The sequence below is a fragment of the Kogia breviceps genome, chromosome 2 (assembly GCF_026419965.1).
Source record: "Kogia breviceps isolate mKogBre1 chromosome 2, mKogBre1 haplotype 1, whole genome shotgun sequence".
Classification (NCBI taxonomy): Eukaryota; Metazoa; Chordata; class Mammalia; order Artiodactyla; family Physeteridae; genus Kogia; species Kogia breviceps.
Window position 1 is genome coordinate 79949764 of NC_081311.1, and position 288358 is coordinate 80238121.

Below are 288358 nucleotides of genomic sequence, written 5' to 3' on the forward strand. Positions count from 1 at the left end.
ATCTTTGTCTGTTTTTAGACCAAGGAGCTCATCTGACATTGCAGGGGCCTCTGTACTGTGTCAGTCTCACTGACCCACTGTTTACAGATTTGCAAATGTGGAGTGGCTGACACTTCCATGCCACCTTGTCCCTTTGGACCACACGGACCTCCTTCTTGATCCCTTCACTCAGAGGGTACAAGGGCATTTTACTAGCCTGACCTTGACTGGCCCAGTCCCCTTCCCATGAGGATTGGGGGCTGTTCTTGCTTCTCTAAGAGGTTGCTTGTTTTTCCCAATTCTCACCCTTCTTGCATCCATGCCCTTAGCATGTGGCTTTCACAGCTCCCCCTGCTGGAGGTGGCATGTATTTCACCACACACTGACTGGGCGTGGCCTGTGGGAGGAAGTTACGTCACACCAGTTCTGAGCCTTGACCTTAAGAGAGATGGCCTGTTTTTGCTCAACCCTCCTGTGCTTCTGACTCTGCCATAACAGGGACAGGTAGTGGCTATCTCTTCAGCAAGCATGGGCCCCAGAGCAAGACAAGCAAGGCAGAGCTACCCTAACCAACTCACAATCTACAGCTGTCACCCCTGCTGACTTGCAGGTACATGGACAAGAGGGAACACTGAGCTTTGGTGTGGTTTCTTACACAGCCGTTGCTAACTATTACAGCTCTCTACCCTCTGTGTCCCTCTAGCCTCCTAGAAGAAAGGAAACTAATTTTCTAAGCACCTGCCAAGTGTTTTCATATACAGTATTATATTTAATTTTTCAAATGTCCTATGAGGTAGGCATTCTTTTTCACGTTCTACAGACAAGGCAACTGAGGCTCAGAGAAATTAAGTAACTTATCCGAAGTTACAATTTTAGCAAGTGACAGAATTAGGATTCCAAACCAGGTTTTCAGACTTCATGAGAAACACCACTTGCACTGCCGAATCCTTTATAGAAATCAGATGAGGTCACTGGAGCATCTGATTGCCGTCTCCATGGCAGGTAATTATAGGTTTTATACCCCAACATGAATTCATCAGGGGAAAGAGATAGTCACCTCATTGTGTATAAACCAGAAGGAAAAACTGTTTTAACATTGTATAAGATGGGATCTGGCACCACTGTGACAGAGGAAACTCACCCTAATACTTATGTCAATACGAATAATAATCCCCATGCATGATTAGCTATTTGGAATTACCTTTTTTTAAAAGATTTTTTAAAATAAATTAATTTAATTTAATTTTGGCTGCATTGGGCTTTCGTTGCTGTGCACAGGCTTTCTCCAGTTGTGGAGAGCGGGGGCTACTCTTTGTTGTGGTGCGTGGGCTTCTCATTGCAGTGGCTTCTCTTATTGCCAAGCATGGGCTCTAGGCATGTGGGCTTCAGTAGTTGTGGCTTGTGGGCTCAGTAGTTGTGGTTTGTGGGCTCTAGAATGCAGGCTCAGTAGTTGTGGTGCATGGGCTTAGTTGCTCCGTGGCATGTGGGATTTTCCCGGACCAGGGCTCAAACCCACGTCCCCTGCATTGGCAGGCAGATTCTTAACCATTGTGCCACCAGGGAAACTCTGGAATTACCCTTTTATCTTTTAAAATCAAAATATCATCCTGTCCTCTGACTCAGAATGGCTCTAAGTTATGCTTGCTGAATTAATGTCATTTTGGAAACCTAGTACCATCCTCCCTGCTAGCATTTGAAATTCATTTCTTATAAAATTATCACTCTGCAGTTCACCACAAGGCTTCTCTGTACAAAGTTTGGTCAGAAAGCTTTGAAATAATTTTAATGGTGTATTTTGGGCAAATATAAAAACAATGTTGATTTTTTTTTTTTTTTTTTTTTGTACGCGGGTCTCTCACTGTTGTGGCCTCTCCCGTTGCGGAGCACAGGCTCCGGATGCGCAGGCTCAGCGGCCACGGCTCACGGGCCCAGCTGCTCCGCGGCATGTGGGATCCTCCCGGACCGGGGCACGAACCCATGTCCCCTGCATCGGCAGGCGGACTCTCAACCACTGCGCCACCAGGGAAGCCCGCAATGTTGATTTTTAACCTAAACAAAACACAGATGTGTGGGAGAAAAATTTGTTTTTCTTTTTCTTTGATCTCCTAAAAACAAGATTCCTAACATATCTCAAGGTACCAAATGAACAAGGACAAACAAGGTGAAAAAATCAGTGCAGAGAAGAGTACAAATGAATCTCTTCTTGTGTGCATAAACCCAAGTCACTCTAAGAGTATTAAGTTATGGAATTTTGTAATTTGAGAAATGTGTACACTAGTCCCCCCTTATACACAGGGGATTATGTTCCAAGACCCCCAATTTCAAAAGCAGCCTGAAACCACAGCTAGTACCAAACCCTATATATACTACGTTTATTCCTATCCATACATAATTATGATATGGTTCAATTTATAAATTAGGCACAGTAAGAGAGATAAAAAATATAAAATAGAACATTTTTACCAATATACTGTCATAAAAGCTGTGGGAATGTGGTCTCTCTCTCTCTCTCTCTCTCACTCTCTCTCTCTCTCTCTCTCTCTCTCAGTATCTTACTGTACTGTATTCACCATTCTTTTACTTGTGATGATGTCAGATGATAAAATGCCTGCATCATGAGATGAATGAAGTGAGCCAGTAGAATTTCCTAGAATAAGGACATTTTAGGGAGTCTTACAGAGATAGCGGACACTTCTTGTTTGTTGTCAAAGTCATTAGTGACTCTAGCTTTGCCAATTCCAGGCTGGCCGAAGGATCCATCTCAACAACCATGACCTGTGTAATGTATCAGGGCATTGGTCTGGGGTAGATCCTCCAGGACTGAGACCAATAGCCGTGAAATTTGCTATGGTTGATATTGTGGATGGCTTTTAGCATTTCCATTAAGTTGAAGAGGAAATGGAGCAAGTGACAGAGTAAGGCAGCTCATTAAATTAAAAAAAAGGCAGAAGACTCAGCCCTCGAAGTTTGAATTCTGGCCCTAGTCCAAACGTTGCAAGTTTTTGTCCCCAAATTCCCTTGTAGGGAAACTTGTCCCTAGGTCCAGATGTACCTGAATAATTGGGATCAAGTTGTAAAGTTGAAAAAATACTGAATGAATGTGTGTCCAGTCCTTTTGGGGGTTTTGTTGTTGTTGTTTGTTTGCTTGTTTTAAAGCAACTGTTAGAATTAATTTAAATTTCTTAACTTTGTGATATATTTTCCAAGGGTTAAGGTTGCATTAGCCTCATTTTAGTCTAGCTGTCTTCATATTCATGTTTAGAGGAGAGCAGGGGAAACACATTTATCAACTTTACCCATATGTCCTCTTATTTAATGTTCTAAACAACTCACTGAAGTATGCCCTCTGAGTCTCATTTCGCAGATTAGGAATTTGAGACAAAGAAGTTAAGTATTTTCCTTGCTCAAGGTCACATAATTCATAAATGCAAATCTGGGTTTTGAACTCAGCTTTGTCTAATGGGCCTGCAAAGAATTATTCTAATTCTGTTTTCTTTTTTATTTTTCTTACGAAGTTTTCTGAATTTTAAGTCTTTTGATAATTAGATTCTGCCAGGATGGCCTGAATAATGTGTGCTCTTTCACTTTACCATTCTCAGCTTCTAAAAGTTTTTCTCTTTGGACATCTCTAGTCTTATCTTTGACAGCAAGAATTTTGGTATCATATGTAATCATTTAAAAATATTTATAATCTCTCCATAGCAAGGTCCCCCAAGATCTATCAGAATTGGACTTGGCTAAAAATTTATGTATACACATAAGAAGTGTGTTCATAGAGCAGTGCACGTACTGAAACTGAACTGCTGACATTGATAGAAGTTATTCTGTATTAGGAGGAAGAGAGACGTTCATCTTTTAAAGGTAGAATGACTCAGAAAATACAACACAACGAACATGTTTTATAATTGCTCAAATATTATTTCCTCTTTGACAACTGATAGAGATGTTTCTTTTCATAAAAAGGTACAAAATGAATTTTCCCAAAGTAAAATCTAAATTGAAATCTGTTTTCAGCATACACCTGGGGCTAAACTAACCTTTATCAATACTTAGTTGCCTTTTCAAAAAAAGAGGCAAAAGTTGCAGGATACAAAATTAATGCACAGAAATCTCTGGCATTCTTATACACTAATGATGAAAAATCTGAGAGTGAAATTAAGAAAACACTCCCATTTACCATTGCAACAAAAAGAATAAAATACCTAGGAATAAACCTACCTAAGGAGACAAAAGACCTGTATGCAGAAAACTATAAGACACTGATGAAAGAAATTAAAGATGATACAAATAGGTGGAGAAATATACCATGTTCTTGGATTGGAAGAATCAACATTGTGAAAATGACTATACTACCCAAAGCAATCTACAGATTCAATGCTATCCCTATCAAATTACCACTGGCATTTTTTACAGAACTAGAACAAAAAATTTCACAATGTGTATGGAAACACAAAAGACCCCGAATAGCCAAAGCAATCTTGAGAAAGAAAAATGGAGCTGGAGGAATCAGGCTCCCTGACTTCAGACTCTACTTACAAGTCTACAATAATCAAGACAGTATGGTACTGGCACAAAAACAGAAATATAGATCAATGGAACAGGATAGAAAGCCCAGAGATAAACCCGCACACATAATGGTCACCTTATCTTTGATAAAGGAGGGAAGGATATACAGTGGAGAAAAGACAGCCTCTTCAAGAAGTGGTGCTGGGAAAACTGGACAGCTATATATAAAAGTATGAAATTAGAACACTCCCTAACACCACACACAAAAATAAACTCAAAATGGGTTCAAGACCTAAGTGTAAGGCCAGACACTATCAAACTCTTAGAGGAAAACATAGGCAGAACACTCTATGACATAAATCACAGCAAGATCCTTTTTGACCCATCTCCTAGAGAAATGGAAATAAAAACAAAAATAAACAAATGGGACCTAATGAAACTTAAAATCTTTTGCACAGCAAAGGATACCATAAACAAGACCAAAAGACAACCCTCAGAATGGGAGAAAATATTTGCAAATGAAGCAACTGATAAAGGATTAATCTCCAAAATTTATAAGCAACTCAGGCAGCTCAATAACAGAAAAAATAAACAACCCAATCCAAAAATGGGCAGAAGAACTAAATAGACATTTCTCCAAAGAAGATATACAGATTGCTAACAAACACATGAAAGAATGCTCAACATCATTAATCATTAGAGAAATGCAAATCAAAACTACAATGAGATATCATCTCACACCGGTCAGATTGGCCATCATCAAAAACTCTAGAAACAATAAATGCTGGAGAGGGTGTGGAGAAAAGGGAACCCTCTTGCACTGCTGGTGGGAATGTAAATTGATACAGCCACTATGGAGAACAGTATGGAGGTTCCTTAAAAAACTACAAATAGAACTACCATATGACCCAGCAATCCCACTACTGGGCATATACCCTGAGAAAACCATAATTCAAAAAGAGTCATGTACCAAAATGTTCATTGCAGCTCTATTTACGATAGCCAGGACATGGAAGCAACCTAAGTGTCCATCAACAGATGAATGGATAAAGAAAATGTGGCACATATATACAATGGAATATTACTCAGCCATAAAAAGAAATGAAACTGAGTTATTTATAACGAGGTGGATGGACCTGGAGTCTGTCATACAGAGTGAAGTAAGTCAGAAGGATAAAAACAAATCCCGTATGCTAACACATATATATGGAATCTAAAAAAAAAAAAATATCTTGAAGAGATTAGTGGTAGGATGGAAATAAAACACAGACCTACTAGAGCATGGACTTGAGGATATGGGGAGGGGGAAGGGTAAGCTGTGACGATGTGAGAGAGTGGCAGGGACATATACACACTACCAAATGTAAATTAGATAGCTAGCGGGAAGCAGCCGCATAGCACAGGGAGATCACCTCTGTGCTTTGTGACCACCTAGAGGGGTGGGATAGGGAGGGTGGGAGGGAGGGTGACTCAAAAGGGAAGAGATATGGGAACATATGTATATGTATAACCGATTCACTTTGTTGTAAAGCAGAAACTAACACACCATTGTAAAACAGTTATACTCCAATAAAGATGTTTCTAAAAAAATAAAAATAAAAAATAAAAAGAGGCAACCTTTTTACTGCCACCTACCGGTAGAAAATGCAATCGCCTGCCAAGTGCAAGGAAGGAAAGAGTTGGAGGGAGAACCTGAGCTTTGGATGGGGTCATCCTATGTCCACATTTATAGAAATTCCCCAGTGTCCTGACATCTGTCCAATTTAGCACTTGTTCTGTCCCCTTTTGCTCTCAAAACTCTGATGTGGATGATTAATTATATGGCTATTACTGGCTTTTTCCATACATCATATAAAATACTCAAGTTAGTCTTAGACTCCCCCACTAAATGCACATACACTTCTCCATTCTGAGCCCTCCCCCCAGCTCTGATCTCCCTCTTTCCTGTCTTCACAACCAAACTTCGTGAAAAAGTAATCCGTATACCATTTCCACTTCATTAGTTATTATCTTCCCTCAGCTCACAGTACCCTAACTAGCTTAAAACTGCGAGTTACCTAGCAACATCAAATTAGTAGACACCTTTCTGTCTTTGTCTTAGTTAGTTCGGGCTGCTATAACAAAGTACCATAGACGGGGTGGCTTATAAACAACAGAAATTCATTTCTCATGGTTCTGAAGGCTGGAAGTCTGAGATCAAGGTGCCGGCATGGTTGGGCTCTGGTGAGAACCGTCTTCCCAGTTGCAGATTGCCAACTTCTTGTTGTAGAAACTGGTAAAAGGGAATGACCTAGCTCTCTGGCCTCTTCTTATAAGGGCACTAATCTTATCATGAGGGCCCCACCCTAATGGCCTTACTACCCCACAAAAGCCCCACCTCCAAATACCATCACTGTTGGGGGTTAGATTTCAGTATATGAATGTGGGGGACACGTTCATTCGGTGTTTACCTCACTTCATACAGTGACAGCACTGTTCACATTCACTTGTCCTCCCTCCCCACCTCACCCTTGTCTTCTGTGACACTTTCTCCTGTTTTCCTCCTGTATTCTGACTTCCTCTCAGTGTCCTTTGTAATTTCATCTTCCTCTGCTTGCACCTATAAGCTTGTGTCTCTGCTACACTATCCCAGGGTAACCACACGCCATGGGTTACTACAATTAACTTGGTAAGGATTTCTACATTCATTCACTCAGAAATATTTATGCAACACCTACAAAATGCCATGTTTTGGGATATGGCAGTGAACAAAATGGAGGGGGAAAAGCTCCTGCTCTATGTGGGACAATTAAAAAAAAAATAAGTAGATCGGAAAGTATGTTAGAGGGTGATAGTGATGTAGAATAGAATAATGGAGGTTAAGAGTGGTGGGAGGAGGTTGTAATTTGCAGTGGAAAGGATGGGGAAGGGTTCCTTGAGAAGGTAGCAATTTAGCTGACTTGAAGGAGGAGAAAGAGTGAGTCATGAAGATATCTGGAAAGAGCCAAAGGAGCAAACAGTGCAAAGGTCCTGCGGCAGGAATGTACCTGTCATATTCAGGGGATGGCAAAGAGGCCAATATGGCTCTGGAACAAAGGCATTGAGGTGGAGGGCAATAGGGGATGAGGTAAGAGGACCTGTAGTCCATTATGAGAATTTTGGTTTCCCTGAGTGAACTGATGACCCTTTGCAAGATTTTAGGTTGAGAAATGGGATGGTCTTATTTACGTTTTAACAGAATCACAGTCTTAGGTCAGGTTTCCCGGGAAACAGACTCAAACTCAGGTAGTGTGCAGGAGGTTTACTGGGAACTGCTCGCGGAGACACATATAAGGGAGTGAGGGAAGCAGGATTGGGCAGAAGAAGTTGAACTGGGATGCAGTTGCAACAGAGGCCTTGGTATGGTTCTTAAGTTACCCGAATCTTTTCACCCCTATTTAACTCGTCGTTGGACGCAGGTTGCCTCAGGGGAGAGAGCTGTACCCTTGGGCAAGGCAGCACCCTTCAGCTAAGAGAAGTTCCCAAAAGGAGATTCAACTGAGAGTCATCGGCAGTCCGCTCTCCATCCAGAAAGGGAGATCTGGGTGGTACACCACTGCATCCCCTCAGTCTACCCTTTGCACCCCTCAGCTAGACCTGGTCCATTTAGTTCCCGTCTGGATGCATTCTTCCCCTTTCCGGTTGGCCCTTGCTTCCGTAGCTTGTCTCAGTGCAGATGACACTCCGCTCATTCCTCTCCTGTTCCTGATAGATACCCCTCCCTGTCAGCCAGTCCATTCTCCACACAGCAATGTGAGTGATCCTGCTAAAACATAAGTCAGATCATACTACTCGTCCACTCAAAGCCATCAAGTTAGTACTCTCCATTTCAGGGTGAAAGTGAGAATCCTTTTCATGATCTGTATCATACTCTTGCTGGAGACTAATCTCTAACCTCGTCCCCTATTCTTCTCCTCCTCATTCATTCTACTCCCCTTACACCAGCCTCCATTTTGTAAGACAATTTGGTAGTATCTATTCTCTATTCTTCTCGGAGAAGCCCTGAACAAGTAGGATAATCAAAATACAAGAGTCAAGCTGCCTCAGACTGAGATGTTAAAAGAGTTCCATCTGGTGGTGGAAAAAAGGCTGTCTTCTGCAAAGATTCCCTGCCACATCATTTAAGTTAATTCTTAAAAGAATTCAACTATTGGCTAAAAAAGAAAGAGAAGTAATCTTTTAAATAGTACACATTACTTGGAAAGTGTGTGCCCTAGGCAAAGGCTGCTAAGTAGTCCTAAAACCCTTGAAAAGAATGTGATTGGTTTTAAAGGTTTCCTAACTATTGGCCCAAAGAAGTGAACTTTATTGTTTAAGTGACTAAGCAAGATGGTTTCCTTGGGGAAGAAAGTGCATGATTGAAGAGCTGCAGGGAAACATTAATGACAAAGAATTAGGAGGAAAAAATCCACAGATTTTTGCACACACAAAATCACACATACTATGCTTTTTTTGACTATTTAAGAGATATTCAAGGGTGATTTTTCCCTTCGCTGTTGGCAAATAAGAATTGGACCCTGTTTTAAAAAATGGGCAGAGGATCTGAATAGACATTTATCCAAAGAAGGCATATAGATGGCCAACAGGTACATGGAAAGGTGATCAACATCACTAATCATAAGGGAAATGCAAATCAAAACCACAATGGGATGTCACCTCATACCTGTTAGAATGGCTTTCCTCAAAAAGACAAGGAATAACAAGTGTTAGCGAGGACATGGAGAAAAGGGAACCCTTGTGCACTGTTGGTGAGAATGTAAATTGATGCAGTCACTATGGAAAACAGTATAGAGGTTCCTCAAAAAATTAAAAATAGAACTACAATATGATCCAGCAATGCCACTTCTGGATATTTATCCAAACCCTGAGTTGTCAGATGATGGTTAGCATTTTTTAGCAACAAAGTATTTTTAATTAAGGAATGAATATTGTTTTTTTAGAGATAACGCTATTGCACACTTAACAGGCTACAGTATAGTGTAAACATAACTTTCATATGCACTGGGAAACCAGAAAATTCATAGGACTCGCTTTATTGCGATATTTGATTTGCTGCAGTGGTCTGGAACAGAAACCACATCTCTGAGGTATGCCTATATTGATCAGATCTCATGGTTAGAAATGTCCTAAAATATGAGAAAAATGAAAATATTGATTATTTGAATTCATAAAAATTTTAAATGTTTTATGTCCAAAAAGTCATAAAGTTAAAAGACAAGAAAAATTAGAAAAACATTTTCCACAAATATAATGGATTAATATCCTTAATATATAAAGGGCTCTTACAAACAGGTAAGAGGCAAAATACACAGATAATTTACAGAAGCAGAAACAGAAGCACCTAATAAACATAAAAATATTTAATCTCACTAATGAAAAAACGTTTTGCCCCTTGAATTAGAAAAGAATTTTTTTTAAATGCTAAGGTAGGTAGGATGAGATAGAAATGTACTTGTTAAAGGCAGACATACACATTGATACAATGCCAGTATGTACAAAGAGCCTTAGAATAATATTTAAAAAGGAAATCATCTGAAATGGGGGTAAAGTATTATGCACAGAAGTGCCAGTATTATGTATTATAGTAGAAAAATGGAAACAACCTATACATCCAATAAGAGGAGAACAGGTAAGAAATTATAGTGTGAACAAATGATTGTAGTTAAGTTATATTTTCTAAGACTACTAAAATGCAAAAATGCTTATGTTCTATGTTAGGTGAAAATAAATGGATATAAATTTGTATTTACAGTATGATTGCCAATTTTTTTTTTTGTTTTTTTTGTTTGTTTGTTTTTGCGGTACGCGGGCCTCTCACCGCTGTGGCCTCTCTCCGCAGGGCACAGGCTCTGGACACGCAGGCTCAGCGGCCATGGCTCACGGGCCCAGCCGCTCCGCGGCACTTGGGATCTTCCCTGACCGGGGCACGAACCCGCGTCCCCTGCATCGGCAGGCGGACTCTCAACCACTGCGCCACCAGGGAAGCCCGCCAATATTTTTTAATGGAAAAACGCAATATATGATTGGTATTTGGTGTGATTTAATTTCTTCTTTATATTCTTCTGAATTTTCCAAATTCCTGTTTATAATTATGTATTACTTTTGTAGTCAGAAAAAAAAAATCCTCCTCAGAGCCTGCAGGATAAAATCTAAATTCCTTAGCATAGCATACGATGATCGCCTTCTCACCATTCCCCAGTCCTAACTTTCTTAAGGTCCTACCAGATTGCTTGCATTTCCTCTCGGGGTTGTCTTTATTATTTATTTATTTATTTTTGCCTAGGATGCTCTTGAATGCCCTTCCCACCCTCTGGTCCCTTTTATTTCCATCCTGCAGGCACTCCATGGGGTGGGTCCGATAACTTCTCCTTTGTGCTGCCATCATTCTCTATGATTCCTTTCTCATAGCCCTTCCCACACTTAATTGCAATCAGAGTGACCAACCGTCCTTGGTTTGCCTCTCCTTAATTCTAATTCTCTGTTAGCTTGTTCACTCCACAGACTGTTTACATTATCTCTGGGTTTTAAATTTTTTGTTCTTTCCATTATACGGATTGTCTCTCTTACGATCTTTACCCACTAAACTTTTTCGGGTGGTAAGAGATAACACGCAGGTGGAATGATGACTGCTGGTCCTATCGACAGCTGATACAGGCCGCTCCCACTGTGGTGACAGGTGAAGACGCTAAAAAGGCCTGGCAGGTGCCAGTGAAGTTTCCTTCATAGGTTAAATCATCTCGGTAATTGGAAGGAACATTGTGATTAGTTAATATATTAGGATGGTTTTGTTTATTTCTCCCTTTAGTGCTCCTTGTAATTCTGAACAGTTGTTTAAATACTGCTATTTAATACTGTAACCTGCCCCATTTCAGTCCCACATTCCCAATTCCCGTACCCTGCTCTACTTTTCATATTTTCTGTAGCAATTGCCATCTTCCATGTGCCAGTAAAATGTATTTCTTTATTATATCTATAGTCTATAGTCTGCCCCTGCTGCCACCATCACAGGACAAGGACCTTTGTTTTGTTCATCAGTTTATCCCAAGCACCTACAAAAATGCCTGGCACATAATAGGAGCTCTAAAAGTATCTGATGAATTAATGGATCTGCCTAAATTGGGGATTATTCCTCTTTTGGGGTTAACTCGTTATAAACCTTTAATCACAAAATGAAAATTTTAGGATTTCAAGAGAGGCATTTTAATGCTTTTCTTGAGGATAAAAAACAGGACACCCTTAGTGACAACCAATTATTACCTTCTTGACAGTTTCTTTACTTGAAATGTAGAAAGCAGGTTAGCATAGTTTCTAAACAAAGAAGAACTTCTAACAAGGAATATGTAGACATTACGTGTTCTCCTTCCTTATTGCAATATGTAAATATCCTGGGAAAAGGGCACACGGATCTTGGGGACATTTGCTCAGGAGCCACAAAGATCACAGCCTACTAATTCCATGTTTCCCAGAAGAATGACGAATTGTTCTTCATTGTCTTCAGGGTATTCAGGGGCCATGGAGAATACTAGGGGCCCTGAAGACTCCCAAAACTGTTCACAAATAGTATTGTTTCTCATATTTGCATAATATACTGCACCAGCCACCAGCGCCTATGAGATGACCCCCAATCACCCTTACTTCCTGGTATTCACAACCTTCTGTGGTCCCTCCCACAGTGAACCAGGGCTGGTCTGTGTTGACTGCAGAAGTGACAGTGTGTGTCTTCCAAGCACTCATCATAAAAGGCATTGCACCATCTCCAACCGTCTCTTGGGGAAGCAAGTCGCCATGGTGTGGGGACTCTAAAGCAGCTCATTGCAGGGACTTCCCTAGTGATCCAGTGGGTAGGACTCTGAGCTCCCAATGCAAGGGGGCCTGAGTTCGATCCCTGGTCGGGGAACTAGATCCTTCATGCATGCTGCGTCTCAGAGTTTACATGCTGCAACTAAGAAGCCTGAATGCCACAACTAAAGATCCCACATGCTGCAGCTAAGACCTGCATACTGCAGCCAAAATAAATATATAATAAATATTTAAAAAAATAATTAAGCGGCTCACTGGAGAGACCGACTTAGAAAGGAACTTAAAGAGGCGGAAAGGCAGTACCAACTTGCCAGCCATGGAAGTGAGCCACCTAGGAAGTGGATTCTCCAGCACCAGTCAAGACTTCAGATGACCACAGCCCCAGCTGACATCTGCCTGCAACTTTATGGGAGACTGTGAACAAAAATTTAGCTCTCCAATTCCTGGCCCACAGAAATTGTGAGACATAATAAATGATTATTGCCGTTTTAAGAGTTTGGGAGTAATTTGTTAGGTAGCAATAGATAATGAATATACAAATCCCTTTAAAGGGAAAAAATTACTTCTGACCCCATATTTAAATTATTTTTATTATTTTACTTGAACAGTACAAACATACAGTAAAAACTCTTTAGGCTTATAGCTTTTATACAACTATTATAAGAAATTTTAAAATTAAATATAATAGAGGCCATATTACAAAACAATCAAATAAAAAGTAATTTTAATTTCTGCTGAAATTAAATTGCCACTCAAGGAGACTACGGTACTGACAGTGCCTAAGACGTCTCCTCCTGGACTGTTCAGTGACTTTAATCAATTATCCTTTGTTCCTTAATCCTGTTTGAAGTGGATTTTCTGTGGCTTTCAACCAAGACTTTCCCCAACAATATAGTTAACTTCTGTTTCCACAATTTGGGAAAACTTAAAAAACAAATAAACGGAACGCCACAAGCCAGGCGCTCATCTTCCCTCTCTCCTCCGTCTTAACATCGGTACCTTGACGGTCTCGCCCCTTCACCCACACGGCCTCAACCAGGGCACTCGTGCGTTTGACCGCAGGCGGGTCCGAGGGGTCAAGTCCTCGGGCCAGTGGGCAGTACTTTATCCTTAAGGAGCGCTGCAGGGGTCCTGCCCACAGGTGCTTCGGAGCCCGCGTCCTCTCGGCCTGTAGCAGGTGTGCGTGCGCCTCGTTCTACTCGCAACTTTCCACCGCTAGTTGGACACCAGGGCACGTGAAATTTTACCCTCGCTGTCGTACTCCACAGCTTGATCCCCTGGGCGCGGTCTTACTCATCCTGAGTTCCTAGAGGACAGGACCGGGCAAAGAGCCGGGTACACACTGCACCAGAACTAATACTCGATGATTCACAGCCGAAGGCAACTGGGTTGCCTCGCCCCGATCTCCGGCGTCCGCAAGATCCCATCTCCCACACAAGGCTAGCATTCGGCATAAGGAAGCTCCTGCGTGATTTTAAAAAGCCTTCCCTTAGATCTCCCTTTCAATCTTGGGCAATCAGCACCTTCCACCTCAGCTGTGTTTCCCTCCCGGGTGGGGGCGGCCCCGAAGCGCGGGGTCGCCCGGCACTACCTCCCTTCGGCCGCCGGGGGGCGGTAGACGTCGAAAAGGGTTGCGCATGCTCTGTGTGGGGCCTCGCGCTCTGCCTCCGCAACCGCCGAGTGACGGAGGCGAGTGCGTGGGGTTATGGGAAATGTGGTTTTCCAGTCACTGGATCACTGGGGCACTCCCGGCTTGATCCCAGGGCGGGACTTCAGCTCCCGGCTGGCCGACGAGAGCGGGAGGGGACGCGAGGGAAGGGGGCGGGGCGAGCGAGGGAAAAGATGGGCGGGGCCGGGGGGAGGCCAAGCGGAGGGGGCGGGGCTCCGCCCCGCTGAGCTGCTGCTGCTGGTGGTGGTGTGAAGAAGCTGAGGCGCGGGGCCCGAAGCCGAGAGGAACCTGGACGGCGTCGGGCGCGAGGGCGGGCGTCCCCGGAGTCGTAGCGCGGGAGTCGGCCGCCGGCACTCGGCCTCCCTACTTGCAGGTTCTCTCCCGGGACGCGGGAGAGCCCGGAGCGTGGCGGGGGTGCGAGGTGGAGCAGGCGGGGGCGGCCAATGCGAAACTGGCTGGTGCTGCTGTGCCCGTGTGTGCTCGGGGCCGCGCTGCACCTCTGGCTGCGGCTGCGCTCCCCGCCGCCCGCCCGCGCCTCGGGGGCCGGCCGGGCAGGTGAGGTCCTGGGGCCGGGCGGGGCGGGGCGGGCGGCCGCGAGTGGTGGGGGAGGCCGGCTCCGAGCCTCCCGGCGGCTTCCTTCGCGGAGCTCCGCCGGGAGTCCCGGGCGGGGGGCGTCGCGACACGACGGTCCGCCGATGAAACAAACGGCCCTTTTCATCCTCGAGGCGTTAATATCGGGCAAACTTGAGGGCGCTTTTCTCGTTTCGCGTCTCGGCCGCTTCTCACCTCCCCGCGTTTCTTAATGGTCACAAAGCAGGTGCCCGCGACTTCAAGCCCTCCGGGCTGTCCCCGGGCCTTGCCCGAGTTGCCCGGCGCCTGCCCGGGGAGCAAAGCCTCGCGTGTCCTTCAGCCCCAAGCGGCAGCTGCTCACGCCCGGGGTCGGGCTACCAGGTTGCTTTCTTCTTCCCCAGGTGTTTGTCTTATTCGGTCAAGACTTTTGAGGTCTTCGGGCCATGGATCACGTTTGTGCGTGTTTTAAAAGGTGGCTGGGTTTGCTTTTAAGGAATAACTTTGCTTTGAGAGTATACTGTACTTTGTGTCCTTTGAAAACTGTGATGTAAGTCAGTTGAACAAATCGAGGCATGGCTGCGAGTGGAGTTGTTCCTGGGAACTTGGTTTGCAAAAGCCTGCGAATGAAATATACACGAAAATATCAAGTTCTTTAATGGTTTTCCCCGTTTGCTTTAAAAGTTATTCTCTCGTGGGAAAGAAACCTTTGTTCATGTTCACTTCACAGCCTGAGAAATAGAATGCTGTGCCCACAGCCCAGGGGGTTTTCTGTTGTTGTTAATGAATTCCACCGCTCTGAAGACGTCTTCAGGTTTCCCTTTTTTTCTTGTCTTCTTTTTTAAGGGCTTGCCCTAGGACATGTAAAGAAGCCTAGAAGGCTGTTTTAAAGATGAGGTAATAGTCGTTTTTTGTTTTTAACTACAGTTGGGAGTTATTTTCTTACCACTTCTCCTCAAAGACAGTTGTTTTCTTATGCAATATTTTAAAGAATTAGAGTTGAATATTTGCAATTCTGAGATGGCTCTGTGCCTTAACTTAGAAGTAGAAAGTACAGAAACTAATTTGGCAATCCTCAAAGCAATCTCACTGTTATAATTGGAGTTCTTTATTCTGGTAACCGTCTCTTAAAATCCTTTTCTATTAAAGAAGCCACAAGTTCTTTGAAAAGGCTGTTTGTGTGACGTGAATGGAATTAAGATACTATTTAAATGATTTAATGAAAGTGCAGTGTTACTGGGCATTTAACAGGTTAGGATTTTTTTTGTCTGTTTCGTTTTTTAGGGTTTTGTAAATGGAGCTGAGGAAAGAGTGCTATAGATATATAGTGCTCTGTAACACCTGTTGGGTTTTGCATTTTACAAGTTTCTTTTCTGTATGAGTGAGCTCTACTGGAATTTACTTGTAGAGCATACTTAGGATATTTATGACCTAAATATCTTTTAGGGTCCATAAACAAGTGAAAACCGTATGTTCAAGCTGAAAACTTAGTAGGCCTCTAGTAGGCCTCCCTGACAATTTCTTAGTTTTTTTAAATTTATTTTTTATGTTTTTATACAATTTTAAAAGGTTACTTTCCATTTACAGTTATTACAAAATATTGGCTCTGTTCCCTGTGTTGTACAACACATCCTTGAACCTATCTTACACCCAGTAGTTTGTCCCTCTCACTCCTCCACCCCTGTATTGCCTCTCCGCCCTCCACTGGTACCCACTAATATTTTCTCTACATCTGTGAGCCTGCTGCTTTTTTGTTATATTCACTGGTTTGTTATATCTTTTAGATTCCACATGTAAGTGATATCATGCAGGATTTGTCTTTCTCTGACTTATTTCACTTACCATAATGCCCTCCAAATCCATCCGTGTTGCTGCAAATGGCAAAGCTTCTTTTTTTAAGGCTGAGTAGTATTTCATCATATATATATATATATATATATATATATATATATATATATATATATATCTCACATGTTCCTTATCCATTCATCTGCTGATGGACACTTAGGTTGTTTCCATATCTTGGTAATTGTAAATAATGCTGCTGTGAACATTAGGGTGCATGCATCTTTTTGAATTAGTGTTTTTTTTTTTTTTTTTTAATTTTATACCCAGGAGTGGAATTGCTGGGCCATATGGTAGTTTTTTTGAGGAATCTCCATACTGTTTTCCACAGTGACTGCACCAGTTTACATTCTTACCAACAGTGTACAAGGGTTCCCTTTTCTCCACATCCTCCCCAGTACCTGTGTTCTTTTTGATGATAGCCATTCTGACAGGTGTGAGGTGACTGTCTCATTGTGGTTTTGATTTGCATTTCACTGATGACTAGGGATGTTGAGCATCTTTTCATGTGCCTGTTGGCCATATGCATTTTCTCTTTGGAAAAGTGTTCATTTCTTCTGCTCATTTTTTAATCGGGTTGTTTGTTTTTCTGATGTTGAGTTGTATGAGCTGTTTATATATGTTGGATGTTAATCACTCATCAGTCATATCATTTGCAAATATCATCTCCCATTTGGCAGGTTGTCTTCCTGTTTCTATCAATGGTTTCCTTTGCTGTGCAAAAGCTTTTAAGTTTAATTAGGTCCCGTTTGTTTATTTCTGCTTTTATTTCCTTTATCTTAGGAGATGGATCCAAAAACATATTGCTGCGATTTGTGTCAGAGTGTTCTGCCAATGTTTTCCTCAAGGAGTTTTATAGTATCCAGTCTTACATTTACCATTTACGTCTTTAATCCATTTTGAGTGTATTTTTGTATATGGTGTTAGAGGATGTTCTAATTTTATTCTTTTACATGTAGCAGTGAAGTTTTCCCAGCAGCACTTATTGAAGAGACTCTCTTTTCCCCATTGTCTGTCCTTTCTTCCTTTGTCATAGATTAATGGACCATAAGTGTGTGGGTTTATTTCTGGGCTCTCTGTTCTGTTCCATTGATGTATGTGTCTATTTTTGTGCCAGTACCATACCATTTCGATTACTGTAGCTTTGTAGTATAGTCTAAGGTCAGGGGGCCTGATTCCTCCAGCTCTGTTCTTCTTTCTCAAGATTGTTTTGTCTATTTGGGGTCTTTTGTGTTTCCATACACATTTTAAAATTATTTGTTCCAGTTCTGGAAGCTTTGTGGCTTCATGTCCAACCCTCTTGCCCTTTGCCTGTGTGCCTGGAGCCAGTTCCACTGTGCTCACATTTTCTCCTGTAGTGCTCACAGCTCCCAGCCCCAGTGACATTCCCTTTACCTGAGTCTGCACTGGGTCTCTTTTGTGCTTCCTTCCCCTCAGGTAGCCAGTCTTCCCCTGGGCCACTCCTGGAGGTGAGGGGGTTACCTCTTCTCAGAGGTAACCTGTGGGGTTACCCAGAGGTATACTCAGAGGTATTCCTGTGAGGCTCACCTAAAAGTATTAAAAGTAACTTTGTAAAAAAATGTTTTTTCTTTTTGAGATAAGTTTTTCCCTCTCCCTTAGTGTTTCAGTGATACCTTATCTGCTGTCCTGTGAGACCAGGCTAGATTAAGGAAACTAGGAAGTAGACCTTGGAAAGGTCAGGGCTATCGGTGAGGAGATCAGTAATAGTTGTGTAAATTAACTTTGACTTTAGATGGATATTGTGCATCTAGTCAAATAATAAATTAAATAGAGTATTTAATCTAAGTGAAACCTTGCAGAGTCCTAACTTTCGTTTTGCACTTTTGGTACTTTCAAAACTAAAAACAATAGAAGCATCTTGATTGCTAAAATTTCCTACAAATTATTTTCTCATTGTGTTGGCACCAGTTCAAACCAAAAAAATTGGAGTATTTTTACATTTTATCCCTTATCCCTTAAGCCTAGAGTGAGAGAAAAAACCCAAGACTTTGTTAAGTATTCTTCCCTTGAATTTACATTTTAAATTTTGTTTTTGTTCTCTTTTCTCTCCTGCCTCTTTGTCTGTCTTCAGTCTCATTAAGTCGTGGCAGTATTTTTCTAAAGGGAGATTTACCTCCCCTGAATGTTAAAAAAGGCCCTCTGACTTGCAGTTGATTTTACAAATATTTGAGAGCCTACTCTGTGCCACCTCCTGTTGTAGGTGTGAGATTACAGCAGTAATCAAGATAAAGCCCCTGCCCTCATGCAGTTTACAGTTCAGAAGGGAAGGCAGGACGTAAGAAAATAATTATTAAATATCATAGGGGAGAGTGATAAGTCTGGTGACAAAAATAAAGCAGTGTAAGAGGATAGAGAATGATGTGCTGCTGTTTTAAATAGAGAGGTCAGGGGCTTCCCTGGTGGCGCAGTGGTTAAGAATCCACCTGCCAGTCCATGGGACACAGGTTTGAGCCCTGGTCCGGGAAGATCCCACATGCCACGGAGAAACTAAGCCTGTGCGCCACAACTACTGAGCCTGACGGTCTGGAGCCCGCGAGCCACAGCTACTGAGCCCACACACCTAGAGCCCGAGCTCCGCAACAAGAGAAGCCACTGCAATGAGAAGCCTGTGCACCGCAACGAAAGAGTAGCCCCCCTTGCTGCAGCTGGAGAAAGCCCGCGCACAGCAACAAAGACCCAACGGAGCCAAAAATAAATAAATTTATAAATAAATCAATAGAGAGGTCAGGGGAGGCCGCTCTAAAGAGGTCACAGTTGGGCCGGAACCTGAATGCATGAATGAAGTGCTCACCTTGAACAGGTGAAACCCAGTCAGGGAGAACAGCTGGTGAAGAGCCAGCAGATCTCCTGTTGTGAAATCGAGCACAACTAGGGGGTGAGGAGAGGAAAATGGAGGCGGAGACAGCCATTTGGGCTAGGGAATAAAGATACAGGATATCTCAATGATAACGTATTGGTTTGGGGTTATGCCTTAGCAGGAATTATTTAACAGTTAATTTAGAAAAATGATGTACCAAAAGAGGCTTCTCTTTCTAGGATATTTTGAAAGAAGGAAACCAAAGAGAAAGGAAAGAAACGGATCCATTCAACAAATGCTTAGAGCAGTAGGTATTTAGTCTCTGCTGTCAAGGTGCTCGCAGTTTGTTAAATGGAAACAGACATGGGGCAAGCAGAGGTCAAAGGCAAATTGAGCTTGCTTTGCAGTTTCGCCTAGGGCTTCCTCGTCCAAAATGATTGCTGTATGCTAATCTGATCTCTGTGCTTCAGTTTCCTTATTTATAAAATGATGACCTCACGGGGTTATTGTGAAGATTCAGTTAATAAAACACCCAGAACAGTGCCTGATTCCTCATGAGCACTCTGAATTTTAGAGAGTAATGGTAGTGTGGAGGTGGCTGATGTCCTTGCTAGTGAGGTGTTTGGGGAGGTATCTGATTGGTGAGAGCACGCTGGTAGTGTGTATAATGATTGTCCTTATCAGTAGATATGTGGTGAACTTGCATGTTTTCTTCATTTTCAAGATTCCTGCCTGTTTGTGGTTGGTGTCGTGAGACATGCACATGAGAGTGGAAATTTTAGTCTAATTTTTAAGAATCTTTGGGCTTATTTTGAGCAGTCAGTTTTGGAGTCTTTGACAAACTTTTGGATGTCCACTTTCAGCGCAGAGTCTAGCAGGTTGCCAGACTCTCAGCATATACTACATATTAAAGAAGAGAAATGGTCATTGCCTTCAGGCAGCTTGTATGGGGTTTTAATTATCCTTGACAGTATGAAGATTTGTTTATTGCTATATATTTGCCATCTAAAGCAGTGAACATAGGAGGTGCTCAGTTACTTGAAGGAATGAATCAAGAGGAGAAAACTGGGCAAGTATGAATGAGTTTGTCACCTATAGATTGTTCACATTCCATGATTTACAGTTTTTTCTTATAAAAGTAAAACACGTTTTTTATAGAAAAATTTTGAAATTATTATTATTATTATTTTTTGCGGTATGCGGGCCTCTCACTGTTGTGGCCTCTCCCGTTGCGGAGCGCAGGCTCCGGACACACAGGCTCAGCGGCCATGGCTCACGGGCTTAGTTGCTCCGCGGCATGTGGGATCTTCCCGGACCAGGGCACGAACCCGTGTCTCCTGCATCGGCAGGCGGATTCTCAACCACTGCGCCACCAGGGAAGCCCTGAAATTATTTTTTAAAAAGGAAAGAAAAATGATCTATACTGGGCAATTTCTGAATGTATCAATACATATAAAACATGGTCAGGGGAATTATTTAGTATTAAAAAAATTTTTTTGATATATAATGTACATTCAGAAAAGTGCACGTAAATGTGAGCTTGATATAGTTTCACAAACTGAATCACCCGGCTAATCAGCACCCAAATTAAAAACAGGAAAACTACCAACACCTTAGAAGCTTCCTTTATGCTCCCTTCTTATCACTGCCAGGAGTGGTACCCATGGTCCTGATCTTTAGTGGCAAGAGATTTGCTTGCTTTGTACTTTATATAAATGGAACCAAATAGTATGTACATAGTTTTTATAGCCTGCTTATCTTAATAAGATGTGGAGAAGCATTTAATGAAATGTTTAAAACAATTTTAATGTCTGTATAGTATTCTAGCATATAGATACACCATAATTTATGTAACTGATGCCTTATTTGTGCATTCATGTATTTTGCAGTTTTTCACTATTAAGAAATGACACTGTGATGAACAGAGATCTTTTAGTGCATCACTGATTATTTCCTTAGCCTATATTCTTAGCCAAGGACAAAAGTTACACAATTCTGAGGTATTTGATGTATATTGGCAAAATTTCCTGCAGAATACTATACCAATTTACATTCCTATTAGCAGCATAGGAGAGTAGCCATTTCCTTGAAATATCTACCTCTATCAAAACATCAGTCATTTGGGTATTATCATTTAAGAAAATATTTGTCAGTTTGAATGTAGGAGAAAACTGATGTCTTATTATTGCTGTAATTCAAACTTGACTTCTAGTGAAGTTGAACCATTTTTTATAGGTTTGTTGGCTATTTGCATTTCTTTTTCTGTGAATTATCTTTATTCTTTGTCTCATGTTCACTTCTTAGTTTTTTGTTTTTGTTTCCTGTTTTCAAACACCAGAATCAAACTAGGTACCCTGTACTTGCAACATTGAGCAGAGGATGATGGAAGTGTAGGGGGGGAACTGGAAAGCTGGGTAGCATTCTTACACAGCATCCACTTTGAGGGGTTTTTGTTTGTTGGTTGGTTGGTTTGTTTAATCTTGGCTGTGCCATGTGGCTTGCAGGATCACGGTTCCCCAACCAGGGATCAAACCTGGACCACAGCAGTGAAAGCGGCAAATCCTAACCACTAGACCACCAGGGAACTCCTCACTTTGAGTTTTATACTGTGTGACACACTACTCACAGGTCTGTTGGACTGATTTACATTGATGGTATGTGGCAGAAGAAACCAGTATTTTTACAAATTGAGATATAATTGACAAATTACATTAGTTTCAGGTGTGTAGCATAATGATTTGATACATGTTTATATTCTCTAATGATCACCACAGTATGTATAGTTAACATCTGTCACCACACACAGTTACAAATTTTTTTTCCTGTGATAAGAATTTTTAAGACCCACTCTCTTTAGCAACATTTAAATACAGTACAGGTTTTTTTTTTTTTTTTTTTTTTTTTGGTGGGGGGGTCATGCCGTGTGGCTTGCGGGATCTCAGTTCCCCAGACAGGGACTGAACTCAGGCCACAGCAGGGAAAGCCCAGAATCCTAACCACGGGACCGCCAGGGAATTCCCTGCAGTACCGTATTGTTAACTCTTTGTCACCGTGCTGTGCCGTACATTACATCCCCATGACTTATTTATTTTATAACTGGAAGTTTGTACCTTTTGACCCCACCCAGCCTGTGGCAAACACCACTCTGTCTTCTGTATTTATGAGTTTGGTGTTTTGTTTGTTTTAGATTCTACATATGAATGAGTTCACATGGTATCAGCCTGTCTTTGTCCGACTTATTTCGCTTAGCGTAATGCCCTCAGGGTCTATCCATGTGGTTGCAAATGGCAAGATTTCCTTCTTTTTATGGCCGAATAATATTCCATTGTGTGTAAAGAACACATTTTCTGTATTCATTCATCCATCAGTGGACACTTAGGTTACTGCCATGTCTTGGCTGTTGTAAATAGTGCTGCAACGAACATCCCCATGTTCACTATCATGCATATCATCCCCATTCATATGTCTTTTCTAGTGAATGTTTTCATTTCCTTCAGGTCAATACCCAGAAGTGGTTTTGCTGGATCATATGGTAGTTCTATTTTTAATTTTTTGAAGAACCTCCATACTGTTTTTCATTTTTTAGTGGCTGCATCAATTTACTTTCACACCAACAGTGTATGAGGGTTGCCTTTTCTCCACCTTCTCGCCAACGCTTGTTATTTCTTATCGTTTTCATAATAGGCATTCTAAGAGGTGTGGTGATGTTTCATAGTTGTTTTGATTTGCATTTCCCTGATGATTAGTGATTTTGAGTACCTTTTCATGTACCTGACGGCAGTCTGCATGTCTTCTTTGGAAAAATGTCTATTCAGATCCTCTGCCCAATTTTAAATGGGATTCTTTGTTTTTTGGTATTGGGTTGTATGAGTTCTTTATATATCTTGGATATTAATCAGATATATGATTTGTAAATATCTTCTGCTATTTGGTAGGCTGCCTTTTCATTTTGTTGATGGTTTCCTTTGCTGTGCAGAAGCTTTTTAGTTTGATGTAGTCTCACTTACTTATTTTTGCTTTTGTTGCCTTTGCTTTCAGTGTCAAATGTAAAAAAATTATTGCCGAGACCAATGTCAAGGAACTTTCTGCCTGTGTTTTCTCATAGGAGTTTTATGGTGTCAGGTCTTACATTCAAGTTTTTAATCCATTTGCAGTTGATTTTTGTATATGGCATAAGTTAGTGGTTCAGTTTCATGCTTTTGCACGTGGCTGTCCAGTTTTCCCAACGTCATTTATTTAAGAGATTGTCCTTTCCCCACTGTATATTCTTGGCTCCTTTGTTGTAAATGGATTGACCATATATACGCGTGGGTTTATTTCTGGGATCTCTATTCTGTTCCGTTGATCTATGTGTCTGTTTTAATGCCAGTACTGTAGCTTCAGAATATGGTTTGAAACCAGGAAGCATGGTGTTTCCAGCTTTGTTCTTCTTTCTCTAGATTGCTTTGGCTTTTTGAGGTCTTTGTGGTTCCTTACAAATTTTAGGATTTTTTTTTCTATTTCTGAAAAATGCCGTTGGAATTTTGATAGAGATTGCACTGTATCTGTAGCTTGCTTTAGCTAGTATGGACATTTTAACAATATTAATTCTTCTGATCAGCAAGCATGGAATATCTTTTGTTTCTGTATTCTTCAATTTATTTCATCAATGTGTTATACTTTTCAGTGTACAGGTCTTTTACCTCCTCGGTTAAATTTATTCCTAGGTATTTATTCTTTTTGATGTGATTGAAATTGGGAGTTTTCTTTCTCTTTCTGATAGTTTATTACTGTGTAGAAATACAGCTGATTTTTGTATATTGATTGTGTATCCTGTAACTTTACTGAATTTGTTTATTAGTTCTAACAGTTTTTTGGTCGAGGCTTTAAAAACCTATTTTTCAGTATTTCTGGAAGTAGAAGTTCTCTAAAAGGCCAGAATCTGCCATGTACTTCTCTTCTGCAATAAAAAGAGAAGTGCATGTAAAAAGTAACACAGTTCAGTAGAGGCAGCTAAGATGTGGATGAGAAGCAGAGAGGATTGGCAGTGGCAGAGAGAGGTGGAATAAGATCAAAAAGTACTTTTCAGCGATAATCCATAAGGTTTTCGCATACCACGTGGTCATCCTCGTGCCTATTTATTTATTTATTTTTAGAAAAATCTCGTGGAGGAGTCTGGAAGGAACTATTAGGATAGCCTTGTAGGTCCAGGTGAAAGGTAAGAATTTGAACTTAACCTGCGACTAGAATTAATGATAAAGAGAGAAATTTGAGAAAAATTTTACCAAGATTTTGTCATTAAGGAAAGGTTAAATGATGTTTCATATAATCCATCTCTAAAAGATTTCTTTTGATTACCCGTCAAAAATAAGGTAGTGATGTTTGGCATTTAAAGGGATGTTTCAGTTATTTTGAAATTTTACTTTTGTGCATTTTCTCATGAAGTCAGATAAATGAGGCATTTGGGATGCATACAGTTTTTGCTCTTCTAATCTTTTAAAGCTTTTTAATCTTTTGAGAAGACATTTTAGAACAGATGAAATAGAGTATCTAAAGACTGTTTTCGGTATCAGCTTTCTCTGATTAGGAAACTGAGGCACAGGGATTTAAGTAGCTTCTTACTGATGGCTGTGCAGCATGTTGGCTGTAGAATCAACGTCAGGTATGTCTGGTTACTGCATTTTCCTCACTCCTGTCTATAAAATGTACTTACTGCTAATATTTCTCTGTGAAAAAGTAGGGGGAGGGACTAGGTTGTCATTGCCAATTTTACATAAGCATTTAAATTATTCTCCCTTGAAGAAATATCAACATGTCTTCGTTGTCTTTTGAATACCTAGATTCTATGGCATATAAAAACATTTCATTTAATACAGTAAAGCTCTGGCCTGCAGTAATTTATTTTTGTAAACATTGTGGGATCAGTTTCCACGGCTGGAGTAAGAGATGAAATGGGATCCCTAATGAGAGCTGTATATTAGCTTGTAGCTCTCAAGCTTTGAAACTGGTGATGAAAAACAGGGACAAAGTATCTTTCCCTCTGTCTTTCTGTAAGGACAGTTTTTTGGGGTGGGGATGGTGTGCGTCTTGTGGGATCTTGGTTCCCTGACCAGGGATTAAACCAGGGCCACAGCAGTGAAAGCCTGGAATTCTGACCACTGGGCCACCGAGGAACTCCCTCTAAGGACATTTTTAAAATGTAATCCTGTCCATTAAATATGATAGTAAAAAAATGACTTGTCCCTTGATTTTTTTTTTAACTAGAAACGTTTCCCCTCCTTCATCCTTTGCACTATTCAAGTGATAAATATTTGCTGGCTGTAGAATTTATTGGCGTGAATAAGAGTTCTGATTCTTTCCAGCATGGTAGTCCTTCCGATTCATCTCCCAAACTTAGTAACTAATGTTCACGTAGGCCTTCACCTTCGACAAACACATTTGTTGTTGTTGTTGTTAGTTGCCATTGGATGCCCACTCTTTGCCTGCTACCAAACCAGAACCTTTATACACATTATATCATTTAATGTTTAAAACTCTACGAGAAGTATTATTACACCCATTTCTACTTAAGGAAACTGAGGCTCAAGGAGTTAAATAACTTTTATAGCTAAAATAAAAAGCCAGTATTTTATAATTGACACTTACTGCCTACTATTGTATGGTTTAAGACACATTGACCTTCCAAAATGATTCTTATCAGAAACATCTTACTTGTTTTGAAGAATTTACATATATATATGGGTGAGCACGAATACATACATAGGTGTGGAAGCAAAAAGACTCTGCACCAAAATGTTAGTAGTGGTTATCTCTGGATGGTGAGTTTTATGAGTGCTTTAGGTTTTTTATTCTTTGTATTTATTTGTATTTTCTGCAAATATGAACATATATTTATATTATCTTGTAATAAACATTTTTATGTTACATATTGAACTTAACTGTAATTGAGAAATGACATTTCTAATTTACTGTTGCTTATTTCTAGATCGGTTGGCCTTTCTTCCGCAGTGGAAATCTAGTCATTATGATGTGGTAGTTGGTGTGCTCTCAGCCCGCAATAACCATGAACTTCGCAATGTGATAAGAAGCACCTGGCTGAAGCATTTAGTACAACACCCAGCATTAAGTCAACGGTATGTTTCTTTTTTTTGGCTGTATTGGGTCTTCATTGCTGCACATGGGCTTTCTCCAGTTGCGGCGAGCGAGGGCTACTCTTCGTTGCGGTGCACGGGCTTCTCATTGCGGTGGCTTCTCTTGTTGCGGAGTATGGGCTCCAGGTGTGCAGGCTTCCGTAGTTGCAGCTCATGGGCTCAGTAGTTGTGGCACGCAGGCTCAGTAGTTGTGACGCACTGGCTTAGTTGCTCTGCGGCGTGTGGGATCTTCTCGGACCAGGGCTCGAACCCATGTCCCGTGCATTTGGCAGGCAGATTCTTAACTGCTGTGCCACCAGGGAAGCCCCAACGGTAGGTTTCTTGAGTTCACACCTTGCATGACATATTGAATAACTGTTCTGAAAAAATCTCTTCTTGGAGAGTCAGAGATGTTAATTCAGATATGTGACCTCTTTTCCTCAGAGAAATGACTGTTTCATTTTGCTTTTCCTCCACATAGTTGAGCCCCCAAAGTAAATTTATCCAAGATTTTAAGCCAAAAGAGATATACTTAATTTTTTTCAGTTCTGTATCATTTGGTTGTGTGCGATCTGCGGTTTGCATAGTTTGCCGTGTACTCTTTTTCCCGACCACCCTTCCAGGCCTGAGCTTCGGTAGCACGCCACATGTTGACATTAGATGGCTCGGTTGTTGGTTAGGAACCCAAGGCCTTAGTCTTCTCAGGGAAAGCAGCCTCTGAAGATTATATAGTGAGGGACTAGTGGAAGCGAAGCATGGAAGTTTGGACTTCTAGTTATGTGACGATTCTTCTCTGCTTATGCAAAGTCACTGATAAGCAGAGAAGGCCCTCAGGATTGCATTCAGCTGGCACGCTTGTGACTGAGTAGCTATACGAGGGAATCACAATTGTGAATTTTCTTGTCAACAGTAGTGAACATTTATAGATTTCCTATCTTACTCATAGCAGCTTTCATTCCTTTTCAAGACAGGTTTCTCTAGTTCAGGATCACAATGATAATAGAACCTATTACTCAGCGAGTGAAAAAAAGGCCTCGGAGTCATCACTACCATCAGAACCACCTTGAAAACCTGCACTTCATCTAGCCTTTCCCATCTCAGAAAGTAATGACCCATCTCTTCCAGTTGCTCAGATGAAAACTTTGGTGTCTGAGCTGTGAGTGGAGGAGTGAGTCCCCCTTGTGGGGTCTGTAAGGGTCACTCCAGCACGGCAATGGGAATTACACTGGGAGAGGCATCAGAAGTGAAAGGATCTGTCATACTCACAGGTCCTAGAGACGGAGGCCCAGCACACCACACAGGGGGCCAGGTGGGAAGAGGGTCCAAGGAGCGGGCTCACCGAAGCAGGCGGGGAGCCGAGAGAGAGTGAGGCCCGGAGGCAGGTGTCTCTACTTGGGGTCAGGGTGGAGTGTACAAGCAGAAGGCATGAGAGATTTCATTGCTGGGTTTGAATGTCACGAGCTCACTGTCAGGGGAGGGCAAGAAGGGGAACTTGTGGCAGGGACCAGCCTTGTCACCCGAGTGCCCCTGGCCATCTGGGCGGGATGCTCCAGCCTGTTTTGGGGGATGTTGAGGCATCGGGAAGATAGGAGGTTTTTACAATTTACCAGCACAGTGTTCTCTTGATCCTTCTTTGTCTCATATGCCACATCGGATCCATTAGCATATCTTCTCGGTGCTACCTTACATTGTATCCAGAATCCAACTTCTCAACACCTTTACCACAGCCATCAGAACCACCATCCTGGTGTAGACCACCATTACCCCTCACCTAGATTATTGCAGAAGCCTCTGTATCTGAATTTCCTGCTTCCACCTTTGATCCCTTGTGTTTTATATTCCATACAGTAGCCAGAGTGATCCTTTTAAAGTTAGTCAAATTATGTCAGTTTTCTGTTCATACTCCTCAACTGACTTCTCTTCTTGCTCAGAGTGATAAGGTCTTTGACCTTATCTACATCTACTTCCCTGCCCTGGCCACCTCACTGTGCTTCAGTACCCTAAATGTGCTCCTGCCTCAGGGCCTTTGCACTTGCTGTTCCCCTGCCTGTACCATTCCTCCACTGCATGTCCTCATGGCTCACTTCCTCACTTTCTTCAGGTCTCTGTTTAGATACCATAGCACTATTCCAACTCTGTCTTCCCTTACTTGACTTTATTTTTCTTTATAAAACATATCACCAACTAGCATGTTTATTATATTGTATATTTATAAGTTGTCTTTCCTCACTGGACTGTTTTATGATCATAGGGGCTTCAGCTTTTTTCATTGATGTATTTCCAGCACCTTGAACCTAACTTGGCACAGAGTAAGACACTCAAGAACTATTGAGGGAATGACTCAGAGCTAAATATAACGAGTAGAATTAACATTCAGGCATTCACCAGTAATTTATTTGTTATCATAACATTCTTACTTTAAATTTAGTAAGCTTGTTGATTTGTTTTATGAAAATGATGGGATACCTATATAAAAATAGATATTAGCCAGAAACTTCTTCCTGGGGCAGAGTAATTTTGTGGATCTAGTAAAACTATTGAAGATAGCTTAAAAAACCAAATTTGGTAAATATCTGCAATAATTTAACACATTTATTCATTTCTGTTTATACTTTTATTCTAAATGCTAGTTGTTTATTAAAGGTATTCTGCCTTAATTGGCCGTTCATAAAAGAAACCATTTGCATTTCTGTGGTTATGGCTTACTTTCAGGTCTTGCATTTCACTGAGGGAGCCAGACTCCCCATACATTTCTAGGACGCTATTTAATTAAAAGTCTTTGTAGTGAAGCTGTAAGTTGTCAATTTCACAAGTATTTATTAAGTATCCTCTGTATACAGGTAGTATACTATGTATAGTAGAATACATAGATAAATACCGTATAGCCTGAGTCTTTATGGGGGCTTGGAGTTTAGTAGAAGGAAATAGATGTAATAGTGTAATAAAATGTTATATGTGCTATGAATTAAATAGATACAAAATAGCTTGGAGTGTTTGGGAAATTCCATACAGTTCTGTGTAGCTGGAGTGCAGAGATTATGGGGTAGGGAGTATATGTGTTTGTGGGTGAGTGTGAGAGAGCACTTAGGGAAGGAAAGAGAGGCAGAGAGAGAGAGATTATCATATAAAAAGGAAAGAAGGGAGGGCTTATAACTGTTAAAACTGTTAGAGGTAGGCAGTGACCAGATTGTGCAGAACAACGTGTTGAGAGTTCAGGGGGCCAGTGAGACCTATTTAGCTCAGCCCCTTAGCAGTCCTTGTCTAAAGTGGTGACCTTTTAAGGAAATAAGGTAATTGAATGTAGAACGAGGAAGAGGACTCTAGGATGGTTGCTAGCTTTCTAACTTGGAGAATAATGAAATCATCAATCAAGACAAAATGTATTGATACTAGATGAGAAGATCAGGTTTCTTGGGGAAGGAGCCAAGTTGTGATTTGTTGAGTTTGAGGTATCTGCAGGTACCTGTGCTGGTAAATGTTTATTCACTGGCTCTCTGAAGAAAAGCATGCTTATAAATGTATGTGTATGTTTATTATAAATTTTATTGCTATAAAGACTGGAGCACATAACTGACAGATAATAGGTATAGAATGCTCTCTATTATAACTTTCATATTGATTCTCAGAATGCGTCATTGTTTGCCAGATTTCTGTATATATAACCAACCTGTGGCTGCGGTTGACGAGAGTGTAGTTCTGGCACGAATATTTCCTTTAAAGATTAAGACTAAAGTGACAACTAAGGTATGTGACAGAACTCTACTCTTAGTCAATGAAGTGACTTCTTTGCTGAATCAGATGATAGGTTTTGAACAATGGAAGAGTATTTCCTTAATTTTTTGTACTATTCACAATGGAATGGCCACAAACATGTCACATTTTTAAGTTTGATGTGCAATACTAACATTTTCTCCATCACTTTAAGTCTAGACAATCAACAGAACAATAAATCAAACCCTTATTTGTAGTGCTTGCCAGTTTCCATGCTGTAAGTGTTCCCACCATGGCCAGTTTTGAGCAACTAATGTGACATCTGTGAACACAGAGTTGGGGAAGATAGGCAGTGAGTGGCATACCATTATAATATCCCCACCGTACAGATACAATGGATACATATAACCTCAGATGACAGAGAAATAAGTAAGAAATGATGAATTTGAGCATTTATTTCCTTTTTTTAATATAATGTATTTAATTGTAAGTTTATAAATTTAATTTTTAATAAAAGCTGTGCTTAATAACCAGCTCACAAAATTCTTGAAAATTTTGCAGTTGTCCTTCATGACCCAGTAGGAGCAGGCTGTAGCACACAGCTGTCTGTGGGCCGTCTAGGTGAAGACATATAATGAATTCATGGATCTTTTCCTTAGAAGTTGGGTCTAAACTAGAGATGCTAATTCAGGAATCATTCCCAGGCTGGTTGAATCCTTGGGGATATAATTTGTCCAGGGAGAGCAAGTGGAAAGAGTGAGTCAAGTGAGAAGCGATCCCAGGGCAAAGCCCTGGGGAGATACCACTCTAATGGATGAGCTGGGCAGGAAGAGCCAGGGAACCACTGAGCAAGGCCACGTGGAGAAAGAAGAGAGCTTTCTAAGGTGACCTGCATTGTCGAGCCCCAGAGAAACCAAGTAGGGAAGGGTTGAAGAGTGTCTGTTGACTGAACAGCAGATTGCTAGTTGTATTGGTGGTAGACATCTCGGTGGAAGTGGTGGGTACTGAAGCTGAAATTTCTGTTTTATAAAATGAGTGGGAAATGAGAAACCAGAGGCTGCAATTTTAGATGTTCCTTTGTAGGACTTCACTGTAAAGGAAATGATGGGGACAAGGACGGATGGTAGGTGGATAGAAATTAATGTCAGACTTCATCGTATTTGTAATGTGTAGGGAAGGAGCCATGGGTTACAGGTGGCTAGTGAAGCAAGGTCTATGAGAGGAGAGGTCCTCTTCTGGGATAGAAAGACTACTCAAGCAAAAGGAACACTTTGTGAAATAGAAGAAAGCGAGTGAAGGAGATTCAGGTGTAGATGTGTTTTTAGGTGTGGGCATGAGAAGTTGACTTTACCATAGTTTGCATGAGCATTTGCTGGTGGTGAGGTGGTGAGGCCGAACGTACTCACGCTTGCTTTAATGTAGTCCTGCAGTAGAGGGCTTACACATAAGTCACTTGGTAGTCAGCAGCTCCTAGTTTGCCTGTTCCCCCTTTTTGCTAGACTAGAAGAATTAAGTTAGTATTAATCCTAATAAATACTTGTGTCTCAAAGTAAAAGCTCTGAGATGGGCATGAGGAAACGTGCATGTGCAAGGTGAAGATCAGTAACTGATGTTAATGCCAACACATCTCTCAGTGTGCTTGTGAAGTTCATAATAGGTGCTCATGGCTGTGAGGTGCCTGTGGAAGACAGGGAAGATCCTTATTCCTGCAAACTACTCAACATCACGAATCCAGGTAAGTCTTCTTTTTCCTCAGCCTTCCGACTGTTGTATACACTGGTCTTCCCTTACCCTGTGGGTAAGGGAAGTTCCAAGACCCCCCGTGGATGCCTGAAATCCTGCTAGAACCAAGCCCTGTGCATACTGTGTTTTTTCCTGTTCATACATACCAATGATAAAGTTTAATTTATAAATTAGGCACAGTAAGAGATTAATAACAGTAAGTAATAGTAAGATAGGACAATTAAAACAACATACTATAATAAAATTTATGTGAATATGGTCTCTCTCTCTCAAAATATCTTATTGTACAAATTTAATGCCTTTTCCATTTAACTAAGCACTTTCCCAGCACGTAGTCATAACTTTGGCCGTCTGAAGTGTGACAGCAAAATTAGCACAAATTTCTTTTTCCTTGTTTACAATTTCACAGATAGAATATTCTTGCGGTAGATCTTATTAATCTCAGCATATTATTTTTTTTTTTGTCCTTATTAAATGGAGAACTTTTACCCGTTCACTTGAAGGAACACTTCATGGCTTCTCTTTAGCATATCCGAATTGCCAGCATCACCGCTCTTGGCGCTTTGGGGCCTTACTTAAGTAAAATTAGGGTGACGTGAACACAAGCACTGTGATGCCTCGAGGGTCGGTGCTAAGTGACTCACGGGTGGGATGTGCTGGACAAGGGGTGGGTCACATCCCAGGCAGGACAGAGGTGGACGGCATGAAATCTCATCATGCTGCTCAGGACAGCATGCGGTTTAAAACTTAAGAATTATTTCTGGAATTTTCCATTTAGTATTTTTGGACCACAGTTAACTGTGGGTAACTGAAAAGCAAAACCACAGATGGCAGGTTGGGGAGGGGGGATTACTGCACAAGTTTGATGTCGAGGAAGAGTTGTTGAGCTGAACAGTACCATGGTCTGCTTTTAGCGGACTAAAATCAAACTTGCCTCAAAATGTAGCTTTCATCCTTCCTGACAGACTAACCACTCTGGGCATCTGTGAAGATTCTTCATAGATAAATATGTAATTTTAGGATCCAGGAGAGTTTATTTTTCAGTATGATTCAAACGCATCTGGAAATTCCTTAAGCATAGACAAATCCTGAGTTACTGAAGTTTAAACTTGAAAACTGCTGATTTTACCAGCCTGCTGATTTATTTTATTTTATTTATTTATTTATTTATTTATTTATTTTTGTGTGGTATGCGGGCCTCTCACTGCTGTGGCCTCTCCCGTTGCGGAGCACAGGCTCCGGACGCGCAGGCCTAGCGGCCATGGCTCACGGGCTTAGTTGCTCCGCGGCATGTGGGATCTTCCCGGACCAGGGCACGAACCCGTGACCCCTGCAACGGCAGGCGGATTCTCAACCACTGCGCCACCAGGGAAGCCCCAGCCTGCTGATTTATAATAGCCTTGATACAAATATTGACTCAGCTTTCTCTAAGAATTATTGCCTAAGCTTCTGCAAAAGAAACAAATAGTAAAAAAAAAAAAAAAAAAAAAAAAAAATTGAAAATACAAGTAATATTTTTTTATTCCTTACAGTTAAAAATGTGTGGTAGTTCTGATGAGGATGAAGAAAGGTGATCCTAATTAGGTTCTCCGTGTTACCAGGGAACCAGTTTTAGAAAGTTGATAACTCTATACCTGTATATATTTATTAGCATTTCCCATTATGTTCAGCTGTGGTTCTAAGGGAGATGAAACTTTCCAAAATCTTAAATGTACTGATTATGATGTCAGGTGTTTTAAGATTTGTCACACCTCTATAATTATGTGCACCTTGCCTTTGTAGGCAGCAGTAGTGTAATGGTTAAGAGCGTGGGTTCTGGAGTCAGGCCTCCTGGCTTTAAATCTAGGCTGTGTCATTTTCTAGTTGTATGACCTTTGCACCGTTATTTATTACTCTGTGCCTCAGTTTCGTCATCCGTAAACTGGGGGTAAAAAGTACTTACCTCATAGGGACTGACTTGAGGATGAAATACGTTGATACATATGAAATATTTAGAATAGTTCCTGGGACATGTTCAGTATTTAATATTGTTATTTTTAAAGGACCTACCTTTTTATAAAATTGGGTTGCAATCAGCTTTTTAAATAAATTGGACCATATTTTCAGGTCTGCATTGTAAAGCAGAGGTTTCTTACTTAGGATGTCTATGAATTTATTTAACAGTGTAAGCAAAATTTTTTGTATGATTGTTTTTTTCTGGGGAGAGGTTGCTTTAGCTTTCACTGGGGTCCCAAAGGGACCATGAACCTAATAAAATATTGTATCACTGATGATGTAAGAGTAACCTAGAACAAATTATGTTTGAAATCCAAAACCAAGCCAAACCAAATTTTAAGAAACCTTACCTTTAGATTAACCAGACTTTTACTATTTTAAGTGCTATTATTCATTAATAGTAAAGGAGTGGAGTTTTTCACTAATAGAAAATTTTCATATATAAAATACCTAGGTTACCAATTTTAAAAAATAGGTATAACTAAATTACCATTGAACCTAATTTTATATCTTTGGTAATTTAAATGGCATTTAGATTTATTTAAATACCTTAAGGTCGCCGTGAACATTAATCATCATGATACTCTTGGTTGTATAGAAGTTTGATTAATAGCATTATCAAAGCAGCAGGCTATCTTGTGTCCAGGTAGCTTGCAGTTCGAGGTACATTTGTTTTAGATAGAAAATAGTTGTGTTATAATATGCTTTAACCTACTGCCTTTAAGGGACATGCTTCACTTTGGATATCCTGTTTATTGAGTATATTAAAGAGAAAACCTTCTGTTATTATCCACTATATTTGGAGTCTAGACTCTCCGGCCAGTACTTGCCCCAGCCCATGACAAAATCTGTATACTCCTTTTTTCCCTCCTGCTCATGTGTGTAATTGGGAAGGAGCCATCAATTCCATTTAGTCACATTTTATTGAGCATCTACTAAAGTGTAAAATAGCGTTCTAGGAACTCTAAAGTAGGGATCCTAATGATCTGCTGGAGTATGGGAAGAAAACAGGATTTCTTTTTATCTGAAAATAAAATGTAATCTTTATTAATATTGAATATATTAACTGACGTTAATATGTGTATATTTTGTACATAAATATGACATTAATTTGTGTACAAATATTTTTAACTGATTGGGTTGTGTGATCTGTAAAGTTGGAAAACCACAGCTCTAAAAAATACAAAGAACTATGATAGAATAATCTTTTAAAATAAGTTTTTATGTTATTTCTCAAGGTGACACTGATATTCTCAGCCATATTAGCTGCTCCATATTATCTATCCTGATTCATTTTTGGTAATTGAGAAAATTTTCCAAAAAGGGCTGTTTTTGGCTTTGATTAGACAGCTCTGGGGGGATAGAAAAAGCACTGAATTCGAAGTCAGTAAATCTGGGTTTGATTCCTGGCTCTGCCACTTTCTGTGACCTTAATCAGATGCATCTCTGGGCCTCATTTTCTTAATCTGTAAACTGGAGATAATGTCACAACCACATAGAGTAGTTGTAAAGATTAAATATGATGGGAGATGGCACATAGTAGGTGGTCAGGAATGCTTACTGTGTTTGATGTGCTTGTCTTTTTTTTTTTTAAGTTAGGAGAAAGTGCTATGCTTATCTTTTATCAGTACTGTATAGGGCTATAAAGAGTTCTTCAGTGTTATTTGAACTGATTTCAGTTACTTTTGTACTGTGATAATTGCCCGACATCACAAAAATTGCTCAACAAGACATAGGATTTTTGGAATGTGCACAGAGCAAGACTAAATTTACTCATTATTTATGACGGCAGTTAGTACTGTTTTTATTATCCCCATTTATCCAACTTTTCCTAATAGATGCCTTTAAATTTGATATTCCCCTGTAGTGTTTATACATACAGACACACACGTATATAAAAAAGTTTATTAAAGTAGTTCTTATAATTAAATATTTTACTTAGATGGGGTTGAAAGTTCATTCTTAAATTTCAAAATGAGTTTTTTTTTTCTGGAAGCAGCCATATTTATGAAGCACTTTAAAAATTTATTGTCATTTGTGAAAGAATTATATAACATATAATTATCTAGATTTTGCTATCAAGCCCACTTCATATTAGTAAAATAAAAGGTGGTTTTCGTTTGATTATGGAAACTCCTTTTCTCATTACTTCCTTAGTTTTGAATCAGGAAATTGAGGCGTTCAGTCTTTTGGAAGATACTTCATCAGGGCTCTCTGAGGACTGGGTTGTCAGCGTGAGCTTCCGAGTTCTCTATCCAATCGTTATTACCAGCCTCGGGGTGTTTTATGATGCCAGTGATGTGGGTTTCCAGAGGAACATCACCGTCAAGCTTTATCAAGCAGAACAGGAGGTATGCACTGCTTCGTACATGCTTTTCCCCACTTTTCTCTTTCAAAATCATCAGCTTTTCCTCATGGCAATGAGTAGGTTGGGAGACTTCCACCTTTCTTCCCTTACTGATTAGACACATTATATAGTGTAATGTATTACATGCTGGTTTGAGGAGAGAATTCCAATGAATGAATGTGTTATACCTAGGAAAGGAGGAGTTGGACCAGATTAGAAATATCCAACCTAAAATCCCCTAAATCCTAAGGAATTTCAAAAGTTGATAACGAATATTTAAAGTTTGGGACTTATAGGTATGAGCAAGTCTTATTGCCTCTTTCTTCCAACCCTAAAAGTCTATCACCATAATACAGGCTAACAGCTGCTTTAAATCTTTTTTGTAATAAGGGTGTAGATGTAGAGGGAATAAAAGTTTAAAACAGCTGGGGTTTACTGTTTCTGATATTTGAGAAAACCTAATTTGTTCACAGAGTGTATCTGAAGGAGTGTAGCAAGGAATTGTATGTGGAAAGATCTGTCCCTGGGTTTTAAACTGCAGAAATCTTGAAAGAATTATACAATGAGCACCTGTATATCCACCACCTAAATTCTACAATATTTTGCTGTATTTGCTTTATGACATCTATAGTCATTCATTGATCTATCTTTTTCAAAAAATGTATTTTAGATTAACTTACGGGCATCAGTACCCTTCAACCCTAAACATTTTAGTGTGCATATAATTAACTAGACTTTAATATTTGTTTATGGTTTAAAAAAATTTACAGAGTGTAAGGTGCATTCAGTTTTTTAAACTGTGTAAACCAAACCAAACTGTGTAATCCAAACTCCTACTACCCTACCCCATTACCTAGAGGCAACCACTGTTCTATTTTTTTTTTTTTACATGGACTAGTTTTGCCTGTTGTAGGATTTCATGTATAAATAGAATCATATACTAAGCACTCGCCTGTGTAAGGCTTCTTTCACCCAACATAATGGTTTTGAAACTCATCCATGTCATTGTGTGTATCAGTTAATTTTTCCTTTTCCTTCTTTTAATTGTGAAGTTGTATTCCAACAATATATGATGTTTATGTGTTCTGTTGATGGGCATCTGGAATGTTTCCAGGGTTTTTCCTCCTTTATTCTGTTACTGTGATGAATTACACTTAGTAACTTTGCGGTGTTAAATCAATTTCCTATTCCTCTTGATCACAACATATTATTCTTTATATATTGCTGGAAATTGTATTTCTTGCGCGTGGCATGTAGTTGGGTCTTCCTTTTTATCCAGTCTGGTAGTCTCTGCTTTTTACATGGAGGGTTATGCCATTTGTATTTAATGCATTTATTAAAGTGGTTGGATTTCAGTTTTTCATTTTGCTATTTGTTTTCTGTTCTACTTTTTAAATTTGTTTCTATTTTCCTCCGTTTCCTGCCTGCTTTTGGGTTAATAGAGTATTTTTTACAATTCCATTGTAATTTTTCTGTTGTTCTTTTAGCTACAGCTCTTTGTACTATTATTTTGTGGGAGCTTGGTTGACATAAGAATTACGATATATATCCTGAACTTTTCAGTCTTCTTTAAGTTAACATTGTACCCCTTCATGTAAAATATAAGAACCTTGCCACTATATAATTCCATTTACCATCCCCTGTCTTCTTTGCTCTTGTTGTCATATGCCTTATATCTATATGTGCTATAAACCTCACAACACAGTGTTACAATTTTTGCTTTAAACAGCTAACTGTATTAAAGTAATTTAGAGGACAAAGCCTTTTATATTTGCCCACTTACTTACTGTTTCTTGTGCTCTTCATTCCTCCTGAATGTCTCCTTTAGCCCAAATCAAATCCTTTACCAATTTTTATAGTGCAGGTTGACTGGTGATGATTTTGCTTAGTTTTCATTTTTCTGAAAATGTTTTTAATTTGCCTTTTTTTCTTCCCCTCCTTTATTTTTGTGGGATGTTTTCTGGATATTGAAATTCTGGGTTGACTTTTTTTCCTTTTCAATATTTTGAAGATGTCATTCCAGTGTTTTCTGGCCTCCATTTTTTCTGGTGAGAAGTCAACCTTCCTTCATATTGTTTCCATGTACGATATATGTAATATGGGTTTTGTTTTGTTTTGTTTTTTTCCTGGCTAATTTTAAGATTTTTCTCTTTGTATGTATTTGGTTTTAAGCAGTTTCTCTGTGTTGTACCTTGGTGTGGTTTTTCTTTGTTCTGCTCAAGGTTTGCCAAGTTTTTCAATCCATAAATTTATGTCTTTTACCAAGTTTGGGAAACTTTCGACCCTTATTTCTTCAAAAAATTTTTCCCAGCCCCATTTCTCTCTACTCATTCTGGGATTCCAGTTACATGTATGTTAGACCTTTTGGTACTGTCCCGCAGATCACAAAACTGGTTTGTGTTTTTTTTTTTTTTTTTTCAGTTTTTTCTCTCTTTTTCAAATTTGATAATTTCTGTTAATCAGTATTCAAATTTATTGACTCTTCTGTCATATCAAATCTGTTAAGCCTAGCCAGTGAATTTTTTTTTTTAGATATTGTACTCTCTAGTTCTAGAATTTCCATTTAATTCTCTTTTGTAATTTATATTTCTCTAAAATTTACTATTTTTCTAAATTCATTTTGAGCATATTTTCTCTGTGGGCTTTACCTTACTTGTAATAAGAGTTTTAAAATCCTATGTCTGCTATTCTAAATTGGAGTCATCTTGGCCTGTCTTCATTGATTATCAGTGTTTCTCTTGCACATGGTAACATTTTCCTGTTTTATCTTACATTGAGTAACTTTGGATTATATCCTAGATATTGTGAATAATTCATTATAGGATCTCTGGATCCTATTATATTCTTTGAGGAGTATTGATTTTTTTGTTTGTTTCTTTTAGCAGTCAGTTAAATTAGCTGGGCACAGACTCTAAACTCTGTCTTCCTTGTAGTGAGCAGCAGCTGAAATGAAATCTCTAGTCTATTCTTTTGGACTTAGATGGGCTGCTTGGATTCTGCTTTGAATATGTACTTCGTGAGTCAGCCACAGATTAGGACAGAATTTATGGGAAGAATTGAGGATTCTGTCTGTGACCCTTTCCTTTCTGGGGTTTTCTTCCTCACTTGTTAGCTGATGTGTTTGTCTCCACCCTGTCTTCTGATTTGCAAACAGAAAGACTGCAGTTTTTATTTCAGAATTTTAGTTGCCCCCTGAGGTATGCCTCAGACAAAGAACCATTAAAAAAAAAAAAAGTGGGGGAAGCATACCCAGTGTCTTTCTCATCTCCTTGGTATTGTTTTCCTCCAGTTTCTGCCTGCTTTGTGTACTTCCAGTGCCTTCAGCTCATGCGGGCCTCTCACTGTTGTGGCCTCTCCCGTTGCGGAGCACAGGCTCCGGACGCACAGGCCTAGCGGCCATAGCTCATGGGCCTAGTTGCTCCGCGGCATGTGGGATCTTCCCGGACCAGGGCACGAACCCGTGTCTCCTGCATCGGCAGGCGGACTCTCAACCACTGCGCCACCAGGGAAGCCCCTCTTTTTTTTTTTTTTTTAATGTTTTGTCTACTGTTCATAATTGTTATCTATAGGAGAATTGGTCTTGATATCACTGGAAGCAGAACTCTGTTCATTTTTATTAGGCATCTTTTAAAATGTTTTTGTATTTATTTATTTATTGGCTGCATCAGGTCTTAGTTGTGGCACACGGGGTCTTAGTTGTGGCATGTGGGCTCTTTGTTGTGGCATGCTGGTTCCAGAGCCTGTGGGCTCAGTAGTCGCAGTGTGTGGGCTCCAGGGTGTGTGGGCTCTGTAGTTGTGAACAGGCTCCAGAGCACATGGGCTCTGTAGTTGTGATGCACAGGCTGTCTGCTTGTGGTGCACGGGCTCAGTAGTTGTGGCACGCAGGCTTAGTTGCCCTGTGGCATATGGGATCTTAGTTCCCCGACCAGAGGTTGAACCGGCGTCCCCTGCATTGCAGGTTGGATTCTTAACCACTGGACCACAGGGAAGTCCTCCTGTGTTATTGTTAATGTTGATTGTTACTAACAGGTACAATGTTAGAGTCACCAATAAACACACAAATCAATGAAGATTAAATTTCTTGTTTGCAGTTTATCCTATTCCTTTGTCCTCTAAAGAATTTATGTAGTTTGTAAATGTGCTTGATGACATAAATATAAGAGAGGGAACAAATCTTAGTGATGATTCCAGCTATTATGGTTCCAGTGAGAAAAGCTTTGTCATGTTACTCAAGTATAGGAGTTCATATATTATTGTGGTTAAAGGTTTCATTGATATCGAAGCTCAAATAGGTAACTGGAATAGCAGTACTCTAAATTCCATTGTCAACCTTATCTAGAAATTAGGATCAATCTTGAATTTTTTTTATACTTAATTTTCTTAGTTTATATAGTCTTTTTTTAAACTATTCATAGTGTTTGAGTTGTCACTCAAGTAGTTTGATTCAGATGTACAATACTTTGATCATGTTGATTTAACTTTTAGTTGCCATATTTTTACCCAAGGAAAGGTTAATCTTTGTCCTCAAGGAAGGCCTAATCTCAGGTGGATCACAATGGGTTCACAGGTAGTCACGATGTAAAAAGATATTACCACGGCATTGCCAAGAGCTGATGTTAATGAAAGAACTACGCTAATTAATTAACCCCCTTCATTCTGAACTTCTGCATGGTCTTGGTGGCTTTAACAGAAGCGTCCCCTGTGGCAAATCGGTGTCTAGAATAGGTGTGAGAACAAGTGTTCTTGCCCAAAACAAGAAGGAAGGGCCCAAAGCAAACAATAGACATAATGAGAATCAGTTCTCTTTTATGTTCCCTTTTTTGTTTTTGTTTGTTATTCTAAAGGTTCTTTTGGAAGGGGGATTCCTGAGTACCTTTGTTCTATGTAGAAATCTGTGATCTTTCAGTTTATTCTTAACCCTTTGGGGCTAAGCCTAGTACGTAGGCTTAATTTAACACCTTACACTTCCCCTAATGCTCCCCATTTCAAGGTGTCTTTTTTTTTTTAAGGTTATCTGGATTATATTTAGTGTTTTAGAACTTCATGACAACTTTGGTTATCTTCAGTAGCTTTATTTAATAACTGTGATTGCACTAGAAAACCCAAATGATGCCTAAACCACAGAAGAACAATATAAGTGACTGTGGTCGGGGCCGCTGAGAATTTAGCCGACCAGCATGTAACTTGAAAGCTTGCTGCATGTGCTGTGTCTGACGTAGGGTATTTCTTCTTGTCTCTTCCCCCCGATCTGCAGGAGGCCCTCTTCATTGCTCGCTTCAGTCCTCCGAGCTGTGGTGTGCAGGTGAACAAGCTGTGGTACAAACCTGTGGAGCAGTTCATCTTACCAGAGGTACAGGCTGTAGTAAAGAGACTCTGGTCCCAGTGCAGGCTGCTGTTGGCCTGAGGGTGTGCTTCCAGAGGCAGACACTGCATATTCTCCTGCCAGGACAGCTCTCCAGAGTGGTGGATGAGGCTCCCAGCGGGGATGTACTAAGCTGTAGCACTCTGCATTCCTCCCTCCAGAGAGCTGCATCATGCCCCAAAGATTCCAAACCACACTTTGAAAAGCTTTGCATGTTACCTGGTTTACTTAGTGGCGTAGAGAACTGCATGAGTGCTCTAGTGACAAAGGATACTAATAGGTGTGGTTGATAGAAAGACCAGGCACAGGTACCATTTGAGTAAATCAAATAGTTTGCTTATCTAAAGAATAGGGGGGTGGAGGGAGGTGCAGACAGGATAATGGCAAAGAGATCGGTCACATTTCCAAGATAAATACAACTTTTCCAAGTAGTGGAAGATGTTTGAAAACATAACTCTTAGGTAGGGACCACCTCAGCTGCCAGGTGCCCTCATCAGCTCTGGAGTTAAGCCCAAATGTGGTTGTATTACACAGCTGGACGTGAACACATTGTTCATCCATCAGCCTCAGCCTTTCCAGGCTATTTGCAGTCTTGTCTGAGTACATTTCTGAACAGCATGCTTTGGAACCACAGTGTGTAGGGGGTCAGTTTCCTGGTCATCTCTGGCGGTCACTTTAGATGAGCTCTAGTTGACAAGTTCCCCCTGCGACATGAACGCTGAATTAAGATGTGGAAGCTGGATGATTGAGCAGCCTTGCTGGCTAACCAGGAAACATCTTCCTACCACCAGGCGTGTGGGTTGCCGTTCACATTTATGCAACAGCACAGTCACACATTTTATAAGGTGCTGTGTATCTCTGGAGTTGAGTACAGGTAGTTAAACTTTGCGTGTTAATCCTGTGGCTGTCAAAGGGAGCTCCTTTATTTCACCTATGGGAACCTCTGTTTAAAAGCGTTTTACAGAAGAGCAAAACTAAAACATACTGGAAAAAAATTTTCCAGTTTCTCAGTGTTATAAAAAAGACTAGTGAACATTCTTACACTTTGTTTTGTATACATAACTGGTTATTTTCTTAGGATGAATTGTTGGTTCAAATTTCTGCACATTTTGGAGGCAGATAGTTTCTTTCTGGAGGGCAGTTTAGCAGTTTGTATCAATTTGAATAATCATCAACATTATATGAGAATGCCTATTTACCTATATGACCTTTTTAAATTTCATATATGAACTTTTTTCCTTGTTAAATGAAGTATGTACCATCAAAGGTATCTTTTACTCTTAATTAAAAGTAGTGGCTCAACTAAGTAGTATTGGCCGAGTGCTGGATCTCAGTTTTTGAAGGAAGCTACTCTTTGGTTTGTTTACTCATTGACTCAGAAAATATTTATTGCGAACTTAGTATATGCCAAGCACTGGGGCTATTTGAGACATAGTACAAAGATCCCTGCCCTTAAAGCAGCTTATGTCCAAGTGAGGATAGAAGAGCCAGCACTGATATTCTGCTTAACTTGCTGTGTCCCAGGCACAGCTGTAAGCAGATTTCCTGCACTGATTGCTCCACTCCTTTAGGATTGAAGCAAGTCATCAATGAGAGTCCTGCCTTTCTGCTCAGAACCAGCATGGGCGGAACCTCACTCAGACTTTGTGACTCCCAGGGGAGAGGAGTGTGATTCCGAGGGGACCAGGAGCACTAGCACTGTGTTAGGTGCTCTCCAGAAAGGCCTGGAGCCTGCTGGAGGAGGGATTCTCACAGATGACTCACGCGGGTTGGCATGAATAGGAAAGGAAGGGCCGCCGTGCCTGGAAGGCAGCGTGGGGTGGTGCATTCGGGTGCAGGTGCCTCAGCAGCCGCCTGTGGGTGCGGCTGAGCTCCGGCGGTGCTGCCACTCGGTGGCCCTGGGACCTGGAGCAAAAGCTCCTTTGCCTCACTGCGTCTCTTCCCTCCTCTGTACGAGGCACCCAGTTCAGAGGGTCGCGCTAGGGCATAAATGATTTCCTAGATGGAGAGTGTTTAGGCCATGCCGCCACACGGTGAGCGTTCGGTAAATAAATGTGTGCTGGCTTCTTCACTGCTGGTCCTCCTCTGGACTTGTGGTTCCTGTTCTTCAAAAGCGGTTTCTCTCCCCCGGGCTGTTTGGCCCCAGGGAACACTTCGCAGTGTCTGGAGACAACCGGGTGTGGAGCAGCACCAGCATCTTGTGGGCAGAGGCCAGGGATGTTCCGAACATCATACGTGGTGCAGGACACGTCCCCACAGCAGAGAATTCTCTGGCCCCAGATGTCAGTGGTGTGCAGGTAGAGAAACTCCAAGAGGAAGGAGTCACAGTGTGGGGCAAGGAGAAAGAAGATAAGCTGTAATATTAACTTCAGGCTAATCACAGTCTTATGGGGCCTGCTCCATTATCTTGGTCAGCCTCGTAGAAAGAATTACAGTTCTTGATGAGTCCACAAAAAAACCATTACTTTCCCTTAGAATGCCCGTAGGAAATACATGCTGAAGTCAAGGTGAAATGTATTTTACTTTCAAGTGATTCAACAACAAAGAACAACAGAAAAGTATGTGTGTCTAGAGACAGAGATAAAGCACACGTGGCCAGGGACTTCCCTGGCGCTCTAGTGGTTAAGGCGCCACTCTTTCACTGCAGGGGGTGCAGGTTTGATCCCTGGTCGGGGACTAAGATCCCGCCTGCTGTGTGGCGCGGCCAAAAAAATTTTTTTTTTTTTTAAATTTTATTTTTTATTTTTTAAAAAATTTTTTAACATCTTTATTTGAGTATAACTGTTTTACAATAGTGTGTTAGTTTCTCTTTTACAACAAAGTGAATCAGTTATACATATACATATGTTCCCATAACTCTTCCCTCTTTTGTCACCCTCCCTCCCACCCTCTGTATCCCGCCCCTCTAGGTGGTCACTAAGTACAGAGGTGAACTCCCTGTGCTATGCTGTAGGGGAAGGGTAAGCTGTGACGATGTGAGAGAGTGGCAGGGACATATACACACTACCAAATGTAAATTAGATAGCTAGTGGGAAGCTACAGCAAAAAATTTTTTAAAAGGCACATGTGGCCAAATGTTAACAGTTGGTGAGTCTAGGGGATTTGGGTGGTAATTTCAACTTCTGTAGGTTTGAAGCTTTTCAGAATAAAAATCAGGTTGGGGCAAGGAGCTGCCTTCCCTTGCCAGTGTTCAGGATGGTATATATGGCAGTAGGTACTCAGGATGGGAAGGACTCAGCCAAGTCAGGTAGTGGCCGTTTTAGTTATTAAGACTTCTACTGGCTAAAGCCTTGTCTTTATTTCCCTTGAGGCTTTAAGCTAAACTGGCTTTTGGTTTTTCATTACATCTGAATAACGTTTTTTCCTTTTATAAACACGCAGTTATTTAATAGTGTCTGCATCTTAGGGGAGTAGGATTATAGATGATTTTTATTTTCTTCTCTCTGTGTATCTGTTTTCTAAATGTTCTGAAATAAATATATATTAGCTTTTATTAAAAGAAAAAATAAACTTTTAAAGATAACATATTCTTTCCTTTTACACAAAATCCTATTTTTGTTGAAAACCTGTTTAATTTTATATGGATACTCATTTTTGCTGCCTCAAGCCTATTGGGCTTATTTGCACAGAAAAAAATGATAGTGAGGAATGGGTTTGCCTGCCTGTGATCAGCAGAGGACGCCCCAAGAAAAACAGATCGTTGATCCCAGTTGTGAGGGAGAAGTGGTTGATTTGTTCATCATCTTATTCCTTCCACACTTCACAGTCGGCTAGAATAACGTCAGCAGTATGGCTTGTCAGCTAAGCAGAGCTTTGCACTGTTTTCGTCGTGTGACTCACTAAAGCATAAATCTCACTGGGGGTCACAAATTTAAATGGAGACTGCTGTGTGTTTCTTTTAAAATATTTATTTCTCTAATTTCATATTTCTCTTAGTGCACCTGAAACTAATTTCAATAAAAAGACTATTTTCATTCAACCCGAGTCACTAGAGACAGTATCGTTAGTATCATGGGTACTTATATACTTATTTTTTATGAAAGTTGAAATTCTTTAGAGGTAGTCATTTCTCCAATCCACAAGAAATCATTAAGTTACAGGTACAAAAGTACTGTGTATGTTTAAGCTACTCTGTTGGTTTGGATGACGCATTAGAAATAGGACACAGAAGAAAGGACAGCATAGGTTGCATATAGCTCGCTTACGTTATGGGTGAGAGGACTTACGAGAGCTCATTTTTCCAACCTATACCGCACTGTTCTTTCCTACCTTTTCCTTTGGTTTTATGATTTTAGCAGAGAATTGCCATAAGGAAGCTGTTTTGCATCTGCAGAGATTGCTGGCTTTGTGATTACTGTGTATGAGAGTAGAAAGTAGGCATGTGAGAGAAGTGGGAATGGAAATTTAACTGTGACAGGGGAGGTGGAGAAGGGAGAGCCCCTCCCTCCTCTCATAACAAAACAACTGGGTATCAGTTGAGTGAATAAAAAAGCAGGGTCACTTTTTGGGCCAATGAGTTTTTCTGGTAATTACTCAGTTTAGCCAACATTGTTGATGTGATGTCACAACCAGTCAAACAAAACGGAGTCGGGTGCCGGGCAGGGTCAGGTGCCGCACGAGTGTCAGTTGAATGGACTGGACAGAGAATTCCTTGATTTGTCATCATATTTGCCAGATTTGTAGTTTCAAGGTGAAGCTTTTCTGAGGTCACTATAGCTTTCACTTTGGTATGGTTCATTTGGAACTATAATTGCAAAGATTCCCCGTGACCTAACTGCCACCTCCAGGGGATACTACCTGGAGTCCTTACCCTGGTTGACTGCAGTTTTCTCTTAGCTTATATGATATGCATTCTTCTGGTTCAGCTTAACCTGGCCCAGTCCTTCTTCCCAGTACATAATTTCATTATTTCCTCTTTTGTTTTCCCCTTAAACGTTAATCATTAGGATCTGATACCCAGCCTTCTGTTTATTTTACTCATTCTTCCTAGACAGTTTCATCTATTGCCACCTGTTTACTGCAGCCCAGATTTCTTATGAACTCCATACACACTTCAGCCACCTACTGAACTCCTCCACTTGGAATGTCCCCTGGGCGTTCTATGGTGATAGCATCTCCAGCCCACCCCTTCTCATCTCCTCCTGTATTTTCAGTCTTGGGTCATAGTATCTCCTTTTTCTCAGGCACCCAAACCAGAATCGTGGGCTTTAATCCTCAATTCTCATATCCAAGCACTCACTAAGTCCTATCATTTCTTTCTCCGAAACTTATTTGGTATCAGTCCTTCCAAACTGTATCACTATTAAAGTTTTAGAAGAAAGTGAAGTATCCCAAGGGGAAGAGGTCATTGTTGCCAGGAGAAAGACACATGGTTAACCCAAAGCAGCCTCACACAGTCGGGGGTCTAGGATTTAGCTTTCGGGTCCTAATGCTGACCTTGTGGAGTGTATAAACCAGAATGTCTATTGATTCATGTTGATGGGTTTTAACTTATTAGAGTGGTTTGAATTCTTGTGGCCACTAGCTAGGAACCTCCTTCCTGATATGTCAAGGCACCTAAAAAACAATCTGAACCGTACTTGGTTTGGGCATTGAATTTGATTACAGCAGTGGGAGGTGGTGGGTGTTTTTGAGAGCTGCCTCATTCAGGTAGGATGTGACCAGAGTGCTTTTTATATCTTCCAATTATTCTATCTCCCCTTAGACATTGCTACTTGTTGCCAAAATTCTCTCTTAGACCAGCTTTCCTATAGTGTTTTAAGGTATTGATTTTACTAATTAAGCTTCAACCTTAGAGCTCTTCCCAGTTATTGGAAACGTTGTTTCTTTTACTATAAGAATTTAATTAGTTCAACTCAGAGGGCAGTCTCTTTAAATTTATTTATTTAATTGAGATATAATTGACATACAACATTATATTAGCTATACAATAAAATGATTATACATACAATAAAATGATTCAGTATATGTATTTGTTGCAGAATGATAAACCCAAGTCTAGTTAATATCCATCACCAGACATAGTTACAAATTTTTCTTAGGATGAGAACTTTTAAGATCTACTCCCTTAGGGGCTTCCCTGATGGCGCAGTGGTTAAGAATCCGCCTGCCAGTGCACGGGACACGGGTTCGAGCCCTGGTCTGGGAAGATCCCACATGCCGCGGAGCAGCTGAGCCCGCGAGCCACAACTACTGAAGCCCACGCGCCTAGAGCCCGTGCTCCACAACGAGAAGACACTGCAATGAGAAGCCTGCGCGCTGCAAAGAGTAGCCCCCGCTCGCCACAACTAGAGAAAGCCCGCGTGCAGCAATGAAGACCCAATGCAGCCAAAAATAAAAATATAAATAAATTTATTAAAAAAGAAAAACCTACTCTCTTAGCAACTTTCAAATATACAATACAGTATTATTAACTACAGTCACCAGGCTGTACATTGCATCCCCAAGACTTATTTTTTTGTAAGCAGAAGTCTGCACCTTTCAATCAGCTTCACTCGTTTTAGCCACCTCCCACTACCCACCTCTAGCAACCACCCATTTGTTCTCTGTATCTATGAATTCATTTCTTTTTGTTTATTTTAGATAAGTGAGATCCTTATGGTATTTGTCTTTTTCTGTCTGACCTATTTCACTTAGTGTAATGCCTTTGGGGTTCATTCGTGTTGTCACAAATGGCAAGATTTCATTCTTTTTAATGGCTAGTAATATTCCATTGTATATAGATACCATATTTTCTTTATCCATTCATTCACTGATGGACACTTAGGTTGCTTACATGTCTTGGCTATTGTAAATAATGCTGCAGGGAGCATGGGGGTGCATATATCTTTTCGAGTTAGTGTTTTCATTTCCTTTGGATGAGTACCCAGACATGGAATTGCTGGATCATATGCTAGTTCTATTTTTAATTTTTTGAGGAACCTCCAAACATTTTTCTGTAGTGACTGCCTCAGTTTACATTCTCATCAACAGTGCACAAGGGTTCCCTTTTCTACACATCCTCTCCAACACTTCTTATTTCTTGTCTTTTCAGTACTAGCTGTTCTAACATATATGAGGTAATATCTCATTGTGGTTTTGATTTGCATTTCCCTTATGATTAGTGATGTTGAGCATCTTGTCATGTACCTGTTTACCACCTGTATGTCTTCTTTAGGGAAATGTCTATTCAAATACTCTGCCCAGTTTTTAAAACAGGCTTCTTTGACTTTTTGTTATTGAGTTGTTTGAGTTCTTTATATATTTTGGATATTAACTCTTTATCAGATACATGATTTTGCAAATATTTTCTCCCTTTCAGTAGGTTGCCTTTTCCTTCTGTTGATAGTTTCCCTTGCTGTGCAGAGCTTTTTAGTTTGCTATAGTCCTACTTGTTTATTTTTGCTTTTGTTGCCTTTGCTTTTGGTATCAAATCCAAAAAACCATACCCCGAGACAGATGTCAAGTAGCTTACCACCTATGTTTTCTTACAGGAGTTTCCTGGTGTCAGGTCTTATGTTCAAGTTTTTTTTTTTTTTTTTTTTTTTTTTGTGGTATGTGGGCCTCTCACTGCTGTGGCCTCCCCCACCGCGGAGCACAGGCTCCGGACGCGCAGGCCCAGCGGCCATGGCTCACGGGCTTAGTTGCTCCGCGGCATGTGGGATCTTCCCGGACCAGGGCACGAACCCGTGACCCCTGCATCGGCAGGCGGATTCTCAACCACTGCGCCACCAGGGAAGCCCTGTTCAAGTTTTTTAACACATTTGAGTTGATTTTTGTGTATGGCATAAGTTAGTGGTCCAGTTTCGTTCATGTTAAGCACATGGCTGTCCAGTTTTCCCAACACCATTTGTGGAAGAGACTGTCCTTTCTCTGTTGTATATTCTTGGCCCCTTTGTTGTGAATTAATTGACCACATATGCATGGGTTTATTTCGGGGCTCTATTCTGTTCCACTGATCTATGTGTGTGTGGTTTTTTTTTGCCAACATCATATTGTTTTGATTACTGTAGCTTTGTAATATGGTTTGAAATCATGAAGCATGATGCTTCCCACTTGGTTCTTCTCTCTCTCTAGATTGCTTTGGCTATTTGGGATCCTAATGATTCTATACAAATTTTAGGATTGTTTGTTGTATTTCTGTAAGAAATGCCATTGGTATTTTGATAGGGATTGCACTGAATCTGTATATTGTTTTGTGTAATATGGACATTTTAACAAGTTTTAATTCTTCCAATCTATGATCATGGAATATCTTTCCATTTACTTGTGAATGGATAAAGAAGATGTGGCACACACACACACACACACACACACACACACACATATATATAATGGAATATTACTCAGCCATGAAAAGAAACAAAGTTGAGTTATTTGCAGTGAGGTGGATGGACCTAGAATTTGTCATACAGAGTGAAGTAAGTCAGAAAGAGAAAAACAAATACTGTATGCTAGCATATATATATGGACTCTAAAAAAAAAGGTTCTGAAGGACCTAAGGGCAGGACAGGAATAAAGATGCAGACATAGAGAATGGACCTGAGGACACGGGGAAGGGGAAGGGGAAGCTGGGACGAAGTGAGAGAGTGGCATGGACTTATATATACTACCAAATGTCAAATAGATAGCTAGTGGGAAGCAGCCGCATAGCACAGAGTTCAGCTCTGTGCTTTGTGTCCACCTAGAGGGTGGGAGGGAGGCGCAAGAGGGAGGAGATAGGGTGATATATGTATATGTATAGCTGATTCACTTTGTTATAAAGCAGAAACTAACACACCATTGTAAAGCAATTATACACCAATAAAGATGTTTAAAAATAAATAAATAAAACAATTCTGAAAGAACATTCTTAGTATATAAAATATACAGTATTAAGATAATTTATTAAAGCTTACACAGATTAATAAGAAAAATGTAAAACTCAGTAGCTACATGGCAAAGAAGCATGACAAGGCAATTCCCAGAAGAGACTATAATTCATAAACATCATTAGAAATCAAAAGAAACACCAATTAAATGAGGAACCGTTTCTTTAAATCTACTAAATTAGCTTAACTTCTTTTACTAATATCCTATATTGGGAAGAGGACAATGCAACTGGCATTCTCATAAATTGCTAATGACCCTACAGGTAGAATTTGCTTTTGAAAAGCAGTTTGGCAGTGTGTACCAAAATCCATATAAAGTATCTCTATTCCTGTCCCAGTAATTTCACCTCTGGGAATTCATTTTAAATAAAAAACAAAGTATTGGAGAAAAATAAACATTTACACCAAAACACGCCTCACATTATTTTAGTAGCTATTTGGTAGTATCGAGATGTCTGAGTGAATCAGGATGTATTCACTCAGCAGTATTGCTACAAGTACTTGAAAAAGAGCCGTTGTAACAGCGGCAGTGGCATAAGGAAATGCCTTTGATGCAGTGGGAAATAACAGTAGCATGTAAAACTGTCTATAAGGTCTTTGTAACTGTTGTTTTAGATGTGCTCTAAGATATACACCAAAATGTTAGCATTGGTGTCTTAGTGGGCAGTAAAAGTTTTAACCAATGTGTCTTAGAAAAAATAAACTCTTCTCTAGAAACTTACTTAAAACCTAAATGACAGCAATAAAGAAACCGACTCACTCTTCATCTTTCCACAAAAGAGCTTTGAAGGTACAATCGTGTGGGAGAGCCAGGACCTCCAAGGCCTTGTGTCAAGAAATCTCCACAAAGTGACAGTCAATGATGGGGGAGGAGTTCTCAGAGTCATCACAGTAAGTCATTCATTTTTTAAAGGTTGTTTAGCACAACTTAGCATTTTTTAATATGTAAAAGTGTTTTTAAGTTTACTTTTACATCAACTCATATGGAACAATGAATCTTATGTATTTTAGAACATATACACTAGAAAATGCTGAGGCACCATAGGAAAGATGAAAAACTCAAATGTTCTATGATTTTGTAACTTCAACCTTAGTAAATATATAGTTTTGCCTTAAGTCTAGTGCATTTTAGAAAGTGCGATGTTTTATTTCTTCATAGTTTTTAAGTTAATGTTCTTTTAAGTTCACTTACTCTATAGTATTCAGAACATTCACTATCTCACCTTGATAGTATGATGTCAGTTACAATACTGTAGATAAAAGTATTAGAAAGTAAGGTTGACTATTCACTTTCATTTATGTTGTTGGGATTTGTGACTTTTATTTTTCATTTACCAAATTTTCTTAAAATTTGAAACAGTTTGACAATAACTTTCTCAAAGTAAGTGTAGGATGTAAAAGAAGGTGTAGGCAAACTTAAAATGGTGAACTTTAAGTAAATAAGTGGTATATGTGCTGATGTCAGACAGAATTGTTCTCCTTGATGCTCTAATGATTAGGAAAGCACTTGGCATTTAAGGTCACAAGCTTAGTACATTCCATTAAATATTAACCTTATTCACGTAAATTAATCCCTGAATTTGAAATGAAAATCATGTGGTTGGTAATTACACGTTCAGAAAACATTTACTGCACACTTGTGAGCCAGGCACAGTCATGGGCAAAATAGACCCATTACTGGCCCACAGTGGAATTAACAGTCCAGTGAGGGGAAAAGACACTAGACAGATAGACCCACAAGTTCATGTGTAATTACAACCTTAGCCTTGTAGGCCATGTATCAGATTTCATCCTTGATTATGAAAAGTCCTTTATTTAAGATACAGTGTTTTACGGATTCATAGTTTTTTTTCTTATTTTCAGAGCAAGTGCCTTTAATATCTTGCCTACTTTTCTGTGTATGAAATTTAAAAATATCCAAAACATGCCAGAATTCTATACTGCTCAGTTGGTTGCACAAAAGGAAATCAGTTTACTTCTGAATTGAGGGCTAGATTTAAATGTAAAGACTCAAGTGATCTGCTCTGGGGGTGAATATGGTTGTGGAGGGCAGTGATGGCTTAAACACTCAGCTAATCTAAAAAAAGGTCAGATAACTTAGTAGCCTATTCTAAGAAACCCATGTAGAGCTGGAAGTTTTCCTAAGTCTTGCTGCCTTGCCAGCAAGTAATCATGTCAGAAAAATTTTAAAGAGAAAATAAAAGCCAAGCTGTGACCTTTTAGACAGAAGTTAATAAACATAAAGTACTGTTAAGTACTAAACAAGCCAAAACAGTATAGATTGTACAATTTTTTAAAAGAGTGTGCAATCTTTTGTAGACGTACAAGATTGGAATCTGTAGCGCTCACCCTTAGAGATTTCCTCCACATTCAGCTACAAACCATATTCTGAACTGAATGGCGATTTTCCCACAATCACTGCAGAACACTGTCTCTCTACTGGCCTTATTAAAACATTGCTTTGTACAGGGACAGCTCTGCTAGAGGGATCTATCTGTTCAAAGAGGACTAGCCAGGCAGTAAGCCCTCTTGACCACCCATCAAGAAGAAACGCTGTAAACATGCTGAGGCGTGGCTGTGACAGTCCAATCCAGCCCGCAGCAGCTGGATCGCTAGTAGGGTGTTAAGTTGGGGTGGAACACACAGAGGTGAGGCCCCTCGCTTTGAGTAAGGGCCTGGGGTAACCTGTGAGGTAAAAGAGGTAAATCTCTTAATAACCAAAGATGCTCCACACCTTAGTGGTAGAGGGGACTGTTGTTGGTGCAGTGGGCACCTTCAGCAACATCAGTAATCAGTACAGCTGGGGCTGCACTGTTTGCTTAGAGGGCTTGTCTCTGCGCGGTAGCTGTCACTTTGAAACGTGCTTGGGTGTATCTGAACTCACGGGCATTTTCAATCTCCATGAAATCAGAGGTGGTTATAATTTTTTTTAAGTGGTGGAGTTCGGATGTAAAAGAAAATTGGTCTTGGTAGTAGTGTTGGTAGCAAGTTCAAGAGTACGTGATTCTATGTAGGCTGGAATTCTGAACACTAATCTGTAGTAGATTACTGTGTGTACCTGATCTTGGACATTGGAACTAGACGACAAAACTAGAATGCTGATGTCACCCTGACAGCCTAAGTCTAGTGCATCAGCAACTTAGATGGATTTATGTGCTGTGGTGTCACATTATGAATTGTGCCAAATCAGTTTTCAAATATAAGAAATGTATTCTTAGTAATAAAACACCGAGCACTTCTATTCTGGTTTCTTTCAGGCTGGGGAGGGTGCCTTGCCGCATGAATTCATGGAAGGTGTGGAGGGAGTTGCAGGTGGCTTTATTTATACTATTCAGGGTAAGTCAACTGGTTAAAAGTTGAAAAACATACTGAATCTCGCCTACCTCATCTTCATACTTTTGACATCAAAGGTAATCTTTTTTTTTCTTGGTGGTTAAAAATAGTAGCTCTATCACTACATAATTCACATACCATATACTTTACCCTTTTAAAGTATTTGATTGAATGACTTCCAATATATTCAGAGTTCTGCAGCCCTCTCCACCACCCCAAAAAGAAGTGGCTGTGTTTGTCTTCTTGGGTGATGCTCCTGAAAATATCCCCATCAATGAATTCCTGTATCAGTGATCTCTAAGAAAAGCTATTGTTGACGCGGTCGCTCTGGTCACTTGTCCTGATCATCACTTACGGAACAAAGGTGCCCAGTGGTGCATCACCTGGCTTCGCAAAGCTCTGCAGATCATGGATTCCTATAAAAGAATGAGGACACAGCTTCCCTGAAGGCACACAGTGACTTGGGGAAAGCAGAGGCCGTACTCTGGGAGGCAGGTCTTCAGGGGTCCCCCTTAGTAGTGCAGGGTTGAGGATGGGGCAGACCCCTCTGTTTGAGGCCACTACAGGTAGTTTGAAGATGTGAATGGGCTGTGGCTTTTTTTTCAATTTCTAGCATCTTTATTTATACAGTGCTTCCTCATAGAAGTACTTCTGTTCTTACATCACCCCTAAGGGTAGGCTGGAATAGGTACATAGGTTTTACCCACAAACCTGCCATTAAAAATAGAGACTTAAGGGGCTTCCCTGGTGGCACAGTGGTTGAGAGTCCGCCTGCTGATGCAGGGGATGCGGGTTCGTGCCCTGGTCCGGGAGGATCCCACGTGCCGCGGAGCGGCTGGGCCCGTGAGCCATGGCCGCTGGGACTGCGCGTCCGGAGCCAGTGCTCCGCAACGGGAGAGGCCACAACAGTGAGAGGCCCGTGTACCACAAAAAAAAAAAAATTTAAAAAATAGAGATTTAAAATTTACGGATCCTTAATTTTAGTCCAGAGATTTTTCGTAAAACTGTGAGACCACTCTGCTAGGGAAGGTATGGACTTAGCTCACAGAGGCTAACGGCTCAGCCCTGGGGAGGGCTCAGATTGGGAGGTCAGGCCAGTTTCATAAAACAGCTCACACTGGGGGGCCAGGTACAGGTGTTACACACCACCTGACTTCATGTCTAGCCACTTCCTTTCTTTTGCCAGTTAATTCATGTATGTACCATCAAGAGTCTTTAAAAACTTGAGGGGCCCTTGAGACTTGTGGCACTAAACTGTTCTACAGGGAGCAACTACTGTGCCCTAAACAACTGTCGTTTCTTGTTTCCTCTCACTGAGGCTAAAGGATTAAGGTTTGGGTGAGGAAAATTCCTTTCAAACAAGAGAGAAATAACTCAAGTGTTAGGCTAAAGGAATTAAAATGAATAGATTTTTCTTCTCGTACTGGATCTATCTGAAAATCTGACTATAATTTTTTAACATCTGAGGATCTACATGCTGTTCGGAAGAATCACATGGTACACAAACTCAAATTTTGTTGGGCATTAGCATCTCTGGCTGGGCCCTACCTCGTGCCTACAGTTAAAAATCTTCAGGATTGGAGCTCAGATACCTGTATTTTAATAAGCTCCCTAGGGCTTCCCTGGTGGCGCAGTGGTTGGGAGTCTGCCTGCCGATGCACGGGACACGGACTCGTGCCCCGGTCTGGGAGGATCCCACGTGCCGCGGAGCCGCTGGGCCTGTGAGCCGTGGCCGCTGAGCCTGCGCGTCCGGAGCCTGTGCTCCGCAACAGGAGAGACCACAACAGTGAGAGGCCCGTGTACCGCAAAAAAAAAAAAGCTCCCTAGATGGGTTTGATGCCTCCAAAGTTTGAGAGGCCGTAAACCACATGACTCTTGTAAATGGCACCTAGACAGATGATCAGATTTAAAACACAGAGGGACTTCCCTCGTGGCGCATTGGTCAAGAATCTGCCTGCCACTGCAGGGGACAGAGGTTCGAGCCCTGGTCTGAGAAGATCCCACATGCCGCAGAGCAACTAAGCCCTTGCGCCACGACTACTGAGCCTGCGCTCTAGAGCCCACCCGCCACAACTACTGAGCCCATGTGCCACAGTTACTGAAGCCCACGCACCTAGAGCCCATGCTCCACAAGAGAAGCCACCGCAATGAGAAGCCCGCACACTGCACTGAAGAGTAGCCCCTGCTCACCACAACTAGAGAAAGCCCATGCAGCAATGGAAGACCCATTGCAGCCAAAAAAAAGCCCAGCACACACACAGATATATTACTTTATACTCGTATTTTTCAGATATATGCAGAATAAACCAACATGTACAATTTGTTAATGAAAAAGCCTGTATTTCTGCTCTTGTTATCATCCATTCCTATTGCTGCAATTTTAAATTGTGTATATTTATCCTTATCTTTAAAGTGAAAGGATGTTAGAGGAGAGTAAGAGTTGAAAGGGACCCGAGGTCATTTAGGCCTGTGTTTTTCAAAGTGTTGTTTGTGGTCCACCTGCATCAAAGTTACAGGAAGTCACAGGTTAGAAATACAGATTCCTGGGCTCTACTCCAGACCTGCTGGATCTTTAGGCTTGGGGCCTAGGAATCTGTATTTCAGTAAGCATTCCTGAGAACCACAGATGTAGTCCAGCTCCTACTTTTACAGATGAGAATGCTGAGGCCCAGAAACATGTGACTCGTCCAGTACCTCACTGACAGTGGCAGAGGTAGAAATCAGACACCGGCCCTCGGCCCCCACGCCCAGCCTTGCTGTTCGCAGTCACCGAGAGCCGAGGGCTGGGTTACGTCTCGGTTTCTCTCCCCCACCCCTGCCACTCACTTGTTTAGTTTTCAGAAATATTCTAATTTGAGACAGCGGAGACAATCCTGTGCTAGTGATAGGATTGCTGCCTTATTTGAGGACAGTCCCTTCACAGATGTGACAAATGATCCATTAGCTTGTGAGGTGGTAATTAAAATGTCTTTTAAGCACACTGGTCATAAATTTTATTATAATATCATAAATAAACCAAAAATAGGGACTGCTATAAGAAACACCCATGTACTTGTTGCTCAGAATTAACCAGATGTTTGCATTTTGTCATATTTGCTTCCTTTCTTTGTTTTCAGAGAAATAAGGTGTTACAGATACAGTTGAAGCCCCTTCCCTCCCAGTACTTCCTACCCCGTTCCTCTCTCTTCCCCTTGGACAGGAGACCACTGTCCTGAAACTCACGTGTACCCTCCGCATTCTTATTTTTCTACTTTCTACTACATGCATGTGTATACAACTTTTAATAACATACAGTTTTGTTTAAAGTATTTTATAATTTATACTTGTGGTATCACTTTGTATATATCAATTGGCAAGATACTTTTTCTCACTCAGCATCATTTTTTAGTGCCATTCCTCTCAACATCCAAGATCAGGTTAATTTTTTTTTTTTTTGCGGTACGCGGGCCTCACTCTGTTGTGGCCTCTCCCGTTGCAGAGTGCAGGCTCCGGACGCGCAGGCTCAGTGGCCATGGCTCACGGGCCCAGCTGCTCCGTGGCATGTGGGATCTTCCCGGACCAGGGCACGAACCCGTGTCCCCTGCATTGGCAGGCGGATTCTCAACCACTGCGCCACCAGGGAAGCCCCAGGTTAATTTTTTAAAAATTTATTTTACTGAAGTATAGTTGATTTACAATGTTGTTAGTTTCTACTGTATAGCAAACCAATTCAGTTATGTATATATATACACACACACATTCTTTTTCCCATTCCTTTCCATTATGGTTCATCACAGGATATTGAGTATAGTCCTCTGTGCTCTACAGGAGCACCTTGTTGTTTATCCAGCCTATAGATGAATAGTTCTCATCTCCAAGTCCCAAACTCTCAGTCCATCCCCTTCCCCACCCCCCCAGCCCTGGCAACCACAAGTCTGTTTGTTCTTTGTGTCTGTGAATCTGCTTCTGTTCTGTAGATGAGTTCATTTGTGTCATATTTTAGATTCCACATGTAAGTGCTATATTTGTCTTTCTCTTTCTGATTTACTTAATGTGATCATCTCTAGTTCCATCCATGTTGCTGCAAATGGCATTTCATTCTTTTTTCTGGCTGAATAATATTCCTGTGTGTGTGTGTGTGTGTGTGTGTGTGCGTGCGTGCACACGCACACACACACACACCACACACCCCTTCTTTATCCATTCCTCTGTCGATGGACATTTAGGTCGTTTCCACATCTTGGCTGTTGTAAATAGTGCTGCTGTGCAGATTAATTTTTTTAACTGCTGTATCCCATTATGTGAGCATACCACAGTTTAACCACTGTCCTATTGGTGGGTATTTAGGCTGGTTCCATTTTCTCACTGTCACAAACAATGCTGCCATAAATACCCTTGTGAATATGTAAAATAATATCTCTGGGGATATATCTACAAGTGGACTTAGTGAGTCAAACGGTGCACACATCTTCAGCCTAACTAGGTATTGCTGAACTGCTCCCCACCGTGAGTGTATCCCTTTATTCTCCCACCAGCAATGTGTGGGAGTTCCCATTTCCCTACCTCAGAGTTCCCAACAACTGCGTTGTTAGGTTACTTACCTTGGGAGGAGGGTTAATGCAATAATGTTACAAGTTCTGGGTCTTAAGTTTGCAATAGGCTTTTTCTTCAGCTCTCTTTTCCTTCTTAGAAGGTGATGCTCTCTTAAAAAATCTTCATTCTCGCCCTCGAAGACTTCTTGATCATATAAGTAATCTCCACGAGGAGGATGCCTTACTGAAGGAGGAAAGCAGCCTCTATGATGATATTGTGTTTGTGGATGTTGTTGACACTTATCGAAATGTTCCTGCAAAACTACTGAACTTCTATAAATGGTAGGTTATAAAAATGTTGGGTAGGTATTGTTTTATTTTTCTTTTGACGTAGAAACAATTTATCAACGTCAAACCACTGAAATTTTTTTAAAAACACACAAACCTAAGAGCACTGCACCTGGGATGTGCTCTATTGTATCCTCATTCTTCGTGAGGACTGATCTTCTAAAATGCTGCCGCTTTATTATTTTGATGAGCTGATCCATACTGTGAACGCTATTAATGTATCAAAAACAAACAAGGCAAAAGTTGATTCACTTTGAGTCACTCCTACTTGCATAGTTGGCTCGAGCCGGCATTAGGTGAAAATCAGTGAGTCTGAAAATTGCCTATCTTCAGGCATTTTCATACCCTCCCACCTGTATCCCCCATTTACACCCAGGTTACTGGTCTGAATTCCATTCAGGTGAACATCCCCATTATATTTCCGTTCTCTCCTCCAACCCATTTAAAAACTACCTGCCCTAATTCCAGAAGCTTTAATAAGATGAAATTCAGCAACCCTTATAGTCTACCATATTGTTAACTTCCCAGACCCTCCAGTATTTCTTGGATCTTGGTTGTAACTCCTACTTTTATTATAATAACACCACCAATAATAATATAACAGTGACTCTTCTGAATTGAATACATGTAGTTGTTAATATTATTAAGTTACTCTAGGGTCTCATAACTTGCTGTGAGCTCCCGATACTGTCTACCCTGACTATAGAACTGAAACCTTCTCTCTCTCTCTCTCTCTGTCTAGACCAAACCTATAAAGTATATTCACGTCTTTCTTTTTTAAAACTTTATCAGGGAACTTGTTGCCCAGTGAGCCCCAGAGTCTGTCCCTTCTTTTCTTCTCTGTTTTGCCCTGAGCAGGATGGGAAATCATCAATCCTTTATGGATATCGTTCCCTGGTCCTGAGGGGTAGACAGTTTAGTTTATGGGCGGTAGTTTCATAGCTGGGGCAAGTCATTGTAATTCTGGAGTCATCTTGTGGGTAGAGGGCAGATATAAATGCGAGCTGGAAATGTGGGTATGCCTAGAATACCAGGATTAAGTTTGACAGCTGTAGTAAGAGAAAAAAACCTTCTTTTAGCTCAAGGTCACCAATGAGGTTCCTGTTATAGGTTGGCCAAGGCAAGGGCAAGGGTGTAAAGAGGCGGAGTGGGAATGGGGGTCCAGACAGTGGGAGATCAGGACTGCCGAGTTCTAGGGCTTTCTATAGGGAGCTGACTCCCAGTTGTGGAAGTTCAATTTGGTCTAATTACTACCTTCAGTTTAAGTTTTGTCTCTCCTACTACTTGTGTATCTCTGATCTTGGCCTCTCTCTGTAGTCTCTCTGCCACTGTCTGTTCTGGGCCATCATGTATACCTGGAACACTGCAGTGACCTTCTGACAGGCTGTATGTCCGGACCCGCTTCCTCGTAGCCCATACCCCCATCTACCCTCCACATCGTAAATGACATCTTTATTTTTCATTCATCTTTATTCAGGTGATCCATCAGTGACCTCAGTGTTATCACAAAAGTTTATTTCTAATTAGCAAATATTATGTACGGCCTTTGCTATTAACTAGAAATGAACTTTAGGAACGTAGGGTTATGCTTTTTGTTGTGGACCTATTGTTAAATTCACCATTTTGTGGCCTAATGAAACGTTCTCCAGATTTCTTTAATTCAAATTTCTGTCTTCTGACTGGTTCCCTCACAAGACTCTGGGTAAAAGAGGTGCAGGGATTGGCAGTGTGAAATCAAAGAGTCAGTTTTGTCTCCAGTTGCCATTATATATTTTTTAATGTCTAGATAAATGAAATCACCCTCTTGTGCCTTCCAGAAGGTCATTTGTAATACTTGAATTACTGGAAATCGTTTCCAAGGGAAAATGTACTTCAGTGTTATAACTCAGCTTTTATTTAAACACCATAAAATACCTGAGTGTACTGTCCACAGCAGCATGGAACACCTTCTGTTGCACGACGGGGCTCTGTGTGAGAGGCCAGGTATGGCATCTGTCTCCTCATCTGCGTGGCCCTCTCATCAAGAACGCAAGGGGCCAGGTTCAGGTGCTTAATAGGCGTGCTGGCCTGACCTGGGCAAAAGGCCTAAGCAGCGTTTGTTTGATTATATATTCTACTTAAGCCAGATCTTTTTCTCATTGTACTCTTTCTTTTTCCTTTATACCTTTTAAAATTGGCGTGGCACCTCTCTGTTATACCCCTTTGTTAACATTAAGTGAGGATTGTAGCTGGCAGCAGCGACGTTCCGTTAGAGCAGATGCTCCCAGTATTGGGTGGGTAAGAGCTGGACAAGCATACGGATAGTACCGGGCCAGTTTTCATTAAGATGTTGGCAGTGTCACCACATTGGTGTTGCTTTGTTTCCTCGTACGGACGCCCTGACTTTCATATCCCCCCTTTTGCCAACAGGACTGTGGAAACAACCAGCTTTGATCTGTTGCTAAAGACAGATGACGACTGTTACATAGACTTGGAAGCTGTATTTAATAGAATCGCCCTTAAGAATCTGGATGGGCCTAATTTTTGGTGGGGAAAGTAAGTTAAACATTGTTAGGCCATTGGCGTTCATTTCATGTACTGAGCAAATGTTAATTTAGAATGAAATATGCACGTCACTTATAAGAAAAATATGGTTGAGATAGGAAATTTCCCTCTTAGGCCCCTGGGTCACTATATTTTATTAATCTACAATTAAAGGGGAAAAAACTCTCTTAAATGGAAAACCTCAGGCTAATGTAATGAAGGAAGGGAAATGATGTGGCTTTTATCCTCACGCCCCACATATTAAGTGCTACTCAAATTGGAAGCTGCTGTACATTAGAATAAATTTGCGACACATTTCTGAAACCATTTTCTGTGTCTTTAGGAATGCAGTAGGGATCGGTGATATATTTTTCATTTATTTATTTTTAATATATCTACACAAGATGATTCAGAAACTCCACAAATACAACTTGGAGAGAATTTAACGTATCAGTCTTTTATATAAAACACCAGATAAATAATTCCTGTCCTTAGACGAAAACAATAATCTCTCATTCTTCTTTTCTTGCTTCTACAGCTTATTCCTTTGTAGTGATAATTAAGGACTCGGGCTTAACTAGTGGTAGGATACGTGTCAGAGCAACGCAAAGAAGCCGACTCATGTTGCATGTCAGTTTCAGGTTGAATTGGGCCGTTGACCGAACCGGGAAATGGCAGGAGCTGGAGTACCCCAGCCCCGCTTATCCCGCCTTTGCGTGCGGGTCAGGGTACGTCATCTCCAGGGACATCGTCCACTGGCTGGCTGGCAACTCGGGGAGATTAAAGACCTACCAGGTAATTAAAGATTTCTGACCCAAGAGTACACTCACCAAACAAGTTTTATCCCACTCAGTATTCCATCATTGAAAAGCACAGCCAGGGCTTCACTGGTGGTGCAGTGGTTGGGAGTCCGCCTGCCGATGCAGGGGACGCGGGTTTGTGCCCCGGTCCGGGAGGATCCCACGTGCCGCCGAGCGGCTGGGCCCGTGAGCCGTGGCCGCTGAGCCTGCGCGTCCGGAGCCCGTGCTCCGCAATGGGAGAGGCCACAGCAGTGAGAGGCCCGCGTACCGCAAAAAAATAACACCAACCACAGCCAGCTGATCTTGGGGAAAGGCATGTTATTCATTCTAGATAGGAGTCAGCCCTCAAAGGTTAGGGATACACTCCTGTCCCTCAGATCTTGGCTCTAAATTCTGTTCCTCAATCTTCAAGCCTTCTGTTATGTTTTCAGCCTATGTTTAAAGGTATAGTCCCTAAAGGAATGTAAAGATGTATATTCATAAGAAGGAAGACTAAGCAAGCTTAAGACTAAGCTTGCTTTTTTGCTGATTCTGAGATGGCAAATAAATAAATAAAACTGCCTGGTCTTAGATCCAGTGTATCTTTCCTACCGTTAGTGCTGGAAGTTTAAGGTCCACGAGAGGAGGGGCTGGCTGCTTACTTAGTGTGTATAGTCATACTTCATTGTGGTGTGTGTGCTTCATGTTAACGGCAGATAGCTTTTAATTCGTGTATCAGTGTTATAATACATCCTCAGCATTGCATATTAATCACAAAACAAAAAAGTAGAAAGCTTACTTACCGGAATGGGTGTGGCATTGTCTTTACAGATGAAATAGCATTTAAATTTTTACATTTTAAACTTTATGGGGCCTGTGTAGGGTGAAGATGTAAGCATGGGCATTTGGATGGCAGCCATAGGACCTAAAAGATACCAGGTAAGCAAGCGTGAGTGGGGCTGGCCTCTGGGTTCTGAAGAGCTCGGCGAGGTTTCTCTATCAGACCTTTGGGCAGACAGTGAATGCAGGATCTTCTGGCATCGTAACCGCGCTCTTCGTCTAATTCACAATAACCTGCGTAGACCTCATACAGTATTTTTCTGAGTCTAAACCAAAAGGAAATGTTTTGAATGGAAGTTCTCCTACTCACAATGAACAGAGTTTTTATATGTTTGATCAGAAATTCTTTGCAGCGTTAAAACGTAAAAGAATCAGCGGACTTCAGATTCTGGCAGCGTGGTGGCCTCGCAGAATGTGACCCCAGCTGCACCCACCTGAGCACGGGCTACGGCGCCACGTGCTCAGGGGAGACTCTCTGTCCCACCCGTCCAGGGCCGCCTCTGTTTCCTTTAATACCCTGGAGGCTCTCGGCCCCCAGGGGCACGGGGCTCTGTAGGAAGGAGTGGTCAGTCTCCTGTCCCCAGGTGGGGCCTGTACAAGGCACACGCTGACTCCAGGCCCTTCTACTCTCCAGTTTTCTCTCCTTTGCCACCAGTTCAGCCTGCCTTTAAAAAGATATTTTGGGCTTCCCTGGTGGCGCAGTGGTTGAGAATCCGCCTGCCGATGCAGGGGTCGCAGGTTCGTGCCCCGGTCCGGGAAGATCCCACATGCCGCAGAGCGGCTGGGCCCGAGAGCCATGGCCGCTGAGCCTGCGCGTCCGGAGCCTGTGCTCCGCAATGGGAGAGGCCACAACAGTGAGAGGCCCGCGTACCGCCAAAAAAAAAAAAATAAATAAAAAAAAAAAAAAAAAAAAAAAAAAAAAAAAAAAAAAAAAAAAAGATATTTTTTATTATATCCCTCCTCCTTATGTTCTCAAATTGAATGGGATGTGTATTCTGCTGTGTTGCTGGAAACAGAAGCCAGTCCACGGAGCTGGGAAGTAGGCTGGTGGGTGAAAACTCGGATTCTGAGTCTGACGAGACTCCCATTTCCATCCTTCCTCCTCAGCCTACCAGCATGAACTTCACCGTGACCTTGAGCAAGTTTCTTCACTCTGTTTCTCATTTGTAAAAAGGAAATAATTCCTACCTCACAGGGTTATTGGGAGAATTAAATTGGATAATATTTATAAAGCACTTGGTGGTGTCCCCCAAATATTATAACCATTCCCTCAATACTTGCTGCTGTTCATAATGCTGTTCGGCCACCTCTTCTCCAGTAGCAAGTATGAAACTCTGCATTTGTGGTTTCCACACCCTCTCTTCATAGAACTCCCTTTGCAAACTCTTAATGCACACACTGCACTGTTTCTTTATTCCACAGCCTCAGGGTCACCGGTGTGTGCTTTTCCTACGCCCCACAAACTGAGTGGGTTCACACATGCACTTGTCTTTGAAATAACTTCAGCCTCACTGGGATCTGGAAGCTCCTGTGTGCACGCTTTCGCTTTCTGTCTTCCAGCAGGGTGTGTCAGGGCTCCCAAGTCCGTTTTTGTTTCGTTTTTCAACAGGACAGCCTGTGGCTGTGTGAGAAGACCTGTGAAACAGGAATGCTGTCTTCCCCTCAGTATTCTCCGCAAGAACTAACACAGCTGTGGAAACTGAAGGAGCTGTGCGGTGATCCTTGTCGGTGTGAAGCAAGAGGATGATGAGGTCAGTTCGCAGTGTTAAAGGTCAGGGTGCGCGAATGATCTGAGCGGAAGTCTGAGGAAAGCCCAAGGTTTGGCCACAGAATATATGGTCTTTCAGGATAGTTCTTGGCTGGCACCTTCACGGGTCACCAATGTGGTATTTCTTAACATTTGCACAAAATTTCCTTTTAAAAAATCAACAGATAACTGTAGTGTAAGAAAAAATTTACTTTATATTGGAAGATGATTTGAAAAATACCCATAAAAGAAAAAAATATTTCCAAGTCCTAGTGCATCATTTCTGTTAGTAATTTATTACCTATCATTTTTCGTTAAACCTTGGCCTAGTTCAGAAATCTTGAGTAGTAACTGGAAGTTTGAATTTCAACCTGGATTGCAGAATAGCTCTGGAGAGCTTAAGCAGGATAATTAAGCGCCAAAAAGAACTCACAGAAATGCTGTGTGATCTGTGATCACGTATGAGCGCTGGTCACTGATACCAAAGTCAGGGGTTTCTGGAAATCATGTCAGATTTTGTGGCTCTCTGAATGAAGTGGGCAACTAATGTAATGCTGAGTTTTGGGCCTTGGTATTAAAGTTCATTTATTAAGTGGACTAATTCCACCCAAGTTTCCTTTTGCCATTTAACATAAATCCTGAAGATCACAGCTTAGCACTCCTATTTTTTTTAAGCGCTAAAATTTTGTGAATATAAGTAAAATCAAACACCTCTCAGGGTTTTAATGCCATAGGTAAGGAGAGTGCTAAATCCTTGGCATTGAAAGCATCTTGCTTTTCTTCCTTTCATTGCCTAATGTTTACCTAATGTAACTGAATTTCAGTCAGCGCTAGTAGTAAGTTTCTGTAGAAGAATGTATTCTCAGTTTAGGTATAACTGTAGGGAAAAGCAAAGTACTCAAAAAACAGTGCAACTGACAAGAGAAATCATAGCATTTGTACTACTACATAGAGGGTGTGCTTCCTTCAGTTGAAGGGACATTTCCCAAAATGACCAACCAAATCATTTTAGTAACCTTTTAAACCAGTAGTGTCAACAGAGGATTCCATTAAAACTGGTCTTATGAAGACATTAACTGTGTTCAGATTTTCTTAGACTAGCGAGGTTCTATGTAGTATCTAAATCTTCTCATAATGAAATACAGTCATGAACTATGAAATAAACTCTGAAAATCGTTACTAGGTGCAAAGCCTTTATTAGGGCTGTTTTATACAAGCCTGGAAACGGTCTCTTCCCTGTGAAAAATATAGCTGTTTTACACTTAGGGCAACTTGTAAAACCTCATTTTTGGGGGACCGAATTGTCTCAATAAGTCATTTATTTCCAGTGAACCCCAGTCACGATAAATGGTCTAACCTCTGAACTTTATTAGTTGGCCGTTACCATCGCACTAATAGACAGTCTCCATTTTCCACAGAATAAAACTGTAATGACTGTTGATCATGTTCTAGTTCAATCTCTCTGCCCGGCATCTAAAATTAGACAAAGGGGTGGGGGTGATTAAGACAGATGTGGCGAAACCTCCCCCAACAAAGATGTATGGTTTCCATTTAGAATCGGACCATGTTTACGTATAGACATAGCTTAGTAGCAAGTCATACTGTGGGGAACTCGACTTTGTGTTTTGCTGGGCAACTTACTTTGGGACTTTCATAGGACAAGAGAAGTTCTGACACAGGAACTTTGAGAAGACGTGACAGCAAGCCTTTCACCTTTTGAATTGTCATGGATTCTGTCAAGGAAAAGAAGAACCATCAAGTTCTCTCAAAGGACAGGTACCTGTAAAACGAGCTCACGTGACGAGACCACAACTGTAATGACAGCTGTCACTGTCATTTCATACTATCAGTTTACCCAGGTAAATGATCAGGGAACGGCTCACGCACCACGTGGGCCACCAGATCACAGTGTCACCACTTAGGGGGTCGTTTGGGAGGCTGGGGGAAACGGAGCCGATGTTTGACCTAAGTGCCCTTTGATGATGAGTTTTCATACCATTTCAGCGGTGTTTAAATATTTCCTCCTTAACCTGAATAAACCAGAAATCATATTCTCAGCACAGAAGAATAAACGTGAGTGAAATCATTAACTTCTTAAACCTTTGTGATTACTTACTTAGTTACGAGTTACTGAGAGAACGCTGGCATGGGGCTCGGGCGCCATGAGGACACGTCCTCAGTCTCTCTGGCTTTAGTTTCCTCCTCTGTAAAGTGAGGTGTAGACTAATGATCCACAAGCCCCCTTCCAGCGCTCCCAGTCTGTAATCATTGTGGTTTATGTGTGTAATGCGATACATATACAGGGGACCACCAGGCATGGGAATGTGGCTTAATGAGGAAAAGCTTTGGTTTGTTCAGAAAGCACTATGGACTTCTCTCCAAAGATGGGTGTGGTAAATACTGGATGTCTGATTATGAGCAATACAGTTTCTTTGAGGCTTTAGCTGGAGGTACAGCAATACTGCGGTGTTCCTACAATGATCACATGTATTCAGACAAATATTTTTCTATCAAAAATAATTTTTGTAAAAGCTGTTTTTATGCAACTTGTGATAATAAATGTTATCTTTATTTTAGAATAAAAACTGGCCCTTTTCTTGTTTATGTATTGAATATAAACACTAAATAGACTACAGTGTCGATTAACATAATTTGCTCTTTTATTTGTGAATATACGATAGATAATCTTGTCCTTTCAAAAGATTTAGATGGACTGGCTTTCCTTGTGCAGAGGGTGGTTAGTGCTGGCTTAACTGTGACTGCTGAGTTTAGAGAATATAGGACTCAGATTTGGAATAGCTTGAAGCATAATTATGACATACAATTTATCTGGATTATTCGAATCTCTGCTAGTTCCACCTGAAGATGAATGAAACTCAGACCGTGAACACCGTGGGAGGTGGGGGAGGAGCCACCAGCCCTGGACGGCGCTCATTTGCGCTCTCCACAGTCCCTGACCCAGGGGGCTCTGCGGCTTCCGGGAAGCCCAGAAAAGGAAACTTAACACAGCCCTAGCAAGAACATTCTTGAGCACGTTCCCACAGGTTGATTTCACGTAAGAGAAGGAAAAATGCAAACGTCCAAAGCTAACTACTTTTAACAAAAAGTCCTGGTCCTCTCCCACTTGTCTGTCCCCATGCGTGCCCTTACTGACGGTAGTTAAGTCTGAAAACAGAATAATGAAGTGGGGACCACTCATTTTAATTCATCACTTCACAGGCATAGAAACTGGATTTCTAGTAAGCAAAAATGGAGCAATACTGGTAAATTGATACTAGATGATGGTTCTGGATCATAAAGATACTTCTGTGGGTACAACCAAAGCCTTCCATAAGCAATACCATGATAAGCTTGTTTTATTTGATAAAAATGAATTTAAAAAATCAATGTGAATTCACTGCATTGACAGGAAAACAGAAGGGTATTTCACTAGAGTCATTTACGGTAATAGATATTTTATTTCTTCTTCAGATCCTCACTGTGCTAAATTTAAGCTGTTTATATTTTAGTATTTAACTGTGAATCAAATTTAATCTTGAGATTCAGACTGTAATTTTTCTTTTGAGTGACAGTTTAATAAGGTAAGTGACATTGATCTAATTTGTTCACATAAAAGTATTTATTTTCCAAATAAAACAAAGTCAGTTCCAACAGCATCAAGGTTTAAAGTTCTGAAGTAGTTTTTTTTTTTTTTCAAAGAAAACCATTTCAAGTGTGTCCATTAAAACAGTGTCCAAGAGCTGTCTCTGCAGGGGCTGCTGACTGGTAAGGAATAGAAAGCACCCAAGCCCAGCGCCAGACCATCTCTGGCCAAGGAACGCCCGGAGCAGCAGTGTGAGAACTAACCAGCAGAGGGCCTGGCGGAGGCCCCGAAGGGCGGCCACTCCCATGCTACTGCCTCTGGCTGAAGAGGCAGCCACCACAAAGCTGTTCTCTAGATGAGCTGAAAGTTATGCGAGACTTGAACGTTCAGGGGGGAGTGATGTTGTTATTAGCATGGTGTTAGCATTTCAGAACGTAAAGGCTAGTGAAAACCTGTAAGCTGTAAAAGCCCACAACTTCAGAAATGAATGAAATGTTTTACTTCCAGCCACCTCGTGTTGAGGGCCAGCGATTCAGAAGCATGAGGAGAGGAGAGGAGAGAGACTCATTCTTACCTGGCAGTTGTTTCTCTATGACTTTCTGATCAGGTTGATTAGGCTGTTTTATCTTCAGTGCTTGAAAGAAAAAAGGAAAGAGACGAATTGAGCCCTGCTGTAGGAAGGATTTACATCACATGCACATTACCGGCCATGGCCAAAGGACGCAGCTCTTCATACAACTTGGCTCAAATCCCCCCTAAAGGAATAGGATGCTTATTGATGTTTAAAATTCCTTCTATTAATACTTCACTGAATTACTAACAACAACAAAAAAGAGCTGGACCAACATTCTACGGCTTTCCCGTTTCTCCTTAGGACTTCTTTCCTGACGGTTTATCTAGGTTTTCAAGCGTAAGAAAAGCCGCGAATTTCCAAATCACAATTCAGTTCACTACTCACATACTTCCCACATGTGCGACACTATTAAATGAGTTTAAAGAATGGGAATTGCTAACACGTTCAAAATCAGAATTTAGATATGCTTGAGGGTCATCACTTCTTTAAAAGTTGAACTACTCCTCTAGGGAGTTACTTAAACAGCCCCTAAAGGTCATCACCATTTCAGCAGCTAAGGACTCGAATACAAATAAGCGGTCTTTGAATGTGGGGTTCTTACTTAGTAGCTGGTTTTTGAGCAAAAATGGTTGTTGCACTTTGAGTTCCCCATCTTCAGGTGCACCATATTCTGTTTAAGGAGAAATGAAAAAGGATGAATGATAAACCAAAAGGCCACTGTAAGGGGAAAAAAATGTACAGGTTAAGTGTCAGCCTAGCCTTTTCCTTTCCCAGGATGAACCCAGCAGCAGCTGGAGGCAAACCTGGGATCTGCTTCCTTTCCCTCGGTTACTGGTTCAGTGAATTTTTTGGAGGGACGGACAGACGGCAACGGCTGCCAAGCCTGAAGCCCTTCTGGGCTTCCCGTCACTGATCCCCGGAGACAGAACTGCCGCGGAGTTTCACCTTGGGTCATAGCTCCCTTTCTTTCTGGGACCTGAGAGAAACTCCTCACGAACACCATCAGCAGGTTTCAGCCAGTTCGCGCAGTGCTGCTCTGGGTGCCCAGAACCACCGCAGCAAACCAGGCCCCCTGCCAGGAAAAGCAGCCTCTACATAAGGTGTGAGGAGAGCAGCCCCCTTCTCCTCCTCTCGCTTCTGCCAGGACCGCCAGGGACAAAATGTCTATAAATACCCTCCACGGGTCCGCTTTGTATTCTACATTCTTAGTGGGGAAATAGTGAGCCATACCTGCAGGGCTGCTTTAGAACCTGCCCTGCCCCCGAGTGATTTAGAATTCACCTCAAGTGGCCAGGAAATCGGGCCAGCTGATGGGAGTCATTTGAAAGCAGTTCCCATGGGCAGCTTCTCTTCCTTAAAAATAATGTTCCAGCCTGAAGTGTTTATGCAGTGAGCTTCTCATATTATTAAATATATGAAAAAGAAAATCGCATAGGAGTGAAATTTGGAAGAATAATGAAATCAAAACAAAATGGAAAGTACATCAGGGACAAAGAGTCCTGAAGTCAGAGCTTCAGTGTCCAAGGAGCCAGGCTGGAGTTCAAGAAGCACCCTGCACACCAAGGTGCCAGGACTGGTGAGCCCTCCGAACAGAGCACTCAGGAAAACTACACTCAGCTCTCATGAACATTAAAATTACCTGGGGAGCTTAAAAAGTACCAACACCTAGGTGCCCCATTAAATATTCTTCGTTTAAAAAATGCCAGGGTTGAGATAACCTGGAGGCCTTCCTGCCCTTCCTAAAGGAGGAAGTGGGGCCGGCCCACCTCCTGAAATCAAAAGTTCATTGAGTAAATGCTAAGATGAGAAGAACTTCTGTTTAAGAGCTACTTTTCCCTCCTCCTCCTGCTAAGAGATGCTGCAGAGTTATCTTCGCTGAAGACAACTCTTTAATTAATTATCTGCTCCCAACTAGCTGCTGGAGCCCCTACTGTCCATTTAGATGAGTATAAAAAAGCCCCAGTGGAGAAAAGCAACAACACTGAGGACCTCCTCTGACACCCAAAGGAAACTGTTGTCCTAGTGGACAGTCCCCACCCAGCCCTGTGAGGGCCCCGGTGTGCAGTACGTACTGAGGCAGAGTGACTGGTATCTAGGATGGGCTGCAAGAAATTCCTCACTTGGTCTGTTTTTGTCTGGATCTTGATGTCCACCAGCCTTTTTCCATTCATTTCCGAATGCTTTTCGGTAATCAAGCTCAGCCCCACGCCTTTCCTCTCGTTGAATCTATATGGATGTGAAATAAAAGCAGGTCTGTTAAAGCACTTTTCTAACGAGTGTCTCTTACACCCTGTCCTTTCTCCACCACCTACCCGTAGAGAATAATTAAACTGAAAGGGACAAGACAATATATTTCTACCTTTCCTTTTTAACATTAACAGAATCCAGGAGTTTCTTCAAAAAGAAAAGTGGATTTCAGTGTTATCCTTTTCTTCATGGGAGTGCCTGGACTATGACTGGCGCCCAAGGTCACAACCTGAGGTCCTCAGCCTGGAGGAGCTGACTTACTGAGAGAGTGAGTACCCGGTATTCCTCCCCTGCCTCAAATGACAAACACCGGGCCTGCCAGGGCAGCTGAGCAGCGGTTTTCCCTGCAGGCATCGGAGTGTACCGCCACCACCAACCGAGGAGCTGGGACAAACTACCATTGAGAGGAAATAATACTTACATTGGCAGGAAATGACACCTGATACCTTTGCGGTCTTCCACTGTAACTTCTCTTTACATTGGACCGTTTGGTTTCTAGTTTAAGAAACACCTCGTCAGGACAGCAGTACTCACCGCACACTTGTTCAGGGTCCTCAGCTGACCGATCCTGGCGATGATGAACTGCCGTGTGGTCTGTGCGTCTTTGCTGCTTTCAGTCAGGGGGTTTCTGGTGCAGGACAGCGCATGCAGACTCTGTAACTTATCCAGCTCATTGATAAACGACCACTGAAACCCAGCAAAAGAAAACATATGAAAATAAACATGTTTCAGGCTAATTTTTCAGATTATTTGCACTAGCAGCAGAAAAGCAACAAAAGTCCCCACTTCCACTGGAGGCATGGAATTTCACCATGCAGCAAGCACCCACGAGGAAGACCACATATTTTATAACTGTGCCGCGTAAACTGACAGACAGGCTGGTTAAGTGTGAATTAATCTAATTTCTTTCTTAATATTTTTGGGTTTGTGTGAAGAGTTTCACTCCAAGAAAGCATTTCTCTTTCAATTTAAAATATTCTTTAATAGCAGGAACCTACAAACCACATCATGAGAATGGAAATAAGTGATAATGTAAGTACATACATTCTGAAGAAGCTCTTACCTGTGATATGCGATTGTCATTTAGTACAAGGTATTGCAAGGAAGGAAACATTGATGTTTTGCACCCTAGAAGAAGGAGAATTAAGTTACACAGTAGAAGGGAAACAAAGCTGAAGTATGGGGGAGCCGGGGGAGGGGTTACTGAATAATCTCATATACCAATTCCAGCGTCTGGAAAATGTATAGAAGAAAGTCCAATGTCAGAAAGGATTAGTTGTTCTAATCTGAAATGTAAAAATGGTAAATTTGATTACGTAGGACAATATAAAATGCTATGGGCTATATCAACCCGACTAGATTTGTACATGTTTTCCTACACCCTAGGTTTTGATCCCATGAGAACTGCTTAGAGGCCTTGCAGTCCAACTTAGGGCATGCAAAGCGGACCCTCTGTGCTGCACCCTGATGGTCCTGCCGTCGTCAGACAATTTCCCGGGCCTCCTGCCGTGCCGGGTGCTCACTGGGTGTCAGAGAGCAAAGAGACACAGTCTTAATTGCCGAAGGTCAATGAATGAAGACCTCTGATATCAGCACCAGGGCCAAGTTATTCATTCTTCAGTGATCTAGTACAGACACAGACTACAACTGTATGTGGTTCACAAGAGAATTCTCTAAATGAATTCAAATAAAAATTTCCCGAAGGGAATTACTCAATTTGGGAATTCCATCATCATTATCATATTCCCACTGAGAAAGTATATATAGCATAGGAACCATTCACTAAAAATTTACTAAGAACTACTGTAATAGGCATTTTAGGAGCCGGTTACCTGGGCAGATATGCTATTAGAAACAGCTGGGTTTCATCAATTGATTGATTAGAAGAAAGGTCTAACAACTTGACCGTCTGTAGAACATCAGTCGGCCTGTATGGAAGATAAAATTTTTTCAACATAAATTTAATTTCTTAATTGTTTTCAAAGATACAGCCTTAAAATACCTGCATCTGGTGTTAAGGAGAGGTCAGGGGTGGGAGGCAAGTATATGATATGAGTATAAAAGGGCACCATAAAGGAGCCTAGTGGTGACGGGAGTGTTCTGTCTCTCGACTGGACCAGTGTCCTACTTGTGATTTTGACCATAGCTTTGCAAGACGTTACCAATCGGGAAACTGGGTGATGGGTACGTGTGATCTCTGGGTACTGTTTTTTATAACTGCACGTGAATCTGAAATCACCTCAAAATTAAAAGTTTAATTTTTAAAAAACTACATTTGCCTGTATAATAAACAGTAAATTTTCATTAATTTGAATCCTTTGAGAATTTGCTGTAAATTTGTCCATGTTTAAGTTTGTTTTACATACTAATTTAACGATACCAACACAAGAGGAAGATTAGGCAGCAACATATTTAATCTACTTAAGACAACAAGTTTTTTACACACAGTCATCCCTCAGAATCCATGGCAGATTAGTTCCAGGACCCCCGCGGACACCAAAACCTGAGGATGCTCAAGTCCCTTACACAAAGTGACACAGTATTTGCATATAACCTACACATATCCTCCATATATTTTAAATCATCTGTAGAGTACTTGTAACACCTAATACAATGTAAACAGTTCCAGTGCCCGGCGAATTCAAGCTTTGCTTTTAGGAACTTTCTGGAATTTTTTTTTCCCCCAAATATTTTCCATCTGTGGTTGGTTGGATCTGTGGATGCAGAACCTAGGGATATGGAGGGCTGTACTTTGGTACATTGACCTTGAAAAGATAATGCTAATTTAAAATCCATTATTTAATCCTTAGAGCATCTCCTGCAGAACCCCCACTTAGAAACAGAAGTTAAATACATTTATGTAAAACTAAAACAATTCATGGCTTCAAAAATATTTAATTCAAGGCTTTCACTCTGATGAGGTTTCCTCAATTAGAACCTCTTAGTGACGTTTGAATTGACATTCTAATTTGTGAAGGCAATGAATAATAAGCATTTCTCCAATTGTTATTTGCAAATCCTCCTAAAACTTAATGTTAGGTATAATTGAGATCATTTATTTATTCAGAGTGACTAAATGATATGCAGCTACTTGTCAGAAAGAATGATTATACCTCTTTACCCTTGAAGTTTGGAAAATCTATACTTTAATACATAAAAATGCTTTTGAACTAATAAAAAAAAAAGAATGACTCAATGGTGACTGATGCATTGACGTAAAACCCTGGTTACCTTTCTGAAATGACGATACTGTTGGACTCAAGGTACAGTTTCTCAAGGACAGGACACCTGGAGGCACAGCAAAGCACCTGGGGGGAAAGTCAAGGCAGGGTGACGCGGCCTCGCTGGTCATTCTCCCCATGTGCTTATCACTAGAACCTCCACACGGATGCAGTCTAGCTACTGTTGTAGATGTAAGTGCCTTGGGGACTTCCCTGGCAGTCCAGTGGTTAAGACTCCACGCTTACAGTGCCGGGGGAACAGGCTGGATCCCTATTCGGGGAACTAAGATCCTGCATGCCGCGCAGGGCGGCCAAAACATAGAACAAGATAAAAATTAAAAAGGAAAGAAAGAAATGCCTTTGGACGTTTTGTTACAGACTCTATCTCAGGCCAGGAGTGCCAGTGGACGGCTGATAAAACTACGGTGTTAAAGGGGCCACGCTTTAATGACACAGGAGCGCACACTTCGGGCGCCTGGAACCAACCAGGATGGGTATCGGCCCATCACTCAGGCATATCATGACCTGTACAAAATGGAACTGGAGATGGTGACCTAGCACGTTCTCATTGGATACAGTTTGTTTAAGCAACGGAAGGAAACATGAGACACCTTTCCTTACTTCTCCATACCAATCTGGGTTTATAAAGAATGTACTAATAGGACAGACTTTCTCAACAACTATTTCTACACTTGCTCACTGGACCTTTACTGCCATCTCCACCTCCAGAGTCTCTCCGTGCCCTTCCTTCCTGTTCTGGAGGGAGCAGCTCTCAAGGAAGGAGCCCTAGGAAGGACATCGGGCAGCTGTAGCCACGGACGGCCCAAGTGAAGGGCCACTTATCTCTTGGGGAGGTGCCCAGCTGGCACTTCACAGAGGAACAGCTTTGCTGGGATGTACTTATCTGCACTTGGTTTGAAAGTGGAGTGTTCTGGCTGTGTGACGTCAGTTAACCTCGGACAGAACTGAGTAGTACCAGATCTAAGTTCCAAAGGCTGCAGGGCCCAGGACCCACGAGTCCACTTTCGAACCCAGCTGTGTACATGAACAGCGGCTTCTAGGAGCCAAACTGCAAACAAGAAGAGGGTGTGAGAACCTTTCTGAGGCTCGGCCTCGGCCCTAAGAACACTCGGGAAACTCAGGCAGCTAAAAGCTCAATCCAGAGCTAACTCTTAAGGCTTTTCAAAGTTCAGCACGTACTTGGTGCAGACCACCAGGAGAGCCGCTGCTCAGGAGACACCAGAACTAATCAGAGGCACCAAGAGAAACAGGATGGATTCTGAGACACAAATTATACTATTAGGATTTTGTGACTCCTTTCTGTAAAGGCCATTTAAAGAACCCTGTTATCTGGATAATAGGATGATTAAAATGAAGCCACCGTTTGGCTTTAATTCCCCATTAAACCAAGAATTTACAACTGTTTATTACTGGGTAACAAACCAAAGAAATATGTTTACCTCCGTCCATGTGATTCCTATCCGGTTAAGGACTAAAACCTTCAGTGCAGAAAATGTTCCAGTTGGAGATGGTGAACCGGAGGGAAAGTTTAGTTTGTTTTCACTGTGTAGAAGAAGAGGCAGGATGAGCTTATGGCAATAGAGGAGGCCCAACTGGGACAGTCACTGAAAGCAGTAGTTTGGAATTTGATATGAGGAGTCTGGTTTGTTTCAACCTTAAAATGCAATTATACTAAACACAAAGTGAGTCAAGACTGTCTAATTTTTAATAGTTACAAGATACAACTTGGTATCTGACATGCAGAGATGTGTTTATGGGGTTAGGGCCACGGTGAGGCTGCTGATTTCCTGAAACACAAGGCTCAGGCACTGATTTGTGAGGTCAGCTTCTGGCTTCACAAGCTGCGGCTCTGGACACTAAAATTCAGTCCCTCTCTCAAGAGTCTTACTGACGTGCTAGGTTGTGGGCTAGAGTTCTGCTTCTAAACAGAGCCTGCTAACAGGATGGATGAAATAAATTACTGCCCTAAAGTTCTCTCAAGATCCTAATCTCAGAAGGCACCCCAACTTGACAGTCACTGTGAATGAAGACACCATTAAAGTCCTTATTTCCAGAAAAGGTGACACCATGGGTCGAAGTACACTCTTTGCTGTCTTTGTAAGGATAACTAATTTAGGCCTGTCCATCTGCTCCACTGAACCTGCCTGAGCCAGGAGCAACTCACCTGTACGTGTAAAGTTGGCTCAGGTGTGAAAGGGGGTCCCCGGCCAGGCCCTTGGAAAGTTAGATTCTGAGATTAAAACTAATCAGATACTCAAGAAGGCCTGGAAAATTGTGACATTAGTTAAATACAGAGCTCAGTGAAAATTCCTTGTCAGAACTGAATTAAGCAGCACCCCAATGAAATGACTCATTCCTAAAGCAGTTAAGTGCTGGAAGGTTAATCACGTCTCCTTCTGTCCACTTAAATATCAGGGTCCCCAGACGGGCCATCTTCTACGGTCAGGCCTATAAGAAACACGAAGACCTTCCAGCTCAGTGTAGTAAGCCCCCCGCCCCGCTGCCTGCATCAAAAGTAAAACACGTTACCTATTAGTGAATCACCTCAGGTGACCATTTGAAAAACTAGAATCATCAAAGAATACTAAGGAATAAGTTAAACTTAGATAAATTAACTTAAATAAATTCAACTAAGCCGTCCTCCCCACCTCTTTCCCACAGAGAGGCCGACAGTTAGGCAACCGCGTGTTCATACCTGAGATTAAGGACTTCCAGGTGCTTGAGCTGATCAGCAATATCTACGACTTCATCCCATGATGACAACAGGTTTTTTGACAAATCTATGCTTCTAACATCTAAATGTACAGGTTAAGAAACAGTAATATGGAAAGAGTCATAAAAGACAGGATAGTAATTACCTCAATTCTGGAACGTGGGATTGTTCCCTTTTCACTTTATACCTTCTGTTCTGCTGGAAGTTTTTTCATGAGCACATCTTACTTTCCCCCATTTTAATCATCCAGCTGTTCATGCAGAAACTAAAAAGTTCACTGTCCCATGCTGCAAACTTGAGACAGACGCAGACAATCAAATGCATGAGAACCAAATGTCATTAATGCTAAACCATTCTAGCATTATCCAACAAAAAGAGAAAAACCAACAGTGATGGTAACTGTGATCATCGAGCACCTCAGGTGCGCCCAGGGGCCCTGCCCTTGGCACTGAGGAGCCCCTGCAGCCTCACGCCAAGCACGTGCATCTCCTGGGGGGCACCGCTGAGCTCTGTGCTGCAGGAGTCCCCAAGTAAGGAGAGGCCCCTCCGGGGGCCAAGAGGGGTTACCTTGGACACATGTTCAAAAGTGCTAAGAAAGGCCTGCAATTCAGAGGGTCTCCTGTGGGTTGGATGGAGTGAGTGTGATACCCACCGTCCCCGGTACAGGAATCCAGAGGGGGTAAACCGGCAGAACAGAACGAGAAAGGCACCTGATGCCAGGGGGGAGTGGTGGCAGTGCCATCAAGAGGCCAAACCCCTGGGCAAGAGACAGAAAGAAGCTTGGAGCAGGAATGGACCAGCTCAAGGAGAATCTCACATGCTACTCTGATACGTGTAGAAGCTGTTCAGTTCATTCCTCTATTCTGCAAATAATGGTTGGGGGCCAGATGTCCAGCGGTGAACACGCCGATCAGTAAAAGCACGTGCATCTCTGGCGTGCCAGATACAGACACGTATCAGAGTACCAGCGCTGGGGCCTGCAGCAAAGGGGGTGTGTGAGGAATTTATACACGTTGCTCACGGAAGACCACCTTCTCTATAAGGTGATATGTGAGCAGAGAACTAAAGGAAATGAGGGAATGCCACCCGGAGAAGAGCGCCAGGGCAGAAGGGGTGACAAAAGCAAAGGCCCGGAGGTCGGAACAGGTTTGGCCTACGGCCAGGACGGCAACCTCCCGTGTGCCCGGGCAGACGGGCTGGGGGTCTGGAAGGGAGGTCCCCGAGGCTCCGGGGGCCAGGCCGATCACAGAGGGCCTTGCAGGACTTTAGTGAGTCTGCCTGAAAGGGGAGCTGCTGGTGCGAGCGGAGCTAGGCCTTTAAGAGGTCACTCTGCTGCTGTGCTAAAGCACAGACTGCAGGGAAACGGAGGCGTGCAGGAGGAGGAGGCGCGGGTTCCTGAGCGAGCCGGGCTCAGGCCAGGCTGGCGCTAGAGGGGTGGGGAAGTCGGGTTCGGTGTCCCAGCAGGAAAGCGGAGCTGCTGGCACTTGCCGCTGGATTCAGATGAGAGAGGTGAGAAAAAAGGAAGAGTTAAATTACCTCCAAGGTTTTTGGCCAGTGCCACTGGAACTTCCCTTTACCGAGACAGCAAAGACTACAGATGAGCAGGTTTCAGGGGACTTAACGTCCCGACGTGTTCAATTCGAGATGACCAAGAGACACCCAAACAGAGGTATCAGATACACAGCAGACAGGCAAGTCTGGGAGGGGACGGTCTGGGCTAGAGGCCGAGGTGCAGGAGCCCGGCATCTGCAGGCTGTACACGTCTCCTCAGGAACAAGTGTGGACAGAGAGGCCGAGGGTCGGGGGTCTGAGCCTGGGGCGCAGCGACCTCTGCAAAAGAGGCTGAGGAGGAGAGGCCGACGCGGGGGAGAGAACCGGGATCGAAGAACCACACCACCTGCATCCCGGTGGTCCACTGGGCGCCGGAAGCGTTCTTCTTTACCGCGGAAGGAAAAAACGGAGGTGCGTTTAGAGCAGTCAGTAACCGTGCCGCCTGGTGCAGACCGACAGGTGTGAATTTAAACCCAAATCAGCCTCAATCCAAAGCCCATTTTCTTACAGCGCACTAGGCCACAGGGCGTCTTTACGCATAAAACGCGGAGAAGGTAGCTTTTAATAAAAACAGTGGCGTCAATCGACAGGGTTGGTTGAAGAGGAAAGCCTTTTAGGCAGGTACCAGTTAGGAAGCTCCAGGAGGTGGCAGGAAGAGGGGAAAGAAGGCAGTGGAAATGCACAGAAGTGGATGAACCCAACCTGGCCGGCACCGGCAGACCAGACCCTGTGCCGGCTCCCGCTGGCTGTGGGGGAACTGGGGCCAGAGAGCTAAGGACCGTTCTGACGGTTTTAAATGCTTGTGTTTTAGGCGGTCCTGTAAAGCATCCACACAACCTCCTCCAGTTTGCTGGTGGGTCGCAGGCCTAAGCTATTTACTCTTCGGCTCTTGAGGGAACAGCTTGACGGCTCCCGACCTAAGAAGACTCTAGAAGAAGCCAGGGCGCAGCAGGGACTTGGACATAACGCCCAGAACCCTGGGGGCAGGATTCTTATGCCCTAACGATGAGACACAGAGCAGCACGACGCGTCCAAGCTCCAGGTCTCACTACCGGCAGAGTGAAGTTCAGTGGCGGAAACGGCAAAGAAAAGCTGGGCTTTTTTTTTCCTAGTAGAACTACTACCACCTAAAGGTGCCAAGTCAAGCAGAAGGAGAGCTTCAAGCAGGCGCCTGCTAGCCACCAGCTGGACAGAGCCTGCTCGGCAGCCACGTGGCTGAAAGCTCCCTCTGAGGGCCCCAGAGCCGCCGCAGGAGCAGACGGGCTTCACCCCAACGAGGGCGCTCCCTCCGATCCGCAGCGCGGGTGCGACGGCTGAGCCGGGCGCGTCTCAGGGCTGGCGGTCCAACTCCAGGCGCCCTTCATTTCCACCGCCTCTGCTAACTCTGGGCCGTCAGGTTAGCGGGGAAGGGTTCGAGGCCAGTCATTCTCCGCTCACGCATGCTTTCCATTGTGTAGCCAGAATCATACATATTTCTGCTAGTCTGTCCGGAGCACAGGGGCCACCTGCATTCTGATATCAACTCCAGACAGGCCAACAGTCGTGAATGTTGTCCCCCACGCCGCGCGCACAGTCCAGGGAGTTCCTGGTGCTCTTGATCCTGTGGGCAGAGGACCTTCCCCACGTTCAGAGCCAGCTGGTGAGGCATCTCTTCCCCAGCAGAGCTCTCCAACCTGACACACCACCACCGCCTTCAGCCGCAGCTGAGCGAATGACCTCAGAGAGGAATCAGCCTAAAAAAGGTGACTGGATCAAACACACCAGGCAATCCTTCAACTTCGGGCAAGAATTCAATCAGCAAGTGCAAGGCATTCATCACGGAGCCTGCAGATATCGGCGGTGACCTGGTTATCTCACCAAACTTCACTGCCTCACGTTTTGGGGGACGTTGTTCCCCAGCAGAGAGCGCGGTAGGAACAAATGAGACGCTGACTCCCCGGCACACTGCTGACAACTCCAATCAACCGAACAATTCACGCGCCCGAACCCCTCTGCGGACCAGATCTTTTCTGTGTCGAAGGGGAGCCTGGAACCGCCCGATTCTCAGCCTTCCAAAACCACTTAGGAGGAGGCCAGGCAGGCTACAGAATGCGCCGGGCACCTCTGTGGCATTTTGCTCCTTACAAGCTCCATTCCACACCCCGAAATGCCCTGACCCGGCTGCCTGACCTGCAGAGGGAACGACCCTTCCTGTCACCACAAAGCAGGTACCGCCAGGGTGGTGAGAAACATTCTGCTAAAGAAGGCTACTCTCATCTGCCATCTCTTCAGTCAAGAAACCTGATTGTAAGCTGCTACCTTTTGCATAAACTATTATGTACAGACTAGGCAGACTTAAGGAATTGGGAGAAGACCTTTTAAAGTTAGAGAAAGTCTATTTCATTCGCCACTGGGGTTTTTTTTTTAAGGCCAAAAACATGCGTTTATTTGGGGTTTGTTTGGACTGCAGCCCAGGAGACACAGATCCAAGCAGCACTTGAATTGTGTCCTCCAGACCACAAAATGGAGCACGTTTACTGGGAATGTTTTAAACTTACCTCCTGTGTTTTTAGTTGTGGGAATAAGAGTAATACAGGGCAAAAAAACCACACTCGTAAGAGAAGGTAGAGATAAGACATGACAAACTTTGGAAAAGCCTGTTTTGAGATATTATAACAAAACTGCATCCAGCTGCATGAACAGGAACCTTAATAAAGGAAAGAGTTTATCTTCCTCCCTCACAGGAAGGCAGTCGGGGCTGGCGCAGTGGCCCAGGTACCATCCAGGATGCCGGCCCCCCTCCATCCCTTCCCTCCCAGTCCGCCCTGGATGGCGTTCTTCCCACAGGTTGGCTGCCAAGCCCTGGGCGTTCTGTCTGCGCTCAAGGCAGGGGAGGACGGAGGGCAATGGACAGAAGCAGATCCAGCCACGTCTGTCCCCCTTGAAGGAGTCCCAACCAGAAACTCCCATGTTACATCTCCCTGGTCAGGGCGAGTCACACTGCCTCACCTGAAAGCACAGGGTCTAGGAAGGTAACAATTCACCTGGGCGGTGACAACCCCAGGTGAGACAAGAGTCCCTGTTAGGAGAACGGACACTGGGTAGGCAACCAGGGGGTCTGGCTCAAGTGTCAAAGCCAGTCAGACCCCAGTGACGAGTTCTCATCGGGAAGGATACTAGGACAAGCTTTGGCAATTGCTCCTTTGTCGCCAGGACCATTTACTGCGCAGTTCCTCAAAGAAACTTCCTGCAACTTGCTCAGCTGACTGCATGAAAAACACATAGTTCACATGTATGCATAAACATGTACGCTATCCATCGGCCCTTTAAAAAATTGAAAAGCATTTCAGACATATAAAAAGGCACCACAAATAACAAATTCCAGTAGCCACCACCCAACTTAAGAAATAAAGCATTACTGTAAAAAAAAAAAGAAAAGAAAAAGCGTTACAAACATGACACACATAAGTGAAGTCCTCTGAGTCGCTTTCCATCACCCCCTCCCCTCCTCCTCCTCCTCCTCCTCCTCTGTTCCACATAGGGAACCAGGGTACTGCGTTCGACATTGGCTTAATCTTAAGCATTTCTTAATAGCTTTACTACATATTTCCACGTCCCTAAATAATTACAGTATTTTTGTATATTATGAAATTTAACATAAATGGTAGTGTACTGCATATATCCTCCTGCAACTGACTTTTTCCCTCAATAGTACGTTATTCAGCAGTTAGGTGTAGCTATGTGGACACGTGCTCCAGAGCACACACCTTCATACCTTGTAGTTTGTTACTATACGGAGAGACCACAGGTAATGTATTTCCTCCCTGGGACAGGTAGATTAGTCCCAACCGTGTTGAAGGATATGCCACTGTATAGTTTTTGTGCTCACGTTGGAAAGTCTCTCTAGGGATACAGCCTAGAGAGCATGAGTGCGTGTCTTCAGCTTTTTTAGATACTCTCAGAAGCCACTTTTTCAGCGTAGAGAAGCCGTGTTGTTCTATTCATTACAAAAGCCTGTGTGTTACAGTGTGGAGAGTTGAGCACACGGGGCCCGGAGCACACGGGGCCGGACCGCCCGGGCTCCAACTGCGATCCCACCGGCCTCTGGCCTTGGGTGAGTTAACATCTGTGTGCCTCCGAGTCCACATCTACACACCCACATCCACGGCAGCGTTACTCACAACCGTCATGTTAGCAAACCAAGTGTCCACTGACCGATGAATATAGAGTGTGGCCAATCCATACAATGGCATATTATTCAGCCTTGAAAAGGAAAGAAATTCTGACACCTGCTGCAACATTTTTGAACCTGGAGGACACTATGCTGAGTGAAATAGGCCAGTCACAAAAGGACAAACACTGTATGACTGCATTTATATGAGGTACCTAAGTGGGCATCGACTTCACAGAGACAGAAGTGGAATGGTGGTTGCCAGGGGCTGGGTGGGGAGAGATGAGCAGCTGTTACTGAAGGGTTACAGGGTTTCAATTTGGGAAGATGAAAAGGTTCTGAAGGTGGAAGGTGATGACGGTTGCACAACAGTGGGAGTGTACCGAACGCTGCTGAACTATATGCTTAAAAATGGTTAAGATGGTAAATTTCGCATTATGTATATTTTACAATTTTAAAATGCTATGATAATTTTTAAAAAATTATTTCGTTTTGGCTGTGCTGGGTCTTCATCGCTAAATGCGGTCTTTCTCTCGTTGTGGTGAGAGGGGGCTACTCTGTGGTGCGTGGGCTTCTCACAGCAGTGGCTTCTCTTGTTGCAGAGCATGGGCTCTAGGCCCGCGGGCTCAGTAGTTGTGGCGCGTGGGCTTAGTTGCTTGGTGGCATGTGGGATCTTCCCGGACCAGGGCTCGAACCTGTGTCCCCTGCACTGGCAGGAGGATGCTTAACCACTGCGCCACCAGGGAAGTCCATGCTATGATAATTTAGTGAGTCAGTATTTGTGAAACTCTCAGAATATTGCGTGACATACAGTAAGTCACTTTATAAGTATTTATAAAAATAAATATAAAACTGACAACCTTTGGGGGGGAATACTAAGACCACCAAGCAAGGCATCAGCTGTTACAATCACCAGAAATTAGGGGGAAAAGACAGCAGCAATGTTCCAGGGCAGAGGTTCCCAAACTTTCTCAGTTCACAGGGCCCTTCACAGTGTTTCAGTACTTTTCCAAGGTGCCCCTAGGCCAAAAGAAACACCTCACAGTTCCATTTAGTAAGCAGTTAGGGCCAAACAACTTCATAATTATTTATGTCCTACCAAACCAGTGTCTGTCTAGTGGGCACTGAACAACTTGCCGAACCCTGGAATCAGACTGGACCCTCACCACCTCCTTTTCCTGTTCCATGATGATTTCCAGGAGATACTGGCTTTTCTTTCAGCACAAGAATGGCCAAAAACCCAGCTCTGCAGGGAAATGACACCATGGAAAGGAACAGTAGGAATACCATGAAACTGAACTAGCTCCAACCATGAGTTTGCTCCGTGTCCGACAGATGTCACCGTTTCCCTCTAAAATTCAAAATATCCTGTTGTGCCCCAGTGAGTTTCCCGCAGTCCCGGGAAACCTTGGTACAAAGCTTAGGGATCCAGGTCTGAATTCAGACACCACTCCAGAGCCACAGCCATCTCCAAGGAGAAACCACACATAATGGTCTTTATTTGGTTTTGATTCCTTTATTATGTCTTTTCTCGGTGCTACAAACTCAAAGCTGGTTAGCTGGACTTAATCGGGAGACAATACAATGGCTGAAAGTAGAGGTTTCCATCCCCAGCAGTGCTGCCTGCCATTCAGGGCAGGATCCCAACTGCTGTTGCCACGGCTCCAACAGCTTAGGTGTTACTTTGGAAATGAGGAAACGGAGGCTTCAAAGCCAGAATGAACTACCTCTAACTGCTGTCAGGGCGCTGACACCTGAACCCAGCCTGACTGGCCCCAACCCTGGGTCCTTTTCCAGGAAAGACACTAGCTAATTACCGAACACACTGCCACTCAGGCAGTAGAGTCATTCACCAGAAAACCTCACGAGTTATGCAGCTGCTCATAAACTAGGGGAGGAAAAATCTGTTCGCATCTGTTGTTAATATTCACAGAGCCCATGGTGCTCTCTGAAAGAGATTAACCAACAGGGGGGGAAAAAGTGCCTCTTTTGGGTAAATGACACTTAAATATTTGCATTTTAAATGGAAAAAACAGGGACTTCTCTGGTGGTCCAGTGGGTAAGACTGTGCACTCCCAATGCAGGGGGCCAGGGTTCGACCCCTGGTCAGGGAACTAGATCCCACATGCATATGCTGCAACTAAGAAGTCTGTGCCACAACTGAAGGAGCCCGTATGCTGCACCTAAGACCCGGAGCAGCCAAAATAAATTAATTAATTAATTAAAAATAAATAAATAAATGGAAAAAATAAAGCAAAGAAGTCTAACCCTAGGAAGCACATAGCTCTATAAATCAACAGCAAAAACCATTCACGTTAGTAATCTCTCAGTGGTGCATTAGTCATGACTCTCTTTTGTTCAATTTATATATTCTAAATCCTCAACAGTGAATGTATATTCTTTGTAATTAACTGTCAAGTTATTGCTTTTTCAAAAATCTTGATTTATTTTGAGTTTTCATTTTCTTTTTTTTTAATGCTGGTCATCTGTGCTAAAAAAGCAGAGATATCAAGGAATGAATTTACTGGGAGTTCCTTGATGGTCTAGTGATTAGGACTTGGTGCTTTCACTGCCATGGTCTGGATTCAATCCCTGGTTGGGATCCCGCAAGCCGTGCAGTGTGGCCAAAATTTCAAAAAAAATTAGAAATTTTTTAAAAAAGAAAGAAATGTATTTACTCTTCAACACTGTCCCCATGTGCACTTAAATTCTGTATCATGTTAAATCTTAATGACAATAATAACAACAAGAGCAACAAAAAGATAGCAAAGAATTTTACTTTGAACAAAACAGTTCAATTCTTTTACTTTAGAGACAAAGTAAAAGATCGCAGGCCTATGCCAAGTGGCGGCAAATCTACTCTCCAAAGTGGCCACCAGGGGTCATTACTTGGACGCCTCATCCAGGTCAGGGTCAAACACCATGCACTGACCATCGCTGCTAAACCAGTGTAACCTGGGAGGTTCGTGTGCAGTTGTGCGCGGTTCTGTGTGAATATCAGCTTCCACGCTCTCTGGTTCACGCGGTGCCTCAGAATGAGCAGTGAGCCTGTCTACAGAGCATCACTGTGTTCAGCGAGTTGGGGAGGACAGAGAAAGTTCAAATGCAGCCGTTTCAAAATGCATTATGTAGTGCCCCTCAGACTGCTACACAGTCATTTGCGGGTACTTCTTAAAAGCAAGAGTCCAAGCATGGTATTCTGATCTAGTAGGTCTGGGATGGGACCCAGGATTCTGCATGTTTCAAAAGGAGCCCAGGTGATGAGGGTGTGCAGCCAGAGATGGGAACCACTGGGTTCTAGAAGGTGCCATCATGCTACACGGCACAGGTAACAATGTAGACTTCTGTTTCCATTTTTGACTTATCATCCAGATGTCAACCTTAGTTCCTTAATAATTAGTCAATACAATAGAGTATGGTATAAATATTCATAACGGGCAAATCAGTGTTTCATTTCCAATCTAGGAAAGTCCTGTGCTAAAATAAGGATATTAATTTCCCTGAATACTCAATCCTTGGATTCCTCTGATCTCAATTTACTGTTTTGCAGAAAAGATAAGACCACTTTGGGAGCAAAGTTCTGAGCACTGACACGTAGTCAGCTAACCTTAAATCCTGAACTTTGATGAAACTGTGAAAGTCGGCTCTACCATTATCAGTGCCACTTACCTTTGCTGTTTTACAACAGAGTCAAAACCAATGGTTTCCACAGGTTTATTTCCAATTGTAACAATTTGCTCTTTTCCCTCTTCCTCTAGTTCATCCTCTAACACATAGCGGTTCTTAACTGCAGTGAGAAAGTCTACTCCAAAATTTACTTTGTTTGGACGAATGAAGGAACCTCCCGTTGGGTGCCTGGGAAAGGAGAGAAACGGAACAGAGAAAATATAATCTATGGGGACCTTTAAATAAGATCACACACACAGGGCTTCCCTGGTGGCACAGTGGTTGAGAATCTGCCTGCCAATGCAGGAGACACGGGTTCGTGCCCAGGTCTGGGAAGATCCCACATGCCGCAGAGCCATGGCCACTGAGCCTGTGCGTCGGGAGCCTGTGCTTCGCAACAGGAGAGGCCACAACACTGAGAGGCCCGCGTACCACAAAAAAAAAAAAAAAAAAAAGATCACACACACAAAAATCCTTTATACTGTCACTCTGCCACAAATGTAAAATGCCTGCATTTACAAATATATTAGCAAATAAAAGCAATTAAACAATTGTTAAAAAGAAGGAAAAAGAAAGTATCATCCACCATAAGGCAATGTTCTGAAGGTTTTCAAAATTTTCTGTATGCTGAAAAAGTAGAATCAGCGTAAAAGGGAGAGTGATATACTAAAAAAAAAAAAGGGGGGGTAATTCATGCAATTGATCATGAAGGGTTGTGTGCTGATGCAAGCAGGTAAAATCCCAATAGATAAACAGACAGATGGAACAGATGATTCACAAAAGAGAAAAGAGAAGTATTAAATCCATGGGGGAAAAGTCTTACCTTGCTAATGATTAAGAAATGTAAATTGGGACTTCCCTGGTGGTCCAGTGGTAAAGAATCCACCTTCCAATGCAGCGGACGTGGGTTCGATCCCTGGCCGGGGAACTACATGCTGCAGGGCAACTAAGCCCACACACCACAACTACTGAGCTCTCGTACCTGAACAAGAGAGCCTGCATGCGGCAAACTACAGAGCCCACGCACACTGGAGCCCGCGCAGCACAGCTAGAGAGAAGCCCATGCACCACAATGAAGACCCAGCACAGCCAAAAGAATTAAATATTTTTTAAAAGAAATGTAAATTCAAGCAATGAAACTATTTTCAACAAATCTAGTAAAAAATAAAGTCCTAACACTCAAAGACAAAGGTTGGGTTAGTTCTTGATTGTATAATCATACTCCTGGGAATTTGTCAGCAGGCAATAATTTAAAAATAAAAACAAAATTGCTTTTATAAAGATTCTATATAATAGCATTTTTTTGGTAATTGAGAAACTCTGGAAACCATAAAAATGCCAGCTGGACAGGAACTATTAAGTAAACCAGACAGAGGTAGTCATTAAAATATTCTAGCTATAATACTTAATAAAATTACTTACAGAATAATGCTTAGATTTCTAAAAATTGAACCAAATTGTACATGACACAACTACAGAGGAATCATATCTATGGCTAAACAAAGATTGAATAAGGACACAAAGAAATGAAAACATCTGTGGATAACAGGGTTATGTACAAAAATCTTTTAAATGATAACTTGAACTAAATGAAAGTTCAAATATGGGACTAAAATAGAGCATGTGGAAAGAATTCTATAGAAATATAGGATATTTTATCACAACTGTGATATTTTATCACAATTCAGGTTTTATAACAATTTTTAGTAATAATCTCTAGAAGAATTTAAAAAATATTAATCATATTGCTGTATGTAATGACTGTTGTCAAGGCTTTCCAAGATTTTCAAAACAGATCTTTAGACACATTAAATTTCAGCATTCAGCACTGCATCATGACAATGATACCTTACTTTCAGGGAAATCTAAGTATGACTATGAAACAGCTGTAGAGCAGAAGCAAGAAGAACTACAATCCTGCAGCCTGTGGAACAAAAACCACATTCACAGAAAGACAGACAAGATAAAAAGGCAGAGGGCTATGTACCAGATGAAGGAAAAATAAAACACCAGAAAAACAACTAAATGAAGTGGAGATACGAAACCTTCCAGAAAAAGAATTCAGAATAATGATAGTGAAGATGATACAGGACCTTGGAAACAGAAGGGAAGCAAAGATCGAGAAGATGCAAGAAGTGTTTAACAAAGACTGAGAAAAATTAAAGAACAAACAAACAGAGATGAAAATACAATAACTGAAATGAAAACTACACTAGAAGGAATCAATAGCAGAATAACTGAGGCAGAAGAACGGATAAGTGACCTGGAAGACAGAATGGTGGAATTCACTGCTGTGGAACAGACTAAAGAAAAAAGAATGAAAAGAAATGAAGACAGCCTAAGAAACCTCTGGGACAACATTAAATTCAACAACATTCGCATTACAGGGGTCCCAGAAGGAGGAGAGAGAGAGAAAGGACCTGAGAAAATATTTGAAGAGATTATAGTTGAAAACATCCCTAATATGGAAAAAGACCACCCAAGTCCAGGAAGCATGGTTGAGTCCCACACAGGATAAACCCAAGGAGAAACATGCCGAGACTCACAGTAATCAAACTGGCAAAAATTAAAGACAGAGAAAAATTATTGAAAGCAGCAAGGGAAAAATGACAAATAACATACAACGTGACTCCAATAAGGTTAACAGCTGATTTCTCAGCAGAAACTCTAAAAGCCAGAAGGGAGTGGCATGACATACTTAAAGTGATGAAAGGGAAGTACCTACAACCAAGATTACTCTACCTGGCAAGGATCTCATTCAGAGTCGATGGAGGAACCAAAAGCTTTATAGACAAGCAAAAGCTAAGAGAATTCAGCACCACCAAACCAGCTCTACAACAAATGCTAAAGGAATTTCTAAGTGGGAAACACAAGAGAAAAAAAGGACCTACAAAAACAAACCCAAAACAACTAAGAAAATGGTCATGGGAACATACATATTGATAATTACCTTAAACGTGAATGGATTAAATGCTCCAACCAAAAGACACAGGCTCACTGTATGGATACAAAAACAAGACCCATATATATGCTGTCTACAAGAGACCCACTTCACACCTAGAGACACATACAGGCTGAAAGTGAGGGGATGGAAAAAGATACACCATGCAAATGGAAATCAAAAGAAAGCTGGAGTAGCAAAACTCATATCAGATAAAATAGACTTTAAAATAAAGAATGTTACAAGAGACAAGGAAGGACACTACATAACAATCAAAGGATCAATCCAAGAAGAAGATATAACAATTATAAATATATATGCACCCAACATAGGAGCACCTCAATATATAAGGCAACTGCTAACAGCTATAAAAGAGGAAATCGACTGTAACACAATAATAGTGGGGGACTTTAACACCTCACTTACACCAATGAACAGACCAAAATGAAAATAAATAAGGAAACAGAAGCTTTAAATAACACAATAGACCAGATAGATTTAATTTATATTTATAGGACATTCCGTCCAAAAGCAGCTGATTACAATTTCTTCTCAAAAGCGCTTGGAAATTCTCCAGGATAGATCACATCCTGGGTCACAAATCAAGCCTCAGTAAATTTAAGAAAACTGAAATCATATCAAGCATCTTTTCGGACCACAATTCTATGAGATTAGAAATGAATTACAGGGAAAAAAACGTAAAGAAACACAAAACACATGGAGGCTAAACAATACGTTACTAAATAACCAAGAGCTCACTGAAGAAATCAAAGAGGAAATCAAAACATACCTAGAGACAAACGACAGTGAAAACGTGATGATCCAAAACCTATGGGATGCAGCAAAAGCAATTCTAAGAGGGAAGTCTATAGCAATACAAGCCTACCTCAAGTAACAAGAAAAACCACAAATAAACAATCAAACCCTACACCTAAAGGAACTAGAGAAAGAAGCAAATAAACAATCAAACCCTACACCTAAAGGAACTAGAGAAAGAAAAACAAACAAAACCCAAAGTCAGCAGAAGGAAAGAAATCATAAAGATCAGAGCAGAAATAAATGAAATGGAAAAGACGAAAACAACAGCAGAGATCAATAAAACTAAAAGCTGGTTCTTTGAGAAGATAAACAAAATTGATAAACCATTAGACAGACTCATCAAGAAAAAGAGGGAGAGGACTCAAATCAATAAAATAAGAAATGAAAAAGGAGAAGTTGCAACAGACACCACAGAAACAGAAAGCATCCTAAGAGACTACTACAAGCAACTCTATGCCAATAAAATGGACAACCTGGAAGAAATGGACACATTCTTAGAAAGGTTTAACCTTCCAAGACTGAACCAGGAATAAATAGAAAATATGAACAGACCAATCACAAGTAATGAAATTGAAACTGTGATTAAAAATCTTCAAACAAAGTCCAGGACCAAATGACTTCACAGGTGAATGCTATCAAACATTTAGAGAAGAGCTAACACTCATCCTTCTCAAACTCTTCCAAAAAATCGCAGAGGAAGGAACACTCCCAAACTCATTCTATAAGGCCACCATCACCCTGATACCAAAACCAGACAAAGATACTACAAAAAAAGAAAATTACAAACCAATATCACTTATGAAAATTACAAACCAGTATCACTGGTGAAAGTAGATGCAAAAATCCTCAACAAAACACTAGCAAACAGAATCCAACAACACATTAAAAGGATCATACACCATGATCAAGTGGGATTTATCCCAGGGATACAAGAATTCTTCAATATACGTAAATCAATCAATGTGATACGCCATATTAACAAACTGAAGAATAAAAACCATATGATCATCTCAATGGATGCAGAAAAAGCTTTTGACAAAATTCAACACCCATTTATGATAAAAACTCTCCAGAAAGTGGACAGAGAGGGAACCTACCTCAACATGATAAAGGCGATATACGACATACCCTCAGCAAACATCATTCTCAATGGTGAAAAACTGAAAGCATTTCCTCTAAGATCAGGAACAAGACAAGGATGTCCACTCTCACCACCACCACTATTATTCAACATAGTTTTGGAAGTTCTAGCCACGGCAATCAGAGAAGAAAAAGAAATCAAAGGAATACAAATTGGAAAAGAAGAAGTAAAACGGTCACTGTTTGCAGATGACATGATACTATACATAGAGAATACTAAAAATGTCACCAGAAAACTACTAGAGCTAATCAATGAATTTGGTAAAGTTGCAGGATACAAAACTTATGCACAGAAATCTCTTGCACTCCTATACACTAATGATGAAAAATCTGAAAGAGAAATTAAGGAAACACTCCCATTTACCATTCCAACAAAAAGAATAAAATACCTAGGAATAAACCTACCTAGGGAGACAAAAGACCTGTATGCAGAAAACTATAAGACACTGATGAAAGAAATTAAAGATGATACAAACAGATAGAGAGATATACCACGTTCTTGGATTGGAAGAATCAATATTGTGAAAATGAGTCTACTACCCAAAACAATCTACAGATTCAATGCAATCCCTATCAAATTACAAATGGCATTTTTTTTTTACAGAACTAGAACAAAAAATCTTAAAATTTGTATGGAAACACAAAACACCCCGAATAGCCAAAGCAGTCTTGAGGGAAAAAAATGGAGCTGGAGGAATCAGACTCCCTGACTTCAGACTATATTACAAAGCTACAGTCATCAAGATGATATGGTATTGGCACAAAAGCAGAAATATACATCAATGGAACGGGAAAGAAAGCCCAGATATAAACCCACGCACCTATGGTCAAGTAATCTATGACAAAGGAGGCAAGGATATGCAACGAAGAAGACAGTCTCTTCAATAAGTGGTGCTGGGAAAACTGGACAGCTACATATAAAAGAATGAAATTACAACACCCTCTGACACCATACACAAAAATAAACTCAAAATGGATTTGAGACCTAAATGTAAGACCGGACACTATAAAACTCTTAGAGGAAAACATAGGAAGAACACTCTTTGACATAAATCACAGCAAGATCTTTTTTGATCCACCTCCTAGAGTAATGGAAATAAAAACAAAAATAAACAAATGGGACCTAATGAAACTTCAAAGCTTTTGCACAGCAAAGGAAACCATCAACAAGACGAAAAGACAAACCTCAGAACAGGAGAAAATATTTGCAAACAAATCAATGGACAAAGGATTAATCTCCAAAATATATAAACAGCTCATGCAGCTCAATATTAAAAAAACAAACAACTGAATCAAAAAATGGGCAGAAGACCTAAATAGACATTTCTCCAAAGAAGGCATACAGATGGCCAAGAAGCACATGAAAAGCTGCTCAACATCACTAATTATTAGAGAAATGCAAATCAAAACTACAATGAGGTATCACCTCACACCAGTTAGAATGGGCATCATCAGAAAATCTACAAACAACAAATGCTGGAAAGGGTGTGGAGAAAAGGGAACCCTCTTGCACTGTTGGTGAGAATGTAAATTGATACAGCCACTATGGAGAACAGTATGGAAGTTCCTTAAAAAACTAAAAATAGGGCTTCCCTGGTGGCGCAGTGGTTGAGAGTCCGCCTGCCGATGCAGGGGTCATGGGTTCATACCCCGGTCTGGGAAGATCCCACATGCCGCGGAGCGGCTGGGCCTGTGAGCCATGGCCGCTGAGCCTGTGCGTCTGGAGCCTGTACTCCACAACCAGAGAGGCCACAAAAGTGAAAGGCCTGCATACCGCAAACAAAACAAAACAAAAAAACTAAAAACAGAATTACCATATGATCCAACAATCCCACTGCTGGGCATATACCCAGAGAAAACCGTAATTCAAAAAGACACATGCACCCCAATGTTCACTGCAACACTGTTTACAATAGCCAGGTCATGGAAGCAACCTAAATGCCCATCGACAGACGAATGGATAAAGAAGCTGTGGTACATATATACAATGGACTATCACTCAGCCATAAAAAGGAACGAAATGGAGTCATTTGTTGAGACGTGGATGTATCTAGAGACTGTCATACAGAGTGAAGTAAGTCACAAAGAGAAAAACAAATATCGTATATTAACACATGTATGTGGAACCTAGAAAAATGGTACAGATGAACCAGTTTGCAGGGCAGAAGTTGAGACAGAGATGTAGAGGACAAATGTATGGACACCAAGGGGGAAAAGCCACGGGGGGCTGGGGAGGGTGGTGTGCTGAATTGGGCGATTGGGATTGACATATATACACTGATGTGTATAAAATGGATGACTGGGCTTCCCTGGTGGCGCAGTGGTTGAGAGTCCGCCTGCCGATGCAGGAGACACGGGTTCGTGCCCTGGTCCGGGACGATCCCACATGCCGCGGAGCGGCTGGGCCCGTGAGCCATGGCCGCTGGGCCTGTGCGTCCGGAGCCTGTGCCCCGCAACGGGAGAGGCCACAACAGTGAGAGGCCCGCATACCACAAAAAAAAAAAAAAAAAAAAAAAAAAAAAAAAAAAAGGATGACTAATAAGAACCTGCTGTATAAAAAAATAAAATTCAAAAATTAAAAATCCCACACACAAAAAAAACCAGCTGTAAGTGTTAATATCATCATTTGATCATGGTAGAGAATAAATGATGAAATACATGAATTGCCAAAAATGTATGATAAACACTATGTTGGCTTACACCCTTTAACTCTTTTAAACAAATGAAACTTCCGGAGAAGTCACCATAATTAAAGAGGATGAAAATAATACTGATGATAAATTTTGTCAATATAAACATATATACGTTTTCTTCTGGGAGGTGGGTCTACAGAGATTACCAGATTGTAAGAGGAAGTTGGAATCTCGGAAAGTCAGAAGTGATGTCAGGGCAAAAAGAAGGGGTCCAGAGGTCGTGAGAACCCCCAGAGAGGGTGGTGTCCTGGAAAGCAGTGGAGACAGTGGACAACCGTGTCCAGGGCTGTGAATGCCCGGAAGGCAACAGCTGAGTTTGGCCAGTGAATCCAGCAACCGGAAAGTGACCCTGCTAGAAGCAGCTGGGACGGGGCCGTGGGACAAGCTCCAGAGAGTGAGCGGAGAGTGGGCTCAGATTCCTCGCGTCCGCAGGAGATGCAATGGAAAGGGGAGAGGAGGGATGGAAAGGGCAGATGTTTTAAGATGGGAGAAAGTACCAAACTTACATGAGACAAAAATAACGCAAGGGAGAGGGGGAAATTGTCAATGCAGGAAATTAAATTCTCTGTTGCAGCAGAATCAGGTCCTGAGTCTGCCTGCTGTGATATCAGAGGATAACTGGCTACCAGAAGCTGCCTAGAAAATATTTCATTTTCTTTTCACACAGAAAAGGCTCCCAGTGTGAAGAACACAGTTCTGTTTTAAGAAACACATTTCTATCACTCAGCTAAAGAGATTAAATGTAGCTAGCCTCGTTTATATATATATGTATTTTTTAATTTTTAATTTTTGGCTGCATTGGGGTCTTTGTTGCTGCGTGCGGGCTTTCTCTAGTTGTGGCGAGCGGGGGCTACTCTTCATTGCAGTGCACGGGCTTCTTATTGCGGTGGCTTCTCTTGTTGCGGAGCACGGGCTCTAGGCACATGGGCTTCGGTAGTTGCAGCACATGAGCTCAGTAGTTGCAGTGCGCGGGCTTAGTTGCTCCGCGGCATGTGGGATCTTCCCCGACCAGGGCTCGAACCCGAGTCCCCTGCACTGGCAGGAGGATTCTTAATCACTGCACCACCAGGGAATTCCCTAGCCTCTTTTTTCTTTTTTTTTTTTTTAAGAGTTCAAACGGATCTACCGAAGAGATTACCTAGTCTAGGACTTCTCAAACTCAACCTGAAAAGCAGTCAGTCACCTGGAAAGCTTACTGGAACCTACCCCAGGGTGTGCACACAGTGGGACTGGGCTGGGGCCCAGGTTCTGCTGTTTAAAACAATGTGCCAGAGGATTCTGATGCAGGGGGGCCTCGTGTCTCACTTTAAGAAACTCTGATCTAATCCAATCCCGTTTCAGTTGGGGATACTGGGGTCACAATCACAGAGGTAAGCACAGCCAAGACTTGGATTCCTGACTACCAGTGTGCGCGCACGCGCGCGCGCGCACACACACACACACACACACACACACTGAAATATTACTCAGCCGTAAAAAAGAATGAAAATAATTCCATTTGCAGCAACATGGATGGACTTAAGAGATTATCACACTAAGTGAAGTAAGCCAGAGACAAATATCATATGATATCACTTATACATAGAATCTAAAAAAAATGATACAATGAACTTATTTATAAAACAGAAATAGACCCACAGCCATAGAAAACAAACTTATGGTTGGTTACCAAAGGGTAAAGGGTGGGGGGAGAGGGATAATTAGGAGTGTGGAATTAACATATACACACTACTATATATAAATAGATAAACAACAAGGTCCTGCTGTATGGCACAGGGAACTATACCCAATATTTTGAAATAACCTATAAGGGAAAAGAATCTGAAAAAGATTTATTTATAAAATATAAAAAATATATTTAAAAAATAAAAAATAAATATAAATAAATAAATATAAATTAAATAAATATAAAAATAAATATTTATTTTATTTATACTTTTAAAAAAATAAAATAAAGGTGTTTCTTACAAAGTAAATCACAAAGATGACTTGTAGGTTGTCTGGTTTAATTTTCCATTATGACAGTACACAGTCCAATCTTGTGTTTACTAACAACTAAACGTTATGAATGTTAAACACTTCACATGTACAAGGCTGAACTAAATCCCAAGGTATGTTGTTAGCTGTCGGAAAAATAATTCCAGACAATTTAGAACACTCGTTTATGTACCTCAATCTATCTAAATGTATACAAACAAATGAGTTTTGCATCTAAGAGACTGTTCCTAGAGTCTCACATTTATGAAACAGGCTTTGGCTTATGAAACAGTGAAATTTGAAATTTTTGTGAAATGAAATTAGGAAATTTATGAAATAGTATTAGTTTTCCTTAAAGGAGTAACATTAGGGGGGTGGAAATAGAAATAGGAAAGCGTACTGTTCAAATATTATGTGATTGAAATGTAAAAATAACTATGAGAGCACAAATTTTAAAACTAGCACATTTATAATAAGTGAAAAAACAACAATGCAAAACAAATACCATGGTTTTCATTTCTGTCCTAAACTCATAACAGTGGTAATGAACAATTCAAGAAGAGGCCTTTACTGCTGTTTAGTTTGGCTGCAGGCAGAAGAAAGAAGTCAGGAATGGTGTTAGGTGGGTGCAAAGGAGATGCTGTGCCCTTTACAGATCAAAGGAAAACATCAAACATCAGTCTCCTCTGCAACATTCCTGGCAGGTTTCTCGGAAAAACAAACAGCCCAGCAAATAAAAAATGCTAGCGGAAGGCGTGCCCATCAATAACAGTAAATCTTCAAAGACAAACTAATAATTCAAAGATTCCACTGAGATCTTAGATTATTATCAAGATGTTGCATCTGAACACTGAAATCCTGAACCCTGCCTAAAAGAGAAAAAACTGGGGGAGGGGAGGGACTGAAGGGGGAGAGTCCAAAATGTTTTCTCTTGTAAGCATTCGGCTTGTTCAAGTTCCTGCCTCCTTCGGCCCAGCAATTACATACACAGCTAGGAAAGTCCACATCCCAACCACGGCTCTTGCAGAAACGAAAGACTCTCACAAAGCACTATAAAATCAAGATTCAGTCTGCCCAACAGAATTGTCAGATAAAATTCAGTTGCCCAGTTAAATCTGGATTTCAGATAAACAATCTGAAATTTGTTATATACTTAAAATTTTTCATTATAAGTATGTATGATGCATGTCCCATACTTATACCAATAAATGATTTACTGCTTATCTGAAATCCAAATTTCACCATGCATTTTGTATTTTTATTTGCTGAATCTGGCAATACTACTCAAAGGTAAAAGGGTCCCCAACAGATTCCAAAACTCCTAGAGTAAGTATCTTTGTTATTGGGGCTTGTTTAGATGCTGGGAAAGACTGGGTCTCTGGGGAGTTTCTAATAAATGTCGTTGACCTTGATATCCTGTTTGTTACAGCCATGCATAGAGCCTTTTCAGCAACACTGCATAACTAACCATTCACCATGAGAGGAGAAATATTCACTCTAATTTAATGTACATTGCTTGTAATATCTAAAGAATTGACCTGGTGAACTCACTTTTCCAACAGAAAAAAAAAAAAAGAAAAAAGCTCAGTAGATAAGCAATATTTTGCACACTGCTTCTGAATGTCACAATTTCTATTTTGCCCTGATTTATGGGAAGCTTACCAAAATGAAATATCTCTCTTCACCTTTTAAGAGATTCACCCTGCCTGTATCCTATCAGCACATTTAGTGATTTCTTAAAAAATTATCCTATCGGGCTTCCCTGGTGGCGCAGTGGTTGAGAGTCCGCCTGCCAATGCAGGGGACACAGGTTCGTGCTCCAGTCTGGGAGGATCCCACATGTTGCAGAGTGGCTGGGCCTGTGAGACATGGCCGCTGAGCCTGCGCATCGGGAGCCTGTGCTCCGCAACGGGAGAGGCCACAATGGTGACAGGCCCGCGTACTGCAAAAAAAAAAAAAAAAAATCCTATCATTTTATACCATACCAGAATATTTTATTTTATTTTTATTTTTATTGGAGTATAGTTGCTTTATAATGTTTTGTTAGTTTCTGCTCTGCAGCAAAGTGAATCAGGTATATGAATACATATATCCACTCTTTTTTAGATTTCCTTCCCATTTAGGTCACCACAGAGCACTGAGTAGAGTTCCCTGTGCTATACAGTAGGTTCTCATTAGTTATCTCTTTTATACATAGTAGTGTGTATGTGTCAATTCCAATCTCCCAATCCATTCCACCCCCCAGGAGATATTTTATACTGATGCATTAATGCTCACTTAAGAACCTCGGAACACTTTCCAACAATCTTATGACGCACAGAGGATAAGTAAATCGAGGGGCTTCCATTTGTTAAGTGAGCCAGTGTTGTGGACATGGTCCGGACACCATGTCCCCTCTGACGCCAAGTATTAAACTCCATTCATGGTGCTGAAGAAAAGTAAGATTTTAAGATTTCTTGCTCAACAGAAAAGAGAAAACATACAATTACTTAGAAAGGGAATATTTTCAATAAAACCTGAGGGTAAAATACTGACCCACACAGTTCTAAGAGTTTAGGGTATACCCTTTAGTTTAGGTCGAAAGAAAAGCGCTGGAAATCTAGGGATAAGGCAGAGAGAAATTCAAAGTTCATCACCTTAACTGAACCTCTCAACTTCCCAAAAGACAAGAGATGGAGAACAGAAGCACCTAGGAGAGACACGTAACTGGTTCACAGGCATAAATCTGGGATAAACCTGTAACACTACTACTGTAAACCAACAGTGTCACACATATTAACTACGGGTAATTAATATATAACCAGGAAATTGCCACATTTACCTTAGGTTATTTAAGAGATCAGATTGAAACTAAAGAGTGACATGAAGTCCTCTGAACATGGGGGCCTTACAAGGTAATCTGGTCCACTACCTAAATTTCTTCTGTCGGTGTCACACCAACTATTCGAGAAAAAAAATTACCTCATTTTTAGAGACCTACACTAAAGAGGAGTTCATTCATAGCCAGGATTTGAGCTTGACTCCAGTGTTTCATGCTCTACTCATAACCCACTTGGTCACCAATACCTGTCATAGCCATCTCAAAGAGTCAGAGTAACAAACAATGTGATAACACGGAAACACTGAAAGCTAACTGTGAAGACGGTTCTTCTCTGGGTTAAAGCCCATCTTATATTCTTCTTGAAGGTCATTGTTTTTTTTTTTTTTTTTTTTTGTGGTACGCGGGCCTCTCACTGTTGTGGCCTCTCCCGTTGCGGGGCACAGGCTCCGGACGCGCAGGCTCAGCGGCCATGGCTCACGGGCCCAGCCGCTCCGCGGCATGTGGGATCTTCCCATACCGGGGCACGAACCCGTATCCCCTGCATCGGCAGGCGGATTCTCAACCACTGCGCCACCAGGGAAGCCCTTGAAGGTCATTGTTAAAACAGAGGTTAGACCTTTGCAAATGTTATTCGATTCTAAACCGAGAAGTCTCATGAGATCAATGTGAGCTAAACTGGTTGGGGGAAAATACGCAGGGAAGAATGTATGCCCTGAGCCGGGCCTTGAAAACCACCCTGTCTGTCCCCAGGTTCTGACCTCAAGCGGCAGGACCTAACCCTGACCAGCAGGGTGTCACCCCAGCAACCTGGGACGCTGGGGAGACTCAAGAAAGCAGCTCACCAAACACCTCACTCAACACACGCTAATATCCTGCTTACACAGCAGCGGCCAGCAGACTAGCCTTCATAAGACGTGTGCGCCGGAGCGCAAAACTACCCTGTTACACTGTGTGTAACACGCTCAGCCACTTGACAGTGACACAGGCTTCTGAAGAGGTGGGATCCGGATTTTGCTATCAGTATGACAACTTCTGACCCATTTTCCTCCCTTAAAATGGGTACACCACCTTTTTGCCATTTACCTATTTCACAGGTATAAGATGGGAACATTTATGATCTGACAACTTTAAACTGCTTTGGCTTCATGAAAATAGCATCTGAGCATTAAAAAATGTGTACTGTGGTAAAATACGTATCGTTATTATGACTTTCCAAGTAAAATGTGAAATATAAAAGAAGACTCCAATGAAGTTACTAAGAGATCTGAATTAGCTTAACAACAAATACATGTGGTATATTCTGTTTTGTCTGATTTAGAGATTCTAAGATATTGGTATAATCTTTATACCATGTTTGAACTAATAGCAATGTTGAAGCCATGTTTGAACTAATACCCATATAAGCATTAACAACTATAAAGGATAAGGTAATTCCTTTAGTCTAGACTAGTGGTTCTCCACCACAACAGAGCCAATGCTCACTTTTATATTGCCCCCAAAAACAATGTGAAATGGAATTACTGACCCATACAGGATTTCAAAGTCAACAAAATGTCATTTCACTGAAACAAAAGAAAAGTGATTTATAATAATATGTATTTCAACATGTAAATGCTCAGGCATGACTGTACTAGGAAATACAACAAAGCAAGGAAATGCTTATTCCAAGGGTAAGAGCCTGAACACTAAGTCTGTGCCCATCAGCACTTCAGGGCAAATCCCAGCTCTGCCAGGACTGACACAAGTCTTCATTTTCCTACTCAGAGTAACCAAGACTGAAAATATCAGCATATGCAGAGACCATGAAGGACACGTAACCATGGATGACTTGGGAGGTGCTGGGGCAGGCTCCACAGGGAACGTTCCCTCACCGGAGGTTTTGTGAGGTCATGGTCCAGGCAGGTAAGGGATCAACAGGCCAGGCTAAGAGATTTCTATTTCCACACCTCTCTAAACACATAAATTGCTCCCTTCATCCTCCATGACCTCTTGACAGATTCTGAGCTGGCCTCATGCCATGTCTGTCACCACTGCTGGCCTCTACGAACATGCCAATTCTTCTTCTATCCTGACTTCCCCAAACTACAGAATGCTCGACTAGGAAACTTATTTTGCTATTATCTGATTTTGACAGAGGTTAGTAAATTTAGTCTGATTTAAGGTCATAAAGATTGTTAAAAGCAAAGCTAAAGGCCTCTTGATTACCAGGCCAGGAGTGTGTTCACTGTACCCCATTTAAAGAATGATAAGCTTAATATTAACAGATTCTTCCGAGAAACTGAAACTTAGGGAAAACAAACAACAACAAAAATTTAAAAGACAGACTGCCTGAAATTCCCCTCCATCCTTTTCAGAGCTTCACATAATTTCTCTGAAATCAAGCAGGTAAAAATGTTAGTAGATATGCACTATAATGTATAATTCTTTTCATGATAAGAGCTTTATTTTATTTTATTTTTTAAATAAATTTATTTTGTTTATTTATTTTTGGCTGCGTTGGGTCTTCGTTGCTGCATGCGGGCTTTCTCTAGCTGCGGAGAGCAGGGGCTACTCTTTGTTGTGGTGTGCAGGCTTCTCATTGCAGTGGCTTCTCTTGTGTGGAGCACGGGCTCTAGGCGCAAAGGCTTCAGCAGTTGTGGCACGCAAGCTCAATAGTTGTGGCACACAGGCTTAGTTGCTCTACAGCATGTGGGCTCTTCCCAGACCAGGGCTTGAACCCATGTCCCCTGCATTAGTAGGCAGATTCTTAACCACTGCACCACCAGGGAAGCCCAAGAACTTTTTTAAAAATAGTGGCCTAGCATTCCACTGTTTGGATGTTCTGTATTTTGCTTAATTAACTGCTTCTTATTGGATATCTAGGCTATTCCTCTTCTAGTATTCACTCAGTGGGTAGTAAATAGTTAATGAATCAATGAGAAATGTTTGTAGCCATCCAATTTTTTAAAAAGCTGTCACAAAACAAAAACACAAAAAAAGGACAAAGAAAGCAACCCCACTTGCAAGGTTAAGACTAAGAATTTTAAAAACAAGGAAAAAAAATCTACAAATAGAATTGTCTTTTTAGAATACACCAAATTCTACATTATATCTACCCTAATAGTCAAACATGTCTTCTTCTCCATCCCCCCTTATTCAGCTATTTAACATTCTCCTAGATAACCATGCCAACTCGCAATGGAAAATTACCTGCATTTAAAATACACAGTCCCTTCGTGGCTTCCATCGTGCTTTCCCCTCTCGGGATTGTCCCATTCTACTCCTAACCAGAGACCTGGCAGAACAAGAAAAACAAAATGAGCATTAAATTAGGACAGAGATGCTCCATTTTTCTGCAAGCAAATACAGTTTGCAATGGAAACCATAGCACACAGACACCACTGGGGGAGAAAGAAATGTCTTTAGGAAAAGACAAGTTAACCTCAGACTCAGGACTGAATCAGCAAATGCAATAGCAAGTTTGGTTCAAAAAGCCAACAAAAAACACAACTGCAGCAAACAACAGTAGCTAAAATTTACAGACAGAAAGTAGAATGGTGGTTGCCAGGAGCTAAGGGGAGGGGAGAATGGGGAGTTCTTGTTTAATGGGTATAGAGTTTCAGTTTTGCAAAATGAAAAGAGTCCTGGAGATGGATGGTGGTGATAACTATGACAATGTTATTGTACTTAATATCACTGAACTATACACTTAAAAGTGGTAAAATGGTAAGTTTAGTTATGTATAACTTACCACAATTTTAATATATATATATACACGTATATAAGACATCTCTTTCAAAGCACCAGAGAGCTAACAAGGCACTGAAGAATTACAAGGCCAAAATCTGAGAGAAAAGGGAAACGCAGAGTTAAACGAAGTCTTAAAGCAAACTTTCCCCCTTAAGGCATCTGCTGATTCTGGTAGGAAAGGCTGAAAAGCTAAAAAGCTGAACAGAGCTTTGGCCAGAGCTTTTGAGGGACTAACAGGTCAATAATGAAAATTATAGCCTCCCAAGGAAGATGGAGGTTGCAAGAAACTCTCTAGGTTTTGTACTGGAGCTTGAAATGCCTTGATTCCAAGAGTTAAGAAGGAACCAACTCTAAACAGACTAGCACTTGAAGGGACTGAAGGTCAACTTCAAATAATCTCATTCCCAGATCTGTTTAAGTGATCTGGGGTTGCCACGGACCCTCGCCATCTGCCAGTTAACTTCAGTCCTCTCTGGAGGAAGCTAACACCATTGCAAAGCTCAAATTATAACTCTTCATAATCAATATCTGGCACTCAAACAAAAACAGCCAAGCATAGAAAAAGATAAGCATCTATGACGGAAAACCAAGAAAAACAACAGTCAACAGCAGTAGATCCACTGGGCATCTGCATAATAGAGTTTTATGTATGTTTAATATTTTCAGGAAAACAAAAGATAAAATTGAGAACTTCAGCAGAAATATTTTTAAACTTTTTTCAAACCCTAAATGGAAATTCTAGAACTGAAAAATTCAATAATTCAAATTATAATTCAATGGATAATTTTTTTACAATAGATTATACATAATTTTTTAAAAAAACAGGTCAGAAAAAAATATATACAGAACATAGCACAGTAATAAGTGATGAAAAACAGACTAGCATGTAAGAGACACAGAGAATACAACGAAAAGGTCTACCATGTATATAGAACTGGAGTCCCCAAAAGAGAGTAGGGAGAGATTGTGGAAAGAGCAATCTCTGAAGAAATAATGACAGACTATTACAAAACTAAAGAAAGCTATTAAGCCACACATTTAAGAAGGTCTAAGAACAATAAACAGTACAAATGCAAGACAAACAAAAAACAACCACACACCAAAAAAAGAAAACAAAACGAAGCAAAACCAAACTCCACCAGTTGCCATATAACAAAGACAAAGGGAAAAATCTAAAAACAGCTCGGGGTGAGGGAAAGGAAACAGATTATCTCCAAAGGAAAACAACCAGAAACAGCTAACTGACTTCTCCATAGAAACAGTAAAAGCCAGAAAGATAAATGAATAATATCTTCAAAATACTGGGGGGAAAAAAAAGTTAAAAACAAACAAACAAGGGCTTCCCTGGTGGCGCAGTGGTTGAGAGTCTGCCTGCTGGTGCAGGGGACACGGGTTCGTGCCCCGGTCTGGGAGGATCCCACATGCCACGGAGTGGCTGGGCCCATAAGCCATGGCCGCTGGGCCTGTGCGTCCGGAGCCTGTGCTCCGCAACAGGAGAGGCCACAGCAGTGAGAGGCCTGTGTACTGCAAAACAAACAAACAAACAAACAAACCCTGATAATCTGGAACACTGTAATTGGTGAAAATACCCTTCAAAAAAATAAAGGCAAGCAAAGGGCCCTGAATACCCAAAACAATCTTGAAAAAGAATAACAAAGTCAGAGAACTTATACTTTCCAATTTCAAAACTTGCTACAAAGCTACTGTAATCAAAAAAGTGTGGTACTGTCATAAGGCTCAGATCAAAGGAGTAGAGTTGAGAATCCAGAAATAAACCCATACATGGTCAATTGGTTTTTGACAAAAGTGTCAAGTCAACTCAACAGGAAAGGACAGTCTTTTCAACAAATGGTGCTGAGACAACTAGATACCCACATGCAAAAGAATGAATTTGTACACCCAACTCTCAAAATAGATTAAAAAAAAAACTCTTAGAAGAAAACTTTACTTCTGAGGATTTATTTCTAATCATAAAACTTAAGGATAAATCTGTAAAACATGGATTTGGCACTGGATTCTTAGATATGGCACCAAAAGATCAAGCAACAAAAGAAAAAACAGATAAACTGGACTTCAGAAAATTTAAACACTTTTGTACATCAAAGGCCATTAACAGAAATGGGTGAAAAATGTACCACTCTGATGGGAGATGTTGATAATGGGGGAGGTTATGCATGTGTGGGGGCAGGAGGTATATGGGAAATCTCTGTACCTTCCACACAACTTTCTTGTGAATCTAAAGCTATTCTAAAAAAACAAAGTCTGTTTTTAAAAGGTTAAAATGGTGTGTAATTGATAAAAATATCAAATCACTATGTTGCACACCTGAAACTAATATAATGTTTTAAGTCAACTATACTTTAATAAAAAGATTAAAATGGTAAATTTTATGTTACATATATTTTATAACAATTTTTAAATTTTAATGGAAAAAATGGGTAAAATGGCAAATTTTGTTTTATATGTAACCACAACTAAAAAAAAATTTTTAAATCAGTTATACATATACATATGTTCCCATCTCTCTTCCCTCTTAAAAAAAATTTTTTTTTAAGGCAACATAAAGGCAACTTCAACAAAGAAATATTGACAAGGGTGATCATCAAAGAAAAAGAAAATTATCCCAGAAGGAAGCCTGAGGATACAGAGGGGAATGAAGGGCAACAAAATGGTAAATATATGGGTAAGTCTAAATTAATACTGAAATACGAAATAACAGTAATATCATCTCTTCGGGTTTAAAATACACATAGGACTTCCCTGGGGACACAGTGATTAAGAATCCGCCTGTCAATGCAGGGGACACGGGTTCGAGCCCTGGTCCAGGAAGATCCCACATTCCACGGAGCAACTGAGCCCGTGTGCCACAACTACTGAAGCCCACGCGCCTAGAGCCCATGTTCCGCAACAAGAGAAGCCACCGCAATGAGAAGCCCGCACACCGCAATGAAGAGCAGCCCCCGTTCACCGCAACTAGAGAAAGCCCGCGTGCAGCAACGAAGACCCAATGCAGCCAAAAAAAAATAAATAAATGTATTTTAAAAACAAATAAATAAAGTAAAATAAAATACACATAGATTGGGCTTCCCTGGTGGTGCAGTGGTTAAGAATATGCCTGCCAATGCAGGGGACACAGGTTCGAGCCCTGGTCCGGGAAGATCCCACATGCCGCAGAGCAACTAAGCCTGTGTGCCACAACTACTGAGCCTGCGCTCTAGAGACTGCGAGCCACAACTACTGAGCCCGTGTGCCAGAACTATTGAAGCCCGTGCAACTAGAGCCCGTGTTCCGCAACAGAGAAGCCACTGCAATGAAGCCCACACACCGCAACGAAGAGTAGCCCCCACTCGCCGGAACTAGAGAAAGCCCACGCACAGTAACAAAGACCCAGCACAGCCAAAAATAAAATAAATCTTTTTAAAAATTCAAATAAAATAAAATACACAGGTTAAAATATTCAACATGTGGATAAGGAAGCAGGTAGGTGGAATTAATGTTCAAGAGTTCTAAGGTCTTTGAATGAGTCCAGGAAGAGGTAAAATTACTAATTTTTATTAGGCTTTTATAATTCAAAGACGTATGTTTTATTTTAATCTCTAGGGTAACCATTCAATAATAAAAATGTATAAATACCAAATTAATAGAGGGAAATTTTAAACTAATCAATCCAGTGAAAGAAAAAAAAGAGCATAGGCAAGACAAATTAGAAAGTAATTAGATGGTAGACATAAACCCAAATATCAACAATTAAATAAAGCCATAATGGACTAAATAGTCTAGTTAAAAGCGAGCTTGCAAAAACTGTCCTCGGGATTTTGATAGGGATAGCCACTGAATCTGTAGATTGCTATGGGTAGTACTGACATTTTAATATTAACTCTTCAAATCCATGAACATGGGATGTCTATTTATGTCTTCTTTAATTTCTTTCAGCAGTGCATTATAGTTTTCATTGTACAAGTTTTTTACCTCCTTGGTTAATTCTTAAGTATATCATTATTTTTGATGTGGTATAAACATACAATGCAATATTATTCAGCCTTAAAAAGGAAGGAGGGCTTCCCTGGTGGCGCAGTGGTTGAGAATCCGCCTGCCGATGCAGGGGACACGGGTTCGTGCCCCGGTCCGGGAAGATCCCACATGCCACGGAGCGGCTGGGTCTGTGAGCCATGGCTGCTGAGCCTGTGCTCCGCAACGGGAGAGGCCACAACAGTGAGAGGCCTGTGTACCACAAAAAAAAAAAAAAAAAAAAAAAGGAAGGAAATTTTAACACATGCTACAGCATGGATGAACCCTGAGGACATTATACTAAGTGAAGTCATCCAGTCACAAAAGGACAAACGCTGTATGATTCCACCTATATGAGGTACTTAGACTAATCAAATTCATGGAGACAGAAAGTAGAACGTAGTTGCCAGGGACTGGGGGAGGGGAGAATGAGAAACTACTGTTTAATGAGTATGAAGGTTCAGTTCGAGAAGATAAAAACAGTTTTGGAGATGGATGACGGTGGTGGCACAATATGAATGTACCTAATGCTACTGAACAGTACACTTAAAAATGTGAAAAATGTAACTTTTATGTTATGTGTATTTTACCACAATAAAAAATAAAAATTTAAAAACTGAAATCAGAGTAGATTCTCTCAACACAGTGGAATTCAGCTGGAAGTCAATAAAACAGAATTCATTAGAAAATCCTCATATATTTAGAAATTAAGGATACCATTCTAAATTACCTTGCATCAAAAAAGAAAGCACAATGGCAATTAGAAAATATTTTGAACCAAATCATAATGAAAACACTACATGTCAAAATGTGGGGAATGCAGCTAAAAGTTGCATTTTGAGAGAAACTTACAGACTTAAATGTACACATTAGGTTGAAGATGGAAAACAATCATCTGTCTCAAAATGTTAAGGGGAGAAAAACAAGTTAATTAAACCTACAGAAAGTAAAAGGAAGTAAATAATAAGGAGCAAAAATTAATAGGACAGGAAAATAAGTAAGACAGTTCTCTGCCCCAAAACATCTTAAAGTTTTCTAATAGGGACAGATGTGTAAACTAACAGTCATTATATAAAGGATCAAACTTGGAGTAAAAGTAAATTCAGGTGTTATGGGAGCACAGATAAGAAGACAAGTTAATATTGCTGGGAGTAGTTATGGGAAAGACATACAGAGGTAGTAACACTTGAGGTCAGCCTTGAAGAGAAAGTATGCCAGGTGAAGGCACAGTGTGAGATTTCATAATCTGTTTAGAGGACCTCAAAAAATCCTGAGTAGCCAGAGCTAAAAGTGTTGCCCAGAGGTTGCACAGGAGCACATAGTTCAGGAGAAAAAGATTAAAGGTGTTAAAAGAGATTGCACCCAACTGTGTCAAACTGGCTGCAACATGGTAAAAGCTTTAACTTTATCCTGCTTCTCCAGAGAACCCTATTTAATAAGCATGGAGAAAAGAAGACATACAGACGGCCAATAGGCACATAAAAAGATGCTCATCATCTAATTATTAGAGAAATGCAAATCAAAACTACAATGAGGTACCACCTCACACCAGTCACAATGGACATCATTAAAAAGTCTACAAATAACAAATGCTGGAGCAGGTGTGGAGAAAAGGGAGCCCTCTTACACTGTTGGTGGGAATGTAAATTGGTTCAGCCAGTATGGAGGTTCCTCAAAAAACTAAAAATAGAGTTACCTTATGATCCAGCAATTCCACTCCTGAGCATATACCCAGATAAAACTATAATTTCAAAAGATACATGCACCCCAATGTTCACAGCAGCACTATTTACAATAGCTAAGACATGGAAGCAACCTAGATGTCTATCAACAGATGAATGGATAAAGAAGATATGGTACATATATACAATGGGCTATTACTCAGCCATTAAAAAGAATGAAATAATGCCATTTACAGCAACATGGATAGACCTAGAAATTACCATACTAAGAGAAGTCAGACAGAGAAAGACAAATACCATACGATATCACTTATATGTGGAGTCTAAAATATTGGTAAGACACAAATGAACATATCTACGAAACAGAAACAGACTGACAAACATAGAGAACAGACTTGTGGTTGCCAAGGGAGTGGGCGTAGGGAAAGACTGGGAGTTTGGGATTAGCAGATGCAAACTATTATATATAGAATGGATAAACAACAAAGTCTTACTGTATAATATGGGGAACTATATTCAATATCCTGTGATAAACCATAATGAAAAAGAATATGAAAAAGAATATATATGTGTATAACTGAATCACTTTACTGTATAGCAGAAATTAACACAACATTGTAAATCAACTATACTTCAATAAAATTTTTTTTAAAAGCATGGAGAAACATGACCTCAATTTTAAAGGTAAAAACTGAAGCTTGGGGAAAATATGTGACTTGTTAAAGGGAAAACTCTGTTTCTTCCACTCATCTCACAACACTTCTGACACCAGATGTGTGGGTTTTTCCACACCGAGAGATTCTCCAGTTCTTGGCAGACACGAGGGGGTGCTGCAATTCAACTCAATTCTGACACGGGCTGCCTGGAGTTAGTGCAAACCCCTAGGTTAAGGGCTCAGTCCCACAAGACTGCCCCCGTTTGAGACGCCAGTCTCAAGTCCCAGGTTGTCACCTGTACTTCTCACCAACAGCCTATAAATCAGGGGTCTCCACATTCCTTCCTAAAAATTCCTAATTTGCTAGAACGGCTCAGAGAACTCAGGGAAACACTTACGCTTACCAGTTTATTAAAACGGATATAATAAAGGAGACAGATGAAGAGGTATATAGGGCAAGGTCCGGAACGGTCCTGCGTGCAGGAGTCTCTCCCTGTGGAGTTTGGGGTACCACCCTCTCAGCATGTAGATGGACTCACCAATCTGGAAGCTCTCCAAATACATAGTTTAGGGATTTTCTTGGAGACTTCGGAGACTTCATCACGTAGGCATGATTGATTACTATCTCCAATCCTCTTCCCTCCCCAGAAGATAGGAATGGGACTGAAAGCTGCAGCCTCCTAATCATGCTGTGGTCTTTCTGGTGACTAGTCCCCAGTCTGATGCTATCTAGGGGGATTTCATCAGTCTGGAGATTCCAAGGGCCTTAGAAGCTCTTGTGTCAGGAACTGAAGTCAAAGACCAAATATGAGAACGAAAGAGGCTCCTGGCATCCCCACACTCAGGAAATTACATGGGTTTTAGGAGCTCTGTGTCAGGAACCTGATGCAGAGACCAATATCTATTTCTTATTGTCACAACTGCCAAAATAACATAGCCAAAAAGAACCAGATCCTGTACTAGCACACACATAATTCTTTTGTGTCTTAATCCACTTTTTATCAAACAAACGCCTTTAGATAAGAAGTAAATACAGTTAATGTTATTCATCATAAAAGCCATCAGAATGAGTTAAGTTGATGGATATTACCAAGAAAAATGCAGAACACAAGGCCATTCTTCCACAATACAAAGAACAAGTCACAACTCAAGCTAACACAGGTGGAAAAAGCAAGACCAGCATTCAGTTGCGATGAGCTGTAACTCTGATGAAGAATAACTATTGTTTGGCAAGGTATTACCCAGGAGCCAGTGCATTGAAGACAGAGTAGCAAGCAGAGAAATCAGTGTAGTACATTTGAGAGAGCAGAGAGGGGTGGTAGCTGGGCAGGACTTCTTCATCAGTTAGCTCCCAAGAGTGTAAGATCCGGCTCTGCCTTCTACATGCCAGGGGTGATAAGACCTTGATTAGCCACAGTCTAGCAAATTCAAATGCACGAAAGATTGAAGCAGACACAAGAATATACGTTTATTAATTTACAATGATAAATAAAACTGTCACACAGAAGCCTAAATCTCTTGATTAATGTGAGGACTCCATTCTCTTTCAGTACATCAAGACACATGAAAAACCAGTTGTAATCAGACCCAACCTCACTGAAATCACAAGATTTAAAAATAATGACTCCAACAGCCCAGCAGTCACACTCGTTGGTATTTACCTAAACGGGCTGAAACTTATGTCTACACAAAAGCCTGCACACAGATGTTTACAGAAGCTTTGTTCATAACGGCCAGAACTTGGACACATGGACAAGTATTCCATCTAGACAATGGAATATTATTTACTGCTAAAAAGAAATGAGCTATCAAGACATGAAAAGACATGGAGGAAACTTCAATGCATATTACTAAGTGAAAAAAGGCAATGTGAAAAGGCTACATATAGTAGGATTCCAACTATATGAATTTCTGGAAAAGGCAAACTATGGAGACAGTAAAAAGATTGATGATTACCACAGCTTAGGGGTGGAGAGAGGAATGAATAAGCAGAGCACAGGAGATTTCTAAGCCAGTGAACTATTCCATGTGATATTACAATAGTGGACAAACGTCACTGAACACTTGTCAAAACGCACAGAATGTAAAACAGCAAGAGTGAACTGTAATATAAGTGAGGGACTCTGGGTGATGGAGATGTGTCAGTTTAGGCTCATCCACTGTAACAGATGTGCTGCTCTGGAGCTGGGTGCGGATAGTGCAGAGGCTGTGCTGATGTGGGCACTCTCTGTACTTTCTGCTCACTTTTTCTGTGAGCCTAAGTTGCTCTAAAAAATGGACTATTTTTTTAAAAAATAATAACTCCATATATATGATCAATACATTCTGCTCCTGTAAACATACTAATACGAGAAGCCACACCATAACTACGAGGAGACTGCTAGGTGAGCATGAAATACAAAGTAGACAAGTTCGATAAAGGGAATATTTAATGGTGTTTGGTAAAAGTATCTAGACCTGTCTATCTCATAAGGTCAGTAACCTTAACAGTGAGATAGGAATCATCTCAAGTCCACTGGCTATAACTCCTGGATCCACCTCCACGCTAGGGCTATGCCAGGGATACAGTCCCTTTGCCTTCCCTCTTCGAAGTCTAAGATGGGTGCTGCCAACTTCTGCCTTGGCGATTCTTTTGTCCTGACTTCCTGGACTGACCAACTCCTGAGATAACTAACACTTGTTTTGTTTTCTTTAAAGATATATGACTACACTCAAGTCATCCAAGTGAGAAATTCAGAGAACCTTCCATCTCCATTGAGTGATGTTGCTAATCTGATTCACTGTTGATCTTCACAAAATTACTCTCAGAGAGAGTACCAGCTTAGCGCCTCCAAATACTGTCCACAGCTCATAGCTGAAACAAAGTCAAAGTTTCAATCCTCCAACAGCTTGAATCACTTTACCACACGGTTAGTCCAAAAACCCTTGGGGTCTTTGAAATTATGAAGACTACTACCCTAAGCAGTCTTAGGGATATTCCAGTGCCTCCTGGAGGTAGGCTCTTGCTGTTAATCTGTAATCTGTAGCTTGAGAATGTCCTTAAAAGATTTATAATAACATATAATTTTTTAAAATTTAAGGGGAGAGGGCTCCAATCAAGATGGCAGAGTAGCAGGATGTGCAACTCACCTCCTCCCACAAATACATCAAAAATACAACTACAAACAGAACAATTCTCACAAAACACCTACTGAACACAAGTAGAAGACCTCAAACACCTGAAAGGACAAGAAAGATCTCCACATAACTGGGTGAGATGATAGGAAAAAAATAAAAAAGAGGAAGTGGGATGGGACCTGCACCACTAGGAGGGAGCTGGAAAAAAAGGAAAGGTTCCTGCATCCTGGGAAGCCCCATCACTGGAGGGGAGATCAGCCAAGACAGAAAAGGAGCTTCAGAGGCTCAGAAGAGAGTGCAACAACCAGTTTGAGGCAGGCAGACAACAGAGAGACCTACACAGATGGTCTGTGCCGCAACCCTACGTCCCCCCGTCTGAGACGTGCATCCGCTGGTACCGGTGGGGGCTAGGGGCTGAAACTCGGGGTATAGAGGACAAACCCGGAGAGAGGACTGGTGTTGGCTGCGTGGAGAGAGCCTGAGGGGCTGGAGTGTGGCACAGCCGCAAACGGAGGTGGTTGCGGAAGAAGCCTGGGCCCACCACAGAAGCACAGCGCCACTGATCATTGCCGCACAAAGGGACAGCCTCTGGCTCCACGCACAGGCCCACTGCGGGCTTCAGGAGAGCACACGCCCTCCACTGCCTTGGGCCACTCCTGCCTGGGTAAGCTCACTGGTCCCAGCGGCCACCCAGGCGGGCTCCCATGCCAACCACCACCTTGGCAGGCCCCAGGAGCAGATGCCAGCAGGTTACCCATGCACAGAGGTGGACCTGAACGACAGTGGAGCGTCAGGGGTTGCATGACTCAGGAAGCTGAGCTGAAATCTCTCCCTGCAGCTGCATGAGCTGCGGGTTTACACCTCTGTCTTTGTAAATTCAGCACCTGTGAGACATCTGAACAGACAATGGGTGCTCCCACGGCTGGGATGGGTATGGCCTTAGCAGCTGTGGGCCTTGTGGGTGCATGAAAATGGGGCCTGGGCCAGGACAGGGTCTGAGCTGCCTCTATAGCTCCCACTGCAGGTCCAGGTGCACAACTGCTGCAATCCTGGGACCTGATTTAAGTGGGTCTGCGCTGGTGGCTTTGTGAAAACAATGACTGAGAGACACCAGGGCCAACTGCCAGCATACCCAAGGCTGAGGCAGGGCCAAGGGCAATGGCAACAACAGTGTACTTTGTGAGCCTGCACAACAGGTGAAAGGTGACAAAACAAGAGAAAACTCACCAGTGAAAAGCTCTGGGGAATTCCCTGGTGGTGCAGTGGTTAAGAATCCACCTGCCAGGGGCTTCCCTGGTGGCACACTGTTTAAGGATCTGCCTGCAAATGCAGGGGACACGGGTTTGAGCCCTGGTCCGGGAATATCCCACATGCTGTGGGGCAACTAGGCCTGTGCGCCACACCTACTGAGCCTGTGCTCTAGAGCCCGTGCTCCACAACAAGAGAAGCCACTGCAATGAGAAGCCTGCACACCGCAACGAAAAGTAGCCCCAATTCGTCACAACTAGAGAAAGCTTGCACGCAGCAACCAAGACCCAGCGCAGCCAAAAATAAATAAATAAAATTAAATAATTAATTAATTTTTTAAAAAAGGAAAAGAAAACCTCCAGCAGAGGAATACTCAGTGGCTCCTCTCCCAGTGGGAGCACTCTAATCCCACCTAACTCACACTGTAGCTCAGCAACACAGCTCAGAAACGGATCTGAGGGCTTCTACTCCAAAAACTAGGGAGTAGACCCTGCCCCTGAAAGGGCAGTGACAACCACAGAGCAAAGAGAAGGCCCCACTCAATATCCAGGGCAGGCTCTGATCACCACAACACCAGTCACACTACCTATCAATGGGATAATGCCAGCATACACTGAGGAAAGAGGTGGCAGACACCCATACTAAAAACAACCCTCACACCATAAATATCAAGCCCATGCAGGCTACACAGGGATGCTCTCACATAAAAATAGCCTCCAAGACTAACAGTCTCCTCTAATAGTCTCCTATTTTTATTATCTACTCGCATCAATGGACAGATCTTCTAGATAAAAAAATCAACAAGGCAACAGAGATTCTAAATGATACAATAAAACAGTTATACTCAATTGATATTTTGAGGGCATTACATCCAAAAACAAAACAAAAAAACCCCAAAATACACATTCTTTTCGAGAACGGAACATTCTCTAGAATTGACCACATACTAGGGCACAAGACAAGCCTCAACAAATACAAGACGGGCTTCCCTGGTGGCACAGTGGTTAAGAATCTTCCTGCCAATGCAGGGGACATGGGTTCGAGCCCTGGTCTGGGAAGATCCCACATGCCGCGGAGCGGCTGGCCCCGTGAGCCACAACTGCTGAGCCTGCGCGTCTGGAGCCTGTGCTCCTCAACAGGAGAGGCTGCGATAGTGAGGCCCACGCACTGCGATGAAGAGTGGCCCCCGCTCACCACAACTGGAGAAAGCCCTCGCACAGAAACGAAGACCCAACACAGCCATAAATAAATAAACAAATAAATTTTAAAAACAAACAAACAAACAAATACAAGACAACAGAAATTATCTCAAGCATCTTCTCTGACCACAATGGCATGAAACGAGAAATCAACCACAGGGAAAGAAATGAAAAAAAAAAAAAAAAGATTACATGGAAACTAAACAACATACTACTAAAAAACCAATGCGTCAACAAGGAAATTTTAAAAATTTAGGACTTCCCTGGTGGTCCAGTGGCTAAGACTCCATGCTCCCAATGCAGGGGGCGTGGGTCCAACCCCTGGTTGGGGAACTAGAGCTCTTATGCCACAACTAAAGAGTTCGCATGCCAGAACTAAAGATCCTGCATGCAGCAACAAGGATCCCATCTGCCGCAATTAAGACCCAGCGTAGCAAAATAAATAAATATATTTTTTTAAAAATACACTAAAAAAATTTAAAATACCTTGAGACAAACAACAATGAAAATTAAATCATATAAAATCTGTGGGATGCAGGCAAAGCAGTTCTTAGAGGGAAGTTCATAGCAATAGAGGCCTTCCTGAAAAAACAAGAAAAATCTAAAATAAAAAACATAAAATACCACCCAAAAACATTAGGAAAAGAAAAACAAACCAAACCTAAAGTCAGGAGAAGGAAGGAAATAATAAAGATAAGGGAGGAAATAAATAAAATAGAGATTAAAGAGCAATAGAAAAAAAGTCAATAAAACCAAGAACTTTTTCTTTGAAAAGGTAAACAAAATTGATAAGCCTCTGGCTAGGCTCACCAAAAAGAAAAGAGAGAGAGAACCCAAATTAAACAAATAAAGAAATAAAAAAGGAGAAATCTCAACCAATACCACAGAAATACAAAAAAAACATAAGGAATACTATGAACAATTATATGCCAACAAATTTAACAACCTGGAAGAAATGGACAACTTTCTAGAAACATACAGCCCACCAAAACTGAATCAAGAAAAAAATAGAAAATTTGAACAGATTGATCACTAGAAGTGAAATAGAATCTGTAGTTTAAAAAAACTCCCAAAAAACAAAAGTTCAGGACCAGATGGCTTCAAAGGAGAAATCTACCAAACACGCAAAGAAAAATTTATACTGATCCTTCTCAAACTCTTCCAACAGACTGAAGAGGAGGGAACAGTCCCGAAGACATTCTATGAAGCCACCATCACCCCTGATACCCAAATCAGACAAAGATACCACCACAAAAGAAAATTACAGGCCAATATCTTTGATGAACATAGATGCAAAAATTCTCAACAAAATATTAGCAAACTGAATCCAACAACACGTAAACAAGATCATACACCATGACCAAGTGGGATTCATCCCAAGTTCACAAGGATGGTTCAACATACACAAATCAATGTAATACACCACATTAACAAAAGTCAAAAACCACATGATCACCTCAAGAGGTGCAGAAAAAGCATTTGACAAAATTCAACATCCATTTTTGATCAAAACTCTTACCAAAGTGGATATAGGGGGACATATCTATACATAGTAAAAGCCATTTATGAAAACCCACAGCCATTATAATACTCAATGGTGAAAAGCTGAAAGCCTTCCTGCTAAAATCTGGAACAAGACAAGGATGTCCACTCTCACCATTTCTATTCAACATGGTACTGGAAGTCCTAGCCACAGCAATCAGACAAGAAAAAGAAATAAAAGGTATCCAAATTGGAAGTGAAGAGGTAAAATTGTCACTATATGGAAAAATGACATACTATATACAAAAACCCTAAGGACTACACAAAAAATACTAGATCTAATAAATGAATTCAGCAAAGCAGCAGGATACAAGATTAACATACAGAAATCAGTTGCATTTCTTAACACTAACAATGAAATATCAGAAAGGGAATGTAAACAAGAAATCCCTTTTAAAATGGCATCAAAAAAAAACACAACACCTTAGGAATAAAGCTCACCAAGGAGGTGAAAGACTTACATGCTGAGAACTATCAATACAAAACATTAATAAAGGAAACTAAAGATAACTCAAAGAAATCCCATGCACTTGTATTGGACAAATAAATACTGTTAAAATGGCCATATTACCCAAAGCAATCCACAGATTTAATGCAATACCTATCAAAATACCCATGACATTTTTCACAGAACTAAAACAAATAATCCTTAAATTTATATGGAACCATAAAAGACCCAGAATTACCAAAGTAATCCTGAGGGAAAAGGAACAAAGCAGGAGGCATAACCCTCCCAGACTTCAGACAACACTACAAAGCTACAGTAATCCAAATGGCATGTTATTTGTACAGAAACAGACATACGGATCAATGGAACAGAATAGAGAACCCAGAAATAAACCTACATACCTATGGATGATTAATCTTCGAAAAGGAGGCAAGAATATACAGTGGGGAAAAGACAGCCTTTCCCATCAAATGGTGTTGGAAAAGTTGGACAGCCACATGTAATCAGTGCAGCTAGAAAACATTCTCACTACCATACACAAAAGTAAACACAAAATGGCTTACAGACTTAAATATTAAGACAAGACACCATAAAACTCCTAGAAGAGAACACAGGCAAAACATTCTCTGACATAAATCATACCAATATTTTCTTAGGTCAGTCTCCCAAAGCAATAGAAATAAGAGTAAAAAAATAAACAAATGGGACCTAATAAAACTTAAAAGCTTTTGCACAGCAAAGGAAACCATAAACAAAATGAAAAAAAAAAACAACCCAAAGAATGGGAGAAAATATTGCAAATGATGCAACTGACAAGGGCTTAATTTCCAAAATATACAAACAGCTCCTACAATTCAATAACAAAAAAACAAACAATCCAATAGAAAAATGTACAGAAAACCTAAATAGACATTTCTCCAAAGAAGACATATAGATGGCCTATAGGCACATGAAAGGATGCTCATCATTGCTAATTATTAGAGAAATTCACATCAAAACAGCAATGAGGTACCACCTCACACCAGTCAAAATGGCCATAATTTAAAAGTCTACAAATAATAAATGCTGGAGAAGCTATGGAGAAAAGGGAAACCTCTTACACTGTTGGTGGGAACGTAAACTGGTACAGCCACTATGGAAAACAGTATGGAGGTTCCTCAAAAAACTGAACATAGAGTTACCATATGACCCAGCAATCCCACTCCTGGGCATTTACCCAGACAAAATTATAATTCGAAAAGAAACATACACCCCCTAGGTTCAAAAGAGCACTATTCCAAGACATGAAAACAACCTAAATGTCCATCGACAGATGAGTTGATAAAGAAGATGTCATGTACATATATATATATTTATATATATATATATATATATATATATATATATATAATGGAATATTACTCAGCCATTAAAAAGAATGAAATAATGACATTTTCAGCAACATGGATGAACCCAGAAATTATCATACTAAGCAAAGTAAGTCAAAAAAAGAAAAATACCATATATCATTTATATGTGGAAGCTACAATATGATACAAATGAACATATCTACAAAACAAAAACAGATTCACAGATATAGAGAACAGACTTGTGGTTGCCAAGGGGGAGGGGGCTTGGGGAGGGAAGGACTGGGAATTTAGGATTAGCAGTTGCAAACTGTTGTATACAGGATGGATAAACAACAAGGCCCTACTTACTGTATAGCATAAGGAACTATTTTCAATATCCTATTATAATCCATAATGGAAAAGAATATACATATACATATGTATAACTGAGTCACTTTGCTATAAAGCAGAAATTAACACAACATTGTAAATCAACTATGCTTCAATAAAATTTTTTTTTTAATTCAGGGGAAAGATAACTGCATACTGAAAGATCACAAACCATTAAAAACAACAAAAAAAGTGTGTGTGGGGGGGGAATATAAGAAGCATTAAAAGAGAACAGAAGAGAATAATTGAAAAAGTAGCAGTGAAGTATAAAACATAGCTTTGAACATCCTTGTAGCAAGAAGAAAAAGATGCAATTCTCTTTTTTCAATAGTAAAACCACCTCAGTTTTTTCTCTTTCCCTGAGCTAACGGTAATTTGTCAAAAGAATGTATAAGGGGCATCAAGTAAGATAAAGAAGAACATATCACACTTGATAGCATCTTTGTAACACATTCCCTGGTATTTCAGAAGTGCCTATTTCTTAATTCAAGCCTCAGATGAAGCCTAGGACAAAAAGCTTAGTTTTGTAAAGGCAGTTATACTAAGGGCTCAGATGGTTTTTTTTTGCTTCCTGGTGACTTCTTGCTGCAACCTAAGTAATAAAAACTTAGCCTTTCTCAAAATGTGACATCAGAATCATCTAGGCAGCACATTTAAAATGACGAGTCCTGGACCATAACTCCAACCTACTGAATTAGAATCTCTGCATGTCCAGCCTGAGAATTCATATTTCTAACAAGCACCTCAGGCACGCTTCATCAGACTCCCCTTCCTAGACATGTTACCTCAGCTGGGCTTCTTTCTACCTTTAAATGACAGCAATTCCAAACTGAAGTCACTGATAATAAACTAAACAACAGGTATTCTATTTGGCTATCCCTAGTTCTACAGCACATGGTTGATAAGGGTTATAGTTTAATCTGACAATTAAAGACCACATTTTCTGGCCTTGAGGGCCAGGAATTACAGATATTTATATTTACATTTACTTATATTTATCTATGTTTACGTTTATGACTATCAATTATCATGCTCTAACAAAAAACAATATATTATGATGATTTTCCTATAGACGGAAATTAAGTATTCTAAGAAAGGAGTATTTTTTTCTAATTCACAGTAATAACAACAATAGCAAAAACAATAATCTCTAACATTTAAAAGGTTCTTACTTCCTGTCAGGCACAGTTCTAAGTGCTTTACATGTATTAATTCACTGAATCCTCTTAACAATCCTTTGAGGTGGAACACTTTGCAAGCTTGTGGGCTACACAAATACCACTAACTTACAGGAGCAAGAATTCCCTCTGAGGAAGCAACCTCAAATCTGTTCAAATCTGTTCAAACCAGTACACACTTGATTACCAAATTTTCTGCATCTATAAGGTATGGAAAAGGTGACCTGGAGTCTAAAACACTTTAACTTAGAAATTACCAAATGCCTATTTCTCCTATAATAAAATCTGCTACAAATTTTAAGAAGGGCTACATCCCAGTAATAAGTTATAAAATACATCTTGAAATAACAAGTGCATTACCTAGTTACACTAGTTTTTTTATTTGAATACTATTATATGTCTGTCAAAGACAATGACTTTGCTTTACATAATGTTTAAATGTTCTTCTACATAATGTTTAAATGTTCTTCTAGACTGCAGTTAGTCAATAGGTTTAGCTGTTTCTTCCATCTACTCCCAGAACATGAAAACATATCATGTCATCACATTTAAACACATATTCATCTTTCTATTTCCTCTGGTAGGAAGACAGAAGCATGATTCATCCAAAAGCTGTACCAAAACGCTCCAAAAAGAGCACTTTATACATATTTCATGTATCAAATAAATCATGTAAACTCTGATTCTCAATGGTATTATTTCAATAAAGTCTATGAAAAAAAGAACATTAAAAACTTTGGAATAACAAAAGCAACAAAACAACACTGATAAAGTACAACTGACAAATGTTATTTTTAAAAATCCCTTGGGCCATATAACCTAGCTCATAAATAATGTCAACAGCCTACATACAGTACTGTCAAAATGTTACAAAAGTCGTAAAATGTTAAATAAACAACTTTCCTCTTTGGGGAGAAAAGAAGTGTAACCACAGTAAAGGTTAGATATAAATCTTCTTTACATGGGATACCAAGAAACCCATATCTAATGTTAATCAAGAAAAAAGCCAGTGCAGAATTTTTGTGGCATAAACAGAATATTAAAAGACCTATAACTGCTATATCAAAACCTCATGGTAACTGCAAACCAAAAATCTACTACACACACACACACACACACACACACACACACACACACACACACACAAAGAAAAAGCAATCCAAACACAACACTAAAGACAGTCATCAAATCACAAGAGAACAAAAGAGGAAGGGAAGAAAAAAGACCTACAGAAACAAATCCAAAACAATTAACAAGCTGGCAATAAGAACATACATATGGGTAATTACCTTAAATGTAAATGGATTAAATGTTCCAACCAAAAGACACAGTCTGGCTGAATGGATATAAAAACAAGACCCATATATATGCTGTCTACAAGAGACCCACTTCAGATCTAGGGACACATACAGACTGAAAGTGAGGGGATGGAAAAAGTTATTCCATGCAAATGGAAATCAAAAGAAAGCTGGAGTAGCAATACTTGTATCAGACAAAATAAACTTTAAAATAAAGACTGGGGGCTTCCCTGGTGGCGCAGTGGTTGAGAATCCGCCTGCCAATGCAGGAGACACGGGTTCGTGCCCTGGTCCGGGAAGATCCCACATGCCGTGGAGCAACTAAGCCCGTGAGCCATGGCCGCTGGGCCTGCGCGTCCGGAGCCTGTGCTCCGCAACGGGAGAGGCCACAACAGTGAGAGGCCCGCATACCGCAAAAACAAACAAAACAAAACAAAACAAAACAAAAAACAAAAAAACAAAATAAAATAAAGACTGTTACAAGAGACAAAGAAGGATACTACATAATGATCAAGGGATCAATCCAAGAAGAAGATATAACAATTTTAAATATGTACACACTGAATATAGGAGCACCTCAGTATATAAGGCAAATGCCACCAGCCATAAAAGGAGAAATTGACAGTAACATGATAATAGTGGTGGACTTTAACACCCCACTTTCATCAATGGACAGACCACCCAGACAGCTAATCAGTAAGAAATCACAGGCCTTAAATGACACATCAGACCAGATGGATTTTCCTTTATGTTCACAGAGCATTTCATCCGATAGCAGCAGAATACACATTCTTTTCAAGTGCACATGGAATATTCTCCAGGACAGATCACATGCTGGGCCACAAAGTGAGCCTTGGTTTACTTAAGAAAACTGAAATCATTTCACGCATCTTTTCTGAACACAACAGTAGGAGATTAGAATTCAGCTACAAGAAAAAAATTGTAAAAAACAAAAACACACGGAGGCTAAACAATATGCTACTAAACAACCAATGGATCACTGAAGAAATCAAAGAGGAAATCAGAAAATACCTAGAGACAAATGAAAACAAAACCACAACAATCCAAAACCTATGGGATGAAGCAAAGCCAGTTCTAAGAGGGAAGCCTGTAGCAATACAATCTTACTTCAGAAAACAAGAAATATCCCAAATAAACAACCTAACCTTACACCTAAAGCAACTAGAGAAAGAAGAAACAAAACCTAAAGTTAGTAGAAGTAAAGAAATCATAAAGATCAGAGCAGAAGGAGTTCCCTGGTGGTACAGTGGTTGAGAATTCTCCTGCCAGCGCAGGGGACACAGGTTCGATCCCTGGTCCAGGAAGATCCCACATGCCACGGAGCAATTAAGCCTGTGCGCCACAATTACTGAGCCTGCGCTCTAGAGCCCTTGAGCCACAGCTACTGAAACCCACATGCCCTAGAGCCCGTGCTCTGCAACAAGAGAAGCCACTGCAATGAAAGGCCCACGCACCGCAACGAGGAGTGGCCCCCCACTCACTGCAACAACAGAAAGCCTGTGTGCAGCAACGATGACCCAACGCAGTGGAAAAAGAAAAAAAATCAGAGCGGAAATAAATGAAAGAGATGAAGAAAATAGAAAAAAGATCAATAAAACTAAAGGTTGAAAAAAAACCTAAAAGGTGGTTCTTTGAAAAGATAAACAAAATTGATAAACCTTTAGTGAGACTCATCAAGAAAAAAAGGGAGAGGGCTCAAACCAATAAAATTAGAAACGAAAAAGGAGAAGTTACAATGGACACCACAGAAATACAAAGGATAAGAGACTACTACAAGCAACTATACGCCAATAAGATGGACGACCTAGAAGAAATGGACAAATTCTTAGAACAGTACAATCTCCCAAGACTGAACCAGGACGAAATAGAAAATACGAACAGACGTACCACAAGTACTGAAATTGAAACTGTGATTTAAAAAACTCCCAACAAAGACTTCCCTGGCAGTCCAGTGGTTAAGACTCCATGCTTCCTCTGCAGGGAGCACGGGTTCGATCCCTGGTTGGAGAACTAAGATCCCTTCTGCTTTGCAGTGTGGCAAGGAAAACCAAAGACAAACCAAACAAAAAAACTTCCAACAAACAAAAGCCCAGGACCAGATTGCTTCATGGGGGAATTTTATCAAAAATTTAGAGAAGAGTTAACACCTATTCTTCTGAAACTATTTCAAAAACCTGTAGAGGAAGGAACACTCCCAAACTCATCCTATGAGGCCACCATCATCCTGCTACAAAAATCAAAGATACCACAAAAAAAGAAAATTACAGGCCAATACCACTGATGAACACAAACACAAAACTCCTCAACAAAATACTACCACAATACACTGAAAGGATCATACACCATGACCAAGTGGGATTTATCCCAGGAATGCAAGGATTTTTCATTATCTGCAAGTCAATCAGTGTGATACACCACATTAACAAACTGCAGAATAAAAACCATATGATCATCTCAATAGATGCAGAAAAATGTTTTCACAAAATTCAACACAGATTTATAATAAAAACTCTCCAGAAAGTGGGCACACAGGGAACCTACCTTAACATAATAAAGGCCATATATGACAAACCCACAGGTAACAACATACTCAATGGTGAAAAGCTGAAAGCATTTCCTCTAAGATCAGGAACAAGACAACAATTTCCATTCTCCCCACTTTTATTCAATGTAGTTTTGGAAATCCTAGCCACGGCAATGAGAGAATAAAAAGGAATCCAAATTGGAAAAGAAGAAGTAAAACTGTCACTGTTTGCAGATGACATGATACTATACATAGAAAATCCTAAAGATGTCACCAGAAAACTACTAGAGCTCATCAATGAATTTGGTAAAGTTGAAGGATACAAAACTAATACACAGAAATCTGTTGAAGTTCTATACACTAACAACAAGAAATTAAAAAGACAATCCCATTTATCATCGCATCAAACAGAATAAAATACCTAGGAATAAACCTACCTAAGGAGGCAAAAGACCTGTACTCCAAAAACTTTAAAATGCTGATGAAAGAAATCTAAGATGACACAAACAGATGGATAGATATACCATGTTCTTGGATTGGAAGAATCAATATTGTCAAAATGACTATATTACCCAAAGTAACCTACAGATTCAATGCAATCCCTACCAAATTACCAATGGCATTTTTTGCAGACCTAGAACAATTTTTAAATTTGGATGGAAACAAAAAAGACCCCAAATAGCCAAAGCAATCTTGAAAAAGAAAAACGGAGCTGGACGAATCAGACTCCCTGACTTCAGACTATACTATAAAGCCATAGGAATCAAAAGAGTATGGTACTGGCACAAAGACGGACTCATAGATCAATGGAACAGGTACGAAAGCCCATGTACCTGTGGTCAATTAATCTACAACAAAGGAGACAAGAATATACAATGGAGAAAAGACAGTCTCTTCAATAAGCAGTGTTGGGAAACCTTAACAGCCACATGTAAAAGAATGAAATTAGAACAGTCTCTAACACCATACACAAAAATTACTCAAAATGGATTAAAGACCTAAATGTAAGGCGGAATACTATAAAACTCTTAGAGGCAAACATAGGCAGAACACTCTTGACATAAATTGCAGCAATATATTTTTGGATCCACATCCTAGAGTAACAAAAATAAAAACAAAAATAAACAAACAGGACCTAATTAAACTTAAAAGCTTTTGCACAGCAAAGGAAACCATAAACAAAACGAAAAGGCAACCCACAGAATGGGAGAAAATATATGCAAATGAAGTGACTGACAAATATATAAACAGCTCATGCAGCTCAAAAAAAAAAAAAAATTAACCCAATCAAAAATTGGGCAGAAGATCTAAATTAGGCATTTCTCCAAATAAGACATACAGAAGACCAAAAAGCACATGAAAAGATGTGTAACATCACTGATTCTTGGAGAAATGCAAATCGACACTACGAGGTATCACCTCACGGCCACCATCAAAAAGTCTACAAATATTAAATGCTGGAGAGGGTGTGGAGAAAAGGGAACCCTCCTACACTGTCAGTGGGAATGTAAATTGGTACAGCCACTATTGAGAACAGTATAAAGGTTCCTTAAAAAACTAAACATAGGGAATTCTCTGGGCAGTCCAGTGGCTAGGCCTTGGTGCTTACACTGCTGGGGCTCAGGTTCAATCCCTGGTCAAGGAACTAAGATTCTGCAAGCTGCATGGCCCAGCCAAAAAAAAAAAAAAAAAAAAACTGAAGTGAAAATAGAGCTACTATATGATCCAGCAATCCCACTCCTGGGCACGTACACAGAGAAAACCATAATTCAAAAAGATACATGCACCCCAATGTTCATTGCAGCATTATTTACAATAGCTAAGACATGGAAACAACCTAAATGTCCACTGACAGAGGAATGGATAAAGCAGGTGTGGTACATATATACAAAGGAATATTACTCATCCATAAAAAAGAATGAAATAATGCAATTTGGAGCAACATGGATAGACCTAGAGACTATCATATGAAGTGAAGTAAGTCAGACAGAGAAGGACAAACACCATATGATATCACTTATATGTGGAATCTAAAAAATGATACAAATGAACTTATTTACAAAACAGAAACAGACTCACAGTGAAGTAGATCAGAAAGAGAAAAACAAATACCGTATGCTAACACATATATATGGAATCTAAAAAAAAAAGAGGTTCTTACGAACCTAAGGACAGGACAGGAATAAAGATGCAAACATAGAGAATGGACTTGAGGACACAGGGAGGGGGAAGGGTAAGCTGGGACAAAGTGAGAGAGTAGCACTGACATATATACACTACCAAAGGTAAAAGAGATAGCTAGTGGGAAGCAGCTGCATCGCACAGGGAGATCAGCTCGGTGTTTTCTGACCACCTAGAGGGGTGGGATAGGGAGGGTGGGAAGGAGACGCAAGAGGGAGGGTATATGGGGACATATATATATATATATATATATATATATATATATATATATATACATAGCTGATTAACTTTGTTATACAGCAGAAACTAACACAACACTGTAAAGCAATTATACTCCAATAAAGATGTTTAAATAGAAAAAAAAGAAATAGACTCACAGACTCCAAAAACAAACATGGTTACCAAAGGGGGAACTTCCCTGGTGGTGCAGTGGATAGGACTCTACACTCCCAATGCAGGAGGCCCGGGTTCAATCCCTGGTCAGCGAACTAGATCCCACATGCATGCCACAACTAAGGAGCCTGCGTGCCGCAACTAAGGAGCCAACATGCCACAACTAAGAAGCCCATGAGCCACAACTACTGAGCCCATGTGCCACAACTACTGCAGCCCATGCGCCTAGAGCCCGTGCTCTGCAACAAGAGAAGCCACCGCAATGAGAAGCCCGCTCACCGCAATGAAGAGTAGCCTCCACTCACCGCAACTAGAGAAAGCCCGTGCACAGCAACGAACACCCCATGCAGCCAAAAATAAAAATAAATAATTTATTTTTAAAAAAATGATTAAGGCCTCCAAATGCTATTTGCCACTTAAAAAAAAAATCAGGCTCTTGGAGAAATGGCTGATTGTGATGTGAGGCAAAACACATGTATGATAAACCTTGCACATTTGATAGTTTCCTTATCCTATGAGGAATAAGGAAGCTATCAAAAATCATTGGGTCACATCAAAAGTACTGAGGAGCCAGTTTGAAAGGGTTTCTACTTGCCAAAGATGGGATAATTTGAGCAATCAATAAGAATAATAACAGCAGTGGACTGACATTTATCAAATATGTTTAAACCCATGACTTTATATTGTTTTTAACTTCCCTAGTCTTCTAGTGCATCAACTCATTATGAAGACTGATAAATAAAAGGAAAGAATCAAACATTTATCCTGCTTTTCAGTCACTCAATTATTTTGGAAAGTACGTAATTAACACGGGAAAGTTTTCCATGATATAATTTGTCCAGCTATTTGTCTCATCCACCAGAAGAACGATGAAAAAGAAAGAAAATTATCAGAATGTCACCACTTTACAAGCCCAAATGAGATAATGGATGTAAGCCATATACACTAACAGCTGCTACCATATAGCAAAAAGAGGCCCGACCAGACATTATGCGCTTCCTGACTCAAGTATACATCACCTACAGAGTATTCGTACAAAAAATAAAATATCATACCTGAATCTAACCAAGCCTATACATAACTACCAACTTACAGGGAACGCAGGGGACAGAAAAACATATTAATGACATCATGGGAATGCAATCAGAAAAATCCAGAATACGGGAAATTTTACAAGACAAACAGCATAATTTTTTCAACAAATAAATTGTAGGGAAGAAAAAAAGGAATCAATGCGGGAAATCCTGTATCCAACCAGCAGGACTGCCAGAAAAAAAAAAAAAAAAAAAAAGCAGGTAAAATGGAAAGGTCAAATTACCAAAGGTATCTTAGAAGAAAACTTCTCATAACTGAAGAAACACTATGATCTCAGACTGAGCAGGATTAACCACGAATACAGCAAAGACAATGAATGAAGAAACACCCACAGATGGACATAGCTCCTTTCATAACAAGCCCTTTTGTACTGTATTTACAAAGAGAAAACACAGCAGCAAGACTTCCAGAAGATCTGATACTCCCCACAGGGCCAGCACTCTCTGCTTTGCAGTGTCTATGGGATGCCCAAGGCATCAGCCCCTGCTTTCCTGGGGTGAAGCAGATTTGTGGAGTTTCACAGTTTAACGAAGGCTGTCCGCCCTCTGAGCCTCGGGACCACCCTGGGGAGTGTGCGGAGGGGCTGGCATCAGTGCCGCCCCAAGTGGGTGGTGAGGGAGCTCACCGCTAGCTTAAGTGAAGCGTACAGCCGGCTGTTTACACTGAGGCGAAGGGAGAGGTTATGGGAGTGATTTTAAGTCCAGCGGCGTGAGTGGCCAGAGGAATTGGGCCTCTGGGCCCCCATACAGGGCTGCTTGCCACCCCTATGCTGCACATGGGGTCTCCCGGGATTCTCCTTGCTCTTCCAGGTTCCACAGCTCGGGAGAGAGCACATCCCAGGGCCCTGAGCAGCCTGGTTCTCACCCACCCTTCTCTCTCCCCATCTGCCCAGCACTGAAGCTGGACTCTCCCAGGAGGGGAAGTCAAAGAAGTCTCCATCTCCCAGCTGCAGACGACTGACTTCCCTCAGCTCCTGCTGAAGGGCAAGCAGAACAAAACCAGCTCCCCAGAGAAAGCAGCCTGGCTGAGCAGGTGGAGAGGGCGTGGGTGGACTGAGGAACGGGACCCACTGGCTGTGGCTCTGCTTCCATGGATCTGGGTGCCTCCTGGTCCTCCTCTAAAGTATGGAGGCACACCTGTCAAAGGTTCAGATTCTGTGACTTTGGAAACAGATGAACTGAAGTAAAGGAGGGAAGCTTTTTTTTGTGAACAGTGACTATCCCCCAAGTGGCAGCCAGACACAGGAAGGGCCACCCAGAGATGGTACCTGGAGCCTGCGGATAGCAGTGGGAACCACCCCCTTGGACTTAACTGGGGGGCCTGAAGGAGAGGCCTGGGAGGAGCTGAGGATCAGCCTAGGCAGATGGGACTAAACTGCTTTAGCAAACAGCCCAGCCAGCTCTAGAGGCCCCGCCCAGATCCCCTGCAGGAGGGCCCAGCCCTGTGGCCCCCTGGGGAACCAACTGGCGAGGGCTGGGAATCTGTGCTCATAGCTCCGCCCACTGCAGCCCTTCAGGAGATAGAACAGAAATCGCTAGCTCACAGCAGCAGACCAATCCCCACGACCAGGTTTGTTATTCCTTCCCCTGAGCTGACACCTCCCTGAGCACTGTTAACCCTGCACAGCTCCAGATATGCCCTTACTTTGTGTTTCTTCCGCATTTTACTCAGCACAGGGGGTCAGAGGCAGAGCACCTGGGTTAAATTCTGCCTCATCAATTCCTAACCAGGTCTACTTAACCTTTCTGTGCCTCAGTGTCCTCATCCAGAAAACAGGGATGATGCTGTCTACCTGACTGGATGAGAGATCATTCAGTCATTCAACAAACATACTGAACACCTACTAGGCACTTGGAGTGCTACTAGGCACGGCCGTTCCAGGTGCTCAGCGTACACCAGTAACTAGTCTAAGTGACTTTAATTTTAGCTCATTTAGTTGTCACAACAGCCCTGTAACAACATCCAGTGAAGTAACCCCAGGAGTAAGTACTAAATCTGTGTTCAATTTCTCTGCATCTTTGTACCAATCCCACAGGTGATCTCTAAAAGAAATCTAAGAGTAGCACCAACTGAGGTAGAGTAATGGAAAGAATGCCCCGTACAATGATATAATTAATGAAAAGTAAATATGCAGTAGTTCCCGCTTTGCAGAATTTTAATTTTCAGGGGGAAAAATGTCTGATAATACATACATGAAGGAAGTATAGAAATCAGAGGCAATTTAATAAATGAAAATAATATAGACCATATCAGATTTGCTAAACTATCAATAAAACAGCTTCCATCTAAGTTATTGTATTTGTGAGGTGCCACTCCAATCTGCCTTTAGGAACTGGAACATATTCCCCCAAGCTGCTGGGCGTACTGGCTTTTGGCAGTTAGCACTCAACTGTGGGCCCTCTTTTAGAATTGTCTCCACTGAAAAAAGCACCTTACCCCAGAACACACCTCCTTCCTAAGGCAACCAGAACCCAGTGATAGATTGTCATACCTCAACTATGAAAGACTCTGAAGGGCCATCCTATCTTTAGGGTTCCCCCATGGGGTCAGGGTCAGTTGAAACCCTTATTTAGAATAATCACAGCCCAACTTCTCCCTCCGCCCAACCCACTCCCTTTCATTAGGATCAATCCTAAGAGTACTCCCTAATATATTTTTTGAACAGTAAACTTCCTAAATGTGAATCTCCATCTCAATCTGCTTCCCAAAACACTGGGGTATTAGATATTTCCAAGAACTGGACATTGACCCAATACTTTCAGACAGCAACTTGGCAATATGTGTCAAGAATCTTAAAATATTCATATTCTTGAGAAGCAATGGAATAGAAATGGTATGGGCTCTAAAGCAGAGATTTAAATCCCAGCTCTTTATAAGAAAGCTTTGAGACCTGAGTCTTGGTCTCCTCATCGATAAAAATGGGACAAATAACACCTATATTTTAGAGTTGTTGTTATAATGTTAGAGTTGTAATAATGTTCTTGTTCAAAGTGGAGAGCATATGTAAAAGCACCTGGTATACAATGTTGCTTAATTAACAACTAAAGTTGCTCATCAGCTGACTTTAAATATTCATTGATTGGTTCAAGATGGCAGAGTAGAAGGACGTGCTCTCACTCCCTCTTGTGAGAACACAGGAATCACAATTAACAGAACAGTCATCAACAGGAAGGCACTGGAACTCACCACAAAATATACCCCACATCCAAAGACAAAGGAGAAGCCACAATGAGACGGTAGGGGGGGGTGCAATCACAATAAAATCAAATCCCATAACCACTGGGTGGGTGACTCACAAACTGGAGAACAATTATACCACAGAAGTCCACCCACTGGAATGAAGGTTCTGAGCCCCATGTCAGGCTTCCCAACCTGGGGGTCTGGCAACGGGAGGAGGAATTCCTAGAGAATCAGACTTTGAAGGCTAGTGGGATTTGATTTCAGGACTTCGACAGGACTGAGGGAACAGAGACTCCACTCTTGGAGGTCACGCACAAAGTAGTGTGTGCATCAGGACCCAGGGGAAGGAGCAGTGACCCCACAGGAGACTGAACCAGACCTACCTGCTAGTGTTGGAGGGTCTCCTGCAGAGGTGGGGGGTGGGTGTGCCTCACCATAAGGACAAGGACAGTGGCAGCACAAGTCCAGGGAAGTACTCCTTGGCGTGAGCCCTCTCAGAGTCCACCATTAGCCCCACCAAAGAGCCCTGTAGGCTCCAGTTCTGGGTCTACTCAGGCCAAACAACCAACAGGGAGGGAACCTAGCCCCACCCATTAGCAAACAAGCGGATTAAACTTTTACTGAGCTCTGCCCACCAGAGCAACTGCCAGATCTACCCACCACCAGCCCCTCCCATCAGGAAACTTGCACAAGCCTCTTAGATAGCCTCATCCACCAAAGGGCAGACACAAGAAAAATTACAATCCAGGAGCCTGTGGAACAAAAACCACATTCACAGAAAGATAGACAACATGAAAAGGCAGAGGGCTATGTACCACATGAAGGAACAAGATAAAACGCCAGAAAAACAACTAAATGAAGTGGAGATAGGCAACCTCCCAGAAAAAGAAATCAGAATAATGATAGTGAGGATGAGACAGGACCTTGGAGAAAGAATGGAGGCAAAGACCGAGAAGATGCAAGAAATGTTTAACAAAGACCTAGAAGAATTAAAGAACAAACAAACAGAGATAAACAATACAATAACCGAAATGAAAAATACATTAGAAGGAATCAATCGCAGAATAACTGAGGCAGAAGAATGGATAAGTGACCTGGAAGACAAAATGGTGGAATTCACTGCTGCGGAACAGAATAAAGAAAAAAGAATGAAAAAAGAATGAAGACAGCCTAAGAGACCTCTGAGATAACAATAAACACAAAAACATTTGCATTACAGGGGTCCCAGAAGAGGAAGAGAGAGAGAAAGGACCCAAGAAAATATGTGAAGAGATAACAGTCAAAAACATCCCTAATATGGTAAAGGAAGTGGCCACCCAAGTCCAGGAAGCACAGAGAGTTCTGTACAGGATAAACCTAAGACGAAACTCGCCAAGACACAAAGTAATCAAATTGGCAAAAATTAAAAACAAAGAAAACTTATTGAAAGCAGCAAGGGAAAAACAACAAATAACATACAAGGGAACTCACACGAGGTTAACAGGTGATTTCTCAGGAGAAACTCTACAAGCCAGAAGGGAGTGGCATGACATATTCAAAGTGATGAATGGGAAGAACCTACAACCAAGATTACTCTAGCCGGCAAGGATCTCATTCAGATTCAACAGACAAATCAAAAGCTTTACAGCCAAACAAGAGCTAAGAGAATTCACCACCACCAAACCAGCTCTACAACAAATGCTAAAGGAACTTCTCTAAGTGGGAAACACAAACGAAGAAAAGGACCTAAAAAAACAAACACAAAACAATTAAGAAAATGGTAATAGGAACATAGGTACAGATAATTACCTTAAACGTGAAGGATTAATTGCTCCAACCAAAAGACACGGGATCGCTAAATGGATACAAAAACAAGACCCATATATATGCTGTCTACAAGAGACCCACTTCAGACCTAGGGACACATACAGACTGAAAGTGAGGGGATGGAAAAAGATATTCCATGCAAATGGAAATCAAAAGAAAGCTGGAGTAGCAATACTCGTATCAGATAAAATAGACTTTTACAAGAGACAAGAAAGGACACTATAAAATGCTCAACATATCAATCCAAGAAAAAGATAAAACAATTATAAATATATATGCACCCAACATAGAAGCACCTCAATACAGAAGGCAACTGCTAACAGCTATAAAAGAGGAAATCAATAATGGGAGACTTTAACACCTCACTTACACTAATGGACAGATCATCGAAACAAAAAGTTAATAAGAAAACACAAGCTTTAAATGACACAATAGACCAGATAGATTTAATTGATATTTATAGGACATTCCATCCAAAAACAGCAGATTACCCTTTCTTCTGAAATGCGCATGGAACATTCTCCAGGACAGATCACATCTTAGGTCACAAATCAAGCCTCAGTAAATTTAAGAAAATTGAAATCATGTCAAGCATTTGTTTTGACCACATGCTATGAGATTAGAAATGAATTACAGGGAAAAAAACGTAAAAAACACAAAACACATGGAGGCTAAACAATATGTTACTCAATAACCAAGAGATCACTGAAGAAATCAAAGAGGAAATCAAAAAATACCTAGAGACAAACGACAGTGAAAACGTGATGATCCAAAACTTATGGAATGCAGCAAAAGCAATTCTAAGAGGGAAGTCTATAGCAATACAAGCCTTCCTCAAGTAACAAGAAAAACCTCAAATAAACAATCAAACCCTACACCTAAAGGAACTAGAGAAAGAAGAACAAACAAAACCCAAAGTCAGCAGAAGGAAAGAAATCATAAAGATCAGAGCAGAAATAAATGAAATGGAAAAGATGAAAACAACAGCAGAGATCAATAAAACTAAAAGCTGGTTCTTTGAGAAGATAAACAAAATTGATAAACCATTAGACAGACTCATCAAGAAAAAGAGGGAGAGGACTCAAATCAATAAAATAAGAAATGAAAAAGGAGAAGTTGCAACAGACACCACAGAAACAGAAAGCATCCTAAGAGACTACTACAAGCAACTCTATGCCAATAAAATGGACAACCTGGAAGAAATGGACACATTCTTAGAAAGGTTTAACCTTCCAAGACTGAACCAGGAATAAACAGAAAATATGAACAGACCAATCACAAGTAATGAAATTGAAACTGTGATTAAAAATCTTCAAACAAAGTCCAGGACCAAATGACTTCACGGGTGAATGCTATCAAACATTTAGAGAAGAGCTAACACTCATCCTTCTCAAACTCTTCCAAAAAATTGCAGAGGAAGGAACACTCCCAAACTCATTCTATGAGGCCACCATCACCCTGATACCTAAACCAGACAAAGATACTACAAAAAAAGAAAATTACAGACCAATATCACTGATGAATGTAGATACAAAAATCCTCAACAAAATACGAGCAAACAGAATCCAACAACACATTAAAAGGATCATACACCATGATCAAGTGGGATTTATCCCAGGGATGCAAGGATTCTTCAATATATGCAAGTCACTCAATGTGATACACCATATTACAAGCTGAAGAATAAAAACCATATGAGCATCTCAATGGATGCAGAAAAAGCTTTTGACAAAATTAAACACCCATTTATAAAAACTCTCCAGAAAGTGGACATAGAGGGAACCTACCTCAACATAAAAAAGGCCATATACGACATACCCACAGCAAACATCATTCTCAGTGGGGAAAAACTGAAAGCACTTCCTCTAAGATCAGGAACAAGACAAGGATGTCCACTCTCACCACTATTATTCAACATAGTTTTGGAAGTCCTAGCCACAGCAATCAGAGAAGAAAAAGAAATCAAAGGAATACAAATTGGAAAAGAAGAAGTAATACGGTCACTGTTGGCAGATGACATGATACTATACATAGAGAATCCTAAAGATGTCACCACAAAACTACTAGAGCTAATCAATAAATTTCGTAAAGTTGCAGGATACAAAATTAATGCACAGAAATCTCATGCATTCCTATACACTAATGATGAAAAATCTGAAAGAGAAATTAAGGAAACACTCCCATTTACCATTCCAACAAAAAGAATAAAATACCTAGGAATAAACCTACCTAGGGAGACAAAAGATCTGTATGCAGAAAACTATAAGACACTGATGAAAGAAATTAAAGATGATACAAACAGATGGAGAGATATACCACGTTCTTGGATTGGAAGAATCAATATTGTGAAAATGAGTCTACTACCCAAAGCAATCTACAGATTCAATGCAATCCTTATCAAATTGCCAATGGTATATTTTACAGAACCAGAACAGAAAAATCTTAAAATTTGTATGGAAACAGAAAAGACCCTGAATAGTCAAAGCAGTCTTGAAGGAAAAAAATGGAGCTGGAGGAATCAGACTCTCTGATTTCAGACTATACTACAAAGCTACAGTCATCAAGATGATATGGTATTGGCACAAAAGCAGAAATATACATCAATGGAACGGGAAAGCAAGCCCAGATATAAACCCACGCACCTATGGTCAACTAATCTATGACAAAGGAGGCAAGGATATACAATGGAGAAAGACAGTCTGTTCAATAAGTGGTGCTGGGAACACTGGACAGCTACATGTAAAAGAATGAAATTAGAACACTCCCTGACACCATACACAAAAATACTCAAAATGGAGTCAAGACCTAAATGTGAGACTGACACTATAAAACTCTTAGAGGAAAACATAGGAAGACTACTCTTTGACATAAATCACAGCAAGGTATTTTTTGATCCATCTCCTGGAGTAATGGAAATAAAGCAAAACTAAACAAAGGGGACCTAATGAAACTTAAAGCACAGCAAAGGAAACTACAAACAAGACAAAAGGACAACCCTCAGAATGGGGAAAATATTTGCAAACGAAATCAACGGACAAAGGATTACTCTCCAAAATATATAAACAGCTCATGCAGCTCAATATTAAAAAAACAAACAACACAATCCAAAAATGGGAAGAAGACCTAAACAGACATTTCTCCAAAGAAGACATACAGATGGCCAAGAAGCACATGAAAAGCTGCTCAACATCACTAATTATTAGAGAAATGCAAATAAAAACTACAGTGAGGTATCACCTCACAGCAGTTAGAGTGGGCATCATCAGAAAATCTACAAACAACAAATGCCAGAGAGGGTGTGGAGAAAAGGGAACCCTCTTACACTGTTGGTGCGAATGTAAACTGATACAGCCACTATGGAGAACAGTATGGAGGTTCCTTAAAAAACTACAAATAAAATTAACATATGACTCAGCAATCCCATTACTTGGCACATACCCTGAGAAAACCAAAATTCAAAAAGAGACATGCACACCAATGTTCACTGCAGCACTATTTACAACAGCCAGGTCATGAAAGCAACCTTAATGCCCATCGACAGACGAATGGATAAGGAAGATGTGGTACATATATACAATGGAATATCACTCAGCCATAAAAAGGAATGAAAGTGGGTCATTTGTAGAGACGTGGATGAACGTAGAGACTGTCATACAGAGTGAAGTCAGAAAGAGAAAAATAAGTATCATATATTAACGCATGTATGTGGAACCTAGAAAAATGGTACAGATGAACCAGTTTGCAGGGCAGAAACTGAGACACAGATATAGAGACAAACGTATGGACACCAAGGGGAGGAAGCGGCAGGGGTAGGGGGATGCTGCGATGAACTGGGAGATCAGGATGGGCACGTATGCACTGATGTTTATAAAATGGATAACTAGTAATAACCTGCTGTATAAATAAATAAAACTCAAAACAAAAGACTATACATGTAGGGCTTCCCTGGTGGCGCAATGTTTGAGAGTCCGTCTGCCGATGCAGGGGACACGGGTTCGTGGCCCAGTCCGGGAAGATCCCATGTGCCGCGGAGCGGCTGGGCCTGTGAGCCATGGCCGCTGAGCCTGTGCATCCGGAGGCCCGCGTACCACAAAAAAAAAAAAAAAAAGACTATACATGTAAAAAAAAAAAGATTAAATATTACTTTCTCTTCCAATTTACCAATAATCCAAGTCAAATAAGGGAAGAAACTCTCTCCATACTAAATATCCTGGTAAACCTTAGGTCCATAAAGGCAGAGTCCATATCTACCTAGTTCAGTGTTACTCAAACCTTAGTGAACTTAGTAAAGTACCCTGGAGAGCTTCTTAAAACACACACCGCTGGGCCTCACCTCCAGAGTTTCTGATTCAGTAGTTCTGGGGTGAGGCTCCAGAATTTTCACTGCTAACAAGTACCCAAGTGATGTTGATACTGGTCAGTGACCACACTTTCAGACCTTCCAATATAAGTTTTTCACTGAATACCCCTGGATTGATTCAAGCCAGTTCCTAATACACAGAAGATACTTAAATATTTGTTGACTGACAAAAACATATAAGTAAGTCTACTATACTGTTGTTTACAAAAGTAAAAAACTAGAAATTAATGTCTAAAAATGGGGGGTGATTAAATAAACTATGTACTATACTAAATGTAACCATTAAGAAACACAAGTAAAATCAACAAAATGAAAAAGCAACCTACTGAATGGGTGAAAATATTTGCAAATCATTTATCTGATAAGGGGTTAACATCCAAAGTATATAAAGAATTCATACAACTTAATAGCAAAAAAATCCACAAATCTGATTTAAAATTGGGCAGAGGCGCTAAACAGACATTTTTCCAAAGAAGATATACAGATGGCCAACAGGTAAATTAAAAGATGCTCAAGATTACTAATTATCAGTTAAATGCAAATCAGAACCACAGGAGATATCACCTCACACCTGTTAGAAATGCTATTAACAAAAAGATAAGAGATAACAAGTGTTGGTTAGGCTACAGAGAGAAGAGAACCCTTGTGCATTGCTGGTGGGAGTGTAAATTGATGCAGCCACTATGGAAAACATAATGGAGGTTCCACAAAAAATTAAAAACAGAAGTACCATAGAACCTGGAATTAAACTTCTCAGTATTAATCCAAAGCAAACAAAACACTAACTCAAAAAGATATTTGCACCCCCATATTTACTGCAGCATTATTTACAGTAGCCAAGACACAGAAGCAACCTAAGTGTCCACTGATGGATGAAGAAGATGTGGTACATATAGATAATGGAATATCATTCAGCCATGAAAGGAAAGGAAATCTTGCCATTTGCAACAACATGGAAAGACCTTGAAAGCATTATGATGCTAAGTGAAATAAGTCAGACAGAGAAAGACAAATACCGTATGATCTCACTTATATGTAGAATCAAAAAGAAAAGAAAAAGAAAAGAAAGAAGAAAGGAAGGGAAAGGAAGGGAAAGGAAAGGAAAGGGGGAGAGACCTTCAAGATGGAGGAGGAGTGAGACGTGGAGATCACCTTCCTCTCCACAAATACATCAGAAATACATCTATATGTGGAACTTCTCCTACAGAACACCTACTGAACGCTGGCAGACAATCTCAGACTTCCCAAAAGACAAGAAACTCCCCCAAGTACCTGGGTAGAGCAAAAGAAAAAAGGAAAAAGAGAGACAAAAGAATAGGGATGGGACCTGCCCCTCTGGGAGGGAGCTGTGAAGGAGGAAATGTATCCACACACTAGGAAGGCCCTTCACTGGCAAGACAGGGGGTGGCGGGAGGGAAGATAGGAGCCACGGAGGACAGCACAGCAACAGGGGTGCAGAGGGAAAAGAGGAGAGATTCCCACATGGAACATGGGTGCCAACCAGCACTCACCAGCCCGAGAGGCTTGTATGATCACCCACTGGGGCGGGCGGGGGCTGGGGGCTGAGGCTCAGGCTTCGGTCGAATTGCAGGGAGAGGACTGGGGTTGGCTGCATGAACACAGCCTGAAGGGGGCTAGTGCTCCACAGCTAGCTGGGAGGGAGTCCAGGAAAAAGTCTGGACCTGCCTAAGAGGCAAGAGAACATTGTTTCAGGGTGCGTGAGGAGAGGGGATTCAGAGCACTGCCTAAATGACCTCCAGAGACGGGCACGAGCTGCGGCTATCAGTGCAGACACCAGGGATGGGCATAAGACGCTAAGGCTGCTGCTGCAGCCACCAAGAAGTCTGTGTGCAAGCACAGGTCACTATCCACACCTCTTCTCCCAGGAGCACGTGCAGCCCGCCACTGACAAGGTCCTGTGATCCAGGGACAACGTCCCCAGGAGAACACACGGCACACCTCAGGCTGGTGCAACATTATGGTGGCCTCTGCCGCCTCAGGCTCGCCCCACATTCTGTACCCCTCCCTCCCCCCGGTCTAAGTGAGCCAGAGCCCCCTAATCAGCTGCTACTTTAATGCCATCCTGTCTGGGCATGGAACAGATGCCCTCAGGTGACCTACATGCAGAGGCAGGTCCAAATCCAAAGCTGAACCCCAGGAGCTGTGAGAACAGAGAAGAGAAAGGGAAATCTCTCCCAGCAGCCTCAGGAGCGGCAGATTAAATCTCCACAATCAACTTGATGTACCCTGAATCTGTGGAATACCTGAACAGACAACGAATCATCCCAAAATTGAGGCAGTGGACTCTGGGAGCAACTGTAGACTTGGGGTTTGCTTTTTGCATATAATTCGTTTCTGGTTTTATGTTTATCTTAGTTTAGTATTTAGAGCTTATTATCATTCGATTTATTTATTGATTTGGTTGCTCTCTTCTTTCTTTTTAACATATAGATATATACATTTTTTTCCTTTTTCTCTCTTTTTTTTTTTTTTTGTGGTATGCGGGCCTCTCACTGTTGTGACCTCTCCCATTGCGGAGCACAGGCTCCAGACGCACAGGCTCAGTGGCCATGGCTCACAGGCCCAGCCGCTCCGCGGCATGTGGGATCTTCCTGGACCGGGGCACAAACCCGCGTCCCCTGCATCAGCAGGCAGACTCTCAACCACTGCGCCACCAGGGAAGCCCTTCCTTTTTCTCTTTTTGTGAGTATGTATGCGCATGCTCCTTTGTGTGATTTTGTCTGTATAGCTTAGCTTTTACCATTTGTCCTAGCGTTCTGTCTGTCCGTTTTTGTTTTTCTTTTAATATAATTTTTAGTGCTTGTTATCACTGGTGGATTTGCTTTTCGGTTTCGTTACTCCCTCTTTCTTCTTTTTTTGAAATTACTTTTTAGTTTTTAAATTTTCAATATTTTTTTAATACCTTTCTTTCCTTTTATTATTTTTTCCTCCCCTCCCCTCCCCTCCCTTCCTTCCTTTTTTTTTTTTTTTTTTTTTTCCTTTTCTTCTGAGCCATGTGGCTGGCAGGGTCTTGGTGCTCTGGCCGTGTCTCAGGCCTGTGACTGTGAGGTGGGAGAGCTGAGTTCAAGACACTGGTCTACCAGAGACCTCCCAGCTCCATGTAATATCAAACGGCAAAAGCTCTCCAACTCAATGCTGAGACCCAGCTCCACTCAACAACCAGCAAGCTACAGTGCTGGACACCCTACGCCAAACAACTATCAAGACAGGAACACAACCCCACCCATTAGCAGAGAGGCTGCCTAATATCATAATAAGGTCACAGACAACCCCAAACACACCACCGGATGTGGTCCTGCCCACCAGAAAGACAAGATCCAGCCTCAACCACCAGAACACAGGCACGAGTCCCCTCCACCAGGAAGCCTACACAACCCACTGAAACAACCTTAGCCACTGGGGCCAGATACCAAAAACAACAGGAACTACGAACCTGCAGCCTGCAAAAAGGAGACCCCAAACACAGTAAGTTAAGCAAAATGAGAAGACAGAAAAACACAGCAGATGAAAGAGCAACGTAAAAACCCACCAGAACTAACAAATGAAGAGGAAATAGGCAGTCTACCTGAAAAAGAATTCAGAATAATGATAGTAAAGATGATCCAAAATCTTAGAAATAGAGAAAATGCAAGAAACATTTAACAATGACCTAGAAGAACTAAAGAGCAAACAAACAATGATGAACAACACAATAAATGAAATTAAAAATTCTCTAGAAGGAATCAATAGCAGAATAACTGAGGCAGAAGAAGGGATAAGTGACCTGGAAGATAAAATAGTGGAAATAACTATTGCAGAGTAGAATAAAGAAAAAAGAATGAAAAGAATTGAGGACAGTCTCAGAGACCTCTGGGACAACATTAAACACACCAACATTCAAATTACAGGGGCTGCAGAAGAGGAAGGGAAAAAGAAAGGGACTGAGAAAATATATGAGGAGATTATAGTTGAAAACTTTCCTAATTTGGGAAAGGAAATAGCTAATCAAGTCCAAGAAGCGCAGAGAGTCCCATACAGGATAAATCTAAGGAGAAACATGCCAAGACACATTAATCAAACTATCAAAAATTAAAGACAAAGAAAAAATATTAAAAGCAGCAAGGGGGGGCTTCCCTGGTGGCACAGTGGTTGAGAGTCCGCCTGCCAATGCAGGGGACATGGGTTCGTGCCCCGGTTTGGGAAGATCCCACATGCCGCGGAGCAGCTAGGCCTGTGACCCATGGTCACTGAGCCTGCGCGTCCGGAGCCGGTGCTCCGCAACGGGAGAGGCCACAACAGTGAGAGGCCCGCGTACCGCAAAAAAAAAAAAAAAAAAAAAAAAAAAAAAAAAAAAAAGCAGCAAGGGACAAACAACCAAACAACAAATAACATACAAGGGAATCCCCACATAAGGTTAACAGTTAATCTTTCAGCAGAAACTCTGCAAGCCAGAAGGGAGTGGCAGAACATATTTAAAGTGATGAAAGGGAAAAAACCTACAACCAAGATCACTCTACCCAGCAAGGATCTCATTCAGATTCCACAGAGAAATTAAAACCTTTACAGACAAACAAAAGCTAAGAGAATTCACCACCACCAAACCAGCTTTACAACAAATGCTAAAGGAACTTCTCTACGCAGGAAACACAAGAGAAGGAAAAGACCTACAATAACAAACCCAAAATACTTAAGAAAATGGTAATAGGAACATGCATATCGATAATTACCTTAAATGTAAATGGATTAAATGCTCCAACCAAAAGACACAGACTGGCTGAATGGATACAAAAACAAGACCCATGAGATGCTAAGGCTGCTGCTGCAGCCACCAAGAAGATTGTGTAGCTATCAATGGAACAGGATAGAATAGAACAGGATAGAAAGCCCAGAGATAAACCCATGCACATATGGTCACCTTATTTTTGACAAAGGAGGCAAGAATATACAATGGAGAAAAGACAGTCTCTTCAATAAGTGGTGCTGGGAAAACTGGACAGCAACATATAAAAGAATGCAATTAGAACACTTCCTAACACCATACACAAAAATAAACTCAAAATGGATTAAAGAACTAAATGTAAGGCCAGACACTATGAAACTCTTAGAGGAAAACATAGGCAGAACACTCTATGACATAAATCACAGCAAGATCCTTTTTGGCCCACCTCCTAGAGAAATGGAAATAAAAACAAAAATAAACAAATAGGAGCTAATGAAACTTAAAAGCTTTTGCACAGCAAAGGAAACCATAAACAAGATGAAAAGACAACCCTCAGAATGGGAGAAAATATTTGCAAATGAAGCAACTGACAAAGGATTAATCTCCAAACTTTACAAGCAGCTCATGCAGCTCAATATCAGAAAAACAAACAACCCAATCCAAAAAAGGGCAGAAGACCTTAACAGACATTTCTCCAAAGAAGATATACATATAGCCAACAAACACATGAAAGAATGCTCAACATCACTAATTATTAGAGAAATGCAAATTAAAACTACAGTGAGGTATCACCTCACACCAGTCAGAATGGCCATCATGAAAAAATCTACAAACAATAAATGCTGGAGAGGGTGTGGAGAAAAGGGAACCCTCTTACACTGTTGGTGGGAAAGTAAATTGATACAACCACTACGGAGAAAAGTATGGAGGTTCCTTAAAAAACTACAAATAGAACTACCATACGACCCAGCAATCCCACTACTGGGCATATACCCTGAGAAAACCATAATTCAAAAAGAATCATGTACCAAAATGTTCATTGCAGCTCTATTTACAAGAGCCAGGACATGGAAGCAACCTAAGTGTCCACTGACAGGTGAATGAATAAATAAGATTTGGCACATATATACAATGGAATATTACTCAGCCATAAAAAGAAATGAAATTGAGTTATTTGTAGTGAGGTGGATGGACCTAGAGTCTGTCATACAGAGTGAAGTAAGGCAGAAAGAGAAAAACAAATACTGTGTGCTAACACATATATATGGAATCTAAAAAAAAAAAAGGTTATGAAAAACCAAGGGGCAGGACAGGAATAAAGATGCAGATGTAGAGAATGACCTGAGGACACGGGGAGTGCGAAGGGTAAGCTGGGACAAAGTGAGAGAGTGGCATGGACATATATACACTACCACATGTGAGATTGATAGCTAGTGGGAAGCAGCCACATAGCACAGGGAGATCAGCTCGGTGCTTTGTGACCACCTAGAGGGGTGGGATAGGGAGGGTGGGAGGGAGGGAGACACAAGAGGGAGGAGATATGGGGATATATGTATATGTATAACTGATTCACTTTGTCATAAAGCAGAAACTAACACACCATTGTAAAGCAATTATATTGCCATAAAGATGTTAAATATATATATATATAAATTCAGAAGTAATAAATACTCAAAATTCACAAAATAAATAAATAAATAAAAAGAAAATAAACAAGAAAGGAAGGGAAGGGGAAGGAAAGGGGAAAAGAAGGAAGGAAAAGGAGGGAGGGAGGAAGAAAGAAAAGAAGATACAGAGAATAGATCAGATTGGTGGTGCCAGAGGTGGAGGATGGGGGGTGGCTAAAATGGGTGAAAGGGGTCAAAAGGTACAAACTTCCAGCTATAAAATAAATAAGTCCTGGAGAGATCTTAAAATTCTCAAAAATGTATAAGTATGTGTGGTGATATATGTGAAGCAGACTTATTGTGGTGATTGTTTTGCAATGTATACAAACACTGAATCATTAGGTTGTATACCTGAAACTAATATTATGTCAATTATATCTCAATAAAAAGGGAAATACAAGTAAAATGATGCTACAGAAACACAGATAAATATATACCAAATCCTAAGTTAAAAACGGTAACACAGAATTGTATTTATGTCAATTTAAACTACAACATACACATGGATTAATAATAAGAGAAATTCCACAAATATTACTTCATTTTTGAGCTTAGGATAATGGGAATTCAAGATTTTTAATTAGTGTTTAAAGTTTACTCAGAAGATATTTTAAGGTTGACTTAATATAAAATAGCAACACAATAATTAGATAAGTGTGTAATCAAATAAAGCCATGACTATCACAGGATATTGTCACAGAAATAAAACAACTGTATATCAGAGATATATATAACTTGGTTGTTAGTTTCCTCAAAACTGGTGTTATAAAGCACTGCTGAGAAGCCTACCCAGAAACAACTACAAAATAAATACACACACACACACACACACACACACACACACACACACACAAAAATCATAAATTACCTGCTATAGGAGGGACAACGCCAGAAAAACGCACTGTTGCATGTTCTCCATTAACTTCGACTCTCCGACCAATGACATCTGATGTCAAAGTGTCATTCATTATAACATTGCCAGAATCCAAAATATGAGGAGATCTAGGAAGAAAACACAACATTGACAAAGACATAGTAAAACTCTTTAAAAAAAAATTTTTTTAACTTTACGTAGCTATTCATGAGGTCAACACTTCTACCCAATTTAGTCTTCACGTTTTGGTGAAGGGAAGAACCTAAAGGTTTAGGTACCAGACCCTCAGAATTTGACTTTACTTTACTCTCTAACTATATTTTGATAATTTAATCCTTTTTAAAAAAAAAGCTTGCTTGGGCTTTCCTGGTGGCGCAGTGGTTGAGAGTCTGCCTGCCGATGTAGGGGACACGGGTTCGTGCCCCCGGTCCGGGAAGATCCCACATGCCATGGAGCAGCTAGGCTAGGCCCGTGAGCCATGGCCGCTGAGCCTGCACGTCCGGAGCCTGTGCTCCGCTATGGGAGAGGCCACAACAGTGAGAGGCCTGCATACAGCATAAAAAAAAAAAAAAAAAAAAAAAAAAAGCTTGCTTAACTCCAGTTAGCTCACATCACATGACTGTGTATTCTATCATTTACTGAAGAGGGTGGGAAGGGAAGGAGAATAGAAGAGAGGGGGATAAAGGTTACAGAGAAAAGGGAAAGGAAACAGGCAACATGGGCATCGTTCTCTCTCCAGGAAGGAGAAACACAAATCCACAGATGCAGGAAGGAACACGTACAATGAAAAATTCAGGGAATTCCCTTGCAATCCAGTGGTTAGGACTCTGTACTTCCACTGCCAAGAGCGCACGTTTGACCCCTGGCCGGGGAGCTAAGATTCCACAAGCTGCATGGCACAGCAAAAAAATAAAAAAGAAGGAAAAAGAAAATTTCAGAACCCTAAAAACAAGGAGCCTAAGAGAAAAGTATCATCTATTTAGGAATGATCACTGGGTCCAACTCCCACTTCAACAAGTCGGTTTCTTCAACAGATGAAAAAGAGCGAGATGGAAGGAAAACAAAGAGATTAAAAGAAACTTAAGAGAAATGTACACCAACTGCAATGTACAGACTTTATTTAGAACCTAAATTCTTAAAAACTGTAAATAACTGTCAAAATAAATTATGAGAAAACTGAAAATTTGAATTCTGACTAGATAGTTGATGATATTCAAGAATAATTGTTTCCCTTAAGGCAAAGACAAAATCCATTTATTTGGGGAAAAAAAGGGAAAGAATAATTGTTAAATTTTTAGCTGTGGTAATGGTATAGTGGTTACGACTTTTTATAAGACTTTATATTTCACAGAAATACACATTAAATTATTTACAGATTTTTCTGTATTTTAGACGTATCACACCAGTGGCAGTATAGACAATACACTGAAAGGAGATTAAAAGCAGAGTGGCCAGTTAGGGAAATAGTGCTGTAATTCGGGTGAAAACAATGACAGCTTGAGCCAAGGCACTCGCCTCCATCCATTCATTCAACACATACTAAGCACTGACCACATGCTGGCTAATGCATGGACCTCACATCCCACACAGTAAACCCTACATGTGTGATTCCTGCCTCAGAAGCTTACAGTCCAGTGGCAGTTAGACCTGAGAGAAGGGTATGGACTTTAGAGAAAGTTAAGAGCTAGAATGGGGTCTGGAGATTAAATGGATAGAAATGGTAAAATTGAAGACTAGGAAGACAAGATTTTGTCTAGGATATATGGTGGTGCCAGACACCAACATGAGTAATACAAGAGGAGGTCTAGGCTTGGGAGGGAAGAGAGTTTGTTTGAGGTGCCTATAGAACGTCATGATGGATTTAGGACTCTAGTTCAAAAGACATGTTTTCACTAGAAATGTGTTTCTGGGAGTCATCAGCACAATTTATAACTAATAACCGTGACAGTGGGTGAGACTGAAAGTGTATTAGGTGCAAAGAAAAGAGGGTGGAAAGAAAAAGAGAGTCACTGACAGAACCCTGGGGAAATATAATATTCAAAAGAGAAAGGGAATGAAACCCCTAAGAAAGAGTCAGAGGACAACCTGGTTTTCTTTTATCCTTTCTGGCTTTTCCTCCTCTGACTCAGCAAGTGGTATTGGGAAAGCTGGACAGCCCCATGTAATCAATCAATGAAGTTAGAACACACCCTCTCACCATACACAAAAATAAACTCAAAATGGCTTAAAGACTTAAGACAGGACACCATAAAACTCCTAGAAGAGATCATAGGCAAAACACTATCTGACATGAATTGTATCAGTGTTTTAAGTCAGTCTCCCAGTGCAATAGAAATAAAAGCAAAAATAAACAAATGGGACCTAATCAAACTTAGAAGTTTTTGCACAGCAAATAAACAAAATGAAGACAACCTACAGAATGGGAGAAAATACTTGCAAATGATGCGAGTGACAAGGGCTTAATTTCCAAAATTTACAAACAGCTCCTACAACTCAACAAAAAAACAACCCAATTGAAAAAATGGGCAGAAGACATAAAGAGACATTTCTCCAAAGAAGAAATACAGATGGCCAGTAAGCACATGAAAAGATGCTCAAAGGTGCTAATTATTAGAGAAATGTAAATCAAACCTACAATGTACTATTTCACATAGGTCAGAATGGCCATCATTAAAAAGTCTACAAATGACAAATGCTGGAGAGGGTGTGGAGAAAAGGGAACCCTCCTACTCTGTTGGTGGGAATGTAAGTTGGTACAGCCACTGTGGAAAACAGTATGGAGGTTCCTCAGAAAACTAAAAATAGAATTATCATATGATCCAGCAATCCCACTCCTGGGCATATATCCAGACAAAACTATAATTCAAAAAGACACATGCTCCCCTACGTTCATAGCAGCACTAATTACAATAGCCAAGACATGGAAACAACCTAAATGTCCATCAACAGAGGAATGGATAAAGAAGATGTGGTACATATATACGATGGAATATTACTGAGCCATAAAAAAGAACGAAATAATATCATCTGCAGCAACATGGATGCAACTAGGGATTATCATACTAACTGAAGTCAGAAAGAGAAAGATAAATACCATATGATATCATATATATGTGGAATCTAAAATATGACACAAATGAACCTATCTATGAAACAATCAGGGACACAGAGAACAGACTGGTGGCTGCCAAGGTGAAGGGGGTTGAGGGAGGGATGGAGTGGGAGGCTGGGTTTAGCAGATGTAAGCTTTTATATATAGGATGGATAAACAACAAGGTCCTACTTGTATAGCACAGAGAACTATATTCAATATACTATTATAAACCATAATGGAAAAGAATATTTTAAAAAATGTATACATATGTATAACTGAATCACTTTGCTGTACAGAAGAAATTAACACAACATTGTAAATTAGCTATGCTTCAATTTAAAAAAATACTGATTGGGACTTCCCTGGTGGTCCAGTGGTTAAGAATCTGCCTTCCATTGCAAGGGACGCAGGTTTGATCCCTGGTCAGGGAACTAAGATCCTACATGCCACAGGGCAACTAAGCCCATGCACTCTAGATCCTGCGCACCACAACTAGAGAGCCCATGTGCTCTAGAGCCCGTGCCCTGCAATGAAGACCCACTGCAACTAGGACCTGATGCAGCCAAACAAATAAATATTTTTTAAAATATTGCTTTAAAAAATAAATAAATACAGGCAAACCTCTGAGATATTGTGTGTTTGGTTCTAGAACACTAAAATAAGGTGAATATCACAATAAAAAGGGAGGAGGGGCTGAATTTTGACGGTTTAAATACCGGAGGACAAAACTATCACCACCAACAAAAGGAAACAAACAAACAAAGATAAACATGGGAGGACAGGGCAGTCAGGAAGGGGTCAACATCTAGATCTAAACTTGCCTGGTAGGGTTGAAAAGCAAAAGGGAAATCAGCCCAGAACCTCAAATTGGTGGGAAAAGTCAAAACAATTCAGACAAGTTGATGATAAAGTCAACAGGAGGGTGAGGCAGGTGTGAGGAAGCCATGTTTTAGTAAGCTTAGACACAAGTGGAGTCAGCAGCTAAGAGGTCTGGTCAGTAGGTAGGACCCTAATCATAAGCCTGTGGTCAGAGGAGAAGTTCTAGCCCCTGAGGAGAAAAACTGGTAAGATCACTGTAGAGCACCACTCCGACAAGAAGTTAAAGTATCAATAGTAAGCCGAATCTTGGTTCTATGAACCAGAGTGCATGGGGGTTATGCAAACCCAGAAACTCACAAACAGGCCCCACAGTCAGTGTGAAGCTCTGGGCCAGGGCTCGGCCTGAGGGGACCACCTTGCAGATCAGGCTCACAGCGAGAATATCTTGGCAAGAAGAACGTGTCAGTGGTCAACTGGTGATTAGGAAACCAAGTGGCATAAATGGCAGAAGTGAGGAAAGAAGATATTAGGAAGTCGTCCTCATTTTCCTTTAACATACATAAGTAATTCATGAATTATAAAGTTCCTTTACCTGCTCGATCCTATTTGATCTCTAGTAACAATTACTTTTTAAAAATAAATTTATTTTCTTTGGCTGTCTTGGGTCTTCGTTGCTGTGCGCGGGCGTTCTCTAGTTGCGGCGAGCGGGGTCTACTCTTCATTGCAGTGCTCGTGCTTCTCACTGCAGAAGCTTCTCTTGTGCAGCACAGGCTCTAGGGCGTGTGGGCTTCAGTAGTTGTGGCTCGCAGGCTCTAGAGCACAGCCTCAGTAGTTGTGGCACACAGGCTTAGTTGCTCCGCAGCATGTGGGATATCTTCTCGGACCAGGGCTCGAATCCATGTCCCCTGAATTGGCAGGCGAATTCTTAACCACCGCGCCACCAGGGAAGTCCAGTAACAATTATTTTTCATTCCCATCTCTATGTCGTGCCCACAGGACCTGAGATCATTAGGTAGAAGGTATCTAAGGTCAGTAATTAATTGGCTCTGCATCATGTTTTTGCTTTGTTGGGGTTTTTCTGGCTCTGCTGCACGGCTTGTGATTTTAGTTCCCCGAACAGGGACTGAACCTGGGCCCTCAGCAGTGAAAGCATGGAGTCCTAACCACTGGACCGCCAGGGAAGTCCCTGCATCATGTATTTTTGATGATCCTGTCTAGTCTCTTAAGCCTTCTAATAATTGTTTCTTGATACTGTGATCTTCTGTGAGGGTCCAGAAACTGGATCCTTGTCTTGGTGACCTATGCCTTGGTTCTCTCTCCCTCTGGCCAGTCACCCAATAAGTCCCTATATTCTGTTGTTAGACCCACTTGATGCCAGTTACTGGTCCACCCTGGACCTCCATGGTCTGTTGCTAACACCGCCACTTCGATTACCCCCAACCCAAGCCCTCCCTCTCAGTGTCTAGTCAAACTGTCCTGAAGTCAGATGCTCACTTAGTTATGAGTGGCATGTCACTGTTCCTTGGTTAGGTGCATCCAGGTGCCAACCGAGCCTTGGTTAAACCTTTTATTTAAATATATTGGGTTGGCCAAAAAGTGTCTTCAGTTTTTAAATAAAAATAAAAGACAATTCTCATTTTCACCAAGCACTTTACTGAACAACGTATTCCCGCCCCCCCCCAACTTTTTTTTTTTTGGCGGTACACGGACCTCTCACTGTTGTGGCCTCTCCCGTTGCGGAGCACAGGCTCCGGACACGCAGGCTCAGTGGCCGTGGCTCACGGGCCCAGCTGCTCCGCGGCATGTGGGATCTTCCCAGACCGGGGAACGAACCCATGTCCCCTGCATCGGCAGGCGGACTTTCAACCACTGCGCCACCAGGGAAGCCCAACGTATTCACCCTTTTTGTTCCACTACCTTCTGCCATTTTTCAGGCAACTTCATAATTCCTTCTTCCCAAAACTTTTTATCTTTTTGAGAAAAGAACTGTTCCAGGTGCCTTTTACAGTCTTCCAGGGAATTGAAATTTTTTCCATTAACATAATTTTGTAAAGACCTAAATAAATGGAAATCCAAAGGTACAATGACTGGTGAATATGGCAGATGAATCAGAACTTCCCAGCCAAGCTGAAACAGTTTTTGCCTGGTCATCAAAGAAACATGCAGTCTTATGTTATCCTGATGGAAGATTATGCCTTCTCTGTTGACTAATTCTAGATGGTTTTCATCCAGTGTTGCTTCCAGTTGGTCTAACTGGGAGCAGGACTTGTTGGAATTAATCGCTTGCTTTTCCGGAAGGAGCTCATAATAGAGGACTCCCTTCCAATCCCAGCATATACACAACGTCATCTTCTTTGGATGAAGGCCAGTCTTTGGTGTGGTTGGTGGTGGTTCATTTCGATTGCTCCATGATCTCTTCCATTCCATGTTGATGTACAGTATCCACTTTTCATAACCTGTCATAATCTGTTTTAAAAGTCAAACATTTTCGTAACATTTAAGTAGAGAATCGCATGCAGAAATACAGTCAAGGTTTTTTTCACCTAACTTACTTGGAGCCCAAACATCAAAGAGATTAATGTAAGCAAGCTGGTGGCAAATGATCTTCAATGCTTGATTTGGTTTAATATGAGTATGTCAGCTATCTCCTGCATGGTATAATGTTGATTGTTCTCAATTAATGTCTCGATTTGATCACTATCAACTTCTACTGGTCTACCTGACCGTGGAGCATCGTTCAACAAGAAATCTCCAGCACAAAACTTCGCAAACCACTTTTGACACGTTCAATCAGTCACAGCACCTTCTCCATACACTGCACAAATCTTTTTGTGTGTTTCAGTTGCATTTTTATCTTGAAATAATAAACCATAATATGCCGAAAATGTTGCTTTTTTTCTTCCATCTTCAATATTAAAATGGACAAACACAAAAATTCACCAATATTTATGTCTTTTTTTAAATGCACATTGATATGACAGCTGTCATACAATCTAACAAAATTGTTTTGAATGAAGTTAAAGACAACTAAGTGCTACTAGAGCAATCATACAGAAAAAACCAAACGAACTTTCTGGCCAAGCCAATACACGTTCACTAATTAATGAAGACAGCCCATTTACTTTTTAAGTGACTCCACTTGCTGAATAATAGTTCTTTAAAAGGAGAAGACATATACCACCCTACCTATCATTTCCACCCACTGATTTTGGTACTGCCCTCTGCAGCTATAGAGAATCAAACTATTCCCTTTTCCAGCTGACATTTAAAGGCCACTATTATGTTATTATTTCTCCTCCTCCTCTCTCCTCTTCCTGTCCCCACCTCCTAAAACCCTTTCCCAGGGTAAACATTACCAGCTCCACGCTCATGTGAATTCCAAGTTCTCCTCCATAATTCATTTACTGATTCTTTTCTTAAAATACAATACCTAAAACTGAAAACCAGGTTCCAAATGTGACTTGACCTGTGTGTGGGTTCAGTGGTCTGAACATCACACATCTAAATTATGTAGCCTAATATTACATTTCATTTTTCCCCCTTTTCATGCGAAAGACTGTTGCTTGCTATTAAGATTACAATGAAATACTCTGTAGCCATTTTTGAGTTACTATCACTTTCTGATCATAAAATTAAAATGTTTAAATTTCACTATAATTACATTAACCTAAAAAAGTTTTCAAAAGTTTTAAATGCCCTTTCAAATTTCATTAACATGTAAATAGAATTTTATTACAATAGAGATATGTAATTTCTGTTCTACTTCTTTTAACATTCTGTAAACATTTTTCTATAGTCACAGAATCACATTAATCACTTGAATCTTGACATGTAGACACCACAATTGAATCTTTTCTCTATTGTTACGTTTTCATTGTTCACTATCCCAAAGAAAACAGCTAAAAACAGCTTTCATTTTTAAATTATTATGTCTTTGAAGTATTTCCTTAGGAAAAATTCTTGAGACAATTATTCCAAGTAAATAAATATGTTTAAAATTCTAGAAAGCCATGACCAAACTGTCCATCAAAAAAAAAGTTAATTACTGACACTGACACCAAGACAAAATCTACTTGTTTAATTCTTTCTACAAAGTCCTAGGAATTCTCATCAAGAGCTTTCAAATCAGGTCTTCTCTATCCTGTACTTGTATATCTAATGTTTGAGGCAGAAGTTAATACATTATATTATTATAAATGTAGGACTTTACATTTATATACATTAAACATTCGATAATCCAACGTATTATCTCTCCCAGCTGTGTGCTGTGCAATTTTTGTAAAAACAAAGACAAAAAAAGAATGTAAGACACTGACCAAAGACAGAAACCCACAGGTAAAACTTTTCAGTTACAAACCTATCCAGCTCACATTCAAGAATGTCATGAACTTTGTGAAATGTCTCGCTGAAATCAAAATACACTGTCAGTTAGGAGATATACTCTTGTCAATCAAACAGAGGAGGAATGGGGTAAGATAAGGAATACTTTCACTTATTAGCTTATACACCTCTGAGTTGTATGAATGTTTTTGGAACAAGTAATTTTTGTTTTTTTCTATTAATGAGGAGGAGGAAAAGAAGGATGATTTTGAAAAGAGGGAGGAATAATGAATGCACTGTTCTCATCAAATTCCCCTGGCTGGCCTGCTGGTCACTTAGTAGCCACCTGGTTACCAAATCAACTGTTGAGGTATTGCAGTGCCTGTGTTAAAGTGACCCTTATTGTACTTAAAAAGGCCCTAAAGCACATGAGTAATGACGCTAGCAATTCAGATATGCCAAAGAGAAGCCATAAAGTGCTTCCTTTATGTGAAGAGGTGAAAGTTCCCCACTTAATAAGGAAAGAAAATAAAATCATATGCTGAGGTTGCTAAGATCTACAGTAAGAAAAAAACCTATCCGTGAAACTGTGAAGAAGGAAATAGAAATTCACACTAGTTTTGCTGTCATACCTCAAACTGCAAAAGTTATGGCCACATGCATAATTGGAAAAGGGACTGAATTTGTACAGTAAGATACTTTAAGACTGAAAAACCACATTCACATAACTTTTACTACTTTTATATGATTATAATTGTTTTATTTTATTATTAGTTATTGTCAATCTCTTACTGTGCCTAATTTATAAGTTATAATTTATAAAGTTTAGGAAAAAAAAGAGAATAATTAGGGTTTGGTACTATCTGAGTTTCAGGGATCCACCGGGGGTCTTGGAACATAACCCCCAAAGATAAGGAGGACTACTTATTTTTCTCTTTTTTATGTTTAAAAATGTTTAGGATTTAAAGTTAAAACAAATATATTACTAAAAGATGAAAAAAAGAGAAGAAAAGAAAAGAAAGAGGGGGCTTCCCTGTTGGCACAGTGGTTGGGAATCCACCTGCCAATGCAGGGGACACGGGTTCCAGCCCTGGTCTGGGAGGGTCCAACGTGCTGCGGAGCAACTAGGCCCGTGCACCACAGCTGCTGAGCCTGTGCTCTAGAGCCCACGTGCTGTGACTGCTGAGGCCCACGTGCCTAGAGCCCATGCTCTGCAACTGGAGAGGCCACCGTGGGGAAGGGTGGCCTTTGCTCTCCACAGCTGGAAGGGGCCCGTGCGCAGCAACGAAGACCCAATGCAGCCAAAAATAAATAAATAAATTTATTTTAAAAAAACAAAAAGAAGGAAGGAAGGAGGGAAGGAAGAAAGAAGGAAAGAAAAGAAAGAAATCCATTACTATACCCAAGGAGTAGGCCTTCTTACACTACTTTTTAGTCTAAATCAATCCTAAAGACTTTTTTTTCTTGTCTTCACGTTTTTTTCACAAGTTGATTTTGAGGTTCAACCTTACTTAAGAGGTTTGTTCAAGGGTCTAAAAGTCATTGGTTTAGGACTGTTTTTCCATTTTTAGTAATCCCCTTTGCATTTTTCTATGCATATCTTTTTCACCTAATTTTTGAATGGATGATACTTAAAGGTACAAAAAGGAAAACACTGAAAGTCTCCTTTCCACTCCAGCCAGTCATTCTCCCTTCCCACTGACAACAGCTTTATTTGTATCTTATAGATACTTCCATACATATTTTACACATATACAAGCATGCATTCTTTTCTTTCTTTACACAAATGATGGCATACCATATATGTGATTCTACTCCTTATATTTGCATTCAATAATACATGCTAGAAATTTATCCACAGCCATGTCAGGAGCTTTTAAATATTTTAAGGCTGCATAGGACTTGTATAGACATAACAATTTATATAACTAGTCCTCAAACTGACTGGCATTTAGGTTACTCCCAAGTTTTTTCAACCGCAAAAAATACTGCAAGGATTAATCCTGCACATTTATCATTTACACTTGTGCAAAAATATCTATAGGAAACATTCTCAAAATGGGCATTGCTAAGTCAAAGGGTACATGCATTTCTAATTTTGATGAGTAATGACAAATGCCCCTCTCTAGTGGCTGAACCAATTTACAATTCCATTAGCTGTGTATAAGCCCCCGTATCATCACAACCTTGCCCTTCACAGAATATTAACACATTTTTAGTTACCTGTCAGTCTGATAAGTGAAATACGTATTTTATTTGCATTACCTTTTATGAGGGAAGCTAAGCATCTATTCATTCTGATCTCCTTTTCTGTGAACTGGCTGTTCAGAATCCTTTGTCCATTTCCTATTGGTTTACTGATATTTTTCTTAATTTTTTTTTTTAAAGTCTAAACTGTGTTTCCTGTATGGTCTTAATGATGAGATACTACATAATTTCCTCAAATAAAATAATCTGAAAAGAATTGAAAGGAGGGACTCTAGCAGATATTTGCACACCCACGTTCACAGCAGTATTATTCACAACAGCCAAAAGGTGGGAACAACTCAAATGTCCATTGATGAATGAATGGATAAACCAAATGCAGTATATACACACAATGGATCATTCAGCCTTAAAAATGAAGGAAATTCTGCTGCATGATATGTCAATGAATCTCAAAAACATTATGCTAAGTGAAATAAGCCAATCACAAAAGGACAAATATTGGGGAATTCCTTGGTGGCCCAGGGGTTAGGACTCCACGCTTTCACTGCCAAGGGCCCAGGTTCCATCCCCAGTCAGGGAACTAAGATCCCACAAGCCACCTGGCATGGCTCAAAAAAAGAAAAGGACAAATATCGTATGATTCCACTTAAAAGAGGTACCTAGAATAGTCAACTTCAGAGAGAAAACAGAATGGTGGTTGCCAGTGGCTGCAGCGAGGGGGAAATAAGGAGTTGTTTAATGATGACAGTTTCAGTTTTGCAAAATTAAGAGAGCTCTGGAGACAGATGGTGCTGATGGTTGACCAATAATATGAATGTACTTAACACTACTAAACTGTACATTTAAAAATGGTTAAGACGGGGCTTCCCTGGTGGCGCAGTGGTTGAGAGTCCGCCTGCCGATGCAGAGAACACGGGATCGTGCCCTGGACCGCGAGTATCCCACGTGCCGCGGAGCAGCTGGGCCCGTGGGCCGTGGCCGCTGAGCCTGTGCGTCCGGAGCCTGTGCTCTGCAATGGGAGAGGCCACAGCGGTAAGAGGCCCGCGTACCACAAAAAAATAAAAAATAAAAAATAAATAAATAAATAAAAATGGTTAAGACGGTATATTTTGGACTTCCCTGGTAGTGCAGTGGATAAGACTCTGCACTCCCAATGCAGGGGGCCCAGGTTCCATCCCTGGTCAAGGAACTAGATCCCACATGCATGCCACAACTAAGACCCAGAGCAACCAAAACAAAAAACAAACAAAAAAGATGGTAAATTTTATATTATCTATATTTTACTACAATTTAAAAAATAATTTGAAATTTAATTCCCCAAATTTTAGGTTTCATATAACTTCAATTCAGTTTTAACTGGGACACTGAATCTTAAAAGTATGGTAATTCTCCATTTTTCAAAATATACTTTCCTGATACCCAAGGAAGCAGTATGATTATATTCAACATTTTAATTGTTTAGGGAGACTCTCAAAAATACTAGAGTTTCGGGATTCCCTGGTGGTGCAGTGGTTAAGAATCTACCTGCCAATGCAGGGGACCGGATTCGAGCACTGGGCGAGGAAGATCCCACATGCCGCAGAGCAACTAAGCCTGTGCACAACAACTACTGAGCCTGTGCTCTAGAGATCCTGGGAGCCACAACTACTGAGCCCCTGCGCCACAACTACTGAAGCCTGCATGCCTAGAGCCCATGCTCTGAAACAAAAGAAGCCACCGCAATGAGAAGCATGTGCCTGCAACAAAGAGCAGCCCCTGCTCGCCGCCAACTAGAGAAAGCCCGCGTGCAGCAACGAAGACCCAACACAGCCAAAAATAAATTAATTAATTAAAAAAATATAGTAGAGTTTCTTTTCCCACAATATTTCAGGATCTTCTACTTCACCTGTTTCTTCCTCTTTGTTAATGAGATTTCAAACCAAAGTAATCTTTCCTCTCATTTTGTTTCTTCCAAGGAATTTAAATGGTCAGGAAAAAAAAAATCAGATCTTGTCCCTAGAAAGGAATGGGCCTCTAGCAGAACTTAAGATAGTTGAAATCTTCGATCACAACTCTTATTTTTGTGCCACTTTTTTGTTTGTTTTAATATTTGTTTATTAGCACAGTAACAAATGCAGACTTAAGTAGTCCACGATACGGAACCAATCCAGTGAGCAACTCCTATTCCACGCCTTACAGTTAACAGCTTAAGGTATTTTACTACAGGTTTTCACAAGTCCTGATTCAAACTTCTATCTTTTCACAATAAAGTCGATTTGCATATAAAATAAAATACATAAATACTCATTTCCTATACGGTGTCTTATAGTCACGTGTCCATTTTAATATATGAGATGAGAGTCTCTAAAAGCAGTTAAGTAGTGGGACTTCCCTGGAGGTCCGGTGGTTAATACTCTGCGCTTCTACTGCAGGGGGCAAAGGTTCGATCCCTGGTCAGGGAACTAAGATCCCACATGTCACACAGAGCTGGCCAAAAAAAAGCTGTTAAATATCAATGTTCCCTTCCAAGAAGGGAAAACAAGTTCCAATTTTTTAAAACAAAAAACTGTGTAGTCTTGGAAAGACTTTACGTAAAAGGCCATGTGGGTAACCTATACAAAATTAAGCTGTTTTAAATTTACAGACAAGAAGCTGAACCCAAATGTCTATTCTTCTCTGTACTGCATTTCAGCTAATATTGCAGAACTAATGATAGTTTTAATAGTTGTTATTACCAATTCTATCTACTGTAGCAAGATACCTTAAGTTACAACAGAATCTTAGGAAATAACACTGAATAATATGTTATAGAAATACCCTACTCTTTACCAACTCCGACTCTCCCCCCACCCCTTCAAAATCATAAGCAGCTCTGTGACAGACAAATAACGTAAAGAGTTGTGAAAATCGGGACTTCCCTTGTGGTCCAGTGGGTAAGACTCCATGCTCCCAATGCAAGGGGCCCCAGTTCAAACCCTGGTCAGGGAACTACATCCTGCATGCATGCCACAACTGACAGTTCACATGCCACAACTATGAAGTCCGCATGCTGCAACTAAAAGATCCTGCATGTCGCAACTAAGAGTCCACATCTGCAACTAAAGATCCCACAGGCTGCAAAAAAGATCCTACGTGCTCCAAGTAAGACTCGGCACAGCCTAAATAAATAAATAAATGTTTTTTTAAAAAAGAGTTGTGAAAACCCGATTTATGTAGTGTATCTCTTGGCCCACTATCTGGCCATTCTGTCATGTTCTGCTCTGTTGGTCATATACTGAGAGGCAATACTCCCCACCAAGGGGTCGGCAGGATCACAGTCTGTAAGAAGTGAGCAGATAGAAAGGACTGCAGAAACACCTAGTGCTGGACTCCAATTATCTTTCAATATGTCCAAGCAAATAACTCCTTGGCTGTTAATATTACAGTTCTGTGCCACTTTTATAATCTGTATTAGGGGAGCAACAACCTTATTCTCCTTCTTACCAAATGATCTATAGCATGATCCACAGATCTCTTCTACTTCTTTCTCCTTTTGTCATTCTTTTTTTCCACTCTAATGCCAAAACTCTTGGCTCCAAACAAGTATATGTATATTCCTGATATCCAGTATCATTCTCACAAATCTCATACTGGATTGTTTTGAACAAAGACATATATTTCCATTGAAATAATGAGCCTATCCCAGCAAATTTTAGTGATATTCAAGTACTGCATATATCTTCCTAGCAAGGACCACTGAAATCACAAGTTCAGTTACTGTGCTTTTGCCACAGTATCTCTTCCTAAATAAAAATTTGGGGCTATTTCTTCCAGGGCTTTGGTTATCTATCACACTCTCTCTTCCCAACAGCATCTAATTCAATGTTTCATGGGCAACTTTTTCCCTCTCCATAAAATGTTTGCATCCATTCTTCTCAATCAAGTTTTCTTGATTTTTATTGAAAACTATTTTTCCCAGTGCCTTTGAGAGGCAGAATGAAGCTGATCATTATCTGGGAAGACAAGAAAGGAGAAAAGAGGTCAGGATCTGAGTTTCTATACATGTCTATTAGGAATAAAATGTGGGAGGGAATATAACTCAGTGGTTAAGTCCCGACCACCAGAAATTCAGATTGGAGGGGGGTCAAGGTTAATTACCTGGCTTCAGTGGATTCAAGAAAGCATAGATGACTCTCCCCAAAAGTGGGGAGAGCACAATAATAGACAGTCCAGGTGGATGATTCTCAGAAACCCAAAGCCTGTCTCTAGGAAGGCTGGTCAAAGAAACATAATACAAGTCATGAGACTGGGGATCAGAGGCAACTAATAACAGCAAAGTGGGACCAGGAAGTTGGGAGTGCTAGGCTGATTACCCATACAGAGCCTAAGCAAGGTGTTCTCTACAGAGGTCCATAGACTCTCAAGGTATCTCCAAACTGAAGATTTTTCACTAACTTCTAACTGAAATTTAGCATTTCCTAAATTGTAAAAATAAGAAAAAAAAATCAGGTGGATTAGCAGCACCGGTGATCACAAGTATTTATGTAACACTACAGCTGATACAGATATCTCAAAATAAATGTTACATTCATCATCACTTCAAAATTACAATATTTATTAGACCTGCCACTAGACTGTTATTTAACATATTAACAAAGAAACACACACCATTTAAAAAAAAGAAAAGGAACTTCCCTGGTAGTCCAATGGTTAAGACTCCATGCTTCCACTGCAGGGGCATGCATTCAATCCCTAGTTGGGGAACTAAGATCCTGCATGCCATGCAGTGCGGCCAAAAAAAAAAAAAAAAAAAAGAAAAGAAAAAGAAACACACATATTATTATATTACAATTTTTAAAGTATTTTGTTAACTTTATTCCACATAAGTGATTTCATTTGAAATCTTGTTTTTCTGTATTTGAAAATATTCTAAGGAATTCACAGGCTTCATTAGACTGCTAAGAGGTCTCTATTCTAAATAAAGAATCGATTAAGAAAACTGGAGGACATGAGAGGAATTTAGTGGTGAGTCTCCAGCATCAATAACAAAGCATATGATTGAAAATAAATTACAGCACTGTACAAAGTACTTTCATGTGCCTTATCTTAACTGCACAATATTTATTCCCAATTTTAATAATTTCTCAAATATAACTGTGGGTTTTTTTTAAAGGTAAGATTATTTTTTTTCCATAAATTTATTTACTTGATTTTTATTTCTGGCTGTGTTGGGTCTTCGTTGCTGCGCATGGGCTTTCTCTAGCTGCGGCAAGCGGGGGCTACTCTTCGTTACAGTGCATGGGCTTCTCATTGCAGTGGCTTCTCTTGTTGTGGAGCATGGGCTCTAGGTGCGTGGGCTTCATGGGCTCTAGAGTGCAGGCTCAGTAGTTGTGGCACACGGGCTTAGCTGCTCCACAGCATGTGGGATCTTCCAGGACCAGGGCTCGAACCCATGTTCCCTGCATTGGCAGGCAGATTCTTAACCACTGTGCCGCCAGAGAAGCCCCTACTGTGTTTGTTGTTTTTTTGGTTTTTTGTGTGTTTTTTTTGCGGTACGCGGGCCTCTCACTGTTGTGGCCTCTCTTGTTGCGGAGCACAGGCTCCGGACGCGCAGGCTCAGCAGCCATGGCTCATGGGCCCAGCCGCTCTGCGGCATGTGGGGTCTTCCCAGACCGGGGCACGAACCCGTGTCCCCTGCGTCAGCAGGTGGACTCTCAACCACTGCGCCACCAGGGAAGCCCAACTGTGTTATCTTTTCAGAGTGGAAGAATCTTAAGTTGGGAAAGGCAAGTAAACAAAGCAAGAGTTGCCCCTATGCTGCCAAAATGGTTCTCCCTATTTTCTGTGCCTTTCAGCTCAGCATTGTCCCCTTTTGGAAAGTGCACTTTCTCTGTCTAGTGGGCTACCATTCCCCCACTACAGGAGTAGACACATGACCCAGGATGGCCAATGTGATGTCTCTTCAACCCCATTTCCTTGCATACAGCAAGTGGTCCATGTGTGAAGATCCTAACCCAAACAGAGCCAATCTTTCAGGAAATGACAATGAAAAAAATTAATAAACAGAAACCTCAGTTAAATAGTCAGGAGACCAGAAAGGGGGAGCTCTCATGCCCTGCAACCCTAGCAGAGCCCAATAGGAGGAAAGACTCCTTTTTCTGAAAGTCCACAGCCAATGGACAACCATGGACACTTTGTTTACTTAGCCCTCCCAACTTCCTTTTCTCTCTATAAAAGCCTTCTCCTTCCCTTGCCATGTGGAGAGTTGCACATGGCCCACCATGGCTGCAAACCTGAACTGCAATTCTCTGCTGATCCCAAATAAACCCATCTTTGCTGGAGAGATAACAGGCAGTCCACTTGTTTTAGGTCAACTACATGGACCCTTGAAGAGAGGTCTTTCTCTTTCCCAAGATCTTAAAACAAAAGGACTACTTAAACCTAGGATAGCTGAGGAACACCTTTGCTACTATGTGTGTTTTTTATTTTCAGAAAAAAACTTGTCAAGGCCAAATAGTAAAGCAGAGTTGACCCAGCTATGCCTAAAGCCTTTCATTAGCCCAGTTAATAAACCAAGAAATTCCTTCTTTTGTTTACATCAGTTTGACCTGGGATTCCTTCTCCTGAAACTGAAAGAATTCTGAAAAATAAGTAAGAATTTAGGTCATATTTGTTCCTATTTAATGTTATATGGACATTATATGCAGCCAGTGGTCTGGAGAGAAATTCTACCTCTCCAACTACAAGCTAGCTATGGGAGACTGGACAACTTAACCTGTGTCTACATTTCCCCATCTGTAAAATGTAGATAATATTAAGACCACAGGGCTGTTGTAGGAATTAAATGAGTTACTATGCGTAGAATTGTTCAACATATAGTAAACATGTTAGTCATTTAAGATCATAACTCAGACTCCACATTTTTTTATGTTGTTTTATTGTGGTAAAAGTCACATAACATAAAACGTACTACTTTAACCATATTAAACTACAATTCAGTGGCACTAAATACATTCACACTGTTGTGCAACTCTCATCATCATCCATATCCCAAATTCTTCACCTTCCTAAACTGAAACTCTATCACCATTAAACACTAATTCCCCATTTCCCCTCCCCGCCCCGGCCTCTGGCATCTACCAATGTACTTTCTGAGTCTATGAATTTGACTATTCTAAGTACCTCGTATAAGTGGTCAGATTCTGTATTTAAATAAAGGAAAAAAATTCCACAAATCAAAAGAAATACAAGTTCAAAATAACAGTAGCTGAGGCTGAAAACAAGATGGCAGACTAAAAGAACCTGAGCCCACCTTGTCTCACGAAAACACCAAAATGACAACTAACTGCTGAACAACCATTGACAAAAAAAGACTTGAACCTAACAAAAAAGATATGCTACACCCAAATACAAAGAAGCCACCACAACGAGACAGTAAGAGGGGCACTTTCAAAATATAATCAAAATCCCATACCTGCTGGGTGGGCGACCCACAGACTGGAAAATAATTTATCACAGAGGTTCTACCACAGGAGTGAGAGTTCTGAACCCCATGTCAGGCTCTCTAGCCTGGGGGTTGGGCATCAAGAGGAGGAGACCCCAGAGCATTTTGCTTTGAAGGCCGGAGGGGCTTTAGTGCAGGAGCTCCACAGGACTGGGGGAAACAGAGATTCCACTCTTGTAAGGCACATACAAGTTTTCACATGCACTGGGACCCAGGGCAAAGCAGTGACTCCAGAGAAGCATAGGCCAGACCTACCTCTGGGTCTTGCAGAGTCTCCTGGGGAGGCGAGGGCAGCTGTGGTTCACTATGGAGGCAAGGTCACTGGCCACTGATGCCCAGGGAATACTCACCAGCCAGCATGAGCTCTCCCAGTGGTCACCATTTTCGCCCTGACACCTGGCCCCACCCATAAGTCTGCAGGCTCTAGTGTTGGGACACCTCAGGACAAACAACCAACAAGGTGGGAACACAGCCCCACACATCAGCAGACAGGCTGCCTAAAGTTGACCCGAGCCAACAGCTGCCTATAAACACACCACTTGAGATGGCCCTACCCACCACAGGGACAAGACCCAGCTCCACTCACCACTGGGCAAGCACAAGTCCCTCCCACCACGAAGCCTGCACAAGCCCCTGGACCAACTTCACCCACAAGGAGGCAGACACCAGAACCAAGAAGAATTATGATCCTGCAGCCTGAGGAACAGAGACAATGAACACAGAAAGACAGACAAAATGAGAGAGCAGAGAAATATGTTCCAGACAAAGGAATAAGATAAACCCCAGAAGAACAACTAAGTGAAGAGGAGAAAGGCAACCTACATGAAAAAGGATTCAGAGTACTGATAGTAAAGACGATCCAAAATCTCAGAAAAAGACTGGGGGCACAGACTGAGAGGATACAAGAAATGTTTAATAAAGAGCTAAAAATTTTAAAGAACAGAGACGAACAGTAAAATAACTGAAATGAAAAATACACCAGAGGGAAACAATAGCAGAAAAAAATAGACAGAAGAACAAGTTAAGTGACCTGGAAGACAGATCGCTGGAAATCACTGCCATAGAACAGAATAAAGAAAAAAGATGAAGGACTCCCTTGCTGGTCAAGTGGTTAAGACTCCATGCTCCCAATGCAGGGGACCCAGGTTCAATCCCTGGTCAGGGAACTAGATCCTGCATGCTGCAACAAAGAGCTGGCATGCCACAACTAAAGACCCCGCATGTAGCAATGAAGATCCCATGTGCTGCAACTGAGAAACAAACAAAAAAAAACCACTCCACATGCCACAACTAAAAAGATCCCACATGCTGCAACTAAAAACCCGCATGCTGCAACTATGACCCAGTGAAGCCAAATAAATAAATAAATTTTTTTTTTAAAAAAGAATGAAAAGAAATGAGGACAGTCTAAGAGACCTCTGGGACAACATTAAATGCACCAACATTCACATCATAGGAGTCCCAGGAGGAGAAGAGAGACAGAAAGGGCCTGAGAAAATATTTCAAAAGGTAATAGCTGAAAAATTCCCTAATGTGGGAAAGGAAACATTCACTCAAGTCCAGGAAACGTGAAGAGTCTCATAGAGAAGTAACCCAAGGAGGAACACACTGAGACACATATTAATCAAATTAACAAAAATTAAAGACAGAGAAAATATTAAAAGCAACAAGGGAAAAACAACAAATAACATATAGGGGAATCCCCATAAGGTTATCAGCTGATTTTTCAGCAGAAACTCTGCATGCCAGAAGGGAGTTGTACAATATATTTAAAGTGATAAAAGAGAAAAACCTACAACCAAGAATACTCTACCCAGCAAGGCTCTTGTTCACGTTTGACAGAGAAATCAAAAGCTTTACAGACAAGCAAAAGCTAGAGAATTCAGCACAACCAAACCAGCTTTACAACAAATGCTAAAGAAACTTCTCCAGAAGGAAAACAAAATGCCATAACCAGAAACAAGAAAATTACAAATACGAAAGTTCACCGGTAAAAGCAAACCTACAGAAAAGGTAGGAAATCATCCACACACAAACATGATATCAAAACCAGCAACAGTAAGAAGAGAGGTGTGCAAATGCAGAATACTGGAAACACATTTGAAATTAAGAAACCCACAACTTAAAACAATCTTGTATATGTATAGACTGCTATGTCAAAATCTCCTGGTGGGAATTCACTGGTGGTCCAGCAGTTAGTACTATGTGCTTCCACTGCAGAAGGCCCAGGTTTGATCCCTGGTCAGGGAACTAAGATCTCACAAGCCATGAGGTGTGGTCAAAGAAAACCAAAACCAAAACAAAAAAACCTCATGGTAACCACAATTTGAAATTTTACAATAAATACACACAAAGAAGAAAAAGGAGGACTTCCCTGATGGTCCAGTGGTTAAGACTCTGTGATCCACTTCAGGGGGTGTGGGTTCGATCCCTGATCCGGGAACTAAGATCCCACATGCTGCGTGGCACAGGAAAAAAAATAAATAAAATAAAATAAAGCCATTGCCAAAATTTAAAAAAAAAAGATTAAGAAAAAGGAATCCAAAGATAACTCTAAAGTTAGTCATCAGATGACAAGAGAAGAGGAAGAGAAGAAAAAAGACCTACAAAAACAAATCCAAAACAAAAAACAAAACAGCAATAAGAATATACGTATCAATAATCAACAAAAAATGAAAACAGATTAAATGCTCCAATCAAAAGACAAAGAGAGGCTGAATGAATACAAAAACAAGACCCTTATATATGCTGTCTACAAGACACCCACTTCAGACCTAGGGACACATAAAACAAAGTGAGGAGATGGAAAAAGATTTTCCATGCAAATGGAAATCAAAAGAAAGCTGAAGTAGCAATACTCATATCAGACAAAATAAACTTTAATATAAAGACTATTACAAGAGACAAAGAAGGACACTACATAATGATCAATGGGTCAATCCAAAAACAAAATATAACAATTATAAGCATATATGCACCCAACACAGGAGCACCTCAATACATAAGGCCAACGCTAACAGCCATAAAAGGAGAAATCAACCATAACACAATAATAGTCAGGGACTTTAACACCCCACTTACATCAATGGACAGATCATCCAGACAGAAAATCAATAAGGAAACACAGGCCTTAAATGACACATCTGACCAGATGGACTTAAATGATATTTATAGAGCATTCCATTCCAAAGCAACAGAATACACATTCAAGTGCACACAGAACATTCTCCAGGAGTGATCACATGCTGGGCCACAACACAAGCCTCGGTAAATTTAAGAAAACTGAAATCATATCAAGTGTCTTTTCCAACCACAATGCTATGAGATAAGAAATCAACTACAAGAAAAAAAAACAACTGTAAAACACACAAACATATTGAAGCTAAACAATATGCTACTGAACAACCAATGGATCACTGAAGATATCAAAGAGGAAATCAAAAAACACCTAGAGACAAATGAAAACAAACCCCCAATGATCCAAAACCTATGGGATACAACTAAAGCAACTAGAGAAAGAAGAAACAAAACCTAAAATTAGTAGAAGAAAAGAAACCCTAAAGATCCAAGCAGAAATAAATGAAATAGGGATAAGGAAAACAATAAAAAAGATAAGTGACACTAAAAGCTAGTTCTTTGAAAAGATAAACAAAATTGAGACCCTTTAGCCAGACTAATCAGGAAAAAAAGAGAGGGCTCAAATCAATAAAATTAGAAATGAAAATGGAGAAATCACAGCTGACACCACAGAAATACAAAGGATCATGTCAGACTACTACAAGCAACTAGATGCCAATAAAATGGACAACTAAAAAGAAATAGACAAATTCTTAGGAAGGTACAATCTTCCAAGACTGAACCAGTAAAAAAACAGAAAATATGAACAGACCTATCACAAGTACTGAAATTGAAACTGTGATTTAAAAACTTCCAACAAACAAAAGTCCAGAGCCAGATGGCTTCACAGGCAAATTCTATCAAACATATAGAGAAGAGTTAACACCTAGCTTCTGAAATTCTTTCAAAAAACTGCAGAGGAAGGAATACTTCCAAACTCATTTTATGAGGCCACCATTACCCTGATAACAAAACCAGACAAAGATACCACAAAAAAAAAAAAATTAGAGGCCAACATGACTGATGAACGTGGATGCAAAAATCCTCAACAAAATACTGGCAGACTGAACCCAACAATTCATTAAAAGGATCACACACCATGATCAAGTGGGATTTATCCCAGGGATGCAAGGATATTTCAGTATCCGCAAATCAATCAGGATAATACACCACATTAACAAATTGAAGAATAAAAAACATACGATAGTCTCAATAGATGCAGAAAAACTTTTTGACAAAATTCAACACCTATTTATGAAGAAAACTCTACAGAAAGTGAGCACAGAGGGAAACTACCTCAACATAATAAAGGCCATATACAACAAACCCACAGCAAACATCATTCTCAATGGTGAAAAACTGAAAGCATTTCCTCTAAGATTAGGAACAAGACAAGGATACCCATTCTCTCCACTTTTAGTCAACATAGTTTTCAAAGTCCTAGCCATGGCAATCAGAGAAGAAAAAGAAATAAAAGGAATCCAATTGGAAAAGAGAAGTAAAACTGTCACTCTTTGCAGATGATATGATACTATACATAGAAAATCCTAAAGATGCTACCAGAAAACTACTAGAGCTCATCAATGAATTTGGTAAAGTTGCAGGATACAAAATTAATACACAAAGGGACTTCCCTGGTGCTCCAGTGGTTAAGATCCCGCACTTCCACTGCCGAGGGCACGGGTTCAATCCCTGGTCAGGGAAGCTAAGATCCTGCAGGGTGCACACCACAGCCCCCCCCCAAAAGAAACTAACTTAATACACAGAAATCTGTTGTATTTCTACACACTAACAATGAAAGATGAGAAAGAGAAATTAAGGAAACAATTCAATTCACCATTGCATCAAAAAGAATAAAATACCTAGGAATAAGCCTACCTGAGGAGGCAGAAGACCTGTACTCCAAAAACTACAAGATGGTGATGAAAGAAACTGAAGATGGGGTGGGGAGAGAAATTAAAGATGACACAAACAGAAAAAATATATATACCACGTTCTTGGATTGGAATAAACAATATTGTCAAAATGACTACACTACCCAAGGGAATCTAGAGATTCAATACAATTCCTATCAAATTACCAATGGCACCTTTCACAGAACTAGAACAAAAAATTTTGAAATTCGTATGGAAACACAAAAGACTCTGAATAGCCAAAGCAATCCTGAGAAAGAAAAATGGAGCTGGAAGAATCAGGCTCCCTGACTTCAGACTATGATACAAAGCTACAGTAATCAAAACAGTACGGTAATGGCACTAAGACAAATATAGAACAACAGAACAGCATAGAAAGCCCAGAAATAAACCCACAAATGTATGGTCAATTAATCTATTACGACAATACGACAAAGTAGGCAAGAATATACAATGGAGAAAACAGTCTCTTCAATAAGTGGTGCTGGAAAAACTGTCCAACTACATGTAAAAGAAAGAAACTAGAACATTCTCTAACATCATACACAAAAATAAACTCAAAATGAGGCTTCCCTTGTGGCGCAGTGGTTGAGGGTCCGCTTGCCGATGCGGGGGACATGGGTTCGAGCCCTGGTCCGGGAGGATCCCACGTGCCGCGGAGCAGCTAGGCCCGCGTGCCACAGCTGCTGGGCCTGCGCCCTGGAGCCCGCGAGCCGTGGCTGCTGGGCCCACGTGCCAGAACTACTGAAGCCCGTGAGCCTAGAGCCCGTGCTCCACAACAAAAGAAGCCACCGCAGTGAGAAGCCCGCACACCACAACAAAGAGTAACCCCCGCTTGCCACAACTCGAGAAAGCCCACAAGCAGCAACAGAGACCCAATACAGACAAAAATAAATAAATAAATTTATTATTTAAAAAAAAAACTCAAAATGGATTAAAGGCCTAAATATAAGACTGGATACTATAAAACTCTAAGAGGAAAACATAGGCAGAACACTGTGACAGAAATCACAGAAGTATCTTTTGGATCCACCTCCTAGAGTAATGAAAATAAAAACAAAAATAAACAAATGGGACCTAATGAAACTTAAAACTTTTGCACAACAAAGGAAATCATAAACAACACGAAAAGACAACCCACAGAATGGGAGAAAATATTTGCGAACAAAGCAACCAACAAGGGATTGATCTCCAAAACATATGAACAGCTCATGCAGCTCAGTATCAAAAAAAGGGAACAACCCAATCAAAAACTGGGCAAAAGATCTAAATAGACATTTCTCCAAAGAAGACATACAGATGGCCAAAAAGCACATGAAGATGCTCAACATCCCTAATTATTAGAGAAATGCAAATCAAAACTACAATGAGGGCTTCCCTGGTGGCGCAGTGGTTGAGAATCCGCCTGCCGATGCAGGAGACACGGGTTCGTGCCCTGGTCCGGGAAGATCCCACATGCCGCGGAGCAACTAAGCCCATGAGCCATGGCCGCTAGGCCTGCGCGTCCGGAGCCTGTGCTCCGCAACGGGAGAGGCCACAGCAGTGAGAGGCCCGCATACCGCAAAAAAAAAAAACAAAAACAAAAAACTACAATGAGATTATCACCTCACAGCAATCAGAATGGCCATCATCAAAAAGTCTACAAACGGTAAATGTTGGACAGGGTGTGAAGAGAAGGGAATCCCTCTACACTGTTAAAACCATAATTCAAAACAATACACGCACCCCAGTGTTCACTGCAGTACTATTTACAAGAGTCGAGACATGGACGCAATCTAAATATCCATCGAAAGAGGAACGGATAAAGAGAATATGGTACATAAAGACAATGGAATATTACTCAGCCATAAAAAATGAAATAATGCCATTTGCAGCAACATGGATGGACCTAGATATCCCCATACTAAGTGAAGTCAGACAGAGAAAGACAAATACCACATGATATCACTTACATGTGGAATATAAAAAAAAAAGATACAAATGAACTTATTTACAAAATAGAAACAGACTTACAGACTCTATAAACAAATTTATGGTTACCAGAGGGGAAGGCAGGGAGAGGGAAAAATTGGGAGATTGGGATTAACATATACACATTACTATATATAAAATAGATAATCAACAACAACTTACTCTATAGCACAGGGAACACTACTCAATATTCTCTAACAGCTATATGGGAACAGAATCTGAAAAAGAATAGATATATGTATATGTATAACTGAATCACTTTGCTGTACACCTGAAGCTAATACAACATTGTAAATCAACCATAATAAAAAATAAAATTAAAAAAGATAATAATGGTAGCTGACATGGGGAAGTTTAAACCCAGTGAGCCTAAACCAACAGGAGGTACAGATTCACTTACCATGTTTCCTACTTTGTTTAGTCACCAAGGAATCCAAGGGATCAACAAAGATGTTTGATGCACAACAGAAAAGGTGAAAACACTGGCATTTTTGTGAATTAATTTTAGAAAAAAGTTTTCCAGCTTTACAGACGAGCAAAAGCTAAGAGAATTCAGCACCACCAAACCAGCTCTACAACAAATGTTAAAGGAACTTCTCTAAGTCGGAAACACACGAGAAGAAAAGAACCTACAAACACAAATCCAAAACAATTAAGAAAATGGTAATAGGAACATACGTATCGATAATTACCTTAACGTGAATGGATTAAATGCTCCAATCAAAAGACACAGGCTCACTGAATGGATACAAAAACAAGACCCATATATATGCTGTCTACATGAGGCCCACTTCAGACCTAGGGACATGTACAGACTGAAAGCAAGGGACTGGAAAAAGATATTCCATGCAAATGGAAATCAAAAGAAAGCTGGAGTACCAATACTCATATCAGATAAAGTAGACTTTAAAATAAAGAATGTTACAAGAGACAAGGAAGGACACTACATAATGATCAAGGGATCAATCCAAGAAGAAGATGTAACAATTATAAATATATATGCACCCAACATAGGAGCACCTCAATACAGAAGGCAACTGCGAACAGCTATAAAAGAGGAAATTGACAGTAACACAATAATAGTGGGGGACTTTAACACCTCACACCAATGGAAAGATCACCCAAACAGAATATTAATAAGGAAACATAAGCTTTAAATGACACAACAGACCAGAAAGATTTAATTGATATTTATAGGACATTCCATCCAAAAACAGCAGATTACACTTTCTTCTCAAGTGCGCACGCAACATTCTCCAGGAGAGATCACATTTTGGATCACAAATCAGGCCTCAGTAACTTTAAGAAAGTTGAAATCATATCAAGCATCTTTTCTGACCACAATGCTATGTGATTAAAATTCAGGTACAGGGGAAAAAATGTAAAAGACACAAACACATGGAGGCTAAACAATACATTACTAAAGAGATCACTGAAGAAATCAAAGAGGAAATTAAAAAACATCTAGAGACAAATGACAATGAAAACACAACGACCCAAAACCTATGGGATACTGCAAAAGCAGTTCTAAGAGGGAAGTTTATAGCAATACAAGCCTACATCAAGAAACAAGAAAAATCTCAAATGAACAATCGAACCTTACACCTAAAGGAACTAGATAAAGAAGAACAAACAAAACCCAAAGTTAACAGAAGGAAAGAAATCATAAGTATCAGAGCAGAAATAAATGAAATGGAAACAAAGAAAATAACAAAGATCAATAAAACTAAAAGCTGGTTCTTTGAGAAGATAAACAAAATTGATAAACCATTAGCCAGACTCATCAAGAAAAAGAGGAAGGGCTTCCCTGGTGGCGCAGTGGTTGAGAATCCGCCTGCTGATGCAGGGGACATGGGTTCGTGCCCCGGTCCGGGAAGATCCCACATGCCGCGGAGCTGCTGGGCCCGTGAGCCATGGCCGCTGAGCCTGCGCGTCCGGAGCCTGTGCTCCGCAACGGGAAAGGCCACAATAGTGAGAGGCCCACATACCACAAAAAAAAAAAAAAATAAATAAATAAAATAAATAAAAAGAAAAAGAGGGAGAGGACTCAAATCAATAAAATTAGAAATGAAAAAGGAGAAGCTACAACACACACCACAGAAATACAAAGCATCCTAAGAGACTACTACAAGCAACTCTATGCCAATAAAATGGACAACCTGGAAGAAATGGACAAAATTTCCATTACTGAACCAGGAAGAAATAGAAAATATGAACAGACCAACAAGTAATGAAATTGAAACTGTGATTAAAAATATTCCAAAAAACAAAAGTCCAGGACCAGATGGCTTCACAGGTGAATTCTATCACACATTTAGAGAAGAGCTAACACCCATCCTACTCAAACTCTTCCAAACAATTGCAGAAGAAGGAACACTCCCAAACTCATTCTATGAGGCCACCATCACCCTGATACCTAAACCAGACAAAGATACTACAAAAAATGAAAATTACAGACCAATATCACTGATGAATATAGATGCAAAAATCCTCAACAAAATACGAGCAAACAGAATCCAACAACACATTAAAAGGATCACACACCATGATCAAGTGGGATTTATCCCAGGGATGCAAGGATTCTTCAATATATGCAAATCACTCAATGTGATACACCATATTACAAGCTGAAGAATAAAAACCATATGAACATCTCAATGGATGCAGAAAAAGCTTTTGACAAAATTAAACACCCATTTATAAAAACTCTCCAGAAAGTGGACATAGAGGGAACCTACCTCAACATAATAAAGGCCATATACGACATACCCACAGCAAACATCATTCTCAGTGGGGAAAAACTGAAAGCACTTCCTCTAAGACCAGGAACGAGACAAGGATGTCCACTCTCACCACTATTATTCAACATAGTTTTGGAAGTCCTAGCCACAGCAATCAGAGAAGAAAAAGAAATCAAAGGAATATAAATTGGAAAAGAAGAAGTTAAACTGTCACTGTTTGCAGATAACATACTATACATAGAGAATCCTAAAGATGCCACCAGAAAACTACTAGAGCTAATCAATGAATTTGGTAAAGTTGCAGGATACAAAACTTATGCACAGAAATCTCTTGCATTCCTATACACTAATGATGAAAAAAATTAAGGAAACACTCCCATTTACCACTGCAACAAAAAGAATAAAATACCTAGGAATAAACCTACCTAGGGAGACAAAAGACCTGTATGCAAAAAACTATAAGACACTGCTGAAAGAAATTAATGATGATAGAAACAGATGGAGATATATACCATGTTCTTGGATCAGAAGAATCAATATTGTGAAATGGGTATACTATCCAAAGTAATCTACAGATTCAGTGCAATCAGTATCATATTACCAATGGCATTTTTTACAAAACTAGAAGAAAAAGTCTTAAAATTTGTATGGAGACACAAAAGACCCCGAATAGCCAAAGCAGTCTTGAAGGATAAAAACGGAGCTGGAGGAATCAGACTCCATGACTTCAGACTATACTACAAAGATACAGTCATCAAGACAATATAGTACTGGCACAAAAACAGAAATACAGATCAATGGAACAGGATAGAAAGCCCAGAGATAAACCCACGCTCCTATGGTCAACTAATCTATGACAAAGGAGGCAAGGATATACAATGGAGAAAAGACAGTCTATTCAATAAGTGGTGCTGGGAAAACTGGACAGCTACATGTAAAAGAATGAAATTAGAACACTCCCTAACATCATAAACAAAAATAAACTTAAAATGGATTAGAGACCTAAATGTAAGTCCAAACACTATAAAACTCTTAGAGGAAAACATAGGAAGAACACTCTTTGACATAAATCACAGCAAGATCTCTTTTGATCCACCTCCTAGAATAATGCAAATAAAAACAAAAATAAACAAATGGGACCTAATGAAACTTAAAAGCTTTTGCAAAGCAAAGGCAACTACAAACAAGACGAAAAGGTAACCCTTAGAATGGGAGAAAATATTTGTAAACGAATCAACGGACAAAGGATTAATCTCTAAAATATATAAACAGCCCAAGCAGCTCAATATGAAAAAAACAAACAACCCAATCCAAAAATGGGCAGATCTAAATAGACATTTCTCCAAAGAAGACATACAGATGGCCAATAGGCACATGAAAAGCTGCTCAACATCACTAATTATTAGAGAAATGCAAATCAAAACTACAGTGAGGTATCACCTCACACCAGTTAGAATGGGCATCATCAGAAAATCTACAAACAACAAATGCTAGAGAGGATGTGGAGAAAAGGGAACCTCTTGCACTGTTGGTGTGAATGTAAACTGATACAGCTACTATGGAGAACAGTATGGAGGTTGCTTAAAAAACTACAAATAAAATTACCATATGACCCAGTAATCCCACTACTGGGCATATACCCAGAGGAAACCATAATTCAAAAAGACACATGCACCCCAATATTCATTGCAGCACTATTTACAATAGCCAGGTCATGGAAGCAACCTAAATGCTTATCAAAAGACGAATAGATAAAAAGATGTGGTACATATATACAATGGAATATTACTCAGCCATAAAAGGAATGAAATTGGGTCATTTTTAGAGCCGTGGATGGATACAGAGATTGTCATACTGAATGAAGTAAGTCAGAAAGAGAAAAACAAATATCGTATATTAACGCATATATGTGGAACCTGGAAAACGGTACAGATGAACTGGTTTGCAGGGAAGAAATAGAGACACAGTTGTAGAGAACAAACATATGGACACCAAAGGGGGAAAGGGGGTGTGGGATGAATTGGGAGATTGGGATTGACATATATACACTAATATGTATAAAATGGGTAACTAATAAGAACCTGCTGTATAAAAAAATAGGATAAAATTCAAAAAAAAGGTTTTCCAATATGTATTCTATTATCTTTCTAAATGTATTTTGCTTAATCTTTCCTGATATTTGTTCTAAATTGTACCAAAATAACCGGCATGAGGTCTGAATTATCTTTCACAGACTGACACCTATCAAGGAGAAAACTCAACATCAACAGGAAACACGCTTCACTTAGATTAGGAACTGTAGTCAGTAATCCTGGCTCAGGAACTTACAAGCGGTGAATCCTGACATTCGTTAACCTGTCTCTGTCATGAATAACATAACCGAGTAGAAGACATGCACTTATAAGGAAATCAGAGTTTAATTAGAAGAGATAATTAACAGCACACAATTAAGACCTATAATTAGTAATGTAAGGATCAAGTTCAGTGATGAAGAAGAAACAGGTGGGTTAAGGGTAAGGAGGACTCCATGTGGAGACCATTGCCTGGTTAAGCTGACAGAAATGAAGAGAACAAGCTTTTCAGGTAGCAAAATGTAAGAGGGTTTCACTGACGTTTTGGAGGTTCATGATGGGAGACTAAAGAAAGTGAAAATGTAAGGGCAAAACATGTCATCTGCTTTTAAATGACCATCTAAAATGTAACAACTTCTGAGTATTTAATAGCCTAATTTTAAAGAATCCCACCTACCGTCCTTTTTAAAAAGAATTTAATTGTCATAAAATACACATTCCATAAAATTTATCACCTTAACCATTTTTAAGTGTACAATTCAGTGGCATTAGATACATTCACACTGCTGTGCAATCACCAAAACTTTTCCATCTTGCAAAACTGAAAGTCTCTACCCATGAAACAACTCCCCATAGCCTCCTCTCCCAGACCCCACCTTCCATTTCTATTCACTTGACTGCTCCAAATATCTCACAGAAGTGGAAGAAGCACACAGTGTTTCTCTCTGGTGACCGGCTTACTTAGCACAGTGTCCTCCTGTCCTCCATGCACGTCATAGCTAATGTCAAACCCTGTGTCCAAGTTCTACTACATCCTCACAGTAGTTCCTTGGCCCTCACACACTGAATTGGCTCATCATTTTAAGCAGCTCCTCCAGAAAGCCTTAGGCTTTCTGAAGAGGCTGTAGACATGTCTTCTCTCTCAAACACCAATGACTGAAATCCACACCAAATCCAGAATTTTTATGATACAACTATATGAAACAGAAATAATAAAAATTAATGAACCAATCAGTGCCTTTTCTCTACACACTTTCAAATACCACCAAATCTTCCCAAATCACTCCTCCACAAATTCATTCCAGCTGCTCCTAATAACCAGCAAACTGTTAAATTCCCTCTTTTCTGGTAGCCTCTACCTATTTTCTGGGCAATATTCATTTCACACTTAATAATGTCTATCATATTATTTTCTAATGGACTCTTCTGCACATTTCCCAGCAAAATGCTAAGGTAGGGAAAGTATCATATACTTTTAAAAAAATAAACTCTGGAATGCTAAGTATACAGTAAATATTCTATTAAGCTGTATGACAAATTTACTTTAATAAACCAAAGGGAAAAAAATCAAAACCACCAGAAAATAGTAACAACTACTAGTTTTATTGTTGAACGTTCACATCTTATGAAAAATAAGTACTGAGATGATCCAGGAAGCCTGTTAAAATCAGTAGCTTACAGTTAAAGACAATATTGTTCTGCAAGGTTAAGATTCTGATTAGATAAATTAAAAGGTTAACCACTATAAGAACAGAAGTAATGTATATACAGTAACATATCTTCCAAACAAGTAGAAGGGAAAAAGTGAAGAGAGAAAACAAGACAAAACCTCAATTCAAAAAAAAAGGCAAGAAAAGAGAAAGAAAAAGCACAGAAAATACAAAGTATCAGATGGAAAAAAAAAAAAAGGCCAAATCCATTTTTTCAACAATTATAATATGGAGAGCCCACTAAAAGCCAGATTTATTTTAGGCACTAGGGATACATCTGTAAACAAAACACAGAAAAATAGCTGCTCTCATGAAGCTTCTATACTAGTGGGGTAAACAGTAATGAACCAGAAAAATGAATGAATCACATGACACATCATATGGTAATAAGTACAAGGGAAACGAGTACAACGGAAATGTAAGGGAAGGCTATGTCAGGGAGGACCTCACTGAGAAGGTAATATTCAAAAAAAAAAAAAAAAACAGGAGGGAGGTAAGGGATTAAACCATGTGGACATTTTGACAAAGGAACTGCAAGTATAAACATCCTGAGGTTAGGATGTGCCCGAGGCAACAACATAGAGCAAAGCAGGAGAGTAGGCACAGATGAGATCAGAGGAAAAGCAAGGGCCAGGTCATACAGAACCTTGCCGGACACTCTAAAGAATCTGGCTTTTAATCTGAGGGAAATGGGTAGTCCGTGGAGGATTTTTTGAAATGACAGAGATAATCTGATTTTTTTTAAAAAAAGAATCACTCTACGTGCGATGGAAAGACTGAAAAAAGAAAAAGCAGACTATTTAAGTGGCTACTGCAGAAATCCAGGTGAGAGATGGCTGTAATTTGAATAAGGGAAGGTGCTGAGAAGGGCTTGGGACTCTGGATAGATTCTGAAGGCCGAGTTCTTGGATCTGCTGATAGATTACACGTGCGGTGAGAAAGAAATGGGTCAAGGATGACGCCGAAGGTTTTACAGGCCTCAACAAATATCTCAGTAATGACAGTGAATGTAAGTACAATCAGCCTGCCAGTCAAAAGGCAGAGACTGTCTGCTTGGTTTAAAAAAAAAAAAAAAAAAAAAAAAATCCCCCATCAATATGCTAGTTACAAAAGCATACGAAAAGGGACTTCCCTCGTGGCACAGTGGTTAAGAATCCGCCTACCAATTCAGGGGACACGGGTTCGAGCCCTGGTGCGGGAAGACTCCACATGCCGCGGAGCAACTAAGACCCGTGCGCCACAACTACTGAACCTGCGCTTAGAGCCCGCGAGCCACAACTACTGAGCCCACGTGCCGCACTACTGAAGCCCGCGCGCCTAGAGCCCGTGCTCCGCAACGAGAAGCCACCACAATGAGAAGCCCGCGCACCGCGAAGAGTAGCCCAGCGCGCAGCAACAAAGACCCAACGCAGCCAAAAAAAAAAAAAAAAAAAAATTTACAAAAAAAACCCTAAAAGGATGAAAACAATTGAGCCAAGTATCAAATGACAGTGGCCAATGATATATTATCTTCAGACAAAAGAGAAGTCTGTTCTCACCCACAACCTAGAACAGTCCCTGGTTGGTACTGAGCAATATGTAAAACCTGTAAACGTTCTCCACCTACTTAACGTTATTTCTCCTGCATCACAAATGTTAAAGGATTTGGACGGTCAGGGCTGTTTCTCTAACCTGACACCAAGTCGTGGGTTGCCTGTGCCAGTTTCACCTCTTGCAGAGTGACAAGCCACTTTGAGTTTTCTGTGAAGTGCAATGCGGGGCTATCACTCCCGCTCGCCCGCCGCGGGCCCCGGCCGGGGACACCGCTCGCCCCCACGAACGCCTCCTCTGGACCCAGCGCAGCTGGGTTCGCTCAAAGCCCCAGGAAGCAGGCAACGCCCGGCTACCTGGGAAGTTTCTAAAGGTCAAACAGACCGAGAGCCTCGCAGGAGTGCACCGGTCACGAGCCAGCAAGAAACGCACGGCTCCCTCCGCTCCCCAGACCCCAAAGAAGCTCACCTACCCACGGTCCACCAGCGTGGTCTGGGCGGCAGCCCCAGCCTCGCGTCTTGCCCCAGGGCAGCTTCCGGCTGTGGGCGGAAGTGCTCCTTTAGGAAGATAGGAAGTCCCGCCCCCTCGGGAAGGAGCGGCCGCAGCTGGATCTCAGCGGTGATTATCAGCTATGGTCTGGGGAGCCGAAGGTGTGGTCAGACCGCCCAAACCCAGCGGAGCTCGCCGCTCCTTGTTGCTCAAGCGAGTCCCCGAAACCCGGGATGACAGAACGACGCAAGGGATGTGCAGGTTCCAGTTTACTTGTTATCACGGAAGCGAGTTACAAGTCCTGTATGAGATTCAGTTCCACGTTCATTGATAATCTACCACGTAGGAAGCCTGTGGTGGTCACAGAGAAGAACGTAGGGTTGATTCCACAAAAACTAGGGGAACAAAATTAACTCGTTGAATCACAAAGCAGGATGAAAGTAAATGCAGTAATAGAAAAAGCAAATTCCGTAGGCATGTTAATTTCTAAGAGTTTTCTAGTATCTCAAGAGTTGTGAGGATCACGTGAGATGATGCATAAATAAACGTTTAGCCGTGGAGCCTGGTACATGATTAAAGCATATAATACCCATAGTATTGTTACCGTTGGTGAAAATAAAAGAGGCCTTTAACCCAACCAAAGGGAAATTGAATAACACTTCAGGGAGGTAGCCTTCAAGCTGAATGTTAAATTTAAGCAGAACTTCAGCACATAGAGATACCCATTATGAAGCTGTAAAAACTGCTTTTGTTGATTAATGAAACGGCATAGGCTAAAAAAACTTGTTCCCAAAAACAAACTTTCAGAAGCTTTATTTTTTGAAATCATATGAGTAATAATGTAACATTCCAAGTCTACCTGGCAGAGCTGAGTCCTGGGGATCATTTTGACACTTTGCCAGCCCAGGCATAGTGCTTCAAATAAGAAATTTTCATATATAACATTCCACATTTATTTTAACTTTATGGTTTTCAAGGGTACATAACCTTGGAGTCGGCTTCACAGCTCAGGCCTGAGCCTGCTTAATTCTTATCTATTAATACACACTCCACCAAATCCTATGCTATGTCTGCCTCTTCCTTTTTTTTTTTTTCTTCCAGTTAGACTCCCCCAGTTCCTTTGGTGGGTGGTTTTCCTTATTTCAGCAACTTAATAAATTTTGTTAGACTACAAGTTTGACTCAGATGGCTTTATCAGATGGGCTTTATCACTATTTATTTTGATCAAGCCTCCTGTCCTCATGAAGGTTGGAGGACAGCTTTGGCCCCAACTTAGACAAAAACTGAAGCAGAATAAAGGTAAGTTATTTACTGACATTCAGCTGTGTCCTGAGAAGAGCTGTGCACTTTCTAACTGGAGAGTTTTAAATTATCTTTCGGCAGAGAATGGCCACACTTTTTGAAGATTATTGGCATCCACCAAATTCAGACCAGCCCCACAGCAGATATAGGAAGCATGCAACTTCCTTTTCTTTGTAAAATATTTTCCTGTCTCCACTGAGTTGTGATAGTACTTGCCTGGTTTTGCCTAGAGTGAAAGAATGATCCCTCTCTGCTTTCTGTCATTTTCTCGAGACATTGATCCTGTGCACTGCTGCCTCAACCATGTTATCTCCTTGAAGTGCTTTCTCTGCTGAAGTTTTTCCCTAAAAGAGATCTATACACCCTGTCTCTCATTCCTCACCCTCCTCTCACTTTAATCTTTTTCAGCCTGGCCTTCTGGCTTCTGTCTTCCCTCCAGTTCTTCCACAATTATCTTTCAAATATCACCACTGACTTCAGAACACCAAGGTGGTTTCTTAGTCCTCATATCCCTTGATTTCTCTATAGCATAGATCGATAGGGTTACTTATCCCCCTTTGTTGTAAAGATGATATTTAAAGCACTGTCTCAAAAAAGTGCAAACTTAAAATATCAAATATTTGTAATGCAATTCCTTTTAAGTCTCATCATTCATGCATCAGGTAAATAAGTGCCAGCTCTGCACCAAACACTATTTTTAGGCACTGGAGATCTAGCAGAGAAAAAGAGATGCAATGTTCCAGTTCTGGACAAATGTATATCTTAATGGTATGAGACAGATGATATATAAATAAAATGAATAAGATAATTTCAGATTATGTGAGGTGCACTAAAGGAAACAGATGGTTCTGTGATAATATGTTACAAACTGAAAGTAGGAAGTAAGGCGAGGATAACTTTCAAGGTGACATTTGAACTGACAGCTGCAAGATAAGAAGGATCAAGCAATGTAAAAAAAAGAAAAAAAACTGGAGGAAGATCTTTCTAGTTATACAGGTAAACAGGAGTGGGAAGCAGTGCTGAGGGAGGATTAAGAGGGTCACTTACGGTGAATTCCCTGGAGGTCTGTGGTTAAGACTTGGCGCTTTCACTGCCAAGGGGCCTGGGTTCCATCCCTGGTTGGTGAGTTAAGATCAGCAAGCTGAGTGGCCAAAAAAAAAAAAAATAGAGGGGTCACTTACGAGCTATTGTAGTCATTTCATCTGGGGTACAAAAGGAAATGGTGGCTTAAACCAGAGAGGTTGGAGCAAAACTGGAAGACTGTGGGGTCACCGCTGCTGAGAAGTCAAGCTAGATGAGAAGAGAGAACTATTCACTAGATTTCACAAAATAAATGTTAGTGTCGCCGACAAGAGCAGTTTGGGTAGAGTAGCAGCCTCAGAAGCCACACTACAGTGACCTGAAGTGGAAAGGAGGTTGAGGGAGCACAACTAAATTACTCTTCAAAGAAGAGACCTTCTAATTGCCATACTGATTGAACATTTTTCAGTCGATATCCTCTTGGGTATCTCTACTGCATTATACTCGAATGGTTCACTCCTTGAAACCACATGCTTTCTTTCCAGTGATTATTTTTTGGTTTTGTTTTTTTTTTCCTTTTCTTTTCTTTTTCTTTTCTTTGTTGTGGTCGTTGTCATTGACCGGGAGTTAAAAAAATAACTTTGGAAATCTGTTGACAGCTATCCACATACATGCAAATTTCACATATAATTTCAGAGAGTTAATTAATCCTTTGAAGACAGTTAATCAGCCCCAGAGAAGTCCATGGATCACAGATTAAGAACCTCCTCTCTTTTCAATTAGCTGGTCTCTTCCTTCATGGTTTCCTTATTCCTTTAATTGTTCCCTTCTTGATAACTGTCCTTAATTACTGCTCTTCTTGGGCTACATCCTCTCTCAGTGACTACATCTACTTTCTTGATTTTTATCACTGGGACCATGACACCTATTTTACTTTAAAAAAAATTTTTTTATTGAAGTAAGGTTGATTTGCAATGTTAATTTCTGCTGTACAGCAAAGTGATTCAGTTATACATATGCATACATTCTTTTTCATATTCTTTTCCATTATGGTTTATCACAGGATATTTAACATAGCCCTGTGCTGTAGGACCTTATTGTTTATCCATTCTCTTTTTTAAAAAATAAATTTATTCATTTATTTATTTTTGGCTGTGTTGGGTCTTCATTGCTGCACGTGGGCTGTATTTTTTGTGTGTTTTTTTTGTGGTACACGGGCCTCTCACTGTTGTGGCCTCTCCCGTTGTGGAGCACAGGCTCCGGACGCGCAGGCTCAGCGGCCATGGCTCACGGGCCCAGCCGCTCCGTGGCATGTAGGATCTTCCCGGACCAGGGCATGAACCTGTGTCCCCTGCATTGGCAGGCATACTCTCAACCACTGCGCCACCAGGGAAGCCCATGGGGTTTTCTTTAGTTGCAGCAAGTGAGGGCTACTCTTTGTTGCGGTGCACAGGTCTCTCACTGTGGTGGCTTCTCTTGCTGCAGAGCACAAGGGCTCTAGGTGTGCGGGCTTCAGTAGCTGTGGGATGCAGGCTCAGTAGTTGTGGCTCGTGGGCTCTAGAACACAGGCTCAGTAGTTGTGGCGCACTGGCTTAGTTGCTCTGATGCATGTGGGATCTTCCCGGACCAGGGCTCAAACCCGTGTCCACTGCATTGGCAGGTGGATTCTTAACCACTATACCACCAGGGAAATCCTGTTTATCCATTCTGTATATAATAGTTTGCATGTGCTAATCCCAGACTCCCAATCCAGTCCTCCCCCATCCCCCACCTTTGGCAACCACAAGTCTGTTCTCTATATCTGTGAATCTGTTTTGTAGAAAAGTTCATTTGTGTCATTTTATATTCCACATATAAGTGATATTATATGGTATCTGTCTTTCTCTTTCTGACTTACTTCACTTAGTATGATAGTCTCTAGGTCCATTATGTTGCTGCAAATCCATGTTTCATTCTTTTTATGGCTGAGTATTGTGTATATATACCACATCTTTGTTCATTCATCTGTTGATTGACACTTAGGTTGCTTCCATGTCTTGGCTATTGTAAATAGTGCTGCTATGAACATTGGGTGCATGTATTTTTTTTGTCTGTCTGTTTTGGGTTTTTTTGGCTGTACTGCATGGCTTATGGGATCTTAGTTCCCTGACCAGGGATTGAACCTGGGCCAAGTCAGTGAAAGTGCTGAGTCTTAACCACTGTTTCCCAGGGAATTCCCAACTATTTTTAGTTTTTTGAGGAACCTCCATACTGTTCTCCACAGTGGCCTCACCAATTTACATTCCCACCAACAGTGCAGGAGGGTTCCCCTTTTTCCACACCCTCTCCAGCATTTGTTATTTGTAGACTTTAACGATGGCCATCCTGACTGGTGTGAGGTGGTACCTGACTGTAGTTTTGATTTGCATTTCTCGAATAATTAGAGACGTTGAACATCTTTTCACGTGCCTGCTGGCCATCTCTGCATGATGCCTACTTTAGTACACAAGTCCTTTGGGGTTGTAGGGTAACGTAAAAGAAAATCAAGATCAGTTAAACCCATTCAATTTCTGGAGATTTATTTGATTTCACAGTGTCTTACTGGACACCATAGGAGCTGAGGCTATGAATAATTGTTCATAAGGACATCCTGAAAAAGATTTATATAAGAAAAAAATCAAAAGCTAATTCTTTTATTGTAACATTTTACAATCTTCTTCCATATCTGTCCTCCTCACAGCTCCATCCCAAGGAGGAGTCAGCCTTCCACGGGGGACTTCACAGTGGCAGAGGTTTATCATACCAAGTTCTCTCCAGCCTTCCTCTAAGGAAAGTTTGGTACCTTCTGATGTGCAACTTTTCATCTTGGCATGTGGTTGTGAAGGTTAATTTTATGTGTCAACTTGGCTAGGCCATTGGCTAGTACCCAGATATTTGGTCAACAATGTTGCTGTGAAGGTATGTTTTAGATGAGAGCAACATTTAAATCAGCAGACTTTGAGTCAAGCAGATTGCCCTCCATTATGTGGGTGAGCCTCACCCAACTGGTTGAAGGCCTTAAGTGACAAAGACTAAGGTCCCCCGAGGAAGCGAGAATTGTTTTTCCTGAAACACATGGCCATGCAACATGGGGAAAATATCAAGGTTCTTTTCATGAAGTAGAAGTGAGGGATGACTGTTAGGAAGATAAACAACAACAGCTGCCATAGATTCAATTCAATATCTCCTCAGGTCTCTCCAGTGATACTACTTACAGATTATGGTTTGTCTTATTTTGTTTTAAGGTGTTCTCTGTTTTTTCTGTTTCCTCTAATTTGAGTTTTTCTATATTTTTCTTGTTTCATTTTGGTTTTGCTTTTTTTTTTTTTTTTTTTACCTTGGTCTTTCTCTGTCATACTGCAGGTATTCTATAAATGTGTAGGAGTTTCTGGTTGTCCATTTGTGTCTCAGACAGAATGAGGCATGAGAAATGCTAAATGTGAGCTAATGGGAGCTCAGCTTATGCAAGCAGGGCTGGCTGGCTGACTGGTAAGTTTCAATGTCATGTGATTGGGAAGGGAGCAGCCATGATGCTCCAGGAAGGCTCCCTGGTGCCAGAACAGAAGAATGTAGCTCTTTGACACCAATACCTTTCCTATTTGCTCAAATTCTTCCCAGAAACTCACTTCTACTTCTCTAAAAAGATGTCTTACTCTTTTGCTTGAGGATAAAATATCTGGCAGTGATGATTTAGTTTGCCCATTGGGGTGTAAGAAAGAGGTAGCGTGGGGAGATGTACCCTTCCATTTACAGACTATCAATTAATTTCTGTTTTCAACCACATTTATCTCTCCAGTCCTCTTTGTTGACAAGTATAGAGCTGTTCCAGTTAGTTTCCTATTACCAGAAACTTAGTGGCTAAAACAACATATATTTATTATGTAGAGTTCTGTAGAAGTCCAACACTTCTCAAGGTATCAGCAGGGCTGTGTTCCCTTCTGGAGACTCCAGGGGAGAATCTGTTTCCTTGTCTTTATATTTCCTAGAAGCCACCTGCATTCTGTGGCTTGTGGTCCCCTTCCTCCATGTTTAAAGGCAGAAACGGTGGGTTGAGTCCTTCTCATCACACCACTCTGACTTTGGTTCCAGTGTCACATCTCATTCTGACTCTCCCCTTCTGTCTCCTTCTTCTCCTTTGAGAAAGCTTGTAGTTACTGGTGGGTCCACCTGGTTAATGCAGGATAATCTCCCTATTCTGAGATCATCGATAAGCAACCATAATTTCTCTTCAACCTTAACTCCCCTTTCCCAGGTAATCTAATCTGTTCACCAGCTCTGAGGAGGAGGACGTGGACATCGCTGGGGGTCCATTATTCTGCCAAGTACTTTCAGTTCTCCTGAGCCTGCTGGGTCCCGTTTCAGCCACAACCCCTTCTCTACATAGCCTTAGCTCTGGCCATATCCCCACTGCTTACATCAATCAGTAGTCTTTCTGCTTTCTGTATTCCAGACATTTTTTGGAATTTCTCATCCACTGACAAAGCCCTTCCAATTCTCAAGGTTATTTTGACATTTTAGCCTTTTAATTCTTTTTCCTTTTAGTATTCTCTCAAGAGGGAGAAAAGATAAACACGTACTCAGTCCAGCATCTTGAAAAGGACGAATGTTCTTTTTTCACTCCCTTCTTGCAGGGCTAGCAGAAAATTTAATCTCAGTCAGTGTTAGGGCCTCCTTACCTCAACTTCAGGCATCAGACTCCATTGGCAGGTTTATTATTGAAGCCAACAGTGATCCCTCAAAGCCTGGTACTTTCCTGCTTCCCTGTCCCAGGAAGACAGCGGGAATGTTACTGTCTAGTCCATCCTCCATGAAGTCTTGCTCACCTCCTACAGTACTACCAACCACCATGGGAACTTCTAGCTTTTGTTCCCTTCCCAGGAATCTCTCTCTCCTCTGTTCTGTTTGCCCTTAAAGTCACTGCTCCTTTTCTCTGTGTCTCCCTTCCAGTACACCTAGCCTGATCTCTTCAACAGGCTCAGGTTGTAGGAAAATTAATTCAGAAAGGAAGTGTTTTACAAGAGCCTTCTTTTAGCTTTATCATCATAATACTTCCCTGAGGCAAGAAAGTACAAAATGGACTGGGTACCTTTCTGTAATTAAAGATGGAAAAAATAGAGGGAAAAGAACATGAATATCTAAAAATTATCTTGCTACTTACTATATATTGTACATATAGGATACAGATAGTTTTGCCGCATTAAATCACTGAACTGTGACTTAATCAATTCATATTGATGAACATTTGTTACTTTTTTTCTATTACAAATAATGCTGCAGAAACTTCCCTGGTGGTTCAGTGGAGATCCCACATGCTACCTGGCCAAAAAACCAAAACATAAAACAAAAGCAATATTGTAACAAATTCAATAAAGACTTTAAAAATGGTCCACATCAAAAAAATCTTAGAAACAAACAAATACTGCTGCAATGAATATACTTTTATGTATATTTCTGTACAACTAAGGGAGTATATCTTAAGAATATACTCCTCTTCAAAATGTAAAACAAAGGTACCATATGACTCATCTAGGTATTGAACTTTCTTAGTTGGCTTGGGCTGCTGTAATAAAATACCACAAATCGAGTGGTTTATACAACAGAAATTTATTTGCTCACAGTACTGGAGGCTGGAAGTCCAAGATTAAGGTGCCAGCTGATTTGATTCCTGGTGAGGGCTCTCTTCCTGGTTTGCAGGTGGCCAGCTTCTTACTGTGTCCTCACATGGTGTAAAGAGAGAAAAGGGCTCTCTTGGGTCTTTTTTTTTTTTTTGGCTGCATGGCACGTGGGATCCTAATCCCCCAACCAGGGATTGAACCTGCACCCCCTGCATTGGAAGCACAGAGTCTCAACCACTGGACCTCTAGGGAAGTCCCCTTGGGTCTCTTCTTGTAAGGAAATTAATCCTATTGGATCAGATTCCCACCCTTATGACCTCATTTAACCTTAATTACTTCCATAAAGATCCATCTCCAAATACAGAGATACTGGAGGTTGAGGCTTCAACATATAAATTTTGGAGGGACACATTCAGTCCATAATATTACCCAAGAGAAATGAAAATATATAGCCACAGAAAAACCTGGACACAAATGTTCATAGCAGCATTATTCACAAAAGCCAAAAAGTAGGAACAATCCAAATGTCCATCAACCGATGAATGGATGAACAAAATGTGGTATCTTCATATAATGGACTATTATTCAGACAAAAATTATTGAAGTTATGATATAAGTAGTATGGATGAACCTTGAAAACATTATGCTAAGTGAAAGAAGCCAGTTACAAAAGACCACGTAGTATATGATTCCACTTACATGAAACAACCAGAATAGGCAAGTCTAAAAATACAGAGCTCAACATCATTAATCATTAGAGAAATGCAAATCAAAACTACAATGAGATATCATCTCACACCGGTCAGATTGGCCATCATCAAAAACTCTAGAAACAATAAATGCTGGAGAGGGTGTGGAGAAAAGGGAACACTCTTGCACTGCTGGTGGGAATGTAAATTGATACAGCCACTATGGAGAACAGTATGGAGGTTCCTTAAAAAACTACAAATAGAACTACCATATGACCCAGCAATCCCACTACTGGGCATATACCCTGAGAAAACCATAATTCAAAAAGAGTCATGTACCAAAATGTTTATTGCAGCTCTATTTACGATAGCCAGGACATGGAAGCAACCTAAGTGTCCATCAACAGATGAATGGATAAGGAAGATGTGGCACATATATACAATGGAATATTACTCAGCCATAAAAAGAAATGAAACTGAGTTATTTGTAATGAGGTGGATAGACCTGGAGTCTGTCATACAGAGTGAAGTAAGTCAGAAGGATAAAAACAAATACCGTATGCTAACACATATATATGGAATCTAAAAAAAAAAAAATGTCATGAAGAGATTAATGGTAGGATGGGAATAAAACACAGACCTACTAGAGCATGGACTTGAGGATATGGGGAGGGGGAAGGGTAAGCTGTGACGATGTGAGAGAGTGGCAGGGACCTATACACACTACCAAATGTAAATTAGATAGCTAGTGGGAAGCTGCAGCATAGCACAGGGAGTTCACCTCTGTGCTTTGTGACCACCTAGAGGGGTGGGATAGGGAGGGTGGGAGGGAGGGGGACACAAGAGGGAAGAGTTATGGGAACATATGTATAACTGATTCACTTTGTTGTAAAGGAGAAACTAACACACTATTGTAAAACAGTTATACTCAAAGACGTTTAAAATAAAATAAAATAAAATAAAAATACAGAGAATAGGTTAGTGACTGCCTCGGGTGGGGGTTAGGGGTGGAGTGGGGCCAAAGGAAGTGAGTGCTAATAGTGATGGTGGTTTCTTTCAGGGGAAGCAAAAATGTTATCAAATTCGATTGTGGTGATGATTGCATAACCCCATGAATATACTAAAACCCACTGAATTGTATCCTTTAAAAGAATGACATGGTGTGTGAGTCAATAAAGCTGTTTCTAAAATATTATATATAAGTATAAATATATATACATATATATGTGTGTATATATAAGATGAGAAGCAGATTACAGGGAGCTTGGACTGTGAAGCTAAAGTGTTTGTCCTAAAAGGAATTGATTTATGAATAGAGGCATAAAGCGAAAGCAAATTAATTAAGATTAGTTTGGCAGTTCTGTGCAACATGGGCTGAAGAAAGAGAAAGGATTCCAGTAAAACAAGTTAGGTGACATTAATTATCCATATAGGCTATGATGATATTCCAGGGCAGGAGGAAATGATTGGTTTGATCTTTTGTTTGTTGCAGCAGTTACTAGCTAAATGATACTCCTGTCTGAGCCATGATGTAACACAGTAAACTGCAACAAATTCTCCCAACAACTTCCTCATTAAAGTGATAGTCATGGGACTTCCCTGGTGGTCCAGTGGTGAAGACTCCTTCCTCCAATGCAGGGGGCACAGGTTAGATCCCTGGTTGGGGAACTAAGATCCCACAGGCCACGATGCGTGGCCAAAAATATAAAATGAAATAAATTGATAGTCATAGATGACTTGTGGTCTCAATAAATTGAAAATTTCTCCTAATATTAATGACATTCTTTTGCTGAATCCTCTCCTGGTTTCCTCTGAACTACCAGGAATTATATTCAAAATTTTTCTCAGCCTTATAATAGTGTCTAAAATTATATATTTTATATCTTTAGTGCTAAGTCATTTAGTGAATGCTGTCATTTTATTTTTGTTCTTCTTCGATCCAGAGCTTTACAAACTTAAATTGGCCAGGCTTCAGGATTCAATAAATTGAACAAACTTAAAAAAAAATTACGCTTTCATGTCTGTTATCAAACCACAAATGCATTTTCATAAACCATATTAGAAAATCTATTAGTTTGCCTTTTAGAATAGCTACTTTGTTTTGTTTCAAAGGGCTTATCATTATTTGTTTCAATAAACTTCTGCTTCATTTTGTTTCCTTTAGTTTAATTGACTTTTGACTTTATCTGTCAACTTTAATAAATCATTTCTTTCTTGTAAAATATGGACAGCTGTTAGAATATAATCTACTAAAGCTAAATCTTTTTAAGTTTTTTACTTTTCAAATATTTAACTATTCCCATTTTGCAATTTCTATTATGTGCCTTTACAAGTTTTGGTGAGATTTACAAATTACTTTTGTAGCTTACCATTAGTACTGCTTTGCCCATTGAGGTCTAAATAGCTTCCATTATCCACTATACCAATTTTCAATCTTCAGATGTATTTTTCTTTCTGTACAGTAACAAATATAATTGAAAGAAAATAAATGGGTCATTCTCCTAAAGCATAGAGTGCTTTATAAACAACGAGCATGACAAGGCAGGTAGTGCTGCAAATGTTTCCCAGATATCTCTATGACAAGATGCCCATTAAACATTCTACACAATTAACTTTAACTAATGGGTTAGTATGGAAATTTGTATTACTGATTTTTGCTTACTGCACGTACTATTATAATCTTTACCAAGAGTATAGTAAAATTATGCCATACAACTGTAAGGTCCAATATAGTCAATCACATAAAAGCTGAGGTTGGGGCTTCCCTGGTGGCACAGTGGTTGAGAGTCCGCCTGCCAATGCAGGGGACACGGGTTCGTGCCCCGGTCCGGGAAGATCCCACATGCCGTGGAGCAGCTGGGCCTGTAAGCCATGGCCGCTGAGCCTGTGCATCCGGAGCCTGTGCTCCGCAACGAGAGAGGCCACAACAGTGAGAGGCCCGCGTACCACAAAAAAAAAAAAAAAAAAAAAAAAAAAAAGCTGAGGTTGCATTATTACAAGATTTAATGAAATAACCAAAGCAAGTGTGCAGTTAGCCAACTGGAGGTGGTGGGAGGTTGTGAAGCCAAATGCCAATTGTATTCTGAGTTCATATTATTGTAGGGTTCGTTATCATGAGTCCTTTTCTGTATTCCAGCCACCAAATATCAGACCTGCATGTATGGCAATAAAGGCTGTTCTAAGTGCCATAGTGAAAATGAAAAGGAAGTGAAAATGGAAAGTAAGGGACAGATAAGAGACATCTCAAAGGACAAGTCTATAGGACTTGGGAGGACTGGATAGGAGGCAAGGGTAAGAAATAAATCAGACACTCCTGGATCACTTTAAGAATGACAATGGTGATAGAAGAGGAGGGGGTAGAAGTGGTTTCATTCCACTAATTGGCTTGGTAAAGGGACAGGGAGGGAGGTATAAGTTGGTTTTAAATACGATTTCAAGCTGATAACAGAAAACTCAGATGAACAGTTAAAATATAGGACTTCAATATGAGGAGGTCAGGGTTTTGATACAATGGTAATTATGGACAAAACTGAAAGTAAACAGTCTAAGAATGCTTTCAGAAGGGAAAACATTGAGTGAGAATCATTAGAGAAAGAATTAGAGGTAGAAGAACCACATTAACATAAAAGCTAACATTTGAAGTTTATGATATCTTTTCACATACATTATATTTAATGGAACCCTTGAGAGGTGGGAGATTAGTTTCAAGTAGATTTATTCATTCACAAGTATTTATTAAGTGCCACTGAGAAGAGAAGGGTAAGTCACAGTCTTTGCCCTTAATGAGTTTCTAATCCAATGGGAGAAGCAGACATGTAAACAAGAAATTAAGGGCCCTGATTCCAGCACTAACAATACTGTTTAATAACTGGCTACTTACTTCCCATTCTCCATTACAGGAAAATCACATAAGGCTAAGAGATAGTATCTATCACTCTTCTATCTCCAATGCCTGGCAAAGGATTTAGCTTATAGGCACTCAAGAAGTATTCTAAATGAAATGAATGAAAAACAGAATAGTGTCTCAGCAATGACGAACATTATTTTCTGGCAGAGTATAACGTGTGTGGGGAGAGTAAAATATTAGGAAATATGGTTGAAGTCGTTTGTTATATACTCTGCCAAGGAATTTACAGGTGGCAGTATTGAGGATTCAGAGAATTTAAAACATGGGAATGACATAATCAGATTTGCGCTTTGGAAAGACAACTTTGGTTGGAGTGTGAAGGATAGACTGGAGTGGGTAGAGAATATAGGAAGGAAGCTGTTTAGTATATTATTACAATAGACCAGTGCTTTCTAAACTTTTAAACATACTTAAGTGTGCATTAAGAATGGGAGGCCAGCAGTACAGAAGAACAAAGTGCTCTGACCTGTATTCAAGGTCCTGGCTCTGCTCAGTAAATGCTTGAAGAAAAAAACATAAAACATGGGCTTCCCTGGTGGCACAGTGGTTGAGAATCCGCCTGCCGATGCAGGGGACACGGGTTCGTGCCCCGGTCTGCCGGTCTGGGAAGATCCCACATGCCGCGGAGCGGCTGGGCCCGTGAGCCAGCCGCTGGTCCTGCGCGTCTGGAGCCTGTGCTCCGCAATGGGAGAGGCCACGGCAGTGAGAGGCCCGCCAACCGCAATAAATAAATAAATAAATAAACATAAAACAGGTGGTGCCTAATAGGTCCTTCACAAATGTACATTTTCTTCCCTCTTTCCTGCCTCTCAGTGTACTGGTTAAAACAAAGCCAACGGATAAATCTTGAGGATATAAGGCAGGGAATGAAATAAGGCCCTCAAGAGGCAGAAAGAGAGGGAATCAAAAACAGGAGAGCTTGTTTGGTGTAGGGCAGGAGGACAAACAACTTTTCTTGAGATGAAAGGCAGACCTAAAGAAGCATAGGGGAGGAAGGTTAGAAGAGTTGACATTTAACAGGAGAAGAACGGAGGAGGAGGAGGAGGGAATGCTAGATTGACAAATTCCATTTATTTTTAAGTTTTTGTAAATTTATTTATTTTTGGCTGTGTTGGGTCTTCGTTGCTGCACATGGGCTTTCTCTAGTTGCGGCGAACGGGGGCTTCTCTTGTTGCGGAGCACGGGCTCTAAGCGCGCGGGCTTAGCTGCTCCGCAGCATGTGGGATCTTCCAGGAGGAGGGATTGAACCCCTGTCCCCTGCATTGGCAGGCGGATTCTCAACAACTGCGCCACCAGGGAAGTCCCTAGATTGACACATTTTAAACCTCCATCAGGATTAGATGAAAAATAAAAGGGCTACTGAGGTTTTAATACATTAATTTGCAATGTATACAGCAGTTGTGAAAACGTTCCCCAGCAGCACTTGGCAACGTGGGAGGAGCAAAGCACGTGCACCGTTGGATTCATGCAGGATTGGGAACTGGCAGGATGAGAGGGGCCTAAGGAAAGGAGGAAAGTGATCCAAGAAAGCTCTTGAAAGCCTCCCTGAAGTGAACGACTATAGGTTATAGGTTAAGAAGAGAAGGAAGTCAAGTAAGGAAGTTGACAGAATGGAATGAGAAGAGCTGATGTATTTAAAATCTTGCTGAGGTCTGAAAGTCATTTATAGCAACATAACTAGCCATCATTCTTTTGATTTTGCCAAAAAAGAAAATGTATTAACCATCATGACTATGGTTCAAGTGAAAAGAACAGATTTTTGATGATTTAATACATAACTCTTTTTATAAGTACCCAATTCAATGCCAAGCATTTCTGTCACTGAAAGGCAAGATAAAAATGACAAAAGAGGGCGCTTCCCTGGTAGCACAGTGGCTAAGAATCTGCCTGCCAATGCAGGGGACATGGGTTCAATCTCTGGTCCGGGAAGATCCCACATGCTGCGGAGCAACTAAGCCTGTGTGCCACAACTACTGAGCCTGCGCTCTAGAACCCGTGAGCCACAACTACTGAGCCCAAGTGCCACAACTACTGAAGCCCACGCATGCCTGGAGCCAGAGGCCACTGCAATAAGCCCGCGTACTGCAACGAAGAGTAGCCTCCGCTTGCCACAACTAGAGAAAGCCCGCGTGCAGCAACAAAGACCCAACACAGCCAAAAATAAATTAAAAAAATAAAATAAAATAAATGAGAAAAGAATCATGAGTAGCACCAGGCCAAAATTAATTTGATTAGCTAAGAAATAATCTACTTAAGCAGTCATTATACTTATAGGTAAATAACTTCATTTGTCTATATAGTTAGCATTAGATCTTTTTTAATATCGTTTGTTATAGGTTCATAAAAACAAAATTCAAATATCCATAACACAAATATGTATGATTTTCAGGCTTCCTTGGATCAATTAAAGTGGAAGATTCAAATTCTTCTAAAAGTAAAGGCAATACCCGACTTTTCAAAAAAGATTTAGGGTGAGTGCTTTGGTGAGAATTTCTCATACAAAAATACTGTGGTTTGATCTAAGATAACACACTGTACAACCAGTCAAGCAAAATGTAATGCTACCGAGAAGTACAAACTTTCATTCTGGGACGTCAGTGACACTTCTCATATAGAAATCAGGGTCTCTTTTTTTCATACCTCTTGTGCCATAAGATGGCTCCAGGGGCTGAGGGCTTAAAATGAAACAAAAGGGATAGTCAGGGTTAAGGCACTATAAAGCTAACTGTGCCTGATAGTGTAGCCTTTGGCTAATTTTCAGTCAGGCACTAGCTCTCAGGTTAACACTTTTCTTTCCTTTAATCATAGAGATTAAAGATGCCTACTTCCTTTTCCATTCAAGCACCAACTGCCTATAGTGGGGTTAATGATGCGGATGCCAAGGAAAAGGACAGTTCCCCCAGCTTTTGTATTTGTGAGCAAACAGCTCTTTTATGATTTTTACTACTAATGATCAGTATAAAAAGGTTTAAAGGCTCCTTCCTAAATACTTTTTCCATATACCCCCCCACACACAAATGGAAAGATACTGCTGTACCCAGATACTAATTAGTTTTGAGGCACAAGTTACATTAGAAGGAAAAAGAATTTGGGCTAGTGTGTATATTTCATTCAGTGGAGACTCCTTGGTTAAATAAACAGCAGAATTTGCTGGGTTGGGGGGAAGGAAAAGAGGCCAAGAATGCTTACCGCTTGTCACTGTCAGCTTTCTCATGGAAGACTTTACTAAGGGAGTTTCCAGGGAGGAGAATGAGCTATTCTAAGCAACGTCATTGAGGAAGAAAGAGGAGTTCCTGTGGTCTTTGGGCCAGCTAGCTATAGAAACTGGTCCCAAGTAGTCAATGGCTTGGAAATGGGGTAGAGGAATTGTGAACTGCCCATATAGTACAGTTAGGAAGTATGTGGATAAAAATTCCTGGAGCTGAAGTCTTTATTGACGGAATCAACAGAACATGCATGGCAGAGTTGGCCACAACGTCCCAACACAGCACATTCTGACATTCAAGTTAGACTCATTTAAATGTGGCTCCTTTTGATTCCTTCAACTTGGTACTATGATTATCTGTACACGGGGATTCTATATTGAAACAACCTCACTCACATCACCACTATCACTCAGTTTTTGGAGACGAACAGCTTGGTCCAAATTTTAAAAAAGGTAATGGGCTAAAAGACAAAAAAAAAAGTCAACTAAGCGATCAGGCCTAATCAAGAATGGCTTAATATTATTCATTCTCTTCTTTGAACATTTTGCTTAAGTGTTTTACTAGAGCTACTAGCTCAGGGTTCCCACCACATGCATCAATTTGTTTATAGGCTTTAGATTCAAGCTCTTTAAGAGTATTCCGAGTGTATTCAAAAGAACCTATGTTCTCAAGATAATGTACACAGTATTTTTTAACATCTACATTTTCGGTTCTCTGGCGCAAGATATTCTGCACCTGGGTGCTTTCAGGCCTCGACCAAATAGCATGAATAGTAGGGAATGAGAACTTTCCCTCTGTTAGATCTTCACAAAAGCTTTTGTTTTCACTATATTCTTTGGAGTGTAGATTAGCATAATCATCCCTAATTTGGAAAAAGAGCCCAAGTGTATTCAGTAGTGGCTTTAAATCTTCTTTGTAATCAGAGAACAACTGCATGAGACCTACTGCTAATCCAAATAGTCCACCTGTCTTTTGCAGCACCATTGCTTTATATTCTTCTTCAGTGGGACAAGTGTAATTATCCCTCCAGTAGATATCCAGGCCTTGTCCCTGATGGAGTTCTAAAAGCTGGCGGGTAAAAAGCTTTACTGCATCTGGGTGATCAAGGGTTAAGACTTTCTCTAGGCCAAGAAAATATACATAATTGGCAGAATTGATGACAGATGGAATTCCATAGATGCTGTGTGCCACTGGAAAGCCACGACGGAGTTTTGAGTTGTCTTCAATATCATCGATGAGTAAACTGGCATTATGCAACATTTCCGTCACTTCAATGATAATCTAACAAGAAATACAATTGAAAAATTTCATTTTATTTGAATTATTCAAAAGAGCTTATAAATACTTATTGTATATTAACAGATTATAAAAATGTCAGGTGCCTTAGTTTTTACAACTAGTTATTATCTAGCAACCTATTGTATGATCATTAAACTGAATTAAGAGCTAAGAGTATTTTTACATGGTATCTATTAATTTCTTGGAGATTAAGAATAAGGTTAGAATTGCCTAAATACCTGTAGCTTGTCTTCTGGAACTTTTAGCCAATGATTAAACGCCTGTGAAAGTTTGGTTCTCACTTGTTTACCTGCATTTAAAGAATAAAATTTGGCAATAAATTAATACTTTTAATTACAAGAAACACATTCAGAAACTTCCTGTGAAACTAATAAAACTTGACAAATCCAGCCCCACCAATCCATTATCTACTGTAGAGCTTGTCTTCCACTGATGGGCCCTACTACCTCCCTCCAGCAAAACTCATATCCTAAAACGCACCACCTTTTAAAATTAGGGCAGGAAAAAGAGAGTTCTAGGCCTCCAAGGACCCATCAGTAAGCTCACTCCTTTCATCTTAACTTGTATCAACAGTTTTGGAATGGAATGTGTGGGGTTTTTTTAAAACACCTTTATTGGAGTATAATTGCTTTACAATGTTGTATTAGTTTCTGCTATATAACAAAGTGAATCAGCCATATGCATACGTATATCCCCATATCCCCTCCCTATGCATACGTATATCCCCATATCCCCTCCCTCTTGCATCTCCCTCCCATTCTCCCTATCCCACCCCTCTAGGTGGTCATAAAGCACCCAGCTGATCTCCCTGTGCTATGTGGCTGCTTCCCACTAGCGATCTAATTACACTAGGTAGTGTATGTATGTCAATGCTACTCTCTCACTTCTTCCCATCTTACCCTTCCCCCTCCCCGTGTCCTTTATTCCTGTCCTGCTCCTAGGTTCTTCAGAACCATTTTTTTTTTTTAGATTTCATATATATGTGTTAGCATACAGCATTTGTTTTCCTCTTTCTGACTTGCTTTACTCTGTATGACAGACTCTAGGTCCATCCACCTCCCTACAAATAACTCAATTTTATTTCTTTTTATGGCTGAGTAATATGAAATGTGCTTTTAGGGAATTATGATCTAATACATTCCTTTTTTTGAAAAGGGAGCCAGTCTAGTTAGTGGCAGTTAATTAGCACCATCCACTTCAGAGGCTATAGGTATTTTTTTTTTTTTTTTACTGACATGTAGCTGATTTTCAATGTTGTGTTAATTTCTGCTGTACAGAAGTGATTCAGTTATACATATATATACATTCTCTTTTAAAATATTCTTTTCCATTATGGTTTATCATAGGATACTGAATATGGTTTTCTGTGCTATACAGTAGGACCTTGTTGTTTATCCATTCCATATATAAGTATAGGTATTTTTAAGTAAATGTACATTGCTATTGAATTACCTTATAGAATTACTTCTTAAAATTATCTACCATTCCTTTATATTAAGATTTTAGAGACTGGACAGCTCTGCTTCTTTCCTATCAAAAAGTGAATTACCACTCCATGAAGTATTCCCTTTTAACATCCTGAATGTAGTCAAAAGTTAATCTCTTTATTTTGACTAGGGCCATTAGTGTTTCAATATTATCTTTTTCTTACACAGAAAGCTCAAGAGAGGTCTTTGGGTAGTAGTCACCATTAGAAGTCATTTTAGCCCAAATATAAAGGAATGGTATATTCCTTTATATATAAATCCACAACCAGTTCATTTAACAAAAATGTTCTTTCTATGAGCTTCCTGCTAAAGCGAATGCACAGTAAAACCCTAATTTTAGATTAGGTTTATAAAGTTTCAGTAAACAAAAACAGTATTTTCTGAGTCCTATTTGTGTTTTCTCTGCACCAATCAGCCAAACAAATGAATACACACACCCTCATTACATACCCAAATGGAACAAAGTTTCACTTTCTGTGAGAAGTCTAAAAGGGAAGGATCTCTTAGGGTTCTGGAAGCAGTATCCTCTGTCTACTAACCCTTAGAATGTGGTCTGAATAGCAATTATATCCTTTATCCTTCTGATTTACTTTCCAGTTTGACAAAGGTCAATCTGGGCTATACTGAGAAGGCACAACTGTGCAAAGTAACCCTGTCACCTTAAAAAAGAAGTTAAGAAGATGAAGAACAGAGAATCAATGTGCAGGCACGTTTTCCCCTTCACTTCAGAATGTATTTAGAAAACAGTACAATAAATGGCTTAACTTACAGGTACTCAGGTATTTACATATCTATGTATTTATTTATTTATTTATGGCTGCGTTGGGTCTTCGTTGCTTCATGGTCTTTCTCTAGTTGTGGTGAGCGGGGGCTACTGTTCGTTGCAGTGCGTCGGCTTCTCACTGCGGTGGCTTCTCTTGTTGCGGAGCATGGGCTCTAGGTGCAAGGACTTCAGTAGTTGTGGCTCATGGGCTCTAGAGCGCAGGCTCAGTAGTTGTAGCACACAGGCTTAGTTGCTCCGCAGCATGTGCGATCTTCCCGCACCAGGGCTCGAACCCGTGTCCCCTGCATTGGCAGGTGGATTCTTAACCACTGCACCACCAGGGAAGTCCCCTCAGGTTTTGTTTTAATATTACAGTAATTACTGTTTCCTCTTTAAGACCGTAATGTTACTGACTCCCTTTCTGCAGGCCCTCTTCTTCCTCCATTTCAAAACCCACCCTCCACCTCCCACTGCAAAGGCCTGGGGACCTACACTTCTACGCTAGGATAAATAAATAAACATAAATAAAAGTCATTCGGGGCTTCCCTGGTGGCGCAGTGGTCGAGAATCCGCCTGCCGATGCAGGGGACACGGGTTCGTGCCCCGGTCCGGGAAGATCCCACATGCCGCAGAGCGGCTGGGCCCGTGAGCCATGGCCGCTGAGCCTGTGCGTCTGGAGCCTGCGCTCCGCAATGGGAGAGGCCACAACAGTGAGAGGCCCGTGTACCACAAAAAAAAAAAAAAAAAAAAAAAGTCATTCTACTTCATTAATTTCAGAATATCCTAATATCAACAATTATTAATTATTATAACCTCTTATCAGCAAGAGTAACTCTGAAGCTCTCTGTGAAAAATACTTTATGCATAACACAGTTTCCTCTTTCTTTAGGAAACTCTTTTGAGGTTATATTCTATCATGGGTGCAAGAGTATATTTGATTTGAAAAATAAAAAAGATGGGGTACCTAATGAGAGTCTTAAATATGTTATCTAATGGCCTAAAACATTACTTCCAAATAATGAGGATTAAAAAAAAAGTTACAGAAGTAGTTCATTACACAGGTAAGCATTACTGTTAAAATGTAACTACAGGCAGTCCTTGTTCTGCACAGTAGTGGAGCAGAGACACTGGGTGGTGCTAGTTGGACACTTGTCATCACTGGTAACTGGCATGTTTTATGGTAGCCCAGTTCCAACCAGTGTTTGCCAGCGTGTAACAAAATAAGTCCAGCAATAGGTGGGACGAGTACAGGAGAAATAGTGCTACCTTTCTCAATGGGAGACTCTTAAATAAGTAAAGTTACTGGCTGCTGAATAAATGTCACTCAAAAGCAGTCTCTTGGCTTTTTCTTAAACAGTAGGCAACTTTTCCCTTGCATTCTCTGCTTGTCTCTCCTCCATTCTTTTGAAGCACTGACATTAACAAGTATGTCTCCATGAGGGTCTGCCAGAATAGAAATGACACTAATCATGATGGTTTCCAAGGTGGAAGTAGGGAGCTAGCACTCTTCTGGCTTCAGACAACAGTATTTATCCTCCCCAGACTCATGAAGAATCGAAATGCCATTGAGGAGTGCTCATCAGGAAAAAGTGTGCACTTTATAACAGAATTGAAAAACTTTTTATTGTGATTGAGTTGAGATCATCACTACAGTTGAGCCACACTATGGGCTAAATAGGTTTCTATAGTTGTCAACTTACTTTTTTTTTCTGGGCCATGCCACACAGCTTGTGGAATCTTAGTTCCTGACCAGGGATTGAACGTGGGCCCTCGGCAGTGAAAGTGCAGAGTCCTAACCACCGGACTGCCAAGGAAGTCCCAACTTATCACCTTTTAGTACCTGGAAGTTTTATTACAAGAAGCCACGCTTATCACATGCATGAGTTTTTCCTTGCTACTATCATTTCCCAGAAAAGCTTAAAAAAAAAAAAAAAAAAAGAGTGAGCAAAATAGAACAAGTGCATACATATGATTAGGCAGGTGTTTCTTTAGGAAGCCATGTTCAAGTGACTCATCTTTATATAGGAATAATGTGGGCAATGCTTCCAAGTAACGTGCTTTGGATGCTTTGCTATTTGTCTCTTAAAGGAACCAGTAGTATAAGAAATGCAGTGTGTGTGATAATGGAAAACCTGAACAGGGAAGTTAAGTGAAGCTTCTTCTGGTTTCACAAATTGGCAGAACATCCCCTAATATCTAAAGAGTAGGGAATAGGAATGTGTGGCATCCATAAAGAATAAAAGTTCTAATGAGATACTCAAATGTTTTAACTGTTTTTAATTTTTTAGTTATGTTATAAAATTGGATATTTTTTAATGGGTGCCTCAAAAACATCTGTTTTAAGAACAAAAAGTTGTAAAAGTTTATTATTATTTTCCTCATATGTATCTTCTTACAAAATAGAAAGTAGAAACTCTCAAGAGCTGTCAATTCTAACCTTTTCTGTATGCTAATACTTATTTATTTATTATTTTTTTTGTATGCTAATATTTAAATGACCATTACTTTATATAGATGACCCTATATGTACTATAACTAAACTGTTACCTGGTAACTGAAGTAAGTACTTGTAAGGTTCTAGAAGAATTCTTTGGGCTGTTTCTTGAGTCTTCTCCATTGTTTTTTAATTTCAAAGCTGATCTGTAAAAAAGGAGAAACATAAAGATGATGTAGTTAACTAAATTATCTGAGTATCAAAGTGCAAAGGAATTTGTATTTGTATTTCAAGGTGTTTTAGTAAAGGTAAACTTTCAGTTTGGTTTTAAATGAAAATTCTACACCTATGAAATCGTGAAAACATTATGCTAAGCGAAGGAAGATGGTCACAAAAGGTCACATATTATATGATTCCATTTATATGAAATGTTCAGAACAGGCAAATCTATAGAGACAGAAAGTAAACTAATGATTGCATAGGGCTGGGGTGGGGGGAAGAGAGAGTGACTGCTAATGGGGGTTTCTTTTTGGGGGGATCAAAATGTTCCAGAATTAGACTGTGGTGCTGGCTGCCCAACCTTGTGAATGTAACAAAACACACTGAGTTGAATACTTTGAATGGGAAAACTATATGATATGTAAATTATATCTCTTTTTTAAGAAAAAAAAAGCAAAGTCTTCATTTAAGTGATTATATTGGTCAAGGTGTTCACCTGGATTTTAAGTGGTTTCCTTAGTCACAAAAGTTACATTAAAAGCCTCTCCTATTTTATCAACCATAAAAGGCTTAAACTGTTGACATCAACATCAAAAGAAAACCACAGAATTAGATACTTCTATACTTGATTGATCATATAAATTAATAAACATACTTTTTTTTCTAAGAGCATTAAAATGAGTATGTTTTATACATTTGACCCTTAAACAACAGCAGAGTTAGGGGTACCAACACCTGCCCTCCGCGCACACACACACACACACACACACACACAGCTGAAAATCTTCTGCAGCCACAGATTCAACCAAGTGCAAATCATATAATACTGTAGTATGTATTTATTTTTAAAAAATCCATGTATTAGTGGAGCCCAGCAGTTCCCACTCACGTTGTTCAGGGTCAACTGTGTATTTAAAATATAAGGAGCAAATCCTATTCTGCATTTTCTTCACAATCAATCCATTTCAGACATTCTGATTAAGACATGTATTTACTTGAGTGCAATTATATTATTAAAAATATTCCCCTGTAGTGACTTATTATTCTGAATTTTATATTTACTCCAATATTTCCTAGAACGTCACTCAGTTTTCCTATAATCCCCCTTTACTATTGAATCTCTACTATTTCTTTGTAAATATCTATTGCTATTTTTGTTTGTCCTCCTATTAGGAGTCTTCATTTCTGTTTTTGTTGTTTTTCCTCTTTTTTGGGGAATGGGAGGGAGTTTTCATTTCTAATTGGCACACTTTAGAAGGTTTCTCACCTTTGTCTACTTTCTTTTCCTTCTTGGGACAATGATTTTGTCTCCAGGATCATGAGACTAAAAGATTGAGAAGTGTATTTTCCGTAGTCTACTCCTGAGTATCTAGGTGAAACAATACTAAAACATCAGCACTTCCCAAAGGAAATCCTTTCAGCAACGTGAATCTTAAGAGAAACCTTTCATATAGGAAAACTCTACATCTGCCTTGACCAACAATTAATGTTAAGTATGTTGCAAGGGAAAAAAGTTCAGAAAATATTTCAAAATAATCCAAATACCAGTTTAGTAACCTATTACCTATACTGCTTAAAGTTTGACACAGATCATCTTATTCTTAAGAGATTAAAGAAAGAAAAGAAGATGATGCGCAGGAAGAATAATCACTTAGGTTAAAAGATTACTGAACAGAATTAAAAGTAGAATTTTAAAAAAGCATCTCGAATACTATTCTATTTAAACCAGTTAGTAGCCATCCTTCCCAACTAGGTTGAGAATAAAAATTAGGTTTATCTTTTTCACAGCCTCCAGAACACATCTGACTTAATTTAAAAATCAGTAAGACCAACTTTCAATAATTCTCTTTTGTCTCTGTATCAGTAACAACAATACGCTGCTAGACAGATTTTCAGCGCGAATGTTTCAATTCTTAGGGCTTAGCTGGTTGACGTTTTGTTCGACTGAAAATATTAGTTATGAACTTTAAATAATCATTCTTTCCTTTGCTCACTCTGGTTAAGTTTAAGAATACTCACTTAACAAATAAGTCAATTAATGTTCCTTCCCCAGAGAATGTTTGTATGCAAGTATTCTCAACAGTGGGAAAATACAGAAGCCTCAATTTTGCTAGGTACTGAAAACTAAAGTTTTGTGTCTTCTAAAGAGTCTGAGGGTTTCTACATTACCGTGGCATATACTGATTTGGCTCTTTTTCTTTTCTTCTTTTTTAACCCCAAAGACTCCAATTTATCACACCTAGAAACTTCAGCTATCACATACTGGACCTGAATATAAAGAGGCATTAATGTGTTACATGAACTCTACTAATTTACTTTTTAAAAAGTAATTAACTTTTAAACTTTTACCGAAGTATAGTTGATTTACAATGTTCTGTCTAATCTACTTTTAGAACGAACCACCACAGGATGCCTCTGTGGGAGCCTGAAACTACTCATTTTCAAAACTGGGAAACTGCCTTACATTTGTTCAAACAACGCGTGATGAATATTAATTAACACAAAATCAGATTCTCTCCTCCGTGTGGACTACTGAAGCAATATCCCCCTGGTCCTCTACTCTTCAGCCAGTGACCTTTTCGAAATTCAAATCTGGTCCTATCTCCCTTCTGATTGGCAACCCTCCGGAAGTTATCCCATGGCTCTTAGATAAGAACAAAACTCCCTAACAGAGCGTATCAGGTTCGGACAGCCAAGCCCCGGCCCCCGCCAACCCCGGCCCAGCCGCTCCTCATGCTTTAAAAAGCTCCCTCCTGGAAGAAGGCTTTCCAACGTGATGTTCTTTCTCTCTGGAATGTTCTTTCCGTAGTTACCTCCCGCTAACCCTTCCACTCTCGGCTCGATCCTCACTCCCTCGGGCAAGCCTTCCCTCATCTCTCTGAGGCAAACTCCCTATTTCCAATTCTCTTATCACCACGAAACTCTCCTTCGTGGTACTCACACCTGTTGCAATATCACACTGACTTGTGTGGCCATCCTGCCTGTCTCACTAGGCTGAGGCTCACGATGGCAGGGACCACACCAGGCGGTGGCGTTCAAATGTGGGAAAGACGAAATGAACGAAGGGACGTACGGCGAGTACCTTCCAATGCGTTAGAGGACGAAATCCGGGCACACGCACAGAAAAGTGAAAATATCGTGAAAAGTAATTTTTTAAAAAGGGATGGGTCTGTTCTCAGAATTGCTAAATTGACAAAGTGTAAGCGCGGCTGTGAAGCGCGGGGTGCATCCTTCCACTCGAACTCCGGGAGACGATGGATGGGTGTGAAGAAAATTGCTGGAGAGGTACATGGAAGGAATTTAAATAACTTCGAGGCATATTTTCCACAGAGGCTTGGCAGAAGGGCTTCCAACACCGACTCCGTCTAGCAGAGCCTGCAGGGTCGGTGAGGTTCCTGCTTCCTCTCTGCCCCGAGGCCCCCTTCCGCTCCGCGGGGTCCCCTACCGCTCCTCCCCTTCTCCAGACAGAGGATGGAAAATTCAGACACAATCCGGTTCAGCATCCGGGTCCTCACCCTCCTTTCTTTCTTTCCTCTCAGCTCCGCCTCCCAACCTCCCCCACCCTCACTCCCCATCCGGGTTCCCCTCAGCCGCCACCACAGCCACTCACGGTTCGAGGATGATATCACAACTTTCACGCCGGGGGTCCGGGAGTAGCAGTACCCGGCATCAACTTCCCACTTTATAGTTCAGAACAAGGCTCCCCCGGGTGCCTACATGAATCCCTCCCCTCACTTCACGATAGCACTCTCCGCCCTCCTCACCCGCCAGCGACACCGCATTGCTCGGTGCAAGAAAATGCGCCATCCCGCTTACACTGCGCAGGCGTCGTTGCCACCTCCCCTTTGCTTTGTCGCCCCGCCCCCTTTCCCTCCCCCCATTCCCCGTCTCACGTAGGCGCGGGGCGTTGCGGGTCTTGCAGTTCTCAGGGGCAAGGCCTCGCGCATTGGCCCCAGAGGCTGGACTACATTTCCCGGGGAGCTTTGAGGCGTAACTTTCTGTTTCCATAGAACTGGTGGGAAAATGGCGTCGTTGTTTGTATCGCGGGGACCAATAGGAACAGGGTATGGGCGGGTTCTAAAGAAGTCTAACCAATCCGAGGTCGTCTAAGAGGCCATCCGGGAAAGAGGTAGGGGAGGGGAAAAAAAGTCTAGGGGAGGGAAGAAAGGAGGGAAGGGGGGGGCACTTGGGGTGGGGGGGAAGCGATGTTTGCCCGTCAGTCGAGTCCGGAGTGAGGAGCTTAGGCGCCGGAGCTGAGGGAGACTCTTGCTCTTAAGCTTGCAGCCGCCACGGCCACCGCCTGGACCTTTGCCCGGAGGGAGTCGCAGAGGGTCTGTCGCCGCCGTCCTCTGCAGGGTAGCGCGACTGGGGGCCCGGACCTCCAGTCCAGGAGGGATTTTTTGTCGTCCCCCCTCCCCCCAGCGAGGGAGCCCGAGCGGCCGCCAAACAAAGGTACCAGTCGCCGCCGCGGGAGGAGGAGGAGCCGGAGCTTCAGCCTCAGCAACCGCTGGACCCGCCGCCCTTCTTCCCCCATCTCTCCCCCGGGCCTGCTGGTTTTGGGGGGGAGCAGGGGAGGGGACTCTGGACGTGCCAGGGTCGGAGCTTGCCTCCGAGGAAGGTAGGGGCATTTTCTGGGGCTTTCGCGGTCTCGTAAGGGGGTCTTCAGGGGAGTCACTGGGCCCGGCGGCGGAGCTGGGGAAGATCGCTGGGATGGTGTCCCCCGGCGTCCCAGTTCGGGGCCTCGGCCTCCGAGGAACTCGCGTCGCCCCCCTCCCCCCGCAGTTGCCGAGTCCGAGTCGCCCCCCACCTTGGCGGCCGCACACTCGGCGCTTTAGTGCCCCTCGGCCGCGGTGGGGGGCCCCGACCTGTGGGGGGGCTTTGCCGCCGCCCGGCCCCTCGGCGCTCTCGCCGTCCCCGCGGCGGGTAGACGTGGATCCCGCTCGCACTTGTCGGGTGTCCGCCCCGGAGCGGGACGTGGGCTGAGGCTCTGCAGCTGGTCGGTGTAGCCCGCGGCCCTCCGGCGGGTCCGCCGCCCCCGCCGTGCTCCCCGAGGCCCGGCCCGCGCCCGCTCGGACGCGGGGTGCGCAGCCCTTACGAGGGGGAGCGGCCGGGCCGGCGCGCAGGCCCGCGGGCAGGAGGGCGGTCGACCCCGCGCCGGCCCTCGGGCTTGTAGTGAGTTTCTTCTCTGACAGAAATGGCGTCATTGTCGGAGACGGGAAACTCCGTCGGGTCCCGACAATGGGGACGGGAAGCTGTCGAGCTGTGTAGGTGGTCGGGTTTGCGGGGATGGTGGGGCCAGAGGGGGCCCCGGCTCGGCGTTTGGTGGTTCGGGGACTGACGCCTCCTTCGGCTCCTTGTCGGGGTGCAGGCTTCGCACGGTTCCCTCCGCCTCCGCCGGTGCAGAGGGGTGCCCGTGGTGTTGACGGGGTGTCTTTTGTTTCGCCTCCAGGTGCAGGTGAATCTGGTGTTTTCGAGGGGATCGCGGCCCCAGGATCATCATGAAGGTAAGATCGCCTCCAGAAAGCCAGCCTCGGGGGCTAGAGGATCCAGGAAGTGAGGGGTTTGGTCGGGGTCGTGTGAGCGACCCTCGAGTTTTGCCGAGGAAGGTGTGTGGGGTGGCTTGGGGCCCGAGCTCGTCCCCGGGGACGACGGGGGTCAGCTGCCGTGGATTTCGGTGGGCTTTGCTGTGGACTTGGAGCCGGTTATAGGATATCTCGCTGAGGATAATGTATTTTCCCTCGTATAGAACCTCTGTTTTGCAAGGAATGAATGATAGGAATAACTGCGTGAATTTAAGTGTTTTAAAAGCAGGTCAAGTAATCTGACTCTAGAAACTGAACCGTACTGTGGTTCTATCGGTTACGCCGATGAAAGAACATCTCATTTATTGTGTGAACAGTACTGTGAATTTTTAGTAGACCTATTAGATTAGCGAAATCAAATATAATCTTAATCGAAAGATTTTTCAGGAAAATGTTAGTCATCTTTAGACAACTCAGAGATAGCAGTTGTTCCTCATATTTCCGGGGATTTAGGATTATATGGTGTGTTTTCCTCTACTGATCCATTTGGTCTCTAAATTATCAGATGCTCTATTGCACTGTGATGAAACCGACGTGGAAAACCGATAGTCAGGTTCCTCTTAAATGTAAACATGTTAACTGAATGTAGGGTGTTGTCTAAAAAGTGTAATCTACTTAAATGGTGGAAGAAATTATAGTCATAAAAGGACAGGGTTTTTTTTTCACTTTAGAGAATGTGTAATTGAATGCTGTCATATTTTTTAACGCACTTGAGAATGTCTAGATTCAACTGGTGGAGCTTAGAGACTAGCAGATATTTTTCATCCATTACAAATTCACAGGTGCTTGAAAGGAGTACAGGGTTTTCACAAGGATAGAAATGCAAGTTAGTATGTTAAAATGTGGGTGTCATCTGCTTTTGATAGTTCCCTTGAATTTTTTTAAAAAAATTTATTTCTCTTCAGAGTCAGGACTGCTTTCATAGTACTGCATTCAGATTAAGATTTGCAATACTTGTGTTTATGGGAGAAAGTGAAAGCTGTGGCCACTTAAATATTTATCAGTTATACAAAGTAATTAAATTTCATCCAGTTTTTTTTGTGGTTTTTTTTTTAGGTTTTTTTTATTCTTGAGTTTGGGGTGCTGTAAACTCCCACCTGAAACAGTTTATATCTGCTGAATTACTATTTCACCTTCATGTAAATGAAAAAACAGTGATGTTTCAGAAATGAATCCTTTTTGTTAATCACAGATGCTAGCTACACCTTCTGTGACCTGTATGAATCAGTGACAAGTAAATTTATCAGGGAAAACTGTATATCTACTTTTGTGTTGGACAACAATTTCTTAAGAAAAGTGTTGGGTTGAATAATATATAATAAGTTTAGAAGCTGATTAATACAGGATTTAGTTTGGAATAAATGTTGTAAACTGTCACAGTTTCCAGTGTAGTGCCTGGCACATCTTGAGCACTCTGTTAATGTTTGGTTGAAAGAAGTGTAGTAAAGTTGAAGGTCTTTTATATTTTCTTACCTTTTCTTTCTTCCTTTCATTTCCTTTTTTTTTTCTTCAATTTATCTGTTTAAAAAAATGAAAGTACGTTGGAAGCTTCAGCCCTGAAAGTTTCACGGTATTAGGCAAATGCAAATATTTTGGTGTCATTTTTAGAACTACTCATTTTAAGGGCTCAGCATTTCCATTATTACTGGCTTATAAAAAAAGTTACTAGTAATGTTAAAAGGAAAAAATGGTTAAAGTAATTTTCTGATTTTATGAAAGAAGAATTTCTGTCATTGTCACTGTAGTAAGTCCGCTCTTTGGGAATCTGCTAGTAATCAGAAGTCCTAAAGATGTAGTTTATTTCTTTCAACTTAATTTTTTATGTTGTGAAAGTTGAGAGGCTGCCCATGATCGGTATTTTGCTTTAACAAAATTGAAATTCAAAAAGTATGTAGTATTGATTATATTAGGCTTAGATTTTCTTGTTTGTGTGTTTCCAGTCTTTATATTGTAATGACAGCTGAGCTGTAGAAGGACTTACGCAAATTATCGGATCTTATCAAACAGATTTGTACTTTATAGCAAGCTTTTAAGTTTGTAGTATGTGTCCTACTAGTCACAGAATTAAATTTTATTAAGTGATAGTGTATTGAGGTAGTTGAAAGTGTGTAGGAGTACACTTTTTTGGTTGTAGCTTTAAAGTCCCCAAACAATGAAAAATTATATGTAGCATTTTAAGAGCTATATGTTTTAGAAGCAATTTTCCTGTGAGAATTTACTTAAATAAATAAATAAATAAGGCCTCTTTACTGACGAATATACTGTATCTCATGGTATTTTTGCCCAGTGTGTTTTTGAGACATATCACTATAACGGAAAAGCAATTTTGTGCTTTAACATAGATCATGATGTTGGTGTTATGTTCAGTTTATTTTTCATCTTTTTGGTAAACCTTTCAATGTCACTGATAGCACATTATCAGGAAATGATAGATTATTGAAGTTTATAAATAATTCTGAGACTTAGTTATGTCAGATACATTTCCTACTCTTTTCTAAAACTTTTTTTTTTTTTTTTTGCTTTTCTATTGCGCAGGTTATTAACATCTCTTATTACACTGCAGTAAATTTTGCAGTGGAAATGGGCTGGATAGAGTAGGCATTTCAGAATCTTTAGGGGATAAGTGATTTAGGTGGTTGTACTTAGGATCTGGGGAGATGGGCTTTTTCAGATGTACCATTCTCTCCTCAGTAATCACTGCCTGAGACCACATAAAAATAATGGATTGATTACAAGTGTCTTTTTTAATGTCCTTTGCTTGTGTGAGTATTCTCAGTCCCTTTCCCCTTTCTCCCCCCCCCTTCCTTTTCCCTTTCCTCTCTCTGGATCCCTCCCTCCCTCCCTCTTTCTCTTCTACCTTTCCTTTCTCTCTTCCTCCTTATTCTTTCCTGCCTCCCTCTCCCCATCTCCCTTCATTTCTCCCTCCCCCTTTTATAAATCATTCATTTAACAACAATCCCTTCCACGTGTCAGGCAGTGTGGCATGAAGCTAAATATGCTCTCAGACCTGCTGTCAAGGAGCTCACAATTTAGTTGAAGACGGAGAAAAAGAAAGCAAACAGTGCATATTGAATTATAAGAGTATTTTTTGCAATATACGGTATGTGTGATAAGTGCAATGGGAGGAGGTAAGAGGGCGCTTAAAGCAGAGAGCCATTGAAAGTTTTCTGGTGGAACTGGCATCTAAGCTGAGGGTTAAAGCTTTTGCTAGGCAAGAAGAGTAGAAGACAGTGTTTCAGATAGGGAACAACATATTAGAAAATAAAGGAAAGAACAAGATGAGGTATCTGGAAACTGTAAGTAGTTCACTATGGCTGGATTAACTTAAAGCGTGATGTATTCGGGGTGGGAATAGGAGGGCAGTGATGGGAGACGAAGTTAAGTTAGGGAGTTGAAAATTTTCTCGAAAGCTACATGGAGCCACTGAAGGTAAAGACACTGGTTTGTACTGTAGAGAGAACACTTTGGTAGTATTGTAGTGAATAAGTTAGAGGGAGATCTGAATGGAAAGTCTAGAGACTCCAGGTGATAAGTCAAAGTGAGAAGTGAATAAGAACCTGAACTAATGTGGCGGGAGTGGAACAGAGGGAATAGATCTGAAATACCTAGGACGTAGAATTCAGGACTTCTCCCTGGGGTGGGAGAAGATGGAGGTTTCTCTCTTGGGGCATGAGATAGATGTTATCGTCCTTTGAATCATGCTGTCACTGGAGTAAACATGAATAAGGTTCTGAGTATTTAAGGGACCTGTAGGAGGTCCACATCCAGGTGGACTTACTAATTAAGACCTAAGGGTAAGAGCAGGTCGAGTGAAGAGAAAGCAGAGGCTTGCTTAATCCAGTGTGAATGTTAACTTGTAGTTAATATTCATAATATTTCAAGGGATTTAGACCCATAATATGGCAAATGAATTTTGTGCTATAAATTTGTGGTCTTTTTGATGAACAGGTAATTTTATAAAATACCGACTTGTTTTCTATCCAAATTTCTAATCCTTTGCTTGTTGTAATTTTTATTTTTATTTTATTTTATTTTTTTATGGTACGCGGGCCTCTCACTGTTGTGGCCTCCCCGTTGTGGAGCACAGGCTCCAGACGCGCAGGCTCAGCGGCCATGGCTCACAGGCCCAGCTGCTCCACGGCATGTGGGATCTTCCCAGACCGGGGCATGAACCTGTGTCCCCTGCATCAGCAGGCGGACTCCCAACCACTTTGCCACCAGGGAAGCCCTTATTGTAATTTTTAAAAGTATGCTAGACAAGTACATATTACACCGAAGAGTGTGTTTTTGCTAACTTAGCTTGTAAATTCAGTTACTGAAGAGATATTGTGTGCCTTCTTTGTACCAGACATGGTTGTAGGTATTGAGGATATAGCGGTAAACAAAATAAGAATTCTTGTGGAGTTTACTGTCTACAGTCGACCCTAGAACTGCACTTATATGTGGATTTTTGGTAAATACAAATATGTAGTGTAAATGTGTTTTCTTTTTATGATCTTAATATTTTCTTCTCTCTAGCTTACTTTACTGTAAAATACATATAACACTCAAAATATGTGTTAATCGACTTTTTATGTTACTGGTAAGGCTTTGGTTAACATTGGATTAGTAATAGTTCAGTTTGGGGGAAGTCAAAAGTTATACATGGATTTTCCACTGCATGGGGGTGGTGGTGCCCCTAACTCTTACATTGTTCAAGTGTTGATTGTATTAGGGTAGACAGACACCAAACCAGAAAAAAAGAAGTGATAAGTGGTATGAAGGGAAGTGAAGCAGAATCAGGATAAGAGGGTAGAGTGACTGAGAGTGTTGCTTTAGATTAGATTGTTTGCCCTTGAGATGTTTAAGGAACAAGAAGGTGGCCTTTAGGGCTGGAGTGGGAGGAGATGAGGCTTGAGAGGTCACAAGGGCCAGAACAATGTAGGCCACAGTAAGGACTTAGAGTAAAATCTGAGTGTGCTAGGAAGTCATCGCAGAGTCTGGAGCAAGAGAGTGAAGTGGTGGTGTAGAGAATAGACCGTAGGGGGCAAGAGCAGAAGCAGGGAGATGCGTTGCACGTCGGTTCTGGTGAGAGAGATGGTGGCAGACTCGGTGTGGGAAATGGTTGTATTGAAGGTGGGGGGATGTAGAGTTCTAATGGATTGGGTGTGAGGGAAAGGTTCTGCTTGCTGCTGCTTACGGATGACTAACCCTCCCATCCCTGACCCCTTTAAATAAAAATCTTTTTGCTGTGATTAGTTGGTGGATGGGATTCTTGGAACTGAGTGTAGCCAAGAAGCCGTTCCCAACTCTTAGGCTTCCCTTACTGGTGAGCAGTGAACACTGAGCTGAGCAGTCCTTTGTTTTTGTTTTTTTTGTTTTGGTTTTGAATTTTAGGAAATGAGGTAAAATTCACCCTTTAAAGTATGCAATTCAGTATTTCTTAGTCTTTTCACAAGATCGTGTATCCATCACTACTGTCGAACTCCAGAACATTCTCACCTTCCCCCCAAAGCGTTCTCTCTTCCCTTTACCCCTCCCCTGATGATCACTAATCTACTTTCTCTTTCCAAGAATTTGCCTATTCTGGACATTTCCTAGCAGCGGAATCATACAGTATTCCTTTTGTGTCTGACTTCTTTCACTTAGCATAATATTTTTAAGGTTCATTCATTTTTGTAGCATATGTCAGTATTTCATTCCTTTTTATTGCTGAATAATAGTCCATTTTCTGGATGTACCACATTTTGTTAATCCGTTTATTAGTTGTTGGACATGTGGATTATTTCTACTTTTTGCCTATTATGAATAATGCTGCTGTGAACATTATTTACAAGCTTTTGTGTGAACATGTATTTTCAGTTTTGGGGGGCGTCCTAGGAGTGGACCTTTCAGTTTTCAGGGTGGTGATACTACCTGTGGTAACCCTGTTGAGAGCTGAGTGTTGGACTTCAGATGTTTTGTGTTGCTGTGGCAAATGGCCACCAAGAAGTTGGACATTTAAAAAATTCACTTGGGGCTTCCCTGGCGGTGCACTGGTTCACCCCCACTGCTTCTCATTGTGGCAAAATTAAAAATTAGCTCAACATTTACTGAACGCTTATGTACGAGTCTCTGATCTAGCCAATAGGACAGGTGGAAAGTCCTGGCCCTGTGGATGTTACCTTTTAAGGTGGGGAGGTGGGCAGACAAATCAGAATAAACATAGTAAGTAGATTATCTAACCTGTTAGGTGGTCAGCAGTAGGGCAGTAAGTGGGGAGTTCGGTAAGGAGGATTGGGACTGTGGAGTGGGCAGGTTGTAGCACTAAGTGAGGTGGTCAGGTAGGGCTCATTGAGAAGACATTTGTGCAAATGCGTGACGGAAGGATGTAAGGGAGCGAGTCATGTGGCTTCAAAGGCATCTGGACATGTTCAGTGAAGTGCACAGAGGCCAGGGTGGCTGGAGTAGAGGAAGGAAGGAAGGAAGGAAGGAAGGAAGAGATCAGGAGTGAATGGGGTCAGACAGGTAAGGGGGATGCAGGCTGGGGGTGGAGCAGATCAGATCACATCACCTGGGACCTTGCAGGCTTTTGTGAGGATTTTGGCTTTCACTCTGATAGCAGTGGGGAGCAGTTGTGGGTTTGGAACGGAGGAGTGATGCAGTCTCATTACAGAGGGGCAGCTTTTCATTATATTTTTAAAGGATCACTGACTGCTGTGTTACAAACAGGCTGTAGGCAAGTCTACAGGATAGAACCTGACCAGTTAAGAAGGTGTAGTTATAAGGGATGGTGGCTGGCTGCCACCGTGAGGGAGGTACGGAATTGTCAGATTCTAGATGTGGTTTGAGGGTAGAGGCAAAAGGAGTTCTTCTCAGATTGAATGCAGAGGAAAGGCAAGGAGGATATCAAGTAGTTTTGGCTGAATAACTGGAAAATTGGGATTTTATGATGAAGTTAGGGCTGCGTAATTTTTGGAAGTAAACATTTATATTTAATAAATTTATAGGATATATTTTATATTTGTGAAGCAGGCTGACTGGTATATTGCTCTGTGGAATGGCTGTAAACGAAATGTAGGTATGCTATACAGTGGACCCTTGAACAGCATGGGTTTCAACTGCTTGGGTCCACTTAGTAGACGAGAATTCTTGTCAGTGAATACTACAGTCGTACTACACAGTGTGTGGCTGGCTGAATCCGAGAATATGGAACTGCACATACGGAAGGCCAGCTGTAAAGTTATAGCGGGATTTTCAGCTGCGCCCCTAACCCCGGTGTTGTTCAAGAGTCAGCTGGGTTAGCTTTTTAGTAACAGACGTTTAGAGGCGTTGGAGCCTTTCATTCTTGTTGAATTGTTTAAAAACAGGACTGCTGCTGCCGCCTTCATTTTGGTGTCACAGAACAAGGATGTTTCTACATTCATGAGACGCATGCACTAGTATTCTGTGTAAGATGACACCCACAGTCATCTGTGGGTTAAAAAGGATCAAAATCTTTTTGATATTTAAATGTTGCAGATTTTAGAAGGCGTGGATTTTGATAAGGCATATACTGCAAGTAGAATTATTTAAAATTTGTATTGATTACCTAAGTGCAAAGCATCACTTTTGGCTTGTAACTTAATTTGAATATAAAAGACAAAATATTAAAAAAACAAACGTGTCACTATTTCTTTCAGTTGGGCCTTCTTTAAACCTAGTGGACATTGAATGAAACATGAGCTATAAATAATGAGCTTTTGTTTCCAAGATGATTGAACTTTTTCATTTATATACTTTACATCAAAATAAGACAGTTTATTTGTTACCCCTTAAACTACTAATCAGTATGTTTAACTTAATTTTAAGAAAGAGCTTTTGTTATAAAAATTATTACATCTTTTAGGAGTGCAGGAAATCTTGACATTCAAGTTTTCCGTGGAAGATAATGTGTTTCCAGAAATCTGATTATTTTCCTAAGATTGGAGACAGCTTTCAAGTTTGGGGAGGAAAAATGAGTTTAAAAAAGTATGTAGGGCTTCCCTGGTGGCGCACTGGTTGAGTGTCCGCCTGCCGATGCAGGGGACATGGGTTCGTGCCACGGTCTGGAAAGATCCCACATGCTGCGGAGCGGCTGGGCCCGTGAGCCATGGCCTCTGAGCCTGTGCGTCCAACGGGAGAGCCCACAACAGTGAGAGGCCCACGTACCACCAAAAAAAAAAAAAAGTATGTAAAGTTTACCAGGAGATAAAAAGATCTGCTAGGGTCAGTTTACAAAGACAGAGAAACCAAATTTCATGTTCACCTTGTATACTAACAGTCATATTTTAGGCTGGTTAATAGGACTAAAGGGACAGAATAAAAGAGGCAGAAAAGCAAGTTTTAAAACAACACTTGTCTTACTCAGGATAATATCCAACTGTGAATAACTAGATGTACTGAGCTTTAGGACAGTTGGAGATAAGTATACAATTCTCCTTACTCTGCCTGGTTTGTCTTCCCAGCTTAACATTGGTGCTGGCAGTCAGGTGGTAGAGAGCCTGATTCTCCGGGCCATTATTATGATTTGAAGGAAGAAAATCTTTACAGAAAGTAATGTATCACCTTTAAGTTATAAATTTAGCTATTAATTAAGAGAATAATAATTCGGTATGTAGTCTTTTACTATTCAAATGTGTCAGATTACAGTCCATATGGGACAATGGGATGGATACTTTACCTAGACTTTCCTTATTTAAGCCATTTTTTAAAAATTAATAGATGAATTTTTGGCAGTGTGACTTAACTCTAGGATATCTAAAGTCCTATGTCAAGGTTTTGACAAGTAACAGACTTCTGTCTCCTAATTTGATAATGTTGCAGGGCGTAATTGCTTATGAGAGTATAGTCATTGATAACTGTTTAGTAAGTTTCATTTAAAGTCACACTAATTTTTTATCATTTTCTTTAATAGCAGAAATGAAGATAATAAACTGCCAAACCTTTGATCAGATGGTACTTAAAGAAAAAACTCATACTGATGGTCAAAGTTATACTTGAAAATGGCTATAAAAACCACTTTGTTTAGTTAAGTACTCAGTAAATAGTGTAGCTTAGTGATTAAGAGCATATGGCTGGGAAAGAGAGAGGTCTTGTTGCCACTCCTGTCTTTCTGTGTTCTTTACTTGGCTGTTGAAGTTTAGGTAAAGTTATTTATTTTTGAATTGAAAGTAAACATCAGTTTCATTTTTTGCAAAGTGGGGTAATAATAGTTACATCCCAGGGTTGTGTAAGTACTAAATGAAATTACATTCGACGTATGCTGTGCTCGGCATTGTTCTGAGCAGTCAGTACATGGTAGCTGCATTATTCTGGAAAAAGCCTGTCATTTCTGTTTTAAATGGATAGAGTGAGGATTCTTTCATCAAGACTGCTTGGGGGAAAAAAAAAGATTGCTTGGGATTGAATTGGGACTTGTGTGCTCCAAGTTGTGGGCAGTTTTCTTAAACTCTCTAGGAAGGCTGATGTCTTTGTCTAAGGTGAGGAATGGTGGTAGCACTTAGCTTGTGGGGCTGTTGGGATAACTAAAACAAGACCTGCTCCATGGTAAGTTATTACTTATTATGTAAAATTGTAGCTATTACTATTAGTTCATGGGAAGAATGTGTAAAGTCTTGTGAATTTAAACAGGCTTTTGGGGTGATGCAGTGATTAGTCTCTTAAAGGTTGATTTGGAAGTTGGGAGAAGAAGTTACAATTTTGCAATTGAGATTAAAGCCTGTTATTGCTGTCTTTATGAAATCCTTAAAAACAGTGTGTTCAGTGGAAGGTGAAAACCAGATTTCTTTATTCTAAGAACTCTTTGCTCCCATTTCAAGCCTTTATTTTTTCTAGCCCTTCCTGATGCAGAAGCTTCTCTTAGTAAATACAATACTTGTTCTCTCTTCTCATTTGCTGCTGGATTGACCAGATGGGATTCTTTCAAGGGAAAAGTAAATTTTACTTCCAAGCCTAGAGGGTGGTTATTGCATTAAGTGAGCCACAGGAGATCTTCACTTTCTAAGTGGGCATCCACCTCCAGACTTGCTTATGTGGGGACATTTTTTTTCTTCTCAGGGTCAGATCACTGTTGTGATGTGGCAGTTAGTCACCTGAAGCTGCTCTAGTGTGGCGAGCCTGTGGGGATGGGGCGAACGCGTGCTGGGGCCCCTGCCAAGCCTGCGTCTCTACTTGAGAGAGTAAAAGGAAAACTGAACAGGCTTGACGACAGACAGCTACTGTCGCTGTCAAAGTTTAAATGAGGCAGCTTGGCTTACACCTATTTGGGAGTTTTTAAAACATTTAGCTTTTTATGTTTTCAGTTTTATCTTGGTAAGTATAGCTCATCCGAGGTCCCATTTCAATTTTTTATCTGAATATCCTTGTTGAAAGTTGTTCACTGATTTTGCTTTTTTGGCTGCACCCCGTGGCTCGTGGGATCTTAGTTCCCCAACCAGGGATCGAACCCGGGCCCACTGCAGTGGAGGCACGGAGTCCTAGCCACTGGACCACCAGGGAAGTCCCATGTTCAGTGATTTTTTGTGTGTGTGTGGTACGCGGGCCTCTCACTGTTGTGGCCTCTCCTGTTGCGGAGCACAGGCTCAGCGGCCATGGCTCACGGACCCAGCTGCTCCGCTGCATGTGGGATCTGCCCGGACCGGGGCACGAACCCGTGTCCCCTGCATCAGCAGGCGGATTCTCAACCACTGCACCACCAGGGAAGCCCGGTGATTTTTTTTTAAAAAGTGGTTCAGTGTCGGAGGGCTCTTGACACTTAGTAAGTCACCTAATTTTGCTTTGCCCCAACTTGGAGAAGTACTTTTCTAAACTAGTTCTATTCCTAGCAAAATAAAAGAAGTTTTCTTTTTTTAATTATAAAAGCAATACAGTTTGCTGTAAATATTGAAAATCACAGAAATGTAATATATACAGTGAATAGTAAAAGTCATTACCTTCCCCAGTCTCACTTCCTGTTGGCAATTTGATTTAAAAGTTTGGGGTGTATTCTTCCATCCGTTTTTCCTTGCACATATAAACAGACATCTGAGTATTTTTTGATATGCTTGGCTTTACAAAAATGGGCTTATACTATGCATACTGTTCTGTGGCTGTTTTTACATCTTTCTATATCAGTATATGACAGATGTGTGTCATTCTTTTTTGATGCCTTCAGCAAGGTTTTATTTGCATTCAGTGTGCTATTTTGTCTACCACCAAATGATTTATTTAGGTCACCACTGTGTTTCTTTAGCTTTACGTTATGGCAGATATGTATAGGGCTCGCTTAGCAGTGTTTAGCATTCAGTAGATATTCAGTAAGTATTATTAATGTATTTGAATATCTAGTACACTGGGTGGTGAATAGTCCCAGTCATCTGTAACATTTATAATAGTCTCTCATAACCCTGTAGATTATTATTACAGCTACTATTAATGAAATCTGATTGCATGAGATGGCTTTTTAAAAATGCTTATTTATTTATTTATGGCTGCCTTGGGTCTTCGTTGCTGCCCGTGGACTTTCTCTAGTTGCGGCGAGCGGGAGCTACTCTTCGTTGCGGTGCGCGGGCTTCTCATTGCGGTGGCTACTCTTGTTGCAGAGCACGGGCTCTAGGCGCGCGGGCTTCAGTAGTTGTGGCACACGGGCTCTAGAGTGCAGGCTCAGTAGTTGTGGCGCACGGCCGTAGTTGCTCCGCGGCATGTGCGATCTTCCCGAACCAGGGCTTGAACCCGTGTCCCCTGCATTGGCAGGTGGATTCTTAACCACTGCACCCCCAGGGACGTCCCGAGATTGCTTTTAAAAGGTAAGCTGTGAGAGGTAGTGAGGGAACATCCTGTGCTATATGGCTCCTTCTAAAGAAGCTAATGTTGTTCTTGGGCTCTTATTAGAAAGTTTAATTTGGGACAGACCACTGTAGGCAGTGACTCCAGCAGATGTTTAGAGTCAGAATATGTGGTTTGTAAAGGATTTTGTAACACTACAGTTAGGTTTTTAAATGGCACATTATGTTTGTAAAGTTTCATAATCATTAGTTATTTCTTATAACATCCCTTTGAGGCAGGTCAGCAGCATTTTTCCTCTTTTATGGTTGAAGAAGCAGATGCAAAGATGTTGAGTGATTTGCCCACAGGCACACATTAAACTGATGGCAGAATCTGTTCTCCTGTTAGTAAACTGAACCATGCTGGCTCTACTAGTTATAAGAATAAAAGTGTTGCCATTTAGTGACTTTTTGATGGCTTTATGGAATAGTTAGTTTAGAAACCTTTTACCTACTTTTATTGAAAGGAACAGTTTTAAAGCTAGAATTTATTTGCATTATAGTATTAAATATTTTAGGGAAATCTGTCCTATTCTCTTATAAAACAGAAAAAATTATATGAAAATGTATTAAAATGAACTGCAGTGGACTTAGTTTTCCTCGGAGAACCTATACTGGCTTGAAAATTAGTATCATAAATTAGAGGAAAACAGTACAAGGCTTTGAAGATATTTTAAAGATTTTTTTTTTTTTTTTTTTTTTTTTTGCGGTACTCGGGCCTCACTGTTGTGGCCTCTCCCATTGCGGAGCACAGGCTCCGGACGCTCAGGCTCAGCGGCCATGGCTCACGGGCCCAGCCGCTCTGCGGCATGTGGGATCTTCCCAGACTGGGGCACGAACCCGTGTCCCCTGCATCGGCAGGCGGATTCTCAACCACTGCGCCACCAGGGAAGCCCCTGAAGATACTTTAAATAGGAGAAAAATGAATTGTCGGGGTATATTTCCACAAGTAATTTTGAGTTGAAACAGTGTGGCTCATAGGACCAGAAGAGACTTGCAAAGAATATTTGGACCTGTGGATTTAGACCCCAACTGTTCCGCCATGTAACAACGTGGAAGGTTATTTAGACTAAAAATCTCTACAGTCTTGGTGGCATTCCTTAAGTTATAAGTTTAGTTGTGTGAATCATTCTCTATTTACTTGTTAGGACTTGATTCTATTATTCCATAAGTTGCTGTCATATTTTAAAAGAATATTTTAAAATTCAGGGTTAATTTCTGTGTAATTGTTTTTTAGAAGTCAAGAAACTATTATGTAAGAGTATGCAAGTTGAATTTTGAGGCATTGAATGGGATAGAGGTTTTTATAAGCAAATCATGGCTAAATTTTACTGCTTACTACCTATGTTCTTCACAAAACTGTGCAGCAAATTCTTGTAGAATGGTTACAGATTTAGGCTTTATTTGTTTCATATTGCTGCTGTAACAAGTTGCCACATATTTAGTGGCTTAAAACAACACAGTCTTTTTATTTTACAGTTCTGGATATCAGAAGTCTGAAATGGGTCTCACTGAACTGAATTCCTTGTGTGGGCTCTAGGGGAGATTGTTCCTTGCCTTTTCCAGCCTCCAGAGGCTGTGCACATTCCGTTGCTTGTGTTCTCACCTCCGTCTTCAAAGCCAGCAGCTTAGTATCTTCAGATCGCTCTGGCTTTGACACCACCTCTTCTGCCTCCCTCTTTCACTTATGTTAGGACCCTTGTGATTTCTTTGGGCCCATCCAAATAATCCAGGATAATCTTCCCATTTCAGTGTCAGTTGACTAGTAACCTTAATTCCAAGTACAATCTTAATTCCCCCTTGCTGTTTAACAACAATTTCACAGATTCTGGGGATTAGGATACAGATATCTTTGGGGAGGCCATTATTATGGCCACCACAGACTGTATAGTTCAGCAAAATCTATTTAACCTTTCAGGCTTTTCTGTAAAATGAGATTAATATTACTGTTTACTACAAAGGAATTTAATGAAAATGGCAATTATATGCCCATGCAGACAGACCATGTATAGAATACACTCAGAAATATTAACTGATGCTTTCTGAGTTAGGTGGATGCTTGCAGATAGGTAGTCTCCAAGGTAACCAGTGAGTGGGCTTGGTAAACTCCAGTCTGAATATCTGGAGTTAAGCTTGGTCTCTGGAAGCAGAACAAGATGTCAGTGAATCAAAACGCTTTCCAGAGAATGAGGCTTCATTACTGTTGTTTACTCTTCATTTGACTCTTATAAAGGCAGGTTTTTGTTTTAGTATTCAGCTTTTCCAGACCTTTGCGTGTTGAGGACTGATAATTTATAGCATAGTGTTGAAAAAAATAGATCAATGCTTAACCATAATTTGTTTTATGGTTGGAATCTGTTTTAGTCTCAAAGATACAACACATTTTTTAAGCAGTAGGCTTTTCTACTTGCTAGGATTTTTCAAAGAACTACTATGACAATAATTAATGGAGAGGCCTTGAGTAAGTGCAGTTTTAAATCTTAATTGCTTATGATTGATTGTTTTGTATGTGCCAAGTTGGTATTCCTTTTTGAAGTTAAACTTGGAGACTTGCTGTGTTTGATGTGATTTCATAATTTTTCTTTGTGAGTCTTTCAACTCTCAACAGCTGTGGTGTTATGAGGCAAGATTCACAGGGTGAAGTAGCAGATAGTGAAAACGGCTGTTAGAAAACTCTGCCGAAGCGAATTGTAGGGGTAGATATGTCTTCTTTATTATTTCTATATCCAGGTTAAAATTTGAGTTACGTAGCTCTAGCATAAATTTAGCAAAACATTTCCGTGTGATCATTCACTAGGTTACGTTGTAGATAGTATAGATGGAAAGAAATCCACTAATTCTGTTTTATTACAGACCTGTTTCAAGTGAGTGATTGACATTTTCTCAGTTCTCTGGTTGGAAAAACTTGTTTTTTTCTCCGTTGCATTATCATTTATTTCTTTGCACACATAACTGCTGATTGAATATGGTTTAAGTTAGAATGAAGATTGAGTTGTAACCAGTCATTTGGTTCTTGTAGCATGACAGGGTCCTGTGACTCTGATTCTAACCCTTCTCTCCTTTGTCCTATTACTATATACATATTTCTCGCAGTGCCCCCATAACACTCTAATGACAGGCAGTAAATACTGGACAGCTGTTTATTTGCATCCATGCATCAGTACACAAAATAAGTTTCACAAAGTTCTGTCTGCCTGAATTGTAAATTTATGCTCTCAAAGTTTCTGTTTTACATATATCAAATATTTTATCTAGTGTTTCTTAGAATATAGATATATGAATGATTTGAGTTTGATAGTACATATGGTACTCTCTTCAAATTATCTAACTTTAAAAAAATTAGATCTCAGTACCTCATTTTAATGGAGGTGATAAATTCAAGCACCACCCTTCATTGTCAGACTTCATCACAGGTGTATTAGAAGCAAAAGAGCCTGTGTTTCAGGATGTGCTGTTGCTTGCCTCATCACCCTGATGGTAGAGAAATAGTGGATTGAAGTTGTTAGGTTGAAATCCTGCTCTGCCCCTTAACTAGTTGCAAGACCTTAGGCAGTTAGGGAAAATGGGGAGAATAATATTTACGCTGGATACGTCATACATTTAAAAAGACTGTCAGGGACTCTAAAGACTTCTGCTGCTCCTAAAAGAAGCATTAGAATCCTTTGCAAACTAATGCTTTAGGCAGCTACCACCCATGGATAAGAGCTATGAATTCAAACTGGTGTGGGCTAGCCTCCTCGCTTGGATCTCTTGACTCATAATCCAGTGTTCCTGTCCATCATATCGCAGAGAACCGCTCTACTTCTAAACCAGCACCAGGATTCAGATCTCTTCAGATGGCAAGGTTCAATAGTGATAGGCAAGAAGCGTCTTTGGTTTTTTGTATGAGAAAATAACTCCTTGATGTGTTAGTGTCTGGTGTTAATTTTTTGACCGAGGCTGAACTCTCAGGATTTGTTATTGTTATTAGGATATTAAGCTTTTGGATAATTTTAAAAACACAGTTTATCCCCTAGAAAAACACTAAAAGCTTCTTACGTATATGAGCTTGGATTAGGTTCAGACTTTAAGATGGCTCTAGAAAGTACAGTGAGAGACTTACAAGACTGCAGTTTTTAATGAATGAAATGCCTCTGTGTATGGATCGAAGCCGGCTTTTATGGCAAGCATTAGCAATGTGGTTTAGTTCCCCATCTCCATGTCCCTCCAGTTATAACTTAAATTGCCTTGATTGCATATTAGCTCTAATTGTTAATGAAACAAATATAGGGTCCTAATTAAGCACAATGAAGATTTCAAATAAAGTGAAGCAGTATATTACTAAGCACCAATCTGCTAAACAAATATTTAACCAGTCTAGTGGATAGGCACAGTGACTGTTTATAATGCAGATAGTAATTTATATATGTGTTTAATATGATGTAGTAATTGGCTTTAGATTAATATAAACATTAATTGAAACAAAGTTTTTTTAATTTGGGGGAAATTCAGTGATATTCAAATCTGGGGACTCAAAGTAATAAAAATAGATGGTCAGAGGTGAATACACTGGAGGATAACAAACATGCTGGTGATACACAGCTTTAAAACTTTATTATGGAAATTTAAAACATACTAAAATGAAGTTAGCTAATTTTCCCATACTTATCGCCTAGCTTTAGCCGTTGTCCACATTTTGCCATTCTTGTTTTATCAGTTTCACTCTGCTGCGCCTTCTCTCACCTCCCTGCTCACCTTGTAGCATTTTAAAGCAAATTCCGAGTATCATTTCATTGATATCTTTATCTAAAACATAAACACAATGCTATTGTCTCAGCTGATAATACTAACAATTCCTGAATGCTATCCTATAGTTAGAAATTTTCAAATTTCTCTGACTCAGAAATACTGATTGGATTATTTACATCAGGATCCAAATAAAGTCCTCATGTTGCAACTGAAGGATATGTCTCTTAAGCTGAGTCTTTTATTCTGTAAAGTCTCCTCCCTTTTCATGCTATTTATTTGATGAAGGAACCATGTCATTTAACCTGTAGAATTTCCCACATTCTGTGTTTGGCTCATTGCATGTTTTTGATTTTGTTTAACCCCTGAATTTCCTGTAAGCTGGTAATTCTAAAGGCTTTGGTTTTATAATTATATCACTCCTACTACATTCGTTAGCTGAAATTCTTCTATGTTTGGTAACTCTGCAATACAGAAATGGAGGATAAATGATCGATTTATCCCCCTGACGTTGCTGGTTTTTAGATTACGTAATGGGTTGGTGCTCTAGGAACCTCCAAAAATGACCAGTGAAGTGTTTTTGCTTTTAGCTTATTTAGTATCATGGATTTTTATGTACTCTTTGTGTTTTAATCCATTGTGGTTGCTGTTTTTGATGTTTTAATTGCCTTATCTTGGGCCCCTTGGAGTCCCTTCAAATGGATTCCTGTGTTCTTTTGAATATGATCCCCATAGTTTTTGATAACTTTCTTACTTTCTGGCACAAGAAATCTCAGGTTCATCTTGTACATTTCTTGCCCCAGACCTGGAATCAGATATTTCTTCAAGGAGCCCTGGTTTCCTCAAGAGGGAAGTGGTTTTTAGAAATCACAATCAGGGTATTAGGCGTATTAATTGCTACTGGTTTCGTTATTGCTTCTAGGTTTTTTTTCAGTGTTTAGTCCGAGGAAATAAGATTGTTTTTTGTTTATTTGTTTTTATAGGATTTTTTTGTTTTAAATTTATTTTTGGCTACATTGGGTCTTTGTTGCTGTGCGTGGGCTTTCTCTAGTTAGCGGCGAGCGGGGGCTACTCTTCCTTGCGGTGTGTGGGCTTCTCATTGCGGTGGCCTCTCTTGTTGCAGATCATGGGCTCTAGGTGTGCGGGCTTCAGTAGTTGTGGCATGCGGGCTCAGTAGTTGTGGCTCGCGGGCTCTAGAGCACAGGCTCAGTAGTTGTGGCGCACGGGCTTAGTTGCTCCGCGGCATGTGGGATCTTCCCGTACCAGGGCTTGAACCCATGTCCCCTGCATTTGCAGGCAGATTCTTAACCAGTGTGCCACCAGGGTAGCCCCCAAATATCTATTTTTTGATTTAATTTTTCAAATAGTTAAAACACTTACATGGCTGAAAAGATTTTTTTAAAATACATAAAGTAATATAGTAAAGAAAACTTTCATCCCACCTTTTTCCTCCATTTGTTGCATTTCCTTCTTTCTGCACAGATAACCACCACTGTTTCTCGTGTATCATTCCTGTGTTACTTATGCATAGAAAAGCAAACTCAAATTTTCCTTCTTATTCCTCTTTTTTACCTTCAGTTTTTAAATCATACATACTATTTTGCACTTTCCAGTTTTGTCACTTAGCACATCTGGGAAATGTTTCTATACCAGTGCATGGAGAGTGCCCTCATTTGTGTGTTCTTTTAACAGCTTTTTTGAGGTATAATTTTTGACAGCAAAAAATTAAACCATTATAAGTATAAAAGCCAGTGTTTTAAAAATATGAGTGTAGGGTTGCACATTCATCACCACAATCCAGTTTTGGAAATTTTTATACTCCCTAGAAAGTTACCTCCTGTCCATTTGCAGTCAATGCTCACTCCCATCTTTAGCCCCACGCAACCCTAAATCTCCTCATTTGTTTGCAGTTCTGTGCTAGTCAGTTTTATGGATGTAATATAGTTTATTTAACTACTCCCCTATTTTTGGATGTTTGTGTTGTTGTTGACCTTTGCCTTTTACCAACAGTTCTGAGATGAGGTAACTTTGTACATATATTATTTCATACCTATGCAAGAGCATAGGATACATTTGCAGGAGTAGGGTTACTTGTTTAAAGGGTATATATACCTTTTAGATTTTGATAATTACTGCCAGTTTTTCCCCATGTAGGTTATACAATTTACATTCTCTCCAGCAGCATGATTGCTTATTTTCCCAAACCTTACCAGCCAAGTATGTTACCAGATTTCTGAACTTCTGCCAGTCTGCTAGTGGAAAATGGTATCTTGGAGTAGTTTTATTTGCATGTCTCTTATGAGTGAGTTGAACATCTTTTTATATGTTTAAGAGTCACTCGTATTTATTTTTATGTCAACTGCGTCTTCTTATAATATGTTCATTTTTCTGTTAAGTGGTTAGTCTTTTTAAAAATTATTAATTTCTAGATGTTCTTTATATATGGAGGTTAGCTCTTTGTAGCGATATGGATTATAATCCTTTTAGATTACAGTTTGTCATCTGTGTTTCGATTTGCTTGCTTTGTGTAGTTTTTGTTTGCTGTGTAGAGTTCTTTATTACTAAATTTATCAATATTTCCTTTTATAACTTCTGAACTTCGAGTTTCTTTACTATTTAAAGTAAGGCCTGTGTTGAATATCCTTCCTGAGTTTATTTACTATTTAAAGTAAGGCCTATGTTAAATATCCTTCCAAGGTCATTAACATCATCACTTTGAATTAAGTTAGAGATTTAGCCAGATCTACTGACTTGCATCTGTGATGAGTACCTTTGAACATATGTTATTTCACACATATACAAGCATATCTGTTGGATAAATGTTGGTATATATTCTTGGGGCTGTGGATATATGTTTTTAAAATTTTGACAGTTACCATCACATTGAATACATGTTTTTTCCAAGAGTATTAAGATACTGCATTGTTAATAACTGGTGAGGAAATTAATGGTGATTTGTGTTCAAGATGCCAGATTGTTGAACTCCTCCAGTACTACTAGAAAAGCTTTGGTTGAAAATAGAATACTTAGCTGTAAATAAGAATCTTCTTTTTTCATTTTGTGTTGGTCTTCAAGGCACCAGAATTATATTTTAGAAATTCTTGAAAATTTTCCATTATCTCTTAAAATTAAAAAAGTGCCTATAATGCATTCTCCTTCTTGACATCTGCCCTAGAGCAACACTTGTACATGTGCACAAGGAGACATGTACTAATATGTTTATTGCAGCCTGTTTGTAATAGTGAAAAACTGGACGCCACTTATATCATTAGTAGAGGAGACGTTAAACTGTGGTAAATTCCTACAATGATTATATCACAAAAGTAATTTGATAGTGTTTATTGATCAGAAAGATCTCTGAAACATTTTTTCCATGAAAAAGCAAAGTTGAAAGGCAGTGTGTTAAAATAGTACCAAGTATGAAAAATGTATTCACGGAAATACTATATCTGGACACATATACATGTATATAAATGGAAAAGTCTGGAAAAAAATCTGGAAGGACATATCCCGAAATGATAAAAGTGATTTACCAATGGGAAGTGGTTGTGATTGGGTATGGTAATTTAGGACTAACTTTAATGTTTTATTATTTATACAGGGATAAGATATTCATAGATTGTGTAACTAAAAGCTAATTTTACACATACTTTGGCAGTAAAAGTTTGCTGTTTGTGCATATGTCCCTGTAAATGCAGAGAAAGGAGACTAGAAGGATATCCTGAAGAGGTGACAGTAGTTTTATTGATGAGGGATGTGAGAAGAGAAGATGAAGAGAGACAACGCGTACTTTTGTATACATCTGTATTTCTCTATTTTCATAAAGCAAATGAATTCATTAGTAATGTGTATGATGCAAAAAAGACTAAAATTTTTGAGACCAAGAAATCATATGAGGATATGATCTCATTTTGTCAGGCTCATTTAACAGTTCTTAATGAAAATACTAGTTGCCAGTTGAATCACTAGGTAGAGAATTAAGATATATTTTACTAATTTGCAGATTAATTTACTTGATGTGATTCATTTTCATCACTTTAGGGCAAATACAAGAATAAAAATAAGTAGATCTTTTCCCATATACCATCATGAATACTAGTCGTTTCTAATATCATGCAAGATGGTAAACATAGAGCTGTTCTCTTCCTCTGAATCCTCAGCTGGAATTTTCTTTTGTTCTCCCCTTTGCTTCTACAACCTCTCCTGCAGTCTGGACCTCTCTCTAGTTCAGTTTTCTTAGTTTACCGGCCCAGGATCGGATCTGCTCTTAAGAAGTGGGAATCGGCAGTGAGAGAAAAAAAAGATAAAATTCTTCTTCATCCCTTTATTCATTGAGTCACTGAACATAAAGATGCTTCTGGTCAGTCCTTCTGTCTCTATCCCTGCCTTATATCTAGTTCTAGATTATGGCAAGAGATTCCGAACTGGTCTCTCTGATTCTGCCTTGTATTCTTTAGTCTGTTTTCCACATGGCAGCCACAGTGATCTAAGACTTACATCAGATTATGTCACTCCTCTGCGTAAAATTTTGTAATGGTTCTCCTGTTGCTGTCAGGCCGTGCTTCCCCCTTGGCCATCAGAATGCTTCTCGATATGATCATGAATAATTACAGCCTTCTGTATTGCCACCTTCCCTGTGCACTCCAGTTCTCCAGACTGTATTTCTCATTTCAGGTCGTTAAACATCTTGATTCTTTTTCCTTGACTACCAGCTGTCCTTCCCTGATACCCTGAGACTGATTTATGTCCCCTTTTGTGATCCCGGTATACAGAACTTGATCACAGTAGTGACTGACCTCTGTGTTGCAATTGCTCACTTGTTTAACTGACTCCTCCACTAGACTTCTTGGAAACAAAGACTAGGCCTTAGGCTATATCCCCAGTTCCTAACTAGTCCCTGTATATTCTAGGCTTTAGGTCAGATGTGCGAATCAGTGAATGGTTAATCTTATCATGCGCCCAACCTCTCAGCTGTTTTCTTCTCTTGCCCTTCTATCTCATGTTCTTTCTCCACCTAGTGATAGAGGGTGTGGAAGAAATAGGGAAAAGGGTAGAAGAAAAAGTAGACTGAAGAAGAATGCAAGGAAAGTTTGCTGCTGGGTTTTTAATATTCTATGTCTATCCCCCCCCACCACCGTGCTCCAAGGATAAAGTAATTTATTATCATTAATACAAAGAATGGACAGATGCTATTTCAATTTCAGGTTTTTGGGCAAGTGATACAGTTTTTAGTTTAAAAACTAAAAAGACAATATGCTGAAGTATTTAAGGGAAAGTGTACCGATGTCTGCCATTTACTTGAGATTCCCTCTCTGAGAGTTCCAACATCTGCCATAGCTGAGTCTGGTCTGATACATGGTCTCCTTCTTCCATCTGTGTTAGCATGCCTTGTAATTTTTTATTGAAGGCTGGACATGTACTGGGTAAAAGGAACTGAGGCCTTTATTTTTTTTTATTTTTTATTTTTTTGTGGTATGCGGGCCTCTCACTGCTGTGGCCTCTCCCGTTGCGGAGCACAGGCTCCGGACGCGCAGGCTCAGCGGCCACGGCTCACGGGCCCAGCTGCTCCGCGGCATGTGGGATCTTCCCGGACCAGGGCACGAACCCGTGTTCCCTGCATCGGCAGGCGGACTCTCAACCACTGCGCCACCAGGGAGGCCCCAGGAACTCAGGCCTTTAATATGAGGGTTTATGGTTATTGTCTAGGAGTTTGGCTGTGTTTATTGTTTGTTGTAGCTGTAGGTGTTAGAGGCTAAAATTTCCTTGGTGTCCTTGTTTCTGTCTTTGCGTTTTCCTAGAGATTTCTTAAGTAAGGTCTGGTATATGCAGTTCTTTCACTTGTAATCTGCTGTTACTATGCAGGAGTTCTATGGATATGATGTCAAGGTGTGGGGGGAGGCGAACCACCCTGTAGTCCTATGATCAGGTCTCATTCTTTAGTGTGCTGGTGTCCCTGGCACGTGCTTCTCCTCTTTAGATGAGACAGGAAGGCTTGCGGGGGCTGGCGCTGAGTATTGTACTTCCCCAGGTGAGTTAGGCTCTGGTAAAACCCCAGTAGGTTAGGCTCTGATAGCATATTTTCTCTTGAGGGCAGGCCTGGTTAAGGAAAACAGAATGCTCCAGGCATATTTCAAAATGGTGAAAAGGTTCTCTCTCGCTGCCAGAGCCTGAGGGGGATTTTGCTTCGATCTTCTCTGTGAGAACCTGTGTTCCCATTTCACGAGGGTGGAGACTGCCTTACTACTGAGTCCCCTTGGAGTTTTTAACTCTCAGGCTGTCCGCCCCGAGGCTCCAGCACGTCATCACCTACACCTGACGGGCTCCAGCACTGGTTTCTGCTTCTGCACTGCTGCTTCCTGATGAATCGTGGTTTTCCGTATTTGCCTGTTCCTCTCTCCAGTTTGGGGGGCAGTGGTTTGTTCTGTGACCTTAGTTCTCTGCTGGATCTAAGAAGAGTTATTAATGTTGAGTTTTGTTTTGTTTTTTGCTTGTTATGGGGATGGGAGTGATGACTTCCAATCTCCTACAGGCTAGGTGGGAAGTCTCTGGCCACTTACTTTAAATATTAATGGTTCACAACTCGGTAGAGGGGTGGTGGAAAGATGTGAAGTAAGTAGAGTGTGGTAGAATGTGTGTGCTCTGACCAACAAAAGGTAAGACAAACAGAGACGTTGTCTGGAAACTGAGGAAGGGCTTTATATTTAAGCAGAACTTTGGCAAATGGAAAAACTTGGGGGAGGGACAGACAGCACTGTGGCCAAAGGCCCTCTGTGCTGGGAGAATTTAAAGTGGTGAAAACCTGGCCTGACTGGAGCATAGAGCCTATTCCTGCCCGATTCTTACCTCTGAATATTTGATTAGAATTACACTTTACAATACCCATACCTCTCTAGTTCCTTGTTTCAGGGCCAACGCTTGGGCTTAGAGTGCTCATCTTTTACTTTGGCCTTAACCCTCGTTTAAAAAAAAAAAAAAAAAGGCACTCCAGGGGTAATAAAATATAGTATAAAAGTCTTTCTTTCAAACTTTTTTTTTTTTTTTTTTTTGTGGTATGCGAGCCTCACTGTTGTGGCCGCTCCCGTTGCGGAGCACAGGCTCCGGACGCGCAGGCTCAGCGGCCATGGCTCACGGGCCCAGCCGCTCCGCGGCATGTGGGATCCTCCTGGACCGGGGCACGAACCCGTGTCCCCTGCATCGGCAGGCGGATTCTCAACCACTGCGCCACCAGGGTAGCCCCTTTCAAACTTTTTGAGCACAGATTTTTTTGTAACAACCCAATATGTGTACACCCACAAACAACGGAAACACAGATTTCCCCAGATAATAATTCTACCATGTTCATTTCACTCTGATACTTTCTGATCTTTTCTATTTCATTTTTTAAAATGCTGGTCAGGACCCATCAGGTTACATTTACAATCTGTTAACAGGTTGTGACTCACAGTTTGAAAACCACTTGTGTAAGGGAAATTTGGTATATCAGTTAGTACTCTCAGAATGAGAGAGAGTACTTTCATCTTCTGCCAGAATTATCCCCAAGTATTTAGTAATTTTTTATTCTATTGTAAATGGTATTTAAAATTTTCAATTTCTGATTGTTCTGTATATAGGAATACAGTTGATTTACCTATATTGATTATGAATCCTGTGATCTTGCTAAAACCACTTATTATTAGTTCCACAGGTTTTTTTGTAGATGATTATTACTGCTTTAAATGTTTCACAGAATTCACCAGTGAAGCTCTTTGGGCCTCATTTTCTTTGTGGGAAAGTTTTAAACTGCAGATTCAATTTTTAAAGTAGATAGAGGTCTGTTTCCAGGTATCATTTCTTGTTGAATGTGCTGTTGTAGTTTCAGTCTTTCAAGAAATTTGTCCATTTTATGTTATTCGTTGAATTTATTGGCATGGAGTTGTTCATAACACTCCCTTGTTATCCTTTTAATATTTGTATACTCTGTAGTGATATCACTTTGTTCATTCCTGATAATAATAACTTGCACCTTTCCTTTCTTTTTCATTATGTTTAGATTAGCAATTTTATTGATCTCAGCAAGTCAGATTTTGTTTATTGATTTTTCTCTAGTTTTGTTTTCTATTTCATTGATATTCATGTTAATTTTTATTATTTCCGTTCTTCTACTTACTTCAGGTTTCATTTATTCTTCTTGGTTTCTTTTTTTAAAAAATATTTTTAAAATTTATTTATTTAAGATTTTTATTTTGGCTGTGTTGGGTCTTAGTTGCAGCATGCGGGATCTTTGTTGAGGCATGCAGGATCTTTCCTTTCAGCACACAGGCTCTTTGTTGCAGCGTGCAGGCTTCTCTCTAGTTGTGGCCTGTGGGGTTTTACTCTTCTTTAGTTGTGGCACGCAGGCTCCAGGGTGCGTGGGCTCTGTAGTTGTGGTGCGCAGGCTTAGCTGCCCCATGGCATGTGGGAACATAGTTCTCTGGCCAGGGATTGAACCTGCGTCCCCCACATTGGAAGGTGGATTCTTTACCACTGGACCACCAGGGAAGTCCTTCTTCCTAGTTTCTTAAGGTGCAGGTTGAGGTCATTGATTTGAGAACTTCCTTCTTTTTTTATGTACATGTTTAGTGCAATAATATACGCCTAAGTACTGCTTTAGCAACATCCCACACATTCTGATATGTTGTATTTTTGTTTTCATTCTTTTCAGAATACTTTTTAATTTTCCTTCTGATTTCTTCTTTTACCCTTGGGTTATTTTGATATGTGTTACTAAATTTCCAAATATTTGTAGACTTTTCAGAGATCTTTTTGTTATTGATTTCTACATTAATTCCATTGTGGTCATACTCTGTGTACCTTAAATGCTTTCAAACTTATAGATACTTGATTTGCGGCTCAGAATATGTTCTTGGTAAATATTTTGTGTGCATTTGAAGAGAATGTGTATTCTGTTCGTGTTCGGTGGGCTGTTATAGATGTAAATCAGGTTGCGTTTGTTGATAGTGTTATTCACCGTCAACGGTTGGGATTTGTTGAACTTCTTGGATCCCTAGGTTTATAGTTTTCTTCTAGTTTGGAAACAGTTTGGCTATTTTCTTCAAAAATTTTATAGTTTTTTTTTCTTCTTTGGGGACTCCAGCTGCATGTATGTTAGGCGTGGAATCTTCCTCACGCTCTTCTCATTTTTTGCCGGGGGCGGGGGTTCTTTTTCTTCTTGTTTTATTTTGGATAGTTTCTATTACTGTGTCTTCAAGTTCACTAATCTTTTCCTCATCTAGTGGGTTTTCATCTCAGACATCGTAGTTTTTTTTCTTACTGAGTTTTTGAAAGTAATTTTATTTATTTATTGGCTGCGTTAGGTCTTCTTTGCTGCGTGCGGGCTTTCTCTCTAGTTGTGATAAGTAGGGGCTACTCTTCGTTGTGGTGCAGGGGCTTCTCATTGCGGTGGCTTCTGTTGTTGCAGAGCACGGGCTCTAGGCACGCAGGCTTCAGTAGTTGTGGTGCATGGGCTCAGTAGTTGTGGTTCACGGGCTCTAGAGCACACACTCGGCAGTTGTGGCGCACGGGCTTAGCTGCTCCACAGCATGTGGGATCTTCCTGGACCAGGGCTCGAACCCGTGTCCCCTGCATTGGCAGGTGGTTTCTTAACCACTGTGCCACCAGGCAAGTCCCGTTGTTTTCATATCTAGAAGTTTGAGTCCTTTAAAAATATTTTCCATGTCTCTATTTGACTTTCTGAACATATGGAATACACTTGCAAGTAATTGATGTCCTTAGGTGATAATTATAACATTTGTGACAGTTCTGGATCAGTTTTGAGTGATCGGTTATTCTCATTATGGATCATGTTTTCCTACCTCTTTGCATGCCTTTTTTTTTCACTTCTTAAAACTTTATTTTGGAAAAAAAAGACAATAAAAGTGACCTCAGAAAAGATAATTTTTAAAAAGTGGCAGCAGATACAGTGCAGCTAAGTAGTTTTATATATAAATTGTTACCCCTCCTCTTCACTCCAACCCCATCAAAAATCTGGAAGTAAATTCAGAAGGATAATGGCCTAACACTAAATCATTCAAATTCAGCCTTTTTCACCTAAAAGTCACAAAATTTTAAATCTGTCCATCAATTAATTTAATCTTTTAATCTTTGATTGGATGCCAGACATTGTGAATTTTGCCTGGTTGGGTGCTGGATATTTCTATAGTTCTATAAATCTTCCTGGGCTTTTTCTTAGTATGTATTTAAGTTACTTGGAAACAGTTTGATCTTATCAGATCTTGATTTTAAAATTTGTTAGGCAGGTCAGGAGCTTAGACAAGGGCTAATTATTCTCCACTACTAAGACAAGACCTTCCTGAGTACACTACCCAATGTCCCATAAATTATGAGTCTTTCTAGACCGGCTGGCGGGAACAAACGCTTTTTTTTTTTGGCTCCATGTGAACACCAGGCACTGTTTCCTCTAATCCTTTCTGATGGTTCTTTCCATGGCCTTGGTTGGTTTCCTCACATGCATGTGCTGATAAATCCTGTGCTGAATTCTTGAAGGGGGGACCCTTTGCCCATCTCCAGAGTTCTCTTTCTCTGCAGCCTTCTCCTCCCTGGTAGTCTGTTTTATGAATTCTGGCTACTTTGGCCTCTCTGGACTCTTACCCCTGCTTCTTCAAAGGAGTCTTATGGCTTTTGCCTCAGTTCGTCTTATTGTTCCATGGCCTGATAATGCTCAAGGCAGTAAACTGGGGCAATTGTAGGACTCACCTCATTTGTTTTGTTTTTAGAAGAATCTGTCCTTTTTTGCATGATGTTCAGTGACTTGAAAACCATGGTTTAAAGAGTTTTATTTGTTTTTTGTTTTAGGCTGGTTAGGGAGTCTGGTTGCTTGTTAACTCCATTTTGGCTGAAGGAGGAGACTAATCATTTCTTTAAAAGAAAATATCTCACACATTTAAGAAAAAAAATCAATATGTCAGGATTCCAGAAACACAGAAATGGTGCATCAAAATTTATGCCTAGTGTCTGGTGAACAAATGATCAGTTTAGTTCACTGTATTCATGGGATTTGGGCTGATAATATTTAAGTTTGTGAATTAGACAGAAGGTCAGGTTGTCATTAAGAGTTTCATTCTTACTCCAATAAAGATGTTAAAAAAAAGAGTTTCATTCCTTTGTCAATCTGATTTTTCCTCTGCTTACTTGTACCTTCTTTTACATTATCTCACTGAGACTGTGGAAGCATTTTGGTTAGTGTCATAAATGTTACTTTAAGATTTCATGCTGGGTTTCCCTGGTGGCGCAGTGGTTGAGAGTCCGCCTGCCGATGCAGGGGACACGGGTTCGTGCCCCGGTCCGGGAAGATCCCACATGTTGCGGAGTGGCTGGGCCCGTGAGCCATGGCCGCTGGGCCTGCGCGTCCGGAGCCTGTGCTCCGCAACGGGAGAGGCCACAGCAGTACCACAAAAGGAAAAAAAAAAAAAAACATTTCATGCTGAGTATAGTTAATAGAAGGTTTGCATTTTTTGGTAATATTTGAATAGTTATATTACTTGAGGATGCTATAAAACTTAGGTTTGGGGGAACCTTTGGGAAAAAGTGAGTCACTTGTAGATACTGAGTACAATTTATACCTTTTTCTAACGTTAAGCCTTAAAATTTTTGAATGAAATTCTTACAAAATGTCTTGGTATTTCATATTGTCTAAAAGATTGTTTTAAACTTAATTTAACCCTATTCTTGATGATAGTGACTGTATTATTGATAAACCTTAGTGCCCCCTTAAATCTGAGGTATAAAATAGAGTAAATACAGTAGTATTTATATGTTGTATTCTCTGGTTAACCAAATATAATATTTTAACCTTGTGGAAGAAGCATAATTACTTCTTCTTTTTAAAAAAAAAATATTTATTTATTTATTTATTTATTTATTTTTGGCTGTGTTGGGTTTTCGTTTCCATGCGAGGGCTTTCTCTAGCTGCAGCGAGCGGGGGCCACTCTTCATCGCGGTGCGTGGGCCTCTCACTGTCACAGCCTCTCTTGTTGCGGAGCACAGGCTCCAGATGTGCAGGCTCAGTAGTTGTGGCTCACGGGCTCAGTTGCTCCACGGCATGTGGGATCTTCCCACACCAGGGCTTGAACCAGTGTCCCCTGCATTGGCAGGCAGATTCTCAACCACTGCGCCACCAGAGGACCCCATTACTTCTTTTTGAAAACCATGGAAATGACAAGAGCCAGTTATGCAGAAAATAGGGAAATTTTGGCAAAGTTAAAATAAAAACCAAGTTGAGGTGAAAATGTATATCACTTACAATTAAATCACTTAATATTTAGTTGAAATAATAGGCCATAGTCACATTGTATTTTTAAAGATATGCTTTAAAGATATGCTTATCATAAAAGTACAAACAGATGAAAACCAGTGAAATAAATGTAAAGAAATTTCTCTATCAGATCAGTTTATCACATTGCATCTTAAGATGATTTTACAGTGTACTTGGAGAGCAGGCAGTGTTAGGCCTTATAGAATTGATGGAGATTTACTTAAAATATAGGATGGATTTCATTTCCTTAGAGTCTAAGTTAATTTTTTTAAAATAAATTTATTTATTTTTGGCTGTGTTGGGTCTTTGTTGCTGTGCGTGGGCTTTCTCTAGTTGGAGCGAGCGGGGGCTCCTCTTCATTGCGGTGCGCGGGGGCTTCTCTTGTTGCAGAGCACCGGCTCTAGGCACAGGGGCTTCAGAAGTTGCAGCACATGGGCTCAGTAGGTGTGGCTCTCAGGCTCTAGGGTGTGGGCTCAGTAGTTGTGGCTTGTGGGCTCTAGAGCGCAGGCTCAGCAGTTGTGGCTCATGGGCTTAGTTGTTCTGAGGCATGTGGGATCTTCCCGGACCAAGGCTTGGATTCTTAACCACTGCACCACCTGGGAAGTCCGGTGAGTTAATTTCTTTTTTTTTTTTAGAAAGAAAAGTACAGTGGTGGCAAGAAATCTCATAACTGACATCCTTTAAGTAAATATTAAATACTAATGTTTAATATTAATAACTTCATAATAAAAATAAACATTTTATTTGGTTTCTGGTTATAAAAAACTCATTATAGGAAATATGGAAAAAATAGAAAAGTAGACAGGAAAAAGATTACCCATAATTCAGTCATTGCAGAGATAACTGCTGTTAACATTTATTATATCCTTTTACGTCTTTACCTCTGTGTGTGTGTGTGTGTGTGTGTGTGTGTGTGTACTTAGAATAGTTGTTAATAATAATTTTTCTTTTAACCATTTTTAACATTGGCTCCTAAATGGGTAGATCAGTTTAATTTATATATTAGTTATAGATAAATTTTAAAATGTTGATAGGTTGTTACTACCTGATAGGCATCATGGAATAACATTGAGTAGAAATCTGGGTTTAAGCTCTTTTCCTGCCTCTGATTACTTGTGAGCTTAAAACCACTTAAAGTTCTGTCTCTGTTTGTAAAATAAATTACCAGTGGGCAATAATAGTACCTTTCCTATTGCCTACAGAGGTTTTGTTTTTGTTTTTTTGGATAGAAATGAATGTGCCTTGTTTTTCTCTTTCTGACTTAGGACTTCACTCTGTATGACAGTCTCTAGGTCCATCCACATCTCTACAAATGACCCAAAACAAATATTGTATATTAATGCATATATGTGGAACCTAGAAAAATGGTACAGATGAGCTGGTTTGCAAGGCAGAAATAAGAGACACAGATGTGTAGAACAAATGTATTGACAACAAGGGGAGAAAGTGCCGTGGGGTGTGGTGGTGGTGAGATGAACTGGGAGATTGGGATTGACATGGATACACTGATGTGTATAAAGTAGAGAACTAATGAGAACCTGCTGGATAAATAATAAATAAATTAAATTAAATTAAAATTTAAAAAATGACTGTATTACCCCCAAAAAACCCAAAACAAGAACAGCAACAAAAAAGAAATGAATGTGCCTTGAAAGATGTGGTATCAAATGTATTATTTTGTAATAATATTAAATAATATCTAAGGTAGTAAATATTTCCATGTCTGGCTAAATCTGATTAATTTCAAAACTTTCTTGTTCTCTTCCTTTCTCCCATTTTAATTAGGTAACCTTTATGAAAAGCCATTCTGCAGTAGAAATTCTTAGACTTTTTTGGGTCTGTTGAAAGCACAAGCTTTATTGTATTTGTACATATAATCTCTAAAAATTCTGTCTTTAATTGCTGGGTCTTCAGAGACCTACAGAAACACTTTTATGACTTCCAGGGTGACTATGCCTGTATATAAAGTAGTCTTCATCCATTGTTCACAGCACCTTGCTTCACCTACTTGTGCTTCCAAAGTCTGACACACCCATGGGTCTAATTTTTGTATTAACTACATTTACAAACTGTTATCCCAAAGTCTACCAAACAGAAGGTTGCCTTTAGCTGGTTGTGTTCTCTGGAGTAATCTAGAGGAAAGTATTACCTTCTGTGAATTAGAGGCAGCAGTGAGGGATAAAATCAGTGAAGTGCTAAAGTAAGGTCTTGGGTTTACTAGACCATGTAAAAAACTTCGTCTGTTGAGGACATGAGTAGGTAAAGTCAAGTCTGTAAACAGTTTCATATGATGTCGCAATGTTAAGGGCCGACCATTATTAGGCACGATTATGCTTTACATAGTGATTGTGTTTTTGATGATTTAAATTCCTCCAAATATGCCACTAAATTCTAGTATTTCAGTATTTGTCTTTATTCCATACTAGATTTCCCCCCTTTCCTGAATCATGGTATATATCCCTAGGCCAATATTTTACCCCAAATAGGAAAGTTTTAAAGACCATTTTGGTGCCCGAAAATTATTCCATTATTGATAATATTGATACCTAACAGGATTAGTAATACATTACTTTCTCTTCATTTGTCTATCTCTAATATTTCTAGCATTTCTCCTTGGTCTTTTAAATGGTATAAAGAATAGATTTTTGTTGGGTATTACCCAGCCTCCCTAGAGTTGCCGACCACTGAGTTAAATAATAACTCCTGCTCAGCTGGCGGCATGCTGTGTAGAGTTGCCTTGGTGAGTAGTAGTGTGATGGCAAGCCATCTCTTCAGTCTGTAGAGTCTTTGACTTTTTATTTTGGGCTCACGTTTGAAACCACTTTGTTTTTTTGTTTTTATGTCTTAACATATAAACTAACAACTAGAAGTTACTCAGGGCTTTTTGTAACTTAGTTTGAACTTTGAGAGGTTGTAACTGTCCTCCTTGAGGTGCTTTCCCAATATCCTTGAAGTAAATTTCGTGTTTGCCAAAGAGCCGGATTTTAGTAGTCATCCTTCATGTGGCAACAGCAGACCACTTTCCCTTAATGGACTGTCAGTGTAGATGCCCTGCCCTTCACTGGCCAAGGACTGAGCATGTAATTCAAGTTACACTTACTAGATATGTTAAAAAGAATAAGAAAATGGAAATTACATAATATTAAAATCTTTTCTTTAATTAACAGATCAAGTAAGAATAGTATAAACGTCAGATTTGGTGGGCTTGTCAGTGTTTTTAACCCTGTTATGTGACTGTCTAAGAGCTCATGATTGAAGTAAGAGAGTGTGTCAGGAGTCCTCAAGGCACCCTCCCCCCTCCAGGTATGGTAATTGGCTGAGAGAACTCACAGGACTCCGTATATAGGTAGGTGCACTTAGGCTGTGATTTTTTACAACAAAAAGAATACCAAGCGTAATCAGCAAAAGGAAAATATGCTTGGGGTGAAGTCTTGGGGAAACCAGGTGCATACTTCCAGAGTCTTTGCTCAGTAGTCACACAAGGCATGCTTAATTCTTCTAGAAATGAATTGTGACAACATTTCGCAACTGTTGCCAACAGGAAAGCTTGTTAGAGACACAGCACCCAGGGTTTTTACTGGGGGCTTAGTCACATAGAAGCCCCACACCGGGCACATACCCAAATTCTCAACTCTGGGAGTCAAAGCGGATGTTCAGCATAAACTGTATTATTTGTATATACAGTTTAGGCTCAGTGAGCCACTCTTATCAATTAATTGTGGGAACCCTCCCGAAATTCAAGTTCCCATAACTTCCCAGATGCCATCCAAGGGCCAACCTTGCAAGTAGGCCAAAAATAGCAGTCAGGCCTGCTGTGTTAACTCTTTTCTGTAGAGAAGTCTTAGCTTTCACTTTTCTTAGTTTTTACTTTTTGCATTGATAGTTTAATCTCAGATTCTGATTTCTTTGCTAGAACATTCTTAAGTCACTTTTCTATATTATATTATTTATTTTTATTTTTAAATTTTTTGGCTGCGCCACGTGGCATATAGAATCTTAGTTCCCTGACCAGGATCGAACCCACACCCCCTGCATTGGAAGTGTGGAGTCTTAACCTCTGGACTGCCAGGGAAGTCCCGATATTATATTATTTTAAATGAGTCTGCTTTCATTGCATTATTTCATTCTGTGTTTATGTTATCTATTTTTTTTCATAATCACCATCCTGGCATCTCTCAAGTCTTTAAATGGTAGCCATAATTCCCGAAATTGCTTTTACTTTGGCCATTCCTACCATAATACCCGATACTATATTGGTCAGGAAACCAAGCAGAGAGTCTGTTAGTTGCTGAATATATCTATTACAAGTTCCTAGAGAAGTAACTTCTAGGTCATTGGTTTTCAAACTGTGGGGTGCATCAGAGCTCTCTGGAAGACTTGTTAAAACACAGATTGCTGATTCCTTCCCTCAGAGTTTATAATTCAGGATGCCCAGAGTGGGGCCTGAGAATTTGAATTTCTAGCAAGTTCCCAGGTGACGTTGATGCCGTTGTTCCTGGGGACACACTTTAAAAACCTCTTTTCTAGTTTATAACATAATCCACAAATTCATGTAAACAAGCATAGTGTAATCTGTAGCATTTACATGTGTGATACCTAACACAATATGCTGAAAGTGAGTGAACAGGTGATGGCACTATTGTCAACTCCTGTGTGTTCTACACCTGCTACGTTTCTCTCAGGACGTTCATAGGACACACAGGCTCATGTATATCAACATAAGAAATGGTATTAGGAAAGCCTACTTTATTATCTTTTTAAATAATTAATTAATTAAATTTGTTTTGGCTGCGTTGGGTCTTCGTTGCTGCATGTGGGCTTTCTCTAGTTTTGGCGAGTGGGGGCTACTCTTTGTTGTGGTGCGTGGGCTTTTCATTGTGGTGGCTTCTGTTGTTGCGGAGCACGGGCTCTAGGCATGCGGCCTTCAGTAGTTGTGGCTCATGGGCTCGGTAGTTGTGGTTTTCAGGCTCCGGAGCACAGGCTCAGTAGTTGTGGTGCATGGGCTTAGTTGCTCCGCGGCATGTGGGATCTTCCCAGACCAGGGCACGAACCCGTGTCCCCTGGATTGGCAGGCAGATTCTTAACCACTGCGCCACCAAGGAAGTCCATCTTTTTAAGGGAAAGAAAAGATTTCTTATGTTTTGTGTGCTCAGTGAATCTTCACCACACCACTTGGAATTTCTCATGTCACTGGGGTAATCACAGTCCAGTGGATTCTCTCTTTAATATTTTCTTGGGGAAAATGGATTAGCAAGGGAAATGCTAGAATTTAAGGTCTTTATTGGCCTTTCTTTCCAGCTGGGACTGCTTTATGGAAGGGAATGCCATTGAAATATGTTCCATGACTTCAGTGGAGTCAGAGAATCATAAGTTAGCAGAGTTTTTTATAGCTGGTGGCAAGGTGGACATGGTCATCATAAAAGATGTCAAGGTGGGTTTGATAATGAAATTCTGAGAATGTTCTGATCTACCTGGGATCCCTAGGTTGATAAGCAACCTAGTAACTCTCTTGGTATAGTTTTTTAAAAAATCCAGGTTTAATAATGAAAATCTGATGTAAGCTATCCTGTTATAGTGCCTTGAGATTGAGTCTGTTGAAAGAAGGCAAGAGCCTCAGAGCCCATTGGAAAAAGGCAAGATCGAGTACCCTGGAGGGCCTGTTGTATATCCCTGTATGTAGTGTGACCCCCTCCTACCTGCCTTTACTAATGATACCTTGTGTTCATTTACTTTAAGTAGCTGTGCTGTGGGGAAGGGGAAGTACTCAGTTCTTAAAATGTGGGAGGAACTATTGGATATTGGCTCTAGTGTAATGATAATTTCTGGTGACCCAGAAGACTACCAGTGTGACCCAGCAGTAAGACTAGGTGCATGTGGAGAGTCAGGAGATAGAGTTTGGACCTAAGTATATATCTCTACACCTATTTCTCTACACCTAGAGAAAATTGTTTCTCTAGGTGCTAAGTGAATAGATATCCTCAGCAACTAACAGAATCTCCGTTTAGCGTGATAGAGTCTGGCAGAAGTAGCCAACCAAGTAAAGCCATTTGATGCCGCCATTAAAAACTTGAAAGATGCTGGGATGATGATCAGGAAAAAAACCCAAAACAAAACAAATCCCTAAAATATTCACACATTAAATATAAGATATTTAAAGAGTCTCACTTATGTTAATATCACTGTTTATCTTGTGTTGTAGACTAATAACCTGTAATAAAAGAATTCTTTTGATGAGATGTATTGGAAAGTTCTTTCCAGTTTTAGTGATAGTTTTAATACGAATTGAGACTCCATAGGAGGCAAGGACCATATATTATTATGATTTCATTCTTTAAATTTACTGTTTTCCTAGAGCAGTTTCAAGTATCTAACTTTGTATTATAATGAAATATATATACTATGGTTAACAAGAACTTAGATAAATTATTCAGTAAGTATTCAGTTCAGTAGAAAAGAATAGTTAGTAGATTAATAGACTAGGAGTTAATTTTTTCGTATTGTGATCTTTCAGAATTGTGGATCAAATTAGTTTTGTGGTTTCTGAGATTTTAATTTTAAAGGCTTTGGCAACTCCCCAGCTCCAATCATGCTAGCTGGAATATACAGTATTAAATGTGTCCAATTAAGCGTTCTCAGTGTCACAGACCTTGAAGAATTACTTTAAAAAAATTCTTTTTGACAACATGGCTGAACTTGGAGGGCATTATGCTAAATCAGATAAACCAGACAAAGACAAATACTGCATATTATCACTTATATTATCACTTATAAAAAAACAAGTAAGTGAATAAATAAATAGATTAATTTGAACTTGTAGGGGGAAAATTCTTTTACCTTTAAACATTGATTTGGTTTTGTTTGCTCATTTTCTTCAACTAGATAATGACTTTTTGAAGACAGGAGAACTATTTTGTTTTGTTTTGTTTTATTTTTGCGGTATGTGGGCTCACTGTTGCGGCCTCTCCTGTTGCGGAGCACAGGCTCCGGACGTGCAGGCTAAGTGGCCATGGCTCACGGGCCCAGCCTCTCCGCGGCATATGGGATCCTCCTGGACCGGGGCACGAACCTGCGTCCCCTGCATCAGCAGGCGGACTCTCCACCACTGTGCCACCAGGGAAGCCCCTGTTTTGTTTTTTTGTATATTCTGGGCACCTAGCCAGGAACTGCCTACTGGCAGTCCAGTTTTGATTTGGTTTGATTGATTGATTCATTCATTCACTTAGTATTTTATTGAGCAGTTATTATTCCTGCCTTTTTTTTTTTTTTCTTTTGGGCTGTGCCTCCAGGCTTGCAGGAACTTAGCTCCCCGACCAGGGATCAAACTGGGGCCCTGACAGTGAAAGCGCCGAGTCCTAACTGTTGGACTGCCAGGGAATTCCCTATTCCTGCTTTCTTCCTGGTTAATGCTGTTTTTTTCTTCTGATTTGGTAAGATACTTCTAAGTTTTGAAAAATATGAGTGGAAAAAGGAGAAAAGTCTGTTGAAAACAGAAACTTTTCTAAGTATAAATATATTTTTAATAAGCTGATAGGAGTGTAGGGCCAGACCTATATAGTAAAGGCTTATAAGTTGATTTTTAAAAATTGAGAACCAGAGGTTGTTTTTTTACTGCTGCCTTCTGATGCTACTAATGTTGTAATAGTGACCTGATGACCTTGAATAGCTTTTAAAAAAATCTGGTTTTTCCATGGGAAGGGTAACCAAAATGTATAGAATAATGGTTTCCTCTGTGGAGGAAGCAGGGTCAGTGGTGTTGGGAGTTTTACAGTTGGCAGTAATCTCAAGAATGCTTTATTATGATGTTTCTTTCACATCTTAAACATTCATTACAAATATTTCTGTATTAAATAATAAAGTTTAAATTGCCATAAGAAATCTGTTCTTTTACTTTGTAGGTCCATATTTCATTATTCCTTATTGATCTTCTAGGATTTTGTATATTGTGACAATTTAGCTTAAAATTTTAAACTGGAATTGGTTTAATATCTGTATGAATAGGATCTAAGTCCTGAATATCCCAGGACATTGGGGATGTTCAGTAAATGTTTGTAGAATTGCAATTACATTTTATGTCTTCTTAGATACGTTTCTGATGGGTTATAATTAAGGCTCTTTTGGTTACAGGTAATAGAAACCACCTCAGATTATTGAAAGCAGAAAAGAGAATTTACTTTATGGATACTGAATACCCACGAGCAGAAAGTCTAGTCAGGTTTGAGGAGAGATTTAAGTTTTGGAAAGCTAACAGGAACAAGGCTAGTGGTTCTCTCAGTCTCTCAAAGGATACAGTCTCACATGTGTCCCCTTTTTTCTCTGCATGTCTGTTTGTTCTTTTCTTTTTATCGCTCTTTCTCTCGTTACAGACTGGTTTTCTCTCCTCACTACGCATGCCAGAAAATGGCTAACACAGGCTGTATCACCTTGCTCTACTAACAATTTGATTAGCATTTCAGCTTTGAATTTTTAGGAGATTTCAGCTTTGAATTTTTAGGAGAGAGAATCGCTTTGGCACAGTTTGGATCAGATAGATGGCTGGCAATCTGTATAGTCTACTTCTTGTCAGCAAAGTGTATTGCCGGAACATAGCTCTTTGTTAAGAGAAATAATCTAGTGGTGGGTGCTTGTCACAACTTTATGAAACTGGGTGGACTTTTTTTCACTGTAAAAATTTGGTCATCTGAGAAGTTATAAAGTGCATTTTAGATTTATCAGCATATGACATTTTATGTGTAACAAGGTCACAACTTTATTATATGTTTATATTATATAATTTGTTTATGATATATATAAATACATATTATATGTTTATTATATTACTGTTATCAACCCCGCTTTACAAATGTGAAGCTAGGCTCAGAGAAGTTAAAGACCGTGTCCCAAAGGTCACCTAGCTAGTACATTACAGACGTGGAGTTTGAACCCAGATACACTGATTCCAGAGCTCATGCTTTTGAATTCTCAATATATAAGATGCCTCCCAATATAAGGTGTTTTTGAAATATAAATAATTTTTACCTTAAGAGAAATCTCATTTAGCAGGGCTTAACTAATGCCTGACTTTTTCCGTTCAATAAATGATTCCTGAATTCCTCCTATATGTAGGTGCAATTCTAAGACCAGGACATCCAAAGATAAATAAGATGCTATTTCTGCCTTAAGTTGCTCAATCCAGGAGAGAAGACAGATACAAATCACTGAAATGCAGTGTGAAACTTTCACCTTTACAGAATGATTGTATCCATTTGGGACAAGCAAAGCCAGTATATAGCATGGCAATGAGTATTGTAGCATTGGTTACCAAAGGGGTTAATACATGAGGGCTCTGAAATTGGAGTGAATTCTGTGACTTAGAATATTTATTACTTACATACTCCATGGGTCAATTTCTTTTGGTCACTAGACAAAGAATGGATAAATTTTCAAATGATTGGAGGTTACTGTTTCCTTTTGATGCCCTCTTTCAAGGTCATATTCTTTTTTTTTCTTTTTGGCAGCATGGCTTGTGAAAGCATGGAGCCCCAACCACTGGACTGCCAGGGAATTCCCAAGGTCACATTCTTGAGAATATAAAACTGAACAAAAGCTTGGTTGGTGGACCACACAGCCATCAAGGTGGAAAATAGCCATAGCTCCATTAGTGGTATAAGGGGTCCAGATCTCTGTGTGAGGCCTAGTCCTCTGGCCACCGGAGGAAATATACATAGGTGGAGTCCTGTGAGCTACAGAGAGATTGGTAGTGCAAAGCTGTGTCTTGCTCATGGGCAATGCAGCAGGAGCAGAGGGAGCAGGTTGTAGAACAGGACTTTTACGTTTCTTAGGTGTTGGTCTGTCGTTTCCCAGCTGCTTGAAAGAAATGGAGAAAATCAGTATGAGATTGAACCAAATATAAAATTGCCAATATTTGACCTTTTTTTGATTTATGAAAAATAGCAATTTCATGTGGTTTAATCTAATGTTTGCCGAGTGTTTACTCAGGACCTGTCAGTCTTCTAAAGATTCTAAATATGCTACCTAATTTAATTTAAAACTTGCAAGCACCCTCCAAGATCAGTCTACAGAGAAGCCAAAAACCAAACTGGTGGGGTGACATACCCAAAGACAGATAGTTATTAAGTACATGAATTGCAGTCTCTCTGGTTCCGAAGCCAGAGAATGTGCAAATTTGCCAGGATCTCAATCTGTACATTGAGCAGTTCAAGTAGACAACAACCATTCTGAAATCATGTAACAAATAGGAGATGGCTTGTATCCGGAGAGCCAGTGAGCTAAGACCCAAACCGCAAGTCCACATGGCCAGATATAAATCATAATAATGCCAGTTTATGGTTTTTCTTTGTGCTTCTGATGTTTGAACTGGCTGCACCACTAATTTCCAGATTATTAAAGTTTAAATATTATAAATAAGCAAGGTATGTTCTGAGAATGATGTTACGCTAATGCAGATTCATTTGAATAAGGGTTTTTTCCTAAAAAAAAAAATTTATTTATTTATTTAGTTTTGGCTGTGTTGGGTCTTCGTTGCTGCGTGAGGGTTTTCTCTAGTTGCAGCGAGCGGGGGGTACTCTTCATTGCGGTGCGCGGGCTTCTCATTGCAGTGGCTTCTCTTGTTGTGGAGCATGGGCTCTAGGCGCGCGGGCTTCAGTAGTTATGGCGCACAGGCTTCAATAGTTGTGGCGCACAGGTTTAGTTGCTCAGTGGCATGTGGAATCTTCCCGGACCAGGGCTCGAACCCGGGTCCCCTGCATTGGCAGGCAGGTTCTTAACCACTGCGCCACCAGGGAAGTCCCTTGAATAAGGTTTTCTGATCTCACTGGCAAGATTACAAATAAGTTTAACCTCTTCTGAGGGCAAAATAAATTGTCTACCTTTGTGTTAAAAGTGCCTTTGCTTTTTTGGCACATAGAATAATGTTTTAAATACAGGAGGCACTTAATAAATGTCTTTCCCAATATACTTCTCTCTTACCTCTTTGCTGATGATGAACATTCTCGTTAAAGTGTCTTTTGTGAGTTATTTAAGTTTCCAGGAATATGCAGACACTCCTCTGTTAATATCTGTGAATATGTAGGTATCTCTCTGGTTAATAGATATGGGTCTAAAATTTACTTATAAATAATTTGTAGTTCCATCCCCCAAAGTGACTTAAATTTAAGGACGAAAACTAAGAAATATATGTACCATCCAGAGAAGATTTTTGTGTTTGGGGGAAAGGGTTGATTTTTTTTTTTAATATGCAAGAACTTTTATAATCCAGTTTTAAAAAAATTAGTAACTCAGACAGGTAAAGAACATAAATAAGCAATTCATAGAAAAAATATGCACATGCCCAATAAATATACACTATTTAAAGATTATTTTCATGTAATTTCAAATTTACAGTACAAAGAATTGATATAATCTATATATGTATACAGATATGTGTACCCGTTCTTATTATCTTCAGACTCTTTGAGAGCAAGCTGAAGACATCATGTCCTGTCATCCCTAAATACTCCAGAATGTAATCCCCAACTAAAGGACACTGTTCTACCTATTCTGCATTCACCTGTCTAGATCAGGAAATCAGCATTGGTATGATACTACTATCCTGTTCTCAGGCCCCTTTTAATTTTCACCAACTCTCCCAATGTCTGTTTTTCCTTTCTGACCTATGCTCAATCCAGAAATACACGTCGCATTTGATTATCATGTCTCTTCAGACTGCTTCTGTTTGAAACTCAGTTTTCCCTATATTTCATGTCCTTTAGAATTTTAAGGAATACGGACCTTACATTCTGTAGATCTAATTTTTCTCATTGTCAAAGTTATTCTTGCCAGGTATACCACAAAAACGACGTGCTTTTGTCCTCAGTGCATCACTTCATTCCACCACTGATAATTGAATAGTATTCCAGGAATATGCCAGTAGCCTGTTCTTCATCAAACCTTCACTCATCAGTTTAGGATGTATTGAGAACTCTGAAATCAGTCATCTTCATGATGGTTGCTGAACGATGATTCTCTGTTTCCATCATTCCTGCTATATTTATTAACATTTTACTGTAAGGAAGAACTTTCTTCCTTCTGCATTTTCCTTTTTCTGCATTTATTTATTTATTCATCATTCATTCATGTGTTTGTCAATATGGACTCAGGGATGCGAGTTTTACTGAATGGGTTAAAATTTATTATATAAATTATATAATTTATTATATAAATTACAGTAGAATACACACATCTTGAGTCATTCAGTTTTGACATACACATACATCCCTAACAGGATAACAGGACAACCAATATTTTTTTTGATGCTCAAACTTTCCCCCCGTTTGGCCAGTAGTAGCCCTTCAAGGTGGCTCCTGTGTCCCTTTGAAGTGTCTGCATTATTTTTTGAGCATTTCCTTACTTTCTGGCACAAGATACTTTACATTTTTCTTGTACTTTCCCTGCCCAACTTTGAAATTAGCCATTTCTCCAAGGATTCCTGGTTCCTTTTAATGTAGGATGGGTTTTAGAAATCAGGATATATGCCATTGATATGCTTTTTGGTTTTTTTTGTTTTTCAACTTCTGACATTTTCATTTAACACATTGATTCTGATTCCATGACAGAGGAGTCAAATGCCGCCAGGGAAGTGGTAGAGTGGCTCTTGATTCCCACTTGGGGAGCCTAAAAATCAAAGAAGTAAGAGTAGTCAGAGTTGAGCTGTCAGTTGTTCTTAGTGGATAGAGTTAGGAAAATATATGGATGTATATATGCACACACAGACATACAAATATATATGCATATACACATATACATCTATAACTATGTGTTCATTTTTCTGTGTGTGTATATATAATATGTGTATATATATATAATATCTATGTTGTATATATGTAATACAACCATGAATTCATATTTCTAATTCCATTCCAATACCTTAGACTTCTTTTTAGCCTTGCCTCTTCCTTTTAAATTTCTTTGTCAGTGAGAAAAATGGCCCCAACTATCCTCAGTATATTTACTTACTTGATCATTCAGTTTACTTACTTGGCCACTGTAACAAATCTTCCAACCCTGCTGCTCATTTCCTCTGTCCCTACTTAGCTCCCAGAATGTTCTCAGCCACAGAGCCTGCCTGTGCTTCCACGTGGCTCCCCGAGCCTCCTCCTCACCACCTTGTATACTCAGCATCTGTCCCTTACCTCCTGTCTCCAGTACTGACCCCTCACTACCCCATGTCCTTAAAGCGACATGAAAAGGAGGTGAGGGAATGGCTCCAGAGAAGATTTTAAAGTTAGATTGCACAGTTTTCTTTATTTCCTCAATGTACTCGTTTTTTGGTATGTCCTAAAAAATTACATGTTTTAGTTTTAAGCTTAGTTTTAAAATGATGTACCCTTTGGTATATAGATGCGTTTTTCATTCACTCATCTGTTGGAATTATCTGCATTGTTGTTTTGATGCCTCCTTGGGGTTGTCATAAATGAAAAGATCGTTTTCATAGATTTATTGTCACACTGTGTGTTTAAATACATTTATTTAGTGAGGATTTTAGCATCAAATTTGATATCTTGCGTTCTGATTCTCTTGGCTGCATTGGCACTGCCTTAGTAACCAATTTGAATGCTTACTGTTTTTAAAAACCTACCTCAATAAAATGTCATCTAGCATGTTTTGGCTGTTTAAAAAATAGATCTTGAATAACTGAATATTTCTTAGTTAGTGTCAACATCAGCCATTTGAAGCATTGATTCAACTGTTATCTTTCTGAAACTTGTATATTTGGTGTACTGTAGCCCAAGGCAGATTAGAGATTACTGTTGACTCACTTGAGTACTTATATATTTCCATGGCATTTTGGCTTCTTTTTTTTTTTTTAATTTTTTTTTCATTTTGGCTTCTTGAAGGATTATTATCCACCAATATCTAATTTAAAAATTGCTTAGGCTTTTAGTGTTTCCATGGAATTCAATGGTTTTTAGGTGCCAGTTAGGACATTTGGTAGACTGACTAGAAAAATAAATCTTTAAGCAATGCTGGGATAAGTATGAGGTAATTGTTGCCGTGACAACTGGAAAACTGTTATGTTTGTTAAACAAAGGGATGGTAATATAGTAGTTTAATTTCTTTTTTGGCATGGAGGTGCCATATAAAAACATTTTATTTTAGCCTCTGAGATGGTCTGTATTTTTGACCAGAATCAGAAAAGCAGAACAAAAAGAGAAGGTAAGAGTTTTGTTTTATTTTTTTTCCCCTGGTGATACACATGTACATACACCTAACAGGTTCGGTGTTGGTCCAGTGAATCTTGGTAAACCTGCTGGCATGATTCTTTGTATATCTCTGCACTGGATCAAAGTACAGTAGCCTCAGAATAGGTGTGTATAGTCTTGATTTTGTCTTTCTGCCACACTGAAAGACTGTGATAGACTTCATGGAGCATCCCCACAAACACTTTACTGCTCTTGCTACTGCAATTCAACTTGAATACTTTATTTCTGAACTGAAAAGGGGGATAATATTTTAAACACCCCTCCCCCCATATACACAGTTATACTGGCATCTGTTCTTTTTATGTGGGATCTCTTTGGTGTAGGACTCAAATTTTTTTTAAACTCATAATTGTACCCCGGATTATTGAGTAATAATAACAGCCTTTATTTGGTATTGTATGCTGGGGTCTGTTCTAATAAGCACTTTACATGTAGCAAGCATTTCAGTCTTCATCCCTGTGAGATAGTCCCTATTTATTATATCTAGAGGCAAGATCATCTGGCTCCTAAGTGGTAGATTTGAACCTAAGCATCTAATTCAAGAGCCTGTGCTCTGTATTATACTGTATTATACTGACTCTCATTAATAGAGTCATTCCAAGTGCACTGGAGAATATAGACAAGTATTAATACGAACGTTCAAAATAACCCATAATCCCAGTCACTACAGATTATAATACTTTGAGTATTATAATTGAGTTGATAATTGTGGGAGTCACATTATGAGTATATAGGGGAGTTACTGTACCGTTCTGTCTTCTTTTTTATAAGTTTGAAATGTTCCTTAGTATACATTTTAAAAAGCAAAGGCTACATGCCAATTGTAAAAAACAAAAGAACCTTTTTGTTTAAGAAAAAAGGAAGACATACTTTGGATAAAATGTTTTTATATACATACCCCTCCTTTCCACTCCCTTTCTCATAGATTAATCCCTCTTTAACAGTTGTTTTTATCTTTAATATGTGTGTTTTTTCTATATGCATAGTATAATGTATATATTTTTATTTCTGCATTTCTAGAAGTAGAAAAAGTATAATACTTTAAAGACATATACATAGTACCAATTATCCTGTATTATGTTCTCATTAGATTTAATGCTAAAAAATATTGTATTCTGAGGAGTATCGACATTAGTTGAAAAAGTGAGAAAAGTGGTTTAACTTTCTCTTTACACTGACTTATGGTGAGCAATCATTTAAAATGAGGTTTTGCCTTTCCCATTTTAAAAAGGAAAAAAGGAGGAGGTGCCAAATCTGAATTTACATTGGTTTAATGACTTATTTGCCCACACTCAGTGTTTCATAATAGTAATTGTGAATAGTTAAATACTTCTGGCATCATAACTGAGTACTTTCTAATACTGGCTCCATTTTCCTGTAGTGGAAACTGAAGTTTAGGGAGGTTCAGTAGCCTATAAAGACTCATGTAGTTAGCATAAAGAATAGAGCTGGAGTTAGGACCTTGTCTTTTGCTTTCAAAAACTGTGCTATATTAGTCTCACATTACACTAATGATAGAGTGATAATTTATGGTCTGCTAAAATTACATACACAAATATGACCATGTAGGTTGTGAGTTTCATTTGTTTTTCTGTAGAAATTCATACTTTGGTTAGCATAGTTTCACTTCTAGACAATTACATGTCTCAGAGTATCCTATTCTGACCGTCTTTGTAATAACCTTAGTCCTTTGACATAGGCATGTTAAACAAATGTATACAGAATTCAGATTATTTTATTCATCTAATGATGAGAAATTAGGGACAGAAAAGTAACTTACCTAAGATGATACAAAAAAAAAATACAGGCAGAAATTAAGATCAGAACATAGACCTTTGCTTTTCCTATGCTCTTTTTGAGAAATGAACCCTGGTCTAACAATGTATTTAGCAGGTTTTTGTTAGACTTTGGCTTCCCTTTGCAAGTATTTTTGTAACAGACATTTTCTTTATATACCTTGCTGATTCCTTTTCATGTGTTCTAGCTTGAAGGAAGGAAAATATTACCCTTCAAAAATAATAATTTGCCCTCATGATATATGAGCTAATTATTACTCTTTTCTGTCAACATGGATTTTCACGTTAATAAGGATGTAGGATGGGCTTAGTTTTTGGGGAAAAGTTCCCGTTCTCAAATTCAAGATGAATAAGTCTGTTCATTAAGCATGTTTATAGTTTGCTGGGGTTGGAATGTTGCCAGTGTTTGATATTGAATATTAATGAAAAGAGTACATAAATGGGTTTCTGTATACTAGTAGTCTAAAAATATTACTATCCTATTCCCCCTTCCCCTTTTTGGTTCAAAATTCTCTATAATAAAAGTACCTAAAAAGCTTATCACTTCTTAAATATTTATTTGTTCCTGAGTAGGCAGAAACATGCACTTTTAGATGATCTCTTTTTCTCTTCTACATTTCAGAATTTCTGGTTCTACATTTCAGAATTTTACTGGCTAATAAGGCAGGAAGTGTTAATGGGAGAGGTTGCAAGTTGTGGAGAGTAATGAACCTTATGGTCATGAAGAGTGCCCCTCCGTTTGGGCTTGTCTAGCAGTAACACAATACCAATTGAACCACAAAGTGGATTGATATCTTTTGGAAATTTTCCTAAAATTTCTGGGTGAAGTGCTGTGAGTCCCTTTCATATTCTTGCTAAAATAAAGCCACTAGCTTGTCTAGAATTTATTCAAAATTTTGACCTGGGAAGATGATATTTTAAGAGGGCTAATCTGTAAAGTAGAAATGCATTTATTAACTTCAGGTGCAAGAGCAGTACAGAGTTATCAAATCATAGTTAATTAATGATATCAACAGATTTTAAAAGTAATAATGCAGAAATGATTATCTTCCTATGAGGGTACACTTCTGTTATGGCATAAATAAATTGAAATATAGGCATTTTCCTAAATAGATTTAAGAAATCATATACTTGATATGTTTTGAGGGTTTTTTTTTAAAAAAATACTGTTCATGAAATACATAGAATGTGAGGCAAATGGCCATTAAGGAGGGTGACCTGATATTTCTAGTTGTAGCACCCTTGTTTTGGTTTGTGGTATCTCCCCACCTTTTAAAAAGTTATTAAAATTGTTTGATATATTTATGGTCACTTTCGTTATAGCATTAGAATTTTTTTTTGAGATAAATCTCTTCTAGGTGTATTAGCCACAACTGTTAGGGATGAATTTATTTTAAGATCCAAATGAAATTGATATATTCATTATTTATTGCTGTATAACAGCATTTTTCCACCTTATGGTCTGTGGAATTTCTGCAGGATGTTAATAGATGTTAATTTAAGAAAGGTTCTTTGGGGGCTTCCCTGGTGGTGCAGGGGTTAGGAGTCTACCTGCTGATGCAAGGGACACGGGTTTGATCCCTGGTCCGGGAGGATTCCACACGCCATGGAGCAACTAAGCCTGTGCTCCACAACTACTGAGCCTGTGCTCTAGGGCCTGCGAGCCACAACTGCTGAAGCCCATGTGCCTAGAGCCCGTGCTCCGCAACAGAAGAAGCCATCGCAGTGAGAGGCCCACGCACCATAGCGAAGAGTAGCCCCCGCTAGCTACAACTAGAGAATGCCTGTGTGCAGCAACAAAGACCCAATGCAGCCATAAATAAATAAATAAATAAATAAATAAATAAAATCTGTTAAAAAATTTTAAAAAATAAAAAAGGTTCTTTGGACAAATAGATTGGGAAATGATAAGGCAGAGTAGGAATTCATTCAATGAACTGATTTTCCCAAATTCCCAACTTTTTTTCTGGTGGAGCATCTTGGAATATTAGTATTTCTTGTAAAACTCTTTGGGAAAAGTTACTTACATAATCTTTCTTTGGCTATAGAATTGATGAATATAAGTAGAACTCCTTAGAAATATAGATCCTGTGCAGAAAAGTACCTGATTATAAAAAGAGCAGCTAGATTAGGACTATTAAAAATTAAATCACAAGTGAGGAAACTTAAAATAATATTTTTTGTAGACAGGAAGTGAACAGTGAACTCATGCCAAAGCAGTTGAGACATTTTGGCTGATTTTTTACTTCAGATTTTTCAGACTGGATTTCTTCATGTAGTTTTCACCAGTAGTTTGAATGCATGTGGGTTTCCCCCACCCCTTTTATGCTGTTCTACCTTAGCATTGTCTAGATAGGGATATAACAAAGCTATTCTGAATTTGGGTGGCTGCCAAGATATAGCCTAAATATTAAAAGAAATTTTCTTGGACTGAGTTTTAAGGATCTGCCTTTTCTTTCAGTGGTCATTTAATTAAAAATTTTGAATAGGGCTTCCCTGGTGGCGCAGTGGTTGAGAGTCCGCCTGCCGATGCAGGGGACACGTGTTCGTGCCCCGGTCTGGGAAGATCCCACATGCCGCGCAGCGGTTGGGCCCGTGAGCCATGGCCACTGAGCCTGCGCGTCCGGAGCCTGTGCTCCGCAACGGGAGAGGCCACAACAGTGAGAGGCCTGCGTACCACAAAAAAAAAAAAAAAAAAAAAAAAAAGTTGAATGAATGGGTAGATGGAGGAGTGGATGGAATGATATACTTAGACCATCTGTATTTTATGTAGAGAAAAAAGATGCCTTTATCTTTTATAGATGTATGTTTTAGTACATTTAAATAGGCTTTATGAATGTATTTTACTTATTTTTAAGTTAGAGTATTTTATAGATTGTTTTTGTTAACAATACATGCTTTTATTACAACTTTTATAGCTGTAACAGGATTAGATCTGCCATTCAGAGGTCTGATTTTGAGAAAGAACTAGAAAGTTTAAATTAATTATATTTGTTTGCATTTTTAGGCCCTTGATGAACCTCCCTACTTGACAGTGGGCACTGATGTGAGTGCTAAATACAGAGGAGCCTTTTGTGAAGCCAAGATCAAGACAGCAAAAAGACTTGTCAAAGTCAAGGTACAGTATATGTAGATTTTCTAAATTATATGTTTAGTATTTGTTGCTTAGACTTTTACTGGTAAGTATATTTAAGAATATTTTTCTTCTGCAAGATGAGTTTTTAGTTTCTAGGAGTAATGATTGTAAAAATACCTGAAAACAAAGCATTACTTGTGATTTTATTCCAATTGGAATGAAGTTAGATGATCACAGTTGGTATTTTGAATGCCATTTCGCTACAGACTTGGTATTGTTTGTATTGTTAGCCTTTCAGAGCTGGAAAGGACCTTAGAAGTCATGTAGTTTAATTCATTAATTTTTTTATAAGAAAAATGAGGCTCAGTACAGGGTTAGTGATTTCTCCAAGGCCATTATGGCAAATTAGTGGCAGAGTGGGAATTACCATAGTACATCATTTTTAAGACTCGCCCCCCATTTTAACCATGAAATTGAGATGTGATTTATAATTGATGATGGTAGATCTAGTTGTTGGTTCCTTATCCTCTACTTTTCTTGAAAAATCTTCCTAATAATAGTTAATTATTTATTGAGTGGCAAATGGCAGGAGGGAAGGAGGATGGGGATATGAGAATAACCCAATCTCTATTTTCAAGGGGTTTATAATCCATATTAGCAGATACCCCGTAAAATACTGGTTTGAACATCACTGGTTAAACAGGCCGTAGAGATTTTGTACCTCGGGAGCGTGTCAGAGTCTTTTCTGGAGCTTCTTCCATGCTTATATGCTTAGGTTCCTTCCTTATGCATGGATATGTTGAAAAAAGCTTCCAGGGTGATTCTAATTTACACTGCCAGTTAAGAACCATTGTGATAAGGCCTTTAAATTAACCATAAGCCTGTAGGATGCTGTTCTTAGCCCCCCACCCGATCTTTAGTTTTCACATGCTTGGTGTGCATGAGCTCTTATAGTGGCCTTTCCTGTTCCTGACTTCATATAGCGGTGTTCCCTGAGCACTCATTTTTTGCCATTACTATCTTAGAGATGAAGAGAAAGCTTTTTATCAGTTTTCTCACTCTTTCAGACAGAGCTACTGCTATCATGTGTAACACCTTAACATGAGTTAGACAGAAATCTCTCCCTGCTGGTAGAGACCCTCCTTAGCAGAACTTGGCCTACAGATAACATTTTTGTGCTGGTTAGAAATGGTGTTCCTTTGGGCAGGAGCAGTCTTACTCTAGGACCAATGCTTCACTGGATTTTAGCTGTGATTTATAATCTCAGCTGGGTGTCTCTGTAATGAATGAACCAGCAAAATGACACATAGCAGTCCTGCCATTTCTTGCTGTCATTGAAAGGAAGAAAGCAGTCTATACTGCTTCTGCTGATGGCACAGAGTGCCAGCCTGTGCCTTGTGCCTTATAAGTAGTGGCTATCTAAAATTTGTTGTTAGTTTTTTGGGCTGCTCTAAAAATCTGTTTATAATTCAAAGCTAATGATTTTCTCAACAGATACGGTTGTATATTTCTATATCAATTTAATTAGTTTATAATTCAGAGTTAATACATTTTTCTGGGTAAGAAGAACAATACTTCTTCCCCATCAGTTTTCATTTATTGAGCATTTACTCCATGCCAAGCACTATATCAGGTATTGAAACTCTAATATTAAGACTTGATCTCCATTCTTAAATGGGTTATAGCCTAGTGAATGGCACAGATATCTAAACATATAATTTAAATAAAGTGTAGTAGAGTGTTGTGTGAGACAGAAATACCTGGGATGCTGTGAGTACAGGACATCTCCTTTCATAGCTGGTTTGTGACCCTGTTACCTAAATTGATTACCACACATATCAGATAAGACCACATTAATGGTTCAATCCTTGTAAGAACTCTTGCTTTGTATAAGGAAAACAACCTTTTCTATACTGAGTACTGGAAGCTGTTTTGTTTTTTACCAACTAATTAAATATTTAAACTTGATCCCTTTATTTTAACTTACCTCACATCTGGTTTCCCATTCTCTGATTTCTATACTGACACAGAGGGAGAGTACAGTAAAGTTCTGGATCTAGTTGGCCTGAGTTTGCATCTCAGCTCTACCATGGTACTAGTTCTGTGATCTTGGACCAGTTACTTACACTTTCTGTTCCTTAGTTTTCTTATCAACAAAATGGGAATAAACATACCTACCTAATATGGTTGTTGTGAAGATTATATGTTTGATGGTTGAGCCTGATACTTGGCTGTCAGTAAGTGTTTTTTGCTACTGCTTATTATTAAGCGAGGCCTTCACAAAATGGTAGAGTACCTAATAGCCTAAGATCGCCACCTCTTTTTTCCTCATTTTTAGGAAAAGAAATTATACAATTAAACTCACAACTAATAATATTGAATAAAATATGATATGTAAATCATCAAGTAAATTAGTCTGGGAAGTTGTCTGTTAAATAATAAATTTTTCAGTTAATCTGCTTAGGGATTGAGATATTGTATAAGCTAGGCAGCCGTTTGTTTAGATTAGTCATAATAAAAATGAATTCATGCATTAACGAGCTTGTGTTGCTTTTTTTTCTTTTTTGGTGGCTAATTAAATTTATAATCTTCAGGTAACATTTAGACATGATTCTTCAACAGTGGAAGTTCAGGATGACCACATAAAGGGCCCACTAAAGGTAATTCATTTATTGATTCATTATTACTTCTAATGCTTCAGTGGGAAACTGTAATTATCTCAGTCTTTTAAAAACTTGATTGGTTACTCTGTTATTGAGTTGATAAATATGTAATTCTCTCTAAATAGACTAATAGAAAAAAAGTAGATTTAGTGTTCAATAAAACCTATATGACAGTAAAACCTGTGTTCAGAAGTGAAATGAACATCAAGGAAAAACTGATTGCTTTTTATTTACTCATCTGTTTTGGCCTCACCATGTTTCATTTATTAAAAGGGTACAATTTCCAGGGCTTCCCTGGTGGCACAGTGGTTGAGAGTCCGCCTGCCGATGCAGGGGACACGGTTTCGTGCCCCAGTCCGGGAAGATCCCACATGCTGCGGAGCGGCTGGGCCCGTGAGCCATGGCCGCTGAGCCTGCGCGTCCGGAGCCTGTGCTCCGCAACGGGAGAGGCCACAACAGTGAGAGGCCTGCGTACTGCAAAAAAATTAAAAAAAATTAAAAAAAATTAAAAGGGTACAATTTCCAGAAATAATAGGTGGTGAACTAGGGATCAAGTGATGTAAGTTCCATGATGATGTGAAAATTGAGAAAACAAAACAAATCCTCAGAGCTTTTAATTCTTTGAAGCAACTACTGGCATATGAAATTGTTAAAGGATCATCTGGCAGTCATAAGTGATAAATATGTTTATATATACAGATAGTTTCATTTCTTTGCATTAGTTTTTCTTCATTGGCCAGTGGAATTAGTCTGCTTTACTTTCCACTAGTGAGCAAGCTAAAGGGAATGTGCAGGTAGTCACTGTGTGCTGTTTGGTCCTTTAGAATGTCTGAAATGGACATTGGCCTAGCTGGGTGAATGTTAAGAAATGCTAACAGAATTGAAGAGACATTTGTAGATGCAAGAAAAATCCTTTCCTGATGAAGCTGTACTTTTCAGAGAACTAGATAGATAGATAGATGTGTGTATCTGCCAGTTTTTGTTGGTAGTTTATTTAAAAACTTTTAATTGGATCCCCAGGGCATTAGTACCTTGCATATATAGTAGGCACTATGGAGGACTAAAACTTGTTTTTTTAATCTTGCCTTGTGAAAATTATTTTCCACCCTTTCTGTTTTATAGGTGCCATTTTTTTCAAATTTATTTATTTTATTTTTGGCTGCGTTGGGTCTTCGTTGCTGCATGCAGGCTTTCTCTAGTTGCAGCGAGTGGGGGCTGCTCCTCATTGCAGTGCGTGGGCTTCTCGTTGCGGTGGCTTCTTTTGTTGCGGAGCACGGGCTCTAGGCATGCGGGCTTCAGTAGTTGTGGCTCATGAGCTCTAGAGCGCGGGCTCAGTAGTTGTGGCGCCCGGGCTTAGTTGCTCTGCGGCATGTGGGATTTTCCCGGACCTGTGTCCCCTGCATTGGCAGGCAGATTCTTGACCACTGCGCCACCAGGGAAGTACCTGTAGGTGCCATCTTTAATTTTACGTACACATGTGTATCACTTGTAGGTACAAAAGGACAAAAACATGCACATGTATAATTTGATGTTAACTGCCATTTATTTAGCACTTATTAGTATGTGCTAGTGCTGTGCTAAGTCCTCTGCACATATTATCTTATGTAATCTTCATAATAGCTCTCTACAGAAGAGGAAACTGTGAAGGGAGGTGGGAGGTAAAGTGCTCTGGCTAAAGTCTTACAGCCAGTGGTGGCAGACCAAGTTCTCATGGATGCACAGCCTGTCACTGAAGCACTGTGCCCCCTGGATGATCATAACACACACATCTCCATGCCTTATTTGTGTTTTTGCCTCATAAGCACACCAGCGCAGCTCTTCGCTGCCTGACTACCCTGTTCACCTGGCATAGGCAGGCTGGTACCAGCTACAAAAAATGTTCAGTGTCGCAAGGGATAGGAAAGACAATTACTTTGTATCCTCAAGCCATCTTTCTCTCCTTTTGTTCTAGCCTCTTTGATTGTGGCATAGGTGGTTTATTTTTCTTATTTATTAAAATTTTCTTTGTTTTTGATTAGGTTTTAGGACTATTTTGATGTATGCAGGTGTATTAAATTTCGGTCTCAAAATTGTTAAAATATTTCTCTTGCCTATGGAGTTTTTTTTTTGTATATAGATTTTGAATTGTTCCCTAATGTACTTTGTGGCTTTCCATCAGCTGATAGAAAGTATTAGCATTTATGTTTCTCCTAGAGGAAATAAACTTCCCATAGTGATGGTCATTTGATCTCAATATATTTTCAGTGAGTTCACATGAAAATAATACTAGACCACTTGAGTATTAAATTTTAAAAAATGTACTATGTGTTTATTGACAGTAGTTCCTGGTGGTCCAGTTGTTCAGACTCTGTGCTTCCACTGCAGGGGTCCTGGGTTCGATCCCTGGTTGGGGAACTAGGATCCTGCATGCTGCACGGCGCGGCCAAAAAAAAAAAAAAGGAAAGTTCTGTTAATTCTTCAGCATTTCCTTCCCTCTTTTGGGCATTGTGTGGGGCTGACAGTCTCTTCTGTGAACAAGTTTATTTTTGTTATCACTGCAAAGACCATATACATTTTTAAAATTGAGGAGTAATTGACATATAACATTATTATTAGTTTCAGGTATACAACATAATAGTTCAATATTTGTATGCATTGCAGAAGGATCACCACATTAAGTCTAGTTTGGGCTTCCCTGGTGGCACAGTGGTTGAGAATCCGCCTGCCGATGCAGGAGACACGGGTTCGTGCCCTGGTCCGGGAAGATCCCACATGCCGCGGAGCAACTAAGCCCGTGAGCCATGGCCGCTAGGCCTGCGCGTCCGGAGCCTGTGCTCCGCAACGGGAGAGGCCACAACAGTGAGAGGCCCGCATACCGCAAAAAAAAAAAAAAAAAAGTCTAGTTAACATCCATCACCATACATGGTTATAAAAAATTTTTTTTTCTTGTGACGAGGATTTTAAGACTTACCTGTACTTTCAGACATGCCGTACAGTGTTCTTGACTATAGTCACCATGCTGTACATTACATCTCCATGACATTTATTTTATAACTGGAAGTTTGTAGCTTTTGACCCCCTTCATCCATTTTGTCCACCTGCACTTCCTTCCCAGCTCTGGCAACCACCGATCTGTTCTCTGTGTCTATGAGCTTGGTTTTTTGTTTGTTTTGTTTTTTAGACTCCATGCATATGTGATATTGTATGGTATTTATTTGTCTTTTTCTTACTGATTTATTTCACTGAGCATAATGCCCTCAAGGTCCACCCATGTTGTTGCAAATGGCAAAATTTCATTCTTTTTTATGGCTGAATTATATGCACGTGCGCTTGCATGCGCGCGCGCGCACACACACATACACACACACATCTTTATCCATTCATCCATCAATGGATACTTAGATTGTTTTCATATCTTTGCTATTGTAAATAACGCTGCAGTGAACTTGGGGGCGCATATATCCTTTCAAGTCAGTGTTTTCATTTCCTTTGGATAAATACCCAGAAGTGAAATTGCTGGATCATACGGTAGTTCTATTTTTAATTTTTTGAAGACCTTCCATACCGTTTTCCATAGCGGCTGCACCAATTTACATTTCCGCCAGCAGTGCCGCGAGGGTTTCCTTTCTCCAATATCCTGGCTAGCACTTTTACTTCTTGTCTTTTTGATAGTAAGCCATTCTCATTAGGTATCAGGAGATATCTCATTGTGGGTTTGATTTGCATTTCTCTGATGATTAGTGATATTGAGCATTTTACCATGTACCTGTTCGCCATCTGTATGATTTCTTTCAAAAAATGTCTATTCAGGTTTTCTGCCCATTTTTAAATTGGACTTTTTGCTTTTTTGATATTAATTTTGGAGCTGTTAGTATATTTTGGATATTGACACCTTGTCAATTGCATCATTTGCAAATATTTCTTCCATTTGGTAGGTTCTCATTTTATTGATGGTTTCCTTTGCTGTGCAAAAGCTTTTGAGTTTAATTAAGTCTCATTTGTTTATTTTTGCTTTTGTTTCCTTTGCCTTAGGACACAGATCCAAAAAAAACATTGATTTATGTCAAAGAGTGTTCTGCCTATGTTTTCTTCTAGGAGTTTCATGATTTCTGGTTTTAATCCATTTTGAGTTTATTTTTGTATATGGTGTGAGAACCTCTGCCCATTTCTCAATTGGATTGTTTGATTCTTTTTCAGCTGTTGCATTGTATAAGTTCTTTATATCTTTTGGTTTTTAACCACTTATCAGATATGTGATTTGAGGATACGTTTTCTCCCATTCAGTAGGTTGCTTTTTCAAATTTTTGATGATTTCCTTTGCTGTACAGAAGCGTTTTAGTTTGATGTACGTATAAAAACCATATAAATTTATAAACCATATAAATTATCAGCATTTTCTTGATGAGATGAAAATATTTCAAATGACTGTCACTATTGGTACATTATAACTCATAAGGAGAACCTCAAAGTTATTTGTTGGGCTTCCCTGGTGGTGCAGCGGTTGAGAGTCCACCTGCTGATGCAGGGGACACGGGTTCATGCCCCGGTCCAGGAAGATCCCACATGCTGTGGAGCGGCTGGGTCCGTGAGTCATGGCCGCTGAGCCTGCGCGTCTGGAGCCTGTGCTCCGCAACGGAAGAGCCCTCAGCAGTGAGAGGCCCGCGGACCACAAAAAAAAAAAAAAAAAAAAAAAAAAAAATTATTTGTTAATTTTTCCCCAGCCTTCTTCAAGGAAGAGTCATAATATGGGGCAAAGATAGTTAGTTTCACAGAAAGGGACCCCCAGACCTGTGAGGGTTCCCAAGACCCTTTCAGGGAGATTATAAGGGCAAAACTATTTTCATAGTAATACTTAGATATTATTTGCCTTTTTCACTATGTTGATATTTTCACTGATGGTGCAGAAACAGTGGTGAGTAAAATTGCTGGCACCTTAACACAAATCAAATCAGAAATGATTTTATTCTTCACCATCATACACTCAATTAGTTTAAAAAAGAAAGCCAGTTTTTAGTTTGTTCATTTATCTTCTTAAAGTTTTCCTAACTTTTTAAAAAAATACTTTAGGTTGGAGCTATTGTGGAAGTGAAGAATCTTGATGGCGCATATCAAGAAGCTGTAATCAATAAATTAACAGATGCGAGTTGGTACACTGTAGGTAAGGGAATACATCTTCTTTTAAAAATATATTTTCAATGATAATACAAATAAAGCAGATTTTTCTTGATTTACTTCCTCCCCTAGTTGCCGTACATGTTATTATTGTTAATGTTTTATCTTTCCAGGTCTTTAAAAACTATGTTTCATAAATATGTACATAACATATAGTTTGAAATTAGTGTATATATTATACAATTGGATTTCTAGCTTTTTTCACTTCAAAGTATATCTTAGAGAAATTCTTTTTCATCTTAACCATTTTTAAGTGTGCATTTCAGTAGTGTTCAGTATATCATGTTGTGCAACAGATAAATTTTTTTAACTGCAATATTATGTTTCATAGCATTAGATGTACCATAGTCTTTTTTCTCTTACTGATGATGTTGCCAGTTTTCTTGCTGTTGTAATAAATGCTGGATTGAATGTCTTTTGTACATGGACATTATTCTAATATTTCCCTAGTGTGTACATTGAGAACTAGGCATAGATTGAAGGGAAATGTCCTTTTAAAGATGTAGTAGGTTATGAAAACTGCTTTTCTAAAAGACTGTTAATTTACATTTCCATAAACTGTATATAAGTGTGTTTGTTGTCCTAAGTCTTGTCAAATGTGATGTTAGTAATATTTTAAAATTTGTGCCCATCTGGACACAAAATAGTATCTCAGTTTTGTTTTAATATGCTCCTCCCATGATTAGTAGTGATATTGGACATATTTTCATATGTTTATTGAAAGGAACATTATTTCATTTGTATTTTCTCTCGTTTGAATTGCAAGTTTATAGTGTCTTCCCAGTCCGCTCCTTTTCCTCTTGGGAAGGTTATCGTTTTCTTATTTTCAGGGTATAAGTTTATATATTTAAATGTATAAAGGGAATGTTAACCTTTGCCACTTCAGTTGCCAATGTTCTTCTATTGCTTTACTCTTCTCTCTGCTGTCAATTTTCAAGTCATAGTCAGTTTTCCTGTGGTCACCTTTTCCTTTGTCACTTTAGCTTGAGTCTTGTTTAAGAAGGCTTTCCTTCCATCAGTGTTGTAAATTTGTTTTCCAATGTATTCTTCAATTTAAAGTTCTATTTTTTGTTTTACAAAGAGCTTTTAATTTCTCCCACAGTGTTTTTGAACATTCTGAAATATCAAATACTATTTTTTCCAAATTGATAACAGAGTAATTATCCCAGTATTATTTATTGAATGGTAAAAATTCTTATTGTTTAATCTCAGAGATGAGAGTAAACATCTAGTAAAATGTCTTTGATGATGTCAGAATTTGATGGAGATTTCAAATAGTAATGATGAGTTTTGTGGTATGAGAAAGAAACCTGGTGAAGAGGGAAAATTTGATTTTGAAGCGTAAGGATATATTTACATTTGTGTAGGTTATAAGACTGAGCAGTTCTGTGTCGTTAAGTCTGTGATAATTAGGTGTGATAGTCTTATAAATGTGGCACTTTATCATTGACTATTTTAGTTACTACATTTTTAAAAAGTACGAAGAGTTATTTATCCAGTCTCATGTGATGTAAAAGCTCACATTATATATAAGAACCTAATTTTTTTTTTTTTTTTTGGCAAAAACCTCTGTTTATAAAATCAAGGCCTGGTAACTTTATTTAAAATAGAGGTATTCTCTTCCCGTGATTTGTGAGGAATGTAGTATATGCTAAAATTATATCATAAAGTATACATCTGTTCTGTGTATATGTAAACTTACAACATAATTACTGGGACATTTTAGTACTTTAAATAAGTAGTTTTCAAGAGAGAGCAAATTAGCCACCCAGTGAACGTTTAACAATATCTGGAGACATTTTTGGTTGTCACACCTGGGAAGGGGGTGCTGCTGGCATCTAGTGGCTGGAGGCCAGGGATGCTGTTAAATATCTCACAGTGCACAGGTCCCCATGACAGTTCCCATCTGGTCCAAAATGTTAGTAGTGCTGAGGTTGAGAAACACTGCTTTAAATAATAAAAATAGGGTAATTTTTAGGGGCAGTCTGAATATATAAACTTGTACTGTTATTTTTTGTTTCTTAGGTAAATTTGTCAGTATCTACCAATAGGAAAATTTGCTTTTTCTTTACCATATTGAGAAGGATTAATCAGCATTTAAAAGGTTTCTTTCTGAAATGCTAACTTCTTATTTTCAATTGATGTTTTCTGTTCCAGGGAAGATGTTTTCATTACAGGTATTTTTTTTTTCCCTAGAAATTGGAAAACATACTCTACACTTGAAGCTGTTTGTTACAAAACTTAAATGTGTACTGAATTTCAGATCTAATCTTTTAAAACAATAGCTCTGTTTGCACTGAGAAAGTTAAATGATAATTTATGTCATTTTGTTAATCTTTGAAAAACCCTTCAGTAGTTGCCATTTCTACCTCTTCTCACAGTTTTTGATGATGGAGATGAGAAGACACTGAGACGGTCTTCACTCTGCCTGAAAGGAGAGAGGCATTTTGCCGAAAGTGAAGTAAGTAATCACTTAACGAATGAACATGTCCTAGTATTTAGTACTGGGGGCAGGAAAGTTCTGCTTTCTCAACTCAAGCAGCTTACTTGTTAATCAGGAAAATTCGTTAATACATAATAGCGTGAGGGTGTAGTCTGTGAAACCTGTTTAAGGCCTTGTGTTTGAGTACCAGGTTGTCTGTGGGGTTTTTTGTCTAAAAAAAAATGTATTTTAACATTTGTCCATGAAGAAAAAACAACGGGATTGTTCATTACCCTTAGGCAACTTTTTTATAGAGTCCTTTAATTTGTAAATAATTGTAGAAAAGAGATGTCTCATTTATAATCTACTTGAACCCCATCATCATTAAAGGCTGTGTAGATACTGCAAGCCATCCCTAGAACTACTGCTGCTGCCACCCACTCCTTGAAGAAGGCTTGCCTGACTGCCCTTTCTAAAATAGTCCCTTCCATTTCTCATAACTCTTTAAGGTTGCTTTAGTTTTCTTTATAGCCCAGATCATTCTCACACCAAAATATGTATATGTGCTTAATTATATATTGTCTGCCTTCCTCACTAGAATGTGTCTCAGTGGCAGAGATTTTGTATGTCTTCTTCACCACTTTGTTCCCAGTTCCTAGAACAGTGGCTGGCACAGAGTAGGAACTGTATAAACATTAGCTGGATGAATAAATGAAGTGTTCATATTTGCCAGGGACTTTGCTTTGTGCTTTACATACATCCTTGCATTTACAACATTATGAGGGAGATACAATGCTTATCTCCAACTCAGAGTTGATGAAAGTGATGATCAGAACTGGTTCTCAAACCAGCACTTTCTAACACCAAAATCATGCTCTAAAATTGAAAGATGTTATTAAGTTACTAAGAGTGGAGGGTTCACAAAGTTTTGTAAATCAGTAATTTGCAATTCAGAATTTTAAAAATGGACATATTTGTTGCAAATAGTGTTATAGTCTCTAGTCCAGCCTATGAATATTAATTAATGCACAGTGTGGCCAAACCAAAATTTCTTTTTTCTAGTAACTATTTAGAACAGTGTTTTTGTGGAGAATTTTAATATTTGTTTTAAATTATTAGACTTTATTATATGCTTTTTGGTATTTTCCCTTCCTGTAAATGATTGAATTCCCATTTCAACTCAGAATTTGGGACAGATTATCTGTATTATGATTCTGGCCTGTGTTTTCAGTCTCCTACTCTGCTATTTCCCTGTACTTCTGACTTATAAAACTACTTGGTGTTTCCAGATTATGGCTCATACTTTCTTTTCTTGGTTTCTGCTGAGCCCTTCTCTTTTCAAGGCCATGAGAAAGGCTTCCTCCTTCATGATTGTCTTTCATGAGCTCTCTAGCCAAATTTGATCTCTATATCCTTTGATACTTTTCCACTTCTCTTATTTTTATTTTATGGTCTTTTTGGTTACTTTTATAATTTTTTCTATAAAATTGTAAGCTGTTTTGGCAGAATAGCCAAGTTTTTGTCATCTTGATGGGCTTTCCTTTTCTCAGTAGTGTTTTCTATACAAAAGCCTTCAGTAAATATTTGATGAATTAGTTGTGAAGGTTTAAATATAGGAAATACATATAGCTTTGGACAGGTACAGTGAATTTGGCTTCTTACACTGATGAAGTAACAGAATTCTTTGAGTTTATGTAATTCTTAGAAATAATTTAATTTCCCTTAGTTAGAACATGTGATAATTATAGTAGGTTAATGAATATGGGGACTTGAAGACTTGATTTTTTTTCACCTAAGTGAAGGTATATGTCTTATGTATTTAATCCAGAGAAATATCGAAGATACTCATTTTGTATTTGCCAGGAGAATTTTAAGTTGGAATTGTTCATAAGACAGTTGAAGTATAAAGGCTGAAGCAATAAGAGCAAGTAGCTCAATGTATCCTTTTTAACTTCAGCAAGGATCGCTTTTACTGTGTGTGGCTATATGTGTTGAACTTCATGTTTTGCTAGAGGATATTGGAATACTGGTGTATTATTCCTTACCCATTGCCATATGCCACGTGCTATGCTAGGTACTGTCGGTACATGGGTAAGCTAAGTAGATGTGGAATTTATCCTTGGGTAACTTCTTTTTGCTTTTGAAGGAGACAAAGCATTAATTAATCAAAAATATAAAAATTTAAGGGTACTAGGCGCTGTGGAGACATGGCCAGGAGTATATTTAATCTGCCATCTATGTACATTCTTTCCCTTATTTGATATTTCTGCTATTTTCAAAAAACAGTTTTAATATTTTGGAAGTTTGCTCAGAGAATTGTTATTATTACTAATAACTTTGGCCTTTGAGTGAAAAGCCACAAATCACACTTGGCAGTATTTGGGGTCACTAATCCCATTAGTAAGCTTCATACCTAAACAAAGACTTAAATTCATGATTTTCACGATAAGAGATGACAATAAGCGGGTCAGTTAGTTTGAATTCCCACACCAAAATCACTGGTTCTAGCCATAACCAGCTTAGTGAGGATGTTGCCTATTTCCTGACATCTGTGCGAGTGTTTGGGTATTTCTATAGAGCATTCATAATTTGAATATTATCCAAAGGTAGTTTTATCAGCTGGTATTCTCTCTGTGCATTTACTACATGCAGTTGAAAACTCTGAAGAAAATTTAGATGAAATCCCAGCTCCATATTTCCTGCAGCCCATTTTAGGTAACAGGGCTATGGGCGTGTTTCCCCCAGGCCTGTGGAATTTTCTTTGAGCCTTTGATATAGCCAGGAGTCTCTGGCTTTGCTCTGTTGGCTTAAGACAAGACAAATCCTACCCTCCCCTTACTCTTTTCTGTCATGTGTAATAAAGGTGTTCCTGCTTTCCAGGATTGGGGCCAGGGACAGAGATATTGCTTCCTGTTGTCATAATTCTTTTTTACATACTAGGGAGAGATTGTGGTTTATTTGAGAATTCCTCTATGTGATTCCTAGATAACTCTTCAGAAATCCTGGATATTTTTTTTTCCTAAATCAAGTGAAATGACTAGCAAATACTTAAAATAGAAATCACTGTACTTAATAGAAATCTCTGCTTTCAAGAGAGCAGCCTTAATTTTAGGGGAGGGGCATTTAATTCTTTTGTTAGCTTGACAGAAAGTGAAGCCAAATTAATTTGTTTTTCCTGTTTACCAAATACAGTACTTTGAAATTTTCACCCTTGGGAAGCATAATTGGGAGTTAATGACAGGTCATTTCTGAAGAGGTTTTGTCTGGCATATTATTGTATTTGGGCCAGCTTTTGCCTCCAAATATTTTTTAAATGCCCGACTTATAAACTAAATTTGAAAGGTTAGGTTTTCAGCCCTATAAAAGTTAACAATTTTTGTCTATCGTTACTGCCTTTTTCCTATACTGTATTCTTTGTTGTTGGATATCTGTATGTACCTTAAATATATTTACATATATTCTAACAAATTATGCAAAATAGATGAATATGCTTCCCCCTTTCATGTTTTAGTTCATCATTGTTTCAACAAAATTATCTCAGTTTTAAAAATAAAAGTTAAAATTTTTCTTTTAAATATTAACATTAGTTTGTATTTAGATATCTGATCTTTAAGTTGATGGATACCCTTTCATATAACATTCTTGTTTGTAACTTTGAGAAGTCTTTATCCTAAGTAGTTCCTCACGCTCACTTCCACTCTGACAGTTTTCCTGGGCTCTTTAGTTCCCCTTGGGTTCATAAAAGTATCTGCAATAGCAAAGGTTCTGATGGAGGAATAAAAGGATTAGTAACTGTGGAAAATCATTAAGATGCAGAAAAAGTAAGAATATTACCAACATTGATAGTCAGGGAATTAGTTGGGATAGCATCTTCAGATTGATACCTTAACTTTTTAGATATATAAACCTTTTCAGGAAATAATGGCACGAAAAATCCAAGAAGTCTCTGATATGGAGAAACGAAGGGATTTCAGAATCCCTTTTTCTTCATTCTGCTTTTAACCAACAACCAGTTCCTTCCCTGAAAATCATTATTTTTGAATGGGGTGAGGGACAAAAGGGTTGACACGAATTACCAGTTGATAACAAGAAAGAAGTGTTCATTTGTTGATTATTATCTTCATACCAAGCACAGTATTGGATTTTGCAGATTAAAAAGGAAGGGAAAAATAAAATATTAACTGTAGAAAAACTGAGTTTTTACATTTTCTGCAAAAAAGGTTTCTTGCAGGAAATTCCCAGGCCTTCTAGTGGTTAGGTGCTTTCACTGCTGGGGCCTGGGTTTGATCCCTGGTTGGGGAACTAAGATCCTGCAAGCCACAAGGGACGGGGGTGGTGGGGTCAGGGGTTGGGGGAGAAAGGTTTACTGCAGAAAATGTTTGCAAAGTCATGATATAGGATATCTGAAGCCCTTTTCTCAAGCAGTTGATGCTTATCCTGATAATTTCATTTCTGTTACTTATTAAGAATTCTGTCTTGTGGTTTGGGATTCCCTATATGCAAAGAAAAATTTGAGCTGCCATTGGCCCAACCTAGGGGTTAGGTACTTGCACATAGGTTTCTTATCTCTCAAATCTGTTGTTTCCACTAAGTTTTATTTGTTTTTCGTTTTATATTTTAATCATTCTTAGAAGTCTGTCAGTCCTCAAATAGATAATGAAAATTATCTAGAGAGAATAACTAAATTTCTTTTTACTTTTTTTTTTTCCAGCCATGGGCTCATTCATCTTTATTCTAATATCTTTGAAATGAGAGTTTTCTATCTTTAGGAAAGTTGTATTTTTGTCTCCCTCAGGGGAAGTTTTACATCTCAAAATCTAAGCATATTCTTAAACTGATTTGGTTTAAAAAGAAAAAAAAAACTTGCAATGTAATAACTTTTGATGGGTTTATGTTCCTACCCACAGACATTAGACCAGCTGCCACTCACCAACCCTGAACATTTTGGCACTCCAGTCATAGGAAAGAAAACAAATAGAGGAAGAAGATCTAATCATATGTAAGTCCATTTTCATAACTGTTAGTTGAACCTGAATTCATTTCTCCTTCCAGTATTGTTTTAGTAGTTATTAAATTTTAAATTGTAACGTGCAAAATGATAACTGAATGGAAGAGTACTTTCAGACTCTTTGGCATGGGTGCTTGAGAGTCTCCATGCTCAGTCAACTTTAACAGCTATATTATTTATCTGCCTGCCATTTCTCCTTATGTGTATCTCGATGTCACTGTCGAAATGGAATTAGTATTTCCTGAATGATACATCCTCTGTTTTCCTGATGTCATGTTTTTTATTCATGCTGTTTCTGTCTTAAATGCCACCCTTCCATGCCACCGGCTCACTCATTCTTCAGTTCTTAACCAGAAATTCTCCCACATTTATGTGAACCATTTTGTGCCTCCCCACTCTTTCCTTAAAAACAGACATGTTTTTTTCTCCTCTGAGCCCTCTAAATCATTTGCATTTATCTAATGTCATAGACAGTATGTCACCTATTATTATCATTGTCGTGTTTGTTTTCCCTTCCTAGTAATTTAAATCTTCCTGACAGCCGAACTATGTTACTTATTTTTATGTCTTCTTACAGTTGTGACACATGTTCTACATATTTAACAAATTACTTTCGATGAAGTGTGCTTAGGCTGCAAAAGGCTTTAAATTAAAAAGGATCACAGGATCACAGTCATGAAATTTCAGGTCATCAGAGAGAAAGAAACAATCTTCAAACAGTTCCAGGAGGAAAAAATAATTTATTGCAAAGGAGTGAGAAGCAGAATGGCATCAGACTTCTCAATAGTAACACTAGGTGCTAGTGGTCAATAGAATGCAGAATGGAGGAATGGAAGTTTCTATTAAAGGGAGGACTTGTTATCTAGTATGATGGAACATTGGGGGGAAATTAAAAATATGATGATAACAAATACAGAAAAAAATATTAAAGGCATTTAGTTACTCCCCTCAAAATTAAATAAGAAAAGAACACTATATTAGTAGGATGGAGGTTAGAGAGGTTGCTTAAATATAAAAGTTAAGTCCTTAAAACAACAGGAAGTCAATACAATAACATCTAAAATGTATAAATATAGAAATAGCGGTATAAGAATATTATTTAGAGTTAAGGTATTAACTGTCAGAGGTGAAAGAGTTAAAAGCAGTTGCCTCCACAGAGCAGAAGAAAATGGGAGAGGATGGGGCAAGAGAATGTAGTTTTTCTGTTTGTTTGTTTGTTTTTTGCGGTACGCGGACCTTCTCACTGTTTTGGCCTCTCCCGTTGCGGAGCACACGCTCCGGACGCGCAGGCTCAGCGGCCATGGCTCACGGGCCCAGCCGCTCCGCGGCACGTGGGATCTTCCCGGACCGGGGCACGAACCCGTATCCGGACTCTCAACAGCTGCGCCACCAGGGAAGCCCGAGAATGTAGTTTTTAATTTATTCTGTTGGAGGTTAAATAAAAACGATTTTGAATATTTTACTCGGATAAAATTTTTTAAAATGTAATGTGCCTGAGCCAAATATTGTCAGAGTAGCTATTAAAAATATTGAATTATTGAAACTTGTAAGTGAATGCTTTCATTCAAAGTAAGAGTCAGGTATTAAATCTAATAGTGGCTAAGCTTTGGAGATAAAAATTGGGTAAGCTCTGTCTCTCATATAGCTTAGTTTCAGCCCTACAGTGAACTCATGAAGGTAGGTATTATTTTTATCCCTATTAAAAATTGGGGAAATTGGCCTCAGAGACAGCAGCTAATCCAAGGAACACAGGAAGGAAGGGACCAGGACTTGAACTCATCTGTGTTCCATAGGCCTTTTCCCATCCAGTTGATTGACTCTTTTTTGTTTAGAGTGCTACAGTTACTTTCCAAATGAGTTTTAACAGGCAATAAATAATGACTTATTTGAGGGAGTAAATTAAAAGACTAATCCTTGCATTGAAAAAATATTTAATTTTACTTATTTTCCTACTAATGATTTGGGCCATGCATTTCTTTTTCTCACTTAACTCTGAATATTTTAGAAAATGATTTTCTCTATTAATAGGTGAAAAATGTCTCTCACTTGCAGTGTAGCTTGCTGGTCTCTTGATTATTTTTAGGATACTGAGAGTGTAACTATTACTTACTCTTCTTCGTATAACTTTGAAAATATGAGTCTTCTAGTCAGAAAGGAAAATAGATGAAAAATGTGTAATGGCATTATTAGTATGAAAGAGTCCTCTTGTGATTATTAGATGTTATTGTGATCTAATATTGTTTTCAGTTTTTTTCAGAGGGCTGTTATATTGCCATAAAATATTCACTGAAGCACTTATAGGGTAAATCTTTTGACATCTCTTTGAAAATTAATAACTTCAATTGTGAATTAAAATTTTATCTACCATTGATCATTGGGGTCTTCCCGTAGCTTTATAGTCAACTCTTTTTTTATATATAAATTTATTTATTTATTTATTTACTATTTTTGGCTGCATTGGGTCTTTGTCGCGGCGTGTGGGCTTTCTTTAGTTGCGGCGAGCGGGGTCTACTCTTCGTTGCAGTGCGCGGGCTTCTCATTGAGGTGGCTTTTCTTGTTGTGGAGCACGGGCTGTAGGTGTGTGGGCTTCAGTAGTTGTGGCAGGCAGGCTCAGTAGTTGTGGCTCACGGGCTCTAGAGTGCAGGCTCAGTAGTTGTGGTGCACAGGCTTAGTTGCTCCGTGGTATGTGGGATCTTCCCGGACCAGGGCTTGAACCAATGTCCCCTGCCTTGGCAGGCGGATTCTTAACCACTGCGCCACCAGGGAAGCCCCTAATCAACTTAATTAATTATGATTGATGATGTCAGAACAATGGGGTGTGGGTGTGTTTAAAATGTAAAATTGTTTCATTGGCAAAGATTTTCCACTTCTCTAGCTCTTGAGAGTGGAAGTGTGGCTGAGTTAAGAGTGTGAACAGTAGGGACTTCCCTGGTGGTCCAGTGGTTAAGACTCTGTGCTTCTGCTATAGGGGGTCCAAGTTCGATCCCTGGTCGGGGAACTAAGTTCCAGAACACCGCACGACTCCCTGCCCCCCGAAATAAAAGAGTGTGAACAGTGGAGCAAGATGGCATGGGTTTGACTCCTGTCCCACCTCTGCCACTTCTTTGCTGTGTGACCTTGGGCAGGATGCTTAGTCTTTTCGTGCCTCGAATTTCTCATTTGTAAAATTGAGATAATAGTATTCCCTGTGGTTGAGAGTCCGCCTGCCGATACAGGGGATACGGGTTCGTGCCCCGGTCCGGGAAGATCCCGCATGCCGTGGAGTGGCTGGGCCCGTGAGCCATGGCTGCTGAGCCTGCGCGCCCGGAGCCTGTGCTCCGCAACAGGAGAGGCCACAACAGTGAGAGGCCCGCATACCACAAAAAAAAAAAAAAAAGAAAAAAAGAAAGAAAAAGAAAAAGAATAGTATTCCCTGTCTCTCAGAGTTGTTGCCAAGGTGAAATGAATTCTGTCCTTTAAAGGGTTTAAGTAGTAATCACTATGTAAGTACTGGATATCATCATCGTGTATTGAATGAAAAAACTTTAATGAAGTGCTAGTATGTAACATTTCATTTACATGTAAAAATGTGTTTATATGTGAGTATGTAAAAATTCTGCTTACTAGTGCTTATGTCCGACAGGAAGGACTGTTTTTGGCTATATTTTATGAATTTAAAAACAGTATTCCTGTATTTTATATTATATACACATTATAGGGAAAACAGTTTTTGAATCAAGAATTCTTTTAATTTTGAAAAAAATTTCATCTAATATTTAGACATATTTTACCTTTCTACAAATGTCATCCAGAAGTGTAAAAAATTCTTTTAAATAAGATAATTTATGGAATATCACATAGAATGGTCTACAAAAAGGACCAAACGGGAATTCCCTGGTGGTCCAGTGGTTAGGACTCCATGCTTTCAATGCCGAGGGCCCAGGTTCAGTTCCTCGTCGGGAAACTAAGATCCCACAAGCCGTGCAGTGTGGCTCCCCCAAAAAATGACCGAAAATTATAGCCTATTAAAATGTCTGCTTTGTTTCTTAGCTGAGGTCTCCCTTTCTTGTATATGAGAAGAAAGCATGCAGTTGTCACTGAGCAAGTTTATATTTGCTTTCTAAAAGACTCTAGTAAACATTCTGAGTTAGTGATTTTCCTGTTGAGAATCTGTGTGTAATGAAAGATTTACTGTTGGGATCGTGTTGTACATGTGCCAAATATGAAGGCAGGAAAAAGGTTGAGAATTACTAGTGTTGGAAATGAAGCGCAGCCCATCTGCAGTCTTAAACTTTGCTTACTGTTCCTTCCGCCTCACTACTGTGGTCTTTCTTACTGCCAAGAGACATCATGATGTTCATGCTTAGTGCTTTAAGCCTTGGTGTGTTAAGTGCCACAGGCAAGTACCACAGTTTAAAGTGCCCATCTCCTTAAATTACGCTTCCTCAAAGTTCTTTCTCCCCTTTCTTCAGAGTGATTTTCTGCAACAAAGTCTGGAACCTGGATCTTAAGGTCATTTATCTGACCTTCATTTCCTCTTCCATTACTCAACTCAAAAAGGTCTTCATTATGGTTCTCTGATTGCCATTTAAAATTTGTACAAAGATAAATAAGGTTATCTCTTCCCAGGATTCCCCGGACTCCATTGTTGCAATGATATAGTACTACCTTTGCTTTCTTTTAAGAACTGTTAATCCACATACCAGTTAATCTGCCTCCAGCTATTCCAGAATTATTTTTGATACCTTCCTTTAATTATTTTATTTATATTCTGCTTTTAATCCTAATATAGCAGATATTTTATTTTTTTAAAGATTATCATCCTCTAGCTTAATTTTTAAAAGCAAGTTATTGATTCTTTTGATTATGTATAACTTGAGTGAATTTTGCCCTTATAATTTACATTGTATGCAGAGGTTTTCTTTTTGCGGAGCATAGGCTCCGGAAGCACAGCCTCAGCGGCCATGGCTCATGGGCCCAGCCGCTCTGCGGCATGTGGGATCTTCCCGGACCGGGGCACGACCCCGTGTCCCCTGCATCGGCAGGAGGACTCTCAACCACTGCGCCACCAGGGAAGCCCAGAGGTTTTCTTTGATTCTACCTAAAGAATAGAATTCTGAAATTATAGAAGTATTTGTGCCCCTCTCCCTCAAAAGTTTTTTCCAATAACCTGGCAAAAGTATATATGCAGCTGCTATTGTAGGAAAGCAGTCTACGTGCTGTTATCCTTCAGGAAAAGGATAAAGCATAATAAGGCTTATAATGATATTTGTTAGAGATTATTTGTGGGTACAGGTTCTACCCAGTGACAGTGCTAAGATTTACCCAATAAACTAGTGATTTGTACCTGGTATACAGGTCTGCAGATCTTAAAAATTTTTTTTTTTATTGAGGTATAATGCACATGTAAAATTCACCCTTTTAAAGTATATTCACTGTTCAGTGTTTTTTAGTATATTCACAACATTTTTACAACCAGCACCACTATCTAAGTCCAGAAGTTCTTTTTATTATTCACTGCTTTATTCTGATATGAGAATTTGATCCTAGTTTCCTTCTTTTTTTTTTTTTTTTTTTTTTTTTTGGTGGTACGCGGGCCTCTCACTGTTGTGGCCTTTCCCGTTGCGGAGCATAGGCTCCGGACGCACAGGTTCAGCGGCCATGGCTCACGGGCCCAGCCGCTCCGTGGCATGTGGGATCTTCCCGGACCGGGGCGCGAACCTGTGTCCCCTGCATTGGCAGGCGGATTCTCAACCACTGCACCACCAGGGAAGCCCTCTAGTTTCCTTCTTGATAAAAATTGGGAAAAAATTAAAACCCTTTTATTAAGTCTGTACATGTTCTTATGTTCTATATGTTTTAATCTCTAAGAAGCTACACGTTTTCAGTCTTCCTGGTACTAATACAGGTTTTTAATTTACTGTACAAAATTTGAAACTGGGTTAGTTGTTTGAAAGAATAAGGATCATTAAAGTCCGAATTGCATTTCAGAGATTGAGCCTCTGCAGTTTCTGGCTCAATTTTATATTTGTACCTCATCATTTGATATTCTTTGGCAAGTGTCTTGTCTAGAGTTCTTCTCGCTTGATTTACAATTAATTTACAGTTAATAGTGATGTGGATCAGCTTTAAGTGTCTAGCTTTTAGTTTGTTTAGTAAACATTCTCATGTAATTAGCTTTGTTTCCAGTGGCATCATCAGACGTTATTTCAGAGACAGTACATTATTTTGTTGTGGCTCTATAAACACACACCTGGTACCAGAGAAGCAACAGTGTCAGAGGGGAATAAACACCAAGCAGACTCTCTGCTTGTTCTGTCTTTGCCCCCTTAACATATTTCTCATGCTCATTTATTTTAGTATATCAGTTTATTAAGTACTAGTCTTATGTAAACAATTTCCTAGCTAAACTCCACTAAAAGGTAAAGTTAAAAGGAGCCTTAGGTCTAACGGTATGGTTAATACTGGTTGTATACATTATACTGATTGTATACATTTTGTGATTTCAGGAGAAATAGAAATCAGAAGTAGCACAGTAAAAAGAAATAAACCTATTCAGTTCATTTACTTAGTCAACAAATATTTATTGAGCATCTGCACTGTGCCAGGCACTGTTCAGGTACTTGGGATATATCAGTGAACAAAACATGTATTTATAAAATCTCCGGGGCACTTCCCTGGTGGTCTAGGAGTTAAGACTCTGCGCTTCCACTGCAGGGGGCATGGGTTTGATATCTGGTTGGGGAACTAAGATCCCACATTCCCTGTGGTGTAGCCAAAAAAAATCCCCTCTGCCTATAGAGCTTACATACTCCCGTATGCGGGGAGATGGACAATACAGAAAAAAACAGAAGAATTAAGTAAATTATGTAGTATGATAGGTTTGTAAGTGCTGTGGAAATAATAAGAGTAAGGTTGGGCGGGGGGATTGGGATGGGCAGGTTATAAATTTGAATAAGGTGATCAGAGTAATGTAATTGAGGTGACATTTGAACAGACACTTAGAAGAGGTGAAAAAGCTTCCAAATTTCTGGGGATAAAGCATTCTAGGCTGTTTCTCTGCCAAGGGGAGGAGTAGTTGGTGGAGAAAGTGAGGTCAGGGGATCTTCTGTTTTTTTAAGTGGGAGAAGTAACAGCATTTTCTTAGAAATAACACTATACTGGTAGGACTCAATCTAGTAGAGGCAGAAAAATTGATACAGGAGAGAGAAGCGAGCATTGCTGGAATAAAGGCTTGAGTAGGTGAGAGGGAGGAGGAAATCTAGTCCACGAGTGGGGAATGCTTTGGGAGTGGAGTCTGAACATGATGAGAGGTGGATGGATGTTTTATGTAGCCAGTCAGTTTACTTTTTTTTTTTTTTTTTTTTTTTTTTTTTTTTTGCGGGCCTCTCACTGTTGTGGCCTCTCCCATTGCGGAGCACAGGCTCCGGACGCCCAGGCTCAGCGGCCATGGCTCACGGGCCCAGCCGCTCCGCGGCATGTGGGAACTTCCCGGACCGGGGCACGAACCCGTGTCCCCTGCATCGGCAGGCGGATTCTCAACCACTGCGCCACCAGGGAAGCCCTACATTTTTATATATATGACTTTCTCGTGTCTGAAGTCTTCACATTTGTTAAGTCTTATGAAAGAAATCAGAATTTTCATTACTGTTGCAGATGACATTGTTAGCCAAGTAAAGCCCAGTTTTCTCTGTGTTTTACAGATTTGATTAATGTTATTTGTGACTTTCTGTCTTGCTAATGATAATGGCATAATGGGTGTCCATAAAACCCCAGCTGAATGAGTCTTCTGTGACTACTTTGAAAAAAGCAATAATTATGGTTTTAAGTTTGGTTGTGTTGTCTTTGAGAAGTTCTTCTAATCAAGTAGAAGTCAGACTTGTGAAGTCTGTCATTATTATTCCAAGCTTTGTGCCAATTTGTAAGGTTTTATGCTCTGCTAATATGAAGGTGTGTTGGTTTTTCCTGCTACCTATTACCTGCTTTCTAAGTAAGGGTTAAACTGCTTTAAGTGCCATTTGAAGTACAGTAGTTCCACTCAGTAGCAAATTTTGAAGATTTGCATTTTTTTAAAAAAAATTTATTTTATTTATTGTTTTTGGCTGCGTTGGGTCTTGGTTGCTGCGCGCAGGCTATTCTCTGGTTGCAGTGAGCGGGGGCTACTCTTCGTTGCAGTGCGCGGGCTTCTCATTGTTGTGGCTTCTCTTGTTGCAGAGCACGGGCTCTAGGCATGCGGTCTTCAGTAGTTGTGGCACGTGGGCTCAGTAGTTGTGGTGCACGGGCTTAGTTGCTCTGCAGCATGTGGGATCTTCCCGGACCAGGGCTCGAACCCATGTCCCCTGCCTGGAAGGTGGATTTTTAACCACTGTACCACCAGGAAGCCCTGCTTTGTTTTTTTATCATGGGACAATTTTAGGTTAATTGAGTGATCACTGAAATCAGATAGTGATATTCTCCCTATCACTCTAAAATGTTTAATAGTATTATAATAGGTTTTGCTTCCTTTATATTTACGTTGGAATATATAAATATATATTGGAATACATTGGAATATATAAATATAAAAGGATGACATTTATATTGTCATCCTGTTTTATTTTATAAAAATGCCATTTTTATTTTATTATAGTTCTCATACTCTTGCAGTCTATTTATTCAGCATTCTTAGTATCATTACTTATTCTGGGCATTTTTTTTTGATTCATAAAGCCCATTTAATTTTTATTGGAGTATAGTTGCTTTACAATGTTGTGTTTCTACTGTACAGCAAAGTGAATCAGCTATACGTATACACATGTCCCCACTTTTTTGGATTTCCTTCCCATTTAGGTCACTACAGTTATTGTGAGCATTTTGAGCACAGTTATTAGAATCTGTTTTCTTTACCACTAATTGTGGGCTTTCTCGGAATCAGATTCAGAATTTTTTTTTTGTTTTTATTTTCCTTTTTACTATACTTTCCTCTAACATCAAATGGATGGTTTTGGATAGTTCCTTTTTCTTTTTTCTAACTTACTAGTCCAATATACAATGTAACTGAAAGGAATTTTTAACATAATACAAAAGAACCATATTGTGCATCTTATGAATACGTAGTGTGTGTATATTTGATATTAAAGACAGCAATGGTGATCTCTTACCAGAGTGTTTCCTCTCCCCAGCCTGACCCCCATTAATAAAGATCTGCCTTCCCCTTTTTAAAATTAGCTTTAGAGGAATTCCCTGGCGGTCCAATGGTTAGGACTCTGTGCTCTTACTGTGGTGGCCCGGGTTCAGTTCCCTGGTCGGGCAACTGAAGATCCGGTAAGCCGTGTGGTGTGGCCAAAATAAATAAATAAAATTAGCTTTGTACTGGGAGTGTAAAACTACCATCTCCAGAGTTCCTTTAATCTGAGAGGAGGATCTAATATATTTTAGTGCAGTACTGGGATGCTTCATATGGAGCCTTTAGCTTTTTGATAATTTGGGGACCGGTGTTATTCTGTTCTGATCTTTCCCTTAATCTTTTAAAATAGCACTAAATAAATCCAGCAGATTTTTAGGAAAATGGATTGATTTCCTCTAATGATAACCTTTTAAAAATTATTATTATTCTTTAGAAATTTAGAAAATTATTTAAAAATTTAAATTGGCCGTTCTGTAGGTTGTAAGAAACGGGGTAAGATTTCTAGAATACCTGTATTCATAAGCTTGGTGTGCGTATTCTTTGTGAAGATAAATAGAAATATTTCATTTTTTTTTCTTTCCCTAGACCAGAGGAAGAGTCTTCTTCATCCTCCAGTGATGAAGATGAGGATGATAGGAAACAGATTGATGAGCTGCTAGGAAAAGTTGTATGTGTAGATTACATTAGTTTGGATAAAAAGAAAGCACTATGGTTTCCCGCATTGGTGAGTAACTTCGGTATGAAAGAGTTTAATTTTCAACAATGTAAGTTCATGAAGAAATCAGTTGATTTTCTTACTAGTGTTTTTTCATAGGTACAAAATGGGGAAAGGGTTTTAGCATCATTCAATTCACACAAAATTACTTTGAAAGTTATTTCTAAGTACAAAGAACTCCTGAAGTCATCCGAGAAAGGATGAAAATCATGATAATTTTAGAGGCTAGGTATGTTACACTGCTCAGTTTTGGGTGAAAAATTCCTCCTGCAAACTTTTAAAACTTCTAAATCTACCATGCAAAAGGCTGCAAAAGAAGAACAGAATCTTGTTTTCTACTGTTGTCTACAAATGATATCTGTTTTTCATCCTTTTTGGTAAGCATTTTGTATTCTTTATCCCGAGTGTTTAGTGTTTTGCACAAAATAAGTTCCTAATAATTGTCAACTCTTACAGTTATAATTAAAACTGATGAGGGCAATTATTTTAATAAATATAAATACTTTATGATACCTTTGTACCTCTGCATATATCCATCTATCCATTACACATTCATTGGATACCTGTTATGTGTAAGGAGTGTGCTAAGGTCTTTATGCTGATTATGAGGTATGTATTATTTATCCTCATTTAGAGGTAAGGAAACTGAGTGTTAGAAGGGTTAAGTAACTTCTCAAGGTTTGGGTTAATGGCAAAGCTAAAAACTTAAGTGTCAGTGTATGTGATCATTTCTTTTTTCCTAAAGCACTAAGATTCTTTGAAAGAATTTCTTTTGAAAACATGTTTTAAAAGAGCTTTGTGTGTCTTTTTCTAAAACAAAAGGAACATTAAAATTTGCACTTTAGTATTTTCAGTATTAAGATTCTCTCATCATAATTTCGAAATAGTTTCCTTGATGATGAGAAAAATATTTAAAGATATACAATACTGAAAGGTTAGTAATCTGCTTAGTCAACAATTTTATCATTATTTAAAAAATCTTAGCATTAGTGATACATATTATCCTCCCCACAAATTTGAGATCTTTTGGAAAGTGATAAATAATTTTTGTCAACTAGAGTGTGAAGTTGTGTTTTGAATCAAACAATCTTGACATAATCACATAAACAGTATTTGCATTTCTATTTTTAAAATTAGTGTTTATAAATTGAGTAAATTTTAACAACTGCTTGGTAACATCATGTTAGAGAACAATTGCATACTTCTAGGAACTATTAATAGCCACCATGTTTTGAGCACTTACCCTGGCCAGGCACTGTGCTAGCTTGTTCATGTAAGCACATGGTCTCGTTTAATCCTAATTGAGGCTGAAACATAAGTGGTATTTACCCCCATATTAAGTGGAGGAAATTTTAGCTTCCCTGACTCTCGCAGTCCTCTTTTTCAGTTTCCTTCACTGTTTCTCCTCTAACCAAGCTTTAAATGTTGTTGTTCAAAGTTCAAAATATATCACATTATATTCTCTTTAGGATGATCTCATCCCCTTTTATAGCATTGGTTGCAGAGATAATAAACTGAAATGTCTTAGGGACCAAAGAAAATCACATGCATGGGTGAATGGGATAAAATGTGGATTGTAGTTCCTGTAACAGAATGGAGAGTGAACCCACTTACACACCATGGTCAGCACTGGCCAAAGCTGTCATGTGTGTGGTTTTCAAAATCCTAAGCTCATGAGAAAGAAAAGAATGTGTGATTTTGGCTCACAGTTTTAGAGCCCTGATATTTAGACTGTTTACTCCCAAGTTTATAGATTAGAGTTCAGACCTCTACTCTGAGCTCTGGACCTGGGCATCTATCTATCATGATCTCCACTTGGCTGCCCTTTAGCCATCTCAAAATTTAATAAGCCTAAAGCTAAATTTATTCTCTCCTCCCTTATTCCCAAACATGACCCTTCTCCATTGTTTCCTCTCCCTGTGAATGAGGCAGAAGTGTCAGCATCCTTTTCTCTGTCATCTCGCCACTTCCCTAATTATCTCTAATATTTCTTGCTTCTTTAACTTGCCATCAGCACCACTTTACACCCAGGTCACCATCTCTCACCTGGAAGATTTGCAGTAGCTTCATCTCTTCCGACTCTTGTCCTTCTCTGGTCCATTTTCTTTATGACAGTCAAAGTAATTTTTTAAAAGCCAATTCTATTATGACATTAGCTTGCTTTGGATCCTTCCCTTGAAGAGTTTAGATTTTATCCTCAGGATTAACATGGCCTACAAGATTGACAAATCTGAACTCTGCTTACCTCACTTATTCAGCCCAGGCAGAAAGTTAGCTACATTGACCTTTTGCTTCCTGCAGTGGGCTCCACTGCTTGCTGTGTCAGGCCCTTCGCGTAATCTGTTTCCTCTGCTTGCAGTGCAGCCCTGTGGTACACACGTGTACACACATACATCCTCTGTCAAGCCAGTTCCTGCTCAGCTTTCAAAGCTGAGCTTAAATGTTGTGTCCTCAGGAAAGTGGTCCCTGACCACCTAGATAAAGACTTATCACAATAGCAGTTAAATAAATGTGCACGCACTTGTTTAGTGCTTGTCTTTCCAGCTAGAATACAAGCTCATTGTGGGGAGGAATGGTGACTGACTAGGCCTCTGTGGTCTAGTATGGTACCTTGATGAAATAGTTAGTATTTGTAGTGACTGGATGAATGAATGAACAGATATTAAGTACTTCCGGATTTTTTTGAAATGATAGGAAAGTTTTCATAGATGCTAACGCATGTAAAAGACTTTCATGAGTGAATTATTTCATAAAGCCATCAACATTTAAGCAGTGCTTAATGCAGTGCAGTTACAATTATGGAAATTGTTAATGTTTTAAAGACTAAACTAGAACTTAGCTGTTTCTCACTCCTCTCAAACCTGTGGTGAGAATACATGCCTTTACGTACTATTGTGTCATTTTTCAGAGCTAATGAGACAGTCCTTAAATCTGTCATACTTACTTATCCCATTTTTCATTAAAAACTGTAACTATACTATTGTTCTTGGTATATATAGTGGGCTATCTTGGGATTAAAATAATAAAAATGTATAGGTGTCTTACATTAGTACTACCTTTGGGAAGGCATGCTTTATCCTTAACTTTAAATAATAGTTGAGATGACTTCAAATAAAATAAATCTTTTATTTTGTTCATAATAAATCTTATACAGACTCTGGGAAGGTACCCAGTTTAAAATGCTTACATTATAGAGTGGATAGTGTTATGGAGAAATTTTAGCATGTGTTAAAGTGTATATTTAAATGTAAATAATCAGTAGAACGTCATCTCTGTCTTTTTTAAGATAGAGACTGCTCTGATTAAGGTTCTGATATCTGATCCAATTTTGGTCCCTCCTGTTCTCTTAGCCCTGCTGCAGACCCTTTGTTAGGACTAGCTCTCCCTCTTTTTTCCACCCCTGAGCTACTCTCATTCCAGCTTTCTATTTCTGCCTAGACTTGGTCCACAGCTTCAATCTAGTCATAGCCACAGTTCTGCTCTCAACACCGTGCCTGTGTCAGAAAACAATGTGGATAATCCAGAGAGCTGGGAGGATATAAACTTAAAATTACTTGGGTGTGTTCCCACATGTGTGTGTAGCTGTTTACCCTCAAACTAGTTTTTAAATTTTAAACTGAAACTATTTTGAAAAGGATTTAAATAATTGATACTTATATAACTATCTATAAATGTGCTTTTAGTTATAATAGTTTCACACTTTTTTTAAAAGGTCGTTTGTCCTGATTGTAGTGATGAAATTGCTGTGAAAAAAGACAATATTCTTGTTCGATCTTTCAAAGATGGCAAATTGTAAGTATAATTCACTTGATATGAAAAATATGCTGTTTTTCCAGATTGGGATGGTAAATTATACATTAGTTATTTCCATTGACCTTATGCTTTTCCTTCTCATCATACACAATGTTTCAGAGTATGATCATTTTTCATATTATCATTAAGCATAGTAGTCTTATGATATGTCTTTTCTTGTTCATTTGGTCTTTTCTAAACTAGACTCTAAGTGCTATCTAATTTGTCAGTATTTGCCTGTGTAATAGCTGATGATTTATTGAGGAAAATTCGATATATCCACCACATCTAATACTTGATTGATATTGATATATTTATTGTTTTTGAATGTCTAATTAGGATTTTCTATCATTTTTAATATGTCTAAATGGGTTAGTGTTACCCTGTTTTGTAACATTCGACTTCTGCAGTAGGCTGAGGTTTAAAATGAGTTACTATAAATGTATGTTAAGTATTAAGAAAGTGACCTTTCATGTAGAACTTTTCTGGAACTGAAAAACTATGTGTTTTTTTCTTTCTTGAAGAATTGTGTGACTAGAAAATCCATGTATTTTATATTTTGCCTTATTGGGTGACTATACTTTAAAAGGATCATCATGCTTTAAGATTGGTGTTTGGGTTTTCAAGTTCTGAAATGTGATTTTTAAAAACAGTCTATATGGGCTTCCCTGGTGGCACAGTGGTTGAGAATCTGCCTGCCGATGCAGGGGACACAGGTTCATGCCCTGGTCCGGGAAGATCCCACATGCCGCGGAGCGGCTGGGCCCGTGAGCCATGACCGCTGAGCCCGCGCGCGTCTGGAGCCTGTGCTCCGCAATGGGAGAGGCCACAACGGTGAGAGGCCCGTGTACCACACACACACAAAATAATAAATAAATAAATAAATAAATAAATAATAAAAACAGTCTATATGAAACTCACTTTCACAAAATGGAGATAATCGGAGAAATTTGAACACTGAAATTGAATACTGGTTTGATGATATTAAGAAATTACTGTGAATTTTTAAGTGTGTGATAATGATATGGTTATATTTTAAAAAGAATTTTCTTTTAAAGCTCTGTAATGAAATATTACAAATTAAATTATATAATAATGTCTGGGATTTGCTTCAAAATAATCCAGTTGGGGTGGGAGAAGGTAGGTAGGGGTATAAATGAAACAGTGACTCTGAGTTAATGATTATTGTAGTTGGGTAATGGATATGGGGGAGTTCATTATACTGTTCTGTCTACTTTTGTATATATTTGAAATTTTTAAATAAAAAGTTTAAAAAAGCAGGCTGAAAAATGTATTTGGAATAGTTTTTAGGCTTTTGTGGGTTGGTCGAGACAAACCAAGTGCAGAAAAGATGAATGATGATTTATTAGTGTAAAATAGGAAATATATGTGATGTATATGATAGAATAAACCTCTCCCAGTTGCTTGCATCCAGCGCCTCCTTATGGTTGCTAAGTTCCATGAAAAACCTTAAATTGTATATTAGAAGTTTGCTTGTGAACCTAGAATTCAGTTAAGAAAAAACTGTTAAAAGAACATTTTACATTATAAAATAGTACATGTTCTTCCAGTCTTAAATTTAGTAATTTCTTGTGCTTATCCTAAGATGATGGCCAATTCTTGCCATTTAACTTATTTTTTATTGGATTGATGCATTCTGCTATCCAGACATTTTAATTTATTATTTTCAGTGTTTCAGTATTTTTAGTATTGCATTTAGCTAAGTCCTCTGATATTTGAGAATACATTGTTGTTTATAAAACATCTCTTAAGGTGGGGTCCTTCTGTAGATGATTACATATTTTAACATCCTACTTAGCATTTTATTTGGGACTTGCAACCCTGTATGCAATCATTTTCATTGTAAATGTCAGTATTCCCATGTTTTCAGTATCTTTCTGTGGTAGGTAATTAGACTCTTAATTAACCTCTGTTGTATTTTTGTGGGTTTTTTCCTTTAAAATTAAAAAAATAATATAGTTCTTCAGTACCAAGAAAGGATGTCCATGAAATTACTAGTGATGCTGCACCAAAGCCTGATGCTGTATTAAAACAAGGTAAGGATAATCTTGGAACAAATTATAGTTAATTTAAAAACTGATGGGGCTTCCCTGGTGGCACAGTGGTTGAGAGTCCGCCTGCCGATGCAGGGGACACGGGTTCGTGCCCCGGTCCGGGAAGATCCCACATGCCGTGGAGCGGCTGGCCCCGTGAGCCATGGCCACTGAGCCTGCGCGTCCGGAGCCTGTGCTCCGCAACGGGAGAGGCCACAGCAGTGAGAGGCCCGCGTACCGCAAAAAACAACAAGAACAACAAAATAAATAAAATAAAAACTGATGGGGAATTCCCTGGCGGTCTAGTGGTTAGGACTCTGAAGCTTTCACTGCTGGGGTCCGGGTTCAATCCCTGGTTGGGGAACTAAGATCCTGCAAGTTGCATGGCATGGCCAAAAAAAAAAAAAAAAAAGTAAAAAGTATTTCTGAAGATTAAATATTCTTTTGGTCTTAAAATTGTTTTTAAGTCTTTAAAGTTATATTTGGTTCTAAGTGACTTATACTTTTGTAAACCCACGTGCCTTTTGTTATCATAGGTATTCTTTTTCTTCTTTTTAGCTTATAGTTGGGACAATAATCTAAACATGGGAAAGAACAATATTATCAGCTGTTACTGTAGTCTGGCTTTTGCCTAGTAAATAAAATATTAGTTCCTGAGGATGGTAGAAACAGGAATCAAAGTAACTTTGATTTGGCATTTCTTATAACCATAGTTATATTTTATTAAGGAATACGTGATAATTGCATCGCTTACTTGATTTTTAGCATTGTAAATAGCTGTTTATTTTTTCTTTGCCCGTGTTCACTGAATCAAATAGTATGCTGTGTTAGACTGGTTAAAAATCATCAAGAATTTATGGTTTAGAATTTATTTTCCTGTATTATTAAGTGAGAATAACTGTCTAGCTAATTTTAGTTTAAGCTGATTGTTAATATAATTTTAATTCAGGCTTAACAAAAAATGTAGAGGACATATTTATAGTATATTTTCAGGTATTGTGTGTTATTACAGTGACTCTGTGCCTGGTATATAATACTGTTTAATAATCTTTTTTTTGATAAAATGATTAAAGATTTACCTATCTTAAAGTGTTTTTTACCAGACACTGTTAATTTTCATTTAAAAGAAGAAAACTGCCCCTTTTCTCTTGTCTTTGTTTGAACCTAAGTCACCTTCAAATGGTTACAGTTTTGCCATCTATAAAATGGGTGCCTAATGCCTAAGAGTGTTAAGATTAAATGAGTTGCTGCATGGAAAAGCAGTTAGCACAGTGCCTAGCTCATAGCAAACACTTCATAAATGTCAGTGGTGGCAGCACAGTAGTTTTTTATTTCTTTATCCTGTTAGTATTTTTAGACAAATCAGTTGTCTTAATTTCTCCAGTTGATATAGTTTATGGTCTTTTTCCAGCCTTTGATCAGGCACTTGAATTTCACAAAAGTAGAACTATTCCTGCTAACTGGAAGACTGAATTGAAAGAAGATAGTTCTAGCAGTGAAGCAGAGGAAGAAGAGGAAGAGGAAGATGATGAAAAAGCAAAGGAGGATAACAGCAGTGAAGAGGAGGTGAGTAAACATAGTTAATGCCTTTTCAAATGAAGGACACGTTTCCTTTGTGAGTTGGGATTTGGCTAAAGTCATTAATCACTTAAATATTTTTAGCATTAGAAGTATTTCATAATACAGTTGTACTTGTGATATCATAATCAAGTAGTTTGCTTGCTTACCTTAAAACAGAAATATGGTCTTGTGAAATTAAAAATATTAAGTATAGTTATCTCAGTAACCTCAAAAATATTTCTTAATCTTTAGTCCATAATGTATGTGTCAAATCAGTGTTGTACACCTGAAATTAATATAGTATTGTATGTCATCTATACTTCAATTAAAAAAATAAAAAGGGAAAAAAATGTTTCTTAATCTTGCTGTGCTTTTTGTTTATCAGATGGTTAAGGAAATCCCTACCTAATATAGGAAAACTCTACTTTCATATGCTTTTTACCATGATGTAGACAGCTGTCACCTCATAGTATGTTTACATCTGCATATTTTATTAAAATACCTAGTAAAGTATAAAATGTGTCTTCCATCTAGTTTTAAGGGACTAAATAGCAAAAAAAGCAAAGGTTAATATCTCTTTGATTCAGAGAATCTTAAATGACTTTATCTAATACAACTGGGTAGATAGTTCTAATTAGATCATAAGTAAGACATCTGTCAATTTATATGGATCAAGGAGCTAAATTTAGATTTTATTGTAGCTGTTACTTTAGGTCTAGCAATGACAAGTACCAGGAAAAGATGCTCATAATACTACTGGTGACATTGCACCACTGTGCTCTTTAATGGTTTGTTGGACAACTTTATCAAAGTTATTGGGGGAATGGTGCAGACAGTGAAGCTGCAATACGTGGCCATGAAGTGAATTGTATTTAATGTTTTTAGGAAACAAAGATAAGTTAAAATGTAATATTTTAGGTAAGTTATAAAATTCTGCTCTTTAACTGTAGTAAGCAACTAGTAATGAAATAGGATTGTTTTAGAGTTTATGTTTTATAATATAGTGATCTATGACAGTGTGTAGTCTAAAAGTTTCGCAGGCTTCAGTCTCCTTCCCCACTGCCTTCTATTTAAAATGCTCGGAGCCATCAGTTCCTTGCTTAAAACCTCTGCAGTTGCTTCTTATCACTCTGAAAATCAAGCTTCACTCTTAGAAACTCCCTTTGTAGTCCCACCCCTGCCTTTTTTTTATATTACTTCTCTTGGTATACCCTCCTACTTTTTCGGGGTTGGGGAGGGAGTGAGGGGTTGCTGCGTGGTGCAACTTGCGGGATCTTAGTTCCCTGACCAGGGATTGAACCCAGGCCACAGAAGTGAATGTGCTGAGTCCTAACCACTGGACCGCCAGGGAACTAACTCCCTACCCTTCTACTTATGAACATTCTGTTGCAGCAACATCAAATCACATACCTTGTTTCTACTCACCTCTGCACAAACCAATACCTCTGCCTACAGTGCCAACCCCCCACCATCAGCCTGATACAGTCCTGTTTGGTTTTTTAAATCCTACTGACATGTCCCCTCTGTAAAGGGAAACCTTCTGAGAACTATCACCTTCCTCACCCTAGGAAAAGTTAATCACTCGATTAGCTAATCTAAACTACTACTATTCCGTGTAGAAATTTTTGCCTACATATATACGTGTACATACATATGTACATATATTTATTTTTGATTTGTTGTCTCTCCTACTAATCTGTAAGCTCCTCAATGGTAGGGACTCTGTCTTACTTGTACTCTGTCTGTCATAGTGTATGACATGTAACAGATGATCAATAAGTATTAGTTACCAAAACTTCTATCGCTTAGATTTATGTTTTACAAATCTTTTTGTAAAAGCAGATCTGGTTTCCAGTTTAAACTTTTTTATTTAAGTTAAATACAAACTTCATTTAAATTTTATTGCAACAGGAATACATTTGACAGTTTATGTAAGTCAGATATTGTATCTTGGGGGCATTTAAGATAATATATAGAAAATGGATTTCCTTAGAGTTACATCTGACTACCTTACCACAATCCAGTGTATGTGGACCATGTTTAAGTTGAGAAGTACAGATTTATCTTGAGCAAACTAATAATTGTCATTGATTCTTCTCTTCCCAGTTAGCAAGAATAGTTTATCAACATGAGTTTTTGTTGTTTTAACTTCCTTCCTTTTTTCTGCTAGCTTATAAAATACAGAGGCAAATCTCACTCAAACAGTGGCTTTAGGCTCATGATTTTTAAAATTAAAATGATTTATTTAGACTACCAGTTGAAAAGTATGCTCCTGACTTTTACTGTTAGGAATACATTTGTTTCAGCCAGAGTAACTGTAAAACCTAGGTGTATATTTTGAATCACTTCCTCTGCAGTTACTGCTGATCATGTTCTGTAATGTCAGGTGTCATTGCTTTTTTCTCTTTTATTTGACTCAGCACCTTGCAGAGTGCCTGCACTTACCGGTGCGCATTAAATGATGGTTGAATGGCTTGATAGTCACTGAATTGATGAGTTCCTCCATCTCACCTACTACCCTGCTCCTTGCAGGTTGCTTCAGGACCAGCTCCCTACTGCCACAGCCCCTGGCCACAGCAGCGAGAAGCTAGTCCCTCCCTTGTAATTGATAAATCGGGGAGCTATTTTATTACTTGAAGATTTCCCTAAGTCTGAATCTTCAGGTATTGTAGATCAAGTTTGTTCCCCACTTTACTGATTTTATAAGCTCGAAGCACTATACAGTGGGGCCGTATATAATGAAGGATAATTGTAGTCGCAGTTAATGGGGCCCATACTTGTTCAGTTCCTTGAGGAGCAATAATAGAGTTAGTTTTGATGGTAAACCCTGACCCAATTTAATATAAGTGAGAGTAGGTCTTCTTGAGCCTAAGACCTAGTCCTATGAAGAACTAGATCTCTGATCTGGTAAAAAGTTCATGAATCATTTTGCTGGTCTCATTTCTCATATGAGCATTTACATTTGGAATTGTCACTATTGAGATAACCTTTTAGGACATATTTCTCTGTAAAGCATAAAATGTCTAGGCTTAAAGGTTTTGAATAGCTTAGTGTTAAGAAATAATGTTAATTTGGTAAAAAAACCTTTGAAATATTCTAGTGTTAGTCTTTGCTGTTGGTAGGAAATCTACTTGTGTTAGTAAAATGCTTAACTGAGAAAAATAATATTCTATTCTTCTGTGACTAAAATTAGGAAGAAATAGAACCATTTCCAGAGGAAAGGGAGAACTTTCTTCAACAGTTGTACAAATTTATGGAAGATAGAGGTGAGTGTTTTTTCTTTTATTCATCATTAATATAGGTATCAGATAATTAATATCTTAAAATAAGAATTCTGTTTATTAAGCTGCATGTCACTGATAATCATGGCTGTCTTTTTGATTTCTAATCACCAGCATCCTAGTATGGTATCTGTCACATAGGAAGTGGAATGTGGAATTTTTCAGTATTTTGATGTATATTATGGCCGTGGACCCATAAATTACTGTATTCTGTTCTGTCTGTCCCCCTACCCATTTATGGGACACCCCTCCAAAGAACTCTTACAGTAGGAAACAGTAGCAGAATGGGAATCAGAGTACCATTTTATTTGAGCCTACATACATGCCTGTAGAAAAGCCTCTTCTCTAAAATCACTGTTTGTTATTCCCAGCATGTGTGTATGTTTGTGTATGTGAGTGTGAGAGAGAGAGAGAGAGAGGGAACACACATTCTAAGATGGGCCTTATAAGTCTTCTTATAACCCAGCCATATAGAACTAAGAACAGAATTAAACCATCCATAGAGAAAGGTGACCAAGT

General features: G+C 40.0%; 4 protein-coding genes across 18 annotated transcripts in view; 2 read left to right on the top strand and 2 right to left on the bottom strand.

The window, feature by feature from the left end:
- Window positions 1-14145: 14145 nt before the first annotated feature.
- B3GALNT2 (beta-1,3-N-acetylgalactosaminyltransferase 2) lies at window positions 14146-67050 on the top strand. 4 transcript variants are annotated; one of them, XM_067025684.1, is made up of 13 exons: window positions 14146-14527; window positions 26167-26314; window positions 31657-31757; window positions 35918-36111; window positions 41362-41457; window positions 51099-51209; window positions 53576-53654; window positions 58321-58504; window positions 60920-61045; window positions 61669-61828; window positions 62695-62751; window positions 64262-64403; window positions 66057-67050. In XM_067025684.1, the coding sequence occupies exons 1-12, from the start codon at window positions 14416-14418 to the stop codon at window positions 64397-64399; spliced, it is 1506 nt and encodes a 501-aa protein (XP_066881785.1). In that variant the 5' UTR covers window positions 14146-14415; the 3' UTR covers window positions 64400-64403; window positions 66057-67050. The 4 variants fall into 4 exon arrangements, with proteins under 4 accessions (XP_066881785.1, XP_058910605.2, XP_066881786.1 ...); XM_067025685.1 differs by lacking the exon at window positions 41362-41457 and having other exon boundaries at window positions 14169-14527; XM_059054622.2 differs by lacking the exons at window positions 64262-64403; window positions 66057-67050 and having other exon boundaries at window positions 62695-62931.
- On the bottom strand, window positions 63650-187702 carry TBCE (tubulin folding cofactor E). Of its 5 annotated transcripts, none has more exons than XM_067025681.1 (18): window positions 176588-176670; window positions 143154-143287; window positions 101706-101790; window positions 86129-86314; window positions 81466-81554; window positions 76741-76840; window positions 75485-75587; window positions 74035-74111; window positions 72636-72731; window positions 72025-72089; window positions 71867-71931; window positions 71338-71490; window positions 70629-70782; window positions 69158-69226; window positions 68557-68616; window positions 66041-66132; window positions 65757-65872; window positions 63650-64566 (listed from the first exon to the last, which is right to left on the bottom strand). In XM_067025681.1, the coding sequence occupies exons 2-17, from the start codon at window positions 143251-143253 to the stop codon at window positions 65780-65782; spliced, it is 1587 nt and encodes a 528-aa protein (XP_066881782.1). In that variant the 5' UTR covers window positions 143254-143287; window positions 176588-176670; the 3' UTR covers window positions 63650-64566; window positions 65757-65779. The 5 variants fall into 5 exon arrangements, with proteins under 5 accessions (XP_066881782.1, XP_066881783.1, XP_058910603.1 ...); XM_067025682.1 differs by lacking the exons at window positions 63650-64566; window positions 176588-176670 and adding exons at window positions 178954-179047; window positions 187618-187702 and having other exon boundaries at window positions 65576-65872; XM_059054620.2 differs by lacking the exon at window positions 63650-64566 and having other exon boundaries at window positions 65576-65872; window positions 176588-176681.
- A 4865-nt stretch (window positions 187703-192567) lies between these two features.
- GGPS1 (geranylgeranyl diphosphate synthase 1) lies at window positions 192568-202417 on the bottom strand. Of its 3 annotated transcripts, none has more exons than XM_059054637.2 (4): window positions 202328-202417; window positions 198458-198550; window positions 193879-193949; window positions 192568-193642 (listed from the first exon to the last, which is right to left on the bottom strand). In XM_059054637.2, exons 2-4 carry the CDS (start codon window positions 198525-198527, stop codon window positions 192881-192883), a joined length of 903 nt encoding a protein of 300 aa, XP_058910620.1. In that variant the 5' UTR covers window positions 198528-198550; window positions 202328-202417; the 3' UTR covers window positions 192568-192880. The 3 variants fall into 3 exon arrangements, with proteins under 3 accessions (XP_058910620.1, XP_058910618.1, XP_066881787.1); XM_059054635.2 differs by having other exon boundaries at window positions 202174-202406; XM_067025686.1 differs by lacking the exons at window positions 198458-198550; window positions 202328-202417 and adding an exon at window positions 195917-196003.
- A 289-nt stretch (window positions 202418-202706) lies between these two features.
- The window catches only part of ARID4B (AT-rich interaction domain 4B), a 130128-nt gene continuing 44476 nt past the window's right edge, over window positions 202707-288358 (top strand). For 4 of the 6 annotated variants that reach the window (XM_059054609.2, XM_067025689.1, XM_067025690.1 and 1 more), the window contains exons 1-12: window positions 202707-203181; window positions 204013-204067; window positions 251980-252090; window positions 254643-254708; window positions 259758-259848; window positions 262244-262323; window positions 267192-267283; window positions 277023-277161; window positions 280865-280944; window positions 282925-283001; window positions 284410-284564; window positions 287752-287824. In XM_059054609.2, coding sequence (XP_058910592.1) covers window positions 204062-204067; window positions 251980-252090; window positions 254643-254708; window positions 259758-259848; window positions 262244-262323; window positions 267192-267283; window positions 277023-277161; window positions 280865-280944; window positions 282925-283001; window positions 284410-284564; window positions 287752-287824 — 970 coding nt within the window. In that variant the 5' untranslated portion in view covers window positions 202707-203181; window positions 204013-204061. The remainder of the gene's footprint in view (window positions 203182-204012; window positions 204068-251979; window positions 252091-254642; window positions 254709-259757; window positions 259849-262243; window positions 262324-267191; window positions 267284-277022; window positions 277162-280864; window positions 280945-282924; window positions 283002-284409; window positions 284565-287751; window positions 287825-288358) is intronic. The other 2 variants (XM_059054608.2, XM_059054610.2) reach the window with 1 other exon arrangement.

Excerpts from the sequence above, each read along its gene's own strand:
- B3GALNT2 (XM_059054622.2), top strand. The coding sequence starts at position 14,416 with ATGCGAAACTGGCTGGTGCTGCTGTGCCCGTGTGTGCTCGGGGCCGCG. Across the intron at positions 58,505-60,919 it reads CTACTGAACTTCTATAAATG|GACTGTGGAAACAACCAGCT; the intron begins GTAGGTTATAAA and ends TTTTGCCAACAG. Across the intron at positions 61,829-62,694 it reads GGAGATTAAAGACCTACCAG|GGTGAAGATGTAAGCATGGG; the intron begins GTAATTAAAGAT and ends GGGCCTGTGTAG.
- TBCE (XM_067025681.1), bottom strand. The coding sequence starts at position 143,253 with ATGAATGACACTTTGACATCAGATGTCATTGGTCGGAGAGTCGAAGTT. Across the intron at positions 74,112-75,484 it reads TAGGAATCACATGGACGGAG|GTGCTTTGCTGTGCCTCCAG; the intron begins GTAAACATATTT and ends CTTTCCCCCCAG. Across the intron at positions 70,783-71,337 it reads GGACCCTGAACAAGTGTGCG|ATTCAACGAGAGGAAAGGCG; the intron begins GTGAGTACTGCT and ends ACATCCATATAG.
- GGPS1 (XM_059054637.2), bottom strand. The coding sequence starts at position 198,527 with ATGGAGAAGACTCAAGAAACAGCCCAAAGAATTCTTCTAGAACCTTAC. Across the intron at positions 193,950-198,457 it reads GTACTTACTTCAGTTACCAG|GTAAACAAGTGAGAACCAAA; the intron begins GTAACAGTTTAG and ends CTTTAAATGCAG. Across the intron at positions 193,643-193,878 it reads TTCCAGAAGACAAGCTACAG|ATTATCATTGAAGTGACGGA; the intron begins GTATTTAGGCAA and ends ATTTCTTGTTAG.